This window comes from Oenanthe melanoleuca, chromosome 11 (genome assembly GCF_029582105.1).
Source record: "Oenanthe melanoleuca isolate GR-GAL-2019-014 chromosome 11, OMel1.0, whole genome shotgun sequence".
NCBI classification, from domain to species: domain Eukaryota; kingdom Metazoa; phylum Chordata; class Aves; order Passeriformes; family Muscicapidae; genus Oenanthe; species Oenanthe melanoleuca.
Window position 1 is genome coordinate 749,802 of NC_079345.1, and position 243,182 is coordinate 992,983.

Genomic DNA, 243,182 nt, shown 5'->3' on the forward strand with positions numbered 1-243,182 from the left:
TTTTGCAATAAAAGTATCAGCAGTAACATACACAGCTCTACAAAAAGCCTCCAAGACCACAGCTTTCCTTGCTAAATTTCAAGTGCCAACAAAAAATTACAGCAAAGAGATCTCCAAAATCCCTTTTTTTGGGTCAAGTGAAGCTCTAGTTCTCCAGCAGCCATCCAGCAGCTGCGGTGGGACCTGGGGCTGTTGCAGTTTCTCTGGATGAGGAACATCCAGCCGTGGATGGGCAGTGCCCAGACCCCTCAGTCACAGGACTGCGGGAGCAGCACCATCCTGCTGCCAAACAGTTACACGTGTTCCAAATTGTACTCCACAGTATTTCCAATTTGGTTCTCCTGCTTCTGTCCCAGAGGTGCCCGTGCAACCCCCCCGGACGCTGAGAGTGACGGGGCTTCCCAGAACTTCCAGGCAGAGCCCGTAGGTGGCAGCATTTTCGTATGGAAAAACCAAAATTCCCTTTTTTATAGTCCCTGTACTGACAGATTCTGAGCCCGGTGGTGACAGACCAGGATTCTCCCCCGGGCTGGGCAGTGCCCAGAAGCAGCAGCATCTCCCTCTGGACCAGAAGCCAAATTTTTCTCTCCACTGCTGTTAAGGTGCAGCATCCCAGAAACCACCAAAGCACAAGTTTAGAAGCAGAGGAAGCAAGTGAAGCTTTCCAAATCTCACTGTACCCCATGAGCATGGCTCTTCATTTTGAATACTTTTATTACTTCCTAACCAGAATTCTCTAAGCTTTGCAGAGAGGTACAGAATCACTCAAAGATAATAATAAAAAAGAACATACCAAACAAAACTCCCCAAAGCCTGTAGTTAAAAAAAATGCTGCTAAAATTTCATACAAGAATTAGCAATGGAGAAAAGTTAGCAAATAATACTAAGTAGAAAGTAAGTTCCTGTGTTTCCAACAGTGGCTTTGCCAGATGCATCATCACATCTGCATGTGAGCAATTTTTCATTATTTATAAATGCACTAAAGGAACATGGCCAAGCTACAAACCAAGGAGTCCAACACACATTTAAAAAAAATAAAAAAATAAAAAAACCCAGGGAATGTGTCTTGGTTATAGAACAAAAGAATTCATTTTATCACTTGGCTTTAGCGCTGGAGAAAATGGCTCCTGGTGCGCTGAACCCCGTGATGAATGTGCCCCCTCCAGATCTTTATTGCCCCTGTAAATCACAGCACTGACAGCACTTAATAAGAAAGCTTTGGAGTGGGTTTGAAGTTTTGCTTTGTACAAATAAAATCTCATATTAAAGAATTTGCTAGTCCTCAAGGTGTGGAAAAATAAGTATGACTAGAACCTGTTGTGCTTGCTTTTTTTAACTGTTTGTTTCCACTACAATTTTTTTAAAAAACATTTTGTAGCAAAGGGACCAGAATAACACAAGGAAAACAGTCTGTATTAAAATAAAAAATTAGAGTCAGGACTTAGTTATTAAAACCTCGTATTTCTGATGTTTCTATACCCTGTGATGTCTGGACAGGGCAACAAAACCAGAGGCATAGAATATAAAACATTAAATATCTTCCATGGTGTGATATGACATGTTGACAATACTCCTGGTTTTTAACTAAAGAAAGTGAGGATTCGATGTCCACAGTTATTGGTCAAAATCCCACTCTTTGAGAGAGGGCAGGATTATCTGAGTCACCTGCTGCCCCCCAGGTGGGAACAAAAGGCTTTAAATCCCTTGGCAGCAACTGCAACAATATTCACAGATGTGGTCAGTAACAACTTCTACACATATTATATATATATATATATATATATATATATATATATATATATATATATATATATATGTATACACACACACAGAGCTTTGGTCAAGCACCCTATAGGGAAACAGAGAAATAAATTACTACAGCACAAATATTTATTTAAAGTTCATATCAGAAAGTGAATGGACTCGTTTATAAGTACAGATTTAATCATTTGCTTTAGAGATGACATTCTAGAACAGATATTTGAGGGAGGAAATGGTGGTTTGGAGGTGTTCAGAAGCAAAGTGCAGCTTGTTCAGGCCATCACGCACTGATACAGTGCCAGCACATCACTGAATTACACTTTAACCAAAATAAATCACAATTCATGTGCTGGTGGCTTTCTGTTCTGCTTCCATGGCTTGTGTTATCCTTGCTTAATTCCAGGCAGAATCATTCCATCTAAACCAGTTTATGGCACACCCTGGATGAGGAAATCTCAACAGGAATCTACAGTTATTTGGACAAAGCTAAATGTATTTATAGGGAAATAAATGTATTTCCTGTTCAAACTGGGAGCACAAAGGTATTATGTGACACACTATCAACAGGTCTGGAGGAAGCCCAGCTCCTCCTGATGGACAGGACACATTTGAGAAGGTACCTCAAGGAAAATACACGCTAGTGGACATGGTGTGTAAGTGGAGGAAAAATGAAGGAAGGTTTTTCCCTAAAAAAAAAAAACAAGCAGTATTGAAGGAGCACATTAGTAAGAGTCCTTTAGGATTAGGATCCAAAGTATCAGGTATCAATCTTTCCCAGCTGCATGGATCTTTCCGTGGATCTTTTTCTGCCTCTCACCACTGGAAACATCTGCAAAGCTGTGGCCCCTGTGCCACCAGAAAGAGTAACCTGGCACCTGGGGCCAGTGCACAGCCCTAAATCAAGCAAAAGGAAGAGAGTTGGGGCAAAAGGAGGAGAATCAGGGCACACATGGATTTGGAAGGAAGCTCCAGGTTCATGACATTCCCCCGGGACCCCCTGAGCTGGACACAGACCCAGCACAGCCCCTCCCCTTCCAGGGACGTTCCCTGCTGCCCACTCCCCCTGCAGCAACAACTAGAGCCTGCTTTAACATTTATAATCATTACTTTCATTTTTAAACTACTTTAAAATGGTTTAGTCGTAGTTTCCAAACCAGAACTATTCTTAAACCTCTGAGAACAGTCGTGTGTAACTTTTGGGGGGTGTGTTGGGTTGGGGTTTTTTCCAACAAAATAAAAGCCCAAGAAATACTGCAGAAATAATTTGTTCCATTTTAAAGAGCAGGTGCCCTCCTCCTTCCATGCCCACTGCAGGTGAGGTGCCAGTGCTCAGGGGCAGTCCCAGCCCAGCACTCTGGAGAAGGATCCCCTCTCAGTGTGGATGTTTGCCACTCCACAGCTCAACCACCTCATTAGCTGCTTTTTATTACTTACTTCAGTTCTCTGCTTAAGCACCACACTGCCAGGATCCCCAGCCTGCATCTGCCAGCTGATTAGCTCAGTAATTCTGATAATCTCAAACCCAGAGAGCTGGGAAGTGGAAGAACTGCAATCCCTGGGAGCTGGCTCCTTTTATACCTTTGTGTACAGCATCAACACCCCACACTCCCAGCAGCACAGCCCAGACAATCCAGCCTGAAACACGCCAAGTTTGAGATAATTTCAGTAAAGAACCACAACAGGTCGTTCAAATACCCCTTAACTGTGTGTGCATGGCAGTGCTGCTGCTCTGCAGCCTGTGGAGGTTTGGGAGCTGCTCTGGCACAGCCCCTGGCCCTCTGCCCCCCAGCCCTCAGCTCGCTGTCCCCCGTCACCGCCTGACATGATTTAACAACTGTAATTCCTTATTTAACGATGTCAAAGGTTTTTAGGAAATTGACTGTATTTCACCAACGATATATTTCTTCTCGATGACAGAGTGGTTAAAATGATTTTTAAACCAAGACAGCAAAATAAAGCAGTAATAAAATCAATAAAAGGTGCTTAAAACATTCCTTCTATTAGGTAATGGCATTTAAAATATCCGTAGCTTGTAATGGCACTTAGGATATGCCCGAAAATCAATGAGCTAAATTACTTATTGAACTAGTTAATTTGAGCATTGAGTTTTATATGTATATTGATAAAACAAACGACAAGAACCCTGGCTGTGCTCGAATTCCACGGTCAGATATCACCCTCTGCCGGGAAAAAAACTCAGAAAACTCCACTAGAGACTCTTTCTCTCTTTTCTTTTTTTTTTTTTTTTTTTTTTAAGCAGGAACAGTAAAGGATGTAACTTAAAACTCCGCGAGAGGTCTCAGACTCTGCAGGGATTGTAAATTATTGTTGTTTTCACCAAAATCTCTGAAGTTTTACAATACTGAATAGCAACACAAAACCTTCAATTGCACCCAAAATACTATTTGGTATTTTGAAATATCAAAATATTACCACTATATACAGAAATATACAAAAACCATGTGGGAGCAGTGTCAAAAATAAGGGAATGTAGTAGTGCTTTAAAAACTGTAAGATCACCCTCAACAACTTTGATATGTTTCATGTTCTCTGTAGACTCTGAAGTAACAGTCTCAGGTAATACCTTTTTTTTTTCCCCCTAGAAATAAAGTGTGAAATGCAAGTTCTGAGTCAGCTTCTGCTCCTGAGGTGCAAAAACCTTTCTCCAAAGTCTCACCTGAGCCTGTTTGTCCTTTATACACAGCAAAAACCTCTACAAAATCTGAGAGGCTGAAGGGCTTTGGCATTACCTGACACGGTCCCTGGAAAGAAACCAAACTAACCAAGATTTCTACCTATTTTCGTGGACTTTTATCACTGCTGTACGGGATTCCTGCCGTCCCCTGAGGCTCTGGGACGATGGCGCTTTCCCGGCTCGCAAGGACAGCACCGACAAACCTGGAGAGAGGGGGAGATTAAAGTGGTGTTGGCACTTTCACTCTAAGCCAGGCCCGCACCCCGTGAGGGATGGCAGGGCCGGGATGGCGACTGAGGGGTTCTTCACCCCCGGAGAGGTCCCAGCCCTGGCAAAGGCGAACACCGCCCGCATCTTCACGGGAGCAGGGGCCCAGAGCCCGGCAGGACTGGGGACGCTTAGGGGAGGGATGGGGGAAAGTGAGGGGAAAAGGTGGGGGAAAGAGGAAGAAAAAAAGGGGAAGGGGAAAGAGGGGTTTAAAAAAGCGGGGGAAAGAAAAGAGAGGTTAAAAAAAGGGGAATAAAAAGAGGGGAAAGGAGTGGAAAAGAGAGGAAAGGGGTTAAAAAGAGGGGAAAGGGGAAAAGGGGAGGAAAAAGAGTGGAAAAAGGGGCGGGGTGAAAGGGGGGTCAAGGCAAAGAAAATGGGGAAAGCTGAGGGGAAAGGGAGGGACCCGCCGCTGAGGGCCGCTCCCTTCCCGCCCTTTCCTCGCTTCGGGGCGGAGCAAAGCCGCAGCCCCAAGATGGCGGCCGCACCCTCCCAAGATGGCCGCGGAACCTGCCCAATATGGCGGCGGAACCATCCCAAGATGGCGGCGACACCCTCCCAAGATGGCGGCGTTACAATCCCAAAATGGCGGCGGACCCTCCCAAGATGGCGACGTTACCCTCTCAAGATGGCGCTTGTCACGCCCCATGTGGCGAATCCCCTCCCAAGATGGCGGCGGCCCCGCCCCGCCCCGCGCGCTGCACGCCGGGAGCTGGGCGGGCTGAGGGCGCGGGGCCGGTCGGGCCTGGTGCGGGCGCGGCGGTCGGAGCGAGCGGGGCCGGGTGCGGCCGGGCCGGGCGGGCGCCATGCCGGAGCTGGCCGTGGACAGGGTGGTCGTGCACCCGCTGGTGCTGCTCAGCGTCGTGGATCACTTCAACAGGTGCGGCCGGGCGGGAGCGGCGCCGCGGCGCTGAGTCACGGCCGGGCCGGAGCGGGGCCTCACGGAGCCCGGGCCGGGAGGGGACGCGGCGGAGCGGGAGGGCCCGGGGCGGGGAGGGGACCCGGTCCGTCCGCAGCCCGGTAATTCGGGCCTGACTCCGCTCCCTGCCGCCGGTGCCGAGCGGGTTTAGTTGTAAATAAAGCCGCAGTGGCAGGAGGTGCCGGTCCGCGCTGGGTGGCACTGGGGCCGGTGTTCGCAGCCCGGCCCTGGGGACCGGCTTTAGTCCCGAGGCACCGAGCGCCCTTTGTGGCTGTAAACACCAGCGTGATAACACAGTCAGAACCCCTCTCTTCCACCCTCGGCACGGCCTGGGGTCCCTTCTCCCTCCTCCCCGTTTGTGGCACGGACTGACAGTCGGTTTTCCTTCCAGAATAGGAAAAGTGGGGAATCAGAAGCGAGTGGTTGGAGTGCTGCTGGGCTCCTGGCAGAAGAAGATCCTAGATGTGTCCAACAGTTTTGCAGGTGAGTTCGGGTGTCCTGCCCTTCTCCAAAGCCTCTGAATTATTTAGTGGATGGATTGTGTTGGGGTTTTTGAAGAAACCCTTGATCCATCCATCTACAAATCACCCCATATCCAACAGCAAATACAAACTGCTGTTGACACCCCTGAGCAAGCCTCACTCTCCTTTAGCAGCCAAAAATACCCAAACCCAGAGCATTTTGATAAACATTTTAATTCAGGAAGTTGGATTCTCAAACACTGGTCTTTTGTTTTATTCCCAGTACCTTTTGATGAGGATGACAAGGATGATACCGTGTGGTTCCTGGACCATGACTATCTGGAGAACATGTATGGAATGTTTAAGAAGGTCAATGGTGAGTTGAGATCTGTCAGTCAGGGATATGCTCCCAGAAGCTTTAAGGGAAAAGGGAATTCCTATTAATCACAGAATCCTTCAGGTTGGGAATGACCTATATGATCATTGAGTCCAGCCATCAACCAGCAGCACTGTGTTCTCCACTAAGCATGTCCCACACCCACGTGGTTTTGAACACTTCAGGGATGGGACTTGCATCTCCAGATGTCAGAGGTGCAGGCTGTCCGACCCTGAGAGTGACACAATTAACACAAGCTGTTAATTACCCAGTGAAGGGGCCAGGGGAAGAGCTGTGGGTCAGGAAGGGTGATAAGTGAGTGGGTCACTGCTCAAGCCATGCCCTTGTCATCCACTTCTCTCTCCTCCCTACGGATCAGACCCACCCAGTCTCTGCCCAGGTCTGTCTGCTGGGTTTCCATGGTTCTGATTGCAAATCCTTTCTGCCTTTGCTCAGCCAGAGAAAGAATTGTGGGCTGGTACCACACGGGCCCGAAGCTGCACAAGAACGACATCGCCATCAACGAACTGATGAAGAGATACTGCCCCAACTCTGTAAGTGGGGCCACCTTTGGCCTGTGGGGTTGTTCTTCTCTTGCTTTTCCTGGAAGGGCTATCTGGGAAGCCTTGTTCCCCACCTTTTTTGCTGGTGACATAGCATGGTGGCTGTAAAGTGATTGAGGAACTGGGATCAGGAGTTTTTTGCATCATTGTCTCAGTGCCTGAGGTTACTCCTCTGAGTAGCCTTGTGCTGGTGCTGAGGAGGGAAGAGCTGGCTTGGGTATTTTTTTCTTATTCCTTGACCAAAACCATGTTTTCTGCACATTTTCTTTCTCCCTGAGGTGCTGGTGATCATTGATGTGAAGCCCAAGGACCTGGGGCTGCCCACAGAAGCCTACATCTCCGTGGAGGAGGTGCATGATGTGAGTGTTCACTCTGTGAAGTGTCACAGCCACAGCTGGGAGCACTTGGAGCTGCCACTCGTGGGTGTCACTGGCTGCAGGTGCTCCCAGGTGTGCCCAATCAATGTGGGCCTGCCCTGAGCAGCTCACTCCCCACTGAGCCCCATGCAGACAAACAACACCCAGCAGTGAGTCACTGTAATTAGTGCATTTAAATTAATTCTGGCTGCGTATAAAATAGTGGATCCTTTTGCCTTTCTGGAGCCTTCACTAGAGAGCAGGAGCTGCTCTCCCAAAATGCAACAAGGTTGGATCAGGGAAGAGAGAAGTAATTGTGATATTTAGAATTTCCATTGCTCCCTGCTGGGCACAGACCAACAAAATGCAAAAGTGGGAAGTTACCCAGAGCAGGAGAGATTGCTGGGCAGTGGGTGACACTGATTAAATCAAGGACATCCCAGCTAGAGCTGTTCCTCTCAGATCCCTTGTGGCCTGTGTGGGGCTGTTTTTCTGCTTTCCTCAGTGCAATCCCTGGTCCCCTGGCTAAAGTCCCGTTTCTGTGTCCCTTTAGGATGGCACCCCGACCTCCAAGACCTTTGAGCACGTGACGAGCGAGATCGGTGCTGAGGAGGCCGAGGAAGTGGGAGTGGAGCACCTGCTGAGGTGAGGGGCAGCTGTCCTGGGAGCCTGGATCCCAGCAGCCCTCAGCCACACTCACACAGAGCTGGAAGGGTCCCAAGGGACAGCAGGGGGAGGTTCTAAACCCAATTCTCTGTGGTTTTCAGGGACATCAAGGACACCACGGTGGGCACGCTGTCCCAGAGGATCACAAACCAGGTCCATGGCTTGAAGGGACTGAACTCCAAGCTTCTGGACATCAGGAGCTACCTAGAGAAAGTAGCCATGGGCAAACTCCCCATCAACCACCAGATCATCTACCACCTCCAGGATGTCTTCAACCTGCTCCCAGATGTGAACCTGCAGGAGTTTGTCAAGGCCTTTTACCTGAAGACCAACGACCAGATGGTGGTGGTGTACCTGGCCTCGCTCATCCGCTCCGTTGTGGCCCTGCACAACCTCATCAACAACAAGATTGCCAACAGGGATGCAGAGAAGAAGGAAGGACAGGAAAAAGAAGAAAGTAAAAAGGAGAGGAAAGATGAGAAGGAGAAGGACAAAGAGAAGAGTGATGGCAAGAAAGAGGAGAAAAAGGAGAAAAAGTAAAAGGTGTAGTTTTTTTTATTTGTAAATTAAAAATCTTGTAAACTAAATCCCTGGTGCTGGGGTCTTGTATGTTGTGCTCAGCACTCTGCTTCTCACCCCAGAGGGGGTGGGGGGAGCTATGTGCAGCCTTTTGACTGATTTGATTATACTCTTAGACAGCACTTTTCCTTCCCCCAGCATGTCTTTGGGGGTGTTGTAGCCCCAGCCCCTCCCTGGGGACAGCGCTGGTGGCCCTGTCACCCCTGGCCAGGACCAATCAGCTCTAGGGGCTGCAGGAGTCTGAGCCCAGGGAGGCACTGGGGCCATCACCACTGACACGGAGCAGGCAGGGACAAAATCCACGGGATTTGTGATCCCAGTGCTGAGCTCTGGCTGCCATTATGGCCCTGGAGCCCCACAGCCCTGCACAGACCCCACCCTGGGAGCCACACACTGAGCCAGGACGGGCACAGACAGACCTGGGACACACAGGGAGGCGGGACACAGCACAGCTCGGCAGCTGCTTTGTCGTTTATTGCACAGGAAGCCGCGCGGGGAGGCGGGGCCGGGCAGAACCGGCCGTTCCCAGCCCGGAGCCTTGCAGGGTCCCATCCCGGGCACACGGACACGGCCACGCCGGGTCTGTCACCCACACACCGGGAGGGACACAGGTGACAGCCAGGTGATGCTGCCCTCAGTGCAGCAGAGGGAGCACAGGAGGTGGGCAGAGCCCCCGGGGCTGCTGTGGAGCACCAGCTCCCAGCAGAAACCACATCACTTAAATACAACTGCCCAGGGGCCAGGGGCTGCACAGGGGGACACACCACTGACACCTCAGCCAGGCTGTGCTCCAGTGGCTGCGGGGCTGCCTGGCAAGGGGCTCAGATGGTGCCCAAGAGACCCTCAGAAGCATCGTCTTGGGGGTCCCTGTCACTGTTGCTGAATGCTGGATGGGGCCCAGAAGTCAACCTGAGAGCCACTTTCCTCCTCACTTGCCATGACCAAAATGCCATGAAAAGGCAGAAAACATGAGGGGGAAGAGGAGCCTCTCCCAAACACAGAATTGTGGCTGTGGGGGGAAGCAGGGAGCCCCAGTGCCCCCGTGCTGTCCCTCAGCCCTCGCAAGCCAAGCCCTTGTGCCGTCCCCTCCGTCACACCTCGCATTTCCTTAGGGAGGGAAGCAGTGCCCTGTTCCCCAGGGCCGTGTCAGTGCAGAGCTGGCCCAGAACAAGAGCCACAGTGTCCACAGGGGCCTGTGCCCATCCCGGGGAGGGCTGGGCCCTGGGCAGCGCTCCGGGAACCCCCCAGCTCCATCACTCCTGGCCAAACCCTTCCGTCTCCTCGATGGCGTAAAGCAGCTTCTCCTTCAGCTGTTCGTAGCTCTTGTAGGGAGGGAGATCCAGGCGGTTGAAGCTGGGGAGAGAGCAGAGGCTGGAAGAGCAGTTCCATCCCATGGGAGTGAGAGCCCCTGCAGCCCCACAGAGTCCCCATGTCCCCACATCCTCCAGCCAGGCTGAGGAGCACTCACTTACCACGTGTGGCTCCGTGGCAGCCACGTCTCTTTGCCAACTTTATCGATGCAGAATTTCTGGGGCCCATTGCTGCCTGTTAATGACAAGCACAGCAAAGCTCTTTACACCAGGAGCTGAAAAAGAAACTCCTCCCACACACACTGAGATTCACCATCATGGCCCTACAATCCCAGGGGCACGCAGGGCATAAATCCATGGCATCAATCCCTGCCTGTTAGCGGAGATGATGTTCAAAAAACAAAGGAGAAAGCAAAAAGCAGATTCACAGCACTGAGGGTCAAGAGCACCATCTCTGAACATGACGGTTCCATATCAAGTGCTAAAACTTAAGTGATCTGTAAACCCGCAGGATTGTGCGAGTCCGTCCATCCAAGAGTTTTAAAGGATCTGGCACAGGAAGTCTGAGTCACTGAGGTGGCTTTTTAACACATTGGGAATGCTGGAGAGGTTCCAGGGGGTGGGAAAAGCTAATACGCCAGCAAGAACAACTGAGTGGGTTAAGCAAGCTGGATAGTTTGAGATGAACACCAGGAAAGGCTGGTATAGGCCCCAAAAAGCAGTAAATTATAGAATGAATGAAACCACTCTGTGGTTTTCTGAAAAAGAAGTTTTGTCACACAAGAATCAAAATTGAATCAGAAATCCAATTTCACTCAGTCTGAGATCACAAACCAGCCCCACAAAGTTAATCCTGGCAGGACGGTCCCAGCAAAGAACGGGTCTGGGAATGGCACAGCACCAGCTGGGAGCACTGATCACTGTGCTCAGACCTGGCAGCTGCCTTCCTGCTCACGTGCTGCGTGTGCTCTCTGTGGGGACAGGGACAGGGAGGTGGCACCCCTGGCCCCAGGACGCACCGATGAGCTCGGCGAAGCCCCCGACGGGCAGGCGGCAGGTCCCCGTCACAAACTGCAGCAGCCGGATCCTCTTCTCGTTGTCCATCTCCTTAACCACCTGCAGCAGGAACGCAGCAGCTCAGGGGGATCCTTCCCACCCTGCAGGATGGCTCCTGCCACGGCACCCCACGCCCTCGGCTGGGCTCACACTGACCTGCCAGAACCACTGGATCTGTTTGCTGTTCTTGGTGTAGTGCCTGTAGATGGTGTTTTTCTGCCAGTCGTTCATGTCGATCTCCTGCATCCCGCACAGCATCAGCTGGGGACAGGGGACACTCAGCAGGGGACAGATGGGGCCCTGCGCCCACACTGAGCACCAACCCCTCTGGTGCCAGCCTTCACCTGGCCCAGGCACCAGCACTGAGGTGTCTGGCACCAACTCCTCCCATCCAACAGGATGTTCTCTTGCCAATGGGCCCAAGGAGCCACCCCCAGACCCAGCACACAGGGCTGTACCCTCAGCATCAGAGCCGATGGGCACAGAGCACAAGCAGGGTCACCATCTGCCACTTCCCATCCACATCCCCAGCCCAGGTGCCAGCTCACCTCCAGCTCCTTCTCATCAAAGTAGCGCAGCCATTCCAGTGGCACCACCTCGTTGAAGCCATCCAGGAACGCCTTGGTCTGCTCCTCCACGCCCCGTGTGAACCTCCAGTCTGTCAGCAGCCTGGGGAGGCACAGGGTCAGCACACAGCCAGCAGTGCTGGCCTGGCATGGGGAAACCCCTGGATCCTCCCACTAGCAGGGAGGGCCCCAGGACTGTGAGGAATGGGAGAGGGGCTGCCTCAAAGCACCAGGGCTCCCTTTAGCTCTCACTGGTGGGTTTGTCTCTGCCCCCAAACCCATAAGCAGCACTCCGCCCTGACAGTGGCCTTGGGAGCTCCAGGGGTGCAAACCACATCCCCTGGCGGGAGCTGAGCTGGCCCTGGCAGCCCCCAGGCAGGCAGGGGGAACAGCCATGGGACAGGAGAGCCTCAGCCTCTCTCCCCTCTCCTTTTTCCTGAAAGTACTGGCAGCTGCCCAGCCCGCAGCAATCCAGACCGCAGCAGAGCTGGGCCGGCTGCGCCAGCCCGGGCTCGTCACAGCCACGTAGCCCAGGGCAGCAGCCACGTCCCAGGCCCCACGGTCCCATCCCTGCAGCCGCTGGGGGCGGGTGCCTGACAGACCCTGGGGACAGCCACTCACATGATGTACTCCTCCTTGTTCTCCTCTGTCACACGGATGCTCTCCCCACCCTCCTTTAGCTCGTGGGTGGTCACCTTGCCCAGGATCTCCATGTCCTGGATGAAGTACAGCTCCAGGCCGCACTCCTCCAGGCTGTTCTCCCTGTGGGGACACCAGGATGTGATTCCTGACGGAGGCACCCAGCAGCAGTGAGGGGCTGTGGGGAGAGCTCTGCAGCAGGGAGTGCAGGGCACTCACTTGGTCCAGACGATGGAGTTGTAGAACTCGGGGTCGATGGACTCCAGGTCCTTCAGCGTCGGGCGCTTGTTCAGCATCCGTTTGTAGAAGGGCAGCGTGAAGCCGGTATCGATGAACTTGCCGTGGTACAGAGCCTGTGGCAGGGCAGGGTGGGGACACCAGCTCACAGGGGACCCTGGGATACAGCCTTGAGGCAGCCACGGGGCACAAGGGACTCATTCAGGGTTCCTGAGCCATGGCACTTGCTCCTGGCCAGCATACATGGAGGGGAAGGGTGTGCTGCCCCGACAGCACTCCCAGGGCCGGGTGGGCTGCAGCCCCTCTCCCTCCCCACCACAAATTCCACTGCACCTCCCTCTCCCCTCACAGCTCTATTAAGAGCACTTGTTTAAACAGAGCTGTGCTGTGGCTTCCCTGAATCCCTGGCTTCCAGGAGCCCCGAGGCAAAGGCAGCCAAAAATAATGCAGACGCTTGTCTAGAACGGCCCAGCGGTGAGTAATAGTCTGGGGTTTTATTGGTATCCTGCGAGGCGGGGCAGGGCAGGGCAGGACAGCGGGGCCGGGCCGCCCCCGCTCACACCCGCGGGGCTGCGGGCCAGGGACCCTCCCGGGCTCAGCGAGCCCCCCTGCCAGCCCGGGGCACACTGGCCTTGAGCAATCCCAGACAAACGGGAGGAGCTGCTCTGGAGCTTGGGCAGCTGGAAAATCTCACACTGCTGGGACTAAAAATAGTCCCTGGAGCTGCAGAGCCGACAGCACCTGGGGTGACAGCCAAAGACCTGGAGCCATCCATCCCTGCCACAACGCCTGGGAAAGCAGGTCTCCTCTGGCCCCACAGCCATTCTGGGGATTTAAAATGCACCACCCCACAGCACACCCTTGAAAGCTCATCTCCCACTGACCCACACGTGGGCAAGAAGGGGCTCAGGGAGGGCAGCGGTGTCGAGCCCAGCACAGCCATTTGTCCCTGCTCCCCACGGGACACCAAGGGACACCAAGCCCCGGGGCCGGGGACCCCCGGGCTCTCACCATGGCGATGAAGCGGCCGATGAAGCGGAAGTAGGTGAGGTGGTCGGGGTTGATGGAGGAGGCGGGGTTGATCTGCAGGCAGTAGTTGTTCTTGCCCGCGTACTCGAAGAGGCAGTACATGGGGTTGAGCACCTCGTGGGACAGGAGGAAGAACCACTCCCTGGGATGAGACAAGGGGAATGTGGTGACAAGCAGCTCAGGACAGTGTGTGTCCCTGCACCAAGCGGGTGTTGGGCACTGCTGTGGCTGGGGAGGCTGTTCCCCTCCCCGGGGTGCTGTGTGGGCTTTGTGAAGGGCTTCTGGAGACGCTGGTAAGTGCCACACACAGTCCCAGCTGGGCTGTCCCACACACACACATCCCTGTGCACCCAGCCCCTCTGCACATGCTGCCCTGGGAGCCCCACACCAAGCTGGGGACAGCAGCATCCTGGCTGTGCTCCCCCGGCCGTGCAGGCAGACAGGAATCCTCAGACGTGGAGGCAGCCCCGGCATCCCGTCCGTGGTTCTACCCTGTGGTAGAACAGCATGACGTAACCTACCATAGGGTAAAACCACTGGCAGGACACGGAGAGAGCTGGAGCAGGAGCAGGAGCAGCCCCACCAAGGGCACCAGGCGAGCGTGGGGTGGCAGCGGGCAGGGACACGCCAACCCAGCCCCAAGGAGATGTCCCAGGTGAGCCAGAGGGGGCTCACAGGGACACAGCACCCCCTCCAGCCAAGCCACAGCCTGTGGTAACATCATCCCAAGGCAGCAGCAGAGCTGCAGCAACACATCACACCCTGTCTGCCCTGGCACACGCTGACTGCCTGGGAACATCAGGGCCTATTTGCTGCAGGGAGACAAGGCCACTCAGCCCATCACTCCCTCAACTGGGAGTAGCAGTGCAGCCCCAGCTGGGTCCCCTGTGCTCTCACTGCCAGGGACAGGCTGGTGCGATGCTTTCAGGGTGTTCCACCACTCCTAAAACCCAGTTTCCCATTTGAATGGCCCTGGACTCCTCTGCTCAAGGGCTGGGAGCCCCGAGTGCAGATGCTTTACCCCTGGACACAGGACACAGGGCACAGGCAGAGCATGGCCCTGTGGCCCGACAGGCCACACTCACCTGGCAATGCCACCGTAGTCCAGGCCCTCCTCTCCTCGCATGATGATGTACAGCCGGCGCCGCAGGTCGTACGGCTTCATATTCATGATCTGGGGACGAGCAGGGCAGGGTCACCATGGCTGGAGCCAGCTCCCCAGATGAGGGCCAGCTCCCCAAATGAGGGCCAGCTCCCCTCCTGCCTGGATCCCTAGCCCCAGCACCTCCCTACCTGCTGGAAGGAGTCCTCGAAGAGCGTCTGCCGAGACACGCTGATCTTCACGTGGCTGGGCAGCGCGTTCGACTGCAAAGCAGGCAAAGGCACGGGGCTGTGTGAGGCTGGCACGGCTCTCCTCACCCACACTGCCCACAGGGCTCAGGGCACCCACACAGCTGCCCACAGCCGCTCTACTCACGTGGCAGAGGAAGCGGAACTGGTGGTACTTCCAGCGAAAGCTCCGGTCGTACGCGCCCGGGGAGCCGCCGTGCTTGCTCCTGCCAAAGCAGCAGGGCCTGGGTCACACCCCCATCACCAGCCAGGTGGGATGAGGTCCCTGGGGTGCAGCTCTCCTCTGTCAGAGCCCACAAGAGCCCCCAGACCCAGAGCTTACCCAGACTCGAAGCCCGGGCGCGGGTCCTTGAAGGTGGTGGTGCGGGTGTTGTGGTCCACGAAGTACCGCACGCTCTCGTTCGTGTACTTCATCTCCCAGCCCGGCGGCAGCGGCGGCTCCTGGATCATCCTGCTGGCAAGGGAGGGCTCAGCACACAGTCCCCCCCTCAACTACAGCTCTGTGCCAGGCAAAGAAGGATTCATGGCATGGGACTGGCGAGCGACTGTCTACAGCCTGGGAGAGGAGAACTGCCTGGGCAGCGCTCCGGCCACGGCCCTGTCAGAGCTTCACTGTCCATCTGTGGGACACACAGCCCAGTGCAGGCCAGGTCCCTGCAGAACTGCACCTTCCCAAACCCTGCTCCCCCATGGCCCCCTACCCCTGAGTGCGAGGGTCTTCCCACTGCGTGGTCCGGGTGTTGTGGTTCACGTAATACACTCGCCCATTGTCCTGTCTCTTCTCTAGGAGAAAAGGGAGAGGAAGCATTAGTTGGAGTCCTGGGGACAGCCCTCCCCTTCCCAGCTCCCCCACTGCACCTCCCTGGCTCATTGGAAAAGGCAGGATAAACCCCACATTCCTTCCGCGTGCCCGAGCTGCCTCAGCCTGGCAGTGCCAGCGTGCAGGAGGTGCCACTGCACAGCACAGGGGCTGTGCCCAGCCACACAGCCCCTGGGCACACACAGAGCCCCTGGGCACACACAGAGCCCCTGGGCACACACAGAGCCCCTGGGCACACACACAGCCCCTGGGCACACACACAGACCCATGGGACACACACAGCCCCTGGGCACACACACAGACCCAGGACACACACACAGACCCAGGACACACACACAGACCCAGGACACACACAGAGCCCCTGGGCACACACACAGCCCCTGGGCACACACACAGACCCATGGGACACACACAGCCCCGTGGCACACACAGCCCCAGGACACACACACAGCCCCAGGACACACACAGCCCCTGGGCACACACACAGCCCCTGGGCACACACACAGACCCATGGGACACACACAGACCCATGGGACACACACAGCCCCTGGGCACACACACAGCCCCTGGGCACACACAGAGCCCCTGGGCACACACACAGCCCCTGGGCACACACACAGACCCATGGGACACACACAGCCCCGTGGCACACACAGCCCCAGGACACACACACAGCCCCAGGACACACACACAGCCCCAGGACACACACACAGCCCCACCTGGCACACGCAGCAGGGTCCCTCCACATGCGCCCACAGGTGCTTCCCCCAACTCCCTGCACTGTTCCAGTGCACACATGTATGAACACACACACACTCCTTGTGCTGCACACAGGCACAGAACAGCTCCAGCACACACCCCCTGCCCCCTCAGCACTGTGTGTGCCCCACACCTCCTCCTCCTCCACGCGCAGCATCACACCCACATGCTCAGCCCTGCACCATGCAGCCAGGGACACCTTGTACCCTCTCTGCCACTCTTCTGGCCAGTGCCAGCCCCTCACTCCATCTCACTCCTGGACTATGGGCAGAGCCCCCAAGTGATGGCCAGGACTGCATCCATCCCAAGGATCCAGTCCTGGGGACTCCCACCCCAGGGCGCTCAGGCCCATGCAGAGCTGTGCCTGCCCAGCTGGCACTGGGGATGGGTCCCTTCTCCTTGCTGATGGGAGGTGGGAGACATGCAAGGGCTCCATCCCCATCAAGACACTGCCCCTGCAGACTGCCTGATCAGCCCTGGCCCCTCTGTCCTGCTCCAAGCCTCCACAATTTTAACCCTTCTCCTGCTCTCTCTGGCACAGCACAGCCCAGCTGCACCTCCGAGCATCCCAGCCCCCCCTCTCCAGGGATGCTCTTGCCACAGAGGGAATCTCTCTGTCCTGGGGGTGGCACAGGGACTTTTCAAAATGTCCCAGCACAAAACGCCATGTGGGGACAGCCACCTCTGCTCCTGCCAGCTCCCAGCTCTGCTCCAGACCCAGGCAGAGCATCCCAGGAGGCAGCATGGCAGTGGGACGGTCCCTGCTCACCACAGGAGGGACAAGGGACAAGCAAGGACTTTGATCCCCAAGTTGGGGAACTTCCTCAATCCAAAGAACAATCACAAGCACTTCTGCATTCAGCAGCTGAGAGAAGCTGGGAACTCCTCCAAAAGAAGGGGAGAAAAGGGGAAAAAAAGCTGAATTTCACACAAGAGACTGTGCTAGTCACAGACAGAGTCACCCCACGTGAGCTGAGCACAGGGAGCAGCGCTGGCTCCAGGGCCACCCCTCACCCTTCCCAGGAATGGCAGGGAAGGGAGCTGCTTGCAGCACGGGGCTCCAGGGTCCTGTGGGTGACAGGAGTGTCCCCTGGGGCCATGCAGGGCAGGTGAGGCAGTGCAGTACTTACCCCAGCCGGGAGGAAGGGGCCCCAGAGGATCATTGTCCGAGGGGGCTCCAGAGGACTAGAGACAACAGAGAGAGCAAAAACACGGAATAAACCCCAGAGCTGGGATGGCTGGGAGGAGCAGAACACAGAGGTGAGCCAGCCAGCCCCGCTTCCACTCACCTCTCCTTGGCCACAGCTCCCAGAGAACTAACAAAAAATAAAACTTGCACACTCAAGGGGGGGTTAAAAAAAGAAACAAAAAAAAACCCAAAAAAAAAACCAACAAAAAAAGAAGAAAATAAAAAAAATAAAAAAGAATTAAAAAAAGAAAAAGCCCCGAAGCTCAGGCTGAGCAGGGCTGGGGCAGCCAGGGGCAGCGGGGCAGGGGCTGTGCCTGTGCTGGCCGGGGGCAGCGGGACCGGCCCCGAGCGCTCCGACGTGCGCGGCTGCTCGGCTGCGCCCGCGTCCCCTCCACATACACCTCCAGCCTCCTCCAAGAACCACACACAAGAGGGGAAAAAATATCGCAGGCCTTTCCAATGAAATCATTCCCACAAGCTGTCCACGCCCCGCGCTTCCTGGCGGGATGGCGGCCCCCTCCTCCCGGGCAGGGCCGGTGCGGGACGCGCTGCACTGAGCCGCATTCAGCCCCGCTCTACAAAGCCCCTTTCTGCCCGGCCCGGGGGTGCAGACCCCCGCCCCGCTGGGCTCCCTGGGGAGGGAGGGTCCCCGGGGTCTGGGGCAGGAGGGGGCTTGGAAATGCTTTTAATGGTTAAGTAAGAAAAGTTCCCCAAAAGGTAAAAACCCATCTGCTGGAGGGGGGCTGTGTCCCAGCTTCCCGTGCTGGGATGGATCCAAGTTACCCTGGGCTCAGGGAATGCTACCCGCAGCCAGAGCCAGCCCCTCTGCCTGGAACCAGGGGCAGCCCCGGCCCCCAGGGTGCCAGGGCCCCCCACTCCCAGAAAGGCACCAAAACCTGGGTGGGTACAGCTGATGGCAGCCCAGCTCCCCAAGGACAGCCTGGCACAGTCTGTGCCCCTCCAAGCTCTGGTACCCACCCCCTGTGCCAGGACAGGCATGGCCAGCACAGTAGGGCAGAGTCCATCCCTCCCTGCCAGGACAGGCTGCCCACACACACAGCCTAGTCGTGTCCAGGGGTGCCACCTCACAATTGCTAATTAAAGCCACCAGGACAGAGCTTCTGCAGCTCCCACAGCCCCTGGGAACAACCTGACCCCCACACCAGAGACCCTGCAAGGATGTAGCACTGGGGCATCTGCTGGGAGAGTGGTGCCAGGCTTCACCTGAGCCCCCCAAACTGTGCCTTTCCCCCACTGCTCATCACCCACCCACGGTCTCCTCCAGCAAGGAGGGCAGAGGGATGCTGGGGGCAGGAGGCAGAGCAGGAGCCATCACTGCTGGCAGCAGAACTCGAAACAAAAAGTACAATCGTTTCATCAGGCTAAATTTGGAGCCCCAGTCCCTCCCTGCAGAGCGCGGCCAGGGCGAGTTGCACGGCGCTGGAGCAGCTCCAGGGCTGGGGCTGGCACGGACACAGGGACAGAGGGACGGGCCAGGAGCCCTGCTGGGCACGGGGGGAGCCCTCCCGGGGGAGCCCCTCCCAGGGGAGCCCTTCCAGGATGGTATGGGGATCCAGCTCTGCCTGTGAGGCTCAGAAGGGCTGCAGAGACACCCAGGGAGGGACAGGCAGGGGGAGGAGAGGGGCTGAGCCGCTCTCACAGCCCCAGGGGTGGCCCCAGTTGTGTCCCACACAGAATGGATTTTGCACTACACCCCCTCCCAGAGAGCAGCTGAGCTCCTCGATGGAGCCCTGAGCTCACCCCAATTCCAGCTGGGACTCCTGGCTTTCTGTGAGCAGATAAAAGTCAATGAGAAGCTGGTCCCTGCATGCTGCCCACCTTCCCTCCACACCTGTTCACCTGCCTCTGGCACAAATGCAGTTCCATCACTGCTCATTCCCTGCACTGCCTGGTCCCTGGCTCCTGCAGCTCCTGCTGCACCCAGGACCCAGCCACGCTGTCCTCAGCCCAACAGAGACCCAGGGAGGGATGAGCTCAGGCCCCAGAGCCTCCCCTCCTGCTACACACCAGGCTGCCATGGCTCCCTCAGGTGTGACAGCAGGTCCTGCAGCCCCACAGCCCAGCAGCAAGGCTTGTCAGATAGCAGCCACAGGAGAATGTGTGGCTGGCCACATTGCCACTGGAGAAACCTTGGGGACAGGCTGCTGAGGGATACCTCCACCCTTCAGGGCCATGCAAACTGGTTTATAAAAAGCAAGTCACTCCCCCAAGGCCTCTGCAGGCAGCTGAGGAGTTTGTGAGCTCCAACCCATGCTCTGAGCTCGCACAGACCCCACACAGCTCAGCAAGCACCTTCCCACAGCCCACGGCTGCTGGGCAGCCAGGTGACACCAGCCAGGTGAGCCCCTGCCACTGCCACACCCAGCTCTTACCTGGTACAGGAACCTCTGGCTGAAGTGCTGCATGGCCCCCTGCAGCTGGCTGCGCTGGGACTGCCACTGCTCGTAGTTCCTGACGTACTCGGCCGTGGGGCGCTGCCACGTGGTGGTGCGGGTGTTGTGGTCCACGTAGTAATACCTGCCCCGAGGATCCACGCGCTTCTCCCACCTGCAAGCACCCAAGGAAGTGTCACTGCGTGTCTCACACTGCCTGGGGTGAGTGACACCCTCCCACACCAGGGCTCTGTGCCCAGCTCCAGCACAACCACTGCTTTCACACCTGAAGGGGCCCTTTGCCACCAAAAGGAAATACAAAGGATGAGAAACTCTTCGAGTAGCTCCTGCAAGGGCACACGAAGCCTGACAGGCTGCTGGGACACCCGTGGAGCTCCCACCAGGAGGAACAATCCATCTCTGAGCAAGCCCCTTACCCTGGAGGAAGGGGTCTCTCCCACGTCGTGGTCTTGTTGTTGTGATCTACATAGTAGACTCGACCATTCGGCAGCTCCCGCTGCTCCCACCTGCAAGAAAAGGAAAATCCTGTGCAAGTGATACTTGCTGGCACCAAGAACATCCAGAGAGCTGCCCCTGCTGGGTCAGGGAGCCCAGCCCCACACACCCTTGGCATTCCAACCTTTATTTGACAGGTGTGTGTGGCAGCTACTGGGCCCCCTGGACGGAGACTGGGAGAGGGGCTGCAGCACTCTGCTTCCTCAACAGGCAGAGCTGGAGCAGAAATGCCCAATTTCCCCCAGAAAGGTTGGCATAGGATTTCACATAGGGTCAGTTTTATGCCCTGTGTTTCTGATGTTTTTGTTTTGCTTCTCTTAATACATCTTCAAAGGGGAGTGTTGGAGTTTAGGCTGGGGCTGGGGTCTCTCCCTGGCAGCCCTGGGCTTGCTGCTGACAGCTATGGCTTAAACACACGTGTGGCCACGGCACTGGGGCTGGAGTGGCCCTGAGGTGACAGCAAACCTGGTTCTGCAGGGCCACACTGCAACCATTCTTGGTGTGAATTCATTCATGAATTTACCCTGGCAAAGGTAAATGCTCTGTGGAGCCTGTGCTTTCTTGTCAGCTTTTATCCTGCAGCAGAGGAGGGAAGCCAGCAGCTGCTGACAGATAAAGTGTTCTCCTGCCACACTTCTGCTCCCACAGGCCTCCCTCCCCATTCAATCATCTGTCTCAATTAATCACCACAAAAAGCTCAAGGAAATTAATACACCAGCTTCTGTGTGACAGCAAGGGAGGCAGCCCAGGCTGGCAGGGACAGGCAGCCCTGGGGCTGGAGCTGCTCTCAGTGCTGGTGCCCCACAGCCTGGGCTCATCCCAGCTCAGCCCCACAGCTCCAGGGACAGCAATGGCACGGTGACCTCACCACAGCCACAGCTGCAGTGCCACAGCTCAGCCAGAGACACCAGTGGGTGTCTGAGGGACAGTCCAAGGTAGGACCTACACCATAAGGGTGAGGGGCTGCCAGCCTGACACTGCTTGGTTTCCTGGGCACAAACCATGAACTTGGTGCTTCATGAGCATAAAAGCAACAGCACAGGTAAAACAAGAGTAAAATCTCTAAAGAGAAAGATCAGCACAGCTGGGGTATTCTAGGACATGAGCAGGTCTACCCTGTGAGATGGATGGCAGAAGGTGCCAGGCACTTTTAGGGCAGTGGAATTGCCCTGGACAGCTCCTCCAGTTTCAGTAACAGATTCTCTGACCCATACGGCTCTGAGGACTTAGAAGGTACCATTCCTGTGCCTATAGAGACCAGAATTCCCATTATGAGAATTCCTCCAGGTTTCTGGATCCCTCTGGATGCACTCATGACTGCAAAGAGCCACGTGGGACTGGGGAGAGCTGCTGGTGGTGGCAGCTACTGCCTGATGTCCCCTGTCCCCACCTCATCTCCTGCAAAAACACTGATGAGCTCACAAACTCCTCACCAGCAGCTCCTGGGTGACGTGAGGAGCGAATCTGACAGTGAGTCACCACCAGTGGTGATGCACCGTGGTTGCTGCTGCCACACAGAGATGGGGACACTGGGGACAACCCATCCTCGCTCACACCACCTTGCCCAGCTCCACACAGCCCCCAGCATGGGAGATTCATGGTTTTGGGAGCCCTGGATGGTGGCAGCTCTCCCCACAAGCACCACACTGCAACCACAAAGCACCCAACATGCCAGCCCCTGCCAGCCCTCCTCCAGCTGCCCACAGGCTGACGATGGCCACGGGTGCAGGGAGCCACAGGCACTGGGAAGTGGCAGAGCTGAGGCAACCCTGCAGTGCAAACAAAACGCCCTCCTTACGTAAGAAACCACAGCCCTGGTCCTGCCAGGCAGCATAAAGCACCTCTTTGTGCAGGCAGGACACCCCCCGCCCCGGCTGCCTGTCCCACATGGGATCATCCCTGATAGGATCCAGATGCAGCAGCCAGCAGCCCCCTCCCCTCCCTCCACTGCCAATCCTCTCAGAAGCCCCAGAGCAGAGCTGGGACCCCCGAGGGCTCGGGCTCTGCGGCACCACACACGCTCCTGGCTCCGCAGGGAACTGCCCGGAGGATGGGAAGGAGCTTTTGGGCACTGCCAGGGCTGGAATTACTCAGAACTCCTTCCAGCCCTCCCCAGCCCCTAGGACAGACTCCCAGTTGTGTGAGGGATGCCTTTGAGCCGCCACACCTGGTGCAGATGTTAAGACAGAGATCTGAGCACAGCAAATGGTGCGGGATCCCCACATGAACCCAACGTCTGTCACAGCCCAGAACGAGCAGGGAGGCTGGAGTGAGTGCTCCCTGTGCTCCCCAGGAAGGAAGGAGACACTAAGAGAACAGGAGCTGTCCCCATGGGCCCTGCAGTGCTCTCACAGCCATCCCAGCAAGGGGCCATCCTGCATCCCCATCTCCCAGACTGGGCCCCAAACCACCAGTCAGAATAATTCCGTGGTGAGGTGAGCCCGCCAAAACCCAGCCTCTCTGGATCAGGGCTCAAGAGAACTGCAGCAGCTCATTGCCCCACCCCAGGGACACAGCTTTGTGCAATTCCAGTTCAGCAAACCCCCGTTAGCCCAGGACCTGCTCTGGCAGCTCTCTGGAAGGGCTCACACCATGGAGACCTCAATGGATTTAATTCTCCTTCACTGGGAAGCCTTAGATCTCTGGTGTCCCCCTGCCTGACAGCACATGCTGCTCTCTTTCCCCCTACAGATCCCACAGCCAGCACAGAAGGTGCTAATCAAAGGTGTCTCCAGAGATCCAGGCTCCAGGAGCTCAGCCTAGAGAATGCCTCACTGCCCCTCCATCAATCAATGTTCCTCTCCATCAATCTCCCAAAGCACAAGAGCTTTATCCTCCTCCCTGCTCTGACACACCCTGGTGAGTGAGCTCCACAGGGAGATGGGCAAGGAGGACATGGCCACCTTCCCACCTGGCTGGGCTAGGTAAACCCAGAAACCACTGGCTGCAGCTTTCCAAGTCTCTGGAATCCTGAGGTATCTGCAGGCTTCTCCACCCTAGCAAAGAAACAACAGCCTGTTTCCAACCCCAGGTGGGGAAAAGGAGACCTTCAGTCTACCTGGTAGGAGCAGAAAGGGGCACAAGCTCTGGCTGGAATAAAGGCCTTTTTGAGAGCACTGGACTTTTCCAGCTGCCTGGAAACAGGAAGCGCCCAGGCCAGGAGAACAGAAACCCTCACACACCCGAATAAAGGCACAGTGAGCCATTAACCCTAATTACCTGTGACTGACACGCGAGCGGGGCCTGACCTCGCAGGCATCGCCTCAGCCAAAGCAAAATAAACAGCTCCTTCATCCCAAACACAGGCCATTTCACCCCCCAGGATTCAGGGCTCTGACACAAGGGGAGAATGGTGCAGCTGCAGCACACTGGGGGCTGAGCCCAGACCCCACACCCCAACTGCTGCCCCCCATCTGAGCCAGCAGCTCCCACTCCCCTCCAGCCCCTTCCTGACGTCCCCTGGAGGAGGAGGATGAGCAGCATCCACACCAGGGAGAATGAGCACCACAACTGCAGGGTCCTGCCCCCGTCCCCAGCAGTGGCCAATGCCTCTGTGGTGTCCCTGCCCTCCTGCTCAGTGGGAGCTCCCTGAAAATCCACTCTCATCTTCTGGGTGTTTTCCTCTTACTGATCCCGTGAGATCTGTAAGGGCTCTGCTGCTCCACGGGCACAGATGCTGAGAGGCTGCTTGGCACAGAGATGCCACAGTGGTTTGGTGCCCGAAACACCCAGCAGGCCCAGACAGGCAGGACAGGGAGCACTGGCTGTGCCAGCCAAGGGGCACAGGATCCCCAGCACTTGCCCCAGGCCCCCCCTGTTTTGCCGAGCACCAGCATCTCCACCAGCTCCTGGGGCAGCACTTTCCCTCCCTGGAACAACCTCCCATCCCAGCACACAGCAATGCCCCAGGTGGTTCCTGCCCCCGCTCCCTGAGGCCACAGGCAGAGCTTACCCGGGGGGCAGAGCATCCAGGGCCAGCACAGCTGCTCGTGCTGGGGGGGCACTGGAGCCTGAGGCTGCCTCCTCTGCCTCTCTGGAGCTGTTCAGGGCAGCAGGGGCAGGAGCAGTGGAGCCATCGGCTGTGCCCGCCGCCGCCGGGGTGGGAACGCTGGCACCTGCTGCTGGCCTGTCCTCATCCATGTCCACGGCACCCACGGCATCCCCGTTCACTGCAGGGACAGAGGGCACAGGTCAGCACCAGGGAGGGGCCAAGGCTGGCTGATGGTCCCCGGAAGCAGAGCACATGGAGGGTGACAACCCAAGCACGGCGCTCTCGGTGCCTGCTCCACCCACAGCCCTCTGGGACCCACTGACTCACCTGTGCCATTGGCCACGCTGGTGGCCGTGCCGTTGGCTGTGCTGGTGGCCGTGCCGTTGGCCATGCTGGTGTGCTGTGAGCTCTTGGCCTGCTGCCTGTGCCGGCTCCTGGCACCGGGACTCTGCTCTCCACTCCCCGTGCCTCCCCGGGCTGCTCCGGCTGCGTGTCGGTGCGTCCTGCGAGGGAAGGGAGCACAGCAGGTGAGAGACACCTCATGGAAAATGCCACTGCTGTCTCTTCTCACCCTGCTCTTCTGCTGCTTCCACCCAGCACAGCCAGCAGTGTCCCCTGGGAAGGGCCTCTGCTCAGGACAGTGCCTGGGGTTTCAGATCTGCCCACAGTCCTGGCACACACCTGCTGCTGGCAGAGACCCATGGAGGAGTCACCTGGGTGACACCACCTTGCTCTGCTCAAGGTGGTCACTCTAGGTGCCAAGGAATGGCCCTGGATGCTCCCTGGACACCTGCTCCCCACAGTGGACCCCAGCTTGCTCCGTGCACCCCTGCAGATCCCAGGAGATCCCACACCAGCCCCGGGTCCTGCACCACAGTGGGGACCCTGTGCTCCAAGCCTAGCACAGAGGGAGGTGAGGAAAGGGCTCCCAGGACAGCTGTGGCCTCCAGAAAAGTTGGGAACAAGCAGTCGGGAAAGATGGGAGCTGAAATCACAGCATGAGTTGTGACCAGCTCAGGCGCAGCTGCTCCATCTCTTGGGGGTCACTGCCACCCTGGAGCTCACCTGCCACCCCTCTCCATGGCCAGGGCAGCCCAGCCTTCACTGGCACAGCACCTGCAGCTCCCCCAAGCAAACCCGCTCCCTTGGACAATCCAGGGCCCCCTAGGCAGCACAAAGGCATTCCCAAAAAAGCTGGGTTTCACCTCCAGAATTCATTCCTGCAAGTGAGGAGGGGATGCTGCCATTCCAAATTTGGGGGGCCTGGGGAGCAGAGGCAGAGCCCAGGCACCTCCACCCAGGCTGGAAGCCCAGGCAGCAACCACAGAGGGTAGAGAGTGCAGGGAACAGGAAATCAGTTTCTCCCAGCCAAAATCTACCTTAAAAGGGCAAAACCCACAAACTGTCCCCAAGTCTCAGGGCTGGCGCTGGGAGGGGACAGCAGCTTGGCAGCAACAGGGCACAGATCAGTCATGCCACCCTCAGCAGCTCCAGCAACTGGAACCCTCCCACTGCTCTCCTTGGGGAGCAGCTCATGGCAGGGCTGGGATCAGGAGGAGACATGGGAAAGCAGGAGATGGTTGTTGAAAATAGACCAGATGAGAGCCACGGGCAGAGCAGGAGCTGCTGCGACCACTTGAATGAGTCACAGACCCCTAGGAGGGCAGCCCCAGCCAGGGGGAACTGGGGAACTCAGACAGGGAACTCCCTGAAACCCCAGCTGGCCCCCAGACAGGGCTCCAGGATGGGGTTTCTTTGGGCCACCAGCACCCAGGAACATGGAGCATCTGTGGCTACAGAAGAGGCTCCTCTTCCCCCATCAGGAGCTGAAGGGGGCCCCTCACTGCCGTGGCTCAGCAGGGCACACTGGTACCACCAGCTCCCAAAAGCTGGCTGGGACCTCTCCCCACAGTTCTCCCCATGGTGAGGCCAGAGGCAGCACAGCCCCATGGAGGAGCCATGGCCAGGAGGGAGCAGGCAGGTGGTACCTGTCCCACAGGGAACACTCTCTGGCACGGGGTGGGTCTGGTCCCTGCCCTCCTCAGCAAAGATGAGCTCAGAACTGCCCAGGGAGTTTTTAGAAACCAAAACAGGATGTTTCCAGGCTGCCAGCCTGCGCACAGGGTTACCAGCCTGAATTAGCCAGCCCGCCCAGCCCAGCCCAGCCCTCCTACAAGTGCTCCCATCTGGGCATTGTCTTTTAATAGACAGTGGAAACAAACCCAGCAAGGCCACAGGGCACGGCGGGATGGGAGTGAGTGCTTAAAATAGGAGCAAGGAAAAAGCCAGGCAGAGCACGGATGGAGCAGCCAGGGGTGGATGGAGCAGGGTGTGGGGATGGCAGCCCCTCTCCCATGCCAGGGACAAGACCCTGCTGTCCCACATGGACCTGGGGACCTTGGCTGGCTGCCTCATTGCCCCTCCTGGGCTGGGGCAGATGATGCCAACGAGTAAAACAGCATTGGCCAGGCGACATCAACCTTCCCTCTTCCTCTTCTGCCAAGGCAGAGTCCCCTCGCCAAGGACCTCAGCCAGGAAAGCCAGGAATGGCCAGTTCCAGCAGCTGAGATGGCCAGGAGGTCCCTCACGAGATGCAGCAGAGGTGGCAGCATGTCTCAGTCTCAGCACACCAGACCCTGAGCTGTGGCCGAGGAGGAGGGCAGAGCACTGGAGCCAGCACTGGCTGTGGGGAGCAGGGCACCATCTCCAGGAAACAACCAGGACAGCCTCAGTGCCACGCAGGCAGTGAGTGCACAGCTCCCAAAACATGGAACTGAGAAATTCCCCCTGTCCCTATCAATGTGGGGGGAGACAGCCACATCCCCCAGCACCCACATGAGAGAATCATGGAACAGTCTGGGTGCAAAGGGATCTGAAAGCTCACTCTGTTCCAGCTCCTGCCATGGGCAGGGACATCTTCCACTGTCCCAGGGTGCTCCAGACCCCATCCAACCTGGCCTGGGACACTGCCAGGGATGGGGCAGCCACAAAGAGAGGTTGTGGCACCCATGGCCTCAGCTCTCAGCCAGAGCTCCCTCTCTCCCTGCACAGAGGGCTGTGGAATTTCACACCCAATCACCAAGATTAGCAGCAAATCCCAAGATGACATTTGTTCAGAAGAATAAAGAGAAGCCCTGACCAAGCAATTTCCCTTGCAGGGACAGTGTAGAAATAGCTGAGGAGCAAAGAATGCCCCTTTTCTTCCCATCCTGCCACTGAGTGACTCTGCCAGCATCCATCACCAAGCCCAAGAAAATAAACACAGCTCTGTGTATAAACACAGCAACCATCAAACAACATTCCCAAGTGCAAGGGACTCACATTCCACTCTGGAGCATGCAGCTGCCTCCACTGTGGGTACCGAGAGCAGTGCCCTGCCCCACGGAGCAGCACCACATCAAACTGAGCAGGTATGTCCAGAACAACCCCCAATTCAGGTGAGTGCAGGATGGATCGAGGACTAGCCCAGAGGTTTCCATACCAGGGGATTTGGCTGATGGCAGGCACACCTGGCAGGTGTCTGAAGGTGCCCTGCACAAGTCCTGGCCAGACTTCACCACACTCAAGGTGACACCTGAAGCAGAAACTCCTCACAGCTGATGGGAAAGTAGCAGGGAATGAGCAACAAGCATTGCCCAGGCTCAGCCTCCCAAACCAGAATTTTCTTTGCAGGTTTTCTAGCACCTCCTGAGAGCTGCTAAGTGCCTGCCAAGCCCAGCTCAGCCAGGTCACTGAGCACTTCCCACCCCTGGGGAGGCTCTAACACCTGGACAGTAGCAACCAACAGGAGCAGCCACCACAAAAGGGCACAATCTGTGTTCACAAACTGCTCCCGATTTCCATCCCTCTCCCTCCTCAGGTGGGAGATGAACACACAACCTGGAAAGACAAGGTCACTTTTTGAGCCAAGAACATCAACTCTGGTGTGTGCCCAGCAGATAAAGAAGGAGCAGAAGAGCTCGAGGTGTGGAGCTTGTAGCTGAGAATGCTCCTGAGCCTGGGCCACACAGAACCTCCCACAGACAGGCTGCAGGCACCCTCTCCACAGCCACACTCCTACCAGAACATCTGCACAGGCTGCTGGGCCACTGCCATGCTCTGGAAATATAAATAGGTGTTAAATTCAACTGCATGTTGACAGTGTGACACGTCTCTCAGTAACCACAGCTCCAAAAGGAGCAGCGTGAGCCACTCCAGCCCAGCGAGGAGGCAGGGCAGGGCAGGGCAGGGCAGGGAGCCAGCTGCAGGATGGCCTGCTGCCCAAGCATCTCACTTCCTTTGGAAGCAGCTGTTATTTCCCTGCAGCTCTGCTCCTCCTGCTCTCCCTTTGTAAGCATCTCCCTGTGGCCATTGCCTGGAGGGGCATTGTGTTCCCCAGCCTGGCCAGGGCTGTGCTCGAGGGAAGAGCTGGGGATCCTGGGATCCCCATTTGAAGGTACCCCACTTTGCTGGTTTGACTGGTCACAGCCTGCCTCACTCCCAGACAGAACATTTTTTCAGCTGCCAGTGGAGCAACTGGTGGAAACTCTCTGAGCCATCACAGACTTGATATTCCTTGAGACACCAAAGTTCAGGAGAGACTCAGGCCAGCCACAGCCTGGCTGTACAGTCACCCTTCTACACTCCCAGCTCTGCTGCCCCCAGCACAGGCCACCCTTGCTCCAGACCTCCACTGTGCTGCATGCCAGGGGCTCACTGGGAGATCTGGAGTGGGGTGCACAGCACAAGGACAATCCAGACACAGCCACAGCAACCCCCCAGTAACAGGCACATGGCATGGGACCCTCACCTTGGTCTGCTGCCAAAGCAGTTGGTGCTGGGAGGTTGGTGCCGGCCCTCCGTGGCCACAGCTGTGCTGGGGGGGTCCCGTCCAGGCACTTGGGACCCTGCATGGGGGAAGAACAGGGGGTGAAGAAAAGGACTCAACCACCTGTAGATCTATCCTCCTTCCCTTCCACCTCCCAGAAAGGAGCCCCAAGAGCCCAAAAACCCCATCCCTTGCAGGACAGACCCCCAGCACCCAAGGGCCCCCCACCTGACACCACACAGCCCAGCACAGCCCGGCCCCCCCAGCACCCCACAGCCCCAAGAGGGACACAGGACTCTGCAGAGCTGGCAGTGCCAGGAGGCACTGCATCCACAGCTCCCACATTTCACAGGTTTTGTCTTCCAGTAACAAATCAGGGAGCCAAGGGGAAGCAATGCACCAACCCCTGCTCTGTACAAGCTTTGCTCCCCTGGCAACCCTGAGAGATCAGATCAGCCACCAGCCCACGACCCCACACATGCTCTGCCACGGGGAGCTCTCGTGAGAGCAGCAGCAGCAGACACTGACACCATTTCCCCAGCCCTCACAGGCAGCCAGGGAAGGGGCAGATCCAGCCAGGGAAGGGGCTGAGCCCTGTGGAAGGCTGGAGAAGGGCTGCTCCTCCCAGGCTGCTGGGCTGAGCCTGGGCACACTCCTCTTCCGCTCCTGCCACACACTCGGCCCAGAGGGAGCCCACGGGGCTGGGGCAGGCAGGGGCCTCACCGGGGGCAGAGGTGAGTGCTGGCCCTGGGACACCGTGCTCACCCTCGGGGCTGGCCACTCACCCTCGGGGCCGGCCACTCACCCTCGGGGCGGCCACTCACCCTCGGGGCTGGCCACTCACCCTCTGGGCCTGGCCACTCACCCTCGGGGCCGGCGCTGCCGTCGGGAACGCTGCCCAGAGCAACAGCCGGCCCGTCCAGGAAAATCGTCAGCTCTCCTCCCGACACAACGCTGCCTTTGTTCTCCGCCTGCAGGTCCAGGGTCAGCTGCCTGTTCTCCACTGCGGCACACGGGACATGCAGAGAGAGACCCCAGTCACCAGCGGTACCAGCCCTGCCGGGCTGGCTCCACTGCCCCGGGCTCCTCCAGCCTCCCCCATCCCCAAAGGGCAATGTGCTGCTCCCTCAGGGCCTCACATGTCCCAGTGAGCACCACCAGTGATGGCCACACACCAACACACACACCCACACCCCTACACACACACCCACACCCCTACACACACCCCTTCACACACCTAGCAGTGCTGCCAGAGCACCCCAGCCAGTCCCACCCCCTGCTCCTGAGGAAGATCTTTCTTCACCAGCCCTTGGGATCCCTCTACCCCTTCACTGGGGCTGCAGCTGGCTGTGACACTGACCCCCATTGCTCACAGATCCAGGAGCTCAGGCTGTAGGGCAGATCCCGGCAGGAAAGCCAAGGGATTTCACAGAATCAACAGGTTGGAAGAGACCTTCAAGATCATCAAGTCCAGCCCATGCCCTAACACCTCAACTAAACCATGGCACTGAGTGCCACATCCAGCCTTTTATTAAACACATCCAGGTGGTGACTCCACGACCTCCCCAGGCAGACCATCCCAGTACTTTATCACTCTTCCGGTAAAAAACTTTTTCCTAATATCCAACCTATATTTCCCTTGGCTGTGTCCTCTTGTTCTGTCAGTGTTGCATGGAGAAAGAGACCAACCTTCCTAAACTGAGGGGCTCCTTTAAGACACAAGGGGCAAGAGAGGTCCTGAATGATGATGAGCATCCCTCCATCCACATTCCCTCCACTGAACCAAACCAGCACAGAGGGCTGTCCCCACACAGGAAGACTCTGCTGCAGCACTGGACCACATTCACAGAAGGTTCTGGAGAGGGTGCCATGGGCTGGGAGGCTCCTGGAGACAGCTGCCAGCTCCACTCCCTCCTGTGTAAGCCAGTCTGGCTTCATCAGCTTCAGCAAGGTTTTGCTGGTCCCTGGGGGCAATGGGGGCACAGCACAGCCCTCAGCACCCACCCCATCACAGCAATACCTGCCAGTGCCAGCCAGACTGAAACACTCGGCTCCGTCACAGAAGGCCAGAAAAATTTGGCTGCACCAGCCTGGGACACTGGCCCAGACACTTCCTGACTCATTTGCTCAAATAATATTTTTATTATACACGGATTGCTCATGACACAATGGCACCATTTTTTAGCAACCTGCTTTGTCCCGGTGTGACGTGGGGACGGGGTGCGGCTCAGGCCAGCAGGAGCAGGATGGGAGCACATCCCTATGGAGCTCCTGTCCCACCTCCAGCTGTGAGCTGTCCTGCACTGGGACTTGGCACTTTCTCCTCCAAGGCCCCACCAAACCCAGTGACACAGGGTCTGCAGTGAACACTTGGGGATCTGAGGGAAGTCTCCAGTTTTTAGTGCCAAGGCAGGTGTCTCCTGCACAACAGGCGCACAGCTCTGTCACTGATCACCATCATCCCACAAGGGATTCTGCTGAGCCTGGTCATCCTCTCTGCCTTGTGGAGCTGCACTCTGCTTGCCTCCACGGGAAACCGACCTCACAGACAGTTTTAAGAGCCTGAGACAGAAGATGCTACAGAGCACAGCCAAAACCAGAACAAATCCAGACCCTGTTTCCCCCCTGGCTCCTCCAAGCCGTAGGAATCCACATTTTCTGCAGGGTGGCTCCATCCCCCTGCACGCACGCCGCGCTCCGGGCCGCACAAGCCCTCATTGTGCGGGCGCCCAGCTGAGGCGCAAAGACAAGGTGTCTCCAAGTGGAGGATGTGAACATGAACCTCCCAGCCGGCTTCCTCCTCCCCCCCTCCACCCCCTCCAGCTTTTTTAAAGAAAATAAACACTGGCAGAACCTTCCCCTCCCTGTCCCCGTGCAGCGTGCGGGACGCACAAAGGGACATTGCTGCTGCGGCGGCGGCGGGTCCCCCGACGGGCCCGGCACAAAGGCTGCCTCTGTCCCGCCGCCTGCCAGAATGTCAGAGGGATTATTATTATTTTGGGAGGGGGTCGGGGGGTGATTTGGTCCTGAATAAGGTCTCAGTTCAGCCACTTCCAGTGCCCTGCACGCAGCATCAGAGCTCCCATTTAGCAGAGGTGAGCTGGAATTCCCACCCAGCCCATTAAGCGGATTTACGGTTCCACGAAAGGAGGCTGGGAGCAGCCGGCGTGATAACGGCCCCGGGCTGAGCCCCCGCCCTGGGACCCCCAGGAACCACACGTGTCTGACCCCAGGGAGCTGCCACACAGGATGGGCAGCCCCTCTGGAAGACCCTGTGTGAGGAGGCTCCATCTCGACAGCTGCATCCCAGATTTTCAGCCAGCCAGCCAAAACGAGCTTCCCAGTCTCTCAGCTTCCCAAACCTACTGCCAACTCTTCACCCAGTCCCCCTGGATGCAGAGGCCAGTTCCCATTCCAACAGCTCCATGTGATCATCTAGGTTTTGTCTGGGATGGATCAAAGCTCTCTGGTGCCAAGCAGGTGAAGACTAGCTCAGCCTTTGTGCATTCCCACAGAAGGAATGACTCTGTGCCAAGGCTACAAGCAAGGGGCAAGTTGAACCTTCCACAGACATTCCCAAAGGAAGTGATAATCTTTAGTGTCCCATGAAACTCTCCCCAGGGAAGCTTTGCTTTTGCTACTGATCCAACCTCAACCACCAGTAGCTTAGAGAAAACTGTGTCCCACTCCATTTATCTGCCAGGGACACCCAGGAGGGCCTCAGGTTTTTGTATTTTTCCTCTAAAATGCATTGTGCACTCTCCAATCCCCTTGGTGACCCACTGGCTGCATGACCAGTTTTGTGTGATTACATCCTGGCCATGGCAGAGCCAGCTCACGGAGCTGCTGGGACACACAGCACAGCTCCTTTGGCATCACAGCCACAGTGGGGTGGAGCTGAAGTTTTCCAGAGGCTGGGAACTGCTGCTGGTGTCCTGGAGGATCCCAGGAGGCGACAGCTCCAGCCACTCTGCCTGGGGCACTGCAGCAGGACTCTGGGACCTGTAAAGCCCTGGCACGTGGTGCCACTCAGCACACAGCAGGACCAGCACAACCAGCAAGGCCCAGTATGGCTCCCACACAGCCCAGGATGCCAGGCTGGCCAGGGCCAGCAGAGAGGAACTCCTGGAGCTGGGAACAAAGAGGTGCCTCTGCAGCAGCTCAGGGGCCAGGCCAGGGGCCGTGCCTCGGCAAACGAGCTGTTTTATGGGAGCCCTGGGAGCAGCCCGGCTCCTGGAAGGCTCCAGCCCGTGCTGGTGATTGAGGCGGTGCTGACCCACCTCTCCACCTCCCCGGCCAATCCCTGGGAAGGCGGGAGGAGCTGCTGCCAGCGAGAGGCCCCGCAGGCGCTGGGGTCCGACAGCCGGGCTGGAGCCCTGGCACAGAGCTCCTGCAGCAGCCAGGCTGTCGCTCCAGAGGCTCCCACAGCCTTCCCGGGAGCTCAGGCCTCACCACCGAGCTATTCTTCCATGCTCCAGGACTCAGAGCTGAGACCTTCTCCCTGAAGTCAGGCATGGAGCATCCTGGCACACACTGCCACAGTGTCACCAGCAGTGAGGTGACCACTGACCACTGAGGAGAACGACAGGAACATCAACCCAAGGCCACAGCTACACTCACAAATCAGTATCTATCACAAAGCCTCACCAAAACCACAACAAACCCAAGGAAGAGAGGGGCTGCTGCCTCAAGAGCTCACTCTTGGCTGAGCACTTCTCGGTGTGGGAGAGGAGGGCCAGGCCCCTCCAGTAGCAGGGGGCACATGTATTTCACTGCCCTTCACATGAAGTGTCTGACTCAGGATGGCTTGAACTCTCAGCTGCCTACTGCCCAGCCCCTTCCTCAGGCTGGCAGGCAGAAGGAACACACACCCCTGTTCCCAGGGGGCCAGAAGCCCTAAGGATCTCTCAGGCTCCTATGGAACCCCCAGCACCTGCAGCAAAGCCCGAGGGCTGAGCATGAGCCTGTAGAGAAGAGGAATGAACAGATGCCAGCCCAGACACGGAGGGCAGACAGGAGCAGATGGGCAGCAGGTTCCCAGGCAGGGCAGGGCAGGCTCTGCAGCTTTAAGAGTCCTTCCTCCTTCCCAGCCCACAGTGTCAAGGAAAAATCTGACACATTTTTTCTGGGGGATGTTAATGGACAAGCTAGAACAGCCAGTTGCCTTTTCCATTCATTTTCCACACAGCCCCCCGGGATGGCTGGGAATGAAAGAGCCAATTGTGCCCCGTGGCGGCGCAGGTAGGGCGGGAACCACGGCGGCCCCGGGAGCCCAGCACGGCCCTGCACACCTCGGCAAGTAACGGCTGAGGGGAGGGTGCCCAGGGGCACAGCCCCACGGTGTGGGGCTGGCTGGCAGCTACAGCCCAACAGAGCCAGCCCAAGGCACACAGCCAGGTCCCCACAGGCTTTGTGAGAAGACAGCAGTAGCAGCACAGCTCCCGTGTGTCCCTTACAGCCACGGTGGCACAGCAGGGACAGCGGTGTGGTTTCAGAGCTGGCTGAACCAGGGGAAGCAGCTCACCCCAGCCCCCAGCACCGGGGAGGGTCTGAAGCAGCCCCGAGTCCCTGGGGGCACAGGAGGCCCCACTCTCCGCTCAATACCAGGTCTGTGTCTCACAGGCTTTGCTTGGAAGAGACAGAGGCGGCCTTTTCCAGCCCCGAGTTTCCCAGCCCTGAATGGCCGCCTTTATGTGGGAGCTGCTGTCACGAGCCGCGCTCTGGCAACCGCACACGGCGGCGAGGAGCAGAGGGGTTTGTGTTTCCGAGCTGACGCAGGTACGGCTTCGGGCACGCCCGGCCCGGGGCACACAACAGCACCTTGTTCCTGCCGGGACAGCAGCAGCCACTGTGCCACCCCTGCCCGCGCCCAGCCCCGCGCCCGGCCCGGGCAGGCGGGCACAGCACAGCCCCGGTGCCCCGTACGCACGTTTGCCGCCGCCCTTGAGCAGGCTGCCGAGGCTGACGGAGGCGGCGCCCAGCAGCTCGTTCCTCAGCGTGTGGCAGATCCACACCTTCAGCTCCAAGTGGCTCTGAGCTGTGACATTCCTGCAGAGAGCGGGGAGGGAGATGTCACCGTGGCCTCGTGCCTGCTCCGTGCTTGGGGAGCAGGCAGTGCCACAGCAAGGACATGGGGCAATGGGAGACCCCCTTCACAGCGCCCTCCCAGCCTGGCTCTCCCTGGCAGTGTCCCCATGCAAAGGGCAAAGCTCTGTGACACCTGAGTGTCCCCAGCTGGTGGCACATGGGGCCAGCCCCTGATCAGCCCCACAGCAGGGGTCTCACAGACTCACAGGGTGAGGATCTCGTTCCACAGCAGCTCAGAGACCCCCATCTGCTTCCCCGTCTTTTTGGTCTCACTGGGCAGCCCGTCACCAGCCACCTCCACGTAGCAGTTCATCCGTGCTGGGCGGCTCTGGGCCTTGGGCTTCACAGACACAACTGCAGGGACAGGCACAGTGTCAGGCCTGTGGGACACCCTGTCCCCTGCCCTGTCCCCAGCCCTTTCCCCCTTCTACCCCTGCCAGCTCAGGGTGCCACAACTCACAGCAGAGTGCTGGGAGAGGGGCAGTGGGGAGCAACGCTCCTGGTGGCATCAGTGACTGGCATCAAGCCCTGACCATGCACCCCCGAGGGTGGCAGGACTATCACTGTCCCCACAGACACCTCCCCGCCCCAGGGCACGGGGGCAGGAGGGGCCGGGGCGCCCCCAGGCCAGCAGTGCCTGCAGAGGGGCAGAGCTGGATGCGGCTCCGGGCGCCAGGAGCCACCTCGCGGCCACGGGAGCACCACGCGGCCCCGGCAGCGCCCCCGAGCCACGTCCCCAGGCAGCCAGGGAGGGGAGGGGCCCCCGCAGTGCCGTGTGCCAGCCCGGGGTGCAGGCAGAGCACGCAGCACACACTCCTGGCAGGGGCAATCCCAGCGAGGCAGCAGCACCCACCTTTCACGGAGAGCGGGGATTTCTCGCAGGGCGGCCCGGCCCTGGCCCTGCTGGAGCTGGCAGCGGCCATGGCATCACCTCCAGCTGCAAGCAGAGAGAGGAGACACCTCAGCACCTCTCCCACGGCCCCCAAACACAGCCCCGTGCTGCCCTGAGTGCCCAGCATGGCAGGGACATGGGGACAGGGCTGGAACACACAGGCTCCCTCTCCTGAGAAACCAGCCCTGCACCACAGGCAACGCTCCGTCCCTGGGAGAGCTACCCCAGCACGGCAGCACCACGAGCTGAGCTGGGCAGTGCCACCTCCAGACACCCCTCTGGGCACCTGAACCCCTGACCCACAGGTCAGGTTGCTGGGGGACAGAGCAGCCAGGAAAGCCTTGCCCTGGGGGACACTGACTCACCACACATCACCAACAAGATGGTAACAAGAAGGTCTCCAAGACCATCATGACACCCTCAGGACAAGAAGGACATACTGTGACCCCAGGAAAGGTGGCAGGACACGTGGCCAGGGACTCTGCCCAAAGCAGCAGCCACAGAGCGGAGGGATGAGGTCACAGGTCACGCAGGAGCACGAGCTGGGAGTGTGAAGTCAGCCCTGGGTGCTCCAGCCTCCTCCCTGCCTTTCCCAGGAGCTGCAGAGGGCCAAGGTCACAGACCAGCACTTACACCAAGAACTGACTGAACAGCACCACTGCCAACCTCCCCCCACCCTGCTCGGGGGAAGGAGGAAAAGAAGGAAGCAGGAAAAGAGGGAAGAAGCTCCAGCCCCTCTCCCAGTGCAGAAGCCTTTCCCCTGCCCTCTCTTTACATCCTCCTCTGAGCTAAGCTCCATCCCATGGCAGATTCCCTGTGAAATCTCTTCTCCCAGGGTCTCTGCTCTCTGCACCAGCACAGCAAACCTGCCTGGCACCTCAGGGCCTGGCTGTGCCTCATACAGCCCCCACCTCTGCCTGCAAGTCCCCATTTGGCACTGCCCGACCACTGTCCTGGCTCCATCCATCAGAGCCAGGGCTCCTGAGCACATCCCAGCTCCTGGCCCTCACCATGAGGGGGTCACCAGATTCACACAGTCCCTCCCGTTCCAATTAGCCCACCCACAGATCACCCGACCTTCCCTGAGGATACTCCTGGTCCTCATGTCCCCAGCTCCACATCCCACAGATTCCATCGGGGCCCTGCCCCTCCTGTGCCCAGCCCTGTCCCGGCTGGGCTGTGTCCATCCCTCTACTTTCAAGTCCTGACTCTTTTCCCCACTCTCTCTTTTCCCCACTCCACACCATTTCTCTGCCACTCGCTCTGACACCCCCGGTCACGTCAACAAACACCTCTGGGCCCCCAGTGTCGAGTGCCGCTCCCCGGGCACAGCCTTCCTGTCCTGCGGCCTCGTCCCGCCCCTCGCACCCTCAGCCGGGCCGGGCCGGGCGCTCCCGCACCTACACATGGCGGGATCCCGCTCGGCCAGGCCGCGGCCTCCCTTCCCTCCCCGGTTCCCGTTTCTGACAGCCCGGCTCGGCCTCCGGCCCTAAACACCGAACCCGTCCCGGGACCGGCCCCGCAGCCCCGCACAGGACCGGGCCGGGCGCTGCGGGCACCGCGCAGAGGCGGCGGCGGCCAAGGGCCCCTCACGGCCCCGCTGTCCCGGGCCGGTACCGGCACAGGCTGAGCAGCTCCCGTCGGCCGGAGCGTTCCACCAGGCCGTGTCCGACGGGCGGAGGGGAGCGCCCCAGTGCTGGGCCGGAAAGCCAAGTCCAGTCCAGTCCAGTCCAGTCCAGCCCAGCCCAGCCCAGCCCAGCCCGTCCCGTTACCGGCGGCCGCTCCACTCCCGCTCCCCGGCTCCAGCTCCCGCCGTCATGTGACCCCCGGCCCGTCACGTGACCGCGCCGCCCGGAAGCGCTCCCGCGGCACGGCCGCCGCTCCAGGCGTACCCCGACTGAACTACAACTCCCGGCGTGCCCTGGGCCCGGACCACAACTCCCGCTGTGCTTCCTGCGGCGCTTCGACGGCAGCCGAGGTGGGCCATGGGGCACGCAGACATGGCGCGTGTTCCGCACGTCGTGGCCGACACGGGCGCGTTCCTGAGCGCGGCCCCGCTGCAGGTACCGGGGGAACCCCGGGGAGACACCGGGGGGCGGTGGGGACAAGGGGTTAGGGGCTGGTGTGACGGCGCTGCCCGCAGGACATCGCGGACGCGCTGTACACCGTGCCCGAGGTGCTGGCCGAGATCCGCGACCGGCCCGCCCGCCGCCGCCTCGCCGCGCTGCCCTGCGAGCTGCGCGTCCGCCGCCCGCCGCCCGAGCTGCTGCGCCTCGGTGAGTGCGGGCCAGGCGCCGGTAGCGGCTCCTTCCCCGGCGTGCCGGCCCCACGGCCCCGCCGTGCCCCGCCCGGCCCGGCCCCACGGCCCCGCTCCTCCCGCCCGCAGTGACCGAGTTCTCCAAGAAGACCGGCGACTACCCGAGCCTCTCGGCCGCCGACCTGCAGGTGCTCGCCCTCACGTGCCAGCTCCAGACTGAGATCGACGGCCCCGGCTGCCTGCGCTGGGAGCCGCAGGACAAGGTAGGACGGGCAGGGGCAGGGCAGCGGGCACGCGGCCCCGGTCCCAGCGCCCCCGCCCACGGCCCGCGCTGCCCCAGGTGCGGCTCAGCTCCACCCCGCGGCACCCCGAGGCGCCCCTGCACCTGGCCGGCTTCCACCTGCCCAAGGTAAGGCTCGGCGGGAGGGCGAGGGGCCGCGGCCGCTGGAGCCGCGGCTGAGGGACGCTCCGTGCTGTGCCCGCAGCACAAGCCCGCGGCCAAGGGCCCGCAGCAGCCCGGCCCCGGCCCGGCCCCGGCCCAGAGCGACCCGTTCGGATCCTTCCTGTACTGGCGGCCGCCCCTGCCCAGCATCGAGGAGGAGCTGCGGGAGCTGCTGGTGAGAATCTTCCTTCTCCCGTCCTCGCTCTGCCGTTTCTGGCTGGCCTTTCCCGACCTGTCTGTGCCACCCTGACCGTCTCCTCCCCCGGCATGGCCCAGGCCATCTCTGGTAGCCCCGAGCCCCCCGAGGAGCAGCGGAGCTCTGCAGGGGGGGCCAGCGCTGGCGAAGAGGAGGAGGATGAGGAGAGCGATGACGAAGGCTGGATAACTCCCAGCAACCTGAAGCAGGCTCAGCAGGACACAGGGCACTGTGACACTGCTCCCGTTGGTATCCAGGTTGGCTGTGTCACCACAGACTTTGCCATGCAGGTGAGTGCTGGGCTGCAGCTGGGGGCTCAAACCTCGTGGCTGCTCCCACCAAGGCAGGGCTGAGTCCCTGGGCAGGGGAGAGCTGCTTTGGGACAGCTCCGTGTGTCAAACCAGCAGGGCCTCAGTCCCAGAGGCCTCTGCAAAGCCTGCTGGGCTCTCCCTACCCCAGCTGGCAGTGCCAGCTGCATGTCCTGGTGTGTCCCTGCTCTTGCAGAACGTGCTGCTGCAGATGGGGCTCCACGTGCTGGCTGTGAACGGGATGCTGATCCGCAGGGCCCGGAGCTACATCCTGCGCTGCCACGGCTGCTTCAGGTGCTGGGGCTGACCCTGGGCTGAGCCCTGTTCCACAGCCCCAGGAGCTCTGAACCCCCTCTGTCCCACCCTGCAGGACCACCTCGGACATGACCAAGGTGTTCTGCCCCCACTGCGGTAACAAGACCCTGAAGAAGGTGGCAGTGAGTGTCAGTGACGATGGGAGTCTCCACATGCATTTCTCCCGCAACCCCAAGGTGCTGAACCCCCGGGGGCTCAGGGTGAGTACCTGGACAGAACCCCGGGGTCACTGAGGTTGGAAAAGACCATCAGGATCATCAAATCCAGCCTGTGGCCTTTCCTCACCTTGTCAGGCAGCCCAGAGCACTGAGTGCCATGCCCAGTCAATTCCTTGCACACCTCCCGGGATGGGGACTCCCAGCACCTCCCTGGGCAGCCCCTTCCCACATTTAACTCTTTCTGTGAAGAAATTCTTCCATTGGGACCCTAGGGATAGGAGCCCAGCCTGTGGCTAGCAGGCTGGAGGGAATCAGAGCAGACTGAGAACATCCTCCAGCTGTTGCACTGGGAGCCCAGGGCTTTTGGGCTTCCCTGCTCAGCTCTCCAGAGGGCTGTGGTCACCTGGAGTCCCCGGGGCTGATCCCCTGTGTCCCGCAGTACCCGCTGCCGGCGCCGCAGGGCGGGAAGCACGCCAACAACCCCCACCTGGTGGAGGACCAGCGCTTCCCGCAGCAGCGCCTGTCCCGCAAGGCCCGGCAGAAAACCAACGTCTTCGACCCCGATTACCTGGCCGGGGCCTCTCCCTTCGCCGAGAACGACGTGCACAGCCGGGCCGCGCACCTGCACCTGCGCGACGCCGCCCTGGGCGCCGGCCGCCGCCGCCTCAACCCCAACGCCGTCACCAAGAAGTTCGTCAGGAGGAGGTGAGGGGCAGGACAGGCCCCGCCTGCAGGACACACCTGCCCGGGTGTGGTGGTGGCTCTGGCAGGCCCAGCCCATCCTGTCCCCACGGCGCCACCGTGACTGGGTTTGGGAGCACGGGGCAGGGGGGGTGGCTTCCCTGCCCATCCCCAGGCACCCCTGGGCAGGGACTGTGTCACCCAATAAACACCAAACCCCAGATCACTGTGACTTGGTCCCATTTCTGCAGCTGCCTGTGCCAGGGGGAGCCTTTCTTTGAGCCTTGGGGGCTGACAAGGCTGGGAAAGAGGGAGGGAGGATTTCTTGGATCTTTTGCCCCATGGGATAATGAGCTCCAGAAGGACAAAAGCCCAGGGCAGGGGGTTGTGTCCCACCCTGCTTCTGGGCAATGCCCAGGGCTGAAGACAGAGACTCTGGGGTAAAGCTTCTTGGATAAATCTGCTGAAATCTTTCACAATTGACTGCTGGGCCCAGCTCTTGCTGCAGTTTCTCCTTAACCCTGCTGAAACTGTTCAAAATAAGGAAATACCTGATATCAGCTGTGGCCCCTGGTATGAGGAGGTCACGGTTGCAGGGTGGGGGCAGCCCCCCAGGGTCCCACAGCACCAAGTCAGTGAGATTGCCAAGGACCTTTTCCTGCAGCAGCTGCAGTGCCCCAGGCATGGCCCTTGGAAAAACCATCACAAGACTTTACACTGTAAAATGAAAACTTTCATCATTTATTCTCGACTGCAGCTGTTTACAGAAATATAGTTGCGAGTATACAAATGTCCCAATAGAAGCAAAATATTTTATTTTTTTATTTTTTTTTTAATATTCAACAAGTTATCACAGGAGAGCTAAAAACATAGATGCAAATAAAATATCCCCTCATAGACAAACTGAAAACACCGGGAATCAGTGCTTGGAAAACCCACCTACGAAAGCCATATACACAGAACTGCACAAAGGAGTATCTGGTGCTACTTTCACATTGCAGGACACAGAAGAGGCAGCTCAGCGGTCAAGGGTGCACCCAGAACATCTGGCAGGCAGGGGAGAGCCCACCAGAGGTGCAGGGATAGAGGCTGGAGCTTAACTCAGCATCATCTTAGATGGAACTAACTCAAATTGCCTCCTTTTACCCAGAATAAAAAAAGCTTCAGGGATGCTGCAGGTTGCTAAGGATACTGGCATGGGATCCCACTTGTGCAACACCCAAAGAGCCACTAACAGGAACTTCCCCCTGGACATGTTACCCCAGCAGCAGCCATGGTCCTGCCCAGGGCACTGGGGTCAGATCCTGTTCCCTGGGGCAAGGCCATTTACTGGATCCTTCCCTAAGCCCAGGCCTGCAGCTGGGTGCTGGGTGTGGGAGCCTTGGAACCTGAACAGAGGGGTCAGGGAACCCCTGGATTCTTTGCCCTGTCCCTGCACAGTGAATGTCACTGGGCAATTTAATGAAGTGTAACAGCAAAAATGACAACTCTGGAAAAAGCAGAGTTCAGCTCTGCAAACTCCAAGAGAACAGAGGACACTGTCTCTCAGTGTGCTGGAGGTGATTTAAGAAAACCTGGACCAGGAAAACACTGATCTACTCATGACAAATTCCAGTGGAACACAGATTTGGAACTGGAAGTCATGTTGGACACAATACGCACTGTTGATTTTATGACCTGATTTAATGGCTGGAGCTGTGTTGGGGGGGTTAGGGTAGAGATCAGAAAAGGTTCTTCCCCCAGAGGGTGCTGGGCACTGCCCAGGCTCCCCAGGAAATGGTCATGACCCCAAAGCTGCCTGAGCTCCAGGAGCCTTTGGACACCAGGGATGCCCAGGGTGGGATTGCTGGGGTGTCTATGCAGGGCTGGGATTGGACTGGATGATCCCTGTGGGCCCCTTCCAGCTCAGGATATTCCATGATTTTGTGATTTTTAGGGTTTAATTCCTCACACAACCTGCAAGGAAGAAATCAGCACGAGTTGTGGCAGATTCCTCACAGATAGAATTCAAGGGGAGCTTCACTGGCTTTCAAGGACTTCTCTAAATACTGACTGTTGCACTAATGAGTCAGTTAAAAAAAAAAAAAAGAAAAAAAAAAAAAAAAAAGAAAAAAAAAAAAACCAAAAAAAAAAAACCAACAGTTTGCGCACTCCTGCCCTCATGGGAATAAAGAGAAATGGCAGAGGAGCTTCCCCTCCCTGACCCAGCACCACCAGGGACCTTCTGCTACACAACGACATCCAACACACCTGACTGGTGTCAGCACAGCCACCACCACTCCCTGTCTGCAGGAAGCCCATCCTCAGCCTGGGTGTCAGTTCTATCCTAAACCACATCTGCAAGTATGAACTAAAAGATATAAAAATACAAAAGTGGTCAGAGCTGCTTCCAGCCCACAGATCCCAGCAAGGTTCCCAAGCAGAGCAGATTCTGGAGCCACATCACCAACAGGGCCACACGTCCAGGACTGAGACATGTGACACAGCTACTCATGAGTTACTACAAAAACCTCCTACTGAGGAAAAGGAATATTATTTCATGTTTATAAAAATGTAAATATAACAGTGTTGTATGCATGTGTCTACTATTATATATAATAATATGACTCCTCTATATACACATATAAAATCCTAGAATATACAGGCAGTGCGTATTTACATCCCTATACAGACTGGGAGAGGAAAAGCCTCTCCTCCTGTGTAACCCCCCCAAGTGCCCCACTCCCCTGGAGAATTTCTCAAGTTGCTTTTTGCAGGAGTTTACCCCCTGCTGCATTTTTCCTTGTTTCTAACACCTTATCCCATTTCCAACGCTGACCTCGGTGCCTGCCCGGGGCACCACAGCTGGCACAGCTGGTCTGAGCAGGAACACAAAGTGCTCACAGGCTGCCACAATAGACTAAACAAACCCAAATTTAAACAAAGCCCCTGAACAAACACAGCATCCCACTGCTGTTTCCTTTTAGCTTCTACAGAACAGAGCTGCCCCGAGCCCCCTGAACACAGAACTCCCCAATTCCTTGAAACTCCGTTTTGCACTAATGAGAAGTCACCAGTGACCAGGATTTCCTGTTCTCACCTTCCACCTACAGCTCAGAGCACGCCAAGCAACTCCCTCTCCTCTCTCCTGCTCCCCTCACCCAGATCCATGGCTGTGCTCCCTCTAAGCAGAGGCACAAGAAAACAGGAATAAAAATCCACTCAGGTATATCTTCCTTGTAGAAATTACATTCTAAATCAAAACAGCAACGGAAACTTTAAAAAAAGTTCAGCTTATGCAAGTGAGGAAAGCTGCCTAGACTTGGTGCTTCCAGTAAAAACCTGCCACAGTCATGTTTAACTGCTCATGCTTTGTTTTATCTCAAAACTACATGGGAAGCAACCTGTCAATGATTAGAAGTAATCAGCATCACTGATCAGAGAGAGGACATCCACTTCAGAACAGCCAGCCTGGAATTATTTCTTGAGCTAGATTTGTGTTCAAATAAGAGCAAAGTGCTTGGCTTGCTGCAAGACCAGGCAGTGAGGAGGCAATTAATAACAAAACAACTGTTAATTAAGCACAAAGCAGCAGTAACTCCGTGCCAGAGATGTTCAGCTCAAACTGTGCAGTCAGGGTTGGCTCTGGGGTTTCTGGGGCTCTGGGCACACTCAGGGTAAAAGCTGAGGGGACATGGTGGGGGTTGGCAGCTCCATCTCCCTCCACTCTCACCTGTGCCCACAAATGGGTGCTCTGGGATGCCCAGGGACGCTGGATTTGCACAGGCTGACACCTCAGGATCCTCTCTGGCACCCAAAGGGCCCAGACACGCCGCCAGTGCTCCGTGTGCTCCTGGAACACAGGGGTCATTGAGAGGCTCTGCTGCCCAACCTCAACTGCTAAAAATGTCACAAGTGAATGTTCAGGCCCCTGGTGAAACACAGATGTGGCTCAGGCTGTGCTCCCTGCCAGGACACCCTGCAGCCTGTCCTTGAGCTCTGGTGGGGCTGATCCAAGCCCTGCACCTCAGAGCCGCTGCCGAGCACGCGCCGACCGCTGAGCGACCTCTTCAGTCACACAAATACTTTTTGTAACCAAATCACATGTTCAAAGTCTTGTACATTTAAACATTGACCTAAAATGAACAGGTAAATTTAACACGAGGAAAGGAAGGTGTTTCCAGAAGGGAAAACTGGGATAGCACAGCCCTTAGTTGGTTTTTTGTGTATTTTTTTTCTCTCTTCGCTTCGTAAATGACCTCAAACACGCCCACAATTCAAACATACCCTTCCCTGGAGCTGTGGCAGGCTTGGGATGAAGTTTCTCTTCTGGGCACTCATCCTGTTCCATGGAGAATTGGTCCCTGGTGACTTGGCACTGACCAACAAACAGATAGAGCCCTTCGGAACAAGGAGCAAACTGAAGCAGCACGTGAGCGAATCCATCCTTCCTGTCACTCCTCCTGTGTCCAACGGCCCCAGGTGACACCAACAGCTCATCCTGGGACACAGATCCTGCAAACACCACCAGTTCCTTTCCCAGTGAGTGCCTATGGACTTCCACGGCCCTCTGGACCTTGCTGGGTCCATTGCTGTCAGCCTGAGCAGCCCCACACAGCACCTGGGCACTGCTGGGGGCTGCTGCTTTCCTGTTGTGAACCTTCACAAGATGTTGGTAATGTTTTGTCTTAGCAGAGGAAAAACAAATAAAATACAGCAAGAAAAAGTCTGGGTCGGGGTTAAAGCAGCTCTGGACATGATGCAGCAGGGAATTCTTTCTGTCCTGATTAAAATTTCCAACGTTTGAGCATAATCATAAATTAGGAGTTAAAACACAGAGGCGCTAATAATAAAATATTAAATAGGCAATGAGAGCGGAGAAAAGCTGAATGGCTCATTCTGAGGGAAACCCCAATATTTCATATTTTATATAATCCTAAATGCCTCTGGGTTTCCTGGCTAGGCTGTGAGTGAGGGACACACCAAACACAGAGCGAAGCTTCTCGTGGCCAGCTGGACCAACACTGCCTGATGGAATGGCGAGAGATGAACATGTTATTTATGCTGCAAAAAGTACTTAAATACTCAATAAAGACATAACAAACCCCACCCCACCCCACTGTTATCAGACGCCACGTTGTGGTAGAACATCAGACAAACTCACAAATTTACCACAAAAATGTGTGGCAAAAAGAATATTTTATATATATGTATATATATAAATTTTTTATATTTATGCCAATGTACTCACTCAGTACAAATAGCAAAATAGTTATACCATTTCCTAAATACAAAATATAGCTTTCCAAAAAAATGAAACACACATTAGATATAAACCATCCAAAACTTGAACGATTGAAAACTGTATTCAAAATTAAATGACCCAGAGCAGGTCTCTTTCTGAAAAGTTCCCTTCATATCGGCAAGAAGCCTTACTACTGAAAACGTAATTCAATGCCTCTCAATGAGAGAGAGAAAGAGAGAGACAGAAAGAGAAAGTGAACGTCGTGACAGACCAACAAACAGGGGAATCCAGGAAAACCAACAAAAACTCTACACGGCTCAACTACGCACACCAGTTAAGGGGAAAACACACGGTAAACAGACTCGAGGAACTTAAAAAAACAAAACATTTACAGGCTGTTCTTTTGTTATTTCAAATAACAAAAATGAAAAAATGAACGTGACACCAGCTACTCTCTACCGAGGCGAACGGGCGCCGCGGGAGCGGCAGCGGGAGGAACACGGATCTGAGCCGGGCTCTAGGGAGAGATCACACACTGTCCGCAGAGCTGAAGCACCCAAAAACATCCACATGCCTCACAATACACCTGCATGGTCTGGAGTGGGTTGTTTTTACATTCGGTAACATCAGTCAGTGATTTATTCCGTAATTAAACATGACAATCTAGAAACCAGACTCGGGGCTCGGTGGTAGAAAAAGGAAAAATCACTTCAGAACTGTGATGAGCTCCATGTGCTACAAAGATGCAACAGCTCAGGATGAAGTGACCTTTTAAGAAGGCTTAAAAATGATGCAATTTGCCCCCTACTTGGAGTAAAGCCAAGCTGAAGATTTCCATCAGTCACAGCTGGAAGTGGCAGGTTAAGGGGGATTCCTGCATTTAGGAGGTGGTGGAGAAATTGTTTCCTCTCTCCTTATGCCTTGATTATTTGTCAAAGCTTCTACTGACTAAGCAATTTACTGCCAAGGATTCCTAAAAGCTGTTTCTTTAGCTTTAAAGCCAGTAGGATAGTTATGTCTTTTTTTAAAAACACAATAAAAAACTGAGGGAGAGAAGGAAAACCATGGAAAGAATGGAAGGGAGAAAAGCTGGCTTGGGAACAGCTCATGAGGCTCTACAGAGCTCTAACCCATCAGTCAGAATGAGAGACACAGAGGAGTCCCTTCCTCAGCCACAAAGAATACCTTTTTCAAGCTGAAGGTGTTAGAGAAGATTTTAAGTTCAACTGGAAGTTCCCCTTCATTTTGTAGAGCCACCAAACTCTTGCTCTATGTACAGCTCCACCTAAGATATGTGGAAAACCGTGAATCCCATTCTCAGATGGGAACTGGCTATTTACAGCAGCAATTCTCTGCTTGGTTCTTACAGTTATCAACACTTTCAATTCATAAAGGGGGGGTTTGGCTCTCCTACTCCGTGTCAATCGAGGGATCCCTTCGCTGACTGACAGCTGAGTCACAGCTCAAGGCAGAGGCAGCTGCTGCTTCTGCTGCACGAGCTTCCCGAGGGAAAAAAGGGATGTGAAGAAGGAATAGAAGGGAAAAAGTAAACGTGGTAACATGGATTACCTTCCAACAACAATAATAACTGACCAGATATGCTTTAAATTCCAAGAGCCCCCACTGTGATGAGGTTTATGAACCTGGTAACAGCCCAACCCCACGCCCCAGTAACACAAAGCATAACTCCTCAGCATTATTGGCTATGGAGCCCAAACTCCATGGTCATGGCCTCAGGTCTGCCACTGGCCACACGTGTGCTCTTTAAAGAGGCCACTTTTCCACAGAAGCAATTGGTTCCACGCAGCCTAATCCAGAGTTGGAAGGTCTGAGAGGATCTGGGGAATCATCGCTTTTTTTCTTCACGGAATTTCTGCATGAGAAAACAAGCAGAGAAGTCAGGCAAAACTAACCATGGTCCCCTCTTCCTTCTGCGCAGTGGCTTGGTCTTCAGGGTGCTCCTCATGAGCAGGCACTGAACTGGGGGTGAGGAGTAAGAGCAGCTCTGGAGAGACTCCAAACTCCATACACAAACCCCTTTAGATTAGAGAATGAAGTGCACCACTTCAGTGAAAACTCAGGGCGGGATTTAGGTCAAAACTAGCCCAAAGTTACACACCACAACCTACACTGGATTCCAGAGTCCTCCTGGCTCTCATTTGTAGTCAAAGGCTCTTCCCCCCTCTGAAAAAGGCACCGTCTAAAAGCAGAATGTCTCCTAGCAACAGCTGATGCTGTTGGCTGTTTCTAACACAGCCTCAGCATGTGGCACACTCAGGGGCTGTCACATTCCACCAAAACTTGTTTTCACATTACGTTACTGTAACCCGGGGAAGAGTTCAGAACAGTTCAGATTTGAGATGCCATTGACTCAGTAAGTCTCAAGTTTTTTAACCACAGTCACGTTTCACAAGGTTTTGATCTGCCAAGCTGCCAGTGATCCACTCTCCTCCCTAACAAAGTACCAGACTGTCACAGCAGATGATAAAATGTAGGAAAAATGAACAAGATACAGTCTCAAATGTTTCATACAAGTTCTGACCTCTGACTGGTTTAATAACTTCATTCTGGTATTATAGTCTTAATTCAGCCTCGCTGATGTTTTTTCAGCTGACCTCCTGAAGCACAGTCACACACTGCACAGTATAAATGGACTGAACAAAGCTCCAGCGTGGCAGGGACGAGCACAGAGACTCAAAGCCAGCACTTGCCTGATTAAAAGGAGCCAGCCATGTTGTTCCCCTGGTTCTGCAAGGACACGAGCAGGTCGTCGATCTTCTCCATGTTCTGGTTGGTGGCCATGGCGGGGGGCAGCGGGGGGGTCTCGGGGAGCTGCTGGGGCAGCAGGGCGGGCTGGGCCTCGCCCTGGGGCTGCCCGGGCTGCCCCATGGCCATCAGCTCCTCGGGCAGCGCCGCGGGGCCGGGGGGCAGCAGCTGCCCGCAGTCTGGGGACAGAGCGACGTGTCAGAGCGCCACAGCAAAGCACACAGCCCACCACCAGCTGTGCAGCCCCCTGAGAGCTGCTACAGCCTGCGTAAGCAGCACCTGCACCTGTCACTGCTGGGGCTCACAGGCACCTCTGCACACAAAGGCTCCACATCCCACAGAACTGTGGGTCCAGAGAGGAGACAGGGAAAAGTGTAGGTTTGTACCTACACTAGGTACTAGTGTACTAGCTGGGTACTAGGTACTAGCTAAGTACACTTTAATAGACACTTTTCTGGACTCTACAGCTTCTAAAATCTTTGCTTTCCCTTAGTAAGGTGAAGAGAGGCAATGTATGTATTGTGGAAACCAAAAACAGCAAGAGAAATGCTCTCTTAAGAAAGCACAATAATTTCTAGATTAGATATTAGGGAGAGACTCTTCCCTGTGAGGGTAGGCAGGCCCTGGCACAGAGTGCTCAGAGCAGCTGTGGCTGCCCCTGGATCCCTGGCAGTGTCCCAGGCCAGGCTGGACAGGGCTTGGAGCAGCCTGGGACAGTGGAAGGTGTCCCTGCCACTGGATGGGCCTTAAGGTCCCTTCCCACCCAAACCATTCCCTGCTCCTATGGTAGCTCTCTACACTGTGAGCTCAGCATCAGCCACTGGTCACTTACTGTTCTGGATGCCAAACAGGAATATTCCTGATGTCTGCTGGGACGAGGCAGGGGAATTCTGCAGCTGGTTGATGGCACCTCCTGCCGTGTTGTGGAACAGAGGAGGCTGCTGCTGGGGAGGAGAAGCAGTTCCTGGCATTCCTGCCATGCTGTTCTGGGAGGAGTACATGGGGGACTGCTGCAGCTCCGGCTGGCTCATGCTGTTCTGGACAGACAGGGCAGACATGGAAGCTGAGGAGATGAAGAGGGTGACTTGCTGCTCTTGAGAACTTGGGGACCCTTGGACCAGCTGAATCTGGGGTGAGTTATGGAAGATGGTTGGCTGCTGTGCTTCAGCCTGGCTGGAGCCAGGATTCTGGAGAGGAGACACTGTGGTCTGACTCTGGAATTGCATGGGCTGCTGCTCCTGATTCATCGAGGCCATGTTGGACTGGGGATGAAAAATGGACTGGCCTTGTTGCTCCTGATTGGTAACTGGGTTTTGATTTGGATTGAAAATCATGTTCTGCTTTTGGGAGGCCATGGTACTCATTGCATTTTGATTGCTGAACATCATGCTCTGCTGCTGCTGCTGCTGCTCCTGAGATGGAGGGCTGCTCTGGATAGCAACAATCGAATGCTGAGGCTGGAAGATGGCTCCTTGTTGGTTCTGGGGGATGGAGCTGGACTGGATGGAGCCCAATGACACTTGGGACTGAAACAAACCCTGCTGAGCAGGCTGAGTCTGGGGCTGCTCCTGGGGAAGCATGGAGCTCTGGATATGAGAGATCTGTGTCTGCTGCTGGAAAGAAGTCTGCTGTTCAGTGTTTGTTGCTGTCTGAAGAGGAGAAATGGGATTTGGGCTTGTAAAGAATGACATCTGCTCTTCCTGAGTGGCAGGGTTGCTCATGGAACTCTGGGAAAGGAACATGTTGGCAGACTGCTGGTCTTGAGGCACCGAGGAGCTCTGCAAGACACCCATGGCATTCTGTGAGTGGAACATCGGGGGCTGAAGTTGGTCAGAGGAATTAGTGTTGGTCTGGTTGTGAACAATGGAATTTGAGCTATGAAAAAGGGATCCTTGTGTTTCCTGGGATATATTCTGAGTGTCACCAATAGGGTTCTGAGAGTGGAAAAGCTGAGCCTGTGAGTGTGGAGACTGTTGGATGAAGCTTCCTGACTGAATAGACATCATTTCTCCACCCTGCTGGAACAGACCCCCGCCCTGCTGCTGAGTCCCGCCGGCCTGGACACTCATCATGGTCTTGGTGGATGAGAAGAGATTAACCTGGGACTGACTTTCCCCACTGTGCTGCATCTGAACCATGGTCTGAAACACCGAGTTCTGCATCTGTTTGCTCTGGCCCGAGGCCTCCTCTCCCTCTGCGGAGCTGGAGGGCTGGAACATGGCAGGGCCGTTGCTGGACACCGGCTGCTGCGCGGGGGCGGCCGCCTCGCCGCCGTTCACCCCCGGGGAGGAGGAGAACAGCTCACACTGCATCTGCATGTCCTCGCTGCTGGACAGCCCCCCCATCATGTGAGACGCCTGCTGGTACACCGGGGACTGCTGCAGGGCCCCGCTCCCCGCCGTGCTGGAGGAGAACAGATCCGACTGCAGCTGCGGGGCCGCCTGGCACATGTTCTGCTGCATCCCCATCACCATGGCCGACGTCTCCATGGCCTGCTGCTGCTGCTGCTGCTGCTGCTGCTGCTGGTTGGACAGGGCACCCTCAGGCTGGGAGTGAACGTTCTCAGCTCGCCCAGGCAAAAGGTTCTCCGCCCTGGAATGGACAGCTGTGTCTGAGGAGGGAAACATCCCGGGATTGACACTGCTCTGGATCTGGCTGACCTGCTGAAAGATATCTGCATTCAGCTGATCCTGGACATCCTCGCTGCTGTCTGAGCCCGAGAACAGAACAGAGGATAACTGCTGCTGAGCTTCCAGAACCTGCTGCACCAAGTCAACGTTCCTGCTGCTGCCCGTGGCCGTGTTGGTGGGGAAGTTGCCAGCCTGCAGCTGCTGGATGGTGTTCTGGAGCTGGCTCACGCCGCTGGCCGACGAGAAGATGCTGGAGGAAATCTGCTGCTGCAGGGCCTGGGCTGGCTCTGAGAGCGTGGGCTGCTGCTGCTGTGAGGCCTCAGCCAGCTGTGACAGAGTCACCACGGTGCCGTCTGACTGCAGCACCTCCCGGGGCTGGGAATCCCTGGGCTGGAACTGTGCAGCCTGCTGCAGCAGGGCATCGCTGTTCTGCAGCTGGCCCGGGGTGGACACTGCAGAGAAGCTGCCAGGCTGGGAAATGTCCTGTGTTTGGATGGTGCTCAGGGTCTCGGGGTTGTACACCTTGGGCTGGATTTGCTGCTGGTTTTCACTCTCGGAGGGTAAATGGGAAGCAGAAGTTGATATGCCAGACATGCTGTTTTCCAATGTTTGCTGAGTTGGTCCAACCACATTTGAAGCCTGAAAAGAGTTAAGACATTCAGTAATTTATAAACTTACTGGTGTTATGTGAATATGATTTCCCAAAATCCCCGTGTCCAGGGAAGATCAGAGGGAGATGTGGAACCCAGACACACCCAAAACAGCATGCACCTGATTTGGAGTGGAACTGCTACTTCAAGGACACACAGCACAATTTAATGAAATCAATACTAAGAACTGATTAGAAGAACATTCTTAGAGTAATTTACGTGGTCTGTGTCACAGGACAAAAATCCCCATCACAGGGTCACTAACCCATCAATCTGTCTGGGTGCAGGAACTGGGTGAGTTATTGAAGGAAATTGTCTGTGCTGCTCATGTTATGGGATTGTGTTTTGCCCAGACTGATCCTGACACTTTCCCTGTCCATCACTCTTCTCCAATAGTAAAGCATGGACCAGGGAGCAGATGTAACTCTGAGTCTGGAAGCTGCTGTGCTCAGCCCCCACCAAACTCACCTGGAACACAGGGGGAGAGCATTTTTGTGCACTTACTTCCATTGGAGCCACATCTTCATTCTTGATCATACTGCTTGGCATGAGTGGAGTTATCAAGGCACTAGGAAGAATGTTCACCTTCTCCAGGTTACAGCCTGTGGCCTTCACTGCTGCAGCCACAAACAAAATGAGAACAAGAGGGGTAAAATCTATCTTTCCATAATTCCCTTTAAGTAAATTACAGAATTACTCTTCCAAGTAAAGCAACAGATCTCCACACCCTAAGCAAATTTAAATCTTAAAGAGTAACGTGACAGCAAAATTTCTGCTCGTGTGTAGAGAATGAGCAAGGACAGAACAGACCAAGCACATACAGCAAACAAAATTCTCTGACCTCTGGTTCAGAGTCAGCCTGGAGCAGAACAGGTACAGGAATGAAGCACTGAAGAGAAGCTGACACAGAAACCCTCATGAGAATGTAAATTCTGATTTATTGCATAAATTAACTGAGGATATGAAGGAACAGCAACAGCACATTGCATTCTGAGAAGCAGTAGCTGTTCTCCTGGAGCAGTTGGGATCTTCCCTCATTTAAGTTCCACACTAAATTAGATGGATGTCAGGCTTACTCTGTATATTAGTTTATATATTTGCATAAATTAACACCACATAGTTTGTAATTCTTTGTATTAACTGCAATCCTAGGCTTCTTTTTTATTTTTCACTTGCAAACATACTAAATAAAGATTAAACTGCAGAGCTCAATGCATGAAAAATGAAAGAGTATTATTTTTTGCAACTTTTTTGTTCTACATTAGCTTGTACTAAAATATACTGATAGGAATGCTGTTGTGAAGTCAAAGCTTCAGAGTCAGAAAACAAACCTCTCTGTAAGAATAGGGCCAGATTTTATAAGCACAGACTTATCACAGGATGTCTGATTCATTTCACCAAATCTGGGTAGGAATTCATAGTTAAATTATTAAGAACACTGATAAGAATCATTTTAGTACCTTTTATAGCCTCTTCAAAAGAACAATGTTGGGCTGGGCTGGAGATTTCCTTCTTCACATTAACATTCAGAGTCCCAGCTGCCGAGACAAAACACATTGAGAACTTCCTTACGTTAAATCAGCAAACAAGCCAAAAAAACACAAAGCAAAGCAAAACAATTCCTTATAGCTTAAAGAAATTCAGGTTCTTTGAAACCCACACAAACCTTTGCACTGTCTATTGTGATACAGATAAATAAATAAACTAAAATACATGAAGTGGGCAAATTGCAGCTTTCCTCAGGATAAAGCCTGGTGGGATTTCTTGGTTTATTTGGTGCATTGTATGGGATATGTTGATTCTTTTATCCTGCTCAGCTTCATTTTGATCCTTAAACTAGAAATGGATGCTGCTATATAAGAAGAGTTGGAATTTGAGGTATTTGGCACATAAATGAAAAAAGCAAAGCCTCTAGATTTTATTATGAACAGAGCAACATCTGCCAGCAAGAGGGGTTTGGAAAGATATTACTGAACACTGCTGCTGCATGGACTGCAGGCTGTGGAGTGACAAGTGCTGAGGTGACACAGCCACCCCTCCCTCCCCAGAGCACCCACACACCTGGCTCTGGAGTGTAGGTGAAGGGCTGCACGTCGTGAGACCTGCCAGCGTTGGTCACCACGTAAATTCCCACAGAGACAGCTGAGGTGATTTGCTGGTCGTGATATGGTGGCACCTTCACAATAAGGTGATTCTGCAAGGCAAGAAATATCACATTTTATTACTACTGATCTTAATTCTACCTATTTACATCCAGAGAGAGAAACAGGCTGATAAAGCACCATAAAACCCCAAGGCACTGGGGGCAATGCACACATGGGACACTGCCCTCAGAGGTGGCACCAGGATGGCACTTTCCTGACATTTGCAGCCAGAGGGTCATTAAAGACACTTATTTGTGGCAAAAAGAATAAATATTCTGTAAAACATTTCCAATTGGAACAAAAATCCAGCCAGTTATAAAGATTATGCTGTACACACAATCTCCTTCCATGGAAAACTGCTGGGAAAACTGAATTAGGCCTTTTAATTCCATTGCATGTAAGGGCAATGACCTGCTCACCAAACCCACTGTGGGATCCAAGCTCTCAGTTAGGAACTGATCAATTGTACTGGTTTAAAGCCAAAATTATATTCTACCTGACTCACAACAGACCTTATGTGAAGAAAATTAGTATTATTTCTAGAAATGCACAGAAAGAGGGAAAGGCTCAACTAATTTTTCTTTGGAAACAGTCAGTGCACTTTTAGATTAAAAACTTAATGATGATGATAATAATAATAGTAATAATAATAATAGTAGTAGTAATAGAGAAGTACCTGATGAAATAATTCCATGTCAATTTCAGCTTCTGCCTTCCAAGAATTCTCATCTAAATGAAAATTAAAAAGCCTAGGTTACTGCACATCCTGTAGAGCAATTTATTTTACTGCCTTTGACTCTGCTCCTCAGTTTGCTCTCCACGACTGAGCTGTGCCCAGCAGTGAATCCCTGACCCCAGGCTCTGCTCAGCACCCCCAGCCAGCTCTGCTTTCACACTAACCGGAAACATTCTCTTGGAAAATCACTTTTGTTCCCTTTAGGAAGTTCTTGCCAATCAGAAAAACTTCCTCTTCACCCTTCACTGAACAGCTGTGGAGACTTTTCTTTAGTATCTCTGGGACTCCTGCTGGCTGAGCTGCAAGGGAAAAAAAACAGAGTCTGGAATCAAGAAAATATCAACATTCAAACCAAACCTCTTCTACTTACAGGGTTATGAAGGAAAAACTAAAACACTTGATCTTCTTTCTTTATCATGTATTTCATTACAAACTCTTCAGAATATAACCATTTCTATTATTTCCTCACCAAATGTAATGAGCTCACAGAAATCACACTTAGCTCAACAATCCACTAATAATATTTTTTAAATCTTCCAGTCAAAACTCCCAGTGTTGGAGCTAAAGCTCAACAAGTGCTCAGAAGAGAAGGAAATGGTTCTGTAATTCCCTGGTGTAGAGTGATTTCCAGAGGCATCAGCCCTTAGACACACTTCAAGCCTATCTGCAAATCCAGCTTCTGGGTCATAAAATTTTATTTTTTTGTGAAGCTTATTTTGTTCTGCTCTGCAAAAGAGCAGGAGTAATTCTCCTATTACCTGGAGGGCTTTGCACAATTTTTTTTATGTGACACAGTTTTCTGTCTGGGGCAAGAACTAACCCAGGGCTTGGAGCAACCTGGTGTCCCCTGGTCCCTGGCAGGGGGTGGAATGGAATGAGCTTCAAGGTCCCTTCCAAATCCCTGCAAGGCTCACATCTCTGGAGCTGGAAATTTAAGCAATTTGAATCAAATAAATAAGCCAAGAGGATGTGGTTTTGCAGACACACATCCCTATATACCCCTGTGCCAGAGGTCCAGATGATGATTTATATCATTCTTATCATAAACTGTCATTGCTGCAAACCATTCCTATTCTTCTTACATCTGAAACCAAATAGGACCATATGTGCTAAATGTAAATGAGCACTGCAGACAATTTAAACAGAGATACATTTTAAAATTATGTGCTTTGACACATTTAATATAAAATAATTCCAGTTTCTAGCAAAGGCTCCTCAACCACCTTTTCTCACTGCAGCTCCCCAGGGCACACACCCAGACTCGTGCTTCTGCACTTGCCTGGCCCACTTTGAGTGTTTAATAACAATATTCTCTGGGCTTACTACACAGCAGAACATACATCCTGTACCACTCCAAATTATTTAATGACCTTTCAGAAAGGATTTTTCTACAACTCTGGCTGCGGGTTCCCAGGCAACCGTTACGCAAGGACTGAATATGCTCAAGGCACATGAAAAGAGTAACTGGATTTAGGTTTGCTAACAAGTTAACAAAGCCTATTTAAAACACAGCCCTTAAATAAAGAGCCTGCAGCTCCTTAATGCCTTTTCTATGGTTTCAGGAGCATTATAAAACACAAGGTAAAAAGGCTCTGATGAGTGCAAATGCAAACCTTGTTGGGAAGGTACATTACACATCTGTAGTAAGGTTCATGAAGCAAAGCAACCCAGGGTAAGGTGCTCGAGGAGATGATTTGTATTCAATAAACATCACATTTCATGCCATTTTCATCAGCCAGGACCCATGTGCCAGCACTATTTTCTTGGCCAAGCTCTACTGCAAGTGCCTGTAGCTTTGGCCTAAGTTAAGACAAAAGCACAGAGTCCTGGAAGGAGCCTCAGGAATTCCCCTTTCAACCTTCACACCATGATCAGCTTTACCCACATATTCCCCAAAGACACAAGCCTGACCAGAGTATTTTGTTTCTGTGATCTGAGACTTCCAGCAGTGGAGACACTGTAAAATTCCTGGACAATCTCTTAGCAACTTACACAATTAAGAATATTTTCTTAGCAAGTGACCAAACCTCAGCCTGCCAAAAACCAAGCCAATTCACTCTTTGCATCAAATACAGCTTTTTTTTTAGCTCAACAGCTTATTTTAAAATCAGTCTCTAAATGTTTCATCTCAGACTCTCAGCTTCTACTCACAATAGCAAGTTTTGGACTGTTAAAGAAAACATCAGGTTACTCCCAATCCCTTTTCTTCTATGGGTGAAATAATTTTATCTTTAACCAGAAAGTTACAAACAAAGATACATGAATGGCTTTGTGATTTTACAGAAGATGTTTTTATCTTAAATCTGAAAATTAATATCAGATACTCCATTACTGCAAGACACCATGGTCTACTGACTGGAATGGAGCTGCAAAGATAACTGTACTTCTAAAAAATAACCCCAAAAGAATCCTTTCTATCCCACAGAAAGAGCACAGTGCGAGTGCCCAGGAGCTTCTCTAATCTCTCCATGCGTGGACAAAGCTCTCCATCCCATTCATCAGGATAAGGGGTGGAACAAGAGGAGCTTTAAGGTCCCTTCCAACCCAAAGCATTCTATGATTCCACAATCCCCTTTTCCCTGTTGGTCAGTGGAACCTCCCCAGCCAAGCCAGCCATCTGTGCTTGTGCTAAACAGAGCAGTTTAATAAAGAGCTATAAAAAGTTTTGTTCTTGCACTGAACCAGAACAGATTCAGCCTCTGGCCCATGCCAGGACCACAGCTGAGAGAGCCAGGCTTGCTGACCTACTGCAAGTCCTGTCTAGCACTGAAAGCTGAGGCATCCATGTGACAATACAGAAAAGACTGCAAGTTGTATCGGAGTCATTTTTCAAAGCAATCACGACAAAAATGGTTAAATTTTAGGAGGCAAAAATTCATTTAACTGAAGATCAGGAAATGTGCAACTATTTTTCAATACTGGATGACAATTTTAACTAATATCCCCTCCCACAAAAAAGAAAAAAAAAATCAATCCATTTGCTTTTAACTGCAGCAATTCTGAAATTATCACAGATTAACATAGGGTTGGTTTTTTAACCCCCACAAGTTATTCCCACAGAATCACAGCATCATTTATGCTGGACAAGACCTTTGAGACCATGCAGCCCAAGCTGTGGCCAATCCCCACCTTGTCCCAGCCCAGAGCACTGAGTGCCACCTCCAGGGCTGGGCACTGCAGAGCTCCCTGGGCAGCCCTGTCCACGCTGGGATCCCACTGAAGCCCAGCCCCTGCACTCTCAGCTCTTTGGCTGGACACTCACTGCACAGAATTGGGGAGGAAGGCGTCTGCAGGGTCAGGGTGGAGCCGTCCTTGCGCGTGATGTTGACGCGAAAGACGAGCCGAGCGCGGGTGCTCTTCTTCTTGGAGCCGGCAATTCCTATCCTGGCTTCCACATCAGCATTCCTCAGCTTCAGGATTCCCACACAATCAACCCTAACAACACAGAACAGAGCAGAAGCTCATAGTTTAGTAAGTTCAGCGTCTTTAACAATCTCTCAAGTAGTTGCATAAGCCAAAGTCAAAAGCCTTGAGGTAATTACGGAAATGTTATTAGATTTCTTTTTATTTACATGAAATCTATGACCTTTTTCAAGTTTTCATTCAACCCTGCCTAATTTGGATGATGAATCATGGCAGAAAGGCATATGAAAGCATGAATAAAACAGAAAGTGCAATATAATTCTGGTAAGCATTCAATTTAGAATCACAGCTCTTCATTCTTCCATCCCCAGGGCGAGATCTGTGTTTGTAGGATTATTGCTTCAAAATGTTCTGCATTCACTCAAAGAAAGCAGGAGTAGAAGAAAACTTACTGTAGTCATATTATTTATGTTCAGTGGGACTTGGAAGTGACAGATAAGTCCTCCCATAAGTGTGGTCCTAGGGGAGATGTACAGGGCCAGGTGAGTGATGCAGTGCTGGCTTTAGACAGGCTCCATGCAAAATGATTTAAAGCAAAAAACAGCCAAAAAAACCCTAAGAACAGTAGAAGCAAACACAGCCTGATGTGTTAAAAAGAAGAATATTGCATTTTACCCAGGATTTGGGGTTCTGTGTCCCAAAGCAAAGGGACAACCTGGTGTCTCCTTTGAGAACACTGAAATACCAGCAAGAGCGGAGGAGCCGAGCGTGCCGAGACTTAACTACAACCCACTGGAGAAAGGAAATCGCTTCCCAAACCCAGGCTGATCAATGAGAACGCTGCTGGGAAGAGCTACTCACGCCAGGGTCATGTTGTTGCTCGGGTCCAGCCCCACCTCGATGACGGTGGTGCCCTCGATGTCCACCTCCTTGCAGGGCGTGGTGTTCCTGCCCGTCACCCTGCACGCCTGGTAGAAGCCGTGCGGCTTCACGCGCCCCGAGTCGTTGCCCACGAACACCTGCAGCACCACGGGCTCGTTGTGGCCTTCCAGCTGCAGCACACCAGGGTAATTAACACAGGAATGGCTGATTTAGTTCTTGTTATAATATCTGGTTTTTAACCCAGCCTGAAGTCTGTCTGCCTTCAGACAGAATTACCCCAACTGTGACTCTTACATCTCTTATAACCTCCTGCTCTCACCCCAGCTGGGACCATTCCCTTGCGTCTTCCCAGGATTCTCCTTCCCCCCCAGCATCTACATCCAGCCAGCCAAGAAAGAGAACATTTCCTGGGGCTGATTCCAGAGGTGAAGAGGTTTTGCTGGTCAATATGTGTACAGCCAGTGGCATTCCAGGACCCCACCTTCATGCCAGATGCATTTTGAAATCCTTGTGAAATCAGATTAGAGCTGTCCAATACTTGCAAAACCCCTGAAGGAGTCAAAATAGGATGAAAGGGAAGCAGAGGGAGAAACGGGATGACTGAATGGTCCAACCATCCAAGCACATAAATCCAGCTTTCCTTCAGACACCAAAATAAAAATTAAAAATGGTAACCTGACACCTCCTATTTAAAAGGTAATAATGTCAGGATTCACTGAAACACTTCATAAATAAGAGCAGGTCATACATTTTAACATCCTCCTGCAATCACGTGTGCTACACATAATTATCCCATAATATGTCAGTGAAAAATACATTCATTTTTGTAACATCAATGCCCTGGCATGAAATGGTTGGTGTCCTCTTAAAGCTTTTTTTTTATTAGTGGGATTCCACTGGTGCCACAGACTAAAAATACTCTGAGGTAAAAGAAGTCCTGAAGTAAACACTGACACTGCATTACAAAAGAAATACTCCTTCCTAAGAAATAGTTAAGAAAAATACTCCAAGTGAAAAGAAACATCAGATTGTTGCCAAATTCCCAGGCCAGAGGTGGAAATTCCTTGCCAGAGCATTCTAGGAGATAAAATGAGTGTTTTAGTGTTTCCACTGAGACACATTTGTAGCTCAAGGATTTCTGGGTGACAGTGCTGTCTTTTGCCCCAAGCCTGGAAGCCCAGGCAACACCTGCAGAAAGAAGCTCCAGTTTTAGTAGTGAGGAGATGCAAACGAGAGCAGAATCCTCTGGAGAATCTCTGGGGGATTGTTTCCCCTACACACTTAAAAAATGTAGTCCTGAAGTTTGTACTAAGTTTGAATAAAGGGAAAATATAAATAAACCAGCAAATACTGGTAAGATCATTGTGTGCTCATGGCCAAGAGGAGCAAACAGCAAAAGTGACTGTCAAAGATGAACAAAGCCCCAAGATCTCTGTAGATGGCCCAGTCCAGGGTGTCCCCCTTGTTCCTAAGTTGTTTTTTTTTTTTCCACTAGCTCAGATTTCCTGAAGATTCCTGACTCATTTGTCTGTCCAGCCCTGGCAGAGTTTTATCTGCAGGGTACGAACTCCTCTGCCTACTGGTAAAGCAAACTGGAACTTCCAGGAATTCAGTAACATGAGAGTCTTCCAAAGAGAATTTTCACTGATGGGTGCTAAAGGGTAACTGGGAAAGGAGTTAAAAGGAAATTCAGACAAACAAAGGCCTATTAAGAAAAGCCACATAAATGAGCACTAAATCCCCATAGCAACAGGCTGATATGAATGGATTCCTTTCTTATGAAACTTTACTGGAGTTCTGCATTACTCAGGAAGACTGAGTGAAGGGCTGCTGCTGTTCCTAACACTGCTGAGCAGGACTTTGAAGATAAGACTACTTCTGTATTCTGTCAGCAGCAGTCAGCACAAATTTTAAGGGCTGTATCACAAACAAATATCTCCTTGAGGACCTGGTAAGTTAGTCTGAGTTGAGAACTGCTTTGCTGCTTTCTCAAAGTGACATAACTAAGAAAAAATATGAAATGAAATGTCTTTCATCCTCCTTATCTTTGTGATAACAAACCTAGCTGTCTACTCACTCAACCTGCTGGCCACACTCCTCCCAGTATGCCCAGTATACCATCTGCCATAGTGCCAGTGCAATGCTGGCCTGGACTCAGCTTTCTGGTGACTCTCATAATCACTTGTGGGACGATATTTGGCATCAGTTCTTCTGTTTGTCACCCTAACTCAACTCCAGCCTTGCTCCTGGTAAGCCTCTCTACCATTTCCACTAGGAAACCTGCTCAAGTCCTCAAGTTCTCCAGTTGCTTTCCCCAGGCTACACAGGGAAGAAACAAGGCCTGCAAATTCCCACTCTGTTCATCCGTGTGCAGTCCCTGGAGGACAGCCTCAGTCTTCCTTCCTCAGCAGGAATGTCAAAGATCTCCCTGCAACCTTCTTGTGTTTCTCCACAGAGCAAGGGGCCTTCAGCACTTGAGTTTTAAGGCATCAAAGCCCACAGAGGAAACAGTCTGCCACTGTCAAGTGTGCACACAAATGCTGCCTCTTTCCTTGCCTCCTTTCTCCAGCTCTAATGCAGTTCTACCTCTGCTACTTCCACCTGTTCCCTGCTAAACACACCGAGCAGTACGACCTGTAAAACACACCTCAGTGAGATCTCCATGACTCACTTGAAAGACACTGTATGTCAGCTCAGATACTGCAGAATTAAAAACAACAAACACCAAGCAAAAAAAAAAAAAAAAAAAAAAAAAAAAAAAAAAAAAAAAAAAAAAAAAAAAAAAAAGGGAGAGAAAACCAACAAAACCAAAACATCTCTCGTACAATTTTTTTTTTAAATGAAGTCTGGGTTTTATGTCTTTACTACCAGTGGACAATGATGGCCCACTGTCACCAGACAACAAACAGCTAGAGCATTTCACTATCTCACTTTTGTAGGAATGGAATGTCTCTGTATTCACACAGCCCATGGACCTGCAGCCTAACAGGATGTGCATCCCAGATTTTACACCCCTGCCTTGGCATGCAGCTTCCCTCCTCCTGAAACTCTGTGATGTCAATAAGACTCACGACCTGCAAGAAGAAGTCCCTGAGGCCCAGAGATGCAATCCCTGCTCCCTCCCTGCTCCAGGGAGTGCAGGCCATGGAGCTGCAGCTGCCCTGGGAGGCAGGGCCTTCCCCAGCCTACCTTGACCGTGGGGAAGCCCTGCTGCGTGCGGTCCTTGACGGAGCCCCGGCTGCCCTCGGTCAGGTACCGAGCCCTGTGCTGGGTCTCCGGCTGCACCATGATCTTCAGCTCCTTCCCCTCACTCTTGGTCGGGTACTGACCACACAACATTGGGGTCTTCTTCCCTCCAGCTCCCTTCTGGTTCTCTGATGCTCTGAGGAGTCAAAACACACCATGGAGATGTTAGAAGCAGCTCCTCAGTAAAAACGCTCCAAGTCACAGAAAAGCTAAAAAGGCAAAGAACGCGTATTAATGGTTGGAACATTTGTAATTGAGAGCAAACTTTGGAATTCTCTTTCTGCCAGGGGAGACCTGCAGGATGAAGAGGAATGGTGCTTCCCTGCCTCCTCCATCCAGAGAACATGGGAACTGCTTTTCAGAGAGCAAACATGAAGGAAGGGAAAAGCAATTAGCATTAAATGATGTTAACGAACAGAAGGCAGCTCATAACCTGCTTTTTCAGAGTCTATGACACAGCCTGAACAAGCTGCTTTGCTGCTGTGACAAACACACACGTACACACACACTGGATGGATTTAAGGTTAAATGACACTTCTTTAAAGAGGAATACAGCCTCATGCCTGTCTCCACCTCAACTTGTATATCCATGCAAACTCCAGCTCCGATTTCTGTCTAAACAGATTGACCAATTTGTTATTGTAAAATAACAATTAGTTATTGTAAAAGCTCTGGCATCATTGCACCCATGTTAAATCAGTGTATGCACAAGGCCTTTCTTTCCAGGTGCTTGTAGTGGCTTGTTCTCAGTTCCATAATTAAAACCAGGATGAAGGAGCCCTCCCAAGTCTAGCAGCACATGAGCCACTTTGTGTTCCCTTTGGAGCACAATGGGAAATAACCCTTGATCCAGGATTTGGAATGAAACTCCCTTCCCATTAGGAAATCTGAATGTGCCACAGTACATGGTGCAGGCAAGGAAAGGGCTCCATGATTCATGCAAATGACATATTCTTTCTTCCTAGCCAAACATGGTTTCTAACAGCTAATGCCTGGGAAGAAAGCAGCTTTAAATAACAGGTGTGCATTGCTTAAAAAACAAATCTCATTTCAACATGCAAGTTACTGAAGTAATTTATCCAGGTATTTTTTTCCTTCTCAAAAAGGGAGAAAACTGCTTTTTTTTCCCCAAAATTGTTCCCTGGGAGCTTTGCCATTAGGCCTTCCAAAATCTTTGACTACACATTAAAAAAGGGTTAAAACAGAGAGAGAGTTGGTGCTTTGGATATTTCCATTCTCATTTTCTGTCCGTGAAGGTTAAGCACTTCACTGTGGACAGCCCAGCCATGACCCTGGCTGCCTTCCACACTCATCTTCAACCACCAGTATCCAGCAGAGGCAAAAACTAGATAAAAACTTGCATAAAGCCCTGTAAAATAATAGTATTATCACCTTACAATAAAACTATCTTCCTGCCAAGCAGTCCTGATTCCTCTGCTCACTGGAGTCACTGGGTAGACTGGGATATAGTTGAATTTTGAAGGGAAATGTTGGGGAGCTGGCCATCCAAATGAAATTCACCTTCACCACTCCCAGTGCCATGTTTCAGCAGAGTGACATTAACACTGATCTCTCCAGGAGAACTGTACCCTTAAATCCCAACTACCTGAATTGTCTTGACATAAACTACCTTAATTGTCAGCACATTAATATTTTATCATTATCATATTTATGCAGAGAGATGCTCCTCACAATTATTTTAGTCTTTCCTCTAGAACCTTAATCATTCTTTTCAATCAATTAGCCAAACTTGGAGGCAATTTAAAGCCTTCACTAGAGCTTCTCAGTGGTCTTTCTCCTCAAAATATGAGGAGAAATCACTTAATACATCCTTTCAATTAATGAATTACTTGTAATTCAGTTTATTCATACTGCAAATATTCACACCTGTACATTTCATACGCACTTATTTATTAATCTGATTGCTACCAGACAAAATATTCTCCAATGTAGCACTTTCTTTTTCAAAAAAGAATAAATGTAAATCCCATGAATCTACTCAAATAGATCTCCTGAGTAGTTTGGCCTGGTCCTGCTCTGCCCTCAGGGCTGCTTGCAGGGCAGACCTGAAAGTGAAAGTGAGACCACGGAAACCTGAGTCTCTGCCCTGAATCACCACCAATTCATCCACTTCTAAAAAGGCTTTCACAAATTCCAAGTTTCCACAGGAATATATTCTTTCTCTTCCTGGCTTTTAACAACTGTCTCTTTAGGGGCAAATGCCATTTCCATTCACCACGGAGCATGGCAGCTTTCCTTGCTCTTTTCTTTAAGCCAAAAGTAAATGAACTCCTTTGGCTGAGCTCCACCAGGCTGGGAAGTTTAAAAAACTCCAGTCACTACAGTGACCCAGATTTGTAAGGCCAGATCTCCATATTCCAACAACAAAATTAAGTTTTCTAAGATCTTGGCCACTTTTCATCCCAGAGCATTTATTTTCAAGCACGGTTCTGTCACCTGGGAGTTTTCCTGCAGTTCAGTCTGGTGTGTGGCATATAAGGAAAACCATTTCATTTTCTTTCCCTCTGCACTCGCAGGACCCATGGATTTCCCTGGTCAGGCCAGTTTTTTTGGGGAAGTCTTGTTCTGTTTTTAGACTGAGATCTCACATATTCTGTCAGAGTTTACAAAACCTCCCTGAGATCACACTTAGAGTGGCACAGTTTGTGTCTATAAAGCTTTTCCCTCTGTAAGGGCAAGCCTGGTCCCTCGGAGCTGGGGGAGGTACTTTCCTCATTCCAAGCTGCCCAGAGTCTACCAGGTACTAATATTTTACTTTATTATTTATTATTATAACTTGATTTTGGCTGGTGAAAACCCCAAGGCCAGAGCCACCATGCCCAGGAAGCAGCAGCACACTAAGGACATGTTCTCAGAACTGCTTTTCACAGTGAAATTTGAAGCATGGAACTGCACTGACCCTGGGAACACAGACTCCAGGCTCTTTCCCTTTGGGATATGAGAAGTTCATCATCTTTGCCATCAGTCAAATTTTAATATTCACCGTTGCTGTGATGAACGTCAGAACGTACTGCAAGCACAGACACAAAAGTGAAACCAAAATGCACTCCTGCCCCCAAAAAAGCCCAAAATAAAAGAGCCAAATCTATCCATTTGACCACTTTAAAAAGTACTAAAGAAGCAACAAGTTAAAAAAATAAAACAAAGAAAGAAATGCATCAACACACTCTTGCAAACTTATGGAATTGTCCTCTTTAAGCAGCTACTGGAATGCATTTAGTGAAGAGTGTGAAGTGGGAGATGAGGGGCCACCACCCAGGCGTGCCCACGCAGACACACGCACACGACCCAGAAGCACAGAGAGAAACAGCATTAGAGATTTATTTCTGAAAAAATCAAATACAGAAGTGAATTCACAAGGAAAAACCAAAAAACTGGCTCACCATATTGTCTTAACATTTCATTTAAAAGTAAAAGCAAGTGGTAATTTAAATTATGAGAAATCTTAATGAGATATTAACCGTTAGCTTCTACTCCCATACCTATCTCTATTTGACAAATAGAGCAGCAGGTGAAGTGTACAGACTGAAATCCTCACATAAAATCCTGCAGAAAAACATTCAGGGTGCACCAACTTCACTCTGCCTTTCTTTTTAAACACATTTTCATTGACATTTTAAAAATGGAATTGTATGGCCTTTTGGGAATTTCACTTAAAGAACAGATGAGCTCATCAATGCTGCATTTAATTGCTGCAGAAAAGTTTAGCTTTATCTTCTAAATAAAGACTAACAAGTCTAATGAGAACTCATCACGGAATCATGGAGTGGTTTGTGTTGACAGGGACCTTTAAGAGATCCAGTTCCACCTTCTGCCACGTGCAGGGACACCTTCCACTAGCCCAGGCTGCTCCAAGCCCCATTCTACTTGGCCTTGGACACTCCCAGGGATGGGACAGCCACAATTTCTGGGGGCAGGAAGAACTTATCCTGGGCTAGGACGCGACAAGGACAGGAGAGAAGGGAGGGCTTTATGTGAGAACCTAAGCAGAACATTTGCCAGGGCACGGGGACACTTTTATTAGTTTGGGTTTACATACGGAAATAGAATGTTTTTTCTTTTAAAAAAAAAAACCAAAAAAACAAAACAGATACCAACCCATTTCCTGCTTTTGAGTTGCTTTTGCTGTCCGTGCTGAGCTGAGAAAGGACATAGTGAGGCGCTTTGGCACTGTCGGCATCAAAGATATCCATGTTGGACTCTTCGCAATCTCGGCGTTTGATCCCTGGCCTCTGCTTTGGGTTGCGCTTGCGCGATTTACGTGGCACCTCAGTGTTATCATTGTAGGAACTGGTACTCATGTTACTGAAGTTGGAGGGTGAATCCTCCATCCACATACTGCAGCTCTGTTCTGACTCCAATCCACAGCCCTCATCCTGGCAGGACATCCGGCTGTTGTCCAGCAAGTCCTCGGGAGGTGGCGAGATGTAGAGGACAGTGTGGCGCTTCGGCGTGGCCGGGTGCTGCTGGGCTGTGTTACTGGTTATCTGCTGCTCACTTACCCCTCGGGTACTTACCCCCACGGCCGCGGAGCAGCTCTCCACTTGCATAGCCTTGCTGTCGGTGACTGAGGTAGAGTAAATGGTAGGGCTGGAAGAGGTGGTAAAGGAGCTGCAAGCACCGCCCATGGAGGAAGAGGAGGGAGCTGAAGAAGCATCTGCGGTGTACAATTCACAAGTAAATACAGGACCCGTGGCGGGGCGTGCGCTGGCTATAGCAGTCCCAGTGAGATCAAGGTGATTTAGGAACCGATTGCTTTTCCCCCAAGAAATGTTTGGAATTTGGTTCAGTTTTGGAATGGAAGTGCTTAAAGCAATACGGCCTAGCCAATGCTTTGGAAATGTCCAAACGAGTCTTAGCACGATCCACTGTAATCAAATTTATTTTTTTTATGACTTAATGTTAATTCATACAAATGGCTGCGAGTAAACAGAGCTTTCATTGCCTCAGCTGGACTAATTATTGGTGTTGAAGCCATTTCATCTAAAATAGCCCCAAAGCAAAGTGCTTATAATCCACATTCAATGCCAATTAAACAATTTATTGTCAGAAATTTTAAATTTTTTTGTTCTTTTGAAAAAGATGGGACTGTGCTTAGCCACAAAATATTAAAATAAGTTTCTAACCTATGAAGCAGAGAACTACAGGTCATTTTTAATGCAGACACTCCCTGCTTCAGAGGCAAATCCTGGAATAAAAATATGAGAAAATAAATGAGAAAAAGAGCTGCTGATTATTCCATCATAAATGAGAAATAAAATATAAAATCAACTGAGTTGGTAGGCAAAATGGAACTGGTATCAGTCACTATGAGCAAGCTGTTGATTTTGAAGATTCAAAACAGCAATTAAATAGCTGTGTTGGAGACACACTGATCCAGGGACTGGGAATTTCTGTAATTTGACTTGTTCAGTCACTGAGACCAATTTCTCTCAGACTTTATTGGTCCCTTCCACAGAGACAGCTTGGGACAGACCTCTGAAAAATTCCCACTAAACAGGAGATTTCCAACACTGACTGCGGCTTCTGCAGAGGCCCCAGAGCTCAATTTGGCTTAGAAACGTGACAATTATTAAACCAAACCCCTGAAGATTTCTGCAGAACACTGTAATTGTTGCCATTGAAGAATTTTAATGGACAGATCAATGGGATACATAAGTGAAATATCCCAGGGGAAGCGGGCCATGCAAACATATGTATTTATTTCAATCAGCTGTAGCTCACTGAGGAATAACTGAATTTTATAGCCAGATTTTAGCTTCCTGTGGGGAGACCCTGTTCTCTGTATTTCTGCACTGCCACCCACATCTGATAAACCAGAAGCACTGAAATAACCTAACTTTGTTTACAAATTGTCCATTAAATATATACATAAGAATACAAGATGTTTGTTCAGCCAGTTACTGCTGTCATACAGGTAATTCCTGAGAGGAACATGATGTTTTCCTTTTTGCTGCTTGGGATTTTTTAAAAATCCAAAGTATTATAATAGTCTCTCAAGTCTAAAAGATTTAGAGACTGCTGGACTATTCTATACAGCTTTAGCTATTTCAAAGAAACAGAATAAAGTATGTTCAGCCATGATAGACATACACATTTAATTAACAGCAAAACTCAGCCAACTTTCCTATACTGGGAATTACTGGAGTATCAATGACTGATGATAAAGAATTTTTAAACCATTTCTGTTTCCTAAAGCTTTCCTGTGCTAAAAGAATGTAAAAGCAAACTTACACCACTTCAGACTGTCAAATTTAGAGGTCATTACAGTTTATCAATAAACTATTCTGCCTTCCCTGAGCCTCCCAGTGAACCAGGAGCAGCTGAATGATACCAGTTCCATTTTCCAGCTTGTTCTTTGGCAAATACAGTGGCTGAAATTGGAGAATTCAGTCACTTTGCATTCCAATTTAAAGGCAAATTTCTCCTTTCTATATCATGCATTAATGCAATGCTTCTTTCAAAAACATTTATAGGATTGGCAAGAACTATTAAATCTAGATATTCATTTCAGTGACAATATTTAGGAGCTGATTTGCAGCCACTTTGAGTTGAGACAGCCCGTCGCTATTTGGGATGTTTGTTTTGGTAGAGGATAAGTTTCCATCCATCATTTATACCTCCAAAGAGAAGCAGAAGTGTGAGGTGTGCCCAGGGACCCCTGGAGCACCCGGCCAAGCTGCAGGACTGGGGCTGACTGCCAGGATTTGCCCAGGAAAGGTCAGAAAATGAACTCGGGGCAGAGCCCGAGGCAGCGCCGGGGTCTGCGGGACAAGGACTCAGAGCATGAAATCATTCCACACACGGAACAGGCAGCAGGGCTTCGACTGCAGGACTCCTCCTCCACCAGATTAATATCACATTTATCTTTGCACATCAATCCTGGGAGTGTAAGGAAACCTTGGACACTCCAGGCTCAGCTCTGCGTGGGCCACGTACACCAAGCACTGGGCTCAGCTGGTGCTTCAGTGCCTCTCCTGGCCAGGAATGCAAAACCTGCACTTTTCCCTCACTTCCCTAGGGAAAAAAATAAATATATCACTGAACCAAATGCTTTTCAACCCAAAGCTAAAAGAGCTGGTGATGGTAGTGCTGTTTTAGGGAGTATTAACATTACTGTGATAACATCATTACTGCTCTCCAAAATAATTTCTCTGCCTTTTACTGGAAGTTAAAAAGCACTTGAGTGCATGAATGTATGTGGGCTTTTCTAATTTTCAAAAAGTAAATAAACATTGTCTATTATAAACTGGTTACACTCTCCTCTATTTACCAGAGATGCCCCTGTGTAATGGTAAAATTAGGCTTTGGAAATAAACCCAAATTGAACAGTAATGGCAAGAAAACCTCTCTTTAGCCTTACATAATAAATTAATGCCATTACCACCCATAAATAGAAAGTATGATAAATATTACAGCAAATGGAATAAGCTGGCTATATTGCAACAGTCAAATACACAGATTTAAAAACTTTGGGGACATAAATAAATTAGAAATTGCTTCAGTAACATTTTAAGTTATGAAAACACTAAGAAACAGTGAAATCTGTTTTTTCTCAGAGTATGCAGGCCTTGAGCCAACTCATCTTCCTTTGAACTAATAAATAAACTGGGTCAATCAAATAAGAATTCACCAAGTTACAGCAATGAATAAACAGTGCTTTACATGGCTCCCATTTGGGTCCAACATTTTATTCCAAAGCCAGTGACATTTGTATCTGACACCCAAAAGAGATTTCTTGGATGAATGTGATACATTTTGACAAATAAATAATTTAGTAATTTGAATTTAACCTGTGTTGCTTTACAAGGTGAGAGCATACACACACCTTCCCCAGCTTTGAGCATTCCTTTTATTTTACTTTCTTTAGACACATATTAATGGGAATTGGTACAGGTGGCTCATGGTTTGCAATTTAACAGTGTGTGCAATGACAAATACATATATGTCTTTTGAAGTGAGCAGGTACATTTTGAAATAGAAGACTGAATATATTTCATTTAACACAGTCTCAAAATCAAACTTGCTTTCAGAGCAATGACACTGAACAGAAGCCAAGTGCTTGTCATGGCAAGTGTGCAGCCTCAGGAATAGAAATGATATGTGCATCAGCATCACAAGGTGGGGGTTTTTTTCTCCTTTTTTAAATAAAAATAAGAGAAAAGAATATTCCACATTAGAGCAACTGTGATGACTGTTGAAACTAAACCTCCTGAATCTCTTCACTGCCATCACTGCAACATCGAAGGGAGCTGGAAGAACTAATTCAGATTTTGTTGCCTGTGCTACAAGTTTTCTCCACTAAAAGAGGCAGAATTGTATCAATCAGTCCAGCACAAGGACTAAAAGTAAGTGAGCACATAGCAGAGAGTCCCTGTGAGCAATCCAGGTCAGGCTTTTTCTTTTCAGTAGCAAAAAAAAAAAGAAAATTTATTACCTCCTGCATTAGCAACCAAGGCAATGACATATTTTCTATATCCTAGTCTCCTATGAAGTCAAACGAGGCATTCAGCCTCTGAAAAAAAAAGGTTTGGAAAGGCAGGAGAGAGGAAAAAAAAAATCACTACTTGGCATTGAGGGAGTCTTTTTAGGTAACACTTCTGTGGAGCCAATCCTGAAATTCTTGTTCACTCTTTTCAAAGTTTTTAAACAGAAACAGTGTCCTGATGACTCTGCTTTTTAATTGCAAAAGCAAGTAATTTCCCAGACTGGAAAGCTTAAGATTATAAAGACAAATAAACAAACTGAAGATATTTTTGGTTTCACAAGTTTTCCAGCCACCTGTGCATGGACAGGCAGGACAAAAAGCCATTAAAGTAATAATTTTTTTCTCTTAAGCTCCCCTACATCCCATGGTACCCTCTATGTTTTGTGCAAAAAACTGGTGTCAAAAATGAAAGCTCGCCCACAGAATGAGGATTACGTGGTGCACAAGCTTAATATGTGAAGTACAAGTTTTATAAATATGTTAATTTATCTAACATGTCATGTCCTTGGTAAGATTTTTTTATGTTAAGTGGTTTATTTGAACCCCTGGACACAGAAGAACAATTTCAGGACAGACCCAGAAGGAAACTGTGCAAGATTTCCACCATCAACCTTTGTATTGTCAAAGGTTTTAAAGGTAAAACCCAGAACTTACAAAGTGGCTGCAAACCTGCTTTCAACACCTCACATGCCAAACTTGGGGTTCTACTTTTCTTCTTCTTGTATTACTGATGTCATGTCAAAAACTTTTCCAAAAAGTTTAGTTTCAAATCAGTATCAATCCACTATTCAGAAATAAACAAAAAAAAATTTAAAAAAAAAAATTTAAAAAAGAAAGAAAGAAAAGAGACTTATGAAGAAGTCTGAAAACAAGACCGACCTATACCCTGGGTGAGATTGGATGGGTTAAGTGTCTCTGGCACTATTTGTCTTCACTATTGACAGACACTGTCACACAACCCACCACTCGATGCCTGTCTCTGAATGGCGAAGCTAGAATGCAAGTTAAGTGTATTAATAGAGAAAAAAACTAGCATCCCAGCAAATATCATAAAGCAATCCAATTCACCAGTTATTAAACACACTCAGATTCAAGATAGGTAGGTTAATTTAATTTACATTAAGCCCAACAGTGTAAATTCCCCTTCACATTCCCATGCTGATCCAAGAAGTGTATTATTAAACTTTGGGTAAATACATCAATCAATGGTTTTGTTATGACTCCCATTATTCAATTAACACTCAAGTTTAGGTGTCTAAGGAGGACTTTTGTTAGTGGCTCACACACACCAATTCCATGGATCTTAGATCCTTCCCACTCAGTGTCCAAGGCTGATTCCAAGCAAGCAGAACTCTGGGACCCACAGCTGCTCTCTCCAAGCCCTGCCTGCCTCCTCTCAGCACCTCCCTTCATCGATGGATCTGGCAAAGAACACATCCATTTAAGATTAAATTAAAATTAACTATTTTATCTTTTAGATATAGGGGTGGGTATTTCCTAAGAAATCAAGAACTGCTCTTGGCCCTCACCATGCTGCTACAGAAGGAGATGCCCAAGTAGTGGCTTAGTAGGATTGGTCTTGCCCCTTGCTGCTTTGGTTTTCCATTATGTTTTATGGAACAGGGAATCCTCCTGTCACAAAGTAGTTCTCGAGTCTTTCTGATCAAATAACAGCAGCCATTTAATGCAAGAAATTGCCATAAGAAAAAACACCTCACGGAATGACGAAACAGTTTCTGTTTGATTGAGCAGTTCTAGAAAACTGGGTGTACTGACAGCATGAAATCCATGAAGACTGAAAATAAACAATTTAGAAGAAAGATGTGAACTAGATATGAAATTCATGAAGACTGAAAACTAAACAATTTAGAAAAAAGACACGAGCTAGACATGAACACCAATATAAACATGGAATTCTGAGGAAGCTCATGGAGCAGAAGGCCCTCAACAGCTCCTCACAACTGGGATATTCCAACTCAACTTACAGAGAACATACCTCCAGTGTTTCCATAAAATGGAAAGAGTAAGAACAATCTTTATCTCTGGCATTTCCCAGCAATGATGTCTCAGGAGAAGACCCTTTGGAATGATGAAGGAATCTCTCCAAGCGAAGCTGACCCTCATCCCAACCTGGCCTCTACTACTCCTTTGGGACATGAACTGCCAGCAGAAACCTTAAACCCACAGACTGCAGCAGGAGGGGGAGCTTCGAACGAGCACTGGGCTCTGCTTGAAGTTCATTGTGTGAGAAAGAAGCACTTGACCTGTGAACAGGCTGCAGACAGAAATCCCCGGAAGAAAACCTCCTGGAAATGACAGGAAGGCATTTCCAACTGGGAGGGCGGTGGGAAGAGGAAGGGAAAAGCCTACAAAGAAATGGAAGTTTTTACAGGCATGGGAGACCAACTACAAAGAAGAATCTTTGTTTCTGCTCATTTGTTTACAACGTGCAATCGTGAGCCCGGGATAAGAGAACTGGGGACAGCACTGAGATCCCCTTTGAAATCTCTGGTAATTATTTCTGTATCAACAGGAAAAACTGACTAATGACACCAGGAAGGATGATAACTGAACAAAATATTTTCAGTAAAAATAAAAATGAAGAAGCCCGAGAAGCCATTCAGGGGAAACTAAACCAAAACAAGCCCACCTCCATTTTGAGGCTTCATTAGAATCTTCTGTTGGAGAAGGATGAAAAAGCCTTATTTTGGCAGCAGAAAACACAACCCCTTAGCACCCAGTCTCTACCCCACAGGCAATGCATGTATATTTATCTATGTCTGTAAAGTAGCAATTCAGAAGCAAAGCCTTATTTTCATAATTAAAATGACCAAAGACGCTTATGGCAACATTTCAATTACAACTCCTATCAAGAAAGCCAATTACACCTGTTTAGACAACTAGATTGTCCCTTTAATTAAAAATAAGGATAAAAAGAAGCATAAAATTGCTCACAAAAAGATGGAAGTTTCATCATTTACCTACTATTTTCCTAGGATGTAATCACAGGCATTTGGGAGAGAGAAGACTTCATTGCAGATTTACTGTATCCCAATATGGAGAATGCAAAAGAGATCAGTACATACAATTCAGTAACACAAAACCTGCTCCCCTTCTGCTGGAGCAAGAACACCACTCTGGAGAATTCCACTGGAGACTAAACACTGGAAACTGGACAGCAATACAAAAAATATGGAAATATATGTATCTGCCTGTATGGGAAATGGAAAGCTGCTTGAAAGATCATGAACAAGATGAAGCATATCATTCCAAATTCTGCTGCAGGAAGAACAAAGGATGGTGAAAAGGGAAGTGAGCTCACTGGGATTCAGAAGACTTGAGCATCTTCTGGCACTGGAGATAAAAGATGAAACAGTCATTTAAAGAATACGGTCAAAAATACTCCTGATCATCCCCCAAAGACAAGAACCATGTGCCACCTACAATCTGGAAAGACACCTTTGAGAAAGGACTTAAACTGGCAGAGTGAATTTTAGCATTTCAAGGTTCAAGGTGTCTTGATTAACACCAAAAAATCGTTCAACCTTTTATAACCAATAGAAGAGACTCGAGAAACTGGAGCTCACAAATCCTGTGCAGGAGCACTGGGAAAGCTTCAGGCACATTTATTTCATGTAAAATCTCCAGGCAGAGCACACAATGACATTTCTCAGCATGACACCCTCATGCATTTCCAGAGTCTGGAGATGATTCATATTTAATGTGTTTATGGTGCTGCACCAGGCAAAATCCTCCTTTTCCTGTCCCCTGAACAAAGACACTGGAATTCAAGTAGCGAGCACAGAGAATGGTTTCCAGGGGTAAAAACAGATCCCTTCCCTCCCTTCTGTTTTCCAGAAGAACTAGAATTAGAAGAATTAGAAGCTTGAGATAGCAGCTCAAAATCCCAGAGTTCTATGAAATCATACTTGTCTGATATACAGAGAGTGGGTAACACCTCTTTTGTCTGGATTAATGAATAGGAGATACACATTTATTAACAAATTATTGAAAATCCAATCAGCAACATCCCATTTTCATACTCTTACAACTGTTCTGTAAATCACAAAACAAATTTCCAAATGGAAGAACTAGAAGTCTGTCCCTGTGAGGTCATCACTGCTAAAACCAGCCTATCCTGCTCCTCCAAAAAAACCAGGAGTTAACTGCAGCAGTATTTCCAACATACAATATGATTTATATGGGACAAAACCCCATAGCAAGGTAACAAGCCTTGAGTAAGCTGAATTTCAGCCAGATATTGCCTTTACTCTGCTTTTCAGGAAGAAGAGAACAAGCTGTGTGAACTACTAGAGGAGTAGTAAAAAGCACTGAACACTTTGGATCAATCCCTGTCACAGATCCTCTCATTATCCAGAGTAATCAGATCTGCAGGGGAATTCTACATGGTGTGGCTAGCTGTTCAAATTAGCCCTTCCTTTTCAAAACAAGAGTAAATGAGATTACCTACAGCCCTGTGCAGACTGAACATTTCCCTCTCATTCCTAAAATAGGAGATTTTAAGGCAAGTAAGACGAAACAAAAAAAAAAAAAAAAAAAAAAAAAAATAGAAAGGCTTGCACAAAAGGGGAAAATTTCAGATACAGAACAAGAGGCTGCTAGTGCTTCCTCCTTACCCTGTTCCTGTACAGTGTCAGCTCCCCAAAAGTCTGCCTACAGTCTGCTATTGACCATTGGACATATGCAAATGATAGTCAATCTCAATCTTTTGAAATGTAAGTGGAAAATGGATGTTTGTTTCCTTGTTTAAGCACCTGGTTTGCACAAAGCCCAGGATAATTTTGCTGTGAAGAAACCCCAGCCAGACCTCTCCTTACTACTTGAGGCAGGGTAACAGACTCAAAGTGTGGTGGCAACTTCTCAAAGAGGCTGCAGAAATCCCACAACAATTTTAAACAGAATTTTTAACATCTGTCCCTCCATCCCTTGTCCCAAGTCCCTCTCCAGGTCTCCTGGAGCCCCTTTGGGCACTGGAGGTCACCCTGGACCCTTTTCTTCTCCATGCTGAAGAATCCCAGCTCTCAAGTGGTATCAGCTCAGTCTGTGGTCTCTGACATTGAAAAGTGTTCATAGGTAATCATCAGGTCTCCTTTCAGTGTTAACAAGAAACCTCAACATTAATTTTTCAAGTTTTTCGTTCCAGAAACTTGTGCTGCAGTTTAACCCAAACACACCTAATGAATGCATCTCAGGTTTTTTAAAGGATCTGGACTGGCTGTTGGCAGACACCAAATACCTGGAGGCAACAGACTTTTAGTTCTATTCAAGTTTAAGTCTTATCTGTTAGGTACAGAATTAATTAGCAGTTCAGGCCTGTCTGTGGATTTAGAGTGTAACAGGGTTTGTGGGGTGTTTTTGTTCAGTTGTTTTTAGGATACATATTTCTACAAGATTTGGTTGCTGCCATCTATGAACCAAACTCATCATTAAGCACTTTGATTTTAGATACAGATGCCCAAATTATTTTTTTTAGCAAGTGATATCAAAACATCAAATCCTTTCAATATAATAAAAGCACCAAATTCTTTCAATGACCAAGTTCCACTGTGCACAGTTAAATCCACAGGTTGTCAGGAGAGGTCTGGCAAAACATGAATGGTGAGCAGTGCTGTAAAGTTTCTCTGACAAACCTACAACCACTTCAGGTTCTGATCAGGACTCTGGGACCATGCAAATCTGGGAAATATTCTCACACAAATATTTAATGCATATGAACTTAGAGAGAGAGAAAAAGGATTAATGCAGCTATCTGAATCCTCACTTCATGGACATTTTTTTCTCAAGCAATAATTTAAGGCCAATTAGGAAAGTGGAACATGACCTTGTAAGAAATATGGGGATCAAATTATGAAAAAACAAAAAACAAACAAACAAACAAAAAAAACAAACAAGAAAAAAAACCAAAAACGATCTTTATCCAGCGAAGGGAGACATATCTATAATGGGTAAAATGTTCTTTTTTCCCTGTTGCACAGATGTGTACTAATATACACAAGTTACTGACAATAATTCCAGATGCAAGCCAGCACTGAGGCTCATCTCCCAAATCAAAGCTTTGCCCTCAGAGCCTCACTTTTTTTTGTTTAATGAAGATCAGTGAGAGTCTTTAAAGTCTAGAACATGGTTGGAAATGAGAAAAGGATGCAGATTAAAAGGTCATGCCTCTTTTCTATAAGGTGCCAATTAGAAAAATAACTACACTAGTCACTTACAGAGTTACAGCTGGGGTACACTATATCCTCATGTATTTGAGGATTTTTTACCACATCACACTAGAGATGTGTGTGAAAGGAGTTTAAATACTACACCTCCTCAGGCCCCAATGGAAAACATGACCTTTCCTTCCTCCTCACATTTTGGTAAAAGCTTCATGGCTCAAAATGTCATCTCCCATTCCATTTTTATCCTAACTAGAATCTACTGGTTTACAGCCAGTCAGCATTCTGCCTTATCCAAACAGGGATTTACTCCCTTGGAAAACAGAGTGCATTCTAGGAGTTAATTGCCTGTGTGGCATAACAGAATAGGAGATAATTTATTTCTTATGGAGATGCATATATGAAACACAGCAACCATTAACATAAAGTTAATGCTTTTAATCTCTCAGCTGAATTGCACCACCTACATTCTCCTAGAATGAACTCTGTTACTTCTCCACAAGCTCTTTTTTACACTCAGAACTTTCCCAGCACTGTTCATGTTGGCCAGAACGTTACAAACCTTAAGAAAACACCAGAATAAAGGAGAGTCCTTACCAGCAGCAACTACAGCTGGAGGCGGCGAACCGGCCTCACCGCCGCTTGTTTGGCTCATGGATGCTATGGATGTTTCTCTGGAAGGTGGTAACTGCAGCTCCTTTGGGAGAAGGTCATAGACAGATTCTGTGGAACAAAAAGAACTTGATCAAAAAGTCACCCGTGTCCTCCACAAAAAATGAAATAATGTTTTAGCCTAAAAGATATGAGCTATAACCCAAGCCTTTCAGAACCTTTGGAAATTAGTGCTTGGAAATAACAGCACGGAAAAAACTTATTTCAGAAAACAAACAAACATTAAGATGCACATTCTGAACACTGAAACAGAGGACACAAACTTGTTCAAACAAAGAAATAATTCATGAACTTCTAGAGACTTGTTCTCATCCAAAACGAAGGGCTGAGGGCAGCACATCGAGACAAACCTGCTTTCAGAATTCCAACTGTGCAACTGACTTCCTAAGGAAAAAAAGCTTTATTTAGCACCATCATCCTAAAAACATCCTATGGAGTCTTAGAATCACAGACTGGATTGGCTGGGAAGACCTTAAAGCCCACCCAGTCCCACCCCTGCCATGGCAGGGACACCTCCCACCATCCCAGGCTGCTCCAGCCCCAGTGTCCAGCCTGGCCTTGGGCACTGCAGGGATCCAGGGGCAGCCACAGCTGCTCTGGGCACTGTGCCAGGGCCTGCCCACCCTCACAGGGAGGAATTCCCAATATCCCATCCAGCCCTGCCCTCTGGCAGTGGAAGCCATTCCCTGTGTCCTGTCCCTCCAGTCCTCCTTGTCCCCAGTGCCTCTCCAGCCCTTCTGGAGCCCCTTTAGGTGCTGGAAGGGGCTCCAAGATGCCCCTGGAGCCTCCTCTTCTCCAGTGAACACCCCCAGGCCTCCAGCCTGGCTCCAGAGCCAAGGGGTTCTAGCCCCTGGATCAATTTAGTGACCTCCTCATGGCTTGCTCCAACAGCTCCATGCCTTCCCTGTGCTGCATTAATCCCATGGGTTTGAGCTCTCGTCCTCCTTGTGTGCTACCCAAGACATCTCCTAAGGTTCTCTCCTAAGAGCTTGCTCCATCCTCTTGTATTTTCAGCTCTCAAGTTAATTCCAGCCTCCTGCACACCTGAAGCCTTGGGTGTGATCCCCAGGTGTTTCAGGACAGAGGTCTGGTATCATATTTTAGACCACATTTCATGTAACTTAGTCCTTATCAATGAAGCATGAAATTAAAGATTTGCTCTTAATGGTCTTGTGATCTTTGGGAATGTGCTTCAATTCTAATGCTGGCTTTTCCTTCCCTCCTTTTTTATCATATTGTTGGAATTATTCACAAAGATTAGAATTGTGGATTACTGCAAAAGTCATGTGCTCCCTGAGAAAGAATTATCCTGTGAGTGTCTTGGATGTAAGCATCCCTCTAAAGCAAAAGGCCTGACAGAACCTTCACCACACAGAAGAGTCAAAAATAAACTTCTTAAACAAAAAACCTCCCCAAGAACCAGCCCAAAGAGACAAGCTCCCAATTACCCATTAACTTGGGGGTTAGAAAGGAGCTTTTGTAGTCAACCCTGAATATTTTGAGTCATGACAGATGATGATGACAACTCACTCCTCTCAGATTTCTTGAGGAGAAAGGAACTTACACATGAAATACAAGTCTTTCTACAGTTACCTGCAGACACACACTGCTGCAATCCCTCATTCTGGAGCCCCCCACTAAACATTCAGAGTAGCAGCACTCTGAACTCTGCCTGTGATTTTCTTGTCCTGCTACAGGTAGTAGTACCAGTGCCAGCTGGAGTAAAGGCTGGTGCTCATCTACAAGAGCTTGTACAAACTGAGGAAAAGCAAACACAGCTGCTCCTTGTAGTACAACAGGAGCAAAAGTGAGAACAAGCACTGCCTTCCAAATCATTCTGTGAATCTGTGAACTCAAGGCAGAAGTTTATGGTCAAATCCAAGCTTTCTGGGGTAAAACAACTCTCCTGGTTGTTCTCACATCAGATGCAGCTTCACAGTCTAAAACCATCAATTCTGAACTGCAGATCAACACTTCCCAGAGGAACCCCAAGTGCCTGGGTACCTTTAAGAACTCTTGCTGCCACAAACCTACTCCACACACATCCGACTTCAAATGAAACTTTGTGTTTTCACCTAAACACAGGCCAATGTTTATATATGCTGAACTATAAATAGCATTAAAGCAAAAACTGACAAATTCCAGAAACATGAGAGTTGCTGCATTCTTCCCCAGAAGATACAGCTCCCCCCATGCCCCACACTGTACCAAGAGCTGAAGCCACTGCTCAGCCCCTCTCCATCACCACCTTTTACACCTGTGTGCACTCATCAACAGCGAGAACATGAAGTTTTCTGCTAGAATTTTACATTGATTCATGCAGAAAATACTCACTAAAGGGAAAGGCTGCTGCAGAAATTCAGTATTACATTTGGAGGCAAAAATAGCATTTCAGCATCATTATGGATTTCTGTATAATTAGCAAGAAAAAAATGTGTAGACAGAATTCCTGCTTGGAGCAGCCAGTGCGAAATCAACGAGGAAGTTTAAGCTGTCTGACAGCACTAAGTGTCTTGTAAATTTACTGCTGATTTAAATTCCTCTCATGAATTCATTGGTTGATCCCAAGTTTCTGAGTTTTTTTTTTTTCCTGGAAGTAGCTCCATTTACACTCAACATTTAAACACATTTTCTCTCTCCCTACAGGAAGCGAGGAACACGTGTTTCAGGATTAGTGCTATTATGAAATACAAATAAGATAACACACAAACATGATAATCAAACACTAGTGATCAGCCAGAAGTCCCACACACTCATTTCCCCACACAAACCCTCACCTGCAGAGAGTTAATCGCTTATTAGACATTATCTACAGTAAACTTCCAAATCTCTTATCTTTCCCCAAAGTATCTCGCCTAGACAAGCCCAGCTTCACAAATTCTCCTCCCCAAACCAAGGACACACAGGGACACACAGATTTACAAAAAAGTATTTTAAGTGTCAAATTTCTTCAACTACCCTTTATCCGATTATCCTGCCCTTATAATCTCTCATCTGAGATCAGCTGCTTGAAACTTTGATCTTCCTGCCAGTTCTACTGGTAGTCCAGAAAATTCTATTTCACATGGTTATATGGACCAGAACCACACCAAACATAGGATCAGGATCCAAGAACACAGCACTTGGAATGGGGAAAGAGAGGATTTCATCGTGTACTACTTGAACCTGCACAAAACTTTCTGAATTTATATACTAGTAAAAAATAATCATGAAATTTAGTAAGGAATTGTTCCCTGTGAGGGTGGCGAGGCTCTAGCACAGAGTGCCCAGAGAAGCTGTGGTTGCCCTTGCATCCCTGGAAGTGCCCAAGGCCAGGCTGGAACTGGGGCTTGGAGCAGCCTGGGATAGTGGAAGGTGTCCCTGCCCATGGCAGTGGGTGGAACTGGATGAGCCTCAAGCTCCCTTTCAGCCCAAACCATTCCAGCATTCTCTGGAATTGGATCATTTTAAGTTAAAATAACTGCACAAAAAGTGTCTGTGGCAGGGCTGGACACATGACCACCAGTCCACACAAAATACATCCCTGGGTCAACATGGACCTGGATCAGTCCCAGCAGCTGGTGACAGGATCTGTCTTCAAGGGGGAGAGGAGAGGCTTTGGAAAGATTTAGGAAAAATAACACTGAGAAGGTACAAAAAACAGTGTGTGAAAGTGATGGGGTGATGCTGCAGTAGGAGTATGAAAGGCTGGTGGTTCATGATGGCAAATTCTACAAGGTCCTTCACCTCCACTTTTACTCACTTCCCCCCAGTGCACACACACATTGCCCTCTTCTAGAAATGATTTTGGATTTCCACACACAACCTAAGCAGGCTGAGTTACAGACCTGGTTCTACAGCAAAGCCCAAGTGCTCAGCTTCTCCTCTGGAATTCCTAGCCCCTCCTCATCCTCACAGCACCAAAGGAACTTCAGAAATACAGCACACTTTGTGACCTGCAACATCACATTCCTCCTTACTCACTATGTGATTCCATTGCATGCTGTGATTCCATTCCAACTTTATTCTTAGGAACAGAGCAGCTAAGCCTACAGGAGCAAAGAGAACACGACACAACTGCTTCCTGTGCAGGAATGCTGAGACGTTCTTTCAAGACGAATGTCTCCAAGATTCTGTGAGGAGTCACTGCAGCTTGGACATGACCCACACAAAGCCTTGCTTTTCCCAAAGAGGAGGTATTCCCAGCAAGGAGAGTGCCCTCCCTCCTCATAGAAAACATCTGCTGTAAAGCAGCAAACCAAGGACACAAGAGCCACTATTCTGTCACAAGCAGCACCTTCTTCTTCTGGGACAGGAATCCTCCATGACTTTCTGGCTGCACTTACACAGACATTTCACCTGCACAAATTAAAAACTGTGATTTCTAGAAAGTTAGTGTCCTGTTATCTCATGCTGTGCTAGTACTAGCTCAGGATGTTACAGAATCTTTCTGTCCTCAAACTTCTGTGAACACAAATGTAACTGAGATCCTTCTGGTTGGTTGATCAAACTGTTGCTGCCTGTAACTCAGCACCTGGTGATGCTGGGAGCAGAGAGACAATGAAAAGAGCAGAGAATACCCAATTCCAGTGTTTAAAACAACAGCAGCTCATCCACAAGGAATGCAGACATCCTCACTTCGTCAGGACCTCCAAACACTTTAAACATCATGGAATTTTCTTTACATACAGAAAAGATACCCCTAAGCTTTGCTATTCCATATTAAAAGCCAAGTCCCAAACCTGATAGAGAAGTTTGCTGTGGCCTGCAGGCAAATGAGGCCATACCTCATGCAAAGAGCCCTGGCTGCAGCTCCAACTCCATCACCACTTCTCCAGGTGATCCCAGGCCCAGCCTTGAGGAGGTTGTTGGAACCCAGTCCCAACTCTCCCCCAGTGCTTGTTCCACCACTGAGACCTGCTCCTGGGACTTCATCCCTTCAATGCCCACCCCTGGACTAACAGGTAATGACAGGTTTCCTGCTCCACAGAAATCATGTGGAGAAGATGAGAACCACCCGAATTATCAGCATTAGCAGCAGAGATGGGGCATCTCCCACTTGCTGCTGATATTTTTTGCCCTTAAGGAAAGGTTGGAAATCCCTTACCACTTCTCCATGACCTCATGAAGACAAGTTAATCCTTGTCTTTTAATAAGCTCCCTGCACTGAATGGCTGCCCATTTGATCCCCACTGATACTCCTCTCCTCAACATGGTTTAATACCCACACAGATTTGGCTGCTTCTTCCAAAGCCATTTCCTTGCTGCAGCACATGACAGTCACACCAGAGATTAGACAAAACCTTGGTGTCCTCCTCTAATCAGCTGGAGGCATCGGAGCAGAAATCTCTTCTAATGATGTTCACTAAGCTGATCAAAAAAACAAGCAAGCAAACAGGCCAAGAGAGTTGTTTATATGGAACTGAGATTAAAAAACAATTAGAAATCATGAAGCAGCAAGTAGCCTCTGCTACACGGGGGAGGTCAGTGAAGTGAAGTGAGCACACGTGCTCAGTGAATTAAAGACACTAGAAAGGAAAAGTAACAGTGTCCATATTCCACCTCACCCTCTGCTAGGGATGCAAATTCAGTTTCAGAGCACCTGCACACATGTAAAGGTCCTATGACGCTAATCCAAGGCACAGTGTGGGCTAAACCTGTATTACCAAGGCTCCAAATGTCAGATTGTCACTCCTCACTCCAATGGCCTCTGCATTTTAATAAAACAATACATGTGACTTTATATATTTCAGAAACTTTTGTGGGTTAGGGATGCTAAAACCAGAATCCACTCTAGGCCTAAAAAATCCAGGCCTGTGCCAGAAGACCTTGTGGTTGGTTTATCTGTTTATCCTGAAGTTCAGGTCTACTCAGAATTTCAGTGTCCATGATAACCACCACAGCTTAGTGGTTGAGTTTATTGGAGGCCACTGATTCCACCACAATATCTTAGTTCACAGACAGTTCCTAGAGAATAAGGAAGGAATGGAGGAGCTCTAAATATTCAAAATCTAATCAAAGCTTCACTTTGTTATAAGACATTCATATCACATGGCCCTGAGGGATTTTACTGTACACAAAAGCATGGGTGTGGGAAGACTTTGAAGCAGATTATTTTGCCCATCAGGAAGTGCCTGTAAGAGTCAGCTGAGGAACCCTCCAGCTCTTCACCCCAAAATAAATAGGTTTTCTTGCAGACCCCAGGAACAGCATTAACTAAGTAAGTTGAGTTATTACAACACAGAATTCATAGCATCACAGAATCCTGGAGTGGTTTGGGTGGGAAGAGATTTCAATGCACATCACGTTAAACCCCCTGCCATGGGCAGGGACACTTTCTGCTACCCCAGGTGGCTCCAAGCCCCTTCCAACCTGGCCTGGGACACTTCCAGGGATGGGGCTGCCACAGCTGTTCTGGGCAATCTGTGCCAGGGCCTCTCCACCCTCACAGGGAAGAATTGCTTCCCAATATCCCAACAGAATTCTTAACAGAATTAAGGACACATTTCAGAAAACTTAGGCCACCCCACTAGAGAGAGTTCACATCTCACTGCAGGGCTGCTCTCCCTTCCTCAAGGCTAAATCAGAAGTAACCTCAGGACCCACTGGAGTAACTCCTGCAGTGAAAATACAACATAGTGTTTGAGTGAGCAGACAAAATTGTTCCTCCAGCTGCTCTGAGACAGCACAGCCATTCCTGACAGGGAATGACAGGGAATCTGTCCCCAGCCCACTGAATGTTTTAGGCATTGAGATGGCAATGCTGATAACAGGGCTGGCACAGGGACTGGCACAGGGACTGCATGGATGGAAGCCAAATAAGGATAATAAGGATTCAGTAAGAAGCTCAACAGAGGAAGCTCTGAGAGTCTGAGAAAGGAAACTAGGAGAGAGGCAAAGCTCAGTGCATAAACCAGAACAGAAACAGACTGAGACAGGCACAGCCCAGACAGATCAGTGACCACTAAAGCACTTCCTACTTCAGTGCTGAGGGTTTGTTGTTGTTGAGGTTTGGGCTTTTTCCTTTTTTTTTGTTTGGTTGGTTTTTCTGAGTACTCCTTAGGAGATCCAAACTCTCACTTGCAGAAGTGAGAATAACCCATGACAATTGCAGCCCATGGCAATTCTCCTTAAGGGACAGCAGAGATTTTTATAACAAAGTTACAATAAAAAATATTTGGAAGATAGAAAGAACACACAAAAAAAAAGAGTAAATCAACTTCTGTTCTGTCAAAAGAGGATTTCGGACACATTACAGACTATCATACTCCTGCCTTTCCTAATATCTTTGCAACTTCACTGATTTAACATCACAAGCTTGGCAGCAGAGAAAACAAGACAAACAGTCCTGAAAACAGGTTTAGGTTTCACACAGAGGAAAGGTAAGGAAGGACCCTGCTTGAGCATATACAGAATAGATAAAATACAGCAACTGCTCAAAGAATCACAGAATTACTAAGGTTGGGAAAGACCTTTAAGAACACTGAGACCAACTGTTAACACAGCACTATCAAGTCCCACTAAACCACAAGGATACAGATTTTGATGGGATATTGGGAAGAAATTCTTCTCTATGAGGGTAGGCAGGCCCTGGCACAGGGTATCCAGAGAAGCTGTGGCTGCCCCTGGATCCCTGAAGTGTCCAAAGCCAGGCTGGACAGGGCTTGGAGCAGCCTGAGATAGCAGAAGATGTCCCTGCCCATGGCAGGGGGTGGGACTGGATGGGATTTGAGGTCCCTTCCCACCCAAATCATCCTAGGATTCCATGACACTTGTGACATTCTGTGACACAACTACACAGCAAAAGCCAGAGAGCAAGAAGCAGCCTACAGGCAGTGAGGCCAAGCAGGAGGACACTACAGAACGGTCTTGATGCAGACACCCTAAAACATTCTACAGTTACTGGTCTAATCACTCCTATTTTTGCAAGAGTTGAAGCTGAGTTGTAGTAAGATCATAACTCACAAGGCTCCCAGTCCTGTCTTACCCCAGTGCCAAACCCACCAGGTTACACTCACTAAAACATTGCTTTTATTTCATACCTTTGAGGATGTCTCAATACAACTGAACAAAGCACTCAAAAAAAAAAAAAAAAAAAAAAAGTTCCCCCAGTGCTGTGAGGTCTGTCAGCAGAGACTGGCCATGCTGTCCTGCCAGAGGGAACTGACTGCAGAGCACTGTCCCCCTGCCTGCCACACACCCCGAGTGTATCTGTGCTGCTGGAGCAGGGCAAGACTGGAAGCAGGTCTTCCCGCCAGCACTCCTGTTATTGTCAGCCCTGGCAGGGCTAGATTGCTGCTACAGCAACAGTGGCAGGTTTTCAAAGAAACTGCAGTGTATACAAGGATGTTTTACACAGCCAAACAGAAAATCTTCCTTCCAGTTCCCCCTGGCTTCAGACAAAAGCAGCAAACCCTAAATCAACAGGCTTCACGCGCGCCCAGGGAAAGGCAGCTGCTGTGCTAGAAAACCTCAGGGTGGGAAAGCTGATGGTGGTGCAGCTCCACTCTGAAGAACCTCCAGAGGATCTGTGTTGATGTTGGAGCACTGGGCACTAAAATTCAAATATTGCCTGCAAATGCTGCTACTCCCTGAAATGCACATTATAGTGTGTTAGTGAAGGAGAGAGGTGTTTTCTGAAAGGCTGTTGTTTTAGAGAAAGATGACCAGTAATATATTATTAATGATTAAAGCCATTGACATTTGATCACAACTCTAATATCACAGAGTCCCAGACTGTTTTGGGTGGGAAGTGACCTTAAAGTCCCATTTCATTCCAACCTCCTGCCATGGACATCATCCACTAGTCCAGGCTGTTCCAAGTCCCATCCAACCCAGCCTTGAACATTTCCACAATATCATTATTTCTTGTACTTGAAAATGAAAATTTAAGCTAAAAGTTGTTTCTTGTATTTTTTTTAAAGGACAAGCATTACTACCAAAAATGGCAGTATGAAATAGGTAATTTTGCAAGCAGTTCGTAACAGTTCCTGCACTATATGCCACCAATCTTCAGAAAAGTTGCTAATCTCAATATTCAGGATCCTGCACAGCAGGGTAGAGTTGAGAAATTAATCCTTTTAAAGTTGAATTTCAACAACTGACAAAGGCATGTGTTAGCTGAATTCTATTTATGGCATTCATCCAAATATCAAATAAAGCTTTCCTGGCTGTGTTTCAGTCATCCCCATTCACAGCTCAAAGAGGACTTTTATAAATGTAGACAGGCAGTATAAATCCTGGATCTTGTTTGCATCCAATTTTACACATCTCAGAACGAGAGAACAACATTATTTAGGAATTGTCACTTCAAGGAACAGACCACTAATGACTTACTGAGACATCTGTCCTACTCCAGACAAAAACCAAAGAATACAGAAATACTCCCAAGATACTGTGGACAAGGCAGAGCAGCAGGCAGGCTGAGAGAGCAGTACATGCATGAACACAGAGTCATGGAATCACAGAATCCCAGACTGGCTGAACCTGGAAGGACCCTGAAGCTCACCTCAACCCACCTCTTGCCATGGGCAGGGACACCTTCCACTAGACCAGGCTGCTCCAAGCCCCATCCAGCCTGGCCTTGAAATGTTTGAAGAAACCCAAATACCAAGCGATCAAAGAACATCAGTAATAGCTATTTATCAACCCTTTTAAAACACCTGTGTTGTTTCAAAAATCAAAGTTCACCAGAAACAGAGGTAATCAGGCAGTTCCTTAGCTGCACCACCCAAATTCAGGGACACACAGAATCCACCTGACCAACAGTTTACAGTTGTCTCACAACATTTCTCAGCCTGTACAGGTTTGCACCATTTTTTCTCACGGGGTTACTGTTGTCATCTCTCATATTTGCTGTGAGTAAGAAACGCAATAGCAGCAATGAAAGATACAATATTCTTTCTTTTGAGGCTGTACCACAGTATGTGAGGTGAAGAATAAAAGGCATTCTGACAGACTTCCAACACACTGCAGCCACTTCTTGGGTTCAGTATTTCATTATAAACCTGGAGGTGCTCCTGAGACCTGACCTGTCCTAGTAACTCTCAACATGACATTCAGCATCTCCAGCCCACAAAGCACCTCCACACCTCCCTGCCTTTACTCCCATTAAAAGGTATGTTCTCTCATCATCACCATAGCTGAGAAATGTTTGTTTCCTACCATCACTTTGTTTTCTACTGCTAACTCAACTGTTTGATGATAAGCACTGTTCCTCAAACCACAGGTGATGTTCAATACAGAGCACTCCTGGCACAGTTACACAGAGCTCTGGTGAGAGTCTGACACCTCCAGTGCTTCCAAGGGACTGACTGATCAGGGACACAAGGAGCATGCTCAGGTAAACCTGTGACAACTACTGCACCTGGAAGGGATTCCTCAGGGAAATAAAGATGGAGAAGGCTCAGGGGGATCTTACCCATGTGTGGAAGTTCCTGATGGGAGGCAATGAGAGGCTCCTCTCAGCACTACCCCATGATAGCACAAGAAGCAATGGGCACCAATTAAAACACATTAAATTCCATCTGAATTATCTTATCCATAAAGACAGCCAAGCACTGGCCCAGGCTGCAGAGTCTCCATGAGGACAGTCAGACCCTGCTGGGCATGGTCCAGCACTGATTCCACCAACTCCAGAGGTCCTAGCCAGCCCCAAAAGGCTGATACTGAAAGCTGGCACTGCTTCCAAAAGACTCACCCAGATCCTCTCCCACCACCAGAACATCTGACTGCTTTCAGAACTTTAACCTAAATCAGATTCCTGAGCTCTGCAGCATTTACTTGTGAGATAAAACCAAGACTATTAGAAACTGTAATTATAAATTCCTCAGTAAATCTGCTTTAATAGGGATACACATTCCAAAGAAAGCTGCCTTTTTTTCCTCCCTAAGAAACAAAACATACTCAAATATTAACAGACCTCCTCATTCCTGAACTCAAAACAGAGAAAACTTGAAATGAAGTGCAAGTATTTCTTTACCACATATACAACCAGACTGTGGGATTTCTTGCTGAGCCTAAAAACAGATCAAGAGTTAAAAAAGAACTAGATTAAAGTCTAGATACTCTTATCCTGCCCCAAACAGTAAAGATTTACACATCTCCACACTACAGGATACTCACTGCAAAGGCAGAGAACTCTCAGTTAACAGAAGCTCTGAACTCTGCAGCTGATTATTCCCCAATCACCCCACAGTGCTCCTGTCCAAACTCACTGACTCTTCTGCTGAGTGAATCCATACACACAAAACATCAGGTCTCCACACAATGAGGGACTGAAACAACTGGATGTAGTGTCAGTTTTTGTGAACGGGAATGGAAACTCCAATATTTGGAAACCTTTTAGGACTGTCTTTAAATCTTTCTTCTGTATCTTCACCCTATCTGAGCACTGACAGGCATCACTGTCCATCTTCTCTCTGTCTGCCAAACCTCCTGACCTTCAGCACAACTCAACCTGCTTTTAGGATAAAAACCTCGTGTTTCTTCAGCACATCACATCAGTTTCATAAGCTTTGTAAGGTGACCCCAAATTCTGTCCAGTTATTTACAAAGCAACCATAAAACCTTTCCAAATGCTGAAGGGACAAGTGATGGAAGGGATTGGAGGACGATTACCGAGTGTATTTATGTAAACAGTGACAACATTCCTCGGTCTGGTTAAGTGACATTCACCTGACAGATGCCTCAGAACTACACAATATAGTAAAGTTGGACATTTTAAACACTGCTGAAGCACTGCTTGCTTTACAAACAGCAGTTACTGGAGATTTTACTGCCTGTCCATTAGCACTTGCTATTACTACACAGCTCAAAGTTGGATCTGAGAGTTTGTTCAAAGCTGGATCTGAGAGTTTGTTTCAGTCAGTTCCTAAAACAATTAATGATAAACTGGCCTGACTGTTCAGCCTCATCAGTTTACTCTCCACATACTCACTGTGATAACACACGTGATAACTGCAGAGACATGACCACACACCTTACTTCACCTGCACTTTGGCCACTCACCAACTCCTGCTGGCATTCACCAGCACTTCTACACTTCTAAATTAATTCAAGCCATTGCCTTTTTGTATAAAATGAACTAGTATTTCTCTTTCATTTTCACCATCCCTGGAGGTGTTCAAGGAATGACTGAATATGGCACTCAGTGCTCTGGTCTGCTCAACAAGGTGAAGATCACTCAAAAGTTTGGACTCAACCTTAAAGATCTTTTCAAAGCTAAATGATTATGTGAAATACATTTCATATAAAACTACATAACCTGTGTACCAGTGTAAAAGTCAGATCAAGGCTCCAGGATGCCAATCATTTTTAGTTACAGATACCAAAAGGTACTGTGCTGTTGAAAATTTATAAACATTGTTCATTTTTTATGAAGCATCTGATCTATCTTAGCCTACAACCTCAGAAATGTATGATGAGAAAATTATTCTTGACAACACTAACCTGCAGTACAGAATCACAGGACCATGGAATGGTTTGGGTTGGAAGGGACCTAAAGTTCATCTCATTCCACTCCCTGCCATGGGCAGGGACACCTTCCAATAGACCAGGTTGATCCAATCCTTGTCCTTAAAGTAGCATTGGACACTTCAAGAGACAAAAGAATTGGGCAATATATGGAGATTCTCTAATAGAAGAAATCACAATTTTCAGAGAAGGACAAAGTAAACAAAACAAGTAAAATTGGTAATCAAAGAATCCAATTAGCCTTAGAACCAAAGAACCACACATTTCTTCATGGAAAGGGCTGCCCAGGGCACTGGTGTTCAAAAACTGAGTGGATGTGGTACATGAGGACACCCTGAGCAGTGAACATGGAGGTGCTTTGCTAACACTTAGGCTTAGAGGGATTGAAAAGGTCATTTCCAACCTCAACCATTCCATGATTTACGCTTGGGAACACACAGAGAAGCACTGGGGAGCCCAAAGCAGGAGCAGTCTCACACTCCTTCACTACCATGCGTGGCAGGGAGCCTTTGCTGTGTCCTGCCCAGCCCTCCAAACTCCAGAAGCGGAATCCCACACCAATGCCCAGAAAGCAGCCCCAGCAGGAATCCTGTCTGTCCAGGTCTCAGCACAAGAGCACAGGCACAGCAAATGCTACAGAAGGCACAAGGCAAGGAGCATTTCTCTCCAAGGCAGAGCCAGTTCAGCACTTTTAGCTCATCTGCTCCCACCTCCAACACCTGATTCCAGTGCTCCAGAGCCCCCCTTTCCTGCCGTGGCCACTCCTGTGCAGCTGCACAGAAACTAGACCAGGAAGCAGAACGATGTGAGAAAATCCGATCAGAAGTACAATATCCCCATTCTAGATCAGTTTCCCAATCCCATTCATCTCCCAGCCACAAACAACAATTGTGCTGGCACGATTCAGAGCACAGCCCATGGGTGAGAACAGACGGTGAGGAGAAGGGGCTGTTCAGACAGCTCTGCCACCGGAATATTCAAATTACACCCTGGAAAGCTGTGAATTCAAAGTCCTCCCCCTACCCCCAGCACCACACAATCATCTTGCAGCAACACATTCCAGAGTTTTGTTTTGAAAGCCAATAAAGGAGGAAGATTCCAAGGAGGAAAGGACATTTATGAGGCTGACGCACAAGTTAAGGAACTTTGGTTGAATCCATTTTGGTTAAGTCAGAATGTCCCGGGGGCAGCTGGAAGAACTGCAAGAGGTGGATGTAAGGATCCATCCCTCACCGAACACTCAGCACGGTGGCACCTTCTACCACTACAAAAAGAAGATAAAAATTGCTACAAAAGAAGCCAAATCTGATTTCTATTCCTAAAACCTGCTAGTACTAGTTCTAAAGTTCTAAGCTATTTTTTATAAAGCATCTTTTCCATCCCTCTTTGATAATTTAGTCACTGTCTTACTAGGGTTATCTCTGGGATCACAAGAAGAAAAGAGTTCTGGTAGGTAAAAAGAAAAATCACCAAACCTCATGTTTTGTATTACAATTCTCAGCAAACACAAGTGGATTACAGTCAGTTCACATTTACACATGAAGAACGTTGGAGTTTTAGTTATATGACGTTTTTAGGGCAAAAGAGCTTTTTATCAAACTACCAACATTCTCCTTGTTGCTACCAAATTCCAGGATGCTTCACAGTCACTCCACTGTGGAAAGCAAAATCTGGGACATGAATAAAAATTTCTAACTGCATTTGCTGCAGTGCAAAAATGCCATTTTATTAGTACACACATTATTGGGTAACTCAAAGTGAACGTATTAGTGAAATTAATCCCATGTTTAATCAGATTTGGTACCTGACATCTGATGAACTCCTTTAATTACAGGTTTTCACCTCTGCCTGTTGCCAAAGATCCAACTTTGCTCTATTTGAATGCTGCAGATGATATTCAACCACAGGACAACCAGCCTCGAGGTTTTAGGTTTTATGCTCCAGTGATTTTTCTACTACATTACTAATCTGTATGCACATTTGGGTTGGTTTATTCCAAAAAGGACAGTGTGTTATGTAAAGATGGGAAAGGAACATACTACAGCCTAAATATTTTCAGCATGAAGTGATGCATATTTTCTTTATATCTCTATTAACCTCTTAACAGGAGATGCCATCCTTCTGCAATGGTTACAAAGCATTTCTTAATTGATTATACATTATTTAATATTGACTATACATTAGAAGAGTGGTTTTAGTCCTTCCCACAGGTCAGCTCCTCAGGGTTTGCGGGACGAGCTCCAGAAAAAAGCCTTGGAATCCACACTACCCATTTCTTTCACTTTTAACAGCTACAACCAATATATAAAACATTTAGAGATCCTACAGCAGAGGCCTGCAAGTTAAGTACAGTTTCACTATCATTTTAAGCCAATATAAGCTGCTGAAAGAACTAGTCCCACCTTTCCCCAAGGCCAGTTTCCACATGCCCCTTCCTTGAGTCAGCACCAGCCATTCATGAAGACCCACAGCAAACACAGGACACTCACCCCATTAAAAAAAAAAAATCAACATTTCTCCTCCCCTTTTCCTTTGGGAAAGAATATGGGAGAAGCTGAGTTAATTTTAACGTGAGCAGCTCCCCAGTCCAGCTCACTGCGGCCACGTCAGAGTTGGCGTGAGCAGAGCCACAAGGAAAAGGGGAGCACGCAACTGCCTGAACCATGCACGTGGGAATTCATTCTGGCTGGAGCTGCTCGTGGAAACACACCTACAGGGGCAAAAACTGCAACACTTAGTATTTAGATACTCAAAGAAAATATTCCCTGTCCCAAGATACGCATAAATGAAAAGAAATTACTCAAATGCGTTATCGGGGCAGAGTTTGCATTATCGACTCACACTGCAGGGTGAGTTAATGTTACCCACTCATACTCACCTGAGGTGTGGGGGCTCTTAGAGTTTTGTTTAATTCTTTGAAATGAGAATATGAAAACAAAACTCTTAACTGAGATGGTGATGCAAGCTAAAACTTTTAACACATGGCGCCGAGACAGGCTGATGACGTAACTCGGCCTGTCCAGAGGAGAGAAAATATACCAGAACAAAAAGAAAAAAAAAAAAAAAAAAAAAGAAAAAAAAAAAAAAAATCACACTACTAAAAACTCCAGTTACCGGGGTTCCAAATGTAATTTCGCTTTTTTTAAATCGGTGCACGCAGGCTCTTCCACTTTAACCCTAACAAAGCAAATTTTGTATGTCAGAAACCCCAGAACTCCGCAGAGCCCCGCAGCCTGAGCTCCTCATCAGCGATGGCTCCCAAGGCCGGGATGCCACAAGCCACAGGCACAGGAATGCGATTCAGAGCACAGGGACTGGCCCCAGTTCAACCTGGGGCTGGATTCCACCCGCGGGGCGGCTGTGCTGCTAAAAGCAGAGCAGTTAGAAGAACTACTCGCTCCAACACACCCTCATCGTAAATGCATATTTGTGGTTCTCTCACTGTGTTCAGACCTTTCCCTTTATCTCATCAGTTGTACTTGTACCCTGAGCCAGAGCACTTGTGCACGGGATAAACTTATCTGTATCTATCTAGGAAAAAAAAAAAAAAAAAAAAAGGTAAACTGAAGCGTGTTCTGATCAGTCAGAGAACCAGTAAAACCTTTTCATAAATCCAGCAAAAATCATACTCAAAATCACTTCGCTATTCATTCTCAAGCAGTATATTCATTGGTTGTGAAGTTTAAATTGCATTTCAACTTATCATCTCCTTAATCTTTTGTTGTGACAAAACATGAAAAGCAAAACTTGCTTTAACCTCTGTATTACCCTTCTCTGTGTTATACACCTCTGTCATGGCATCTTGCTTGGATCAAGCAGCTCATGGTGACCACAACATCCTTCCCTCGAACTCTTCCAGCTCTGAACCCACATCCATGCACCGGAAGAAAAATACACTCTTGATAAATCAGTTTGAGACTCTTTTCCAACGTGAAACACTCAACCAGTTCATTAAATACGAAAAAATAAAAGAGAACTCGCAGTAAGATTGGGCAGTTCAAAAGTCCTGCCCAATTAACAAGTCCCTGAAGGAGTTTTGCGACTTACACCGAACCTTTTTATTTTCAAGTGCTACAAACTAACAGCGCACACTTCCCAAATTTCCAGCAGGACAAACCATAACTTCAATGGAGTTTATCACCTGTATTTATAATTGAACGACCCTGTTCCAAAATACTCTTCCTACTGCCAGCACTAAGACTGAAACCAACTGGAACACATTGTGTTGGGTAACCAAAGAGCCTTGAGCCCCTCCAATAACATCCTAAAAATTAATTACAAGCTACCAGTGATAACTGGTAGACAGCGACAATACTCTGAGCAGTTTGAGAGCATCCAATATGTACGTTAATTCATTAAAGTCTTTTTATTTCTTATACCTTTATCTCTTACCAACATACAACTTGAAGTTAATTACGATAATATAGTCCTAAACAATTAAATCTTTCCTGTAACAACGTTAAATTGGTTTAAACCTTGACTTTTGGCTAATAGGAGACTTTCCACTTATTTTGTACAGCCCCAAAATTGCTCTCCTCACCAGCTGTACTGTGGGCAGGTATGTTCAACGACCTACTAGTAAACTACTAACAGGTACTTCTAGTATCACAAACTAATAGTAGTGGCTTTTAAGTCTTTTAAACACGATGAGTTTAAAAGTCTGTAGTACGTAACACTTGCCCTGATGGACTTACCCATGTTCACATGCACTTGTCAGAGCTCAAATTCGGTATTATGAAAACAGAAATTAAATTAATTTACTTTTAAGCCCACTTCATCCCCTCCGGGTCCGACTCCCCACAGAGGATGCTGCTTTACGCCGGTGCACGGGGATAACGCCCGGAGATGCTCCGAGCTCCCGCACCAGGACCCAGGACTCTCGCTTCCCGGGCTCTGCGCCTGTTTTTACCCCAAACCAGGGCATCCCGCCCCAAAAATCCGAGCCTTCTTTTTCCACTGGAACCGCGTTCCCGGGAGACTTTACTAAGCAGCTTTGGGGGTCCCCACCCGCCCGCGCTCCCCGTTAGCCGCCGCTCCAGGCCGGAGCGTGTCCGTCCCGCCGGCCGGGCAGCGCCGGGGCCGGGAGCGATCCCGGCAGGGACCCCGTGCGGGCCGCAGCCCCCCGCCGCCGGCCCCGCCGCCGGAACCTGTCGGGACACATTCTTGCGGCGGCCGCGGCCGGGCCAGGAATGCGGCCGGGGGAGCCGGGGCGGCCCCGCGCGGCCCCGGGGCCCCTCCGGACGCGCATCCCGCGGCGGGGGCGGCGGGCGGGCGATGCCCCGCGGGGCCCGGAGCGCGGGCCCGGCGGTACCGGCGCTGCCCCCCCACCCCCAACAGCCCGCCGCGGTCACTCACCCTTGGAGTAGAGCGACTTGGGGGACTCGAGGTCGAGGTCGGCGCTGAGCAGAGAGATGAAGTCCGAGGGCATCGCAGCTCCGCGGCCCGGCGGGGGCGAGGGGGCGGCGGGAGGAGGGGGGGGCCGGGCCGGGGGGGGGGCGCGGCTGCCTCCGCCGCGCGCGGAGCGGAGCGGACAGAGACACGGGCCGGGGGAGCGCGCGGTGCGCACGGCGGGGCCGCGGTGGTGCGGAGCGGGCGGGCGGGCGGTCGGGCCGAGGCTGCGGGAGCGGGCGGCGCTCGCAGGGCCGGTGTGCAGCGGAGCGCGCCCGACGCCGCTCCGAGCCCGCTGCGCCTGCGCGAGGCACGGGAGGGGCCGGCGGGGAACGGCGGCGGCGCGGGCGCTCTGCGCGTGCGTGAGGGAGGACGGGGACCGGCGGGGGCGGGCCGGCCGCGCGTGCGCACGCGGGGGGTGCGGGGGAAGAGTCTGGAAGGGGGGGGGGCGCGATGGACCCTCAGGGGAGACTCCTGCACTGAGGGGAGCCGGGGTGACGGGAGCGTCTCAGGGGAGCCCCCGGGATCGGGGAATTCGGGAGGGCCCTTCAAGGGCAGCCCCGGGATGGACTCTGAGGGGAGCCCCCCGGGTCCCTCAGGGGAGCTCTCTGGGGAGTGGCCCGGCGTGAGGGCGGCCGGCACAGACCCGTGCGGGAGCCCCCGGAGAAAGGGCGGCAGCACCGGGGCTCCCAGCGGCCGCCGCTGTGCCTCGGGAAGCTGTGCCCGGCTCTTCTCGCGGGGGGCTGGGGGTCGTGAGGACACGCCGCGGGTCAGGGCCGGCTATGGTGTAACCGGAGCTCCATCCACCCTCAGGGCTCTGCCATGGAAACCCACAAAGCAGAGCAGGCAAACCCACTGGCGGATATTGTCCCAAAAAAAACATCTATTTCCAAATAACATGAAAATGCAAAAGCAGTGTCAACAGTGTATTATCATTGAAAAGGATGGCAGCTGCCCTAAGAAACAAGTGCCACATGTAAGGGAAAGGGAGAACACGAGCACTGAGTTCTTGAGAGTGAGTTTGGGATTCCCTTTCCCTGAAGGTGTAAGAAGGGGGAGGAGGTGTGCACAAACGTACAATTACTTTTCCAAAGCGTCCAAAATCTGCTTTGAAAGAGGGTAAGGGATGGGAAAGCAAGAGGGGTTGTGTGTGAGTGGATGGAGGTGCCAGGCAAGTGCTTAAGCTGTGAAAAATGGAGGCGGAAGGAGCTGTGAACAGCTGCCGCGTGCCTCCGGCGCCGCACAGGGTCCAGTTTCCCTGGGACACCAAAAGGTTGGCTCCTGTCCCTCCTGCTGCCAGCTCCTTGCCAGTCTGCTCTCGGATCCCAGCGAAATCTCCCTGTAAAAACACTCAGTAGCTTCCATGCACTCGCTGCAGCCCAGCAGTGAACAACCCTTGAGCCCCATGCCCCGCCGGTCAGGCGGTCACTGTGGGATGGCCACACTGGTGTCCCCACCAAACACTTGACCACCGTCCCATACTTGTGACAACAATGAGTCGGTCCTTGGAGCACTGGCGCTCTGTTCTGCCATGTTACCCTGTTCTGCCACATGCCCTGCCCCCGTGGTGGCAGGGTGGGACACACGTGGTGTCCGTGTCTCACAGCCCTGGCAGAGCAGTGGCAGCTGCACGGTGTGTGGTTGGTGGCATTTGAACTCGGCTTCTCTTTCATCCCAGACAAGCTGTTTTAATTCCTGGAGCTGCCACGGCTTTTTGTCTCCTCCACCTGACTTCATTCATAGTGTGGCAGGAGGGCACAGGACTCCAGTGCATCTATGGATTTCATCACTGTCCATCAGCCATCCCACCTAGTGACCAGCCTCTGCCCAGGGTGTGCCATGGAGGTTGCAAGGCCCTTCCCTGGCCAGTGACAGCCAGGATGCAGCTGTCCTGCTCCCCAGGAACACTCGGTAATGGCACACCACAGTTCTGCTGCTGTTTCAGCACAACTCACCTGCCTTGCAAGGGAGGGAGGAATGTCTGTCCATGAGGGGAGGGAGAGCTACTGCTATGCACTACAAAACTGAAATGTTTGGGAAGCATCCAGGGAAAACAATATAAGACTGTGCTATACTCACCTCCTGTCTGAGTGATGAGGGAGACAGAGGCTCTTGGAGAAGGTGACACCACCAGATGGGCTGTGGTGGGGAAGGAAAACAGATCTTAGTCCTGAAAGGGAAGTGGCTGAGAGAGCACTCTGAGAGACAGAGTACTCAGGGATGGAGCAATTCAGGATAGAGAAGGTGCCTTTGAGAGGCATTCGTGGCTAGGCAGTGAAACAACAGTGCCCAAAGCCTGGCCACTGCTGGCCCAGCAGTAGCAGCTCCACGACAGCTGCTGGAGCGTGTTTGGCTGTGAAGAGCTTTGCAGAGTCCTGGGAAGGGCAGAGCTGGGAGAACACAAATAGCAACACAGAATGGGGTCTCAAAGCAGAGAAAAAAGGTCCTGGTGCTCTGTGGAGTGAGGCAGGAGCAGCCTGGCTGTGCAATCCCACCTGTGCTCTCCCAGTCTGGGGGAACTTCCAAAGCACTGCCCTGGGAACAGCTGGAAAGGAGAGAGGCCCTGGTGCTCCCAGCATTCCAACACTGGGAGGCGATGGGCAAAGGCCAAATTTGGAGAAAGAATTAATTCGGTTTTTTGGGAGGACCAAACAGTCCTGGACAATTACAATTTTAAAGGACTAAATAAGTGATGAGTCAGTCCATGGTGCAGCACAGAGCAGCAGGACTGGGGGGAATAACCACATGGAGGGAGGTCAACAGAGCACATGTACAAGGTTTCCTGGGATCCAGTCAGAGCCATAAAACCCCTCTTGTGGGCCCCAGAACATGGAAAAGCCGTGGGAGCAGGCTGCAGTGGTTCTGTGTCATTGAGGCATTTTCTCTCATTATTCTGAAGTTCCTCTTCCTGCAGAAGCAGCCGGAGAGCGGCAGGTGTGAGGGGGAAGGAGCCTAAACCGGGATCGTGGGGACAAATTAGCAGGTGCCTGCAGAATATCACTAACCCCGTCTGCGATTCCGGAGCCTACGTAGGTGTTTTATTTTCTAACGGTGTTAGAAAGACTGTCAGAAAATAATTAGGCTCTGTCAACAGTTCCCCTATTCCCAGATTACTTACGACTTCCTGACTCATTAGAGCTGCCGAGGCTGGCAGGAAACCTGTTTTATAGTAATTTTTGTTAGTAGTGTCCCTGGAGGAGAGACAACACGGTGCGGGTGACACCAGCGTGTGACATTGGCGTTGACTTCACCCTCGTGATGGAGGCACCGGGGCCATCAGGGCTGTGCAGGGTGGTTATTGCTGGCAGGAGACACCATCCCCCTCTGTCCCTGTCCTGGTGACAGGGAACAGGACACTTGGGCAAGGTCCAGCTTTAGGTGCACAAGATTTGCTGGTGTCTGAAAATGTTCCTGGTTCGTGAGGGTTCTAAAAACAGAGGGGACATATAAATTCCATCAAAGGGGGCTTTCCATTTAATCCTGGAATAAAGCCACCATAGCCTCCTTATCCCAGAGTGGGAGTTGTCATATGCAAACACAACCTGGCTGTGTCAGGGCCTATTGGCCCCTGAATTTTACCATCTCTGTCTCAGACACCCTGAAAATCCTCCTCAGTGCTCAGAAAAGCAGGACCACATGCAGTACTGACCCTGCAGCACTTGGAAGCAGATTTAAAAATAGTTCTGAAATCTTCTGTTTATTTCTCTGATTTTTGGATCCAATTCCTCTAGATCAAAGATAAATAAAGTTTACAGTGAGACAGTGCTTGCCAAGAACACAAGGCCCAACCTTCCTTCCCAAAAGTTGCACTTCCCACTCAGTTCATACCCTTTTCCCCTACATTATCTCAGCTGAAATACAGGACCAAAGCAGATGTTCCCATTTTCATGCCCTTTTCCCCAGTCAGCACCTCGCTGACTCCTGCTCCCTCCTGTGAGGCTCTGACCAGGTACTGCTTCCCTGAGGCTGCTGATGGTACCACAAGATCCATAATTAGGCAAAATTTAAGAGCCTGATTCTGCTGACAGCCACGGGAGTGGGCTGTTACATCCTTTCATAAGCAGACATGCAAATAAGAGACAAATTCTATGGTCTCCATGTAATCTTTCCATTGAAAACTACCCTCCTACACACTCTTCTCATGGAGGTGTGAGTGTGGGAGTCCTGGGACCACAGGGCAGTGATGCCACTGTCACACACCATGTGGCTTGTTCCAGAGAAAACCCATGCCCATGGCTGCTCTGCCACTGGCTCATGGCACTTCCTAGGAGGTGATATGGATTATCAGGGTGATGTAGGGATTTTTTTTAAACTTGCCTTGTAATAATTACAGCATGGAATATTGTAGGGAATCAGGAGCTGCTTAGCCCCAAACTGCTGCTTCCCCAACACGCACAAGGACCATCAGGTCACTCGGCCACACACGCTGCCAATCATCCTTGGCACAGGCTCAGCACCAACTTTTCCCAAGGAAAAGATTTCTCCTTTACAAACAGGAAGGCAAATCCCTTGTCTGTCATAGCTCACCAACGCTGGATATTTGAGCCCTGTAACATGGGGGTTACACACCCCAGAGTAACAGGGATGGAGTAACTAAACATCCCACACACAGGGGAAGACAGGATCCTGCACCTGTTTGTTGTACACCTTTATTGAACACAGCAAACACACAGCCTGGCACCTCCTGCCAGGCAGACAATCTCCAGGTACAAGAAATGGCATTTTGTGGGTGCTTGCATTACGGAACATGCACCAACTCCCCCCAGGAACACCCTCAGACCTCCCTCCTCCACAAACCATCAGCCCAATCAACAGTTACATTCTGCATCATCAAGGAACTTGGGGTGGTGGAGAGGCAGAGAAGGCTGGCACTGCACTCCCTGCAGCCCTACCACGCTCACATTCGCTACAGGAGCTGCCTCTGTGCTCGTGCTTCCAGTTCCTCACTCAACCTCTCCTCCACAGCACCTGAAGGAAGCAGAGCACAGCCCAGATTGAATTCCACCCACAGAGGTTTCTGTGGGGTGAAAGCTGAGACAGCTTTGTCCCGGCATTGTGCGGAGACCTGGCGGCAAACACGGGCTGTGCGGGTTCAGCACGGGGATAGAGCTTGGCAATTGCCTGTTTTAATCCTTAAACAAAATGAGTAAACAAGCTTTGTTAAAGCCTCCCTTGCTGCCTGAGTGGTTTCACACCTGTGGGACCCATCCTTGAGCCAGCCAGAACAGAATGAGAGGAGGCAGCTTCACCACCACACCAGAGGACACCCGGGAGGCATTGGGCTCACTCCAACCCGCCTCCATCCCAGACATCCTGCCCTCTGGCATTAATGGACAAGTAAGGAGACTTCAGTGTGGCTTCTGCAAATGCATCTCAAGCACCCTGAAGTCTTTGAAGAGCTGGCACATGTGCAGAGAGAGGCTACTTGGGGCTCCACAAGGCACTGAACAAGGAGCTTGCCAGCTCCAAGAAGCCTTGGAACAAGACTGAGAGTCTCCTCTGGGTAATTAATCCATTAAGAGGGAAAAAGGGTTCCATAACATGGGAATCGACAGGCAACTTCCCCAATAGCAGAGGGTCAAGAGCTGATAGCAAGGGTCAATGGTGGCAAGAAGTTATTTAGAGTAACCAAAATAAATGTAGACAGTGCCAGGAAAGTGATATTAAAAAAAAAAAAAAAAAAATTAAAAAAAAAGTCAAAATCCAGGTAAAAGTGCTGCCCATGAAGAGAACAGATGTATTTCCAGAATCCCACCTGCCCCATTCCTCAGGTGAGCCTGGTGCTCCTGGATCCACACCAGCTGATCTTGGTGGAATCTTGCTCTGCCCAGAAGAACCCCAGCTCAGGAGGGTAAAACTGTTGCCTACATGTGCCTTCCAATTTCAAAACCCTTCCCTAATACGGAATCCAGTTTAAACTTCCCCAAACTGAGTTCATGCTTCATAATTTTGTGTTAAATGTGAAGGTAGCCCTGGCAGTGCTCCTACTCCACGTTCCCTGGCCTTTGGTTTTAAAAAGCAGAGTGTAATTCCACATCCAATAATTTCTTCTACAACCTTCTGGAAGACATGGTAGTTTTGTGGAATAGAGAATTCCCACAACCCATGGGAGGTTTTCACAGCAGGATCCCAGGATATCACTGCCCTGTTTGCTGTAATGCCAGGGGATGATCAGCTGTGCTGGAGGTTTGGATTGGGAGCCAGTGTTGGTGGCACAGCCCTGCCAAAGGGCAGTGGGCACCAGGACATCACTTCCCTTTATTTAGGAGATCCCAAAGCCCCAGATCAGGAGGCTGGAAGAGCTCGAAAGGTTCCCGCCTCAGCACAGGAAGCAAACTGTGCAGTGTCTGCACTTCAAGGCCGACTGCACAACACACAAAAACACGGCAAGATGGAAATACTCTTCTCTATTCCCAGACAAAACCAGCATTATCCACAAATTCCAAATGCATCTTTTTCCTTTTCATTTTGGGAGAAGAGACCAGATTTAATTGTTTCCCCCATCTGGTGTACATTCACAGTACGTAAGAATGAGTTCAGTTTCCTATACATGTGTTAGATCATGACCTCAGGGAGAAAGAAGAATCTGCATTTCCAGAAGCCACATGCCAGTTCCCACTGGCTTTGCCACGCACAGCACGAAAACACCCAAACCAACCAGGATTCAATATAAGTTGTTCACAGGATATACATTCCAAAGGGACAAGTACAAATATTACAAAATGAACAGTATCACTTTTAAAATCCATGTATTTAACCGTTAAAAACAGACAGGTACAGAAAGAGGTGACCAAACTAACAATTCCCTGCCACTCCAATTAGTGTTGCCTGCACGCTCTGGGAACGTTCTTGTGGAACCAAAGCTCTGGACATCTTTTCTGGCAAGGGCTGGCGACAACTGCCAGATGATTCCCGACTGTGTGAAGGGCTGAGGCAGAGCCACAGGCCCAGGGCAGCTCTTTCATGGTGTCTGGCTTAACGCAAAGGCATTGAGAGAAAAGGTTGTCTGGGGGTTATGTCAGAGAGCAAGAGAGAGCGAGAGAGAGCGAGCACGAGGGACACCACACCATGTCAGAGAAGTTCCTCTTTCCCTGCCACTACAAGAGGGAAGCATGATAGATCTGTGGGTCCCAGAGTTAGGATAGAGTTTGGAATTAGATTGGTCCCATGGATATCAACATCACTTGACAGACTCAGAGCTAAAAGCAGGAAGGCTAAGGGCAGCAGAACTCCACGTGTTGCACACACACACTCTCTCTCTCTTTCCAGGCTGTCTGAGGCCCCAGCAAGGCCAGCTCAGGAGCTTTTCCCATCCACCATGTAATAACGATACATTAAACCTAAGACCAGTGCTCCGAAGATGGGGATCAGCCATGTCGACCAGAAACTATGGGGAGAGAAAAAGAAACAACAAACTAAAATGTACACACCACAGAAACCAGAAGAAAGCATCTAGCTAATAATACATTCCCAGTGTTCATCCCTTGTTACACATGCAGAGAACACCTGGGAGCTGTACCCACAGGGTGCCCCCCAACCATGGCCACAGCCCGGGCAGGCCCCACTGTCCCCCACAGACTCTGCCAGCCCCCAAGTGTGGCCTCGTGCCTTATAAAATAGCAGCTGGATGGCTGAAGTTTCCAGCTTGGCACATCCAGACACCAGTGGGGGGAGTTTGTTGTTGGTTTGGTTTTATTTTCCTTAAATAAGTCAGGCTGTAATTTGTGTTGTACAAACAACACAGTTGACTCAAGGATGGCAACGGCTACAGCTGTGCCCCAGTAAATCTGCCTTGCTCAGACTCCAGAGACCACAGGCTTACCCTCAGCAGCCTCCTGAGCAAAACCTCCTGCATGAGCTGCAGAAGACCAGGGCCCTGTGCTGGTTTTAGGGATTTTCAACTTGACAGGGCTGATCATGGTAAAATCCTCCAAAAACCCACCCATCAGTGTGTTGTGCCACCCCTTGGCTCACAGCGACCACCCTGTGATTACATGGCTGCAGCCTCTGCTGTGCAACACCAGCACACGGGGCAGGGAACTCCAAACACTGGGATGCTGGTCCTGCCCAGCACACAGCAGATCCAGGCTCACATCCAGCAAGGGAGGTGCACACTGGCACTTGCTGGTATCTGCTTGCCAGAAGTACACTGCAGCACATCCCCGGGCTTTTCCTGCCCTTTGGGGTTAATATGCAGCTCTACAAACAGGGTCCCAACCCCTCCATTTCTCACTCTTATTTTCAGGAGATACTATACCTTGTTTGGCCTGAGGATGTCCTACTTGGATTCTGGAGGAGGAAAGAGGGAGTTAGCAGGGGAACAAAGAAACATTAAACGTATGCTGATGAGACAAGCCTGAACGTGTGATTACAAATACAGAGAGAAAATAAAAAAAAAACCCTCCTCTCCCAAACACCCCCTGTCGCCAGTGTGGATGTTTCTGGGGGTGTTTGCTGTCATCTTCATGTTCTTTCCATCAATCCAATCTGTCTCACCCAGTCACCAACTTCATGCTGGAACTTGCACCCCTCTCAAAATAAGCCCTTATTACATCACAGTTTTGGGGTGGTTTTGTGCTTCCTCCTTATTTATTTGTACATTACTGATTCTCTCTCTTGCTGCCATCTTTAAATTACATTGGAAGCTCCTTTTAAAACAGATGATGCCCTCTGGAGAGAGACTTCAACTGTGCATAACATGCTGGACTTATTGATCAGAAAAGAAAAATACTTGAATAAAGTATTTAACTCAAATCCAAGGGAGCTACTCCAATCATCACTGATTTCTGTGCTCATTTTCAGCATGTGATTCTGTTTATGAATCAGAGCTGAATCAACCAATAGATTTTAAGGTGAATATGTACATAATCACACAGCTCCATGTCATAACTTAATAAAGCACAGGCTTTACCCAGCCTGAGTTATCCTTGATTTCCCTGCTGACAGTTCCCTTCTGGACTCCTGCTGCTCTGCAAGTGCTCCTGCTCAGAGGAACATCTCCTGAAAGCCTTGTTGAAGGCAGAGCTGTGCCCTGTCCAGGCCTCTCAGCCCAGGCAGCTGTGAGGCACATGTTTACCTCCCATCACCGGGATTCTATTTATTGCCTTTTCTCTCTCCCCATCCCTTCCAAAGGCATTTTTGCAACACTCTGCCCTGTTCTAGTCCAGGAGTACCTGAGTGTTAAGCAACACCACTGATCCCTGAGGCAGTTAACAGAGAATTCCTGTTTGCCAGCCGGCCCCCCCGGCTGTGCCGTCTCCTGGCTCGAAGGGAACAACAAGGAAACCAGTTCCGTGGTCAGGACACAGCCAGAAATGCAAAAAATGGTCTGTGGCTCAAGGTGTGGAAAAAACATCGCTGCTGCCAGCAGAGTAAGGGCACAAAAACTCACTTCCAATTTCACAGTAAGGTGCCCACTGAGCTTCAGAACAAAAACAAAGGTAGAATTTGCTTGGGAAATTTATTCATGTGTAGTTTGCGTAAACATAAAGCCACAAGCCCCACAGGAAAAAAGAGGGGGGAAAAAAGAACCTCCAAAAGACATGTGACATGAAATAAAGGCAGAAAACTGAAATGCTGAGAGCTTACCTTAGAACCTTCCTTTCCACGATCGTTCTGTCAGGGGGAGAAAGAAGGAAAAGAGGTGAGTGCTGACTTCAAAAGAAGCCTGCAGCCTTTATGAGGGAATTGTTCTGTACAAAGGTAATTGCCTGGGCTCAGTTTTCAAAGGAGTCCCTCCTTTAGCACCCAAAGGCAGGCATGAAGGTGGTGTTTGTGCCCCTGGGAACTCTCACCCTCCTGAGCTCAGAATTACAAGGCAAAGGTGGATTATGCTTCCACCAGCTACAGAGGGAACCCATGAATTCAGCTTAAGTGCCCCGATTTAAATTAAGTGAGAAATCTGTTCTGAATGGTGGAAGGAGAAGACTAATTTAGTTCAGTTTTCCCAACAGAAACCCTGGACAACACAGGGACTGCCTAAACCCCTCAACTACTGACTTATTTCACAAGACACACCTTGGTGTGTTTGCTTGGGGGTTACAGGAGGCACTCACCGGGTGAACCTCTCCGATGTAGTACTGCTTCAGCATTTCCCTGGCATCTGTGGAATGCCCCACATCTTCAAAGCTCTCAGTGGCATCTCTGCCAGCTTGTTCAAGCAACACCTCTTCTCCACCTGGGTGCTGGAAGAGAAGAGCCCACGTGAGCCAAGGGCTGGATGCAGAAAGGCACTGAGGATGTCATCAGCCTGCCTCCTAACCTGCACTGCTGGATGCCTCAACCAACACCATCAATAAAATCTGACAGAGGTTCAATTCTCCAGCCTCTCCTCAGGAATTCACAGGAACCAGGAGAAAAGGATATTCTGCTTCTTCAGGTACTACAAAAATGCTGTTTGGCTGACTCTGCACATGGATGTGCAATACCAAACTTGATCCTGTGTGACACAGGGGGAGGAAATCATGAAGTATCACAAAAATTATACTGTTTAATGTCATACACTGATTTCAGAGATCCAGAGCTGCAACAGCCAAACCTCCAGGGAGCTGCACAGTGACAGTGCCACTGCTGTGGGTGGCAGCTGGTCAGGGCTGACTCTGAGGGGATGGACTGACACAAACCCCGGGCGTGGTTCTGTTGTCTGTGGTGGGATGAGCTCTGTCCACTGTCAATGCCACAATTCCAGGAACAGCCTGGCAATGGAAAGCACTAACCACAGACTAGCAAAGGACAATCCCTTCACAGCCTGAGTGTGAACCACCAGCTAATCCAGTTACACCAATAAAGTGGTCACACATCCCAGGGCACACACAGGGACTAACCCAGTTTTCTAGGGCTTCCAACAGCCAGCCCTGAATTGGAGATGTTGGGCTGCATTTCAGATCAAAGGACCAACACACCTGCTTCTCTCTGTCATACCCTTCTCCTTCCCACAGACACAGAGCAGTTGCCATCCCCCCTCTTCCTTCAGTTTGTCTGCTTTTGCTGCCAAAAGCCTGAATATTCCCACCAGGCCATCCCACCTCGTATCAAACACAGGATGGACACAAACCAGACCCATTGTTTGCTCCAGTGGGTTGCTGCAGCCAATCCTGCAATCCTCGTATCACAGCTCTTTATTTGGAATAAATCCCTTTATTGTCCAGGTATGTCACTAAACCAACATGGATCTTTCTCAGGAGCCACAGAGGGCAAAGTGGAGGGACACAGTTTGTTAGCAGGCAGGTATCAGGTGCTGAGCTCCGTGGCTCATTCCCTGTGTCCAGCTGCAGTTCTTCTGGCTGCCCCTTCTCCCACACCAACCCTCAGGCTCGCTCAGCCCCAGAGGAGTCAGATCACGGACTGCTGGGTGCTGTCTGTCCACATTGCTCAGAACAACTGTTGAATTTCCAGCCAAGATCCACTGAAAAGCTGCCCATGTATTTAAAAGAACTCCTTAGGGCTGCCTCACCAGAAATCTCATATTTCAGACAGGGAAATACCTGAATTTTAAGCAGACAATCTTCCTTTCCTAATAATTCACCCTAGAAAGATAGATAAAACTCTGCAACAAAAGGGAATGTGCAGTGGATCTTTCAGTGACATCCAAGACAAGAGACAAAAGGAAGGATAAAATTCAAGAAAGAAGAACAGTAAAGTTCACTCTTCTTTACATCTCTGGCTCTGAAGCCTTTCTGTGAACTTGCTAAATCCACAATTATTTATTTGTGCACATCTGTCTTTCTCTGCAATCTCCAAGCCTGAAAGAAAAAAGACCTTCAAATTATTTTGGCATTTCCTATTTCTGAAGGGCTCTGTCCTGCAGACAGCACCACTGCAGCCAGACAATTCCTACCTTGTCCTACCCCAGCAAATGTAAACCCAGACTATTTGTACAGGAAGTCATTGACTCTGCCACAAAACTGCCCAAATCTGAAGCTCAGCTGCTGCAGGAAAACATGGAAACAGTGTTGAAAACTATGGGAGAGGAAGAAACTACTTCCAGAGGAAACAATGGCTGGGAAAAGTCATTTTCTGGCAAGAAACAGCCAAGAGCAAAGAAGGAGAGAGGTGACAGTACCATTGGGTCCTCCGTGTCACTGGACCTTCAGCACACACAGTAACAGTGACTTGAAATTGACATCAAAAGCACTGAGAGCACATCCCAAATTTCCACAGGGAGAGAGCCTGGAGTCCCCTCCCCACAAACTCCAAGGACCTGTCTGCAAATGTCTGGCTGGGAACTGCTGGTACAGACCTGCTGGAGACACAAACAAGTTCAGCAGCAACACTAAGCTCCAGGACTAATTAGATCACTGTTTCAGGTAAGAGTTAAAACCATCAGGTTGGGGAAAGGTAAAACTTTCATTCCTAGTGCCCAGAGTTAAAGAAATCAACCAGGAGAAGGAAGAGTATTCCTGTGCAATAATCATGTGCCAGCATCCAAGCCAGAACCAAGGAGGAGCAGTCACCTGGATGAATGATCCACACATCCTGCACAGCACTGGTTGGAAGACATGGAACAGCTTTTCCAAAAACACCTCTGCAAAGCTGGAGCAAGTCAGCATGAGGAAACTCAGATGCCTGGTGCTCTCCTTCTCTTGAAGAACACTATACCTGAAACAAACTGAGCCATTTGGGTCAGGTGTCACAACCCAGGCTCCTTCCACTTGGAAACTGGAAATGGATTCCTGCTCATGCTTATCACGGGGATCAGGAACAGCAGCACGTGCTGAGACACGGAGCTGTGGGGGCTGCTGTGCCTTGTGGGCTCAGGTAACAGACACAAGAGCTTCCTGGAGAAACGTGGATCTCCAGACTCTCTTAGTCATATGTGAAAATGGAGTGAAACTGTATCCCTCCAGCAGAACTGTAAAGAAGTCTCTTAAAGATTGTGCACAAGTTAAAAGCTCTGATTTTGATACTATTGTAGTGAAGTCTGAGCCTGACAGACCCCAGAGCACTGCAGGAAGTACAGCTGCCTCCCTCCACCCCTTTCACCCCAAGCACACATCCCCTCCTGCTCCAGCCACAGCCTGCACATGCTTTTCTAGACCACTGCAACAGGTACCCTGGTGTGGTCCAGTTACCCAGATTTGGGAGAAAATAGATCACCATAAGACTCTCTTTGATTTTAAAATAATCCCTTTTCATTTCAGGCACTTACAGGCTCTCTGAAGCACAGGAGATTGCATCTCCCAGAAACACCAGCAACACTTCAGGTGTGTCTTTGCACATCTCCTGGATTTGGTTCATGATATTATAATTCAGTAAATTTTGTTATGTGATAGATGTCTTGTTACTCCTATTACACATAATGTGAACTGGAAACTTAAACTGCTCTACACTTCCAGCAGCACACAGATTTCAGGTTGGCTGAACTGCAGTGCATCATTTGCAGGAATCATGAAGCCAAATTCGGCCTTTTAGCGGTGACTTCTTCAGGATTGCACAATCCCACCCATGGAACGTGCCAGCAGCCTCAGCAACCCCAGCCAAACAGTCTGTGAGCAAAGGCCAGGAAAGGCACCCAGCAGATCCTGCTCCAGTGAGCACACAGGCTGGGGGACACAGGACAGGACACCCTGAGTGCTGCAGCTGCACCAGGCAGAGCTCTGCAGCACCAGCTCCCCAGAAAACTGCAACTTTCAAAGGAGACAAGCACTCCTGCTGCCCATCAGCTGCACGTCGTTCTCCAGTACTCCAGAGGATAACAGATATAAAGAGGATTTTTGCCAATAAATTAGGCCTTGATCTACAGTTCCCCTGTGCCAGCAAGGGGTGTGCACAGCACAGTGTTGTGTCACCCTGGCATAGCTCAACAGTGCCCTTATTCTCCTCCCTCTGCCTCATCCAAGTAGGTCTTTTTATGTCAGAAAAACACAAATGGGAAAAAGGGCCTGGAAAGGACAGAGTGAAATATCATCTCAGAGTGAAACACCATCTCAAGGTGATACTCAGGGCACTGCTAAGCCTGGCCTGCTGGAGGGACTGGAGTGTTTTTCTGGGCTCACTTATAATTCCAAAGGTGTCCCAGGGAGCAGGTCCCAGGTCTCCATCTTACAGAGAACATTGAGCTGAAGACTCAACTTCCCTGCAGTGTCCACACACTGAATCACAGCACAGAGACAAGTGTAAGACAAGATTCTTAGCTCCTGCTACTGCTGTCCCAAACTCCAGCTCGTTCTGGCTCTTCCTAAACCCTAGCCTAGCATTTTCTTATTCAGAAAACAGCTGTGAAATGCTTTTCCAAGTTTTTTCTCAGCCCTCCCCTGCATCCACTTAGCTGTTGTGCACCCACAACTCCCTCCCACCAAACTGTCCTTTCACCTTGCACATCTCATCCCACCAAGCTGCCCTGCCTGGAGAAAAGGAGGCTTGGGGGGGACCCTGTGCCTCTCCACAGCTCCCTCACAGGAGGGGGCAGCCAGGGGGAGTCAGGCTCTGCTCCCAAGGAACGAGAGGAGATAACTTCAAGTTGTGCCAGGAGAGGCTCAGGTTGGACATCAGGAGGAATTTTGTCATAGAAAGGGATGTTCATTGGAAGGGGCTGCCCAGGGAGGTTTGGAGTCCCATCTCTGGAGGTGTCCAAGGAACACTTGGACGTGGCACTCAGTGCTCTGGGCTGGGGACAAGGTGGGGATTGGGCACTGCTTGGACTCCATGGGCTGGGAATGATTTTCCAGCCTGGACAATTCTGTGATTCGGTCATTTTCTGCACCCAAAGAAGAAACAGATTGTGTCTAGTTTCAGAAATAAATACTGAGAGCTGCAGAGCAGGCACAACCTCTAGCTGCCAGGTGATCACTCCCTCCTGCCTGATGCACCTCTAACCTTACCACAGCAGCTCTGTCACTCCACAGCACACAGGCCTGGAGGGAAACCAGAGTTATATTCAGACCAGTTAAATTCAGCAGAACCAACAAGCTGGAACACGTGAATTTCAATGAAGAGTGTTCTTTGGAGCAGGTTCAGCCCAAACTTTGTACATTGCCCTGCAAATGCCACAAAGTCTTTGCTGTTATTTTAAGCTGGGCTAAACCCCCTTAAAGTCTTCATAGAACCACAGAATATCCTGAGTTGGCCCTGCACAGACACCCCAACAATCTCATCCTGGGCATCCCTGGGAACATTGTCCAAACTCTCCTGGAGCTCTGGCAGCCTCGGGACCGGGACTATTCCCTGGGGAGCCTGGGCAGTGCCCAGCACCCTCTGAGGGAAGAACCTTTCCCTGATCTTCCCCTGGAACAACTTCATGCCATTCCCTCGGGTGTTACTACTTTGTTACTGTTTATTCTCACTCCATTTCCAGCTCTCAACAGTTAGGACACCACTCGGCCTTCTCAAAATCAGAAGACAAAAGAAGTGAGTCTTGAAGGAATTTTTGTCCCCATAGCCAAGGGAACTGGAGATTTGTCAGAAGCTGCATTGTTTGCAAACCCCTGGTGCGTGGTCCCCTCTGGGCTGCGCTATCACTGTCACCTCCTCCTCCGAGTTCTGGGGTGCCCCCAGACTCAAACTGCTGAAGTGCCCCGAACCCGTTCACCTTTCAATATGCAGAGCGAGGCCCCGTGACTGAAGGAAACCTGCACCTCCCCAGGACCTGAACAGATTCCCTGGGAAGCTGGAACTGCCTCAGAGCAGCCCAGAACAACCCCTGACCCGGCCGGCCGCGGGCCCGCCATGCCGCCCGTCCCGCGGGGGCAGAGCCGCGGCCTTGAGCCCCTCAGGGGCCGCACAGCCCGGGCCGGGAGCGGCCCCGGGGACACCGGGACCCCCGAACCCGGCGGGGCTGCTCGCCCTCTCCTCCCTCTCCTCTTGCACCCGACCCCGGCATCTCTGTCCCCACGGCAGCCCCGGACCCTCCAGGGCCCTCCCCGCCCCTCTCCGCCTCACACGCCCCCCCAGCCTCTCCCCGCTCCCCTCAGCCGCCAGCGGCCAGGCCGGGCAGCCCCCACTGCAGGCCTCACCTCCGCCAGGAACCGAGTGACATCGTAGACGCGCCCGTGGATCACCAGCCAGGCCTCACGGCTGGAGTTCCGCGTCGCCACCTCCTCCAGGGTGAACACGGATGCGGGCCCGTCCCCCGCCGCCGGCGCCGCCGCGGCCTCTCCGCGCCGCCCGCCCTCCATGCTGCCCGGCGCGGCTCCGCGGAACGCGCAGCCAGACCCGCGCCGGCCGCCGTAGCGATGACAACGCCCTGCGCCCTTTCCGCTGAGCCCAGGGACCAATGGCAGGCAAGCCAGAGGGGGGCGCTGCCGGCGCAACCAATGGGAGTGCGCGGCCACGGGCGTGGGCCAATGGGGAGCGGCCGGGGCGAAAGGCGGGAAACGGCGCGCGAGCGTCGCCTCTGAGGCGGCACCGGGAGCGATCGAGCGATCCCCGGGCAGCACCGGACAGCACCGGACTGGCCCTCAGCACCGGGCCTCCCTCAGCCCCGGACAGCACCGGACTGGCCCTCAGCACCGGGCCTCCCTCAGCCCCGGACAGCACCGGACAGCACCGGGCCTCTCTCAACCCCGGACAGCACCGGACTGGCCCTCAGCACCGGACCCTCCCTCAGCCCCGGACAGCACCGGACTGGCCCTCAGCACCGGACCCTCCCTCAGCCCCGGACAGCACCGGACCCTCCCTCAGCCCCCATTCCCCCAGCACCGGCTCCATACCGCCCTGCTACCCCTGTGCCCCTGGAGAGCACAGTGCCCGTCCGCAGCCTGCCCTCAGCTTCTCCACTGTTCCTTTTGGTCCTTTCTGCGTGAATATAAAACAGATGTGATCCCACAGCCCTTTGAAGCGAGCCACTGGCAGTGCAGCACATCCCCAGGTCCTGACTTTTCCCATGTTCCAAAGCAAAGTTCACGTTCAGGCCTGACAAGAAGCACTGAGTAATTCTCTCCTCCCTCCAGCCACCTTGAGCGCGTTCAGGGTCAGAGGCCGTTCAGGCACCCGAGTAACTCATGAACCAGATGGTTTCACTTTATGAACTGGCATTTGTGGAATTTATTTCCTCGCACTTGTGGCACAGGTACAAGGCTGTGGATGTTTGTTTATCAACTGCTGAGGAGGCAGAAATGCCGTGATGTCAGTGCTAAACTGTGACCAGCGCTGGCTAAAGGTTAAAGGTGTGGGCAGGCAGAGCCCAGCGGGCTCACGGCTGGGCAGGTCACAAATCCTGCTGGATCCCAATGGGAACTCAAGTGAAGTTCTCTATTTGGGCAAGTCCATATATTCACCTACCCAGATACTGGGATGTTAAAGGCTCAGCCTATTCTGAAACCTCTCCACAGTCACGTAATAAATATTAAATATTTAATATTAAGCTGCTGCTTTTTTTTATCCTTTCTGTCTACCTTTTCCTGGTCATCAGGGCTGTTCCCTGGCTCTGTGTGTAACCCAGGGTCCTCTGACATGGAAGTGTTTCCAGCTCCTTGTTGTGCCCAGGCAGCCCAGCTCTCAGCACCTTTCCAAAACGATGTCTTTCCTTCTAGATCCTCCCAATCCAGTCCCAATGGGAAGAGTTACCTTTGCTCAGTTGGGTCCAGAGTTTCTGTCATCTACTTGATACATTTCTTAATGAGTGCCTTTGTATTTCCTTCTCTCCATCCCTCATGCCTGGAGGGTTTTTCTGTGGATTTTCAAAGGAATCTCATGACCATCCCCACATTTCCCTTGCCCCCTGTTCCATTGCTCCCTGGCTTTCTAAGGCCAGAACGGTCTTGGAAAGGACCTTAGAGCTTCCCCCAGTGCCACCCCTGCCATGGGCAGGGACACCTTCCACTGTTCCAGGCTGCTCCAAACCAGCCTTGGATACTTGCAGGGATCCAGGGGCAGCCACAGCTGCTCTGGGAGCTGTTGTCCTGTCTGGTGCTGCAGCACAGCAAGAGCAGAGGTGACCAGGACCCTGCTGGTTTTCCTGTTCTGTTTCCTGCTCTAACTCCTCCAGAAGGATGTGACAGGCACGAGACCACGGCAACATACAGATCCTGTTCCCTGGAATATTTTCTTTCATCTGTAATCACTTCATCAAAAGCCATAAATCAGTGAGGGGAGGCTCAAATGCACAAGCACAGCTGCAGTTTGTGCCTTCCTGCCCAGTGTTTTGTTTGGCACATGGAACTCCAAAGCTTTTCCTGAAAAATTGATAATGACACCACAGGAGGACTCAGTGGAACTGGATAGTGAGGCCACTGGCATTCCTGCTCCTGCTTCCATCATCCCTGATTCCTCTTCGTTTATTGGAGATGATTCAGGGAGCAAAGCAGTGGGTTTATTTTTGTATTTACTCTGGAATTCACCGTTCCAGGCTTGTTTTCCAGTCCTGGATGCTGTTAACACACTGTTGGCTAAGGCAGACCCTGAAGTGGTGCAGGAGGGAAGCCTGGATCGGGGTGCTAATGCTGTGCCCTCCCCAGCTCCAGAAGCATGTCAGGAATTGTCACCGTCTCCAGCTCTGCTGGGGGGATCACAGCTCTTGTGACACCTGTCCAAACCCTCCCAGGCATTGCAGAGACCTTGTGGATCCCACAGGAAGCAAATCTGCCTGACAGGATGGGAGGTGAACTCCTGAACACCCAGAGGGGTGACACCTTCACCAGGAGGGCATTGGAGGAGGAGATGGCAGCCAGAGGGGCACGGACAGGAGGCAGAAAAAGGAGACTAAGGCAGTTTTCCCAAGTGAAACCTGGCTTGGAGAAGGCAAGTGGCTCTTGAGTGGCTTTGTCCGGGTGTCTCAGGAATCTTGCTTTGCTTCCCTCAGGAGAGGACTCCAGGACTCTCTTTCCTGACCTCTGTGCAAAAATGAATTCAATTACTCAAAATCCTAAAATTTGTGCAAGGCCAGCGAGATCTGCTGAAGTGGCTGGCACATCTACTCAGAGCTGTGTGGATCACAGGGGCAGAAGTTACTGAGCTCCCTGAAAAACACAGAATTTTCTGGCCAGGAGAGCAAAGGCAATGTCTGAAGGGCTGTGAGCATGCCTGGCCTCACACTGTCACTGGTGCTGATCAGCTCTCCCTGGATTGAGGGGACACTGCTGAAACTCCGGGGTCACACCCTGGCACCTCCTCCTGCATCCTGTGACAGAAAAAGAACAAAACCACTTTGAGCATGAATGTTCCACGTGGAAAAGCGTTTGACCCAGAGCATGGCACTCCTCCCTTCAGCCCAGGAAGCAGCTGTATCACTCCTTGCATCCTTCCGAGCACCCTCCACAGCATTCCAAGCGTGGCTGTGCTGTATCCTGCTCCCACCCTGCTCCCCAGGGCAGTCCCCCCACCCCAGGTGACTCTTCTGCCTCACACAGATTATTTCTATCTTCCTTTGTTTGCCAATAAATTCCCTCCCAGTTTTTCTGTTTTCCATCTGACACATGGATTTTTCCCATGTGTGTTTCCTCCTCCCCTGGCCTGGGGCAGAGGGAAGGGAGGATCCCAGATCACCTCATGCCAGAGGAATTTTCACGTGCTTTTCCATCTCAGGTGAGAGAGCCTCCAGGACAGTGTCAGGAATATTCCCTGGGCCGAGGAGACACGTGTCCACGCAGGACACCCCAGAGTGGCAGAGAACCACCCCACGATTCCGAGGATCTGCCTGCCACTGCCTTCGCCTTCAGGCACCAGTTCTGCTTGGGAATTAGTCAGTGGGATCACTGGGAACGCAGGACTTCCAGTTCATTACCCCAAATCTGAGTGACTGTGGGACAAACTATGCCCCAAAATCCCACCCAGGGGACCTCGTTTGCTGTCCCAGGTGAGGGGGATTGGCAGGTGGCTGCAGCACAGAGCATAGGAGAGTGGGGGCTGTTTGCAAGACCAGAAAAAAGGCAAAAACCTGTGCCCGCACTGGCAGGGTGGCACTGCCAGGTTTGGGTGGCCTGAGTTTAACACACCTAGGCCTGCTCAGGTGAGACACTCGCTCGGGGGTCGCAGCACGTACAGGTGGGCGTTTCCCCGCTGTCGGTCCCGTCGGAGGGGCAGCGCGCCGGTCCCGAGCCCCCAGGGCCCGGCAATCCCCCTCCCGTCCGCCAGAGGGCGAACAACCCCTACCGGCGGGCTTGCAGCGATGCACGCCGGGAGTTGTAGGCGCGGCTGTCTTGGCGCGATGCACGACGGGAGCTGTAGGCGCGACGGAGCTGGCGCGACGCACGCCGGGAGTCGTAGGCGAGAAGCCCGCTGGATAAGCCCGCGCGCCCAGGGACCCGTGGTGCCGTCACTTCCGGCGCGCTGGGTCCGGCGGGATGGCGGCGCGGCGGGCGGCGCGGCGGGAGAGGGAGCGGGAGCCGGATCCAGACCCAGACGCCGACTGGGCCGGGATGGCGGCGCTCCCTGAGAAGACCATGAACGGCTGGGTGCTACAGTTCTATTTCCACCGGGCCATAGAGGCCTACCGCTCCGGGCGCAACCGTGATTTCCGCCAGTTCCGCGACATCATGCAGGGTGCGCGGGGCCGCGCCGGGCGGGGGAGCGGGGCTGGGGGCGGCCGGACCGCCTGCACCGCCCTGACCTGCCCTTTGTCCCACAGCGCTGCTCGTGCGGCCCCTGAACAGGGAGCCCGAGATGGCCCAGATGCTGCGGATAATGCAGCTCCTGTCGCGGGTCGAGGAGGGCGAGAACCTCGGTAGGCGCCCAGGCTTTTCTGCGGGTTCTGGGGAGCCCCGGTGCTGCTTGCAGCCCGCACCCTGCCCTGTGTCCGTGTCCCTGCGCTCCTGGAGCTTTGTCCCTGCACAGAGCAGGGCTGTGGGCTGGGGCTCTGCGGGTCTCCCTGCGGATGAAGGGCAGCTGTTTGTATCTGTGTCGCTGGGGGGCCAAAAGCAGCATCCGTGGTGCTCCGGGGCTGGCATGCCCGACAAACACATCAGCCTGGTGACTCCTGCTTAGCCTCACAGCTTCCAAAATGCTCCCCTGGGTCAGTGCTGGGCACATGGGAAGTTCTCGAGTGCTGCTTCCAGAACTTCCCGCGGCTGTGGTGAGGCAGGAATTGCAGTTCAGACACTTGGCTGTGGGGTTTGTGGCACACCTGTGCAGGTGGATGGCTGCCACCCGTGCAGGTGAATAACCAGCTCTCTCTAGGGAAGCGCCGTGACCCCCCCCCAATCGTATGGATGCCAATTCTTATAGATTGCACCTTCGACAAGGAGTCAGAGCTGACCCCACTGGAGTCGGCCATGCTGGTCCTGGACTTCATCCATGAGGAGTTCTCTGTGGCAGACAAGACGATGGAGGCTGTGCAGAAAATGGTGAAGGAAGCTGTAAGATGTTGTTCTTTCTCAGTAAATGTGTTGTGCAGCTTTTGTGTTGGAAATGCCTTGTGTGGACAATGGTGGGAGCTGCTTCATGCAGGATTCTCTTGTTTTCTGCACACTCATACCTGCAGTGATGTGGGAGTTCTGAGCTGTTCCCTGTGGCCTGCTTCAATCTGTCCTTGTTTTCCCCTGCAGGCTGTTGTCGTTTGTATCAGAAACAGGGAGTTTGAAAAAGCTGCTGATATTGTCAAGAAGCACATGGGGAAGGAGCCCAGAAACCAAGTGAGTCCACGGTGGGATGAAGGGGGAGCCGCTGGTGTGTCCAGCAGGGCTCTGATGTGTCCTGGGAGGTTTGGGGTGAGGAGGCCAAAATGGAAACAATCATTCTGGAGTGCTGATCTGAGTGTTGCATGTTTGGATTGTCACCCTGGAGTCTCCTCTTGTCACACACCTTCATGGGCCTTCCAGGCATAACCACTTATCCCTTGATGAGCCTCCAGCTCACCTTCAGAGCAGGTTCTGGCAGCAGCAGGAGCTCCCATTCCTGTTTCTGCAGGCAGTGGGGTGCTTGGGCACTGCAGGCAAGGAGAATTCCTGAAATAAGGTGGTTCTGCTGCTCCTTGGTTGCTCTCCTGTTCCTCTGGCTTTTTCCTGACCTTATTTCAGTGTAAATTGGCTGTGCCTGGACAATGCCAAACAGGAAAGGCCCAGTCCTTGCTGTGGCTGTCACTGATTCCCTTGTCCCTGCCCAGAATGTTCTTACCTGATCCTATGAAACCCTTCTCTAGAAAAAGAGAAATGAGTGGCTGGCTGTCATCCGGGAAAAGAACCCCTCTCATCCAAAGGTCAAAAACTTCTCCTATGAGGATTTCCAGCAGAGCATCTTTGACTTCCTGAAGGGCTACGTGGACGAGTCGGAGCCAGCGCTGCTCACGGTGCGTGTCCACCCTGGGGATTACAGCAGGTTAAACCTGGAACACTCCCAATTCAGTCCATTCCTAGGACCTTTATGTGGTCAAATATGTTTTTCAATCCATGAAAGCCTTTGGGAGGGGATAAAATGGAATGGGAGCCTGAGGAATCATCTCTGTAATGGTGCTGTGCGTTTTCTCTCTCCAAGTTATTGAAAAAGACCTTGAGTTCAGAACACGTTGACAAAGCAAAATCCTCGCTGGAGACTTCTGAGTCTGCAGATGGGCTGAAGGACCAGGCAGCAGCTCCAGAGGCCTTGGGAAGGGCAGAGGGCCCAGCCAGAGCTCAAGAGAATGCAGGAGCAACAGAAGACCTGGAGGGAGCTGCCAGCCCTGCAAAAAGGGCAGCTGGTCCCATAGCAGCTCCAGAGATGGTGGAAGAAGCCACTGGCCCTGCAGCAGTTTTGGAACCTATGGAAGATGTCACTGACCCAGCAGCAACACCTGAACATTTAACAGCAGCATATGATATCCTGAAGGGTGCTCCAGAGTCTATGGAAATAGCTAAAGAAACAGCAGCAGCAACCCCAGAACTCCCCAGAGTGTCCACCAGGGAATCACAAAGGTGGGCAGAGGAGTCTGGATCTAGACTGTGGATGCAGTGTGGCTGCAAGTTCTCTTCCAAGGGGCAATCCCTTGTGTCCAGGCAGCTCCTAATTCCCCAAATGCCTGCCCAGGCCAGCCCAAAGGTGTTGGTGCAGGACTCTGGATCCCGGGAAAGGTGTTGAGGTGGTTTGGTTCAGCTGCTGATAGAAGTTCTGCTGTGACCAGGGAGGGGGCTGTGGCTGCTCTTGTGGAGCAGCATTGGGAGTAGCGGGAGGCAGTGGAGCATGAACTTGTGTTCTCCCTATCTGCTTCCTGGGGCACTGTGCTGTTTGGGAGGGAGCACTGGAGGGTTGGGAATGCCCTCCTCCCTGGATTTGCACTGCAGGGCCAGGAGCTGGGGATGCCAGTGGAGGGAAAGACTGGATTTGGGGGCAGCAGAGCTCCCTCGGTTTCCCTACAAGCCGCCTGGTTGTGTTTATTTTATAGGCAGCCCCCTGGAGCTGTAACCTCGTGTGGGATTTCTGTTCTGAGAGAAGCTTTCAAGATCCTGTCGGACTCTGGGGACCCGGACGCACTTTTCACCCGACTGGACGAAACAGACTTGCCTTCCCCCAAGCAACTGTCTCCTTCTGTATCCCACAGAACCAAGAGATGCAGAGAAGAGGAGAATCAAGCTTCTGAGACCTCAGAGCCTCCTGAAATGCCCCGTAACGTCAAAAACTTGTTCAGCATAAGCAATCTGGTCGTGGATTTGGACGGCTCGTCCAGCAAGTCCAGCGAGTGCCCTGACTCTTCCCAGGAGCACGTGGTCTCTTCCGCTTCCAAACCTGCTCCAAAATTGCCTGATGAGCCCTTGGCTGCCCAGAGTGAGAAGTATGAAGCCCCTCTCGTGTGGTGTTGTCTGCTCTGCCCCCAGTCTTGTCTTGCTGATGTTGGTAGCCTGAGCACCAAACCCTTGCCCTGTGTCCTGAGATGAGTGTTGACCTTGCCTGCCAGCCCACGTGGAACTGGGCACAGCAAACCCTCTCTTGTCCGTACACCTGACTTTAAAATTAATTATGGGCTAATGGAGAGGAGAAAATGATCAGGTGTTGCTGGTAGTGAGGTGCTGCAGCTGGTCCTGGCAGGTGATTCCAGTACAGGTAATGTGTTTTTCCACACTTTTCTCAGCCTCAGCATCACTGGCCAGAGTCTGTAGGACCATCCTTCTCTTGCTTCCCACCTCTGGAGAAATAATGTCCAGAGGCTGGCTCTGCTTGCTTGGTAGCCCTGCACCTGCTCCCCAAAAAACCTCCTGAGCCAGTAGCCAAAGGAAACCCTCACCTAATTTCAGGTCCATCCAAGGAAGGTGGAACAGCTCCTGTGGCACAGAGGAGAAGGACAGTTGGAGTGATGAGGATGAGCTCTTTGCAAATGCAGGTATGAAAATTCCTCTGGCAGGGATTACCTGTGCTAATCCTGGCATGGGAGTCACTCGCAGGGGTCTTGCTGCTGCCTGGGTGACTGAATTTTGAAACCAGAAGTCCTGTGGAAAGGCTGAGATAAAGGAATTGGGGTGTATTGCTTGTCACAGGGTGCTCTGACTGCACAGCTCAGCAGTTAAGCCCAAAGCAGCCTCTCAAGGAGGTCTGTACCTCCCAAATTATGGGAAATGTAACTGTCTCCCTTGTTTTCCAGCATCACTTGAGAAAAACAATGTCTCCGGAAACTCCGGCTCCAAGAAACAGGTACGTGGAGCCTTAGGTGCCTCCAGCAGGCCCTGCAGTGTCCCTACAGCCTCCATGGTAAAACAGGCTGGAGCTGTGCCTGTCCTGCCTGCAGGGCACTGGGAATATGCCTCAGGTGCCTTTGTCTCCATGGCTCAGAGCAAGGTTTGCCAAATTCTCCTTATGCTGGAGAGGTTCAGAGTCTTGTTCAGGTGAGGGACACACATCTGGCAGCTGTTACCCAGGAACAGGTCCCACCTTGGTGCCACCAGGAAATCTCTTCCTGATGCATAGGAAGGCAGCTGCTGCACCCCATCTGCAGTGCTGGAGTGTTGTGTGCAGCTGCCAGGACCTGCCTGCCTTCCCTGCCATTCCTGGCACGGGTGATGGGGAAAGGAACGTGCCAGGAAGGATATGGCAGCAGGCTGTGTGCCCTGCAGCTGCTTCCTTCTCTTTGCAGAAGTGGACCCTGCAGGAGAGCGCGTGGATCAAGGAAGGGGTGCAGAAATATGGAGAAGGGAGGTGGAAAGCCATTTGCCTCAAGTACCCCTTCCAGAACCGCACATCAGTGATGATCAAGGATCGCTGGCGGACCATGAAGAAACTGGGAATGCTCTGAAGCTGGGAGCCATGAGACTTATTTTTTGTTTCTGGACTTCAGTTTGTTTTTTGGAAGCTGGACCCAGAGTGTTATCTGTGCCAGTGTGGGAAGCCCCTGTGACACCAAAACCATGACTGACAGGAACCCAGGAGCTTCATGCTCCAGATGTATCTGCAAAGATCAGTGTGCTGCAGGTGGCAGGGGCTGTGCAGCCTCTCAATGTGAACTTAGAGCTGCCTGGGTTGGGACTTCCTTGTCCACCTGACCACTGCTAGAATGAATCCCAGCTGTTTGCTCTGCTGAGGTGTGATCTGTAGGATAATCTCATAGGTGACTATTTCTTTGTGTTCTAGTTGTCTGTACTCTGAATCACTTGTTTCATTTGTTTGCCATCACTCCCTTGTGGAAGACAGGCAGCACTGAGTCTCAGAGCTTATGGGGAAGGGATCCAGGCAAAAGGATCTACTTGGAATTTTTTTTTCCCCATTAATTTCTGCTTTGTAAATGACTAATCTGTGAGGAGAAATACCTTCCTTCCAGCTCTGAAGCTTTAAGAACTAAAATTACTTTGTGTTTCAGTACTTGAAACTGTTTGTTGTTTCCATGCTAAAAATTTTAGTTCTGTCTGACTTTGGTCATGTTTTCTTTGCACTTTTCTTGGTAATATCTTTGCTGTGTATGAGCTCCAAGGGTTCCATGTGTTCCTGCCTTCAAGTGCCAAAGCTGGAGCACTCATTTGTAAAATAAAGTTCCTTTCTTGTTTAGTATCAAGATTTGTGAAAGTGTGAATTTCTACCTTGTGGGTGGAAATGCAGCAGAGGGGCACAGACTGCTCCAGGAATGTGGGGTTTGCCCTTCCCCTCTGAAGTGTTGGGTCAGGAGCAGCACTGCCCCGGAGGTGTGACATGCAGGTGTAAATGGGAAACAGGAGTTTCTGGATTAGATTCCTGTGGAAAAAAAGTCAGGGCTGATACCGGCACTTTCTAAACTTAGTTTCTAAGTTTCTCTTGGCTGCCTTCCAGCAAAGCCAGGGCTGGGAGAACTCTTGTTGAGGAACAGCTGCTTCCCCCTGTGTCCTTCAGCTGCAGGTGCTGCACTGAGTGTCCCTTCTCCCCTGGCTGTGCCCATGCATTTTCCTCCCCTTGTGTAAATCCCTTCCCTGGAGAGCCCTGGGCAGCAGGAGCACCAGGTCAGAGATGTGGGCCACTACTGAGGTGTGAGAGGCAATGCCAGTTGGTGGTGCCTCTATGGCAGGAGCTGTGTCCCATTCATGCCTTCTCCCTGGCAGGCTCTTGCCCTGGCAGCACAGGGTGCTGGAGCTCCAGCCCTGCACCAGGATCACCTTGAGCCGTGGCTGCTGTGCCGGCACAGCCCTGGCACTGCAGAGCAGTTAATGATTACCCCCTGTGCTTTGTCCTGCACTGCCCTGCGTGGAGAGCAAATGCTGGAGCCCAGGGAAGCAGGAAGATGCTGCTGCTGCTGCTGCTGGCACTGCTGGGCCCTGCTGGCTGCCCCAGGACAGAGCCCCTGAGTGGCTCCAGCCAGGAGCCGCTGTTCCGTGGCGCCGATCGCTACGACTTTGCTGTCGTCATCCCTGCTGGCAGCGTGGAGTGTTTCTGGCAGTTCTCACACCAGGGTGGCAACTTCTTCTTCAGCTACGAGGTGAGTGCTGGGGACATGTCCTGGGAGGTGGCTGGCACAGCCAGGGAAGGGCTGTGCTGGGTCCATCCTGTGCTGGTCCTGTGGCACTTGGCCTCTCGGGGACTGTGCCCTTCTTAAAGCAGTATCATGGAATTGTTTGGGTTGGTGGTACCTTAAAGCTCGTTTCCTTCCACCCTCTGCCATGGCAGGGACACCTTCTGCTATCCTAGGGTGCCCCAAGCCCTGTCTGACCTGGCCTTGGACACTGCCAGAGATCCAGGGGCAGCCAAAGCTTCTCTGGGCACCCTGTGCCAGGTCCTCCCCACCCTCACAGGGAAGAATATCTTTCTAATATAACCAACCTAATCCCTATCCATCATCAATCCCATGCATTTTCAAACTACCTAGTTAAACCCCATGGTGCTGGAAGCTCCAGCACTGTTGGAAGCTCTGCCCTTCAGTGCCTGGCTAGAGGCTGTGGCACAGCTGAAGGACCTGGCACAGCATGTCCCTGAGCTCTGTCCCCTTCCCACAGGGAAACTCCAACCCTTTCATCTCCTGTTTACACTGGGCTGGCTGAAAGAGAGCCAGGGCATAGCTGTGCCTGGTACTGGCAGCTTCCCCAGGGCTTTGTGCTTGGCAGAGCAGCCCCACAGCAACACATCCTCAGGACTTAGCACAGCTCCATCCCCCACAGAAGTGACCATCAATTCCCCTTGGGTGCTCCCTGCCTTCAGGTCCAGCGGGCCACGGGGATTGGCAACAGCAGGAACATCCTGGTCACAGCGAGTGATCCCAATGGCTTCCAGCTTGGAGTGTCCCAGGACGTGCGAGGACAGATCAACTTCCTCACCAAGGACACAGGTCACCCCAGCCCCTGAGCCTGCCCAGCCAGGGCTTGCTCCTACAGGGGTAGGATGAGGGCTTGTCACTTGGGATGTGTCTGTCCCTTCCATCCAGGGACCAACAACCCCCTTCCCTCTGCAGGTTTCTACCAGCTCTGCCTGGACAACCAGCAAAACCACTTTGGCCTCATGCAAGTGTATCTAAACTTTGGTGTGTACTACGATGACTTCAACATGGAGCACAAGGAGCCAGCAGAGAGGAAGGAGCTGAACAACACCCTGGAGGCCATTGAGGTGAGGGTCAGGGAGGCCACAGGGTGCCCAGCATAGCAGGGCTGGGCAGGGCCTGCCCTGGACACTGAACAGGGCATTTGCTCAGGCTGAGCTGCAGCTGAGTTCAGCTCTGAGCGTGGCTCTGCCTCTCCTGCAGGTGAGCATCCAGAGGCTGCAGATCCACACCTTCCACATGTGGCGCTTCTACAACTTCGCCCGGATGCGGAAAGGGGCCGACTCCTTCCTCCTGGAGTCCAACTACAACTATGTCAACTGGTGGTCCATGGCCCAGAGCTGTGTCATTGTCCTCTCCGGGCTGCTGCAGCTCTACTTCCTCAAGCGCCTGTTCCATGCACAAACCTCGGGCAGCCAGAAGTGCTAGGACAGCACAGGGACCCCCTGCAGAGCCAGGAGCTCTGGCTGCCACTCTGTGCCACCATGGACAGGGAGGGAAGGCTGGATTCTGCTTCCACGAGGAGGTTGGAGAGATCCCCCTGCTCCTGCTTGTCTCTAGCCCTGGCATCGCCCCAAGAGAAGCCAAAGGTCACACTGCCACCTGAGTTCTGTGTGGGTTTGTCACATCCCTACGCATTTTTAGTGTCTTAATGGGCCTTTTGTGCCAGACTCCCAATAAAGAAACCCCTGGCAGAGTCCAGGGAGTGACTGCTGCCTGCTGCTGCCATCCAGCCTCTGTGAGTCTAGAAGCTGCTATCCCTCCCTCCCTCGCTTCCTGAAGCTCAGCCTCAAACTCTGAGTGTCCCCAATGTCACCCCAGTGTGTCATACTGCCCACAGGAGGGGCAAGGACTGATACCCCCTTGGCTCTCCACACTAGACAACAGGCATGTAAAAAATGAACAGGCTTTATGTGACAGGGCTGGGGCCCTTACTCCCGTGCTGGCAGCAGCCCCCTGAGGGCTCTGGGGCTGTGTGCTGGCAGCTCCTCACATCTCCTTCCCACTCTGGGTGGGCTTCCCACACCCACAGTGCAGGACAAAGTCCATTATAGACTGGAACACTCACAGAGCACGAGGGTCCCTTATGTCAGCGTGTCCTCATTCCGCACGTACTCCCCCACATCAGCTTGGTGGAACACCACGATGGCCAAGGGGTCGACCTTCCGGCACTCCTGTGTGGACTTGGCAGCCACCCCAAAGCCCTGGGGGATGGAGGGGAGGTGAGGGAGGGCTGCCCATCCTGTATTTTCCCCCCTGCCCATCCCGTATCCCCCCACCCATCCCATATCCCCTCTGCCCGTCCCGTATCCCCCACAGCCCCGGCAGGGAGCAGCGCTCACCAGCGGGACGTCAGCCATGGAATACACCACCACACCCTGGTACTGCGCCGTGTTCTCCGTGATGCGGCCCAGCCCCGACTTCAGCACGTGGTTCCCGTAGAGGAAGGACTGCTCGGAGCCCGGCTTCACCCACACCTTGTACTGCAGGAGAGGGCAGAGCTGTGAGGGGCCGCGGGGCTGGCACAGGGCCGGGGGCGGCGGGGGGCCGTGACCCACCTTGGCATAGGGCGCCAGGAAGTCCAGGGCCGTGACACTGAGCCGGAACTTCTGCGACTTGGTGAACTTCCCGAAGCAGGTGCCCGGGGCCACCAGGCTCTCGCGGGGGATGCTGGCCGCCAGCTTCAGCAGCTTCTCACTGCGGGAGCAGGGCGGTGCTGAGCGGCGGCCGGGCCCGCACCCCGCGGGGCTGCCCGATCCCGCCCCGCTCTCACCTCAGGTAGTACACGCGGTCCCGGTGCAGGCGGAAGCAGTAAGTGCCATCGGGCCGGTCCACCAGCAGCTGGATGTTCTCCCCGATGCTGCAAGGGACAGACTCCGTGAGCCCGCCGGTCCCGGTCCCGCTCCGTGCCGGCTCCCGCCCGATCCCCGGTGACCGCCACCCCCGGGGTCCCCCTTGGCCTCCCCGTTCCCCGGGATCCAGCCGACCGGTGCCCATCCCTTCTCCATGGCCGGTCCCGCCCGATCCCCGGTGCCCATCCGTCCCGGTCCCCGTCCTGTCCCCGTGCCCGATCCCCCCGGTCCCGGCCCCTCACTATTTCCCGAGCTTCTCGAACACCGCCCGCGTCTCCGCCTCCGTGAGGGGCCGCATCTCCCGCGCCTCACACACGCGGGGCCGCCGGGGCCGGAAGTGCCGGAGCGGAACCGGCTGTAGGGGAAGTGACGAACCCGGAACCGGCGGTAGCGGAGGTGACGCGGCGGCCGCGGCGATGGCGGCGGCGGCGGAGGAGGCGAGGTTGCTGGCCTGGCTGCGCGGCCCGGCGGCGCCCGGCGACCCCGAGCTCGCCGCTTATGTGTCGGAGCTGGCGGCGCTGGGGCTGGCGGAGCTGGGCCGGGAGCCGGCGCGGTTGGCGGCGGAGCGGGCGCGGGTCGGGGCCGAGACGCGCCGCCTCGCCTTCGAGCACTACCGAGCCTTCATCCGCTCCGCCGAGTGCACCGGCCGCGCCGGCCGCGGCTTCGGCGGCATCGAGAGCCGCCTCGGCAGCCTGCTGGAGCGGCTGCCCGCGCTGCAGGACGCCTGCCGGTGCGGGACGGGCAGCGGGCACTGCGAGCGGCGGGCAGGGCGCGGGTGGAAACGGGACAGCAAGGGCCGGGGATGGGTTGGGGTGGGCTGGGGAGCGAGAAGTCCCAGGGCTGAGCCCGCTAAGGGTCGGGGCGGCTGGGACTGGGCAGGAGGCAGCGCTGGGAGCTGCCCCAGATCCACCCGCTGCAGGGAGGGCTCTCCTGCTGATGCCGTCCCGGCCTCGCAGGACCTTCATGCGCGATGCCGAGGCCATCGCCTGCAGCCGGCGCATGAACAGCCTGACCCTGAACCGGCACACGGAGATCCTGGAGATCCTGGAGATCCCGCAGCTCATGGACACCTGTGTCCGTAATGGCTACTATGAGGAGGCTCTGGAGCTCACGGCCTATGTGCGCAGGCTGGAGAGGAAGCACAGCAGCATCCCCATTATCCAGGTGAGCCCTGCGCTGCCCCAAGCCCTGACCCAGGTGAACCCCACCCAGCCCCTGACTGCAGGCTCTCTCTTCCCCAGGGCATCGTGGACGAGGTGCGGCAGTCGGCCCAGCTGATGCTGACCCAGCTGATCCAGCAGCTGCGCACCAACATCCCGCTGCCCGCCTGCCTGCGCCTCATCGGCTTCCTGCGCCGCATGGACGTGCTGACCGAGGCCGAGCTGCGCCTCAAGTTCCTGCAGGCGCGGGACGCCTGGCTGCGCTCCATCCACGCCTCCATCCCCGAGCACGACCCCTACCTGCACATCACCAAGACCATCGAGGCCTGCCGCGTGCACCTGTTCGACGTCATCACCCAGTACCGCGCCATCTTCTCGGACGAGGAGCCGCTGGTGCCGGCCGAGGGCGCGGCGCCGGCCGAGGGGGCCATCTTCCACGGCTGGGTGCTGCAGAAGGTCTCCGAGTTCCTGCGGACGCTGCAGCGCGACCTGGAGCGCGGCGTGGGCGGCCGGCTGGACTCGCTGCTGGGCCAGTGCATGTACTTTGGGCTGTCCTTCAGCAGGGTGGGCGTGGATTTCCGTGGGCAGCTGGCCCCCCTCTTCCAGCGCGTGGCTGCCGATGCCTTCAGGAAGGCGGTGGAGGAGGCGGTGGAGAAATTCCGGGAGGAGATGAATTCCTACACGCTGATCTCGGCGCCGGCTGTGCTGGGGGGCAGTGCAGCAGTGCCGGTGCCCACAGCCCAGCCTGGGACGCTGCAGCCCCCCATGGTGCTGCTGGACTTCCCACCCCTCGCCTGCTTCCTCAATGGACTCCTCGTTGCCTTCAATGACCTGCGGCTCTGTTGCCCCATTGCCCTGGCACAGGATGTCACCACCTGCCTGGACAGTGCCCTTGGTGAGGTGAGTCCAGGAGCTGGGATTGTCCTGGGAGATGATGGGGTGGGTTTGTTCTGAGTGGGTTGGGAAAGCCTTAGATCATCCACTTAGTTCAACCACTTCCCCAGCACTGCCAAGGCCACCTCTAGCCCATGTCCACATCCACACAGCTATTAAATCTCTCCAGGGATGGGGATTACACCACTGCCCTGTGCCAGGGCTGGACAGCTCTTTCCATGAAGAAATTTTCCTAATATCCAACCTAAACTTCTGTGACATATCTTGAGGCTGTTCCTTCTTGTCCTGTCCCTTGTTCTTTGGGAACAGAGCCTGGCCCCACTCTGGCTGCCCCTCCTGTCAGGGAGTAGTGGAGAGCAACACAAAGTGCCCCTCAAGCCTCGTTTTCTCCAAGCTAAGCCCCCCCAGCTGCTCCTTGTGCTTCAGCTCCATTCCCTTCCCTGGATGCACTCCAGCCCCACAATGTCTGTCTCAGAGTGTCCCAGAACTGACCCCAGGATTCCAGGTGTGGCATCACCAATGCCCAGCACAGGAAGACGGGCACTGCCCTGGGCCTGTGGCCACACTGTTGCTGGTACTAGTCAAGTGCCATTGGTCTTGTTATCCACCTGGGAGTGGCTGTCATCAGGTGACCCGTCTGCCTCTCTCTTTGCCCAGGTGACCAAAACCATCCTGGCCTTCCACCGTGCAGAGGAGGCAGCTTTCAGCGGGCGGGAGCAGGAGCTCTTCACCCAATTTTGCACAGCCTTTCTGGAGGACCTGCTGCCCTACCTGAACCGCTGCCTCCAGGTGCTTTTCCCTCCAGCACAGATCGCACAGGCACTGGGTGAGATTTCAGTTTTTGTTGCAGAGGGAGAGCACCCATGGCTTCCCCCTTGCACTGAGTGGGCCCCGTCCTGCTCTTGCCCCCTCCGTGGGGTCTCATTACCCGCAGACCCCCTGACCACTCTCTCCCCATCCCCAAGGTGTCCCTCCCACGCAGCTGCAGCGTTTTGGCCGCCTGGGCCGCATCGACGTGGCCGCGCTCAGGGAGCCGCTGGCTTTCCTCCTTCCAACGGCGCCGGGTGAGGAGGATCCATCCCGGGAGACCGCCCTGGAGGCGAAGGGGGAACACTCGGCCGTGCCCACCGAGCCCCCGGAGAGCTCCTCCGAGGACGCCGCTGCGCTGCCGGGTGACCCGGTGGCCACGGGCTAGCTCGGCCGTGTCACCGCGGGAGCGCGCGGGGCCGCCAGGGGGCGCGGCGGCGGCGCGGGTGCGCGCGCACGCGGTGCGCCATGGCGGCGGCGCTGGGGCGGGCGGCGGGACGGGCGCTGCCGGGGCCGCCGCCGCTCCCGGCCCGCGGCTGCGGGCACGCGGCAGGCTGGGACCAGCGGGAGCGCTCCTACTGGCGGGCGCTGCGGCGCCGGCTGCTGGGCCCGCCCGTGCCGCCGTTCGCCGCTCCGGTGCAGGTGGGAGCCCCGGTGCTGCGCGGCGCCGCCGCCGCCGTGTCCCCGGAACAGCTGGGCGGCCCCGAGCTGCGGCGGCTGGCGGCGGCGCTGGCGGCCGGGCTGCGGAGCAGGCCGTGCCTGGGGCTGAGCGCTCCGCAGCTCGGGGTGCCGCTCAGGGTGTTCGCCGCAGAGCTGCCGCCCGCCCGCTGCGCCCGGTACCCGCCGGCGCTGCGCCAAGCGCACGCCATCGAGCCCTTCCCGCTCCGCGTCCTCGTCAACCCCGCGCTCCGCGTCCTCGACACCCGCGTCGTCACCGGCCCCGAGGGCTGCGCCAGCATCCACGGCTTCTCCGCCTACGTCCCGCGGCACTGGGCCGTTCATGTCTCTGGTACGGACCGACCCGCGCCTGCCCCTCCCTCACACGGTCCCCTTCTCTTACATGGGTCCCGCAGTCTCTCCCGGCTCCCCCCACTCTCACACGGTTCCCTAAATTCTTTGACGGGTTCCCTGTTCTCTCACGGATCCCTCCATTCTCTCACAAATCTCACCACACACAGGTCCCCCACTCACACAGTCATCCTATTCTCTCACGGATCCTCTCACTCTCACACGGGTCCCCCTTTATTCCCCTTAATCACCCCCTCAACCCACCGCTACCCCGGCCGCAGGCGTGGACGAGCGCGGGGTGCCGGTGAGCTGGGAGGCGTCGGGCTGGGCCGCCCGGATCATCCAGCACGAGATGGATCACCTGGATGGGATCCTGTACATCGACCGCATGGACCCCCGCACCTTCACCAACGTCAGCTGGATGGAGCTGCTGGACTGACCCCACTTTGCCCACAAGCGCCTGCCCTGCCCCTGGTGAAAGAACCAGCGCAGCTCTGGGGGCTCCCACTCAGCTTTATTGCAGCCAATACAGACCTGTGGCCTCAGCGTGCCTCTGGCCCTTCCTGCCCACACTCCCCGGCGCACTGGGAATTCCTTTGTGGGTCTAGTGACAACCTGCTGCCAAGGCTGTGCAGGGGAGGGGCAAAGTGGGGATCCTCCCTTCTGGGGCTTGTGGTCACAGCATGGGCAGCAGCTGGGCACAGCACAGGGGACACCGGGATGGGGCTGGGGGCAGTGAGGCTGAGTGGAGCCCAGGGATTGCACAGGAGGACATGGGGTGTGGGCTGGTGGGTATCATCAGCTGGTGGCTGCTCCATCCAAGTAGCCCCTGCTGTAGGCACAAATCCCTGTCTGAGATGGCTGGAGTGTGAGGAACCCCCAGCCCCTTGGGACAGGCAGAGGCCTTGGCCCTGGGTCATTGCATTTTGGGGGGTGGGGGACAGGGCTGAGCCCCCTAATGTGCCCTTGGGGAGTGGCTGGGCACTGGCTGAAGCTCTCCAGATTGTTTTTATTTTCATATAAACAGGACAGAACCCAAAGCAGCATTAAGTTAAAAAATAAAAAAAGAGCAGGAAGAAGAGTGGGGTGCAGCCAGGGGCGGGACCCAGCTACCCAGGCCATGCTCAGACCCACCCCCGTAGTGTGAGCCCCCCGGGCCGTGTCCCCGCCTGCCGGGCGCTGCAGTGCAGTGGGGCAGGAGTGAGCGATCATGAGTCGGTTTGGCACGGCTGGGGAGGGGGGCACAGCGGGGCCTGCAGCTGCCCCAAAACCCCACACCCCCCATGCCCCCCTCAACCTTCCTGTCCAAAGTCCTCCGTGAATTTCTTCACTTTGAGGAGATCCTCGTCATTGACGGTGGGGCGGGTGGTGGCCAGCGAGCGCAGCATGTCTGACTGCAACACAAGTGGGTGGGCACATGGCTCAGACCAGACAAGGGCACAGGACAGGAACCCCCATGGCAGCAGCACTGACCACAAGTGGGAGCTGCCTGGCAGACCCAAGGCCCTTTCCTGTCACCCAGCCATCCTCTGCAGGGCTCAGGACTTCAGGGGGGTAAACTGGGGGTTTGTGTCCACCCCCAGGAGCCACAGCCCTGCCTGGCCCTTGGATGGAGGATGAGCAGGGAAGTGGCCAGGCCAAAGCTGCAAAGAGGACACTTACCATGCAGACAATGGGCTCCATCAGCTTGTCACTGGGCACCTCCATCCAGGTCATCTCCATGGCCCCAGAGTCACCGGGCGAGCATGGTGTCAGGAGATCATCCACGAGGGCACCGGGGGTGGTGCGGGAGGGGCCGCGCACCTGCACAGAGCCAGTGGGTGGGGGGGCAGCAGCCACAAATCCCACCCTTCCCCAGCACCACCCTGGGCCGTGGCAGCCTCTGCTCACCTTCTTGAAGTGTGTGGCCGACTGCACCTTGCGCACGGGCTGCATCAGGGCGTCCCTCACGATGATGCTGATGTCGGCCCCCGAGTAGCGCTCGGTCTTGCGCGCGAGCTCCTGGATGTTGGCGTCCGTCAGCGAGTGCAGCGTGTTCCCCAGGTGCAGCCGGAACATCTGGGCCCGCGCCGCCTCGTCGGGCAAGGCGATGTAGATCCTCTTCTCGAACCTGGGGGCACCAGGGGTGAGCCCCAATTCCAGCCCTGCTGGGGGGCTGGCACAGGGGGCTGTGTGTGGGGCTCACCTTCTCCTGATGGCGGAGTCCAGCACCCAGGGGATGTTGGTGGCACCCAGCACCAGGATCCCGTCGCTACTGTTCCCCACGCCTGCAGTCAGATGGCTCAGAACAGGCTCCAGGGATTCTCTGAATGCCCAGGCTCTGCCTGCTCCCCCCCATCCCTGGGACGGGCCCCCACCCACCTTGCATCTGCACCAGGAACTCGGTCTTGATGCGCCGCGCCGCCTCACTCTCGTTCTCATTGCGGGAGCCACACAGCGAATCCACCTCATCGATGAAGATGATGGAGGGTTTGTGCTGCCTTGCCAGCTCAAACAGGTTCTTTACCAGCCTGGGAACAAAGCAGGGGATGGGGTCCCCGCTCAGAGACCCTCCTCAGCACCACCATGGCAGCCCCATGTTCCTCCCATCCTGGGAACCCCATGCTGGCAGGAAGGGAAGTGCCACACCAGGGGCTGTGGGGCCCCTCAGGGGTTGTGCTCTCTACTGGGACCCTGTTGGGGATTAAAGTCTAATTATAGGGTATCAGAAATTAATAATGTAGAGTTTAATTATTACTTGCTCATTTGGCAGGGGTGAGCCCTCCTCAGAGCTCACTCTAAGTGAGCTGTAAATTAATTCTGAGCATGGACAGATGGGAAACCTTCAGATAAGAGCTGCAACTCTGGAGAGCCCCAAAGCTGCCCCAAGCTGGAGCATGAGAGCAGTTAATTAAGACAAGGAGACAGAATCCAGTTAAGCATTAGAAGACCCCAGCTTAAAGTTGCTGTTGGACTGAGAGATCTCTAAAAATGTCAGGCACAGGCTGTGAGGGAAGAGACCAGGGATTGCTTTGCTCAGACTCCCTCTCTGAACGTGCCAGCTCCCAATTCTTTCCCAGCCCCATTACTGGGGTTCCCTGGTTCTGGTGGCCCCTGCCACAGCCTGGACAGCCAGAGCACCAGGAGCCAGGCTGTGGCCACATCCCTGCTGCCAACTTACTTCTCACTCTCCCCCAGCCACTTCGACATCAGGTCAGAGGATGACACAGAGAAGAAGGTGGAGTTGTTGGCCTCGGTGGCCACAGCCTTGGCCAGGTAGGACTTGCCGGTGCCAGGTGGCCCAAAGAGCAGGATCCCGCGCCAGGGCGTGCGCTTCCCTGCGGCAGAGAACGGGGTCAGGCCCCCCATCCCTGCGCCCAGATCTGTGCTGAGAGCACCCAGGGAGGGCTCACTTCCTGCACAGCCCCTTCCCACTGCCACGGCCTCACCTGTGAACAGGTGTGGGAACTTGATGGGCAGGATCACGGCCTCCTTCAGGGCTTCCTTGGCTGCCTCCAGCCCAGCCACGTCACTCCACCGCACATTGGGCTTCTCCATCATGATGGCACCTGTGAGGGTGTGACTCTGCTCACATGGCCCCACAGAGATGAGCATGGAGAGCAGAGAGAGCCAGTTCCCATCCCCACGCCCAATGCCACCTCCCCTCAGCACTGCAGCTGTCTGGAGTGAGCAGGCCACAAGAATGCAGCCCTGGGCCCCAGTCCCACGGCCTGTCCCTCTCCCCACAGCCACCCCTCAACAGGGCTGTCAGTGAAACCCTCCCCAACCCCAGAGGGTCGAACCCACCACAGCTTCTCACCCATCAGCTGCTCCTGCAGCCTCTTCTTCTCAGGGTTCTCGCCCTCGCTGTCACTGTCACTCCTGGGGACAGGGGATAGGGTTCAGGAGTGGCACTGGCACCGGTGTGGCAAGGGGTAGGACCCCTCACCCCCCTCGTCCCCCACGCACCCCTTGTTATCATTCTGTGCTTCCTTGACAGGCCTCTTGCCGTGCCTGTCCTTGCTCCGCAGGTACTCCTTCAGCTTCTCCGCCCGATCCAGGTACTGCATGCACTTGGCCCTGATGCTCTCCTTGGCCTTGTCGCTGTGAGCCTCATCTGCAGGGACCGCAGGTGTCACCCGGAGCGCCCCGAGCCCGGGGCCCGCGCCCCCCGGCCGGACTCACATTTGATGGCGTGCAGGAAGTACTCCACGGCGTGCTGGTACAGCCGCAGCGCCTCCTCGTAGTTCTTGGCCTTGTCCTCCTCGGTGGCTTTGGTGACCAGGTCGATGGCTTTCTGCGAGGGGGGGAGCGCCGTGAGCACCGGGCACCGGCGGAGTCCCTCCCCTCCGCCCGCGACCGGGCCGGGCCCGCTCCACCGGGGCTCTTCCGCTGCACCCAGCTCCCTCCCCACCGAGCGGCACCGGGGCTCAGCAGGGCTCCGCGACCTCAGCGGGGCCGTGCACCGGAGCCGGGTGAGGCCTTTCCCGGCCGCAGGGCGCCGGGGCCCGGTGAGGCCTGTCCGCTGGGCCGTGCGGAGCCCCGCGGGAAGGGAGCGCGGTGTGGGCACGGCCGGAGCCCCAGCCCCGTGCCGGCGGCCGCGGTCGGTACCTGCAGGGTGGACGTTGTCATCGCATCGCCCGCTGCGGCCGCTCCGGCGGCCCCGGGACGGCGGCGGCGGCGGCGGCGGCGGCGACTGCGGCTGCGCACGGCCGCGCGCCCCCTGCCGGCACCGGCGGAACAGCGCCGAGGGGCGGGACCGCGACCCCGCCCAAGGGTGGGCGTGTCTTGTGTAGCCCCGCCCGTTTTGATTATGTATTCATATGGGCGTGGTCTCGCGTGGGAGTGCTCATTAGCATATGTAGTGTTATGTGGGCGTGGTTTCGCATAGCCACACCCACTGAGGCCCCGCCCTGCGTGCCCCAAGCGCGCGCGAACGCCCCAAAAACACGTGAATACTTGTGTGTGTGTGTTCATGAGCGTTTAGGTGTTTGTGTGTGCATGTTCGTGTGAGTTTATGTGTTTGTGTGTTTGTTCATGAGTGCTTATGGGTGTTCGTGTGTGTGTGTGTTCATAAACGTTTACATGTGTGTGTGTTCATGAGTGTTTAGATGTGTTTACGAGTGTTTGTGTGTTGTGCGTGTGTTGATGTGTCTGTGTGTCTGTTTACGTGTTCATGTGTGTATATATTCATGCGTGTTTATGTGTTCGTGTGTGTGTATATATTCATGTGTGTGTTTACATGTTCATGTCTGTCTGTGTGTGTGTGTGCGCCCAGGTACACATTCCTGTGTGTACAGTATTTGCACACACACTGTGCACACACACACACTCCCCAGACAACTGCAGCTACCTGTACCCACTGCTGTACCCACCTGTCCCACAGCTAAACTGGCCCCACTGCTGTAGAAGTTGCCCCAGCCCCCTCAGAAATCCCCATACAGACCCTGCCCCAGCTTCCCCAGAGACCCCCCCAGTCCCTCCATCATCCCAGAGACTCCTCCAGTCTCCCCAGCTTCCCCAGAGATGCCCCCATTCCTTCCACAGACCCTCATTCCTCCCACCATCCCCACGCCAGACTCACTGAGACACGGAGCCCTTGGAAAAGGCAATCTGATATAAATAGCAATTTACAAAGAATACAAAAATAGAAGGGGGGGGCAGCACCCCGAGCCAGCACCCCACAGGACCCCAGAGCACCCCTGGCCAGCACAGCCCCCCAGAAGCAGAGCACCGTGCAGGATTTTGGCTGGGGGGCACTGGGGTTTCAGAAGGAGGAGGGAGCCCTGCAGGCCCGTCCCACTGTGGCCGTCGCTGGGCCCCCCAACCCCCAGGGTGTGGGAGCTATCCCAAGGGGAGGGGAAGTACAAAAAGCGAAAAGTGCATCAATCTACATGTCCTGCCCCGGTGGAGGGGCACAGGGACACCCCCGGCCCAGGGCAGAGACACTGCGTTTGTTCAGCCTTTGGGAGATTTGGGGGTCACTACTGGGGGGCATGGGGGAGGACCCTGGGCCAGAGCACCCCCTTTGCACCCCTGAGTGCCCCCGTAAGACAAATGTGTCCCCCCGGCCTGAGCAGGGCTTGGAGACCCTGTCATACAGCAATGGGGGGGTCCCACAGCCCTGTCCCATGTGGGGACAATGTGACCTCTTTGGGGGAAGCCCCAAGGCAGGGGGACACTGGCTCCCCTGGACATGAGTTGAGGGCACTAGGAGTCCCCCAAAAAGGGAGGGACTGAGCTGGCCCCGCTCCAAGGCACAGGTGGTGAGATCAGTGATGGCTTCAGCCCCGGGGGGATTAAAGCTGGTGTGTGTATCCCGACCCCCCTGGGGCACTGGGGGGCCAGGAGTGCTGGTGTGGGGCAGGAGGGGCTCACCCCCCGCATTCCAGGCAGGTCTCAGGGCAGCGACCCCAGCCCAGCAAGGCACCAATAGAGCAGGAGAGGTTGGGGGGCCCTCTGTGACTCCCAGCTGGTTGGTGACAGGGTGAGGGGGCTGGGGCACCTATGCCAGCAGCCCCATGCGGGTGACTTTGGCCGAGAGGAAGGTGTGCAGCACGAAGACGATGGGCTTGGGGCAGGAGTGCAGGTCCAGCGCCTGGGGAGGAGATGGAGAGTGGTGTCAGCCACCCCCACATCCCACTGCAGACACTGGGGACTGCAGGGCTGGGGGCCCCAGTCAGCCAAACCCAGTGAGTCAGGGCAGCTGGGATGCTGCAGGGATGGGGAAAAGCAAGGGAAACCCCAAACCAGGGAGTGAACCCAGCTGCCCCCTCCTCACCAGCTCCCCCTCAGGGCCCCCGAAATCCAGGTAGAGGGTCCTGATGCCGTCATCCGCAGACATCTTCAGCCGCTCGTAGGGGTAGCGGAACAGGACGCTGGAGCCTGGCTCGTCCCGGGAGATGGTGAAGCCGCCCTCGTAGTGGATGGAGAGCTGGACCTCCTGCCCGCCCAGCGTGCAGCCTGCGGGCACAGCTGCTGTCAGCCCTCCCTGGAGGGGTCAGGGGGCAGCCAGGGGCTCCCAGCACCGCAGCACTCACCCACTGTCACCTCCTTGATGAGCTCGGCGGCGGCGTGGCAGCCCTGCACCAGGACGCGCGTCCAGGCAGACAGGTCCCGGTGGGTCTCCACGCGGAACACGTGCATCTCCACGCCCTGGCGAGAGCCCGTCCGCGTGGCGAACGTCAGCTCCGAGCCCAGCGCGGGCGAGCGGCGCCCGGAGCCCGAGTGCACCAGCCTGGAGGGCAGGCAGAAGGATGGGGGTCAGGGGTGTCACCACCATGTCACCCCATCGGCGTTTTGGCGTTTCTTCCCTGCCCGAGGGGGCCCAGCCCCAGCTCACCTGGTGGTCACCAGCGGGTAGCTGTGGCAGGGCGAGGCCCAGGCGTCCCTGGTCCAGGGCATCCCATCGTAGAGCAGCAGGTCCTTCTCTGTCACTGCCATGAGCACCGGCCGCCACTGCTGCCGCCCTCCGTCCAGGCGTGCCTGCCAGAGAGTGCCAGGGGCTGCAGGCACCCACCCCAGCCCAGGAACCCAACCCCTGATGGTGATGGACCTCAGCCCAGGGGCTCCTCACTGCCAGGCAGTATCCACAGCACTGCCACCCTGGGAAATTAAGCTGGGAGCAGCCCCCGGGGGTCCTGCTCACCACACTGCCAGGGCTGACTGCAGCTCTCAGCTGCATGGAATTCATGGAATAGGGAGGGTGTGATGAGGGGTTCCATCTGGAAAATCTCAGTGGGAGAAGGGGATCAGAGCAGGGGAAATGCTGCCATCACAGGGGCACAGCTGGATGGGAGAGCAACAGAGCCAGTGCCCAGGCTGGACTCTCTGGCTGCATCCACAGCCTCAGTGGTATCCTTGGCACATCCTGCTGGCACTGCCATCCCTGGGAGCACCCCGGCACATCCCATCAGTGTGTACCTGCTCGGCCAGCCAGGCGATGTGCTTCACCTCCCGGCCGCCAGTCGTGGGGCTGCCAGAGCCCAGCGTGGCATTGAGCTCGGCCAGGACCTGGGGCAGCAGCGCGGTGATGTTGGCGTGCAGGGCACTGAACCAGGCGTGGGCCGTGGCCGTGTCCCGGCACCGCAGCACCAGCGTGTTCCGGCTGTCCGGCGAGTGCAGCTCGATCAGCCTGAGGGGACAGGGACAGGGACACGGCCTGGGGTGGGACATCAGCACCAGCTGAGTGAGCCCCTGCCTGTGCCCAGCACAGCAAACTGGCTGCAGCCAGAGCTCAGGGCTCCCACTGTACATTTCCACCTGCCATGGTTTTTAGCCTTCATTTTAAGACACAGGAGCTGCCAGAACTCTGGGAGGGAACATGGCACAGCCCTGGTCCTGGGCAAACCCTCCAGAGTGTCAGTGGGCAAAGCAGGGGTCATGGCCTCAGTGAGGGGCAGCCCTCAGCTGTGCCCAGGCTGTCATGGGTGCAGGGTGCCTCACACTGGCACTGGTGGGCAGACCCAATCCTGGGGTTCTCTGGGGAGCAGGATCTCCCACACGGGCACCCACCAGCAGCCCCTGCCCTCACCTGTTCTCCAGGTCGGGCATGCTGAGGTTCCGGGCGGCGAAGCACATCTTGAGGGGGATCACCTTGCGGTCACGGGGGCCCTGGTGCTGGGGGGACCCCGAGTCCTCGCTGCCACTCAGGCTGGGGGACTGCGGGGCCGCCCCCTCCCACGGCAGGTCTGACACCAGCGACGGCTTCTTGATGTAGGGGGTGACCTCCCGCATGAACTTCACTGGGGGAAGCAGGGGCACAGTCAGGCCTGGGGAGGGTCCTGCACCCCCTTGCCACAGCCCTGTGCCCCAGGGTTGCTCTGACAGGGTGACATGACCCTCACACGCCAAGGCTTGGAGGGTCTTGGGGGTTCCACCCTGTCAGGGATGTCCCAAGTGAAGGACGGTGCTGGCAGCTCATCCTGCTGCCGGCGCGGGTGTAGGAAGGGGAAGGCGCCGCAGGACAATGGTGCTGGGCAGGAGGTCAGGCTGCAGCCCATCCTGGTCCCATCCTGCCCTGCCGCTGTCGGAGCAGCCAGGACTGTGCCCGCCAAGTTTCCAGCACTGCTGGCGATGCTGAGCCGGCACTGCCGCTCACGCCCCAGCAGCACAGGGCGAGGAGGAGGGTGTGCAGCCAAGACATCCCGGCTCCATGCGCCTCTCCAGGCCGGGAAGGAAGGAAGGAGGCACCAGCTCCAGCTCCTGCTCCCCCCGGACTGTCCCACCCCAGCACCACCCCGCTGACAGCAGCCCTGGACCCCCGCCCAGACACGGCTCCCGGACGGCGCACGCCAAGCTCCAGCAGCCACGGCCAAGGGAGGGACGTGCTCGGGACAGAGATGGGGCAGTGAGAGGGAAAACCAAACCAAAACAGCAAACAGGCTGAACTGCACTGGGAAGCAAGTGGTGAAAGGATCCTGGAGCCAGCACAATGCCACAGCCAGGCCCTCTGGAGGGGGAGCAACACTGGTGGTGGGGCCCAGGCTGTGCTGCTGCTAATCTTCCACTGCGGGGCTGCTGAGTGGGAAGGAGGAGCAAGGATGGGACAGCAGGGATGGGGAGTGGGCAGGAGACACCAGCCCTTCCCACCAACTCTGCTGAGCCACAGCTCTGCTGAGCCACAGTGCTGCCACGAGGTGCCTGCCCTTGCTGTGGGCAGCACAGGAGTTAATATTAGCTGCCGCCGTGCTGATCCCGGGATTACCGCCATCCCCGCACCCCTAATCCCGCTGCCGGGCCGGGCAGGGCAGGGAGCGCCGCAGGCAGCGCCTCGGCCGGCAGCTCCCGCTGCGGGGCCGAGCGGCAGATGTTTGCCAGATGTGGGCAGCTGCCTCCAGCACTGGGAGCGAGCTCAGCCCATGGGGCTCCAGCTCACACAGCTGCGACCCTGCGGTGCAGGCACTGACCCCGATGGGGTCAGGAGGCTGCGAGGCCAAGCTGGGCAGCCAGCAGCACTGGAGCCTGAGTGCAGTGCCAGGGCGCTGCCAGAAGAGTGTGGCTGCCCCGTGGTGACTGGGAATGCTGGATGCCCAGGACTGTGTCTGCCCATGGTGAGGGCAACAGAACTGGTTCCCAGTTTTCAGTGGGATGCATCCATGGTGCAGGCAGGACATGGAGCACCTTGTGCCAGCCAGCAGGCACATGGCTGGATGTGGGGTGAAGGCACCTGCAACTACCCCTTCTGCTTCTGGCGAGCTGGTGACCAGCACACAGCTGCACCAGCACTGCCATTGCAGCCCTGGCACAGGCAGCATCACCCCGGCACAGCCACTGCCGCCCCACCCACGCGCTCACCGCAGAGGAAACCCAGCTGTTGCCTGCACCCTGGCCCGTCCTGCTGCAGGAAGGCAGCTGCTCCGGCTGCACAGCAGTGCCGGCTGCACCCCGGGGCTGAGCCCCCTGCACCCAGCAGGGAACACTGACCAGATTTCCCTAAGCCTGTGCTGGGCTGTGCCCTAGGCAGTGCCCATGGCCAGCACCGCACCCACAGCTCCCTGCAGGGGCGGAAAGGTTCCCTTCCCCCAGGGCAGCAGACACCCTGGGGAAGTGCTTGGTGTGAGCCCTGAGGCCAAACCCAGCTCCCAGGATGGGTGACACCAGCCCCATGGAGGTGCTGGTGTGGGGCTGATGGTTTCCCCTCAACCACTGGCAGAGTCCGGGAGAAGCTCTGGCACCTGCCAGGGTGGTCACAGCTCCAGGGCTGGTGAGGAGGGATGGGGCTGGGTGGCACGGCCAATGTCCCTCACCAGCTCCTCTCCAGGGCCTGCTGGTACCAGTTGACCACCAGATGGTCCCACCATAGCCATTGGTGACAGTCACAGTGAGAAGGGAATGGAAGGGAAAGGAAGGGAAAGGAAGGGAAAGGAAGGGAAAGGAAGGGAAAGGAAGGGAAAGGAAGGGAAAGGAAGGGAAGAGGCGTCTGCCGCGGCGCCCGTGCCCGTGGCGGAAGCGAGGGACAAACACAGCACGGGGCTGGAGCTGCTGCGGGACAGGATCAAACGGCTGGGCAGCTGCAGGAAGGACGTGCTGAATCTGGTGCAGGGTCCCGTGGGGACTCACTCAGCAGCCCCCACCAGGGCACCAAGCCCAACGCTGCTGCTCCACCTCGGACTCTGCAGCACCCCAGCCGTGGCCAAGCACCTCGTGCCAGGTGTGCCCACACCAGGGAGCCCAGCTGTGTCCCCTCATGCCAGTGCAGTGTGCCAGGAGCATGTGGAAAAGCAGCAGTACCTGTTCCTCTACCCTGTGCCCAATGGAGCAGCCTCACGCAGCGGAAGACAGACGGACGTGCCAGGACACCAGGACAGGGTGGTGGCACCAGAGCACGGTGTGGCCCACCCTGACCCCAGCCAGGGGGTTCGTGTCCTCGCAGTGCCCGTGGCACGAGCCCCGTGCCGCGCCGCTGGGCTGGGCAGGTCCTGCCCGAGCTTGTCGGGCTGCTGGGAACAGGTCGGGCAGGAGCCCGTGGCTCCGTCAGGCCAGTCCCGAGCCAGCTGTGCTGCAGGCACGGGCCCCGCGGGGACACCGAGCCTGCGGGGAGGCTGAGCCCGCAGGGACATGGGCAGACCCTGAGCCACCGCCCGGGGTCACAGCCCTCCCCTGGGGACAATCAGCCAGCCAATCTGTCACCAAGCACAGGGGACAACCTGTTCAAGAGGATGCTACTGCCAAGTCTACCCTGGGGGACCCCAGGTCTGTCCCCGGGGACCCCAGATCTGTCTCTGAGGGACCCAAGTCCGTCCTGGACGAACACAATCAGTGGAGAAGTCCCGTCCTTGTCCCGTGAGGGGTCCCCATCCTGCCACAGAGGGAGCAGCCTGACTCGGGAGGGGACACTCCAGTCCGCGTCCCCGCGTTTGGGGGGCCCACCGTGGGCTGGGGGTTTTGGAGGTACACACACACACATGCCAGGACACCTGGAAAAGGGACCCAAAGGGGGTTCGGGAGTCCGGTGACAGCGGCAGGGAGGTGTGGTGGGAGCACACGGGCGGGGGAGCACCAGGGCGGGGGGCAGGAGAGCACCGGGGGCCCGGACCGGGGATTCGGGGGAGAGGAAGGGGTTTAGGCGTTACCTTCAAGGATGACCTCCCTGCCGGCTCTCTTCAGCGCCTGCACAGCTTGATCGTGGGTGGCATCGCGGAGATCGACGCCGTTAACAGCGAGGATGGCGTCGCCTAACCGGAGCGCCCCGCTCCTTTCCGCCGCCAATCCCGGGAAGATCCGTGAGATCAGCACCGGCATCCGATTCTCCCGACCTCCCTTAATGCTGATCCCGAGCCCTCCCGCCTCCGCTTTCACAACCCGCACCCTCCTCACGCCACCGGGTGCCGCCGCCTCCGCGTTGCCGTTCACCACGCCGTTCACCACCGACGGATCGCCGGTTCCCGGTTCCGCCGTTAAGCTCAGCGTTTCCCCGGTCAGTTCCGCCGACACGCGGACCCAGCGTTCCCGCAGGAGCAGCTCCAGCAGCCCCGTTTTACAAGCCCGGGTCCACACGGCCATGCCGCCGCCGCCGCCACCGCCGGTCACCGGGAAGGGGCGGGGCCTAGCCTGAGGGAGCGGCCTGTAGCCCCGCCCCCGCCCGCATGGCGCGCGGCGGTAGGCTCAGGGTTACGGGGGGGCCGCGGTGGGACCGCCCCGCCCCCGATTCCGCTGCCGCCAATCAGAGAGGAGGCGGCTGAGCCGCCCTGCTGTGATTGGTCCCGCCGGAGGGCGTGGCCAAGGAAGCCCCGCCCCCGCACGCCATGTCTGGCGCCGAGATTTATTTCGCGCGCTGCGATTTATTTCGCGAGCTGCGCTTTAAATCTCCCGTATTCTCTAGGGATCCCCGGTTTCTCTCCCTTCTGTCCTGGGGGAATGACGCTTCCCAGCCCCAAGCAACACCCACAGACTCCTGGGGAGAGAGAAGTCAACGCTGGGAGTAGACACTGTGAGGGAAAAGGGATGGAATTTGGGGCGTCACCTTGTACCCGCAGCGCTGGGGAGGAGAACTGGAAGGATATGAAGACGACATGATGGTGGTGTGACAATGGAGTCACACACAAGGATGAGCCCTGAGCCTAGGCATGTACAGAACAGTGAGGTTTTATTCCTACAGCACCTTAAGAAAACTCTTACAGTGCCCCAGGAAGGCAGCCCAGAGACAGTTCCCGAGGTTGGAGTGGCTTCTGCTCTCAGGTGCCAAATTTCTTCTGTTGGACAGGCAGAGGCAGCTGGGTTTTGAAGTCCATGATGGGTCGTTCCACCACAACCAGGCAGTTCTCGTCCAGCAGATCCATGAAGAGCAGTGGCTGCAAGGCAGAACATGGAAATCAAGGAACAATTTGGGGTGAAAGGGACCTTGTTTCACCCCTTGCCACAGGCAGGGACACCTTCCACTACCCCAGGTTGCTCCAAGCCCTGTCAAACCTGGACATTTCCAGGGATGGGGCAGCCACAGCTTCTCTGGGGACCCTGTGCCAGAGCCTTAGCACCCTCCCAGGGAACAATTCCATCCCACTATCCCATCCATCCCTGCCCTCTGGCAGTGGAAAACCATTCCTCCCCTTGTTCAAAGACCCTCTCCAGAGCCTGAGCACACCCCCAACACCATCACCCACCTGGAACTTCTTGCAGATCTTGAAGGCGTGGAGCTGCCGCTTCCTGGCCGTCTCTGGGAGCTGTTTCAGGGTGCTCTGGTTCATCAGGAGGGTGCTGTCGTCGGGCAGGGGCTGCGAGAGCAGGCAGAGCCGTCAGCGCTCCCACAGGAGCGCCCCCAGGCACCCCAAACCCTCCTGCCAGCTCACCAGGGACTTGTCGAGGACGCAGAGCAGGTAGGTGTCGTGGAGCAGGATGTGTGCAGGGTTCTTGGGGTTGAAGGTGATGTGTGTGATGGGCGAGTCCCGCTCCAGCCAGACGCGGTGCAGCCCCCGGCTCTGCACGGCGCGGCTCCAGCTCGTGTACTGCTTCTCGGGGATGCAGAACTCCAGCAGCTGTGCAGGACAGCAGGGACAGGGCGGCTCAGGGCGTCTGCTCCTCACAGCACCCCCATGCCAGCTCCCTGAGCCAGGCCAAAAAGCCCTGAAGGCAGGGAGACAGGCACAGGGAAGGGAGCAGAGCCCCACCAGGAGAGCTTCTACCTGCTGGTCCGAGTAGGCGATGACGAGGTTGTTGGTGCTGGGGTGGATGGCGAGGGCTGATACGGCGCAGTTGTAGGTGGGCACCATGCAGTGATGCTGCAGGAGGGGACAGTGCATTGATGGGACCACTGCTGACACCTCTGCCACACACCCACCCCTGAACACAACCTTGGGGACTGCCTCTGATCCCCTTTCCCACACATCCATCCCAGCTCTGCTCCAGGGACACGTGATGGCTCCCAGTCCCTCATCCCCTGAGGCTGGGGGGTCACTCCCAGGCCCACCTTGAAGCATTTCAGGTTGTAGATGTGGATGGCCCAGTCACCACTGACGGCTGCCAGCCAGTGCCCGTCTGCGCTTGGTGCCAGCAGGTAAACAGCCTCGGAGCAGCCTGCAGAGATCCTTGGGCTGAGAGGGGTGCTGGGAGCCCCAAATCCCCAGGACACCCCACCCCACATCCCCTCTGATTGTCTGCTTCCAGGCCACGAAGGCACAAACACCCCCAGGACAGACCCACGCACCCCTCAGGGCAGGAAAGGGGGGCACCTCCCCTCTGCACCCACAGGGGAGGGGGATGTGGGGCCCAGGAACCCCCAGCAGCACCCCAGCTCCCCCCAGCCCACACCTGAGGGTGGCTGCAGTGTGTGCAGATGTTTGCAGCCCCCCGGCTCCAGCAGCTGGAAGACGTGGACAGATCCTCGAGCGGAGGCGACAAAGAAGCTGTCGGAGTTGGCGGAGAACTGGAGCTGGTAGGCTGGAGGCAGCAGCTTGGGCACTTTGGGGACCTGGGAGTGGGGAGAACGCAGCCCTGGCAGCCACCCCACTGTCACCCAGTCCCCACGAGTGACACTGGCCATGCCAGCCCCCAGGACCCCACAGCCCCCCACCCCTCTGACCTTCCTGAGGCTGACGCCGTCCCCGTCACAGCGCACGCGGTACAGATGGAAGCGGGAGGCTGTGGAGTAGCCAATCCAGGTGCCACAGGGTGAGACGCAGCTGCAGTAGATGTGCTCCGGGCCCTGGGAACACCACGGGATTGAGGGGGACCCGAGGGACCCCCAGAGCCCAGCACACACCCCTCAGCTGCCCCAGGGGCCCCCCAGTCCCCTCAGCCCTACCTTGCTCTTGAGCTGCACGAGGTGCTCGGGCATCCGGCACAAGGAAAGGACCTCGCCATCCTTTCCTGGGAAAGAAACCATCAGTGGTAGTGGGAAAACCACATGGGGCTCTTTGAGCAGCTGAGGATCACAGGGGAGTGCCAAGACCCTTCCCTGAAGCCCAGGACAGCTCAATCCCAGAATCCTGTTGGCAGCAGCCAACACCAGAGAGCTGCACCTGTGACTCACCAGTCTCCTCAGTGGAGCCAAGTCTCCAGAGCTCCAGGTACTGGGAGAACTGGAAGAGGAGCAGCCGGGCTTTTCTGGCACAGGAGACGAGGCGTCGCTGTGTGGAAAAACGGGATGTCAGGGACCCACAGCCTGGCACAACGGGCTGGGGCACTGCCGGAATGCCCTGGGGTGCTGCAGACTCCACAGCAGGGGAGAGCAGGGAAATCAGGTCCCGTGGGATGGGAGCCTGCAGATGTAGCCTCAGCAGGACCAGCAATACCAGCTTGACAACTTCCACTGCTCCTTGGCAGGAGCCTCCAGGTGTGCCAGGAAAGGCAACACAACGTGGCAGAGGAGGGACCCAGGGACAGGGAAGGAACCCTGGCAGGGCAATGAGGACACCTGGAGGGGCAGGGAGAACCAGCCCTGCCAGCCCCAAGACCCCAGTCCATGCATCACTCACGTGGGGGAAGGTGAATTTTCGGAGCGCGGCGTCGTAGCCCTTCTTCTGCATCTTCTCCATCAGCGGGCGGATCACCAGGTGGGCATCCAGGCCTGGAAACCAAGCACAGGTCAGCTGGGCTGGTTCTGGGAGGGGAGATCCGGCCCAGTCCCGGTGCCACCGGCAGTCCTACCCCCAGAGATGAGGGCGGTGGGGCTGTGTGCCACGGCCCGCACGTCGTGGCTGTGGAACTGGAAGGGCTTTGTCCGCACCCAGCGCTTCTCCTGCCCGTCCAGATTCACTGGCAGCAGCTGCAGCTGGTAGGTGGCCCCGGTCGAGGTGCCCACGATGATGCTGTCCTCCTTCTGCAGAGGAAAACAGGATGAGGGTCTGGGAACAACGGGAAGGCACTGCAGGGAGGCACAGAGCCCAGCAGCTCCCGCTCCTGTCAGCCTGGGGGACCTGGGGGTGTCACCCACCTCTGACACGGCCAGCGAGAGCGCAGCCGAGGTGCTGACGGTGTGGGACTCTGCCAGCGTGCCCTGCTCCCAGTCCCAGAACTGCACCCTCCCAAAGGAGTCGGCACTGACCACGGTGCCGCTGGAGAGGAGGGCGATGGCCCACACCACGCACTCGCGCTTGGCCTTCTCCACGTGGTGGTTCACCATGATCCTCTGCACCGTCTGGCCTGGAGTGCGACAAGGTGGGGGCTGGCTGGGGGATCCCCCGGTGCATGGCGGGCCGGTGGGTGCCAGGGGATGGGATGGGATAATGGGATGGGATCGTGGGATGGGATAATGGGATGGGATGGGATGGGATGATACAGGGATGGGATGATGGTTGGGATGGGATGGATGGGATGGGATGGGATGGGATGGGATGGGATGATGGCAGATGGGATGATGTGGGATGGAATGGGATGGGATGGGATGGGATAATGGGATGATGGGATGAGATGGGATGATGGGATAATGGGATGGGATGGGATGGGATGTCCCCTCCCAGGACAGGAGGTACCTGAAGTGACGTCAATCACACGGAAGAAGTCGATGGAGCCAGCCACGATGTGAGTGCCCGAGGGGTGCCAGGAGAGGCACAGGACACGGCCTGGGGAGGGAAGCTCCATGTGAGAGCCCGTGGGCTCGCAGCCCATCGGTCACCAGGACCCCAGAGGCACAGAGGGACGGTGCTGCAGCCAGGACCCACCTTTCCGCCTGTCCAGGTTCCGCTCGAACTGGACCCCACCAGGAACGACTTGGAAGATCTTCACGGAGCCGTCCTCGCAGCCGATCTGCGGGGGTCGGGGTCAGCGCGGGGCGCAGCGAGACCCTCCCCCCGCCCCGCAGCCGCTCCCGGCGGCACTCACCGCCAGCTGCGAGCCGGTCCCGCTGGCCACCATGCTCCAGATGGGTCCCCCGCCGCCATCCACGCCGCGGGCCGCGCTCAGCCCCGACAGGTCGTACTCGGTGATGTCCCCGCTGAGCCCGGCCCCGAACAGCCGGTCCCCGGCCGCCCAGCACAGCGACTCCACCGACCGCGACTCGTGCCCGGGAATCACCTGCGCGGGGACCGGGTCACACAGCGGCACGGACCGGTACCGCCCGGGCCGGACCAGCAGGGCCAGAAAAAGCCCGGTACAGCCGGGGCGGCTCGACACAGGCTCGGTACGGATCCGCAGGGCCAAGGAAAGCCTGGTCCCGGCTCGGTACGGCTAGACTAGGCTCGGTACAGGCCCGGTACGGCCCCTCACCTTCTCCTGGAAGTAGTTGAAGGCGAAGTTGTACACCTCGACGGCGCCGTCGGTGCGGGCCAGGGCCAGGCGGGGCCCGCGGGGGTGGCAGGCGAGGCAGCGCACGCCCGCCGGTACCAGCCCGAAGAACCGCACCCGGTGCACCTCGAACTCGCCCATGGCGCTCGGCCGGCCCCGCCGCCGCTCCGCTCCCGGTGCCGGTCCCGGCCCCGCTCCGCCCCACGTGCGCGCGGCGCGCCGGAACCGGAGCTGCCCCGGGCCCGCGCGGACCGGAAGCGGAAGCGGCGGCGCGGCGGGAGATTCGGGCGCTGCCGGCGGCGGCTGCGGGAGCGGCCCGGGGTGAGCGCACGGTGCGGGCGGGAGGGATCCGGCCCCGACAGACCCGCCCCGGGCAGTTCCCCCGGCACCGGCGCCGCTGGAGGGCACCGGCACCCCGCAGGGCCCGGGGCCGGGTCTGGGGGCCCGCGGAAGGGATCCGGGCCCGGGGGTCTGGGGTGTCCGGGGGAGGCTGCAGGGCCCGTAGGGGGGTCTGGGGGGTTTCTGGGCAAGGGGGGCTCTGGGGCCCGGGGTGAGGATGGGGATGGGGGGTCTGGGCTCTGGACTGGGGGTGCTGGGGGCTGGATCTAGCGGTGGCAGTAGGATCCGCTGCGGGTCCTTGGGGATCTGTGGGGCCCAAGGGGGGGCTGGAGGGCCTGGGGGGGATTCTGTAAAGCCTGGAGGGTTGGATCTCAGAATCTGTGGGCTCAGAACAGGGTCTGTGCATGGGGGGGTCTCTGGGGCCCAGGGGCAGAATTTCATCCTGGGGCCCCCAGAAGGGAAGGGCCAGGGGCTCCTGCTCCCCTACCCACCCTCTTGCCCTGAATGTGTCTCTGCAGCCCCTGGCAGAGCCCAGCATGGTGCAGATCGTCATCTCCAGGTGAGCCCCATGGGTGTGGTCCCCGTGGCCCCTGTGCCCGCTGGAGCCTCGGTGACCCTCCCCCTCTCTCCCCCAGCGCTGGCACGGGGGCTCTGGCACAGTGGGTGCTGGTGGAGCTGCAGGGTGAGGTGCAGCCCCGGCAGAGCGGGGACCTGGCTGGGAGCCTGCTGGGAGACCTGCACTACACCTGTGAGGTGAGGCTGGACACTGCTGGGACCTGCTGGGCACAGCCCAGCCCAGCCTCACTATCTGCTCCCCCCAGGGCGTCCCCGTGCTCATCGTGGGTCACCACATCCTCTATGGGAAGGTGGTGCAGCTGGAGAAGCCGTTTGCTGTGCTGGTGAAGCAGGGAGGAGCTCCCCAGCCCAGCCCCACAGCGCCCCATGGCCACTACACCGTCACTGCCCTCATCAAAACCAAACTGCTCTTCAAAACCCGCCCCAAGCCCATCATCACCCACGTGCCCAAGAAGGTCTGAGGGGAAGGATGTGGGCTATGAACTGTGATCTGCTGCTGCAAAGAGCAGCAGGGACTTGGGGAGATCCAGGACCTGCCCAGGGAACTTTGGGGCTGCTGGGTCCTGTGTCTAGACACCCAGAGCCCTTCCTGGGTCACTTGTCCCCCCCAAAATGACTCTTTTCAGAGAGCAACCAAGCTTTTGGCCACAGACTTTGTGGATCACCCCTGGGGACATGACTCCTGGTGGGCAGGATTATCCTGTGAGCCTGGGCAGGTGTGTCCAGGCTGCCTACAGTGTCCAGCAGGTCCCAGGGATCCATGGAGGTGCCAGTGTGGAGGTGTCTCATTCTACACCCTCCCTGCAGCTGTAGGGACACCAGTGCCATGCAGGGACTTAGGACCAACCTCCCTCAAGTCAGGCAGGGGGACCAGGGACCCTCCCCCAAACACACCACGTGTCCTCACTTCAGTCTTTATTTCCACAATTCCATCAGGATATAAAAACCAGCTTTTTCCGCCCGAAATATGGAAAAAAGTCCCCCTGGCAGGTTCAAAAATAAATAGATTTACAAACCATCTGCGACAATACCAAAGAGCTACAAAAGTCTTCTAAAAAACCTTGTATTAAATTAAACAAAAACCAGCTAAAAGCTCCGTCATAGAAAGGGGTTTTTATCCAAGTCCTGAAAAAAGGACCCACAGGTGAACTCCCTGGGGAGGGGAAAGTTGGGAAGCACCTTGCCTAAAATCCCCATCTTCCCACTGTTGGGAAGGTAGTGGGGTGGGAGTGATGGGGCTGTGGGTTGGCCAGAGCTGTGACATGGCCCCAAAGGGTCTCCAGTAACACTCTGGCCAGCACACAGCCCCCTAATTTTCCCAGTTTCTCCATGCCAGGATCCCCCCCTTGGCTCTTTGGCAAAGCTGAAGGACCCTGCTGCCCTCCTGGAGCAGCCAGACCCCCTGAAAGGCCTGGGGGGGCTCCCCATGGGTACGTGCCCGCACGCAGCCGTGGGGCAGAGGCAGCACCAGCCAGCAGTGCCAGCACCATGCTAGACAGAGACTGTGTGTCCTGGGGGTGGGAAGTGCTGTAGCACCATGGAGGTGGGACTGAAATCCCTGTAAAAAGCACCGGAGGGTGGAAAATTCTGGAGTGGGGTGTGGGGAGCGCGGCCAGCAGCGCTCCACACCAGGATGCTCCATAGGGCACAGCTGGGATGTAGCTGGCAGCACCTGGCTGGGTGATGGGCAGCCCTGGCTCGGCTTCTCTGTGGCCAGCTTGGGATGGAAAAATGAAAATATAGGTAAAATGTACATCTTAATAAAGAAAAAAAAGCAAGATTTCGAGATCTGATGAGAAATGCCAAGGGTTGGGAGCGCTCAGCGCTGCCCAGCAGCTCCGGGATTGGGAAAAAGGGGACTGGGGGTGTTCACTGCAGCTTGTGGGATCACCCCAGCACCTGGTGGTTCCGGGATGGGCACATGGGATGACCCTGGCACGGCACCACCCCACGGTCACACCTCAGTGAAGACCAGCCCACACTGCTCCTGCCTCTTGCCGCAGCGGCGGGCGACGATGGCCAGGTAGAGGGTGAGCAGGGCCACCCAGTAGCAGGCATAGAGGATGGCACCTGAGACGAGGAAGGCCACCTCGGTCTCGCTGAAGAGGTCCTGGCTGTAGGCGGTGTAGGCCAGCCCGCCCAGCAGCACTGCCACCCACACCGACACCGGCAGCAGCCCCACAAAGTTCACCACGATGGTGCGGCGCCCTGACGTGCCCCAGCCTGACTTGTTGATGGTGGCAATGGCGAAGATTTTGGCGGGCAGCAGGCTGGACATGTAGAGAAGGGCGTAGAGGGACATGAAGATCATCTCGGCGTTGCCACGCAGGAAGCAGGCGTAGGTGGCCTTGATGACACCCACCAGCTGCACCGTCAGCAGGAACAGGAGGATGTTCCAGACGCGGCCGCGGTAGAAGAGCTGGATGACGGTGGCGATGAGGAAGAAGGGGAAGAAGCCGGTGACCACCGACTCGTAGGTCATCCAGAGGTGATGCTTGTGGAACCAGAGCGCGTTGTAGAGCCACTCGCGGAAGTAGGACTTGCTCCAGCGGGTCTGCTGGTTGAGCCAGCGCAGGTACCGCGTGGGCGTCTCCGTCAGGCACTTGGAGCGAGCCGTGTACTTGGTCCGGTAGCCCAGGCTGAGCACGCGGTTGGTGAGGTGCCGGTCGTCCCCGAAGCTGCACTTGCTGCCCAGGAAGGTCTGGTGGTACCAGTCCTCGAGGAACTGCTGCAGCAGCGCGTTGCGGTACATGCCCAGGGGGCCGCTGATGCACTGCACGCACCCGAAGTACGACTGGCACGCGCGCTCCACGTTGAAGGCCATCCAGTACCGCACGCTGCTCAGGAAGGAGAGCCACGAGTCGTACTTGTTCAGGATCTGGGCAGGGGATGGGATGGATGTGAGCGCCAGCAGTGCTGCAGCCCCCTGGGACCCCCAGCCCTACCCTTGCCAGGGTGCCCTCCCTCACACCAGGGTACCTGGACATCGCCGCCGACGCCACCGACATGGGGGTCGGCCTCCAGGATGCGGAGCATCTCGGCGGTGCAGGCGGGGTCCAGCACCGTGTCTGAGTCACACACCTGGGGGCAGAGGGAATGTCGAGCCCCGCTCCCGCCGCCCACGCGCGCCCGGCAGACAGCCCAGCCCACAGCCAGGCAAGCCTGAGCCACGGACGGCGAGACCAGGCAGAGCCCCGGAGACCAGCAGGCGATGGCAGGGAGCAGAGCACCGGGTGGTACCGGGGCACCGCTGCCCAGGACACCCATCTCTGGCTGCTGGCACTGAGGGAGGACCTGTCCCAGTCACCATGTGTGGGGCACTCTGTGCCACTGTCCCACGGGATGACACCATAGCAGGCCGTGTGCTCAGGAGGTGATGGGACACTCATGGGCAGCAGTGTGGGCAGGGCTCAGTACCTCAGCCACCCCAGTGCTAGTCGCCCCCAGCCCTGGTGGCTCATGGCCAATGCACAGGGCCAGATCTGGTGCTGGACACCCAGGTGCTGCTGAGGATTCCACCCACAGCTCCCCGCCTGGCCACTCAGGCAGGACACTCACGGCCCACGTCCCCCCAGCCCATGCATGCACCTGGATATAGTCCACGGAGTCTCCGAGCGCCCGGAAGGCCGTGTACATCACCTCCCGCTTCCCGCCCCACTTCTGCAGGATGCAGGAGTAGGTGTTGCTGCGGACCAGTGCCTGAACACGGGCCAGCCCTTCCCGCAGCCCGGCCTCCGTCTCCCCCTCGCCCTGCGCGTGGAAGTTGCTCTTCCAGATGTAGCTGCCCGAGCGCTCGGAGCCCATCACGTCGTGGAAGATGTCCAGCATGTAGGTGTCGTCGGGGCCGTTCCCGTCCACCACCATCACCACTTTGAGGTCGGGGAAGGCGATGCGCTTGACGGAACGTAGGCACTTGGTCAGGTAGTCGGGATCCTCCTGGAAGGCGGCGATGCAGAGAGCCACCGAGCGCCCCGGCCGCACCGGCTGCCCCTCGCCCCGCATGCGCCGGTGCTCCAGGAAGGCGAAGAGGCTCTGGATGAAGAGGTGCAGCCCCAGGATGGCCCCGTAGAGCCCGAAGGAGAGGTAGTGCTTCTCCGTGTGGATGAACTGGTACCCTGTGACGTAGGCGGCCAGGATTCCCCCCAGCACCGCCACGGCGAAGAGGCTGGTCCCCACGACACGCAGCGCCGTGGAGAGGCTCCCTGGCATCTGGGGGGACATGGGACACCATCAGGGCGGGGGACATCCTCCCCATCAGGTCACCCAGAATGCAAAAGCGGGGTGGCCCTGCTCCTCTGCTGTCCCACGGCCACCCTGTCGCTCACCAGTCACTGGTTTGGGGGTGACACCTTCCCAGTGCCTCCACGGGGCCAGAGGAGGTGCGGGGGTTCCCCACACCCCACACTGTGGTGCCAGGTGAGGTGTAGGGGTGCCAAATACCCCACCGTGTGCAGTGCCAGCACTCCCCATCCACCCGAGCAGAAGCACGGCCGCTCGCAGGCGATGGCTGGGCTGGAGGACAGGGAAGGGCACGGGGATGTCAGGGACCAGGGTGTCCCCGGGGAAATCACGGCTGCCCAGAGCGCTCCTCCACCCCGAGCGCGTGCGGTGGGACCCCCGGCTGCAGGGATGGCAGCAGCCAGACCCGCACCCCGCTGCGGGATGGGACGAGCAGCGCGGGCGGGACGGGACTGCGGAGCTGCACCGGGGCGCGGGTGCGGGGTGCGGGCAGCTCTGGGGTGCACGAGCACGTGCGGGGTGCGGGCAGGGCGCAGAGCCAGACACAGGGACCCCCGGCGGCGCCTCCCGGGCAGCCCCCTCCGGCTTCCCCCGGTCCCGCAGCCCCCGGCGCTCCCGGCTCCTCCCGGTCCCGCAGCCCCCGGCGCTCCCGACTGCCCGTTACCCCCGGCCCCGCCGCCTCCGGTGCTGCCGGTCTCACAGCGGGGGCACCCCGAGCCGGCACCGGCGGGGCCGGGAGGGAGAACGAGGGACCGGGACTCACCGTGGAGGTGCCGGTGGTGGTGCCGCCGCTCCCCACCCGCCGCCGCCGCTGTGCGCCCGGCCCGGCCCGTGCGGCCCCTTTATACCGCGGCGGGGCCGGCACCGCCCGCAGCCCGCGGGGGCCCCGCCCGACACCGGCACCGGCACCGCCGGCACCGCCCCCGGCACCAGCACCGGCACCGGCTCCAGCTCCTCCCGCAACCCTCGGGAACCCGCCCCGCACCGGCAGCACCTGGCACCGGCCCCAGCCCCGCACTGCGGGAGTGATGACCGGCACCGGCAGCACCGGAGGCACCGGCATCAGCGGCACCAGTGCTGCACAGGCGCTGGCACCATCACAGGCATGACGGCACAGCCGCGATACCGGCAGCACCGGCAGCGGCTCTGGTGCTGCACCGGAACCGGCATCACCATCCCCCGGCACCGGCATCAGGCGCCGCGGGCACCGGCAGAGCCCCGGGCAGAGACCCGCCGCTCCATTCCCCCGGCCCGCTCTGGGGCCCCTCTCATGACACCCACGTGTCACCTTCCTGTGTCACCGTGTCCCCCCGCGGCACAAACCACCCGTGCCACCCTGTCCCCGTGCCGGTGGTGCCGGGGCAGGACCAGGATCATCCCGGGGACCGCAGCACTTAATCCCTGTGCTGGCGGGATGGCAGGGGACAACCAGCTCCTGGAGGGGCCATTCTGAGTCTGCAGGAGGCACAGCCTCAACTCGGGGCTCAAATTCAGCACTTTTGGGTTTGTCACCCCCATCGTGTCCTGCTGTGCTGGGAGCTGGGTGCGAGGAAATGCCGGGAGGGGACCGGCGCCAGGAGCTGGGAGAGGGGATCCTTGCAGGAGCAGCCCGTGCAGGCGGATCCCCCTCGCTGACACCGCCGGCGCTGTGCTGATGCTCTCTGGGAGCTTTCCCAGCCCCTGGAGGGAGTGGGGAGGAACCGGTGAGTGCACGGATGGGACAGGGACATGCCGGGACCCTCGGCACCGCCAGCAGGGCTCCCACACAGCCACGGTGGGACTGAAACCCGGCACGGTGGGGCCAGACTGGCACGGTTGTGCCGGTGCCACCACGGTGCTGGGACAGGGGACAGGGGCAGAGTGTCTGCAGCCCCCCCTCTGCCCCCATCACGGACTCCTCGCTTTCTGCTGTGCCTGTGGCTGCTCACAGCAAGTCATTACAGGGTGGAAACATGGCCAGGACTCCCAGCCTTGCAGGGAAGGGGGTGCCAGACCCCTGCCCCATTTGGCAGCACACAGGGCAGCTGGGAAATGGGCCCCTGGGGCTGTGCACACTGGGGCTGGGCTGCCCAGTGCCAGGGGAGCCAGGGGGTCACCAAGCTGGGTCTCTGAGGACTCTGCTCCCCCCCATACTGTGGGTGTGCAGCAGTTCCCAGTGCAGGAGTGGGGCCCAAGGTGCTGCAGCACTCCTGCCTGTTGGGAGGAGGTGACTGATGTTGAGGTATCCCTGAGCACATTATGGTGAGTGGTGGCTCCAGCCAGGTACCCTGTAGGGTCTCTCAGCCCCTCCTCAGCATAGAGGGGCTCTTGGTGCCACACCAGAGGGGCTCATCCTCAGATCCTGTGGTGAAAGAGCCCCCAGACCCTTCAGCATCCTTGTGGTGTGAATATAGCACCACGGAGGGGTCATGGAATTTCACTCTGGAGATGGAGCAGCAGAGCCCCCCTCCCTCCTGTCCCTTGGGGACAAACACATATTTGCTGCTGCCTAACCAAAGGGAGCCTGAAGCAGTGGCCCTGCCAGCTGCTTACCCAACTCAGGGGGTGATGGCCACCCTTCCACAGGACACAGCGTTTGGGACAAGACCATGATGGTATCCATGAGCTTCATGTGGCCCCAGAGTCATCACACACACAGGGCTGAGCAGTCTCTGTTTAATCCCACACCTCGTCCCAGCGAGGTGCCCCCAGTCTGACACTGCCAGCAGCATCCTGGAGGGCACAGCCAGCCCTTCCCTCGGGGAGCAGGAACAGTCCATTTCCACGGGCTCAGCCTCACTATGGCAGCACCACGATCTTCTTCTGCAGCGTCTGCGGGGGGAACAGGGCCCTCCTCACGGCCGTGTCCAGCTCCTCCAGCGCCAGCTGCGCGTGCAGCACGGTCGCGGCGTCGCGCTCGGCCGTCACCACGAGCTTCAGCAGGCGGTACAGGTCCCGCAGCACGTCCTGCAGCACCTGGGGCGGCAGCGCAGCGTCAGCACCGCCCCCCGCCCCCGGGACAGCCCCGCAGCGCGGGCTGCCCCTTCCCCGGCACCGCGGCCGGCAGCAGCCTCGGACCCCCGGGACTCGGTTTCCCCACACGCCAGCAGCACACTGTGGTGATCCTTCAGCAGGGCATGCCGGGATCCCGGCTGCGGGGATTCCCGTGGGGAATTGGCTGTTTCCTCCACGGGAGCTGAGTCCCAACACGCTTGTTACTGGGAACTGCGGAGGGAGGCCACAGTGGTGGAAAGACTGGGCATTTCCAAGTCAAATCAGCGATGAACAACTCCCACAGCTCCCAACAGCTGGCACTGCCCCCAGCATGCTGTGGCACTACCCGTGGCACAGCCCAGCAGCTCACAGGGACACCCCCACAAAGGCCCCTTTCCCCAGGATCTGTTGAGGGAACCTTTTAGTGGGGGATGTCCAAACTGGGCATCTCAGTCCCTTGGGACTTTCCCTGGAAGCTGCTTGGCAATGAGCCCTGCAGCCCCTACAGAGCAGGAGTTCTCCCCAAGGGATGCCCAGGAACACCTTGGGGGCTGTCCCTGCCCCAGGGACAAGCAGGGGGTGACCCACCTCAGTGACCTTCTCACTCAGCCCCCGTAGCAGCACCACCACCACGTGCACAGCAGCTCTTCGCACTTCAGCCTCGGGGTCTGTCCGAGCTATGGCCGTCACACAGCAGGTGACCTGTGGGGACAGAGCAGGGGAGCATCATCAAGGACTGAGAGATGCAGGGGATCCCACTGGAGCAGCCACTGAGGTGCTGGGGATGTCTCAGGAATGAGGATGGGACCCCCATGCCCTGTGGGCTGTGGGCTCCAAACAGCTCCCACCAGGGCCAGGCCACATGGATGCCTCAGGAAGCTGTGTAACAGTCTGTATGAAAATCAGGCAGAGCCAAAGGAATCTAATTAAATCCCGGCAGTGACAGCCGGGAGAATTAGCAGAGCTCGCACCTTCCCAAAATAGCAGCATGTGGCTCACTGGCATCACATCAACTGCGGGGATCCTCGGTGCCGAGCGGGAACCGAGGGGAGCCCGAGTGCCAAATCCAGGGTGTCTCACTCCAGGAGCTCTGGGGGGTGAAGCTCTGGCTGCCGTGGGGCACAGACCCATCGGCTCCAGGGCCCCTGGGAGTCAGGGTCAGCCCACTGGGATCCCCAGCAGCTCCCAAAGCCTCTCACCCACAGCCTGCAGCCAGGGCAGGCGAGGGCCAGCTCCGTGATACTGATGATACTGATAATGATAATTAAGATAACGGGAGGGTAATAAGGTGTCATTAAGCGGGAGGTGTCTCTGGCAGGCACCACTTGTGCCCCCAGGTCTCCTCTGGCAGTGGCTGCCATGGGTGGAGAAGGCACCTAAAAATCAGTGCTACAACCTCCCTAGTGTTTGCTTCAGGCCCCATGACTTTTACACTCCACAATATCAGCAATTATCACTCATGTCCTTTATGGAAATGCCCCGTTTCCATATGGAAATGTCTCATTTCCATGTCCTCAGCAGCCCAACCATGTGCTAACAAATGCGCTCGTTAAGGAGAGGCCGAGCTCCCCAGGCAGGGTCAGGGAAAGATGGAGCTGGTACCTCCTGGATGATGGATCCCAGCTGGAAGCTGAGGTGCTGGCAGAGCTCGCCCAGGTTGGAGAGGCTGCTGGCCCTGAGGGCACTGTCGGGATCCCGGGCTCCCCGCAGGAAGGCTCGGATCAGCGGCTCCCGGTGCTGGAACACCATGTCCCCTGCAAGGGAGAGCAGAGCTCTGTGTCACCAGCATGGAAAGGCCCCACCCTTCCTGCCAAAGCCCTGGCTCCTTTGGGAACAGATGGGTTGGGCATCTGCCTTGCAAAACCACTGAACAGCTGGATGCAACATCTGGAGTGTGGCTTGTGCCCCTCAGCACACACCCTGTGGCACAGACCTTGGTGCTCTTTGGCTCATTCCAGCCCTCCCATGGGGTCACTCATGGTCCTGCAAACACACCAAGTGTGAATCTCAAATTACCACATCATCCAGGCCCAATCCCCTGCCCCAATTAACACACAGAGGTGTTATGGATGTGTGAGCTGCTAATGAGAGCTCAGGCCTGTGCTCAGGATCCACAACCATTCCAGGAGTGTGGTCATCCCAGAGCTGAGCAGCTCTGTTGTGCCCCAGAGTGTGGACACACCTCCTACCAGGAAGGGCCTTGAGGGGTGGAAAGAAAGCTCCAGAAGGCCAGCTGGCCTGTGAGTTCTATGTTTTTCCAGCTCTCTCAGGCTCTGGAAGCTCCTCAGACAATGGTGTCCTGCAGCAGATGGAGGCAGTGGGATGGATGCCTTGGGATGCCCCAGGGTGTGGAGACAGGAATGATCCTGTGGGCAATGGAAGGTCCCCATCACCCTGCACATGGGGGCTTCAGGGCTGGGGGCTGGCACAGGGTGGGGAGGCACTGTGATGCCAAGGACTTGCTGGGAACGTATCATGCTCTGTGCCTGCATCCCAGGACTTGGAATTATAGCAGTATGAGCAGTGCAGGGTGATCTCAGTGGGATCCCCTCCAAAGGCAGCAGTGCACCAGCCTCCGTGCCAGATGACTTCAGAAGGAGTGTGCAACACTTCCTTTCCCCTCCTAGGTAGGGAAAGCTGCTCCAGTGGGACAGAAAACAGGGATGGGCACAGGGCAGGAGGGAAGCATGACAGTCTCTTGGCAGAGCAGGAGAGCTCAGAATCACAGAGAGCTGTGGAGCCATCCTGGAAGTGCTGTGTAAATCCTCGCTCTCAGATGCTGAAGCTTTGCAACAGAAACAACTTGGTGCAATTTGTTCTATAAATACGCCGGCGAGCCGGGACGCGCTGGAGCAGCTGCCTGCGGCAGCGGCACCACAGCGAGCGGGGAGAGCGCGGTGGAGAACGTGCCACCGTCCCCAGGGCAGCTGGCAAACCTGCTGCCACCGTCCCTAGGGCAGCTGCCAGGGCAAACCTGCACTGGGCTGGACACACGGACATTGCCCGGGGATGTCCGGGACCGAGGGGCTCTGAGCTGATTGCTGGAACCCCACAGAACAGTGGGGTGCCCTGTCCCCATGCCAGCAGCGAGGATGGATGGTGGTACAGCGTGGCACTGATGGGATGGCACAGCTAGCAGAGCACAGGGATGCCACTGGTGGCAAAGGGCACAGGAGAGTCACAGTCCTGGGTTCAGGAGGTCCTGGCTCTTCAGGAGCATCCCCAGACAAGGCACACAGCACCCACCCTGTGACCAGGGAACTCTGCCTGGCTGCCCCTGCACTGAGGACACTGGCTGCCACCTCCCTGGCCAAGGACAGCTCCAGCTGTGCACTCCCGCTGGCCAGGCCTTCTCCAGAGAGTCAGACAAGGCATTTTAGGACATGTCCCAACAGCAGATGCCGGAAAGGCCTCATGCAGCTTCTCCCTCTCAGCCTGGCGTGTCCAGGCGCTTCCCAGCAGTCTCCAAGCCTGGTGCTGCCAACCAAGGGGATGGGGGCTGCTGGCAGAACCCATCATTCTGCTCCTGCTGCTGGCAAACCCCAGCCACCTTCTCTTCAGCTTTTGGACCCTTCCCACCTTCTGACAACAAAAGTCCCCTGTGGGGTCTCCCCCTGGTAAGGGTGAGGCCGAGCAGTGCTGTGGGTGCTGGCAGCGGGCAGTGCCGTGCCCATGGCTATGCACTCACCCAGTGCCCGGGTGACACGCATCAGCACCTCTCCCAGCTTCATCCTGGTGACAGCAGCCATGGCATCCTCTGTGCCCTGTGCTGGGCACTCATACTTTGCCAGCAAGACGGGCAGAATCCGCTCTGGATACTCACTGGAGAGCAGGGCGATGCCTGGAGGGGAGAAAAACTGGAAAATCAGTAATTTAGCAGTTGGCAGTTTAGCTCGCTGCTGCCAGGTGATGCCCTTTGACCCAGTGGGGACTTGATGCACTGAGGGCAGCTGAGCACTGCAGCCAATGCTTGGGCACAGAGTCTGGTCACTGCTCCCAGCTCTTGGCCATCAGCACATTGTGCCAGTGTGTCTATGTCCCTGCCAGATTTGCCTGGCCCAGACTGGGGGCAAGAGCCAGTGCATGCTGCATGCCCGCTGCATCTCCCTGATGAGTGATCAGATCCCAGATGCAGGGATCAGACCCTTCTCCAGCTCCAATGCCCTCCCTTGAACACACTCCAGCCTCTCAATGACTGTCTTGTCATGAGGGGCCCAAACCCAACCCCAGGATTCCAGGTGTGATCAGGAATCACACCATCAGGAATACATCACCGGAGTCTGGCTCCATGAACCCAGCAGTGCCACAACCACCGATTCAGCCCCAGCCCCTGTGACAGGGAGCAAGTGGGATATGGGGCCCATCTGCCAGCCCTGTGCTTGGCACGGCACAGGTGCTGGTGCTGCTGCGAGGAACCGCGGCAGGGTTTATCCTGCCGAACGTGCAGCAGCTGCAGCGGCGCATTAATCACCGGGACGTTCCAGCCTTTGTGCTCCAGCCGCGGGCAAGGACAGACCCGTCCCTCTCAAGATCGTACAGGCAGCGGGAAGCACAGCATCAACTCCTTCCCAGCTGCTGCCAAAGGTTAACAACCCAACAGCAGCGGTGCCAGCATCGCTGTGGGCCAAGGGAATGAATGGCACACAAGGGAATGAATGGTCCCTTCCACGGAACCCAGGGGAGTGTGACCATCCATTGTCACACCAGACACACACGTCACCCAGGGGGGAAGCACCTGCCTGTAGATCCCAGTCTGGTGCTGTGCTGAGCGTGCTGGAGCAAGCACTGACCTGAGGGTTTCCTGGGAAGGGGTGTGAGTACTCAGGAGTTGCCACCTTGGCAGAGATAGCACCAGTGGGTCCCCCTGGTCCTGCTCGTCTGACAGGCTCAGCTGAACAGAGTCCTCTGTGGGTGCCAAACACCTGGCACAGACCAGCTCCAGGGAATAAGAATAACTAGGAGATGAAGTCTCCAGATTCAGGAACTCAGCATGGAGCTCACATGTGGCCCGAGGCTTGATGGAACAGCACAAAGCCACAGTCTGGGAGGGCAGGAGATGCTGAGCCCTCAGCCTGGCCATGGCTCTCCTGCTCTTCACCCCCAGTGCCCAGAACCCCCACTGCACAAAAGCTTCCCTGACAAAGTGCTGGCATTCACCCTGACAGGCACTGCTCACCTTGGATGGCTGAGAGGTAGACAAAGGCATCCTCATGCTGCACATTCTCCAGAAACACCTGGAAGGAAGGCAAGTGCCATCAGCAGCGACCCTGGACTGGGTCAGCCAGGCCAGAGGGCTCCAGCAATTGTGACCACCTCCAGCCTGATGGCACATTCAGCACCAGCTCTGCTGGCAGGGGACACAGCAGGGGACAGGGAGCAAGGCAAGGGACAGGGAGTACAGCAGAGCCTGGTACCTGCAGCAGCTTCTCCTGAAGCCGAAGTGCCTCTGGGTGCCGCTGGGTGACCAGGCTGGCGAGCTGGCGCAGGGCAGCTGCCCGGCTGGGGGGCTGGGGGTCGTAGGCTGACAGCAGCAGCTCCTGGAGCCCGGCTGGGGCCAGGCTGTCGGCACATGGGGCTGGAGAGGCACTGGGAGCACTGGGAGCACTGGGAGCACAGCACGTGCTCTGCCCTTCGCTGCGCTCCCTGCGAGCTGAGGGGCTGCCGTGTCTGTGCCGCGGTGATGAGGGGCTGGGGGCTGTGCCAGGGGGGCCAGCAGGGCTCTGTGCTGCCATGCCAGGGGGGCCAGCAGGGCTCTGTGCTGCCGTGCCAGGCCTCCTGCCCAGCAGGCTGCCGGCAGCAGCGCCCAGCGTGCCGGGGGAGCAGGCGCCGTGCGTGCCGATGGCGATGCGCAGGTCCGAGGCCAGCTCCTGGGTCAGGGGGTCGGGGTAGGTGCGGGACAGCTCCTCCAGCAGTGGCACCAGCTGCTTCAGCACCACGAAATCCCTGGGTTTGAGCTGTGGAGGGAGGAGAGCAGCGCTGGCACAAACAGAGTGAGGGTTCACCCCCTGGGATGGGCATGGGGGTGAGAGCCCCATCCCCAGCTCCTGAGCTGGGCCCTGGCCACTACGAGCTCCTCTCGGCCCAGTGCCAACCCCAGCCCCGGCAGCAGCCATGGGAGAAGGTGGGAAGCACATGAACCTGAAGAACAACAGTGTCTGGGGATGGGGGCCAGGCCAGGGACATCCCTCCCACCAGCACTGTGCCAGACTTGCCATCAGTCCTGTCTGGAAGGACGCTTCCAGCACAGCAGCCATGACCTGTCCTGAGCCGGAGAAGCTCTGCCCTAACCTGGATTTAACTGCTAAAATCTGAGATGTGAGGCCCAAAAAAGGGTGCTTCAGCAGAGATTTTGGATGATTGCATAAAACCCCTTGCCTGCTGAAACCCAAGCAGTTCTGTAGCTGCTTCCAAAACCTTTCACATTCCATTTTCCAAATTATGTCACTCCCATTAATGCAAAAGTGGGAGCAGAAGCTTGCCTTGGGAGGGGCCCATTGCATCACATGACTATGGCTTTAACTTCTTTTCAACCACAGCTCTTTTCCCAGTGTTAGAAATTTAGCAATAAGAGACAATAAATGATATTTTTATGTTAACAGCTCTATTTTCCTTAAGGCAAATCCAGGGATGAAGCAACCCCAGCAGCTCAGTGATGGCAGCACATTAATGGATGTGCTCCCCACGGCAGCTCCACTGAGTGACACAGAGCTCATATATATATATATAGGTATTACAAGGTACCTGACAGATATAAATAACAATATAAATATGTATAAAATGTAAATATAAAAATATAAGGGGATTTTTAAGGGTACAGCCCACATGGGAAGTTCACAATGCTCTGCAGCCAGAGTCTGTGACCGTGTGGGGATGCAGAGGGTGCAGTGCTGGTATTTGACTGCACTGCTCTGTCAGTACCTTTTTGGGAGAGATTATAAATTAGTTAATTGGGCTCTTAGGGGTGCCCTGCTCAGATTAAATCTTTGGTCAGCATCCTGACACTGCCCCAAGGAAAAAAATGTTATATATATATATATCTATATACCTATTTAGAAGCTGTGACTGAGCAGGGACCCTGAGCCAGGGCGCCCAGCCGTGCCAGAACACCTCAGCTGGCCATGGCAGTGCCCAGTCCCCACCCCACAGCCACCAGAGCCCCAGCTCTGCCCCTCACCTGCACGGCCCCGCCGAGCACGGCGGCCACGAGCCCCATGGCCATGGCGAGCGTCTGCGCCTCGGCGGCCGCGCCGGGGCCCCGCGCAGGGTGGGCACAGGCCCGCTGCAGCACGGCCGCCAGGAACTCCTGCACCTGCCAAGGGAACAGCCATCAGCAGCAGGGACACCCCAGAGCACCTCCCCTGCAGCTCCTGCTGCCTCTGCGCCCAGCCCAGTGTCCCCACCCCACCATCTCCAGCACGATTCCACTCTAATCCAAGGAGTGTCCGACAGCGCTCTCAGGGGTGCACAGGGGTGCTCTCAGGGATGTCGGTGCAAGGCCAGGAGTTGGACTCAATGATCCCTAAGGGTCCCTTCTAATTCTGTGAAATCCTTCCCATTTTCCTCCTGTTGCTGCCATCCCAATGCCAGTGTGGGCTCAGCCAAGTCACGTCCACAGCTGGGACAAGGTGATGCTTAAACTGGTGGGGTCTCCCAGCAGCAGAAGGAATCCCAGCTCCATCTGTGCCTCCTGCCTGGCTCCACCATGGGATGGAAGCTGCGAAGGCAACTGGGATAGTTCCAAAGGGAAGCTAAGGTGGGTCTGTATGGAATAGCCCGAAATGAAGGCTTGGAAATTCCACAGCCAAGGAGCTCCAGCCCCTGTCCACAACTCTCCCCACCAGCCTCCTCCTTATCCTGCACGGCTGATACTCCAGCTGAGACATTTCCTGTGTTCTCACTTACTCTGTGATTTTTCCCACAATATTTTTATTCCACAAGTAAAAATCCTGCTTGGCTGGCATTGGCCTTCTCCACACTTGGCACCAACACCTTTGATCCCACAGGTTTTCTGCCTTCCTAACAGATCTTGAAACTAGGGAGTTGATGTTCTCCATGCCTTATCTTCTCCCAGACAAGCCTGGGACGGGTTTGGATCAGGGTCACCCAACAGGTGTGTTGCAAAAGAGGAGGAACTATTGTGTTCCTATTTCAGAAAACAAAGTATGAGGGCAACAAGGTCCTATTGCACCAAATTCCAAACTTCCACCCCCAGGGCACTGCGTGCAGGCAGCATTTCCTCCTCTGCTGCCAGATTCCTTAAGCACATCCCTCAAGCAAGGAGGGAGGCTGTGCAAAAAGGCTTTGGAAAAGGCTGCATAAAAGGCTCAGGTACCTGCTGGGATAATTATTCCAGAGAAGAAATTCCATCAAATAGCAAGTAAGTAAAAAAAATTTGAGTATTTGCTCTCACAACACAGTGCACACAAGCTTGAGGGGTTGAAGTTATATTTAACATTTAAAAAAAAGAAAATTTGTGAATAAATAACAGTAGATTGCAATGAGAAAAATTAAAACTTTGAAAAATAATCTAGGAATAGAAAACATTTTAAAGTGGGAGGAAAAAAATTGAAAAATAAAACACTGGGGCACAGTTGTGTCTCAGGCAGGAGGAGAGAATCCTTGGTGCAGTGAGGAGATCAAGCTGACCTTGGTGATGGAGGAGAGTATGTAAATAAAATAAATGTGCAGCTGGGGGGGGCCACAGCAGCTGCTGCTCCTGGGCTCCAGTTTTGGAAGGATGGATCCCACTTGCTCCCACCCCATTAGGGCCCCCAAATGCCCCAGGGAACCCCCACACTGCAGAACCTGCTCAAAGCCCTGTCCCAGCCCAGGGCCTCCCTGAAACACAACCCCAGGCAGCAGGATAATGGATTTTTTGTCTGGATTTCTTTGGTGGTGGGTTTTTATCCCAGACTCCTGGCTGGATGCTGAAACCTGGTAAAACCCTTCCCCATTTCCCAGCCTGGCTCTCTGGCCCGGTGGGTGGGTGTGTTGGGGAGGCAGGTGGGGACAAAGTACTGCTGGCTGTGTCCCCTCTGCTGCTGAGCACACAAAGGCTCCTTTGTCCCAAAGGAAACATGAGGAAACCTGCCTGAGCACAGCAGCACGGGGAGCTGGCATGGCTGGGGCATTGGGGGAAAAACAGCAGTAAAAAAACAGGATGAGGAAGTTAAAAGCCACCGGATCTGCAGGGGATCTGCAGGGGATCCAGGAGGGAATGCCATGCTGCCCTCAGTGTCCAGCTGCCTTCCTGACTGGCACAGCTCACCCCATCCAGGACAGGCTCAGGGGAAAGGTTTTTAACAATCCTATTTGGGACCAGGGTCAAGGGCCCAAAGTGGCCTTTGAAATTACAATATTTAATAAATTTGGCACTGCCCATTCATGAGTGTAGGAGCACAGTTATGCCAACCAAGTTGCTCCCATCCAACAAGGCCTTGGGCACTTCCAAGGATGGCATAGCCAGATTCTCTGGGAACCCTGTGCCAGGGCCTCACCACCCTCACAGGGAGGAATTTCTTCACTGTATCCCTTCTAACCCTGCCCTCTGTCAGGGGGAAGCCATTCCCTTGTACAGGTCCTTGTACAAAGTCCCTCTCCTGCTCTCTTGGAGCTCCTTTAGGCACTGGAAGTCTCTCTAAAGGTCCCTCTGGACCCTTCTCCTCCCCAGGCTGGGCAATCCCAACTCCTTCAGCCTTTGCTCCTGGAGGAGTCCAGCTGATCCCCCCGGGCCTTGCCAGGACCAACCTGCACAATGTCAGTGAACACGGTGTCGGAGACGCCCTCGCACAGCGCGGCCACGAGCTGCAGGACCAGCAGCTTCCTCCCCTGCCTGGCCTGGGACTGCTCCAGCTCCAGCAAACTCCCTCCAGGCTCCACAGCTGGGTTTGGAGCTGCCTCATCCTCCGCAGCCACCTGAGTCAGCTCCTGCCGGGAAGGGAGCGCGGGGCACGGACAGGCAGCGGTTAAACACCAGTGCCAGGAATGCCAGAAACTCTCACACCACCACCACCTTCCAGCTGGGAGGTGAAGGACTGTGAGAGCTGTCCACAGCTCCTGGGTGTCCCATCCCTATCCCCCCCTGTGACTGTGGGCTGGGGCACAAAATCCCAGTCCAACCCAGGCCTGGAGGGAACCGTGGGGGGCTCCAAGTGAGATCAAAGGGAGCAGGTATGGGGCCCCTCTTCTAGAGCCAAGGAAGCAACAGGGATTATTCCCAGCCTCCAACACACTTCAGACATGCTCCTGTTGTTAAAACAGCCCAGGGGGAGGATGAGGGTTAACCCTTTCAGGGACAGGGCAGCTCTTACTCCTTGCTTCCCACCCAGCACGCAGGGCTGGTCCAGCACATTCCACACCCCAAGATACACAGGGGGATGATCCCTCTTCTGCCTTCTGCTTGTCCAGGGAACCCCCTCCCACAGGTATGCCCCAAGCAGGGACTGGCTGCCCTCACCTTCAGGCAGCGGATGAAGAAGTCTCCGGCCAGACCACTCTTCTGGCAGTGGGACAGGAGCTCCACCAAGCTCTCCACTTGGCACTGCTCCAAGGAGATCTTCTGGTACAGGGCCTCATCTTCATCGCTGGAACAGGTCTCTGTATCACCAACACAAACACACCCAGAACCCCCTGCCCCCAGACTCCAGGGCATGGTGAAATCCCAGCCTGCACTTCCCTGGAAGCCTTCCTTCCCAGCACTTCCCAGCAAAGCCTGGAGGCAGCTGAGCCAAACATTGCCCAGGTCATTTGGGCTCTGCTTATTAACTAACCTGCACTCAATTAACAGAAACCATGAGCCCAAAACATACATTTAATCCAGCCCATAAATAACAGGATTAGTGCTGGCTAAGTTAGGCAGTGGTCAGGGCCATGGCAGCAGGGGCATGGGAAGAGCCAGGGTCAGTATGGAACAAGTTTAAAGTAGTCCCAGTTTAAGTAAGGCAGAGCTGCTGCTAATTCTGGCCTTCCAGTACCTAAAGAGAGTTTATAAAAAGGCTGAAGAGGGAAGGCTGAAGGGTGTAGAGTGATAGGAAAAGAGGGGATGCCTTCCCATTGACCAGAGGTGGGTTAGATGGGATAATGGGAAGGAATTCTTCCCTGTTAGGGTGGGAGGCCCTAGCACAGGGTGCCTGGAGAACTTGTGGCTGCCCCATCCTTGGAAGTGCCCAAGGCCATCTTGTATGGGACTTGGAGCAACCTGGGATAATGGAAGGTGTCCCTGACCAGGCAGAGGCTGGAACTTTAGAGCTTTAAGGTCTTTTCCAACCCAAACCAGCCTGTAATTTTAACTCAGGTCAGGAACAGCTTGAAAAGAAGCCAAACCAAACGCATTTGTGGGGATTTTGCAGCAGGTGTTCCCAGCACACCCCTGGGCACAGCTGTGCCTCTGCCTGCCCCACAGTGCTGCCCTGGGCCCTCGTGCCAGGCCACAGCCCCTCTCCTTAAACCCAGCCTCCTGCTGCTGGACATCCTGGCCTGCGTGGCTGGAGACTAAAGGCTGCAGTTAATTCCCAGCATGGCCAGCTCTGCCTCTACTTAGAGACCATCTGCCCACACCAGAGGAGCTCCGTGGCTGCTCCGAGATGCTGGCACTGCCACAGCCTGTGCTGTGACTGTGCCACCTGTGCCCGAGGGACTCTGCTCACTGTGACACCAGACAGGCTCGGGCTGCAGGCTGGAAGCTGAATTTGGGGGGTGTTGAGATTGAAAATGAATATCTCATTCCCAGACACTGGGCTGGCAGGGCTCGGGAGTCAGGAAAAGCAGGCAGGGAGTGCACACAACGCTCAGGTGCAGTGTGATGCTTTTTGGGGCTGCAAGTCAGAGCTCTGCACTATGGCCAGGGAACCTGGGGGCTGTGTTGGCTCTGTGGGCTGTGTGGAAGCATCACCTGCCTGAGCTCGAGGGGATGAGACCCTGTGGGATGGCACTGGCAGCCCCCTGCTCGCCCAGGCTCTCTGCCAGGCTTCCATGGAAAGCCCTGGGTGCTGAGTGACCCAGGGTCTATCCCACTGCACTCACCTGGTGGTTTCCCCCACGACGACGGCAGCACCGCCCTCGCTGCCCACACGGAGCTGGCACTGTGGGTGAAGGGTGGGCACGTGGCTGCTCAGCCTGGCCAGGCCTTCCAGCACAGCCAGGGCCTGCTCCCGTTCTGCCTTCTCCAGGAACCACAGCAGGATGTCCTGGCACGGGGAGCTGCCAAGGAGAAAGAGCCAGTAGTGACACTGCTCTGCCCCCTGCACCTTCCCTGCACACACTCTGGGATGAGGGACATGATTGGAGTGCTCCAGAGCAGCCACGGGCTCTCTTTGGGTTGCTCCAGCTCCTGGCTCCGGCAGCTGAAAGCATTTGTGCCTGTTTCTAAGAGGATCAGCAGCACATCCTGCCCTTCTGGCGTTCCCAGATGGAAGGATTTGGGTTCCTCCACACTTCAGGCTGGCAAGGAAGCACTGTGAACACCCCTGGCACGCCCTGCCTGTGCCTCACGCCGAGGTGACAAGGGCTGGTGGCAGAGCCAAGGGAGAGGAGGAAGGAGATGGGAGCACTGAGGTGCCATGGGGAGCCCTGCCAAGGAAAGAAGCAGGTTAATGAGGTGAAGCAGCCGCGCTGGGCTGTGCCAGGGGTCTGGAAACCTGAACACTTCCAGGCAGCCATGGGTGCAGTCATCCCTGCCAAGTTCCTTAGCAAAGGAAGCAGCAACTGCTGGCCCAGCAGCAGCGTGAACTTGGCACGTTCCACCAACTTGTCACGGCACTCTCTGCTCTTTGAAGTGATTAACGAGGCCCTCAGTAACAGCAGAGCCCGTGTCTACACACACCTTTTAGGGAAAGCCTCCACACGCCAGGATCCCAGAGCACTGTGTAACCCCACCAGGAGTGCTTTTACCAGGATAAAAAACTCCAGGAAAAGGGAGGAGCAAGAAGAGAGGACAGCCAGCATCTGGTCACCCCTGTCCCTGCCACAACTGGGATGTGGTGCTTCCCACTGTACACCAGTCATGGGGAGCTGGGCATGGTGTGGGGGATCATCTGCCAGGAGGCAGATCCTGACCGTACCAGAGGAGAGTGATCCCAGATTGCAGAATGATCCTGTACTTCCAACAGGCAGTGCTTAGACTGTTTTTCCAGTTTTTATGCTATTTGTAGATCCCTTCATCCAGTTTCCAGCATCACTGCCTCCATCCATGGACAACCACAATCCCTGCTCTAGGCAGAGCCACCCTGTGCTCCCAAGGGCATTCTCACCTCTCCACAGAACATTCTGGCTTCAGGGCAGAAAAAAACTAACATCAGAATGGCTTCCTCAGGCAAGGGCTGCCAGTGAGGTCATGTGCCCTGCCTGTGGTTACTGCCTGCTTGGAATGAGAGTGCTCTGGGATGAGAAGATGGATCTCTGCTCCTGCCTTGCCCTAAGCATGGCTGTTGGAGGTGGGCAGAGCCCAGCAGATGAAACCCCAGCAGATGAAACCCCAGCAGAAGCTGAGTACAAATCCTCCCTTACCGTAAGTATGACACATTCTGCTTGGCGAAGGAATAGAGGGAGAAAACCACTCCCAGGACTGACTGCAAGGATCCCAGCAGCAGGCTCGAGCTGTCATTCCCAACCACATACACCTACAGAGAGAAGGGCACAGGGAGGGGAGTCAAACACCTGTGTGGGGCAGAGGGGATTCAGGAACACGGCCCTGCACAGGGCAGCTGTCAGGGACAATGGTGGGAGTTTCTCAGCCTCTTCCTTCAGTCTGGAGGCTGTCTTCCCTGGTTGTGCCACATTCCCTATTAAAACCTGCCTTCAGCACCATCTTTCTCCAAGAATTTGCTTAACCACAGCAGGGCTCCAAGCTACAGGAAGGTTGAAGCCAGCTATTTGGTAAGTCTGCTGCTTATGAGCAAGGTCCTGCCTTACCCAGGGATGCAACAGGCTCCCTGGAATGAGCAAATCTTCACTGAGTTACTGTAAATCTGAAATACAGAGATCAGTCACTAGCAGGGCAGCTGGGCTAGGGGGTGCTGAGCTGAGGCACTGGGCTGCTCAGGCTCTGGGAATGTTGTTGCTCAGAGGGTATCACAGGGGCTCTGGGGATGTTGTAGAGGCTCTTGGGGGGTTTGCAGGGACTTGGGGGTGACTGCAGAGCCCTGCTCCTCTCCCCCACCTCATCCAGGACCCTCCCAGGAGGCTCAGAAATGTCCCCAGGAGCCCTGCCCTGCTCCACTGATGCACACAGACCTGTTTCCCTGTGCTAATCCCCCCGGAGCCATTCCTCCTCCCCAGATCTTGTGTACACAAAGCCTCCCGATGAAGCCCCAAGGATGGTTTCTCACTAAGCATCAAATGACACTTGCTAGGCAAGAAACCCCCACAAACCTGGGGTCCCCTCACTAATCTGGCTCCTGTCAGGCCCTCAGCGCTCTGCCATTAAGGAGGGACCCACCCCAACCCCCCCAGCACTGCTCTGGGAGGGAGCAGCCCTCCAGACCAGTCTCTGCCTGCCAGCCAGTTACAACAGATCATTACTGGGAAAATTGACAACAATCCCAGCATTTAAGAGCTTAGCCTGCCTCGGGGCATGCCAGGAAGCAAGTCACCAGCTTCTGAAATTTGAATTCCTGTACTGGAGATGTCCTTCTGGGTTGGAACGTGCAGCAGGAAGCTGCTGGAGCCTGCAGCGTGGCACTGGGGTTACTGGTGGGAATGGTAGGAAATGGAGTTATGAGGGGAGGTGTCACAGGAAAGACCTCCACAAAAAGCCCTCATCCTTCACAGGAAGCACAAGGATGGACCTCACCAATCGCCCAAATGCTAGAACCAAGATCTGTGCTCCAAGGAAAGCTCAGAGCTCCTTACAGTACCTAAGGGGGCTCCAAGAGGGCTGGAGAAGGACACTGGACAAGGGCCTGGAGTGGCAGGACAAGGAGCAATAACTTGCAACTGGTGGGGTACTCCTGCAGATGAAGACCAGACAACTGAGCATGACTGCAGGAGACACTGGGTTTGAGTGGCCCAACACATGCTGAACTGCTCAGCAGCTCTCAAACTGCTCTTTTTCTCACCCAAAAGCAGACACGGTACCTTGAGCACATCTTCCACACAGCTGCCCAGCTCTGCCTCTGGCACCAGCACAGCCCCTGCTGTCAAATCCTTCAGTGACAGCTCTGAAAGCAAAGGGCAGAGACATGAGCCCCTCAAAACAGGCCAGAGCCTCCAGCAGCAGAACTGCCCCACCATTCCCTGCACCCAAAAGCACTTCCCATGGGAACAGACCAGCCCTCATTAGCCCTACTAATTATGCTGCAGTGTTGTAAACCCCCTAGGACACATTGAAATCAACACAGACCACAACTCCAAGATGGATGATTCCCCAGAGAACTGCTGGTCAGCGTGGGGAACCAATGGCTTCCATCTGGAAGCCCAGAACAAGGATGTCAGACTGGGAGAGGTTCCCAAGGAGCATGGGGCAGAGCCAAACTGCTCAGCTCCCACACTGCAGTAACTGGACTTGAGTAGGAGTAAATATGGTGTACCCAGACAAACTGACAGGGTCAGCACAGAGAGCTGGGTCCCACACTCCACAGGCTGGCTGCTGAGAAAATTCAGATGGAATGACAAAAATCAGTGAGGAGCTAAACCAGACCCCTGCCAGGCCAGGTACCTGCGGCCTCGGAGCAGCGGTGGAGCGGAGCCAGCAGGGGCTGGAGCAGGTGCTGCTCTGCCAGCTGGGGCTGCTCCCTGGCCATGGTGAGCAGTGTGGTGGTGGCCACACGCTGGAACTGCCGTGCTGCTACTTTGTCCTGGATGTGCAGCAAGTCCAGAATCTGCAAGGAAAAAGAAACAAGGATCAGCATCCCATCACAGGGGGCCTGGCACCTCGCAGCAACCAAGGAGCACCCCACGTGCTGCCTTGCTGGGCAGCTGGCATGACATTCCATGTGTGGAAGAGCCAGTGTCCTTCCCACTCACACAGGATACCTTTCTGGGCTCAAACCAGGAGCCTGCACCTCTCCCAGAGCCAAAGGCTGGAAACAAGAGCTACACACAGAGCTCTGTGTACCACAGTGCCAAGTACCTCATGTGATCAGACAACATCATCCAGCATTTCAATAAAACGCGGAAAATTCAAGAGTGGAAATGTCCTACTGCCATAAAAACATGTCCACGTTGTGTTGGCTTGAGCCAGGCCACACTCAAGCAAAAGGAACAGCCAAGCTGTGAGCTGGCTCTGCATTCCCCAGCAGAGGGGAGCAGGGACTTACCTGGGGGCACACCTGTCTGTAGTAGTCCTCGAGGGACAGGCACTGCTGTGGGCAGGCAGCCAGGATCTTCCCAACTGCATCACATTTCCTCCAGTCCAGAGCTGCTGCTTCAGCACCAGCACCACCTACAAGAGCAGCAGAAATCCTGGGTCAGCTTTGACCCATGGCCAGCTCTGACTGAAGCCAGGTGTTCCTAGCCAAAAATTGGATTTTGAGCTCTTATTGCTCTTGTCAAATCAAGCATCTTTCAGGAGACACCTGAACTTAAGCATAGAAAGGGGAAAATTGCTGTGCAAGAGCTCTGATAATGGAAAAACTCCTACAGCCAGGTGGGTGAGCCAAAAGGTGGGGACAGGTTGTGCTTGATGATTGGAGTTGGCCAGACGAGATTCTGGCACTAAAAACTATGAGATTCAGCTTGTGGAGAGCAACAGCTTCCCTCCTTGTCAGACATGGAGAGCAGGAGATGGGATGGGTGTCACTGTCCCCAGTGCCCAGCACAACTCCTACCACACTGGCACTGGGACAGGGCATTCCCCAGGACTGATCCCACTCTGGACACACACGAGCTGTGACCCCATCAAGGCACAAACAGGATAAATGGGCTTGGAGCCTTTCAGTGTGGCCCTCAAACACATGTGTATCCCAAATTAGAGCAGTTTGGGAGCTCAGCGCAGTCAGAGGCAAAGTCTGTGTGTCACCATGTCACCTCAGCCTGGCACAAGCCAGTTCCTACGTCCAGCTCTTGCGTCTCTGCTCCTCTGGGCCTCTCAAGGGATTAACTATCTCAAGAACACTCCTGAATCTGTGATGCTGGGACCCAGAGCCCTCCACTCACCGTCTGTGCCCTCCAAGACACCCCGAGCCACGGCCTGCACCCCGCCAGGCCTCAGCAGCCTCTCGGAGAGCAGGTGCCCGCAGAGCCGCCGCAGCCAGGCCGGAGCCGCCCCGGCACCCGCAGACCTCTGGAAGGGAGCAAAGGAGAAAGGTAAGGAGTGCATTTGCACACACCTGTGCCAACCCCACCTCTGGGCAAACAGCCCATCCTCTGACAGAGAGCACAGGGCACAGGCAGGTTTTGAATTGCTGCTTCATCCAGTGGCATAAAACAAATGAGGAATCAATGAAAGAGGTCAGCCAGCAGGTGCTTAGCACGATATTCCATCTCTGGAAGTGTCCAAGGCAAAGTTGCACAGGGTTTGGAGCAACCTGGGATAGTGGAAAGTGTCCCTGCCCATGGTAGGTGGTGGAATTAGATGAACTTTAAATTCCCTTCCAGCCCAAGCCGTTCTGGGATTTTATGATTCTATTAAAGGTATTATCCCATGGGACTTTCCTAAAACAAAACTTACAGAGATTCCCCATCTCCTCCTCCGCAGGAGGCTTTGGAACAGCCCCAAAGAGCAGCAGGTGCCCTGTGTCATCCCTCGAGTGAGAAGGGTGAGGTTCGGAGGAGCAGAGGCTGTGCTTGGCCAGGCACGGCAGGTGTGGGTGCCAAGCCAAGGAGGCACGTGTGGTGATGACAGTCCCTGACACACCCACACTCCTCTGCTGCACAGCAGGGCTGGAACGGCACACACCCAGCAACCTCCGCAGCGCTCGGGGACTGGTTTTTAAGGTGTAAGAACACTTCCAGAAGAGCAGCACCCTGGGAGGGTGAGAACCACGGGGGTACGGACACTGACAGCCCCGTGCCGGGGATGGCCCCGGGTACCTGCTTGGGCTGTCCCTGCAGGATGAGCAGCTCCTGCACCGCCAGCGGCTGATAAACACGGTCCAGGATATCCCTCAGGGCTTCCCGGCACTGCGCTCGCTCCGCTTCCGAAACACCCTGGAACAAAACATACCAGGGCTGCTGAGAACACCTGGCTGGGCACTAAACCCCAGTGCCGGCCGTGTGCCGGTGCCCTCCGTGCCTCCCGTTCTTTCCGTCACACGGGGCACGGACCACCTGAGGAGCGGGCTGGGGCTCGGCTGACACCCACACCACCACCGGGGAGCGGGGACACGAGTGTCGCACGGACCTGGCAGAGGGCGGCGGGCCCGTGTCCCAGCCCGCAGAGCGCGGACAGCAGCAGACGGAGGTGCCGGGCGAGCAGCGGGGCGCCCAGGGCCGGCAGCCGGGCCACCTCAACCAGCGCGGCCACGGCGGCGAACAGCCGGGCCCCGCGGGTGCCGGGCGGGGGCCCCAGCCCCGGGGCCGGCCCGAGCCCCGGCGGCAGGTGCGGCAGCAGCCCCAGCCCCACGGCGGCCCGCAGCGCCCGCCGCACCGCCCGCTCCTGCCCCACGCTCAGCGTGTCGGCGCCGGGCGGCGGCGGCGCCCCGGGGGCGGCGGGAGCGGCGGGAGCGGCGGCGAGCGCGGCCAGGCGCTCCTTGAGGCACAGCAGCAGCGCCAGCAGCCCGCAGGCCGCCGCCCAGCCCGGCTCCGCGCCCGCCGCCCCGGCCGCCAGCGCGGGCGCCCGGGACAGCACGGCCGCCCGGAGCTCGCGCAGCGCGGCCCAGCCCGCTGCCCCTGACAGCCGCTCCTCCAGCGCCGCCGCGTTCCTGCGCAGCGTCTCCGGGCTCAGGGCGGGCTCCGGGCCGGGCTCGGCAGCGCTGCCGCCATCACTAGGCGGCCCCAGCAGCAGCTCCAGCGCCTCCACCACACGGCTCGGCTCCGGGCCCGCCTGCGCGGCGTCCACCATGTCGGGACTGCTGTCAGTGAGCGCCGCCATCATGGGCAGGGCACGGGAAGGGGCGGGACGGGAGCGGCCGCCATGATGGGGAGGGCGCGTGAAGGGGAGGGCCCGCACTGGTGGGCGCCATCTTGGGGAGGTCGGGAAGGGGAGGAGAAACCGCCCGGAGAGCCGGGGGGGAAACTGGGGACGAGGGGTGGAGGGACAGGACGGAACTGGACAAATGGCTTCCCACTGCCACAGGGCAGCGTCGGATGCGCTACTGGGAAGGAATCCTTCTCATCTGAGAGTGATGAGGACCTGGCACTTACCCAGAGAAGCTGTGGCTGCCTCATCCCTGGGAGTGCCCGAGGCCAGGTTGGATGAGGCCTGGAGCAGCCTGGGACAGGGGAAGGTGTCCCAGTGCAGTTGGATGATCCTTAAAGTCTTTTCCAACTTAAACTTTTCCATGACTCTGATTGCCCACTTGCCCTGTGGAGGAGGTCCATGGCCACACCTGCACAGCAGGTAAAGCCTTCATGCACCGGCAGAGCCTCACACAGACAAAAGTGGTTTGGTTTTCTTAAAACAATTTATTATTTCAATTTTATATAAAAAACATGTAATCAGCATGTAGCTGCCGCTGGTTTCCTAGCTCGCATCACACCCTTTTCCCATGATAAAAAATACAAACCATGACGACAGCTAAAACAGAGGTCAGGATTTTGGGAAAGCCCTTTGATTTTGGAAAGCACCTTTCAATGACTGCACGCTAATTACAGCTGGCGCAACACGGGAGGAAATCAAACCATAATCAGGGATACAGAAAAATAGAAATCTGGCTGTACATACTCTAGTAAATACAATATTGTGTGATTATTCATCTGTTTTGATGGAGTACCTCAACACACTTCTCCATCACTAGCTCACGATTGGAGCCTGTATGGGGCTGGGAGCATGAGGTATTTTGGACAGTGCCAGAGAAACCCTTTTTCCCTCTATGGAAAAGGGAAGAAGGACCTGATTGTGCCCCTCACAGCTGGGAACACCTCAGTTCCAGAATGGAGAATGAACTGAACTGTTCCATGCCCTGAAGCCAAGGCAGCCAGGAAGCATCCAGACCACCCCAAACCCCCCCCCATCCCCAGCGAGCCTGAGCTTTTCTCAGTGAGGGAGACGTGAGCACAGGGTTCAGGAGGTATTGGAGGAGGTTTGGCCACCCCGGACATAAACCGACGTGAGTCCAGAGGGGTGAAATGAGGTGGCAGCAGCAGGCTGGGGGTCCCTAGTCATCGTCCTCGCCGCCGCCATAGAGCTCGGCCAGCTTGCGGAAGCGGCCGCCCCACTCGTTGAGGTAGTCGTAGTCCTGGTCGCCGTCGGACGCCGAGGAGTTGAGGGAGCTGAGCGAGGTGGCCTCCGAGCCGCTGCCCTCGTAGTCAAACACCAGCAGCGAGTCGTAGGGGGGGGCCGTGGGGTCCGTGTCGGCCGCCTTCAGGTTCTGGGGGAGCAGAGGGGTCAGTGCCTGTGTCCCCTGTGCTGTCACCCCCCAGGCTCTCCAGGGCAGGACTCACCTCGTCAATGAAGTTCCCGATCTCGTCGGGGTTGGCGGGGCGGGGCCGGTACTGGGGGGCTGCCATGAGCGGGGGGGCCACGTCATTGCGGATCACCTCGGGCCGGGCGTCCAGCCCCCGGTGCAGCTGGCTCAGGTCATAGTCCTGGGGGGACAGGAGGAGTCAAGGCTCAAGGGATGACCATGGGCACCACCACCATCACCTGGTGGGCAGGGTCCAGCGGGCACAGCCGTCCCACCTGGTCCTCCTCGCCACCACCCTCCTCGTCATAGTGGTACACGTTGTCCCTCATGTCATCCTCGGGTGGGAGCAGTGGTTCCTTCACTACTTTCCTTCTCTTCACGAAGAGCAGCAGCAGCAGCAGGAGGACTGGAGGCACAGGGATGGGGTGTCAGGGCAGCAAGGAGAGGGTGACCCGCACTCTGTCCCTCCCATCCTCGTCCCTGGGTACTCACTGAGCAGTGCCAGGATGCCCCCCAGGATGCCCAGGATGGCGGGCACGCCCATGCCACCCGAGATGTACGCTCGTCGCTCGCAGTTCTTGGCTGGCCCCTCGCAGCTGCAGACCTGGGCTCGCACCGGCGTGATCTGCTCCTTGCCCTGCCCATCCAGCAGCTTCAGGAAGATGCTGTACTCGCCCGGCTCCAGCTCCTTCTTCATATTCAGCTTCACTAGGTCTTGGTGAACCACAGAATCATTTGGGTTGGAAAAGGTCTCCAAGATTATTGAGTCCAGCCAGCCCCCAGCACTGCCAAGGCCACCACTGACCCATTTCCCCAAGTGCCACATTCACACAGCTCTTAAATCCCTCCAAGGATGAAGACTCCACCACTGCCCTGGGCAGCCTGTTCCAATGCCTGACCATCCTTTCCATAAATGAATTTTCCCCAATATCCAACGTACATCTCTCCTGGCACAACTCAAGGTTGTTTCCCCTTATCCTATCCCTTAGGACAGAACCTAACCCTCACCTAGCTGCACCCTCCTGCCAGGGAGTTGTGGAGAGTGAGAAGATTCCTCCTGAACCTCCCCAGCTCCCTCAATCGCTCCTGGTGCTCCAGCCCCTTTCCCAGCTCTGGTTTGGGAACACTCTTGTCCCAGGCAGTTTTGGCCCGTTGCTGCGGGGTCCAGCACCAGAGCAGGTGGCACCTACCTGGTGTCACCAACTTGACAGTCCAGTTGCTGCTGGAGCCATGCATCAGCTCTGCCTTGAAGGGGTAGGTGTTGGGGGGCAGGTCCTTGTCAATGATGGTCAGTGTCTGCTCCTCGGGCTGCCGGTTGCAGATGTCAAAGCTCCGTGGCTCTGGCACGGGCCCGTTGTCATTCACATCCTGAAGCACGATCAGCAGCGTCCCCGTGCCGGTGGCATCGTGCGGTGACCCTGTGGGACTGAGAGTCAGGGAGGAACCCAGAGAGGGGCCTGGACCCCATGGGGGGACATGGAGGTGAGCACAGGAGCAGCACTTGGCCACCCTCACCGTTGTCCACGGCCAGGATGATGGCTTTGTAGGTGCTGTTGATGGCGTGTGCCGACTCGCGGTCCAGCGGCTGGGCTGCCGTGATGATGCCGTTCTCAGGGTCAATGTCCAGCCACCCCGCAGGGTCACTGCCCATGCGATACCTGGGGACAGCCAGGGGTCATCAGGGGGAGAGGAAGGGGCACACAGCGCAGCCCCTCAGACACCCCAGCAAAGCCCCCACCATTGTCACCCTCCACTCACGTGATTTTCTGGCTCTGCTCCTTGTCAGGGTCCTGGGCTGTGTAGGAGGCGACATGGTATCCCACTGGCACATCCTCCATCACATCCACCCGCTTCACCGGGGGTATGAAGATGGGGGCTTCATTCACGTCCCTGACCACCACTAGGACAGTGGCTGTGGCAGGTTTCAGGTCCACAGTAAAGGCAACATCATTCTCCACTGACACCACGAGCTTGTACCGGTTCTGGGTCTCGTAATCCAGGCCCTGGGGGTGGGAGAGAAGCCAGGTAGTGCCAGCAGAGAGTCAGCCAGTGCCAAGCCAGCCATGCAGCAGCAGGACCCACCTTGGCAGTTTTCAGGAGCCCATCGTTAGTTTTGGGGTCAGTGGTGATCTCGAAGTTGCCCTGCGGGTCCCCACTCTGGATGCGGTAGACAGCGTTCCAGGCTGGGGAGCCTGGCAGGTCCTGGTCTGTCACATGCAGCCGGGTCACCAGCACCCCCACCTCGTTCTCATCCACTGAATCCTCATACTGCAAGATGGGACAGGGACAGTCACCTGTGTGGCCCCAGGCACCCCAGGTGGGGGCTTGTGCCACGATGCCCGGGGAGGGCAGCGGCTGGGGCTGGGTGGTACCATGGTGGGGTCGAAGACAGGAGGGTTGTCGTTGGCATCAGTGACTTTGATGATGGCAGTGGCGGTGTTGGTCAGGCCATTGCCCTCCTGGTCTGCAGCCTGGATGATCAGCGTGTAGTTGGGAGTGGTCTGCAAGGCAAAGTCACCCCAGTTAGGGCTGGGGTGGGGACTGGGGTGTTTCCCTCCTCCAGGCATCACCTGCCTGCTCCTCCACTCTTCTCCAGCCTCGCTGTTCCCTGCTGGCGCAGAGGCAGCCGATGTCCCAGCTGTGCACCTGAGGGGCTGGCACTGCACCCTCCAGGTTCAGCAAGGCTGGGGATCCCTAGAGTGTCCCCAGCACAGCTCCTGCTGGGCTCAAGGCTGCAGACACTCCTACACCCAGAGACAGTGACCCAGGGATGGCACATCTCAAAACCACATGGACCCCAGGGCTCCAGTATCCCTTTCTCCCCATGGCACATCCCTCTGTGGATGCCAGAGATTCCCCTGGGCCATGGCAAGGTGCCCACCTCCCGGTCCAGTCCTGTGCCAATGACACTGATGATGCCCTTCTCGGCATTGATGGTGAACATCCGCTGTGCACCCTTGGGCTCCTCGCTGATGATGGAATAACCAATGATGCCATTGTTCACATTGATCGCATCATCTGCATCCGTAGCATTCACGGTCATCACAGATGTGCCTGGACATGGGGACAAGCCAGGGAGATTTTAATGATAGTTCAGGATACACCAGACACCCTGTCACTGCTCCCTCTCAGGCCTCTGCATGGTCCCAGCTCAGAGTCCCCCAGGTACCCGGCTTTGCGTTCTCCTCAATGTAGCCGACAAAGACTTGCTGGGTGAAGACGGGCCGGTTGTCATTCTGGTCAGTGACGGTGATGATGATCTCCATGGGGTCTTCCACGGGCTGCCCGTTGGCTGACACAGCGTGGGAATAGAGCTGCAAGGGCACAGTCAGTGTGTGTGCAGTCCCCAGGATCCTCCCCATCCTGCCACAGATGCCCCCTCACTCACCACATATTTATCCTTCTTCTCTCGGTCCAGGGGTTCTGTCACCTTCAGCCACCCCGTCTCTCGCTCGATGATGAAGACACCCACGGGGATGGTATCTGCTCCCTGCCCCGTGATGCTGTAGAAAACCTTGGTCTCCTTGTCCTTGTTGGATTTGATCTGGCAGCAAGGCAGGAAGAAGTGGAAGGGTGGAGATGTGTCCCAGCACTCTGGGGACCCCCCTGGACCCTGCCTGTGGGGACACATACCTGCACCAGCTGCTTGGGGAAGGGCCCCCGCTCATTCTCAGGGCAGTTGATGGGGGGGATGACCCAGTCCCTCTTCTGCCGCCGGAGGCCGTGTCCATGCTCCGGAAAGATCAGCACATCAGGTACCATGTCCTGTTGGGACAGTGACTCTGCTCAGTGCCAGGACCTTGCTGAGCCCTCTGCACCAGGGACAGGGGCTGCTGTGACCCCAGGGAGCGGGTCTGTGCTTTACCTGCTGCATCCGCTCGTGGTGGCGGTGCTGGTGCAGCCGGCGGCGCAGGGTCACCTTGGCTGAATGCTTCTTGCCCGTGGCATCCCAGGTGTGCACAGCAAAGGTGATGTCCCGATGCTGGAGCTGCAGGGGCCGGGTGGCAAAGACAATGCCATCCCTGCTCACCTTGAAGCGGGTATCATCCGGGAGGAAGGCAGCACGGTGCGACTCACCACAGTCCTCAAAGTTCACTGGGGACAAGGGACTGAGTGGCAGAGGGTTCTGGGGACATGGGCACACACAGCACAGCCACACCCCAGCAGCCTGGGGTGGTGGGGATGTTCCACACACAGTGACACATGGCCTGCCAGGGTTCCATCCTGGGCACAACACACGGTGCATCCCTGCCCTTGCTTTGGTCCAGGATGGGACATGGCAGGACTTACTGTGCCACAGGATCCCTGCCAGACTGTGACAATGGGGCAAGAAGCACCTGGCACAGCATGTCCCTGTCCCCAGTACCATGTATGCCATGGTGCCAGGCATGGCACATCCCCATGTGGGTGCATCCCTGTGGCACAACATGTTCTCAAGCGTGGCGTGACACCACTGTGCCCATGCTGCTCCAGCTACTTTTCCAATAAAAACAAGGGCAGCAGTCACTCACCTGCACTGGCACACAATGTCCTGGCAGTCAAGCCCCTCAACCTGCCAGGTACCTCCGGGACCCACAACCCCAGGGACAGCGGGTCCCTATGTCACTAGCTCGGCGCCCAGCTGGGCAGAGCAGAGCTGGGCCGCCTCGAGGCAGCGGTCAGCCGGCATCACATGAGCCGGACAGCGCTCCCGAACAAACACCCTTTGTCCGGGAGAGCTGTTGGAGCCAGCAGCACCCAGGCTCCGCAGCCAGCGCTGCCGCTATCGCCCCGGCTGACCCGGCGAGGGGACGTGCCGGGGCGGGCGGGAGGCAGCGCGGCACCGCCGAACGGAGCGGAGCCCGCGGGGCTACGTCAGCCCACGAGCAGCTCAGGAATGCGGGGTGGCTGTGGGATGGAGGGAGGGGAAAGAAATCGCTGACCCCTGCCCACCACGGTGCCCCGAGCCGGCCCAGGAGGATCCGCCCGCGCGGTGCCAGCCCCGCTCAGCCCCACGGCGGGACCCCCGGCCAGGGCTGGGGCAGCCGGTGCGGCCGGCCGGGCAGGAACGTGCCGGGGCAGGCGGGGAAGGAGAGGCAGCCGCGGGCGCAGCTGCAGTGCTCGGCCCTGGCACCGAGCCCGATGGGTGCAGCCAGGGGCGGCACGAAGCCCCCAGCCCCACGCTGGGTGCAGTGAGTGCTCAGTGCTCAGCCCGCACTGGGTTCAAGGAGGGTGCTCAGAACCCGCTCCCCCCTTCCCGCTTTCCCCCGTTCCACCTCCCCCCCTCTCCACCTGGCCATGCACAACCTGTTTTTCCAGCTTGGCTGAAGAAGGACTGGCTCCAGCCCTCCTCTCCCCGGGGCTGGGAGCTGAGGGGGTGAGGGAATGATGGGGGTGGGAGAAAAGGAGAACTCAGGGAGTCCTAGAGGGGGATACCCCCCCACTCAGTCCCCCACCACCACCTACAGAGCACTGGGACAACCAGACTGCCAACCAGATTCCCACACAGGGTATCAGGGCAGCCCCCTAAAGCCACCTCATGTTCTGTGAGGTCTCAAGGGGCTGGGCACAGGCAGAGCCGGGTGTCACCATCCCTGCAGCGCCACCACCCCAAGTGTTGTGCACACACAGGTGTGCCAGGACAGGGGGCTCACCCCGGGGTGAAGGTGCTGAGGGTGACACATGCCATGACGTCACCCCAGTTTCGCTGTGACTTCAGACTCTCGAGGTTTCTCCACCCAGGGCTGACGGGAACTGTCCCAGCTCCCAGCACATCCCCACCACCCCAGAGCCCCCCGACCCACAGAGCAGAGCCCTGGCGCTGCAGCCCCCATACAGGTGCTGCTGCTCGCCGCCCCGGCGCCGCGCGGGCCTGTCTGGGCCTGTTGGAGGGAAAACACCGCGCTCAACTCATCAAGCTAATTACAGGCTGGCTTGTTAGCCTGGCCACAAGCTTTGTGGTGCTCTCTGGCCCAGCATGGCCTGGCATCCACCAGGCTCAGCCACCCCATGGCTGGCATTGCGGTGGCACAGCTGTGAGTCACTGGGTGCCACACAGGCCTCAAGGGCAGATGGTCCCTTCCTTCCTCCCACGCCCTGACTGTGACCGGAACCCAAACTGAAAGTGCTGGTGCCAGGACAGAGGATTTCCAGCAGGTCTCAGTGCTGTAGGGAAGTTACAGGGCTGTCGTCACCCTGCTATCAGGCCCAGCCCTGATGGACATCGACTTCTGTGTTAATGATCAACCACAAGGCAAACAAACACAATTCCTGGGGTATGGGGCAGGGTCCAGCTCCTGGCTCTCCCAGGCGAAGCCGTTACGGAGCCGAGGATGTTTGGGAGCCGTTGGTGAGGTACTGGGTAGCTCTGTGCCCACCGAGCCACCTGGCACACACTGCGGTACCAGCCACCACCCCCAGCCACGAACTGGTGCAGATGGTGACAACCACTGCACACAGCCCCAGAGCCCACACAGTCCCTTTTGGGGGCCCCAGAGTGGCAGCAAGTCCCCAGCACACGGGTCCCCAATGCCCCCTTGCCATGCCAGAAGAGGGCTTTAGTGCAAATATAGTGGGACACCAATGTCCCCAAAAAGCCTAGGAACCCATCCTGGTGCCCATCCCATGCCAAGAGCTGCCCTGGGGGCCTACACTGTGGATCCAAAGGGGGGCTCGCCCTGGTGAACCCAGGGTGCCAGGTGAGGCACGGGGCAGGGCAGGCGCCTGCGCGCCCCACACCCCAGGCTGCCGGCCCCGACAGGTCTGCGGTGCCTGAGTCAGCGCCGCCCGCGCCGGCGCACCCCGGGGAGCGGCTCCCGCTGCCCCCGCGCCGCGGCACCGTCCCACCGTGCCAGCACCACCGACTGCTGTTTGCCGGGACCCCCAGTGTCCCCAGTGCGGCCCCACCGCTGCGTGTGGACACACCAGCCACCTGCCACCACAGAGAATCTGTCCCCACCGTCGAGGCACTGTCCCCACCGCCACAGCACTGTGCCCACGGCCCCATCCCCGTGGCCACGCCGGCACCACTCGGACACGGCCTTATGTCCCCCATTCCCCATCCCTGTCCCACAAACCCCCCTGTACCCCTAGTCCCGTCCCCGTCCTCACAGCCACCCTGCCCACCATACCCCGTTGTCCCCATGTCCTTACCTCGTCCCAGTGCCCGTCCCGCCGCCACGCTGTCCCGCGGCACCGTCAGAGCGAAGGTCTCGGCGGTGAAGCCGGGCTGGCACGACGCTGCCCGCTGGCACAGCCGCTGCCCGCTCTGCCCGGAGAGAGACGTTAGCACCGGGCAGGGTCCCAGGCAAGGTCCCGCTGCCCGGCAGGGTCTCGGCGGGGTCCCGAGCAGGGTCCTGCCGCCCCATTCCGTAGCTCACCTGGAGCAGGAACAAGAGAAGGCAGAGCGGGACCGAGCAACCCGCCCGCAGCCCCATGGCCGGTGCCGGTTGCTGCCGGAGGGATCGGGCGCTGCCGCCACGGAGTCGCAGGTGCGTCCGGTCCCCTCCCGATCCCTCCCTGCAGGTGTCGACCCCGCCGAGAACCGCCCCGTCCCGCCCCGACGGGAGGCGGTGCCGCCCCGCCCGCGCTCGGAACCCCGGTAACCCCGACGCCCGGTGCCCGGTACACCCACGGTAGCGGTGTGGTATTTTTCCCACGGTCTCCGGTACCGTGGTACCCCCGTCACCCCTTCAGCCCCTGGTACCCCTGTACCCCACCAGCCCCCAGTACTCTCAACACCCCTGGTGCTCTGCCCGTCCCGGGTACTCCCGGTTTCCCGTACCCCTGATATTTCCAGCCCCAGCCACACAGCCCTCATGCTTCCCATGCCTCTCCCGTCCAGGGCAGCGGGAGTAGGGAGTGTTGGTGGGTGACACGAGCCAGGTGTACCCCAGGGTGTCCCCATGCTGGCGCCCCACAGATCCCGGCTCTGCAGCAGGGGAAAACATCATACCCAGGGACCCCTCAGGCAGGAAGGGCCCCTCAGGATGAAGCAGTCCCCAGCTTCCCCCACACCCCTCTGTCCCAAAGCACAGCACAGCTGGGGGTGACCCTATGGAAGGGGACCCCCAGGGATCCCCAGTACTATCAGCTGCCCCCACCCTGTGTCAGGAGTTGATCCTGGAGCCAGTGGGAGACCCCCAGAGCTAAGGATCCTGACAGGGCCAGAGAGGCTGCTGTGCCCTCCTTTACTAGCACCCATGGTCATCTCAGGGGGCTGGGGTGGCAGCCTGGGGGTAGCAGGGCTCTGGCTGCCCAGGCCAGGACAGATTTAGCACCAGGAATGCTAATGCCACCAGTGTAACTCACATGAAGGACAGATTTGTGGTCAGTGCCCTGCCCATGCAGATCAGCATCCCTTGGGGACAAGGACACCCTGGGGGAGGCATGGGCACCGTGGGTGACACTGCAGCTGTGCCATAGATTCCACACTGTGGTGGGAAAGGGGGGACAGGGCTGAGGAGGGGTCACTGCAGGGCTGGGGGCAGCACTGATCTTCAGGGCACAAAATGACAGAGAGCCTGGAACATCTAAAAAAACCAAATCCTTTATTAAAACTGACCCAGCTCCCATCCCCTTGTCCGCAGCATCACACGCCATCATTCCATACCTTAAAAAATAGATAATAACCACAAAAACGCAGGCGAGGAGGTGAGGGGGCTGCGCTGGGGTGGGGGGCACAGCAGGGGGAACTCCCCAAGGCACAAAAGCAGCAATAAGGCAGGAGCAGCAGGCTGGGGGTCCCTAGTCATCGTCCTCGCCGCCGCCATAGAGCTCGGCCAGCTTGCGGAAGCGGCCGCCCCACTCGTTGAGGTAGTCGTAGTCCTGGTCGCCGTCGGACGCCGAGGAGTTGAGGGAGCTGAGCGAGGTGGCCTCCGAGCCGCTGCCCTCGTAGTCAAACACCAGCAGCGAGTCGTAGGGGGGGGCCGTGGGGTCCGTGTCGGCTGCCTTCAGGTTCTGGGGGAGCAGAGGGGTCAGTGCCTGTGTCCCCTGTGCTGTCACCCCCCAGGCTCTCCAGGGCAGGACTCACCTCCTCGATGAAGGTGCCGATGTCGTCGGGGTTGGCGGGGCGGGGCCGGTACTGGGGGGCTGCCATGAGCGGGGGGGCCACATCATTGCGGATCACCTCGGGCCGGGCGTCCAGCCCCCGGTGCAGCTGCCGCAGGTCATAGTTCTGGGGACACACATGCACGGGGAGGGGCAGAGTCACGTTGCCCACACTGCTACCAGACCCCTGATCCCCACACCCACCTGGTCCTCCTCGCCGCCACCCTCTTCCCCATAGTAGAAGATGTTGTCCCTTGTGTCATCTTCAGGCAGCAGCAGTGGCTCCTTTGTCACCTTCCTCCTCCTCATGAAGAGCAGCAGCAACAGCAGGATTACTGGGAGGAAGAGTGCCATCAGAAGGGACATGTGTCCCCCACCGTGCCCGGGGTATCCCCACAGCCCCAGGAGCCCCACTCACGCAGCAGGGCCAGCAGTGCACCCAGGGTGGCGAGGACGAAGGGCAGGGCGGTGACAGGCTGGGGTCTCTGGGGACAGCCCTGTGCCAGCCCCTCGCAGGCACAGACCCGTGCGGTGACAATGGTCACTTGGGCTCTGCCCGGCTGGTCCAGCAGCCGCAGGTACACGCTGTAGGTGTCCGGCTCCAGCGGTGCCACCAGCCGCAGTGTCACTGTGTCACCTATGTGAGATTGAGGAATGATGATGCACCAGGAATGCAGCCATGGCACAGCTGCCTCTGCCAAGGACCCCCCACATTATGTTCAGCCTCACTGCAATACCTGTGTCCCCCACCTCCACAGTCCAGCTGTCCTCCGAGCCGTGGGTGAGCTCGGCGCGGAAGGGGCCGGTGTTGGGGGGCAGGTCTCGGTCGGTGATGGTGAGGAGCTGGGGCTGGGGACTGCGCTGGCAGACAGTGATGTCCCGTGGCTCAGCCTCAGGGCCGTTGTCGTTCACATCCAGCAGGGTGAGGAGTAGTGTGCCCGTGCCCGTGGCTGGCGGTGAGCCTGGTGGGGACAATGCTGGAGGGAGGACCCCAAACCCAGGACTCTTGTGGGGACATGGGTGACTGAGCAGGCATGGGGACAGAGGGAGCCTCAAAATCAAGACTTTTCCAGGGACAGAGACTCTCTGGGCAAGGGTGGGAACAGAGAGGACTGATGCTGGAGGGGGGACTCCCAAACCCAGGATCCTTACAGTGCTGGGGTGCCCCGGGCAGGGGTTGGGCCAGTCAACCCCCACACCGCTCCATGCTGGAGCTGGGATGTGTTTCCTGGTGATGGCAGCATGTGCCCCTCACGAGGCAGGGGGAACAAGGGCCCTTTCATGTCCCTCACCATCATCCACTGCCAGCAGCACGGCCATGTAGGTGCTGTTCTTGACGAAGGGGGACTCGCGGTCCAGGTGGTCCCGCGCGGTCACCAGGCCATTCTCGGGGTGCACAGCCAGCCAACCTGCCGGGTCGTGCCCCACCAGGAACCTGGGGGGCACAGGGGAGCTGGTGCTGCAGCGAGGGGCAGCAGCGACCCCCCAAACCTGCACTCCAATCCTGTCCCCGCTCACTTGATCCTCTGGCCCTGTGCCTTGTCAGGGTCCTTGGCCGTGCAGGCGGTGAGGGTCTGCCCCGGGGGCACATCCTCTGACACCGTGGCCAGCTGCACCAGCGGCACAAACACCGGGGCCTCATTGACATCCTCCACAGTGACTGTCACCGTGGCTGTGGCCATCGGCAGCTTCACGATGAAGGGGACCTCGTTGGCCACTGCCACGTGGAGCACAAACTGCTGCTTGGCCTCGTAGTCCAGACCCTGGGAGAGGGGAGACACGGGCAGTGAGAGCAGGACAGGCTCACCTCACTGTGGGCAGCAGTGGGGTTGCACGGGGTGGCACAGACCTTGGCGGTGCGGAGGATGCCCTCGTTGGTGGCAGGGTCGGTGCTGATGGCAAAGGCACCCCCGTCGTTGCCGCGCAGGATGGAGTACACGGCTCGCCAGGCCGGCGTGCCGGGCTCGTCCAGGTCGGTGACAGCCAGCCGGGCCACCTCCCGCCCGGCCACGTTCTCGGGCACGGCCGCCTCGTACTGCGGGTCAGGGGCACCATCAGCACCACGGCCCAGCGGGCACCAGGGACGGTCACACCCATGGGGGGCCCACTTTACCATTTTGGGGTCAAACTCAGGGGCGTTGTCATTGACATCGGCAATCTCGATGACGGCCAGAGCTGTGGTGGTCAGTCCCTCACCATCCAGGTCAGCTGCCTGCACGGTCAGTGTGTACTCCCGCACACGCTGTGGTGGACAGACAGACAGACACTCTGTCAGCCCCTGCTTGGGGCTGGGACCCCTGCCCACAGTGCTGCAGAGCCCACCTCCCGGTCGAGACCACTGGCGATCACGCTGAGGGTGCCAGTGGCCCGGTTGACAGTGAACATTTGGGGATGGGGCTCCCGTGGCTCCTGGCTGAGGATGGAGTAGGCGATGACACCATTGTAGCTCTCCACCGCATCATCTGCATCTGTGGCTGTCACCTGCATGATGGAGGTGCCTGGGGATGTAGATGTCCAGGTAAGTGGGATGCTGGGGGGAACAGTGCCAGGACTGTGCCCAAGGAGCATGGCTGGTGGGGTGCAGGGCTTCCCCAAGGCACAGGGACCCACCTGGCAGAGCTCCCTCTGGCACAGAGCCCCTGAACACCTCCTGTGTGAACTGGGGCTTGTTGTCATTCTGGTCTGTCACTGTCACAATGATCTCCATCGGCTCCTCCACCGGCTTCCCGTTCTCAGACACGGCGTGGGAGAAGAGCTGCGGGGTGGGGTGTGAGTGGGGGCCTGGCAGAGCACCTTAACATCACCCTCGTGTCCCCAGGCAAGGACCTACGTGGTACTTGTCAATGTGCTCACGGTCCAGCGGCTGCGTCACTTTCATCCAGCCCGACTCCTTCTCAATGGTGAAGATGCCCTCGGGGGGGGCATCTGCTCCCTGCCCTGTGATGCTGTAGAAGATCTTGGTGTCTCTGTCCCGGTTGGATTTGATCTGAGAGTTGACACAGACCAAGGGGACGAGGTCAGCATCCCCCAGCCCACCACACCCTGCCCCGATGCAGTGGCGACCATCAGCACCCATCTCCATGCCCAGACTGACCAGCCTCATACCTGAACCAGCTTCTTGGGGAAGGGGCCCCTCTCATTTTCAGGAACCTTGATGGGGGGGATCACCCAGTCCCTCTTCTGCCTCCTGAGAGCAGCGTGAGCCCTGGGGAGCTCCTGTGGGATGGGGGTGAGTGAGGGCACAGCCGGCTGGGGGAGCAAGGGATGAGGGATACGCGGTGCACATTACCTGGGGGGACCGCCTGCTCTCTGCGGGAACTGGGGCAGGGTCTGGCTGGCCAGCAGTATCCCGGGGGGGTACAGCGAGCGCCCTGCCCACCCCCAGCAGCCGCACGGGGCCCCCGTCCTCCCGCACCCCGACATCGGGCTCCTCCGTCCTGTGTGGACCCGCGCAGCCTCCGGAGCTCCCTGCGAGGGCGAGGGGTCAGGGGGATGGGGGGACCTCTCCCCCGACACCCCCAAGCCTCAAACACCAGCTCCAGCAATCCCCCAGAGTCGCGATTCGGAGTGAGGCAGGGGACGGTAGACGAGGGGGAGAGGACACCAGGAGCGGGCAGGGAACACCGGGCGCCGTACGGAGCGCGGTGGAAGTTTCGGTGGAAGTTTCGGCTTTGTTTCACCGATGATGGGAAATTCCTGGGCGGGCAGAGCCCTGCCCCAGCCCCCTCCCGGTGTGTCACCCCCTCGGGGCTCCCAACCCCCCGTGGCCAGATCATTGGGCACTGAATCTCCCTCCCCCGCCTCCCACGCTGCATCCCTCGTGCTGGACACAGCCCCGGCTCCGCACCCCCCCGGGGGAAGGATTAGGGGATTAGCGGAGCTGAGCCAGCTCCGGGCGGCCGAGCGGCCCAGGGCGGGGCTGGGGGGCTGCGGAAGGCGTGCGATGGGGCAGGGAGAGCTGTGCCCCACGGCTGCTCCACACCGGAGGGAGCGAGCCCAGGGGCGACGGCGGGGCCATGTGGGGAGCAGCAACCGCGCCCCGAGGGCAGTACCGGGGCCCCTTCCAGTCGCGATGGCCGCGATAAGAGACTTTAATGGGGCTGGAGGGGCATTAGTCACCCTGGCAAGTGGGGCACGAGGAGCCCGAGGAGGCCCCCAATCCCTGTCATGGGGAGCCCCCAGCCCCACTCCCCAGCTGTAGCACGGGTTGCGGTTCCCACCGAAGGGCCAGGTGGCACAGGGGGCACCCCCCCATGTTCTCGGGGGTCCCTCCATGGAGGCAGGGCTCCGTGCCCGCTGGGTGCCAAGGAGGAGCCGCACGGTCGGTGCTGGGGCCGTGTGCTGCCCACGGAGCGGTCGCAGGGGCATGGGCAGACCTCAGCCTGTGCCCCCAGCGGGGGCCTGGCAGCGCCCACCTCCATTCCTGGCAGGATTAGCTGATGGAAACGGGATGTGGTGTCCACAGCAGGAGGAGGTCGAGGCCTCTCCCTGGCACTTACCGCCAAGGAGAGCTCTTAGTGCTCCCGCGGCCATTAGACGAGCCCTGGCTCCGGCCAGCCCCAATCCCCCGGGAGCCGCCGAGCGAAGAGGGCAACGGGCCCGGGCCAAGCGCCGGCAGCGTGCCAAGAGCTGGCAGCAGCGAGACCCTGCCCAGCCTCGGGCCAGCCAAAGCCCGCACCCCACGGCCGGAGAAGGGCGGCCCTGGGGCACCCAGCCCCAATGCCAGCCCGACGCCGGCCACTCACCCTGCGGGGACCCAGCCCTGCCCGCGGCGGGCGCCCCACGGCTGGGCCAAAGGCGCCGGCATCAGCCGCCACCAGCCCAGTGAGACCAGACGGGCACCGCCGGCCCCACGGGGCACAGCCAGCCCCGTGGCCAAGCCCCACAGCCTGGGGGAAGCACCGCCCTAGAGCACAGGAGCCCAGGCAGCCCCTGGCGCAGCCCCACAGCCGGGGCACTGCGAGGTCCCCCCGAAAAGCAGCGGACACATCACCGGGGGCAAAGCGATCCCGATCCCGGCAGTGAGGGAGGCCCCGCCGCCCCCCGCAGTGCTCGGAGCCCCGATCCCAGTCCCGATCGCGGCCTCAGCCCGTCCCCGAGGAGCTCCGGGGGTCTCGGTGCCGCCGCGCCCCGACGGGGCGAGTTACCTGGCGCGGGGAGCGGCCCGCGGCGCAGCCCCGGGAGAACGCACGGCGGGGCCGGGGACAGGGCGGCCGCCGGCAGGAGCGGGGAGAGGAGGAGGAGGGTGAAGATGGAGAGCGGGCAGAGCCCGGAGCGCGGCCCCCGCATGGCCCGTCCGTTGTTGCTGCCGCCGCCGCCGCTCCGGTCGCCGCCCGCCGCGTCCCGCCCCGTCCCGCCCCGCAACGCCCCAGGTGAGGCGGCGGCCGCGCAGGTACCGCCCCGCCCCGGAGAGCGGCCCCAGCACGCCCCAGGCATTCCTCGGCAATGCCCTGGACCCCTCCATTACCCCCGCGACCCTCCTACCGGGGGCTCACCCCCTACAACACCCCCGACAATCCCCGTTACACCGCGGTACCCTCCGGAAACCTCCGGCAGCCCCCGATACAACCATACAACACCCCGACACCGCCCGGGTACCCCCGGTATTCCCCTGGAACCCCACGGTAATCCCCAGTACCCCATGTTACCTCCCGGGCACCCCCCCCGGGCACCCTTCGGGCACCGCCCAGTACTGGAACCTTCAATACCCTCCGGGCACACCCGGCACCCCTCTGAAATCCTCCTGTTAATCCATAATACCTCCCGGGAATCCTGGGGCACGTATTGGTAACCTCTGGAGTCTGGTAACCTCTTGGAATGCCCTGGCAAACCTCGGCAATGCGGGGCACCACCCGTTAACCCCTGGTCAGCCCCAGTTACTCGTGAGGCACCTCCTCGGTCTGTACCCACCGGTATCGCCTTGGCACTCTCGGTAGGGCCCGGCAATCCTCGGGCACCCCCGGTCTCTCAGTGCCGCCCCCCGGTGCCCCCGGGCCCCCACCGCTGCCCCCGCGGCCCCTCAGCGCAGCCCCGTGAACACGCCCGGCCATCCCGGTATCTCCAGACACCTTCGTGGTCCCGCCACTCGTCCCTCCGGTGTTCCCGTGAACTCTGGCACCTCCCACCATCACCTCGCAGGAACAGCCCCCCTTCCCCATTCCTCCAGCCACTCCCGGCTGCCTCCTCCCCCCTTTGCCGTCTATGGGTGCTCTGGAACTGTCGGGGAAGGGGGTCCTGTGTGTGCCCCCCAGCCCCACTGGAGTGGGGGTCCCATGGCCACTGAGGGACAGCCCCGGGGGGTTCATTCCCCCCCAGCCCGGAGTAGCATCTCGTGTGCTGGGTCTCCCCGTACAGCGCTCCCAGACCCCCCCCGGGGCTGGCAGCTCTGGAAAGGCGGTTCTGCTTTCCTGGCCAAGGTCACTGACGCAACAGGGAAGGTTCCCAGCTGGTTCCTGGGAGGGAATAGCCAGTGCAGCTGCAGCCATGGCACCCTGCACCTTCACCCTCCTCCTCCTCCTCCTGCTGGGACCATCGCAGTGGGGCCAGGAGTGTTGCATGGCCACCCCCCCAGAGGTTCCAGGCAGAGCTGAGTCCTTCCACGGCCCTGCAGCTCCACCCTCCATCCCACAGGACACACTGATCTTCCCAGAGCATGGACACGGCCTCCAGCGGCAGAAGAGGGACTGGATCATCCCCCCCATCAACTGCCCTGAGAATGACAAGGGCCCCTTCCCCAAGCAGCTGGTGCAGGTATGTGTCCCCACAGGCAGGGTCCAGGGGGGTCCCCAGAGTGCTGGGACACGTCTCCACTTCTTCCTGCCTCGCTGCCAGATCAAATCCAACAAGGACAAGGAAACCAAGGTTTTCTACAGCATCACAGGGGAGGGAGTGGATACCACCCCTGTGGGTGTCTTCATCATCGAGCGGGAGACGGGGTGGCTGAAGGTGACAAAACCCCTGGATCGGGAGGAGAAGGATAAATATGTGGTGAGTGAGGGGGTGGCTGGAGGGACGGGGACGGTCCTGGGGACTGCACACACACTGACTGTGCCCTTGCAGCTCTATTCCCACGCCGTGTCAGCCAACGGGCAGCCCCTGGAAGACCCCATGGAGATCATCATCACCGTCACTGACCAGAACGACAACCGGCCCGTCTTCACTCAGACAGTTTTCCACGGTTCTGTGCTGGAGGGAGCTGAGCCAGGTGGGACCACTGCCACTGCCAGGGCAGGCAGCCCTGGAGGGATGGTGACAGCTCACCAGTAACCACCTGCTCCAGGCACATCGGTGCTGCGGGTGCTGGCCACTGATGCAGACGACGCTGTGAACTCCAACAATGGCGTTGTGAGCTATTCCATCCTGAGCCAGGTGCCGGAGAAGCCCCAGCCTGGGATGTTCACCATCGACAGCAGCTCTGGACTGGTCTCCGTGGCCATGCTGGGGCTGGTGGCAGAGGTGAGCCCTGGACTCAGCCCCCACCAAGCTCATCCCCCACTTGTGGGTGACACAGCCTCTTGCCACAGGAGGTCCCTGAATACACACTGGAGATCCAGGCTGCCGACTTGGAGGGATACGGGCTGCGAGCCATCGCCACCGCCCGCATCACGGTGCAGGTGAGACACTGAGTGCCCCCTGCCCCAGCAGTGCAGACAGGCGGGGCGAGGCTGTGCTGAAGCCAGCGCTCCCACATGCCCGGCTACTGCAGCACCAACACGCTCCAGGTGCTTTCCAAGGTGGGAGGCGAGACTGGGATGGAGGCTGTGCTGTGGCTCCTCCTGGCCCGGTGCCCCAACTTCCCACTGGGCTCTGGGCCACCAGCCTCAGGGCCACGGAGTGTGGGTGCCAGCGGGGCTCCTGGGCGCAGCGCCCAGCGGGAAGCCGGCTGTGCTGGCTCGGCCCAGCCGGGGAGGAGCACCCGGTTATGCAGGAGCCTGTGCCAGGATAGCGGCATCCAGCCACACCAGCTCCACGGGGAGAGGCCGTGGCACCAGGAAGGGAGGCTGGGGATGGCGTTTTGTGCAGGGTCACTGGCCACAGGTCCGAGTGGGACACAGCACAGGCAGGTAAGCTCACCAGGGTGCCTCTGTGGCACCCCCACGTCAGGCGGTGCTTGTGTCAGGCTGGCTGTGGGAACTGCTCCAGCTCCAGGGAGGCTGCCTGGTCCTGCCGGCTGCTGGGACGCAGCCCCGGGTTGTGCTCCCACCCCAGCCTGGGAGCTCCAGGAGAAGGGGCCTGGCTGTCCTCAGCAGAGCTGACCTTGGCAGCAGACAACTCCAGAGAGCTGGGCAGGGTCAATGTCCGCCCGCACGTGACACTGTGGGTAGGGATGGGGCTGCTGGGACGGGGCTGCTTCCTCCCCAGGTCCAGGCTTGCTACTGTGCTGTGCTGAGGCCCACCAGGACAGGCAGGTGAGCAGGGAGTATGGTGCTGCTCACCAGAGCACCTGCATCCTGGTGGGAACCAGCTGGCACCCACGCACAGCGGCTGCAGTGCCTGGGGCTCAGCACCGTGGCATGGGAAGGACGTGGGTTTCCATCTCCCAGCTCTGGGGAAGAGCGAGGTGCAGGGGCTTGGCTGCAGCACAGCCAAGGAGAAGGCAGATGGTGCTGCCAGGACAGGTCCCAGCCCTGCTTCCCCCTCTGCCACAGGCTGACAGCATGTCTGAGGTGGGAAATGGCACCCTGACCACCCACGTGCTGAACACGGCCACGGGGCTGCCAGCAGCCGGCCTTGCTGTGCGCCTGGCCCAGCTGCAGGAGCCGGGGCCGCAGTGGACGGAGCTGGCACAGAGGTAGGAGAGCTGGTGGCACTGGAATGGGGCAAGGACCCTGCTGCCACTGCTCTGTGAGCTTGGCCAAAGGCTCCTGGCACAATTGCTGCCCAGCCTTCACCTGGGGTTTGTATATTGGTAGCAGGGCTGGTTCTGGGGGTGGGGCAGGGCTGTTTTGGGGTACAGCAGCACTGGCTTGGTCTGGTTTCAGGCGCACGGATGCAGACGGGCGCTGCCAGCCCCTCCTGGCACCGGGTCAGGCCAAGTCTGGCACCTACAAGCTACACTTTGAGACAGCTGAGTACTGGCAGGGACTGGGGCACACCAGCTTCTACCCCTTTGTGGAGGTACGGAGTGGGGGGGATACTGAAACGGGTGGCACAGAAAGTCTGGGGGCTGAGGCCAGGCTCAAGGGCCTGCACTCCCCTGGGCCTCACTACAGCAAGGGGATTCCCACCGCTGTCTCCTCACTCTCCCTCAGGTCGTCTTCATCATCACTGACCCGGCACAGAAGCTCCATGTCCCACTGCTGATCAGCCCCTACTCCTACACAACGTACCGGGGCAGTTAGAGGGGCACAGCCTTTCCCTGGGGATGCAGGAATGATGCCTCTGACACCATTAAAAACTCCAAACAGCACTGTTTGTCTCAAAAAATCACCTTCCACTTTTGGGGGGACAGAGGGGGCACCAGGGGCAGCCTGGTGGGGCAGATGGGATGCCTGGAGCCCTCCAGTTGTGGTCCCCCTTGGGAGGAGACGTTCCTAAAGATGCTCACTGGAGTCTGTTTAAAGGCATGGAGCAGGAAAAGGGGACAGCCCTACTACCAGTGTGCCAGTGTGAGCCTCAGTGCTGCCGGCGTCATGTGGGCACTGAAACGAGTCCAGCAGGGCCCTGCCCCAGTTCCTGCCCCGGGATGGGGAAGGACAGTGGCTGGAAACCCAGGTTGTCCAGGGGGATGCCAAAGGATGTCAGCTTTGCCTTGAAGGTCTGCAGCATGTCATTGTGTGCCTGTGAGGAAAGGGTCCCTGTCAGCCCCTCTGTCAGCAGAGGAGAGCTCCCTACACCCACCAGTCTCATTTCCAACCCCCAGGCCAAAGCCATGGAATCATAGAATCGTTTGAATTGGAAATGCCTCTAAGATCACCGAGTCCAACTGTTCCCCCAGCAGTGCCAAGGCCACACTAACCCAGGTCCCCAAGTGCCACATCCACGGCTCTTAAAACCTCTCCAGGATTCCTCCCCACCCTTACCTTGCAGACTCGGGCCAGCTGGAACTGCAGGTCCTGGATGGTGGCATTCTTGGATTGGAGCACGTCCTGCAAGGGGGGATTGGGATGAGGCTGCGCTGCCCAGCCCTGGGGACACGATGGCCGTGCCACGGGCGGGTGTGGCGTGGCAGAGCACACGGAGGAGCTGCAGAATGAGCAGGGCAGCCAGCAGCACAGCCTGGCAGGGGGCCACCACCCTGCCCCCTCTGAGTGGCACTGCCAGGGACAGCCAGCCCCGGGCAGGGACAGGGAGCTCCCACATGGACACCACAGCCATCCCAGTCTGCCCTGCTGTGCGGGGAGTGCTGGCAGCACCTGTTCCAGCAGCACCACCCTGCTGCCGTGGCACCACGGGAATTACAGGGAGCCAGGCTCCCTGAGGCAGCTGAGAGGAGGAATTCAGGGACCCCAACAGCTGCAGGAGAGCCCGACGCCAGTGATGCCATCCCAGGAATGTGTTTTCCTTCCACCTACTGGGAGGTGACACATCCACTGCCTGTCCCATAGGCCTCCCTGACTCCCCCTACAGCAGGGACCGGGGCAGGGACAAGCAGGAGGGCACCAGGTGGTGGAGCTCTCCTTCCCTGTGTCTGCACCAACCCGCAGCACGCGCTGCTCCCTGGCTCCAGCTGCGGCAGGCTGCAGGAATGTGGGTCTCCAGGCTCTCTGCAGAGGTATTTTTAGCACAGCAGACACCGCAGAGCCCCGGGATCCTGTCTGCACTGTCCCCATGGCCAGGCCAGGCTCCCAAGGTGCGACCCCCTCCCCCTGCACAGAGCCCCTCGGTGCTACCAGACCCGCTGGCAGCCAGCTGTGTGGCAGCACAGGGTGCTGGCAGTGCCATGGAGCCTGCAGCTGTGTTCCTCAAAACTGGCCCCACCTGAGGGACAGATCAGTGCCAAACTCTGACACCCACACGCTCCACTCTCGAGGCAGAGCTGAGTGGCCTGCGGCACCACACGTGGCCCTGGGAGTGCAATGAGTGATGTGCCTCCTACAGCCATGTAGGATGGGGATGGTGCATTCCAGAGGGGCTCTACCCACCAAATCCAGCCCTCACTGGGCCCCAGTACCTCCAGCTTGTGCGAGACCAAGGAGAGAGCGCTGGGATCGAGGTTGGAGGCTGCGAGGACCTCGCTGAGCTCCACCTCCTTCTTCTCCAGGAGGTCGATGAGTCCCTGCAACTTCCGCTCCAGGAGCAGGTTCTTGAACCCTGATTTTTGCTGCACCTCATTAATGGCTCTGGTGAACTTCTGATAGAGCTGGTCTCGCTCTTCCTGGACCTGCTCCAGGAGACAGCAGGGTGTCACAGCAGCCTCAGGACCCCAGGGGACACAGGGGCCTGTACGAGGCTGGCTGGGGTCTGAGTAATGCTGTGGAGGACAAAGGGGGCAGAAAACTGGTCCAGCAGCTCAGCCTGGCTGTTCCCCACAGCACCTGCACCCCACAGGGAAGGCAGGTGCTGCAGCACAGCTCACCCCCCTCCCTTCTTCCCTCTCTCTCTCCCTCCCTACATGGCGCAGCACCTGCGCTTCTCCCTCCTCCTCCTCCTCCCCTCCAGGCATAGAATGCCCCAACGGGCTCCCTGCAGCACTGATTCATACCCCAGCGAGGGCCCCCAGCACACGGGGGTCTCTCCTCTCATCCCCACAGCTGGCAGCAGTCCCTGGCTCACAGCTAGTTAATAAGTGTCCTAATTAGGACACAGTCTCTCCTCCAAAGCCTATTTCTGAACGCTCCGAATCTGGCGCTGTCTTAATGATGGATTGTTAATGAGGCCTCGGATCAATGTTCATATTCCTGGGGATTTCTACGAATTGCAAATGAGCTCTCTCCTGCCTCAAAAGATTTATCTGGGTTAGTGGGGGGGAGCACTTGTTCTGCAGGGCTCTTCCCCAGCACCCCAGAACAACAACAGGGAGCAACCCTGGAGCACTGGCAGAAGGAGGGGCCCGTGGCAATCCCCTCTATCCTGACTCTGCCCCATGCAGCCCTGGCAGCCTGGGGGCCCCACTGGAGCGTGAATGATTGCTTAGCAAAGGACAAGGCCAGGCCTGTCTGCTGACCGTGGGAGAGGCTGGAGCTGGGAGCAGCTTTGCTGGGAGCAGCGGTTATCACCCCACTCTGGATTAGCTTTGGAAAGCCCTGGGCTAAGCACAGGCTCTGCTAAGCCCCACGCCCTATCCCCTGCAGAGGGTTTGGAGAAGGTTTGGAGAGGGAATGGGATGCCCAGCCCCACCTGCAGGTCTCACCTTACTGAACCGCTGCTCCAGAACCTCATGCTCCCACTGAAGGTCCTTCAGTTCCTTCTGGGTGATTTTCAGATGGGCTTTGGAGGTCTGTGAACAGGAAGGGAGGGTTAAAAAGCACAAGATTGTCTGGGAAGTGTTGGAGATGTGTTCTGAGAAGGGAGGAGAGTGAGCAGCAGAGAGAAAATCAGGCAGCACCCACACCAACCCCCCTGTAGTGGGGTTGATCTCCCTTCCAGTCTCTCTTTGGATCCCCATCTGAGATCCCACAAGTACACAGTAAGCAAAACAGGACTTGCTTTGCCCAGCAATCACAGCACACCAAGTGGCAGAGAGGTTGGTGTTTTCCCTCCAGGAACGAGCCCATGAAAGGACAGGGCTGGCCACTCACCATCAGGGCCTCCTTGTCCCTGTAATAATGAACCAACTTCTTTTGCAGCTCAGCCACCAGCTCCTGGGCCTCCTGCAGCGGCTCTGTCAGCTCCTTGTTCTGGAGCTGCACTTCTGCCTTCTCCTTTTCCAAGACAGCCTCCTTCTTCTTCAGCTCTTCTACCTGCTCCTGTTCTTGGGAACACAAGTGCTGGCTCCTGGGAGCTGCCCAGCCCCTCAGAGTCCCCCACACCCTCAGGACACACTCCCCACTCATGTGTTGGTGTACAGGCCACCAGCAGCATCCACACAGACACCAGAACTGCCAGATCCAGCTGACACCCCGGCAGGAGCAGTCACTGGGTGGAGGGGTGACACAGGAATGGGCAATACCTTCAGGAGGTTGATGAGTGTCAGGTTTTTGGCAGTGATATCGTTGTAGTAGTTCTTGATGGCACCAAAAGCCCCCTCGTGGTTCCCCAGCAGCTCACTGATTTGGTTGTTCTTCCTCTCCTCCAGCTCATGGATCTCCGTCTTCCTCCGCAGGTCCATCTCATCCCGCAGTGCCTGCATCTTCCTGGTGTACTTGGCCTCCATCTCTGGAGGGAAAATTGTCAGGGCTGGGGAAAGACTGGCTGAAACTGGGGAGGAAAAGTGACTGGAATGGGGAAGGGACAAAAAACAGCTATAACTGAGGGAATACTTGCCAAAACTGCGACTGGGACCAGCTGGAATTGGGAGGGAAAACCAGCCAGAACTGGAGGGCAAACTAGACAGATCCAGGGAGGAAAACCAGCTGGAACTTGTGGGGAAAAGTGGCCAGAACCTTGGGCTGGGGACATCAGCCAGAACAAGGGTGGGAAGCTGATCAAAACTGGGAGGAAAAAATGGCCAGAACTGGGAAGGGAAAAATAGCCAGAAGTGGGGAGAATCCACCCCCTTATGCTCAAGGTGCTGCTTGGGAACCAGAAGCAGCTCTCCCTGACATGCTCCTGCAGGATCTGCCTCACGCCCTGACCTTTGGTCTGCAACTCGAAGTCACTCCGTAGCTGAGACATCTCCTCCTCATGTTTCTGAGAAAAGAAACTCCGTGTTGGAATAAACAACCAAATCCCCAGCCAGCCCATCCCCAGGGATTCCCTCCTGCTCTTTGGGAAAAGATTCTGATCCCATGTTGATGCAAACAGTGGCTTGTAAGTTCTCCAGCTGCTCTCACAGCTCCCCACTGTGGGAGAGGGATCACCCAAGAATTCCTTCTCCCCATTCCTGCACCAGAAATGCCACCCCACCCCACAGAGAGAGTCAGGAAGGCAAGATGGCACTCCTGCTCCCACCCTGAGGATGAGACACCTCACAGGTGGCTCCAGCCCAGCCAGAGACATACCAGGCAGAGGTTTGTGACAGCTGCCTCATTGGCCAACTCCTGCTCCTTCAGCTTTACATTCAAGGCACGCTTCTCTTTCCACAACTCCCGCTCCTGGTCCCAGTGATCCTTCTGGGCCCGTCTCAGGGACAGGACTCCCTCTGCCTTCAGCTCTGTCAGATTCTCCTGCTGCTCGTGCAACAGGTGCTTCACCTTCTGCTTGTACACCTAAGACAGGCCAGAGACCAGGTGAAGGGCTCAGCAGGAGACACCTAGAACTGGGATGCTGGTGAGACATTCCTGGATTGCATCCTGCCCAGCTGCTCCTCCTGTGCTCCTCAGAGCTGCCCAAGGCTCCCCTGGATCCCTTCAGCCCCACCTTGATCTCCAGCTGGTGCCGCTCCTCCGCCTCCTCCATCTCCCGGTCCCGGTTCCGCAGCTCTGCTTTCTTCTCCTCCAGCTCCCGGCGGGTGATTTCCCAGTAGCTCTGAATCTTGTTGCACTCCAGCTGGAAAGAGCTCCGCTCCTGCCGCTCCCGGTCCAGCTCCTGCCGGACACGTGCGACGTGCTCCAGCAGCTGCGAGGCCAAGAGGAACAGACAGGTGAGGGGGAAGGGAGGCCTTGGACAGGGGTGCCTTTGGAGATCCATGTCTCGAACCCAGCAGGATGTGGTGGTTGCCACCGGTGTGGAGCTGTGGAGATCCCTGACTGAACCCAGCAGCTTCTGCAAAAGGAGTCACAACACCTCATCTGACTGCCTGCAGCCTGGGATGGGGGTCTGGCTCGCAGTGATCAGTAACACCATTCTCAGGTGCTTAGATACTTCTGCTTCATGGAATTGTTTGGGTTGGGAAAGTCTCTATGATCAACTTTAACTGTTCCTCCAGCTCTGCCAGGGCCACCCCTAACCCATGTCCCCAAGTGCCACATCCACATGAATTAAATCCCTGCAGGGATGGAGACTGCACCACCTTCATTCCCTTCTCTGGGCATGCTGCAGCCCCTCAGGGTCTTTCTTGTCGTGAGGGGCCCCAAGATCGCAGGTGTGGCCTCAGCAGTAGACAGAACACAGGGCTGGAGAGCAGAGGGTGGGATGAGGAGGCTGCTCCTTCCAGGAACAGCAAGAACAGCCCCTCCCCAGCCCCAGCCAGGCGCCAGTGACACAAACCCCGGCTGCTCGTCCCTGTCACCCTCTGCACCTGTTGTTGTCCCCGGGGCCAGGCGCCACACAGAGCCGTTCTTACATGTTCTTACCCCTCCTCCCCAAGGGAGGCCCGGGGATCTCTCACCTGCTCCCTGCTCATGTCCTCCAGGGCCAAGGCATCCACCACCGCCGGGCCTTTGCCCCCCTTCCCTTTCCCTTTCTTTTTGGGTGCCTGAGGACAGAAAGCCAAGCACAGGAGGTGAATGGGTGAGGAGGAAACTGCGCTACTCAGGGTCCCCGTGCCGGGGCCGGGGCATCCCCGCTCTCACGGCAGGGACGGGGCGACAACGGCGACACGGAGCCGGGGACCCCTGGAAGAGGCTCATGCGCTGCCATTGCGGACCCAGCTCCGTGGGGAATCCCTAGGCACAAAACACCTGTACCCAAAATAACGCCGGAGCATCACCGCAGTGCAGGGAACGGCGCCGAGGGGCTCCGTACCCTCCCCGGGAGCGGACCGGGGCACCACGGGGATCGCAGACATCGGGGCGCGGGGCTCCACCGCCCTCCCCTGCCCGCACATCCCGGCTGCAGGACACCCTTCAGTTCTCCCCCCGGCCCGGTTCTCCTCCCGACCCCGGCCCGGGCCCGGGCCCGGCTCCGCTCTCACCATGGCGGTCACCAGCGGCACCAGCGTCTCCGGGCAACGGATGGCACATCCCGCGAGAGGACGGCGAAATCTCGCGAGAGTGGTACAGCGGGAAGACGCGCCCCCTAGCAACGCTACGCTCCGCCCTGGCAACGGAGGCGGGGCCAGCGAGAGGGGCGGGGGACGGGGACGGGACCGGGAGGGGACACCGGGGAGAAGCGGGGGGACATCGCGGGGACCGGGCGGGGAGTAAACGGCGGGGGACGGTGTGAGGGAACGGGGGGGCGGGGGAGTTCGGGGAGGACTGGGGGAACAAGCCCGGGGGGTCCCGCTGTGCCCAGGCTCCTCCCTTCGCCGCGCCCACCGCTGTGACCAGGGCTGTCCCCACAGCTGGGGTCCCCCGGCTCAGCTCCCGCACCCCCCGGTGCCCGCTCTACCCCCGGTCCCCGTGTGCCGCCCCGCTCTTCCCGGTCCCCTCTGCTCCCTCTCTTGTCCCCCGCCCCGGTGCCTCCCGCCCCTCGGCCCCGCCCATCCCGGTGTCCCCGCCTATCCCGGTGTCCCCGCCCATCCCGGTGCCCCGCCCCCGCCGCGGCGGGCAGGACCGTGCGGGCTGCGGGCTGGCACCGGGCCCGCCCAGCACCGGACCGGCACCGGCACCGGTATCGGCCCCGGCCCATGGCGGCTCCGGCAGCGGCCGCCACCGCAGGTGAGGGCGGGGGGACAGGGGGGGAAGGCACGGAGCGGCACGCCCATCACCGTGGAACCGGGCCGGGCCCCGCGGGGCGGTCAAGGAGATGTAGGACGGGGGTGCAACGGGGAGAGGTGCATGGGGCGCACTGGGGTGCGAAGGGGGGCGTGGGGCCGTGCTGGGGGCGCCCGGCTGCAGGGGAGAGGGATGCTAGGGGGGCGGGACAGGACATCGCAGAGGGGTCTGTGCCGGGAGAGCCGGGGATAGAGGGAGAGAGCAGGGGGTACCCAGAGAATGTGCGGGGACACGGGGGCGTTCAGGGGTCTGAGAAAGCACGGGAGTGCCCTAGGGACTTGGGGGGGCAGTGGGATGCTCGCAGGAGATGGGGGTGCAGTGGGGTGGCCAGGTGGTCAGACTGTGCCGGGGAGTGCACTGGGGACTTGGGATTGCAATGGGGTGCCCAGGGAATGTGGGGGGACAGTGGGGTGCCCGGGGGCGTAAAGGAGCAGTAAGATGTGCTCACAGGACATAGAGGAACTCTGGGGTGCCCAGGGGACGTGGGGAGCAGTGGGGTGCCTTACAGACATCCCGCACAGCTGTGCCGGTGTGCGGAGGGGCTTGGGGACAGGGAGGTGGCTGTGCTGCTGCAGCCGAGGGGGGCCCGGTACTCTGGGGGGCTGCACCTGGCGACAGAGGCGGTGCCAGGGCTCCCCTGCACGCCCGTCCCTCCCGCGTGTGGCCCGCACACGCCAGCATGGGGCAGCCCCGGCCGTGGCACCGGGAGAACGGCGGGACACTGGGCCCTTGAGGGGACAGTGCCCCTGGGGCGGGTTGCGGGTGCCGTGGGGTGCCCGGTGCCACGGGGTGCCGGTACCGGCGGCTGCCCGGCTCTGCGGTTGCCGTGAGTCAGCACACGCCGTGCGGGAGAGATCCCTGATCCGGCCCCGCTCCCGCCAGGCAGCCGGTGAGCGCAGGCCGCAGCGGGCGGTGTGGCTGGTGACACTGCTGGTGACACGGCCGGTGGCACGGCGGGACCATGCAGGCGGAGGCCAGAGGGGAATTCTGCAGCCGGGAGCAGCGCCCTGGTGGGTGGGGGCGTGGTGCGGGCAGGGGGGGCCGTGCTCCTTACGGGGACATCCCAGTGTCACTCCCCGGGTCTGGGCACTGTGCAGCGCCCGTGTCCGCCCCAGGAGATCTCTGCTCTGGAGCGGGATGAGGGATTTCACCCCATTTCCCACCCGAGGGAACGCACCGTCAGCGCGGGGTGCCTGATCCTCCTGCGGGGTGAGGATGTGGCAGCGCCGGTGTCGGGGCAGAGGGCTGGTGTCCCACTGGTGTCCTCCGATGTCCCGCAGCTCCACGTGCCAGCAGCAGGAACACCCTGTAACATCCCTTTCCCCTTTGGGTTGGGGGTGTCTGTCCCTGCTCCGCTGTCACCATCCTGGCGGGAGGGAGGCGATGCCCGTCCCTGTGCCCTGTCACCCGGTAACTCAGTGCTGGCACGGTTTGGTGGTGGCACATGGTGCCAGGGTACCGGCACCGACGTCGGAGGGACAAGGGGCTGTGTGTCCCCCGCGCTGCCCTAAGCACACAGGGCGTTCTCCCACCCTCAGTGCCCCCACTGTGTGCCACAACCACGGTCTGTACCACCACCGTGTGCCATGACCTGTGCCACGACCATGGCCATGTGCCACGGCCGCCTTGTCCCTCCGGCTCTTCCCGGGGACAGTCCCGGCACAATCCGCCCTTGTCCGGGCCCCGGCACAGGCTGCGCTTTGTCTCGCCGACACAAAGGGGCTGCGCGGGGAGGGGGGCGCGGGGCGGGGGCTGGGGGCTGCCAGCTTCCGACACGAGGGTCTCGGGCGGCTCTGCCCGCCCCCCGGTCCTCCCCGGGGGTCCTGCTGTCCCCGGCTCCTTAGCTGGGCACCCCGTGAGTGCTGGGGGGCCCCGGGAGGAGCCGCCCTCACTGATGCTGAAGGTGCTGATGTAGCAGAGCTTGGCAAGGAGCCGCTGGTCCCGGAGCGCCCTGCAGGGACCCCCACCCACGGGCCGGCCCAGGAGACCCCCCGAGTCCCCGCGGAGGAGCAGGGTGGCATCCCCATCCCCAGCGCCGGCCTGCTGCAGGTCACGGAGCGCCGACGTGAGTGAGGCCCTGAGCTGGGGTCCCTGCCTGTGCCTGAGGTCCCCTGCTTTGTCCCTGGGATGGCTGCCTGCCTCCGAGAGTCCTCTGACACCCCTTGGGGTCTCCTGCCTGTCCCCAGTCTTCTGTCATCCTCTGGGGTCTCCTTTCTGTCCCCCTGACACTCCTAGGGTCCCCCGCTAGCCCCAGCCAGTCGTGCCCTCCCCAATCCCCTCGTACCCCAGCTCCCTGGGCCCCAAGCACCAGACCCCCGCCTCCCCCACTGGGGACAGCGGTGGGTCCCCATCCTGTCCGCGGTGCCCGCAGAGCCCCTGAGCAGCGTGTCCTCGCTGGAGGTGCACTTCGACCTGCTGGACCTGACGGAGTTGACGGATATGTCCGACCAGGAGCTGGCCGAGGTCTTCGCCGACTCCGACGAGGAGAACGCGGCCGGAGAGACGCCCGGCGGTGAGCGGGGGTCCGGGGCCGCCGGTCCCGGTGTGTCCGCCCGTCCCGGTGCGCCGCTGACCGCGCACCCGCCCGTGCGTCCCGCAGGGCTGCAGCCGCCGGCGGCGCCGCGGGCCGGGTACCTGCGCTCGCCCTCCTGGACCCGCGCGCGGGAGCAGGGCCGGGACAAGAAGCACCTGAGTGACCCCGAGCTGCCGCCGGGACCCCCGGACGCCTTCCTGCCCGCCGAGCGCCCGCGGGAGCCGTAGGGACAAAACCCGCCGGGGAACACCGGGACACGCCGGTGCTGGTCCCGTCGGTACTGATGGAGCCCGTCCCCGGGCGCAGGACTCCCGTTAGCCCGCCCGGAGGGCAGAGGCGGCCCCAGCCCCGCGGCGGGGATGTACCGGGGCTGCCCTCAGCCGGTGGCCCGCGGCCCCGGGGGGAAACCGGGCCGGTCCCCGGGAATGGCATGGCCTTGGTTGCCGGGAGCGGCGGGCGGGGCAGGACGGGACGGGTCGCACCGCCCAGCGCGGCCCGACGGAACGCGGCCGGTGCCGGTGCCCGCCCGGTTCTGATGTAGCAGTGCTGTGATCCGGTAAAACCGACCGACCGACCGACCGACCCACCGCCGGCCTCTGCCCGTCTGCGGCGCCGCCTGGGGGAGCGGGAGGAGTGTGGGGCACGGAACATCTCGGGAGCAGCGGGAAGGGGGGTGCCCGGCCGGTACCGGGGCAGCGCGGCCGCGGCCACTCTCGATGGGCGGGAGAACCGTCGGTGGCTGGGCACATCCCCGGTAACGTCGCGCAGCGCAATTCTACCCCGCGGGCCGGCCCGCTCGGTCCCGGTGCTCGTCCCCGGCAGCCCCAGCCTCGGCGGGAGCTCCCGGGCTGCCACCCCCGGGCATTCGCACATCCTGCCCGTGCCCCGGTGCCCCCCGCCGCCGCCCGAAGCAGGGACACGAGTGCTGGGTTGCGCAAAGAGGCTCGTTAATGCTACAGGAAACACCGGGGAGAAAGGGAGGCTCCACACCGCACCCGGTCCAGCCCGGGGAAGACCCTGCAACATCCCCCCCGGGGCTCGGCCCCGGTGACGGTGGTGCCGTGGGCTGGGGAGGGAGCAGAGTCCGGTGTTGTGTGTGGGAGGGACTCGGTCCCATCCCGGTGCCAGGGCTGAGCCCTCCTGACACAGCTGTCACCCAGGACAGCGCAGCACCAGCCCTGGCCTGCGCCCCGGCTCCAGGCAGGGACAGCAGGAGCCGCTGTGGGGCCTTAACCGGATCCCAGTTAACCCAGTCCTGGCCCCTCCAGTGAGGCTCTCCATGCTCCCAGGAACGGCTGCGGTACAGCAGTGATTCCCTCCCGGCAGTGCTGCCATTTCCATGAGCAGAGGATCCCAGAGGCAGGGCCACCCCAGTCCCCAAACCACCACCGGGTTGATTGTGTCCATCCCAGGGTCCTGTGGTGGGTGAGGGGCCTGAGGCCCCACAATGGGGCCAAACCCCCCTCAGGGCTCTGTCTCTGTGCCGGAGTCCTGGAACAGGGATTGCTTCCGCAGGCTCAGCCGGGCACACCGAGGACAGGTGGTGGAGTTGTCGTAGTAGCAGTCCCTGGAGGGGTGGGGACAGTGTTGGGTCACTCCCCTGCCACCCCCATGTCCCCATACCCCGCCCAGAGTGTGGTACCTGTGGAAGACAGCAGAGCAGTCGGCGCAGACCGAGGTGTGGCTGTCGAAGGGGAAGAGCACGTCGCCCTCCCGGCACAGCTCACAGACAAAGCCCTTGGCCTGGCACCGCTGGGGGAGCAGGCAGGAGGTGACAATGGTGACAACACCAGCCCTCTGCTGGCCCCGTGGGGGTCTCCCCACGGCTCTGCCCCACAGCATGGGCTCACCTCGCAGTCCAGCTTGATGTGCTTGGCAAAGAGCGTGTGGATCTCGGTGAGGGAGCAGCCGAGGCGCCCGGCCTCGATGTCGATCAGGTCCTGCAGCGAGTACATCTCGTCGTTCTCCACAAAGTGCTGCCTGTCCTGCAGCTGTGGGCAAACAGGGCACAGTGACTGCCACCCCTGTGTGACCGCCACGGCCACGCCTGGCCCCGGCCCCGGCCCCACCTGCAGCAGCAGCCGTGCCTCCATCGCCTCCTTGCAGGTGATGAAGTAGGGCTTCATCAGCAGGATGTCCTGGCGCAGCTTCTGCAGGGACAGGATGGCATGGGGTGGGAATGGGGACAGGAATTGGACAGAAAGACAGACAGGAAGGGGAACAGGAACGGGAGTAGGAATGAGGACAGGGATGGAATGGGAATGGAGACAGGAATGGGGACAGAGATGGAGACACGAACAGGACCACAGGGAAAAGGGCAATGGCAGGATAAGGATGGGGACAGGGTTGTAACAGGATGAAGGCAGGAGCATGACAAGAAAAAGGCCAGATTGGGTCAAGTTCATCCCTGTTACAGTCTGGGCACCCTCTGCCCCAAACCTCCCCACCTCACCTTGCTTTCTCTCTGTGGGACGTAGTGGGTACCACTGGGGTCCCCCCCTCCTGCTCACCCCTGTGCCACCCTCTGTGGTGTCCCCTGCCCTTGTGGGGTGTCCTCCCAGATCCAGCACTCACCCGGATCTCCACCAGCTCCTCCACGTAGTTGAAGAGCAGTGGGTTGATCTCCCGCAGCTTCAGCACCGGCCGTGACACCATCAGTGCCAGGTACCTCATGCTGCACCGTGACACCTGCCCAACACACAGGGCCACTGTCACTCCCCACAGCTGCCAGCCCTGCTGCCACCACCCATGGACCCCTGCCAGGGACCCATCAGAGGGACATAGCCCTTGGGACACAGCTTCCCTTCAAGTGATCTCCACCCAGTGACTCCCATAACCAGGGATGTGGTCCCCCAAAGTGACATCTACACAAGGCCACGGTCCCCAGGGATATGCAATGGGATGGGATCCCCCAAGTGACCTCTACCAAGGGACATCCCCATGACAAAGGGCATGGCTCCCGAGTCACCTCTACCCACAGATGCACCTCCCAGGGACCCCCATGACCAAGGACATGGCCCCCCAGGTGGCCTCTAGCCAGGACCACTGTCCCAAGGGACTTCAGTGCCCCCACCCCACGCCAGGTGCACCTTGCGGGGCTCGAAGTCCCAGTTGTGGATGGCACGGGCGGGCACCACGGCCAGGTCGTTCCAGTGGCAGCTGGAGCAGTAGTAGAGGCCGGTGTAGTCGCACTGCCGGGCCTCGCTGGGCACCCCCCCTGTGGTGGCACAGGGCTGGCATGGGGCTGGCACTGGCATCACCCCGCTCTCTGCTCACCCCACACCCTGTGCGTGCCCCCAGGACACCCAGCAACACCTGGGGACAAGGCAGGGCCCCAGTGTCACCTTCCCCAGACCCCCATAACTCCCGGAGCCCCAAACCTTCAGCTCCTCCCAGCCTACAGCCCCTCAGCCCCAAGCAGCTCCCCCCAGCCTCACAGAGCCCCCAAAGAGAGCCCAGCCCCACAAGCTCCCACCTCCCCCACGGTTTTACAGAGCTTCATGAACCTCCCAGCCCTACACCCCCCAACCCCACAGAGCTCCCAGCTCATCCCAGCCCCGTATCACCCACAGAGCCCCCAACTACCAGCTCCCCACAGCTCCAGTTTCCTCAAACCCCACAGAGCCCCAGTACCCACAGGCTGCCCAGCCCCAGAGCCCCCAGCTGCCCCCAGCCCCAGAGCTGGCCCCAACCCTCTGGCAGCAGCAGGGGCTCACGGAGGGAGATGGGGGCCCGGCACTCGGCACAGCGATAGTCCTGGCTGTCCAGTCCGCTCTCGGGGCAGATGCTGAGCTGGTACTCGGCCTGGTGGCTCACCTGGGCCCGCACGCACGGCCGGCTCACCAGCGGCAGGCACTTGCTGTGGCACCGGTAGTAGCAGCCTGGGGGGCACAGCTGGGTGTCAGTGGGGGCATGGGGTAAACAGGGACGTGGAGGGGATGTCCCAGACCCACCTGTGCAGGTGTACCAGGTCTGGATGAGCCCCCAGATGATGGTGCTGCACTTGTCACACATCTGCTTGACGCTCTTACTCTTCTCCTTGTAGAAACGATGCTCCAGGACCACCCGGATGTTGGGCTCATCCTCAGCAGGGTCCTGCAGGGGGAAGGGGAGTCAGAGAACTAAAGAATCATGGAATGAACTGAGATGAACTTTAAAGCTCATCCCATTCCATCCCCTGCCATGGGCAGGGAGACACCTTCCACTATCCCAGGTTGCTCCCAGACCTGTCCAGACTTCCAGGGATGGGTGTCAGCCTGGAACCCCAGGCACAGAGACCCCCCTGGCCCCATCTCCAGCCTCAGCCCCACCTTCAGCTCCTGCAGCTTGAGGCGGAGGTGGATGAGCCGAACCACGGCGTCCTTCTGCCGCTCCGAGTGCTCGGGCAGCGCCAGGATCACCCGCTTGCACTCCTCAATGGCCCGGCGCAGCTGCGGCACGTCCGACGCCAGGATCAGCCCCTGCCACCGCCACCACAGGAGGAGGAGGGTGAGCTGAGCCCTCTGTATCCCCCCCGATCCCCACAGCACCCACCCCACTCACCACGGGGCGGGAGAAGTGGTCCTCGGCCAGCCCCAGGTCCAGGGCGCCCTCGGGGTCCCCTGGGGTGGGATCCGGCTGCTGGGCTGCAAAGGGGGGTCTGATGGGGGGCTGAACCCACCCCCAGAATAGGGAGCACCATGGAGGGGCCATGTTCCAGTGTGGGACAGGGAGTGGGGTGGGGGATCAGCACCCACCTGGGGCAGGGGATTCCTCGTCAGGGCGCTCCTGCTGCTCAGGGGTCTTGTTGAAGGGGTTCAGGTGGGCCTGGCGGAAGCGGGCCAGCCGCTCGTCCGACGCCATTGCCACTGTCCTGCTGGGGAACGGGCACTGCCTCGGTTACCCCAGCACGGGCATCAGCACCGGCACCAGCACCGGCCACAGGCACTTGCACTGTATCACCAGCACCCACACCCTGGCACCAACACAGTCACCCCATTACAGGGACCAATAGCACCTCAGCAGCACCGACACTGCCACCAGATGTCCCAGCTCTGCTCACCAGCACTGACACGCCAGCACCAGCAACACTGTCACCTTGTTACCAGCACTGACACCTCGGCACCAACACCCTGGCACTGCCACCTCATCGCTGGCACTTCCTCACCACAGCAACACCCCAGTGCACCCACCGGGGGTACCAGCACCGGCACCGACACCCCAACACCAACGCTGAAACTGTGTCATGGGCACTGACACCCCTACTCCGACACCTCCTCACTGGCACTGACACCCTGGCACACCCACAGAAACCCCAGCGCTGGAACAAACACCGACACACCGACACACCGACACACCGACACAAACACCGACACAAACACCGACACTGCTACAAACATCGACACACCGACACAAACACCGACACCGGCACAAACACCGACACACCGGTATTCTGTCACAAGCACCACCACCCCAGCACGGTCCCCGACACCCCGGTCCTGCCACCATACCCCGTCTCCGTTCCTGTGCCTGTCCCCGTCTCCGAGCCCGCGGACAGACGCGTCTCTCCGCCTCCCACGCCCGTGCCCCCGCCCTGCCCCGCCGCCACCGCCCGCTTCGGCCCACGGTGAGCACGTACCGGCACCGTGCGCCCATCCCGGTGCCCCGAGGGCCCGGCTGTCCCCGTTGTCCCCGCGCTGTCCCCGCAGCCCCCCCGAGCCCCTCCCGCGCGCCCCCGCCCCGCTCACCGCCGCGCGCCGCCGCGCCCGCCAGGCCCCGCCCACCCACAGGCTCCGCCCGTCCACAGGCCCCGCCCACCGCGCCCTGCGCGCTGCTGCCCCCTGCCGGCCGGCAGACCGCACTGCGCCGCGCCGCGCCCGGGCGGGGCCGCTCCGCCACATCCGCGACATCCGCACTGTCCCCACCCCACAGCACCCGGCCCCACTGCTGCCATCCGCACTGTCCCCACCCACAGCTCCCGGCCCCAGAACTCCCAGCAGTCCTACAGCCCCCATCCGCACAATCCACAGCCTCCATCCCGTCTCCACCCCTACAGACCCCGCCCCTACAGCCTTCATCCCCAGTGTCCCCATCCCCAGTGTCCCCATCCCCACTGTTCCCTTTTCCTATAGCCCCTTGTTCCTATAGCTCACAGCCCTACTAGCCAACCCCCTCCAAAGCCTGGGGGCTCAGATCCAGGATTGTCCTGGGTCCTTCACAGCTGGGCACACACCCAGCCCTGGGGAAACACCCTGGGGTCCCTGGGGTCTGTGCTACCACCTCAGCTTGGGAACAAAGGGCCAGCTGTGTCCTGGCACAGGGAGGTGGCTGCCACACCCCGCCAGCATGGAGAAGGGTGACAGTGGGCACAAAGGCACAGTCTGTCTGGGGCAGATGGATCTGAGGCACCCCCCAAGCACCGTGTGGGTGTACCCTGTCCCCCCCACCCAGCAGCCACAGACAGGTAGTACCTGGACAGCAATAAATTTATTAAGTATTCAAAAAAAAATAATAAGACACGAACCAGTAAAAAATGAAAAGGGGGGAGGTAGGAAGGGGGCGAGGGGCCGAGCCGGCTCAGGGGGGGCTGGGGTCAGGAGACACTGAGGGGATGGCGGGGGGAGCAGCACCTGGGGGCTGCAGCAGCGCAAAGCCGGGGGGCTGCGGGCAGTGCTGGGGGCGGCGGGCGTCACTTGGCGCCCTGCGCCTCCGACTCCTCCTCGTCGTCCTCGTACATCTCACCCTCCTCCTCGGCCGTGGCGTCCTGGTACTGCTGGTACTCGGACACCAGGTCATTCATGTTGCTCTCAGCCTCGGTGAACTCCATCTCGTCCATCCCCTCGCCCGTGTACCAGTGCAGGAAGGCCTTGCGGCGGAACATGGCTGTGAACTGCTCCGAGATGCGCTTGAAGAGCTCCTGGATGGCCGTGCTGTTCCCGATGAAGGTGGAGGACATCTTCAGCCCCCGTGGCGGGATGTCACACACGGCCACCTTGACATTGTTGGGGATCCACTCCACAAAGTAGGAGCTGTTCTTGCTCTGGATGGCCAACATCTGTTCATCCACCTCCTTCATGGACATGCGGCCACGGAAGACGGTGGCCACGGTGAGGTAGCGGCCATGGCGGGGGTCACAGGCGGCCATCATGTTCTTGGCATCAAACATCTGCTGGGTGAGCTCGGGCACGGTGAGGGCGCGGTACTGCTGGCTGCCACGTGCTGTCAGCGGGGCGAAGCCGGGCATGAAGAAGTGCAGCCGCGGGAAGGGCACCATGTTGACGGCCAGCTTGCGCAGGTCGGCGTTGAGCTGGCCGGGGAAGCGCAGGGAGGTGGTGACGCCGCTCATGGTGGCCGAGACAAGGTGGTTGAGGTCGCCGTAGGTGGGGGTGGCCAGTTTGAGGGTGCGGAAGCAGATGTCGTAGAGCGCCTCGTTGTCGATGCAGTACGTCTCGTCCGTGTTCTCCACCAGCTGGTGGATGGAGAGCGTGGCGTTGTAGGGCTCCACCACCGTGTCCGACACCTTGGGGGACGGCACCACGCTGAAGGTGTTCATGATGCGGTCGGGGTACTCCTCCCGCACCTTGCTGATCAGCAGCGTGCCCATGCCCGAGCCGGTGCCCCCGCCCAGCGAGTGGGTCAGCTGGAAGCCCTGCAGGCAGTCGCAGTTCTCACACTCCTTCCGCACCACATCCAGCACCGAGTCCACCAGCTCGGCCCCCTCCGTGTAGTGCCCCTTTGCCCAGTTGTTCCCGGCACCGCTCTGCCCTGGGAAAGAAAAGAGGCTCCGATTGCCGCTGGCCCCCCACGCCCACGGCCCGAGGGGACCGGGGAGAGCATCGGGGCTGGGACCAGCCGCTGCCGCCGGCAGCACCAGGGAGATCTGACGCCGGGGCGGGGTGGGAAGCAGGAACCGCAGAGGTTTGGCTGCGTGCCGGCAGTGCCGGGCCCCGCGGCGCGGGAGGGGTGTGCCCGCCGAGTGCCCCGGGGATGGCGACTGGCCGGGCGGGTCCGAGGATGCAGGGGCTGAGGGGAGCATCGGGGGACCCCTCCCTCCCCGGGGACCTACCAAAGATGAAGTTGTCAGGGCGGAAGAGGTGGCCGAAGGCACCCGAGCGCACGCTGTCCATCGTCCCCGGCTCCAGGTCCACCAGGATGGCGCGCGGCACGTACTTGTGAGCTGAGAGAGACCCCACAACAGCAGGTCCCATGAGGGGACCTGCTGCTGCCCCCCCACCCCATCCCCAGAAGTGTTTCCAGCACCCTGCAGGGTCCTACAGGTGGTGTGCACAGGTTGTGTCCCCCTTAAATCCTAAGAGCTTATGGTGTGGGTGCACATCTCATGCCCCCCAAACAATGGGGGTCACTTGGGGTGGGTGCACATGTCTGCCCCTATTTCCCCTCTGGGCCCCTCGGGCTGGGTGTATATTTGTGTTTTGTCCCTCCCACACCACTGGATCCTACAGGGCAGGTGTCCCTCTCTCCCCAATCCACAGGGTCCCATGCAGTGGGTGCAGGTGTCATGCCCCCCACCCAAACTACAGGGTTCCATGAACTTGGAAGCACATGTGCCCCCTGCTCCCCCAAACTACAGGGTGTGATGGGGTGGGTGCACATGTCTGCCCTCCCGGGGTCCGACCGGGCTGGGATGCAGGTGTTGTGTGTGACCCCTCCCAAATCGCAGGGTCCCGTGGAACTGGGTGTACATGATTTCTCATGCCCCAAACTAAATGGTCCTACGGGGTGAGTATCATGGGGTGGGTGTGTCTATCTGCCCCCCTCCCCACCTCAGCACACCCAGTTCCTCCTCACTGGGGGGTCAGACTGGGGCCCCACCCCGCAGCCCAGGGTGGGGGTGCCCGGCTACCCCGCCAGGGGAGGTTCCGAGCGGGGGGTCGCTTACAAGAGGCCTCATTGTAGTAGACACTGATGCGTTCAAGCTGCAGGTCCGAGTCCCCCACGTAGTTGCCGCTGGGGTCGATGCCGTGCTCGTCGCTGATCACCTCCCAGAACTGGGGAGGACGGGGAGCTCAGCAGGGCGGGAGGCACTGGAACACCCGCAGGGCCCCCGGGGCGAGGCACGGGGCACCAGGATCCTCCCATCCCTAGGCAGGGCTGGGTGGGGCAAGAGGCACTGGGATACCCCAAACACTGAAATCCCCGCAGGGAGGGGCGGTGGGCACCGGGATCCCCCAAACACCCAAAATCCCGAGCAGGGAGAGGGGTATCGGGACTCCTCAAACCCCGGGACACGCCTCAGCGGAGCGGGGGCAAGGGGATCCCCAAAACACCCAAAATCCCGAGCGGGGCTCAGCAGGGCGGGGGGCACCGGGACCCCCGAGCGGCGGGCGGGGCGCTGTCCGCGGTGCTGACGGACAAAGGCGGGGGGCGGGGGGCGCGGGGGGGGCGGGGCGCTTTGTCCTCCCGGTGCGGCGGCGAGGGGGGAGGGGGGGGAGGGGAGCCGGTCTGTCTTTGTCCGCCGCCCGGCTCCGCCACGGCAAGCGGAGCGGGGCGGCGCCGCCGTTACCTTGGCGCCGATCTGGTTGCCGCATTGCCCCGCCTGGATGTGAACGATCTCCCTCATGGTGCGGCCGGGCCGGAGCGGAGCGGGACGGGAGCGGGCTGGGGCCGGGAGCGGAGCGGCACCGGAGCGGAGCGGCACCGGGAGCGCGGGGGGCGGCGCGGCCGCCGCCGCATCCTTTATAGGCTCCCGCCGCCGCACCGGGCCGGCCGCTGACGTCACCGCCGCCCGCAGCCAATCAGCGGCCGCCGCCGCAGCGCCGCAACAGCCCTGCGGCACCGGCACCGCCCGCCACGCCCCGCCCGGCCCCGCCCCGGCCACGCCCCGCCGCGGCGGAGCGGGGACCCGGCACCCGCGGGGGGCACGGCCGGGGGGCACCCCGGCCCCCACCGGGAGCGGGGACACCCCGGGACCCGCGCGGGGACACTGGGACCACCCCGCGTCGGCGGGAGCATCCCGGGGCGGCGGCGGCGGCGGCGGCGGGGCGGGGGGACACACGCGGGACGCCCCTCCCGACCGCGTCCCGGAACGGGGAGGGATAGGGACAGGGTGCGGGAGAGCCGCTCTGGGGGTCCCGGTCGCCCCGGTGGCCCCCGCGGGACCGGGGACAGTGCCGGTGCCAGTGACGAGGTGGGCGGCGGCGGGCGCGGCCCGAGAACAAAGGCGGCGGTGATGGGCCCTTTGTCCCGCGTGGGGTCCAGCCTCCCGCCGCCCAGCCGGTCCTTCCCGGTTCCCACCGGGAGCAGGTGGCCCTCGACCGACCGGCGAGACCGGGGGAGACCTCTCCCCCCGGGGCTCCCCGGGGCTGCCCGATGCCAGCCAGAGCGTCACTGCAAAGAGCCTTTATTGGGAACCGTGAGTCCCTCGCCCGGACTGGGCACCCCGCGGCTCGTCCTGTCCATCTGTCAGTCCACCCATCTGTCCCTTTCGGGGCGGGGGTGGCCGTGCAGGTACCGGTACCGTGTCTCCCTGCCTAGCAGGAGCACGTCACCACCTCCCGCAGCGTCCGCCGGAGCTCCTGGCTCCTGAAGGCGTAGATGAGGGGGTCAATCACCGAGTTACAGATGATGAGGATGAGGAAGAGGTTGAAGTAGCTGAAGAAGCAGGTGCAGAAGGGGTTGGTGGGACAGGTGACGATGAGGATGAGGTGGAAGAAGAAGGGCCCCCAGCAGATAAAGAAGACGCCCAGGAGGATGGTGAGGGTGACGGCACCCTTCAGGCTGCCACCACGGTGGGCAGTGGGTGGCTTCTGCTGGCTGGAGATGCTGTGGAGGTGGTGGCGGGCCAGGGCGAACATGTGGATGTAGAGCACCAGCATGAGGACCAGCATGAAGAGGAAGAAGCCGATGAGGCAGAGGAGGATGGTGTTGCTGCGGAAGTAGGTGATCAAAACGGTGCTGGAGACGGTGCTGGCCAGCCAGACGCTGGCCATGGTGACCACGGCCCGCTGCAGCGTCATGATGCTGTGGTAGCGCAGGGCATAGAAGATGGTGATGTAGCGGTCAACAGCAATGACCCCCAGGAAGGAGAGGGAAGACACGACGGAGCTGCAGATGAGCATGTCGATGACGCTGTCCATGTGGCGCACGATGCTGGGGCGCATCACCAGCACCCCGTGCTCCAGCAGCAGCATGAAGAGCATCTCCGCCAGGTTGCTGATGCTCACCAGCATGTCCGACACCGCCAGGCAGCAGATGAAGTAGTAGGTGGGCGAGTGCAGGTTCCTGTTCTTCAGGATGGCGGCCACCACCAGCAGGTTCTCCACCAGGCTCACTAGCCCCAGCGCCAGGAACAGCTCGTTGGGAATGTCCAGCCCCTGGCACCAGCCACCGCTGGCCCCAACCGTGGCATTGCTCTGGTTGCCCTCGCTGGCATTCGAGGGCTCGCGCAGCAGACGCAGGGGGGCCAGCGTCGACATGGCCCCCTCCTCAGCCCCGGGGCCACCCCTGGCACCCGCACAGCCCCCGAGCCGCCCTTGTGCCCCGCCAGTTCTCCCGCGGCGCCCGGCGGCGAGGCCGAGGCGATGCTGAGGAATTGGGGACGGGAGGCGTGGGACGGGCTGGAGTTGCCGTGTGCCCGCAGGGACCCTCCGGCGTGGCGGCCGCTCTCGGTGCCAGCGCTGCCCGGCGTCCCACGCCCGCCGGCCCAGGGTGCTGGGGAAGAAAGGGCCCTTTCTCTGCCCCACTTTAAAGGCGGCTCCCGCAGCTCCTCCTCCGAGGAGGGTGGGCACCTGCATGAGGGAGGCACCCTGGCAGTGAGGGGCAGCTGCTGAGGCCAGGCTGAGACCCCCCCAGGATGGCCCAGGGGAGCTCGATTGCTTGGGATCACCATATGCCCGGGGGTCTCAAATGCCCTGGGGTGGTCTGTGCACCCCTGGGGTCATGCACCTTAGGGTCCCCACGTGTCCTGAGATCCTGCATCTGTTGGGGGCCTGCATATCTACAGACTCTGTGCCCTGCAGGCCTCTGTCCTATGGGGGTCAATGTGCCCTATAGGACTCACGTCTTGGGGGGTCCCATCTGCTGTGGGGGTCATCCACACACCCCGAGCTATCCGTGCACCTTGGGGACCCCTGTACGGGTCTGCACTGCATGATCCGAGCTGCCCCACACATTGGGACTGGGAGGGGTCCCACGCCCATGGCCCCAGGGAAGATGTTGTACAATGGGGCAGGCATGGGATGCGACAGGAACCGTCAAAGGCACGATTAACTGGGGTGCTGCAGAGCCCGGCGCCGCAGGGATCCCAGGCAGGCGGGGTGGGGACAGGACCCATCTGACCATCATGTGCCTTAGGTCCGTGTTGATGCCTGGAGCCCAGCGGCTGCCAAAGAGCCATTCACAGCTCCACAGAAAGGCTGATCCCACGGTTATCCACTTCCGTTGGGAAGCCCTTCCCTCTGGCATGGATGAAAATGGCTCAGCTGCACACATTGGGCATGGGCACCCAGGCTGCCAAATTACAGCAATGGGACCCCTTGGGTTTTGGATATACCAGTGGGGAATGGAGCCAGGGTGGGCTGGCTTGAGACTCGAGGTCTGCACATCATGCCAACCCACCCCAGCTACAGCCCCCAGGGAGGCAATACAGCAGAAACAGGGATTTATTCCATATATTCACCATTACTCAGCAAAAACGGGGAAAAAAGCTTTACGGGAACAAGGATGAGCTAAGGTTTGACTGTGGCTTACCTTGATCTGGCTCTAGAAGGTGAAGGTGAGGGAATAAAGGATAGATAAACAAAGTGGGGGGCAGGGAAGATTTCCTTTCCAAACATAATTAAAAGGGTGAAAAAGCTGTTCCATGCACAATTCTAGTGGCACAGGAGACTCTGAGACCTTTGGAAGGTTCAGTGTAGGGAAGGTGCAGAGTATTTTGTGGAGGGAGGGAAGCTCCAGGCTATGGGAAGCACAAAGGAGCTGAAGAGGAGGGCAGTAGAACTCCTCTGGGAATTAAGGATGAGAGGCAGGAGAAGAACAGGGAGGGGAATAGGATGGAAATTGTGTGTAGAGGAGGCCAGAAGGGGACTAAGCTGCCATGGGGACAAGGGACAGCTGCTGTTGATTAGCTCGGACATGCTCAGTCAGCCCTTGTCCCCTGCTCAGAGAGGGGCCCTGGGCTGTGGATTCAGCCCCTCCCTGGACGGAGACCACACCTCAGAACAGCCCATCCCCAGAGCGAGTCCATCTGTGTGACTTTATTGGAGTGCGACACAAATCGAGGGGTGACGCCAGCGGGTTGGGGGGGGAGACACCCCGGGCTCAATCCCAGTCACCGTCACCCTCGGGATTGTCATCGCGGGGCGGCTCCTGGAACTGGATGTTGGCCAGCATGTCCCTCATGGCCGCCATCAGCCTGTTCACCCCCTGGTTGAGGTCCTGCGCCGCCCCGGCCTCGTCGTCCCCGTCGTGCCGGATGTCCCCCTGTGACACAGCGGCGCTGTGGTGGCAGGGGCAGGGACAACACTGGTGCCAAAACAGCACCAGGCTCTTGCCAGCACCATGGGGGAACGGTGCACCCAAGTGCCAGCGTGCACTCACCTGCAAGTTAAAATTTGGCAACAGCGAGCGGAAGAAGAGGGATAAAGTGCTTTCATTGGAGGGATGGCTCGTCCTGGAAGACACAAGTGGCACCATGGTGAAGGTACAGGTCAGTTTGTGACTCCTCAGTGGGATGTGGTGGTGCTGGGAGAACCAGCTGGAACCAGCTCTGAGGGATGGAACTGGGGGATTCCAATGGGATTCTGGATTCAGGCAACTCTGAGTAGCAACTCTGAGCAAACCACTCACTAAAAGCACGACCAAGGCCAGGTTGGAAGGGACTTGGAGCAACCTGGTCTAGTGGAAGGTGTCCCTGCTCATAGCAGGGGGTGGAATGAAATGAGCTTTGAAGTCCTTCCAACCCAAACCATTCCAGGATTCCATGATTCTACCAGCTCTGCTCTGAGGGGGTTGGTGTGGAACACACACATGGCATCACCCCAATACCAGGATTGCCTGTATTTAAATTTCCATTTAAACCCATTTCCAAACCCTCCCAGTCAGCCATGGCCTGGGTTTTCCCTGGCTTTTGCCCTATGGCTGGGAATGGCCAGTGGTGACCATCACGGGAAGCAGCAGGACCAGTCCAGCCTGTATCTCTGCCTGCCTGGAGCTCCTCCTCTGCCATGGAGGAGGATGTCAGCACTGAGTGCAGTGTGCAGCCTGGGCTGGGACTGAGGCCATGCCAAGAGCACAGCTGGCTGTGCCAGCACAGGCACCAGCGGTGCAGGTGGTACCTTTCCGGTCGGGTGTAGGAAACAACAGAATCCAGAGGAGGGAGAGGGTCAAACCCCATCACTGGCTGTGAGGTCACCTCCTGCAGGGGGAGGAGAAAGGAGAGACTGAAGGAGGAAAGAAAGGATGAAGGCTGTGCATCCAGCAGCAGCAAACATGGGTGCCCACAGAAGCTGTGAGTGACAGGGGCCCAGCAGGGACACAAGTGCCACCACAATAGGTGCAGCCACAGCCCCTGTGTCCCACCAGGCCCCTCACCAGAGGCAGGGCTGCTGTTGCCTCCTTCATCTCTGAGAGGATGATGTGCCTGTAGATGTTCCTGGGAGCGCTCTGGTACCGGATCTTCCTCCTGAGGCGGGGAGGGGACAGAGCAGTGAGCCCTGAACAGGCATATTCCCATTTCTGCTGCTCCAGGCACAGTGTCAGCAGCTTCCCTGGCTCTGGGGGACAAGGCTATATTGGATGGAGCTGGCTCAGAGCGAGCCAAAGGGGGTGGCAGCTGCTGAGCTCTGGAGAAAGAGCAGAGAGCTCAGGAATGAGCAGACTGACCTTGGTTTAGGACACCTGATATCTCACTCCTGTTTCTCAGCACTGGGAAGTGTTTCTAAGCTCTCACCTGCCCTGTGTGGGCATCCCTGCCCTTCCAGGCCACCCCTCCACCCTCTCCAGGAGGTTTCCAGGGTACAGGTGACAGCCAAGCCTGGGGAAGGCAGTGCCGGATATGCAGTGCCAGTTCAGCTCTACATTCCCATTTGTGAAAAGCACAGAATAGCCACTGCCTTCATGACCTTCAGCATCAGACCAGCAGCTGTGGGGCTCTGAGCTGTGTCTCGGAACTAGAGCTGCTGCTGCCCAGGACAGACCCTCTGTCCCACACCCCTGGCACAGAACCTTGCCCTCCACCCTCTGTGCTCACTTGTGCTCAGCCTCCTGCACCAGTGCGTCCTGGGCCTCCACCATGCGCAGAACCTCGTGGACGTGGGGCTCCAGCCAGGCCATGACAGCCGGGTCCTTCCACAGGGCGTGTGTCCTGCCCACGTACAGGGATGTCAGCTGGTTCAGGGCGGGCGACTGGCTGTGGGAGATGGCTGTTACTCACGGCACCTCCTCCTCCTCCTCCTGCTCATCACAGGATAGTGAGGGCTCAGCTCTGTGCTGGCCTTTGGCATGGGGACACGAGAGGACTCACATCCTGCCTGGATGTTGCCATCCACCTTCACCAGAACTTCTACCTCCATCTATTTTTAGGCTAAGCAGAGCCATGAAATGAGGGAACACTGCCCTGGCCTGAGGGAGAGCCTTTGCACACTGAGAAGACCACGTGTCAGGGGAACGCAGACTGGTTGGAGACAGCCTGCCCTGGGAGGACACGCGCCCTCCCTGCACACACCAACAGGCTCTGGGCTGAACTTCTGACCCGTCCATCTTGAGGTGAGGTGGGTCTGTCAGCCTGATCCAGAGGCCATTATGGAAATGCATTATCAAAAGGATTATCAAATGAGGCATTATCAAATGAGCCTACTCAGGGAACCCAAACAAGCTTCTCCATTAGCTGTCTGAGCACGCAAGATCCCCGCCGCCGGCAAAAATCGATCCCTTCCCTTTGCTGAGAACATCTCCAGGCCTTACCTGATCTGGGCATTCAGCCCAAAGAAGGGGTGGGAGGCGACCCTGGCATCAGGCTGCACGCTGCAGTGATCCAAGAGCGGCATCAGAACTGCAACACAAAGGCAGAGAACTCATCTGAACCTGCTGGTGAGGGGCAGTGTGGGGTGGGGTCACCCCTGCAGAGTCACTCCCCTGCTAAGGGCCAGAACCCCCTGGGGCACCAACAAGGACACAAGGAGGGGTGAGGACACTGCTGGTCCCTGTGCTCACATGGGTGTTATTTCCTGAGCAGCCTAGAAGATGTTTCCAGCCCCCACAAACTGAATCTGTTGGAAAGCTGGTTCTTCCTGCTGCACACACCCTCCCCTGGGCCTGAGGGCTGTGTGCTGCTTTCATGGACAGCAGCACCCATGGGATGAAAGGGAGAGTGATGGGCACCCATGGAGAGAGCACATCCAAAACAGAGCTGTGCCTCGGAGGAAGAGCCAAGGAGACTGGCTTGTCCTTGCTCCAGGCAGCCCTGAGCAGGTGAGACATCTCCCTGCTCCGAGATCCAGCTCTCACTCTCCCTCAGCCTGCTCACCCCTGACCATTGCTGGTGGAAGAGCAGTGGCTGCTCTGGGGAGGGAGGACAGAATTATGGAATCACAGAATTGTAAGGTTGGAAAAGCCTCTAAGATCACTGAGCCCAACCATTCCCACAGCACTGCCAAGGCCAACCCTAACCCATGTCCTCAGGTGCCATGTCCACATGGCTTTTAAGTCCCTCCAGGGCTGGGGACTCCACCACTGCCTTGGGCAGATTGAGCCAAGGCTGGACAACACTTCTGCAGATGGAATTATTCCCAATATGGAACTTTGAGGCCATTTCCTCTTTTCCTGTCCCTGTTCCCTGGGAGCAGAGCCTGACCCCCTCGGCTTCCCCTCCTGTCAGGGAGCTGTGCAGAGCCAGAAGGTCTCCCCTGAGCCTCCTTTTCTCCAGCCCCCAGCTGCCTCAGCCCCTTCCCCAGACACACTCCAGCCCCTCAGTGTCCGTGCTGGGATGAGGAGCCCAGAACTGCACCACACTGGGCACAGGCACTGCCATTCTGCTTCCACTCTGACTCAGAGCTCCCTCCTCAAAGGCCCTTGGCAAATTCCTGCCTCTGCATCCTCCTGCTGGGAATCCAGTCCCGGCTGTCCCAGAGGAGGGCAGTGACAAGCCCTGAGGGTGGCCTCACGGTGGGGACAGACTCACCGCTTGGGAACATGATGAGGGCGAGCTGGACGAGCCGGGCCGCTCGCTCCCGGGCCTGGCTGCGCTCCAGCTCCGGGCGCTCTTCCTGCTGGCTCAGGAAGAAATAGGCCAGTGGCACCGAGAAGGCAAAATTGGGCAGCTGGGACAGATTCCGGTGACTCTGCAGGATCAGACAGAGGGTTACTGAGAAATGATGCTGTGCATCTGAGAGTTACTGAGAAATGATGCTGTGCAGCAGAGCTGGGCTCTGTGGGGTTGGGGCTCTGCCTGCTGGGGTTAAGTGAGTTCCCAGCCACTGGCTCGGTGCCCCCACAGCTGAGTGAGCAATTTTGAGCTCTTACTATTTGCAGGATCCAAGGATTACAGGAATCAACAGGCCAGCATTTATGCATCATTTCAATGCTGCTGGGATGCCAGCTGGGCTGTGAGATCCCCTCCAAAGGGCTCACATGGTGGGGAGCACCCCAGGCGCCCATCCCCTCACCTGCTGGCCACTCACCTCCCACTCCTGGAAGAGGCGGGTCAGGAAGGTGTATTCCCTGGCCCGGAGGGACAGGAAGTCGATCAGCAGCAGGACACAGAGTGGGTCATTCTCAGGATCAAGGCTTGGGAGCAGGAGGAGAGAACAAACTCAGTGTCACAACAGCTGAGAGAGCTGCCCTGATTTCTGAGTCAAACAGCCTCTCCCAGTGACATCCAGTGACTCAGCAAGCAGTGAGGACAGGAACTCGGTCACTCCCGCATGGCCAGTGGGATGACAGAGTGCTGCTCTTGTCCCTGTAGAGGGGACAGTCCCCTGCCACCACCCAGGAAGATCAGTGGCCACAAACTGAGTGGGCTACACTTTGCTCTGCTGAGACTCCAAGCTCAGACCACAGTTTGGCAGTCACCCAGGGCCCCTTCTCAGCCCTCATTTCTCCAAGGGCACCAGCACATCCTCAGCACAGAGCTGTGCAGCTCCAAGGGGTGGGAATGAGCCCATAACAAGGAGCAGCAGGACCATCTGGGGTGACTGTTCCCCCACCCACCTCAGGATGAGCTTGCAGAACTCCAGTGCTGTGCGGGGACAGCCCCTCTTCTCCAGGAACATCAGGTGCTTGAAGAGAGCCAGGAAGAAAGCCCTGCATGGGGAACAGCAGCAGGAGGCCAGATGTGGAAAGAAGCATTTGTGCCACTCAGAAAAGGGGACACAGTCATCAAGAACTCCTCACCCCCAAGCATCACATCCTGGTGTGTCACACACCCCATCATGCTCCCATCTCCTGGTTTTATCTTTTTGTCCCAAGGACAGGGACAGAAACTCACGACCTCCTCTGGAGACTGGGACCAAGACAAGGAAATCCCCCAAGTCCACATCCCACCTTGTCCCAGTGGTGTGGGGATGGTGACACAGTGTGGGGAGACCCAACACCTGAACTGGTGATACAGGTCACTGATGGCACAAAGCATGTCAGCCAGAGGGACTGAAATGTGAGCACCCTCCAGGTACAGCAGTTTGGGAGAGATGGCTTAGGTCAGCTGACTGGAAAATTCCCAGAATAAAGTCACCTTTCCCAGCAGCTGCAGATCTGGAGTTACATAAAGACCCAAGCTGGGAGGAGTGTGAGTACTGGGGGTGATGGCTGGAAACACAAAGCAAGGATTTTCATGACCATTTTGGGCTAAGAGGTACTAATGGCATGAGAAGGATATGACAGGGAGGGACAGTTCCTACTGCAGGAAGGCATCCCTTGGGAAAAGGGATGCTTTGTGCAGAAGCTTCCATGCACGAGCTGCCTGTGCTCCAGCACCATCCCAGGATCCCCCAACAGAAAGGGACACTCAGGGGTCTCCCTGGATGTGCAGCAGTGGTGGATCTGGGTGGCTGGGTGGCCAAAGGGGGGCCAGGAGCTCCAGCTGAGCCTCCCCCTGACCCCAGCCCTGCTCACCTGTTCTCAGGGCGCCGGTAGTCCAGCCTGCAGGTCCCGCTGGTGAGGCTGAACACGGGGTGGAAGGCGCATTCCAGGCTGTACAGAGCCCGCTCTGGGGACAGCAAGGTCAGTGTCAGGGGCAGGACAGGGACACCACCCCAGCACAGCACTGCCCTGCACTCAGCTCAGCCCAAAAGACAAAAAACTCATTCCCAGCCCAGAGAAACACAAAGGTAATTCAGACAATGTGGTGGCAACATGTACCAGGGCAGTGAGCACTTCCACATTAGATCACACTCTGGGTGGCAAAAGGAACCATTCTGGGATGGAGGTTGGTCCAGGAAAAGCCAAGCTCCTGCCCTCCACTGTCCCTGCCAGGGAAGGATTTCACAGCAACACATCTGCTCCTCACCTCGCTCTTACCTATGAGATCCCGGGCCATCTCCTGGTCCTCCTGCATGCGGCACACGTCGCTGAGCTGCAGCAGGGAGTCCACGTGGTACGGGTTCATCTGGAGCAGCAGCTGCACGAGAGCATGCCAGAGATTCTGTGTCATTATCAGTGTCTCAGCAATTTGGTCACTGACCCAGGTACTCTCCAGCACTCAGCTCTGTGACACACAATGCCAAGAGCTTCCTTAATGCCCCCCTTCCAGATCCATCCCCAAGCTGGAAGGGCACAGGGAGCTCTGTCCCCATCACGTGCAGGATGGGAGCCCTCAATGGCAGCCTCCCTAGGGCAGTTCCCTCCCAGCTTGTCCAGCTTTTGCTCATCTTCACTGTCCTTCTCCAGATCTCTCCCAGCTCCTCCATTTCCTTGGAAAGGAGGGAACGAGACACAGGCACTGTTACAGTTTGGGTTTTTGTATCTATCCCTTGACAGTTCTGAGCATTTGATCAGGGCTTTGCATCCTCTACTGAGAGGACATTTGGACACATCTATTACAAATCCAGGAATCAGCAAGGGTGGATAATAATAAATAATAATAATAATAATAATAATAATAATAATAATAATAATAATAATAATAATAATAAACTTCACGCTTCAGAAAGAAGTTTAATCTAAAAGCTTTCTCAATTCACTAATTATATTATAAATATGTTACTTTTCTCAAGTACCTAAAACCTCAGTTCAGTAAAAAATTTTGAAGATACTATAAATCTTCTCACAGTTTATTTTGAGGATTTTTTTTTTTCTCCTAAAACTGAAAAAATAAAGCTTCCAAAGCTCCAAAAGTTTCCATCTGCAGGGTGGGGACGCATGGGACCACCTACAGCACAAAGACTGGATGTTCCAGGCTAGCTCAGCCCAGCCTGGAGCCACTTGCCTGCTGCTTAACCTCTTCCTTAAGGGGTAAAACTCTTTAAGTTCCTTTCTAGTCCACTTTTTGGGAGGACATGGAGCACTCAGGGTCACTGTGATGGGAAAAAGCCAAGAAAAGTTTACCAAGACCCTTTTAACCTACCAGCAAGTGCAGAAAAAACTCACTGAACTAGAGGCTACCCAAAAATAATATTTTATGTGCTGAAACCACAGCAACAAAGTAGAGCTGGGCTCTAGCTACACCAGGACTTTGGTGACCATGGACAAACTGTCTGGAATTGCCAAATCCATCTGTTAGATCTTACCCTTGATGGAAAAGGGGAAGACTTCAAGCTGTACAAATGTCCTCAGATTTAGCCAGACCCCCTAAGAGGGTCAGAGCATCCAGATTAAAATACCATGGAAAGCCTGTCCTGTGCAGGGGACTGAGCTTGAGCTGTCCTTGGGACACTCACTGCTGAACAGGAATTACCTTGGCTCACTTAATCCAAATCCCTCAATCCAGGCAGAACTGCTGAGCTGGAGAGAGCCCTGCGGCCCCGAGCCGAGGGTGGGAAAGCAGAAGGAAGTAAATTTTATTTAGCAGACAATGGGCTCTTTAAGGAACATCTCCAGGGCATGTATCCCAGCTCATGTGGCCAGACCTTTCAGAGAAACATCTCTCAGTTATGGTTTAGTTGGGTGCAGAGCAATTTTGCTGCTGCTTATCACTCCAAACTATAAATGTTACCATACAGCTTAATGAGCTCGGACACGCATGAAGGACTCCCAACACAAAAGCCTGTTTTGCTGAAATACCAAGAAAAGACACATTTTTCATCCTTGCAGGAGTTTATAAATAGAACAGCTGTTAGTTTGGATTCCCAGTTCACTATGGGTTTATACAATATTCCTCCTTTCCCAGCTAAGAGCTGAGACAAGGGAGCTTTGTTCCCACCCTTCCAGCCAAACGGACAGTTCCTGTGGGTTCCTCTCTCAGAAGGTGACCTGGCACGTGCTTGGCAGAGCCACCAAGGCTCAGCCACCAGCTAGCAGACCTCCTCTGCACCAAGGTCAACAAGGTGACAGAACAGCTCAGCACTCAGTGCTGCCTCACCCCACAGAGGGACACAGGGATCTACTCCAAACAAATCCTAACAGTCCAAACAAGACTGGAAATAAATAATCCAAGGCTCTGCAGAGGGATCTGGATAGGATGGATCCAGGGGAATGAGGCCAATGGGACAAAGATCAACATGGTGACATGCTGGGTCCTGTTTGTGGGTCATACCAACACTAACTACAGGATGGGGAAAAGTGGCTGGAAAAGGATGTGGGGGTGCAGAAGACAGTGGATGGACATGAGCCCAGGTGGGCAGGAAAGCCACTGGCACCTGGCCTGTGTCAGGACCAGAGCAGTGCTCATCCCCTGTGCTGCCATTGCTGGGGTCAGCTCTGGGCCCCTCACCCCAACACAAACATCAAGGGCTGAAGCGTGTCCAGGGAAGGACAACAGAGCTGGGAAAGTGTCTGGAGCAGCAGGAACAGCTGAGGGAGGTGAGAAAGGGGCTCAGCCTGGAGAAAAGGAGGCTCAGGGGGGTCCTTCTGGCTCTGCACAACTCCCTGACAGGAGGGGCCAGCCGGGAGGGGTCAGGCTCTGCTCCCAGGGAACAGCGACAGGACAAGAGGTAACAGCCTCAAGCTGTGGCAGAGGAGATTCAGGTCAAACATCCGGAACAATTCCTTCCCCAGAAGTGCTGTCCAGCCCTGGCCCCAGTCTGCCCAGAGCAGGGGTGAACTCCCCATCCTTGGAGGGATTTAAAGCCATGCATATGTGGCACTTGGGGACATGGCTTAGGGGTGGCCTCGGCAGTGCTGGGGGAGCAGTTGGCTTAGAGGCTTTTCCAACCCAAACAATTCCACTGGAATGCACCAGCCCAGATCCCCAGGGAAAGGGGCTGCAGGAACACAGGAGGGAACAGCAGGACCAGCCCAACGTACCACGATGTTGTTGGGATCCATGGACTCCACAGCATCCAGGAACTTGAACTGCACCTGCTGGTACTCACGGTGGTGCTCGAAGGTGAAGTGTTGCACCCCCCTCCGGGTGTCCAGCAGCTGCATGGTGATACCTGCAGGGTGCAGGGGAGACCTGGGTACCCCAAGAGAACTTCCTCTGCTTTCTCACAGCATCAAAAGCTCCCACCTCTGGGTCTAGAGACACGAGTGTTTTTCAAAACTCACAGAGAAATTAATTTTTTTTCCCTCTCTCATGAGTCCCACCCAAAAAGCCCAGGTCACTCATTCTCCCAGGAATACTTCTCATTATCCAGCAATTCTGCTGTTAAGATGGGAAGCACTCATGACCCTGCTACCTCCAAAAGAGGGGAAAACAAACTCAAATCAAAAGGTACAACGCCACAGAGCTCTCTGTTGAGGCAGGAGGTGTGCTTCCACCAGCTGAGGAGCAGTTCCCTCTTAGAGTCCATGCCTCATGATCCTCTAAAAGGGCAGGAGGCAGCCCCAAAAGCCTCACCTGTCTTGCTGTAGCGTGGCCAGGTGTTCTTGGGAGCTGTCAGCCACATGCTGCGCACGTACTGCCGCTGCCTCTGCCTGGGCCTGGGGAGGGGAACACACAGCTCACAACTTCTCTGCACTGACACAGGAGGAGGGATGGAACCATGCTAAAGGGGAAAATGAGATCCAACTTTTTCCCCACAGAGAGCTACACAGAGCTGTGCCAGAGCTCTGTGCTTACCTTCAAGACACAACAGACCTGTGCTCAGGCTTTGCCTTATGTGCATCATCTAGGCCAGCCAGTGCCTCCAGCACCTCCACTTCCAGAGCTTCTCTCCCTGTTTTTATCCCTGCCAAACTCTCAGCTGTCTCTGTGCTTCTAAACAGCTTCCTATGTCCAATTAGGAGAGCCCCACATCCCTCTGACTCATCTCTCTTCCCAGCAGGGCCTTCAAATGCCAACTGGATTAGTTTAAGCTGTACTCAAAAATGCACAATTTATTGGTTCAGGAGCAATTCAGGATCAAGGCTACTCTGAGAGAGTCACTTCTCCTCAGAAAAGGACCACAGACTACCCTGAGCTGGAAAAGACCCACAAAAATTATTAACTCCTGGCCCTGCACAGGACAATCCCAAGGTTCTTTAGTTTCTTCCTCAAGCACCAAATGCTCTTCCACAGACTCTCTCCCTCCTTCCACCTGCATTCCTCCAAGCTCAGACCCATTCTTGGTTTTCCAACCAGCTCATGAAAGTGAGAGGGGATTTTGTGGATGACAGTGAGCACAGTGCAGTGGATAAATGCAGACATCAGACCCAGGGAGAAACAGGTTCCCTGGGCCCCTGGAAGCAAGTGCAGGTGACACACTGAAAGTATTCAGGGTTCACTTTCTGTCCAGAGGCTCTGGAATGGCAACAAGGGATGAATAGTGGAGAAACAAAATCTATGTATCTGCACTCTGTGAACTTGAGTGAAAGGACTTTGAAGGGTGGTTTGGAAATAAATGAGAAGGGAAAGGAGCAAAAGAAAAAGCAAATGCCTGTAAAAGTCTGGAGAAGTCTTTTCCCACCTTGTACATATGGCAGAAAATATTGCTCTGTTCCAATAAGCAGCTGCTAAATGAGTAACACACCCTGAGCCCGGGATTACCAGCCTGGGTGTGGCACTGGGGACTCCATGAGACCTGCCAAGGGCAGGACAGACACACCTCCTCTGATTTGGAAAAGGTTTAATATCAAATTCTGGACTCACCTCTGGTCCCCAAGCACAGCACGAGCCCCAAAGTATCTCTTCAACTCATTCTCTGGATTCAAGTTTCTGAGAAGGTGGAAAGAGAAAAGAAAAGCTCCATCAGTTAAACAGTGCCCACTCCAGTCTCTCCATCAACACCCAGCACACCGAGGCGCCTCTGGAAAACCCCCAAACTGTCACACACTCCCCACTGACCAGACACAGCATGGAGAAAGGAGACTGAGACTGCCAGAACTGGAAGGGAAAGCCCTGCTCTATCAGTCAGGCTTTCTTGCTGCTCTACTCCAGAGCTGGGGAATACTGCTGCTGCCCTCTCCAGGGCGGCTGCATCCTTAGCTGGGATGTTCCCAGGAGAAGCCTGGGCTCGGGAGCACAAGTGAATCCTATGTCAAGCTTTAAACACCAGGGCTAGTGGCACCTCTGCAGAGGTTCTCCCACAGAGGATCTGAGGCTGGAAGGTCCCTCTGGAGACTAATCTGGTCTTGCCACCACTGCAAGCAGGGCTGGCAGCAGAGAATCCCCATCAGAACCAAACACAGCTTCCAGAGGAGCGGATAGGAGCAGGGATGTGCAAAACTATCCCAACCCTTTCAGTCAAGGTGTGGAGTTCCCAGCCAGATCACACTGGGAAGCTCCTCAGGGAGCAGGTATCCTGTGGCACCAAGGCCAGAGGCAGGTGGGAGCCAGCAGTACCTGTGCTCCACATAGAGCAGGGGCCGGCTGTCAGGGGTGATGCCTCCCTGGCTCTGCGGTGCCAGCCTGGGGTCCTCAATCCTCTCCAAAAGGCTGTCAATGTCTTCCAGGTCGTTGTCTTCCTTAAGAAAGGCAAAGCCAAGGCATTTATTTCAGGCTGAGTCACAGCAGCCTGCAGGTGACCCAGCACAGACCACACAGAGCTGCCCCCAGCTCATCTTGATCCCTGGGTGAGGGGCTGTGGATCTTCAGAGAATCCCAGAATGGTTTGGGTTGGAAGGGACCTTAAAGCTCATCATGTTCCACCTCTGCCATGGGCAGGGACACCTTCCACTATCCCAGAGTGCTCCAAGCCTTGTCCAGCCTGGCCTTGGACACTCCAGGGATCCAGGGGCAGCCACAGCTTCTTTGGGACCTGTGCCAGGGCCTGCCCACCCTCACAGGAAGGATTTCCTCCCAACATCCCATCTAACCCTGCCCTCTGATAACGGGAAAACATTTCCCCTTGTCCTGACACTCCAGGCCCTTGTTCAAAGACATTTTAAATATTTAAGTAATCAGCCTTCACCCTCTACTTTCCACAGAAACACCAAGTTACTGCCATGAGCCTCATGACAAGGTCTCAAACACTCACATGACTTTAATCCAACTCTCCCATTCCCCATTTTCCAACCACCCCAGGAATCCATCCAGCTGCTCACATCCAACAGTTATACAACACTTTAACCCTGATTTCCCTCTATCTTCCCCCAACAAACAAGTGACACATTTCTTACGTGCCTGCTTCACATCCTCCTCATGATGTCCATGGGTGGAACACAGAATTCCATTCAGGACACCCAAGCAGCACTGCCAGCCTGCCTTTTCAAGCTAAATTTAACCCCTGTGTGTGGAGTGTACACAGGAAAGGGAGAATGAGCTCTGCATGGAAGTGCTGAACAGAGGTTGTATTATCCCTTGTTGGCAAAGCAAACTGCCTGGGTCTGCGTGTCCCCCCAGCTGGCACATGTCCCCCTCCTGCTCAGTATTTTTGGATTGGGAAAGGAAATAGGCTCTCCATGAGGGTTCCATACCTCAGACACTCACTCCTGAGTGGCATTCCTTAGGAAGAGGTGGGCAGCTGGGCACTGGCACTGCTCTCACAGCTTAGCCATTCACTCCAGAATCCAGGGGCTCAGACATTGAGCAAAGAATCTCCCTGGAGTGAACAGGGAGGTTGGACTCCATGATCTGGGAGGTATTTTCCAATCTCAAGGATTCTGTAATTCTGTGGACAGTTCAGACTCAAACCTCACCAGAAAACCAGCTCCCACCTGAACCTCACTCCTACTGAATTAAGATCAATGACTTTAATCCATCTGCTGCCTCCAGCTCTGGGATCCCCAGCACTGGAACGATGTGGAGCTGCTGGGATGAGTCCAGAGAAGGCCATGGAGATGTTCCAAGGGCTGGAGCCCCTCTGCTCTGGAGACACCTTAGACCCCTTTCAGTGCCTAAAGGAGCTCCAAGAGAGCTGGAGAGGGACTTTGGACAGGGGAGGGAGTGACAGAACAGGCTGGACACGGCTTGGAGCAACCTGGTCTGATGGAAGGTCACCCTGCCCATGGCAGAGGATGGAATGAGATGAACTGTAAGGTCCTTTCCAATCTAAACCATTCCAGGATTCCACAATTCTAAAGCAGTTTCTTTAAATTTTAAAATAGCTTTTTTGCCTTGAATCTCTCCTCAGAATTCCAACTTTGCCAACCCCACTGGAGGAGCCAGCCTGGTCCCTGACTCAGAACACACACAGACATACCACAGTCTCTCCTGCTGAATTTTTCTTGGTTTTCCTTTTCTTTTTTTTCTTCCGTGGCTTGTTACTCGTTGCCAGCTGCAAAGACAAAGGGAAGAGCTGTCAGCATTCCCATGAACTGCAGGGGTGCCAGCTCCATGGGAAGAAGAGCATTTCCCACAGGGATCAGCACACTGAGGGTCCTTAAATTAAACCAAAATTCACCCTGTAGTGTTTGTTAGTGGGTGAAAATCAAGAAATAAGGAGAAAATGGAGGAAAGCACCAATGATTCACAAAGGGTTAAATCTCAGCTGATTTTCACATCCATATCTGAGGCTACAAAATCAGGAGAGAAACAAGTTTAGCTGTGCCAGGTGTGGAGGAAATGCTTCAGTGTCTTTCAGCCCCATGGATAAACTGCATTTCTGCTTTTGGGGGAAGTAGGACAGTTCCCAGTTTCACTCCCATTTCCACAGAAACCAACACCTGACAAAGGTACCAGCCCCAGAATGCCTCTCCCTGCAGATGCAACTGTTTCAGCTCAGGATGCTGGGGGGATTCCCTAACCTGGGAAGCACATTTCCAGGATCTAGCAGGTAACTCAGGGATCACAGCATCATGGAATGGTTTGGGGTGGAAGTGACCTCAAAGTTTATCCAGTTCCTACCCCCTGTCTAGGCAGGGACACCTTCCACTAGACGGGGCTGCTGAAAGCCTTGTCCTGGCTCTACCCAAGAGCAGCAGCTGCCTGCCCAGGGCTCCTATGTCCTACCTGAGCTCTGGGAGCAGCCTCAGGTGTGTCCTGCAGTGCTGGCACAGCAAAGTCACCAGGTCAGGAGCCCTGGAGCCACTGCTCACACAGAGACCCACTGTCCAGAGCACTCACAGCCCCTGGGCTGGCAGAGGCCACTGGCACAGCTGGAATGCACACAGACAGTGGACTTTGCTCCTCTGCCACCCAAACCAGGGACACAAACCCCAAATGCACGGCAAACAAGTGAGACCAGGGGCCAACCTCCTTTGCTCCCCCAGCCTTCTTCTCCAGTGCAATCTGTGCTAAACTTGCCATTAAAAATTGTTAATTAAATGCCCCTTTCCTTACAGAATTCATCAAGGAGACATTTCTGGGCTGATACAGACCACAGGAGAAATCTTGATACCCAGTGACAACAAACCACTATGGGGAAGAAGAGGTTCAGTGTTCAAGTTGACACTGCTTGAAGTCTTCACATCCCCTGTTCCAAAACAAACACCTCCTTGAGACCACTCCTCCCTGGCCGGACCTCCGTGCTCATGTGGACACAGCACAACTCCTTCCTTTGGTGCCTCCTCTCTGCAGCTGGAAAATCCCTCTGGATCCTACACACAAGCCCAGCCCTCAGCACCAAACTGCTCATCCTTCCCCAGATGTGAGTTCAGGTTTGAGTGTGCATCCCTCCCCTGGATCCCTGGGAGCAGTCACCATTTGGTCTGGCTGCTCCTGCGCCTCTCTCTGTCCATCCCCGTCCGTCCCCTCGGTCACAGCCCCTTCCTTGCTCCTGTCCCTGCTCCCCTCCTGGTGCCCTCCTGCCGTGTCCTGCTCGCTGAGCCGTGTGTCCAGTCGCTCCTCTCCGGCCGCCGGCTCATCCTCTGACTCCTCAGCTGGGATCTGCAAACAGAGGGACAAGCTGCAGGGACAGCCCAGGGATGGAATTCCCCACGGATCTAATCCAACACTCCACCTGCAAAGAGATGGGAGTTTTGGACATCCCTCATGTCAAGCATGTCACCCAGTGGCTGCCTGGACAGTCCTATCACATGGACACCATGATGTGTCTCCTCACACCATGGACCCTGTCATTCCTCAGGGAAGGACAGGGAATGGCTGGGACAAGGTGTTTGGAGAGCAGGACCAGGATCTGTCACCCCAAGGACCCAGCAGTGCCACCAGGGCCCATCTGACACCCAGCACTGGGATCCTGCAGTGCTGGGAAGGTGGCAGGGATGTTCCTAAAAACAGTTTCACCAGTCCAGCTCTGGTAACATCCAAACCCAGCCCCCTCAGGCCTCTCTCCCATTTCCTCCCAGTTCAGCCCCAGTTGCTGCGCCCCACGCTTCCCAATCACCCACCACCCAAACCGCTCACTGCCACTCCAGTCACTGACCCCAAATCACTGCCACACACACTGTCACCTCTGCCACCTGTGAGCCCCTCTCACTCACTGCCCCCCTGTTCCCCCCAGTCACCCACAAACCCCGCCAGCCTCTGCCAGGTCACTGTCACTCCAGCCACCGCAGTGACTGTCACCTCAGCGGTCCCCCAAGGAAGTGTCCCACAGCAATGTCCTCGTCTGCCCACCCAGCTGTCACCCCAGTCACTGCTCCAGTTATCCTCCCAGTCACTGCCCCTCAGTTATCCCCCCAGAAATTGTACCCCGAGTCCCTGCCGCCCCAGCTGCCCCTCAGCAAACCTCCCCCGAACCTCTGCACCCCGGGGCTCCCCGGTTTTGCCCGCCCTCACCAGCTCGAAGCGGTTGCTGACGCCGGCGCGGCGCGGCCCGCGGGGTCCCTTCCCGGGGGCTGGCGGCGGTCCCCCCTCACGGGCACGCTCCGGCCCGGGGTCGAGGCCCAGCTCGCCCAGCCCCGGCCCCTCCTGGCCCCGCTGCTCCCCCCGCAGCCGCCTCAGGGCCCGGCGCGACATCGCCCCCGCCCGCTGCGCGCCTGCGCCCGAACTGCGCCTGCGCACCCGCCGCGCGCCGGCCCCGCCCACCCCCACCGCGCGCATCCATTGGCTGATGCTGAGCAGGTCACGCCCCCCGCACGCCGCGATCTCCGCCGCTCTCCGGAACCGGCAGCGTGGGAACGGAGCACGGCCCGGGACACGGGTGGCGACCGAGACACAGACTGGGCTGGGCCCGCGGCTGGCAGCGCGCAGGGAGTGGGAATGGGAACGGGCTGTGCCCACGGTGCTGTGCGGGGTCACGGGTGGGCACAGCCCGGGGAGGAAGAGGGATGGCGGTGGGAGATGTGCACGATGATATGGGGTGCCCCCATCCCCGATCCCTCCACATCCCGCAACACCCTTCACCCCGCTCCCACATCCACTCAGGAGCAGCCACGCGGCCCCAGGGCAGCCCAGCGGGTTTATTATGGAGGGGACATACAGAACAGCCATGCCAGCCCAGGGCACCGGGCACCCCGGCACAGCCAGGGCTTGGCACAGAAGCGGGACCGGGGGGCGAACGCAGGGGCTGTGGGTGTCCCACAGCAGGATCCATCCCTCGAGAGCTGCCCCGCAGCGGGATCCGTCCTCCCGGGGGCTGCAGCTGTCCCACAGCAGGATCCATCCCCTCGGCGGCTGGTGGCAGGGACAGAAGGGGACGGCAGGGACAGCGGGAACGGGTCCTTTTGACCCCTGGTCCATAATGTATATAAATATAGAAGCTGTGTGTATCCATCCTATGTATATATGTACATCGGGGGGCTGTGCCGGGGTGACCGGCACCCCCGTGGCGACCGTCACCGGGGCGCCCGGCCCTTCACTTGAGCCACGCGTCGCTGTAGAGGGAGCGAGCCTTGGCGTGGCGCCGGGACGCGGCGCTGGCGTTGAGGACGGCCACGCTGCGGCGGCTGGAGCTGACCACGTCGGTGACGAAGCCGGCGCAGTCGGAGCAGACGTCGCGCAGGACCGAGCCCTGGGCGTAGATGTGCGGGAATTCCTCCTCCACCCGGCGCCAGCACGGCCCCGAGAGCGAGCTGCGGCACAGGGCACCCCGTCAGCCCCCGCCTGCGGAGGAGGAGGAGGGCAGGGGGGAGGAAGGCTCAGGGACTCACTGGAAGGGCTCCCTCCGGCGCAGCGGCGGGGCTTTGGGCAGCAGCGAGCCTGGCAGGCTCTCGAAACCCAGCGCGTAGACGGGGATGTGAGCCAGCTTCTTGGAAGGCATCTTCATCTGCCAGAACGGGGGAGTCAGGGAGGGATGGGACACAAATGGGGTAGGACAGGGTTGGGATAGGAATAGGGTGCACAGGGATGGGGATGGGTCAGAGGTAGGTGCAATGACAAGGCAGGACAGGAGTGGAGTGGGATGGGACAGGGACACAGAGGCACTGCCCAGAGCCAGTCCCTTACCTTTAGACTGCAGGAGCTGCAGACAGACCTGGGGACACAGAGAGAGGTGAGTGAGAGGGGACCCTGCTGCCGCCCTCCCAGCCCCGTGACACAGCACAGCATGGCACAGCATGGCACAGCATGGTGCAGTTTGGCACAGTGCTCACCGCTTGCAGAAGAAACACGATGTGGGCCAGGAGAAGAGAGGAAACTTGGCCCTGCAGCAGCAGCAGACCTATGGGCAGAGCAGGGTGAGCTGGGGGTGAGTGGGTGAGGACATGGACCCCAGTCCCTCCATCCCCCCGTCCCCATTCCCACCTTCCCCCTCCGCAGGCTGCTGTACAGCTCCTTGCTCTGCAGGAACTTCTCCATCTCAGCCTTGACCAGCACCCTGCGCACATTGATCATCTCCTCCACGGTCAGGGCCAGGCTCTCCACAGGGTGGCTGAACTCCTGTGGGAGAGGGCAGGATGTCACTGTGGCACAGGGCATGGTCCAGAGCACTCCTGTGCCAGGGCAGAGACTTTGAACATGGGCAGAGCGTCTCTGGCATAAGCAGAATGTCTCTGGCACAAGAATCTCCCAGCCACCATGTGTCCTCGTGCCAGGCTGCCATGTGCCCACGGTCATGCTTGCCTGGTGTCCCCAGCCCCAGTGTTCCCAGCTGGTGTCCCCAGAACCCACCAGCCAGAGATGCTTGGAGTTGCTGGCAGGGGCAGCACTGGATCCATCCTCTGGCCTCTCCTCCACAGCACCAAGGGCAGCCCGAGGCAGTGCTGGGCCATCTGGCAGCGGGTGGCAGCTGGCAGGGACAGAACCTGCAGGGAGGGACAGGGAGGCCGTGGAAAGGACATGTTACCTGGTGCCACCACGGCTGAAAGGTATTGCACAGACTACTGGGGACCCCTGGCAGTACCTGAGCGGGGCCGGGGCTCGGGCTGCAGCGGCTCTGGGTCCCGGGGCGCAGCCTGGTCACCCCCCAGCTGGCTCTGCAGATGTGCCAGGTCCTGCTCTGAGAAGGAGCGATCCCGCTTCAGCGGCACCTCCGTGGCCGGAGAGTCCTCGTCCTGCAATGCCATGGGCACCGTGTCACCAAGTTCACCCTGGCACCCCCGTGTCTCCCCACCTCTGCAGGTTCTCCCTTGCCTCGGAGAGGTTCATCTCCTCCATCTCAGCCAGGGTGGGCGCCTTGAGCAGGACGCGTGGCCGTGGGCGCGCAGGCACGGCGCTGGCCGGGCACCGGGACAGCTCGAGGCAGGAGCTGGAGCTCAGGCGTCCAGCGCAGGCGTGTGGGATGCAGGGCAAGGAGCTGTATCCTGCAGAGGGATGGGCTCAGCACTGTGGGGATGGGCACACAGGAGACACAGCACAGCGGGGAGGGGACACCGGTACCTTTCTGCTCCACAGGCCGGAGCTTCCGCTCCTGCCTGATCTCCTCCAGGATCTTCTCGTGGAGCGTCCTCTGCTTCTGGGGCAGCGGTCGTAGCCGCCGCTCTGATGCCTGAGGAATGCACACATGGGACGTCAGGTGATGGCCACGGCCTGGGGATGGCACCCGTGGGACCCACCAACATTGTCATGCCAGGGAGGTGGCCCAGTGCTGGCCCTCACCTGCTTCAGGGGGGGCCGGGAGCGGATGAAGTCGAGTATGAGCTCGTGGGCATCTTTCTTCACCCGGGGGGGGATGTCTCCATCCACCTGGGGAAGGAAGGGGGTCAGTGCTTTCTGCTGGAGGGTGGCAGGATGGAGGGTGAGGGGCTGGCCACGCTCACCATGACCTTGCGGAGTTTGTAGTTGCGGGCACGGATGTCCTGCATGAGCATCTCGAAGGGTGTGAGCTGGTACTCAGTGGGCAGAGGGTTGAACTGCTTCTCCTGCACCTTCTTCAGCTTCACACCGTGCCTCAGCTCCCGCATCAGCTGCACCCACAGCCGGGCCTGGGGGAGACACACAGACACAGCATCAGCACCCACCCATCCCCAGCACAGCCCCCAGGCCCAGCCATGCTGCCGTACCCAGTCTGTGTTGCGCAGGTTGCCCAGCTCTGCTGCCGGCCGCTCCTCCTCTTCCTCATCCTCCTTCAGCTTCTGCAGTAGCTGTTGATGCACAAGATGCTGTCACCTTGTTCTGGTGGCACTGAAGGTCCAGCCAGGACCGTGCCATAGGGCACTAAGGTGCACCCCAATTGCTGATTCCCAACCAGCATAGCAGTCTGGGAGAGGCTGTACGGCCAAACAGCGGCACCAGCAGCCCTGGCTGGGATGGGCAGAGGGGGCACAGCAGCCTCCCCAGCCCCTTGTCACTGCAAGTGGTTTCCCCGGTGGGGCCGTGGTGACAGCGGGCACCCACGCTCACCTCCTTGGCGTCGCGGATCTTGGCGAGGAAGGCCATGAGCTCCACGGTCTCTGCGAAGAGGGCGCGGCAGACAGCCTGGTAGTGCGCGGGGGCGCCGGCGGGATCGGCCAGGCGGGCGGCACAGAAGCGCATGGCCTGCCCGAAGGTGCGCACGGAGCGGGGCGGCCCCTCGCCCCCCTCTTCCTCCTCATCCTGCCCCCCATAGCCCTCGTCGGCCGTGGCGCAGCCGCTGTCCTCGGAGTCGCTGTTGGTCATCAGGTCGATGAGCTGCTCCAGCCGTGGGCTCAGCTCCCGCTCCTCGTTCTCGTCCAGTCCCCAGTCCAGCGCCCGGTACACGGCAAAGCCCAGCGACTGCACCATCTGCGGGGGACAGCACCGGCTGGGGACCGCATCCACCTCGGCACCAGCTGTCCCGCCCCTTCCTTGGTGCTGGGTCCCGTCCCAGGACCTGTAACCCACGGGCGAAGGGGGGCAGGCGGCCGTGCCCAGCCCACACCGGGCTGTGATGGCAGACAGGGCGTGTCACCGGTCCCCACGTACCTGGGCTTCGGCGGAGGGCGTCAGCAGCGCGGGCAGGTCTGGGGGAGGAGGGCAGAGTCACCACTGGTACCCATGGCCCCGTGCTGAGTACCCCACCTCGCATCACCCAGGGATGTGGTACCCACCCACTCCGGCCGTGGGGGTGCCCCCACCCTGAGCTGCTCACATCCCCAGCTGCTCCTCCCCCAGCTGGAATCCCTTCCCTGGCTCGTCCTGTGCTGTCCTGGTCCCAGAGCATGGCCCCGACGGACAGTGGGCACCTGCATGTTGAGCCCTGCTATCAGGCAGTGCTGGCACAGCCTCCCAAAGGGCACATTGAGGTGGCACAAGCACCCGTGTACCCCTCACCTCCAGAGCTGGAGGGAACTGAGAGCTCTTCATCCATGAGGAGATGCCCCCTACACCCCTCTGGGATTTGGGCACCAGCAGTGTGGGGACTGGCAGCCACAGCTGGAGCATGACACACACGGGGAGCCCAGGACATGCTTGTGGGCAGCTTGAACTCTCCTGGCAGCTGCAGGAAAAGGAATAGAGTGGCCTCTGCAGTGTCCCCAGGGCTCCCTGCTCCACTTCTCTCATCATTAGCTCTGCATCGAGCTGATCAATGCGGCAGCCACCAGGATGTGCCAGTCGTCTGCCAGCCGTGTGCAAGCCAGGAATGGACAGGAAAGCCAGCACGAGTAGTGGCCCTGCCATGGTACCACACAAAAAGCCCATCAAAAAAGCATGTCCTGGACAGTGCCAGCCCTGGTGGGTCCCAGCAGCTCCTGCCAGTCACTGGGGCACTGCTGAGGGGGGAATTCCCATAGGACAGGGCTGGGAGTGGTTCTAGAGGGTGCTGCTGGCTCACCCAGAACAGATCCAGCCCTGTGCCCTGGCAGAGCTGCAAAGGCACGTGCCAGGCTGGTGCCACCACCTGGAGCCCTCCCAGCCTCAGGCTTCACTGTGAAGGCTTCACTGGTTCGCCCCTGGGGAGATGGTTCATGCTGGCACAGAAGCAATCTGGGAGCAGGAGAGGTGGCACGGTGGCACAGATAGGTGGCACTGGCAGGTGACACCAACTCCAGCCCTGTGGCGGCTCAAGGCAGGGTGTGGGGCCATTCCCATGCAGGACCAGTGGAGCCGGTGTGACCACGCCATGCCCAGCTGCCACGGGCACGTGCCATGCCTGTGCGTGTCCCTGCCCTGGGCACGGAGCCACCTGCACTGAGGACACACAGTGACCCACAGTGTCCCTGCTGCCTGTGAGAGAGGCCATGCAGTGACCCCACGACACCAGGTGCAATCCCCATGGCCTTGCTGTGGGGTGAGACGGGTGGAGGCGTTGGCCGTGCTCCAAATGCTCCTCGTGGCGTCGAGCCACCGGTGTCACCGCTGGCAGCCAGCCTGGTGCCACTCTGGAACCGTCACAGCCATACCTGGCAGTGCAAGCCACCTGTGGAAGGATGGCTGGGAGGACAAAGGTCGGGAATGGGGCTGTCCCATGTGCCACTCCCGGGGCCTGGAGTGGGGGACAAGGTCCCCTGCGGTGCAGATGTGGGTGACGGGTGCCTGTGGATGTGCTGTGTGGGTGTCCATGTGTCTGTCCATCTGTCCTTGCTGTGTACCCTGCAGCCCCATAGTGGGTGCCAGGACCACGCAAACATGCACACCTGCCTCCAGCCTCACTGGGTCACCTAGGACGCTCAGTGCTGGTGACCTTGTTGGTGCCAGTGCCAGTGCCACACCAGTCCCAGACCCCCAAGTCACCAGCCCATCACCTCCCCCAGGCCCCAGGCCACCTCTTCCACCGACACCGTGCTGGTGTCAGTCCCCCTTTTGCCAGGGCCTGGGCTTGGGTCTCACCCTCATCCCTCCAGTGCCACCTTCCTCGGTGCTGGGACCGGCCCCTTTCCTGTCCTTCCAGTCTCTCTGGTGACCTCCTGCACTGCTCCCCTGCCGCTGCTGCCTCGATGCCTGCCCCCCTCTCCGGTGCCGCTTCCCCTGCCCATCTGCCGCTCCGGCACCGGTTCCTCCCTACCGGTCCTTCCCGCCGGGGCCTCAGCGGGTTCCCCTCCGCTGCCGATACCCCCCGGTCCCTCCGCGTCCCCGATGCTGGTGCAGCACCCTCTGCCGGTGCCGGTAAGTCCCGGTGCCGCTAAGTCCCAGGTCCCCGCTCTTTGTGCTGGCAAGTCCCGATGCCCCGGGTCCCGGTGCCGAGAAGTCCCGGTGCCAGTAAGCACCGTAGGCTCTTCCCGGTGCCTGCAAGCACCGGTAAATCCCAGCGCCTCGCTCCTGGTGCCAGCAAATCCTGGTGCCGGTAAGTCCCGACATCCCGAATCCCGGTGCTAGTTAGCCCTGGTGCCGGTAAGCTCTGGTGCCCCCGTGCCGGTAATTCCCAGTTCCCCGTTCCTTGTGTTGCTAAGCTCCGGAGAGGAAAGCCCCGGTGCCGGATCCCAGCGCCGGTAAGCTCCGGTGCCCCGCTCCCAGCGCCTCTCATTCGGTGTCGGTAAGCCCCGGTGCCCCGCTGCCAGTGTCGGTAAGTTCCGATAAGCCTCAGTGCCAGTAGGTCCCGGTGTCCCGGGTGTCGGTGCCGGTAAGCCCCGCTAAACCTTGGTAAACCCTAGCGCTCCGCTCCCGAGGCGCCGATAATTCCCAGTGCCTGCAAGCCCTGGTGCCCCGCTCCCGGTGCCTGCAAGCCCCGGTGCCCTCCGGTAAGCCCCAGCAAGTCGTGGCGCCCCTAAGCTCCGGTAACCCCCGGTAAGCCCCGGTAAGCCCCGCTTGGCGGAGCCGTCCCGTCCCCCCCCTTCGCGGGCGCCGCCCGCTCCCGCCCCCCCCGGCGGCGGCGGCGCTCACCGTGCGGCGGGGCGGGCAGGCGGAGGGAGCCGTCGGCGCGGAGGCGGATGTCGGCGGTGCGGAGCGGTGCGGGGGCGACGGGGGCGGCGGCGGCGGCGCGGCAGCCCTGGAAGCAGAGCGCCCAGGCCTGCTCCTCGTTCAGCGGCTGCTCGTAGCACTTCAGCACCTCCTCCAGGGACAGCTCCCGCGGCGGCCCCGCGCCCGCCCGCGCCATCGCCCCATCCCGCACCGCCGAGCGCGGGCGGGGCGCGCCGGGCGGGGGAGACGGGGCGAGCCCGCGCGGAGCCACGCCCAAACAAGCCACGCCCACTCCCGTCTCCCCATCCCGCGGCGCTCGGAGCGCGCCGGGGGCGGGGACACGAAGAGGAGGGGCGGGGAGATGGGATAGACCCCGCCCCCCTCCCCGGCACCGGCCTCGGTACCGGCACCGGCACCGGCACCGGCCCCGCCGCAGGCGCCCAGCGGGAGGGACCACGGCGGCACCAGGGGGCACCGGGCGGCTCGAGGCCGGGCGGTTCGGGACGGTACGGTACAGTAACGGTACGGTACGGTGGGGCACGGCATGGCACGGCACGGCGCGGTGAGCTCGGTACAGTCGGGCATGGCACGGTATGGCGCAGCACATTCCAGCACGGCTCGGTATTGTTTGGCACAGCTTGGGACAGAATGGGATGGGGCAGTAGTGTGGCACAGCATGGCACGGCTCGGTACAGTATGGTATGGCTCAGACTGGCACACCCGAGCTCAGTACCATGGCACAGCTCGGCACAGCATGGTACAGAACAGCTCAGTGCCGATGGCATGGCATGACTCGGTACAGCACAGTGTGGCACAGCACAGCACGGCTCGGCACGCCCAGGCTGCAGGGCTGGCAGCAGGGAGTGGTTGCACTGGGTTAACTGGTACAGAGTGCAGGGTCCAGGGCACACAGCCGGGCACAGGACGGGGATTGCGGGGCATGCGATGGGGGCAGTGCCCAGCATGGGTGTGGAGCAGCGCTGGGTGACCCCCGAGGGACACGAGGTGTGCCCCAAGAGCAGCAGGGTGGCCGTGGTGCAAGGCTCAGCCCCAGCCCAGGCTCATGGCCCGTTGAGCCCACATGCCACATGTGGGGCAGCAGACACAGTGACACGATGGCCTTGGCACCGGGGTCACCTGGGGACACTCGAGCAGGAATCAGGGCAGGAGCACAGGATGCCACTGCCCACGGGGACTCCTGCCACGACGCACCTGCCCTGTGGGGTGCTGGGGGAGCCCTGGGGCACTGGGCTGGGATGAGGAGCTGGCACAGGGAAGGGACCAGGCTGGGACAGGAAAACTTCCTGGAGGGAAGGACAAGAGCTCCAGATGCCAGAGTGTGGTTTGGGCATGGCCAGGAGCTGCAGGAGCTGGGTGAACGTGCCAGGATGAGCTGTAGTCTCTAGGCAGACAATAGCCCATGGGAATTTGGTGTGGGGCTGGCATCCTGCAGGCACTGGGAAATTCTGACATGAGAACACAATCACCTTTGGACACCAGCTGGTCCCTTCAGACACACGGGGAGGGCAGGATTGTCCTGACAGAGCAGAAAGGACAACCAGTGCATGGGAAAGGTCAGAGGGAGCAAATGAACACTCTTGTCATGATGAGCTTCCCATTTCCATGATGGAAGGAGAATAAAACCCTGTCTCAGCTCCATTAACCAATGAGCATAAACTGGGATCGATCCCAGAGCTGTGCTGGGACAGGGACAGAGCTAACACACGGCTGCTCATCTGTCCCACATGGCCAAGGAGCTGCTCCAGGGCTGGACATGTCTGTCAAAGAGTCTGGGATGGAGCAGAAAAGCCCTTCAGCACCCATCCCAGAGAACCTGAACAGTGCCAGCTCCATCTTTGGGGGAGAAACTGGGATAATGGAGCTGGAATACTGAGAAACACTGGGATACTGAGCCCCATGTGGGGGAAAGGGGAGAAGGGATACGGATGATCCAAGGTGTCCGTGCACCTCTGGGAATGCTCAAATGCACCGTGGGTGGGTGGGACCATGTCACAGGGAGTTAGGAGCACGGTGCCAGCTTCGTCTGCAGCTGGATCCACACGGGATCCTGCACAGCTGCAGCCCCTGGAGCACATCTGAGTCTGACCTGAGAGGTTTGAATGCCCCGTTTACCCTGCAATCAGCTGTTTTGGAGCCTGTTTGAAGCCGGGAGGAAAGCTGCTCGTGCTGCCCACCGGAGCAGGGCTGTGCCGTGCCGTGCCGTGCCGTGCCGTGCCGTGCCGTGCCGTGCCGTGCCGTGCCGTGCTGTGCCGTGCCGTGCCAGCTTTCCAGCGCCTCCGGGCACAGCCGGGGCGGCACCGTCGGGGATGGGAGCGGGAGGACGTGCGGCGTTTGAAGGAAAACCCACCCTGCAGGATTCATGGGAAGGCATTTGCATGATAAAGCAAAGAGCCCTTTGCTTTAAATCTGTAATTAATACAGAATCGTGGTGTAATTAAAAGCTACCGGCATGGAAAACTCAAACAGAAGCCAAGCGTGTGTGTGGATGAGGGAAATAGAATTAAAGCCGAATGAAATAAAGGGAAAAGAGAGATAAAGTGTTTGGGGAATGGTGTCAGAGCACTATGGGAGGGTTGGAATTCCTGGTTCCTGCAATGTGGAAGCAGGGAGCTGGGATGGAGGGCAGACAGAGCCCTTCCCCAGCCACCTGCAGCAGGGCTGTGCCCGTTTCCTCGTGGATGATCCATTCCCATGCATTTCAGCTCTTATATGCAAAAAAATTCTTACAAAGCCACAGAAACCTGGGATAAGTGCATGGAGCACCTGTGGAGAAGATGCGCCTCTCCTGCTTTCTCTCCATGCTGCCATAAACTGGGAACATGGAAGGAGGGAGCATTTCACTGGGCAGTTTGTTCCTGCTTATGCTGGCCTCAGATATGGCCAGAGTGTGAGGGGGACGCTCTGAGAGACACCCTGAGGACATTTGTGACCACTTTAGAGGCATTTGAAAAACCTTTGGGACCTCAGGGACACCACGAGGACCTTAAGGTCACCCTTGGAAACTTCCTGAAGACCTTGAGGCATTGCAAGGACCTTGGGAACACCCTTGGTAACCTGGGGAATAAACTCTTGGGAGCACTCTGGAACGCTGAGCTCCTGGCTGGATGCCTGCTGGGGCCAGTCGTGATGGGGGATCCCAAAATCTGGGGCTGACACAAACTTGCAGATGGCATCGGGGGTTAAAGCAACACAGGAATGTGACTCTGGCAAGACTTCCCAGACTCGGTGGGATCCCAAGGCACTGTCCATGCTGGGCACTGTCCATGCTGGACACTGTGCTGGATCTGCCGGCTCCTGGCATCACGTGCTGCTGACTCACACCCTGCTGGGCCAGCACCGCAATAAACCATCCACCAATAATAAATAAACAAACCACCGATAAACCAAGTCAATCCCAGCAGGAGCTGCTTCCTGAGGCTGGACTCACCCTGGGTACTTCATCTTTCCATAAGGAACCACC

The 243,182-nt window shown here is 56.6% G+C and overlaps 24 protein-coding genes across 39 annotated transcripts; 8 read left to right on the forward strand and 16 right to left on the reverse strand.

Annotated features, from left to right (window-relative positions):
- Positions 1-5,423: 5,423 nt before the first annotated feature.
- Positions 5,424-8,648, forward strand: PSMD7 (proteasome 26S subunit, non-ATPase 7). Its single transcript, XM_056501018.1, has 7 exons — positions 5,424-5,600; positions 6,031-6,122; positions 6,384-6,476; positions 6,933-7,030; positions 7,318-7,398; positions 7,949-8,040; positions 8,163-8,648. The coding sequence occupies exons 1-7, from the start codon at positions 5,527-5,529 to the stop codon at positions 8,599-8,601; spliced, it is 969 nt and encodes a 322-aa protein (XP_056356993.1). The 5' UTR covers positions 5,424-5,526; the 3' UTR covers positions 8,602-8,648.
- Positions 8,649-9,093: 445 nt separating this feature from the next.
- Positions 9,094-38,142, reverse strand: WWP2 (WW domain containing E3 ubiquitin protein ligase 2). 2 transcript variants are annotated; one of them, XM_056501015.1, is made up of 24 exons: positions 38,054-38,142; positions 36,243-36,326; positions 35,596-35,743; positions 35,232-35,350; positions 30,168-30,305; positions 29,285-29,381; positions 24,823-24,998; positions 24,457-24,673; positions 20,426-20,515; positions 19,989-20,163; positions 17,537-17,591; positions 15,529-15,610; positions 15,150-15,278; positions 14,955-15,033; positions 14,771-14,842; positions 14,563-14,651; positions 13,460-13,619; positions 12,431-12,564; positions 12,194-12,334; positions 11,555-11,675; positions 11,163-11,267; positions 10,970-11,066; positions 10,113-10,185; positions 9,094-9,993 (listed from the first exon to the last, which is right to left on the reverse strand). In XM_056501015.1, exons 2-24 carry the CDS (start codon positions 36,310-36,312, stop codon positions 9,894-9,896), a joined length of 2,667 nt encoding a protein of 888 aa, XP_056356990.1. In that variant the 5' UTR covers positions 36,313-36,326; positions 38,054-38,142; the 3' UTR covers positions 9,094-9,893. The 2 variants fall into 2 exon arrangements, with proteins under 2 accessions (XP_056356990.1, XP_056356989.1); XM_056501014.1 differs by lacking the exon at positions 38,054-38,142 and adding an exon at positions 36,647-36,748.
- Positions 38,054-47,719, forward strand: NOB1 (NIN1 (RPN12) binding protein 1 homolog). Its single transcript, XM_056501016.1, has 9 exons — positions 38,054-38,344; positions 38,425-38,557; positions 38,668-38,801; positions 38,879-38,947; positions 39,024-39,155; positions 39,257-39,466; positions 39,681-39,778; positions 39,855-39,999; positions 40,397-47,719. The coding sequence occupies exons 1-9, from the start codon at positions 38,267-38,269 to the stop codon at positions 40,664-40,666; spliced, it is 1,269 nt and encodes a 422-aa protein (XP_056356991.1). The 5' UTR covers positions 38,054-38,266; the 3' UTR covers positions 40,667-47,719.
- On the reverse strand, positions 41,350-95,769 carry NFAT5 (nuclear factor of activated T cells 5). Of its 5 annotated transcripts, none has more exons than XM_056501010.1 (14): positions 95,448-95,769; positions 77,565-77,690; positions 66,399-66,957; positions 62,223-62,415; positions 59,013-59,203; positions 58,051-58,223; positions 54,953-55,087; positions 54,729-54,781; positions 53,970-54,102; positions 53,369-53,446; positions 52,413-52,522; positions 49,461-51,897; positions 48,574-48,807; positions 41,350-47,735 (listed from the first exon to the last, which is right to left on the reverse strand). In XM_056501010.1, exons 1-13 carry the CDS (start codon positions 95,518-95,520, stop codon positions 48,578-48,580), a joined length of 4,491 nt encoding a protein of 1,496 aa, XP_056356985.1. In that variant the 5' UTR covers positions 95,521-95,769; the 3' UTR covers positions 41,350-47,735; positions 48,574-48,577. The 5 variants fall into 5 exon arrangements, with proteins under 5 accessions (XP_056356985.1, XP_056356984.1, XP_056356986.1 ...); XM_056501009.1 differs by having other exon boundaries at positions 52,413-52,525; XM_056501011.1 differs by lacking the exon at positions 95,448-95,769 and adding an exon at positions 67,427-67,488 and having other exon boundaries at positions 52,413-52,525; positions 77,565-77,652.
- A 6,443-nt stretch (positions 95,770-102,212) lies between these two features.
- Positions 102,213-111,654, reverse strand: LOC130257642 (cytochrome b5). Its single transcript, XM_056500395.1, has 5 exons — positions 111,431-111,654; positions 105,536-105,664; positions 105,069-105,095; positions 103,738-103,769; positions 102,213-102,867 (listed from the first exon to the last, which is right to left on the reverse strand). The coding sequence occupies exons 1-5, from the start codon at positions 111,590-111,592 to the stop codon at positions 102,777-102,779; spliced, it is 441 nt and encodes a 146-aa protein (XP_056356370.1). The 5' UTR covers positions 111,593-111,654; the 3' UTR covers positions 102,213-102,776.
- Positions 111,655-115,667: 4,013 nt separating this feature from the next.
- On the forward strand, positions 115,668-121,296 carry TERF2 (telomeric repeat binding factor 2). 4 transcript variants are annotated; one of them, XM_056500400.1, is made up of 10 exons: positions 115,668-115,895; positions 115,981-116,076; positions 116,577-116,707; positions 116,897-116,983; positions 117,490-117,636; positions 117,822-118,237; positions 118,861-119,091; positions 119,552-119,637; positions 119,896-119,945; positions 120,385-121,296. In XM_056500400.1, the coding sequence occupies exons 1-10, from the start codon at positions 115,697-115,699 to the stop codon at positions 120,541-120,543; spliced, it is 1,602 nt and encodes a 533-aa protein (XP_056356375.1). In that variant the 5' UTR covers positions 115,668-115,696; the 3' UTR covers positions 120,544-121,296. The 4 variants fall into 4 exon arrangements, with proteins under 4 accessions (XP_056356375.1, XP_056356374.1, XP_056356373.1 ...); XM_056500399.1 differs by having other exon boundaries at positions 115,671-115,895; positions 116,529-116,707; XM_056500398.1 differs by having other exon boundaries at positions 115,671-115,895; positions 118,705-119,091.
- A 380-nt stretch (positions 121,297-121,676) lies between these two features.
- TMED6 (transmembrane p24 trafficking protein 6) lies at positions 121,677-123,958 on the forward strand. Its single transcript, XM_056500404.1, has 4 exons — positions 121,677-122,187; positions 122,904-123,030; positions 123,154-123,305; positions 123,442-123,958. Exons 1-4 carry the CDS (start codon positions 121,993-121,995, stop codon positions 123,664-123,666), a joined length of 699 nt encoding a protein of 232 aa, XP_056356379.1. The 5' UTR covers positions 121,677-121,992; the 3' UTR covers positions 123,667-123,958.
- A 172-nt stretch (positions 123,959-124,130) lies between these two features.
- On the reverse strand, positions 124,131-125,450 carry NIP7 (nucleolar pre-rRNA processing protein NIP7). The gene is made up of 5 exons (XM_056500405.1): positions 125,333-125,450; positions 125,012-125,098; positions 124,797-124,935; positions 124,581-124,721; positions 124,131-124,442 (listed from the first exon to the last, which is right to left on the reverse strand). The coding sequence occupies exons 1-5, from the start codon at positions 125,386-125,388 to the stop codon at positions 124,323-124,325; spliced, it is 543 nt and encodes a 180-aa protein (XP_056356380.1). The 5' UTR covers positions 125,389-125,450; the 3' UTR covers positions 124,131-124,322.
- Positions 125,451-125,460: 10 nt separating this feature from the next.
- On the forward strand, positions 125,461-129,504 carry COG8 (component of oligomeric golgi complex 8). Of its 2 annotated transcripts, none has more exons than XM_056500401.1 (5): positions 125,461-125,820; positions 126,047-126,254; positions 126,332-127,150; positions 127,802-127,970; positions 128,110-128,433. In XM_056500401.1, exons 1-5 carry the CDS (start codon positions 125,507-125,509, stop codon positions 128,337-128,339), a joined length of 1,740 nt encoding a protein of 579 aa, XP_056356376.1. In that variant the 5' UTR covers positions 125,461-125,506; the 3' UTR covers positions 128,340-128,433. The 2 variants fall into 2 exon arrangements, with proteins under 2 accessions (XP_056356376.1, XP_056356377.1); XM_056500402.1 differs by lacking the exon at positions 128,110-128,433 and adding an exon at positions 129,241-129,504 and having other exon boundaries at positions 125,469-125,820.
- A 444-nt stretch (positions 129,505-129,948) lies between these two features.
- Positions 129,949-133,680, reverse strand: VPS4A (vacuolar protein sorting 4 homolog A). Its single transcript, XM_056500403.1, has 11 exons — positions 133,550-133,680; positions 133,124-133,235; positions 132,908-133,055; positions 132,759-132,820; positions 132,388-132,507; positions 132,120-132,276; positions 131,321-131,469; positions 131,145-131,226; positions 130,850-131,069; positions 130,622-130,762; positions 129,949-130,353 (listed from the first exon to the last, which is right to left on the reverse strand). The coding sequence occupies exons 1-11, from the start codon at positions 133,568-133,570 to the stop codon at positions 130,252-130,254; spliced, it is 1,314 nt and encodes a 437-aa protein (XP_056356378.1). The 5' UTR covers positions 133,571-133,680; the 3' UTR covers positions 129,949-130,251.
- Positions 133,681-134,533: 853 nt separating this feature from the next.
- SNTB2 (syntrophin beta 2) lies at positions 134,534-141,582 on the reverse strand. The gene is made up of 7 exons (XM_056500745.1): positions 141,013-141,582; positions 137,472-137,682; positions 136,862-137,072; positions 136,281-136,423; positions 135,979-136,175; positions 135,720-135,901; positions 134,534-135,536 (listed from the first exon to the last, which is right to left on the reverse strand). Exons 1-7 carry the CDS (start codon positions 141,440-141,442, stop codon positions 135,444-135,446), a joined length of 1,467 nt encoding a protein of 488 aa, XP_056356720.1. The 5' UTR covers positions 141,443-141,582; the 3' UTR covers positions 134,534-135,443.
- Positions 141,583-142,008: 426 nt separating this feature from the next.
- Positions 142,009-146,821, reverse strand: UTP4 (UTP4 small subunit processome component). Its single transcript, XM_056500743.1, has 16 exons — positions 146,579-146,821; positions 146,195-146,386; positions 146,035-146,119; positions 145,846-145,935; positions 145,308-145,516; positions 145,022-145,193; positions 144,850-144,941; positions 144,405-144,501; positions 144,177-144,241; positions 143,955-144,077; positions 143,684-143,843; positions 143,343-143,449; positions 143,059-143,154; positions 142,726-142,911; positions 142,540-142,650; positions 142,009-142,230 (listed from the first exon to the last, which is right to left on the reverse strand). The coding sequence occupies exons 1-16, from the start codon at positions 146,735-146,737 to the stop codon at positions 142,114-142,116; spliced, it is 2,061 nt and encodes a 686-aa protein (XP_056356718.1). The 5' UTR covers positions 146,738-146,821; the 3' UTR covers positions 142,009-142,113.
- Positions 146,821-149,266, forward strand: CHTF8 (chromosome transmission fidelity factor 8). The gene is made up of 4 exons (XM_056500746.1): positions 146,821-146,917; positions 147,454-147,494; positions 147,571-147,688; positions 147,757-149,266. The coding sequence occupies exons 2-4, from the start codon at positions 147,472-147,474 to the stop codon at positions 147,970-147,972; spliced, it is 357 nt and encodes a 118-aa protein (XP_056356721.1). The 5' UTR covers positions 146,821-146,917; positions 147,454-147,471; the 3' UTR covers positions 147,973-149,266.
- Positions 148,411-152,561, reverse strand: HAS3 (hyaluronan synthase 3). Its single transcript, XM_056500744.1, has 4 exons — positions 152,514-152,561; positions 151,100-151,720; positions 150,491-150,592; positions 148,411-150,389 (listed from the first exon to the last, which is right to left on the reverse strand). The coding sequence occupies exons 2-4, from the start codon at positions 151,718-151,720 to the stop codon at positions 149,466-149,468; spliced, it is 1,647 nt and encodes a 548-aa protein (XP_056356719.1). The 5' UTR covers positions 152,514-152,561; the 3' UTR covers positions 148,411-149,465.
- A 1,830-nt stretch (positions 152,562-154,391) lies between these two features.
- Positions 154,392-173,698, reverse strand: TANGO6 (transport and golgi organization 6 homolog). The gene is made up of 17 exons (XM_056500927.1): positions 173,001-173,698; positions 172,691-172,807; positions 171,815-171,941; positions 170,977-171,101; positions 170,376-170,538; positions 169,796-169,878; positions 168,227-168,339; positions 166,745-166,921; positions 165,180-165,306; positions 164,471-164,650; positions 161,898-162,032; positions 160,138-160,677; positions 159,900-159,957; positions 158,412-158,564; positions 156,326-156,477; positions 155,312-155,425; positions 154,392-154,705 (listed from the first exon to the last, which is right to left on the reverse strand). Exons 1-17 carry the CDS (start codon positions 173,691-173,693, stop codon positions 154,529-154,531), a joined length of 3,234 nt encoding a protein of 1,077 aa, XP_056356902.1. The 5' UTR covers positions 173,694-173,698; the 3' UTR covers positions 154,392-154,528.
- Positions 173,699-174,203: 505 nt separating this feature from the next.
- CDH1 (cadherin 1) lies at positions 174,204-182,672 on the reverse strand. The gene is made up of 16 exons (XM_056500929.1): positions 182,523-182,672; positions 182,296-182,410; positions 179,030-179,259; positions 178,798-178,929; positions 178,553-178,708; positions 178,334-178,478; positions 178,046-178,218; positions 177,537-177,665; positions 177,247-177,432; positions 176,923-177,167; positions 176,680-176,822; positions 176,355-176,582; positions 175,657-175,878; positions 175,440-175,570; positions 175,202-175,345; positions 174,204-175,128 (listed from the first exon to the last, which is right to left on the reverse strand). The coding sequence occupies exons 1-16, from the start codon at positions 182,577-182,579 to the stop codon at positions 174,916-174,918; spliced, it is 2,649 nt and encodes an 882-aa protein (XP_056356904.1). The 5' UTR covers positions 182,580-182,672; the 3' UTR covers positions 174,204-174,915.
- A 1,001-nt stretch (positions 182,673-183,673) lies between these two features.
- LOC130257945 (B-cadherin-like) lies at positions 183,674-189,655 on the reverse strand. The gene is given in 16 exon segments (XM_056500928.1): positions 183,674-184,101; positions 184,175-184,318; positions 184,396-184,526; positions 184,610-184,828; positions 184,929-185,153; positions 185,484-185,626; positions 185,710-185,954; positions 186,041-186,226; positions 186,305-186,433; positions 186,514-186,689; positions 186,802-186,946; positions 187,022-187,177; positions 187,297-187,407; positions 187,481-187,659; positions 189,339-189,553; positions 189,555-189,655. Coding segments are annotated over 16 exon segments (2,718 nt in total). The 3' UTR covers positions 183,674-183,888.
- A 736-nt stretch (positions 189,656-190,391) lies between these two features.
- On the forward strand, positions 190,392-193,600 carry LOC130257950 (cadherin-1-like). Its single transcript, XM_056500935.1, has 8 exons — positions 190,392-190,941; positions 191,023-191,178; positions 191,251-191,395; positions 191,471-191,646; positions 191,715-191,804; positions 192,840-192,982; positions 193,173-193,308; positions 193,443-193,600. Exons 1-8 carry the CDS (start codon positions 190,393-190,395, stop codon positions 193,530-193,532), a joined length of 1,485 nt encoding a protein of 494 aa, XP_056356910.1. The 5' UTR covers position 190,392; the 3' UTR covers positions 193,533-193,600.
- Positions 193,601-200,106, reverse strand: GAS8 (growth arrest specific 8). The gene is made up of 11 exons (XM_056500934.1): positions 200,027-200,106; positions 199,502-199,588; positions 198,592-198,789; positions 198,234-198,440; positions 197,868-197,922; positions 197,243-197,448; positions 196,872-197,039; positions 196,484-196,570; positions 195,305-195,514; positions 194,214-194,279; positions 193,601-193,971 (listed from the first exon to the last, which is right to left on the reverse strand). Exons 1-11 carry the CDS (start codon positions 200,027-200,029, stop codon positions 193,822-193,824), a joined length of 1,437 nt encoding a protein of 478 aa, XP_056356909.1. The 5' UTR covers positions 200,030-200,106; the 3' UTR covers positions 193,601-193,821.
- Positions 200,107-200,621: 515 nt separating this feature from the next.
- DBNDD1 (dysbindin domain containing 1) lies at positions 200,622-203,884 on the forward strand. 4 transcript variants are annotated; one of them, XM_056500940.1, is made up of 5 exons: positions 200,623-200,711; positions 201,651-201,778; positions 202,687-202,833; positions 203,140-203,280; positions 203,368-203,884. In XM_056500940.1, the coding sequence occupies exons 2-5, from the start codon at positions 201,730-201,732 to the stop codon at positions 203,526-203,528; spliced, it is 498 nt and encodes a 165-aa protein (XP_056356915.1). In that variant the 5' UTR covers positions 200,623-200,711; positions 201,651-201,729; the 3' UTR covers positions 203,529-203,884. The 4 variants fall into 4 exon arrangements, with proteins under 4 accessions (XP_056356913.1, XP_056356915.1, XP_056356911.1 ...); XM_056500938.1 differs by having other exon boundaries at positions 200,622-200,711; positions 201,655-201,778; positions 203,140-203,884; XM_056500936.1 differs by having other exon boundaries at positions 203,140-203,884.
- A 343-nt stretch (positions 203,885-204,227) lies between these two features.
- On the reverse strand, positions 204,228-209,103 carry DEF8 (differentially expressed in FDCP 8 homolog). Of its 4 annotated transcripts, none has more exons than XM_056500930.1 (12): positions 209,028-209,103; positions 208,038-208,156; positions 207,844-207,926; positions 207,612-207,761; positions 207,255-207,396; positions 207,018-207,182; positions 206,391-206,518; positions 205,876-205,989; positions 205,371-205,451; positions 205,152-205,292; positions 204,944-205,053; positions 204,228-204,868 (listed from the first exon to the last, which is right to left on the reverse strand). In XM_056500930.1, exons 2-12 carry the CDS (start codon positions 208,141-208,143, stop codon positions 204,766-204,768), a joined length of 1,323 nt encoding a protein of 440 aa, XP_056356905.1. In that variant the 5' UTR covers positions 208,144-208,156; positions 209,028-209,103; the 3' UTR covers positions 204,228-204,765. The 4 variants fall into 4 exon arrangements, with proteins under 4 accessions (XP_056356905.1, XP_056356906.1, XP_056356908.1 ...); XM_056500931.1 differs by having other exon boundaries at positions 208,038-208,153; positions 209,028-209,095; XM_056500933.1 differs by lacking the exon at positions 209,028-209,103 and adding an exon at positions 208,919-209,009 and having other exon boundaries at positions 208,038-208,153.
- A 644-nt stretch (positions 209,104-209,747) lies between these two features.
- TUBB3 (tubulin beta 3 class III) lies at positions 209,748-214,715 on the reverse strand. Its single transcript, XM_056501042.1, has 5 exons — positions 213,776-214,715; positions 212,804-213,627; positions 212,180-212,288; positions 211,346-211,456; positions 209,748-211,044 (listed from the first exon to the last, which is right to left on the reverse strand). The coding sequence occupies exons 1-5, from the start codon at positions 214,713-214,715 to the stop codon at positions 209,969-209,971; spliced, it is 3,060 nt and encodes a 1,019-aa protein (XP_056357017.1). The 3' UTR covers positions 209,748-209,968.
- A 1,753-nt stretch (positions 214,716-216,468) lies between these two features.
- On the reverse strand, positions 216,469-232,560 carry TCF25 (transcription factor 25). Its single transcript, XM_056500883.1, has 18 exons — positions 232,367-232,560; positions 231,329-231,514; positions 229,890-229,964; positions 228,092-228,213; positions 227,399-227,464; positions 226,169-226,251; positions 225,634-225,764; positions 222,751-222,850; positions 222,346-222,439; positions 221,446-221,538; positions 220,917-221,022; positions 220,418-220,577; positions 219,202-219,289; positions 218,489-218,647; positions 217,831-217,921; positions 217,575-217,654; positions 216,838-216,910; positions 216,469-216,720 (listed from the first exon to the last, which is right to left on the reverse strand). The coding sequence occupies exons 1-18, from the start codon at positions 232,544-232,546 to the stop codon at positions 216,559-216,561; spliced, it is 2,049 nt and encodes a 682-aa protein (XP_056356858.1). The 5' UTR covers positions 232,547-232,560; the 3' UTR covers positions 216,469-216,558.
- A 409-nt stretch (positions 232,561-232,969) lies between these two features.
- Positions 232,970-239,970, reverse strand: SPIRE2 (spire type actin nucleation factor 2). The gene is made up of 15 exons (XM_056500559.1): positions 239,684-239,970; positions 236,849-236,886; positions 236,309-236,668; positions 235,969-236,049; positions 235,726-235,890; positions 235,565-235,651; positions 235,346-235,454; positions 235,100-235,269; positions 234,870-235,020; positions 234,638-234,771; positions 234,272-234,406; positions 234,121-234,188; positions 233,975-234,002; positions 233,680-233,795; positions 232,970-233,601 (listed from the first exon to the last, which is right to left on the reverse strand). The coding sequence occupies exons 1-15, from the start codon at positions 239,895-239,897 to the stop codon at positions 233,385-233,387; spliced, it is 2,073 nt and encodes a 690-aa protein (XP_056356534.1). The 5' UTR covers positions 239,898-239,970; the 3' UTR covers positions 232,970-233,384.
- Positions 239,971-243,182: the final 3,212 nt, after the last annotated feature.

Bases quoted from the DNA above. Each gene is read 5' to 3' on its own strand.
- COG8 (XM_056500401.1), top strand. From the start codon at position 125,507: ATGGCGGCGGCGGCGGAGGAGGCGAGGTTGCTGGCCTGGCTGCGCGGC. The intron at 126,255-126,331 runs GTGAGCCCTGCG...TCTCTTCCCCAG, and splicing joins GCAGCATCCCCATTATCCAG to GGCATCGTGGACGAGGTGCG. The intron at 127,971-128,109 runs GTGAGATTTCAG...CCCATCCCCAAG, and splicing joins ACAGATCGCACAGGCACTGG to GTGTCCCTCCCACGCAGCTG.
- SPIRE2 (XM_056500559.1), bottom strand. From the start codon at position 239,897: ATGGCGCGGGCGGGCGCGGGGCCGCCGCGGGAGCTGTCCCTGGAGGAG. The intron at 236,669-236,848 runs GTACGTGGGGAC...TGTCCCCCGCAG, and splicing joins CGCCCTCCGCCGAAGCCCAG to ATGGTGCAGTCGCTGGGCTT. The intron at 233,796-233,974 runs GTAAGGGACTGG...CCGTTCTGGCAG, and splicing joins GCAGCTCCTGCAGTCTAAAG to ATGAAGATGCCTTCCAAGAA.
- PSMD7 (XM_056501018.1), top strand. From the start codon at position 5,527: ATGCCGGAGCTGGCCGTGGACAGGGTGGTCGTGCACCCGCTGGTGCTG. The intron at 5,601-6,030 runs GTGCGGCCGGGC...TTTTCCTTCCAG, and splicing joins GTCGTGGATCACTTCAACAG to AATAGGAAAAGTGGGGAATC. The intron at 6,123-6,383 runs GTGAGTTCGGGT...TTTTATTCCCAG, and splicing joins TGTGTCCAACAGTTTTGCAG to TACCTTTTGATGAGGATGAC.
- CDH1 (XM_056500929.1), bottom strand. From the start codon at position 182,579: ATGGGGCTGCGGGCGGGTTGCTCGGTCCCGCTCTGCCTTCTCTTGTTC. The intron at 178,930-179,029 runs GTAAAGCACAGA...CTGTCCCAACAG, and splicing joins ACCACGAGCGGATGCAGCAG to GACATGGTACCTGATGTGCT. The intron at 175,129-175,201 runs GTGAGTCCTGCC...CTGCTCCCCCAG, and splicing joins TCGGGAACTTCATTGACGAG to AACCTGAAGGCGGCCGACAC.
- GAS8 (XM_056500934.1), bottom strand. The intron at 197,923-198,233 runs GTATGTCTCTGG...TTCTTTTCTCAG, and splicing joins CTGTCACAAACCTCTGCCTG to AAACATGAGGAGGAGATGTC. The intron at 194,280-195,304 runs GTACTGGGGCCC...CCCCCCTTGCAG, and splicing joins TGGTCTCGCACAAGCTGGAG to GACGTGCTCCAATCCAAGAA.
- NIP7 (XM_056500405.1), bottom strand. From the start codon at position 125,388: ATGCGGCCCCTCACGGAGGCGGAGACGCGGGCGGTGTTCGAGAAGCTC. The intron at 125,099-125,332 runs GTGAGGGGCCGG...TGTCCCTTGCAG, and splicing joins TTCGAGAAGCTCGGGAAATA to CATCGGGGAGAACATCCAGC. The intron at 124,722-124,796 runs GTGGGTCACGGC...CCTCTCCTGCAG, and splicing joins TCCTGGCGCCCTATGCCAAG to TACAAGGTGTGGGTGAAGCC.
- UTP4 (XM_056500743.1), bottom strand. From the start codon at position 146,737: ATGGGCGAGTTCGAGGTGCACCGGGTGCGGTTCTTCGGGCTGGTACCG. The intron at 143,450-143,683 runs GTGTGGGCTGGG...GGATCTCTGCAG, and splicing joins CACACTGCAGCCACCCTCAG to GCTGCTCCGAGGCTGTTTAC. The intron at 142,651-142,725 runs GTGAGCTGGCAG...CTGCTCTCGCAG, and splicing joins GCGTCCTCGACAAGTCCCTG to CCCCTGCCCGACGACAGCAC.
- NFAT5 (XM_056501009.1), bottom strand. From the start codon at position 95,520: ATGCCCTCGGACTTCATCTCTCTGCTCAGCGCCGACCTCGACCTCGAG. The intron at 55,088-58,050 runs GTGAGTGTCCAG...TTTCCCTTGCAG, and splicing joins TTCCTCCCCAATTCTGTGCA to CTCAGCCAGCAGGAGTCCCA. The intron at 48,808-49,460 runs GTAAGTGACCAG...CTCTGTCCCCAG, and splicing joins CCTGTTTGGCATCCAGAACA to ACTGCGGGCAGCTGCTGCCC.
- LOC130257950 (XM_056500935.1), top strand. From the start codon at position 190,393: ATGGGTGCTCTGGAACTGTCGGGGAAGGGGGTCCTGTGTGTGCCCCCC. The intron at 191,179-191,250 runs GTGAGTGAGGGG...GTGCCCTTGCAG, and splicing joins AGGAGAAGGATAAATATGTG to CTCTATTCCCACGCCGTGTC. The intron at 191,805-192,839 runs GTGAGACACTGA...CCTCTGCCACAG, and splicing joins CCGCCCGCATCACGGTGCAG to GCTGACAGCATGTCTGAGGT.
- DEF8 (XM_056500932.1), bottom strand. The intron at 205,990-206,390 runs GTGCACCTGGCG...TGTGTTGGGCAG, and splicing joins GGGACTTCGAGCCCCGCAAG to GTGTCACGGTGCAGCATGAG. The intron at 205,054-205,151 runs GTGAGCCCATGC...CTGCTCCCCCAG, and splicing joins ACATCAAGCTGGACTGCGAG to CGGTGCCAGGCCAAGGGCTT.
- TUBB3 (XM_056501042.1), bottom strand. From the start codon at position 214,715: ATGTCGACGCTGGCCCCCCTGCGTCTGCTGCGCGAGCCCTCGAATGCC. The intron at 212,289-212,803 runs GTAACGGCGGCG...CGTCCTCCCCAG, and splicing joins GCAACCAGATCGGCGCCAAG to TTCTGGGAGGTGATCAGCGA. The intron at 211,045-211,345 runs GTAGGTCCCCGG...TTTCTTTCCCAG, and splicing joins CCCTGACAACTTCATCTTTG to GGCAGAGCGGTGCCGGGAAC.
- TCF25 (XM_056500883.1), bottom strand. From the start codon at position 232,546: ATGTCGCGCCGGGCCCTGAGGCGGCTGCGGGGGGAGCAGCGGGGCCAG. The intron at 219,290-220,417 runs GTGAGTCTGTCC...TTTGTGTTGCAG, and splicing joins CCTCATCATGTTCCCAAGCG to TTCTGATGCCGCTCTTGGAT. The intron at 218,648-219,201 runs GTAAGGCCTGGA...CATCTCCCACAG, and splicing joins GGGCTGAATGCCCAGATCAG to CCAGTCGCCCGCCCTGAACC.
- CHTF8 (XM_056500746.1), top strand. From the start codon at position 147,472: ATGGTGCAGATCGTCATCTCCAG. The intron at 147,495-147,570 runs GTGAGCCCCATG...TCTCTCCCCCAG, and splicing joins GTGCAGATCGTCATCTCCAG to CGCTGGCACGGGGGCTCTGG. The intron at 147,689-147,756 runs GTGAGGCTGGAC...TGCTCCCCCCAG, and splicing joins ACCTGCACTACACCTGTGAG to GGCGTCCCCGTGCTCATCGT.
- DBNDD1 (XM_056500938.1), top strand. From the start codon at position 201,730: ATGCAGGCGGAGGCCAGAGGGGAATTCTGCAGCCGGGAGCAGCGCCCT. The intron at 201,779-202,686 runs GTGGGTGGGGGC...CTGATGTAGCAG, and splicing joins CAGCCGGGAGCAGCGCCCTG to AGCTTGGCAAGGAGCCGCTG. The intron at 202,834-203,139 runs GTGAGTGAGGCC...CGGTGCCCGCAG, and splicing joins GCAGGTCACGGAGCGCCGAC to AGCCCCTGAGCAGCGTGTCC.
- TMED6 (XM_056500404.1), top strand. From the start codon at position 121,993: ATGCTGCTGCTGCTGCTGCTGGCACTGCTGGGCCCTGCTGGCTGCCCC. The intron at 123,031-123,153 runs GTCACCCCAGCC...TTCCCTCTGCAG, and splicing joins CTTCCTCACCAAGGACACAG to GTTTCTACCAGCTCTGCCTG. The intron at 123,306-123,441 runs GTGAGGGTCAGG...CCTCTCCTGCAG, and splicing joins ACACCCTGGAGGCCATTGAG to GTGAGCATCCAGAGGCTGCA.
- NOB1 (XM_056501016.1), top strand. From the start codon at position 38,267: ATGGGGCACGCAGACATGGCGCGTGTTCCGCACGTCGTGGCCGACACG. The intron at 38,802-38,878 runs GTAGGACGGGCA...GCGCTGCCCCAG, and splicing joins GCTGGGAGCCGCAGGACAAG to GTGCGGCTCAGCTCCACCCC. The intron at 40,000-40,396 runs GTGAGTACCTGG...TGTGTCCCGCAG, and splicing joins TGAACCCCCGGGGGCTCAGG to TACCCGCTGCCGGCGCCGCA.
- LOC130257642 (XM_056500395.1), bottom strand. From the start codon at position 111,592: ATGGAGGGCGGGCGGCGCGGAGAGGCCGCGGCGGCGCCGGCGGCGGGG. The intron at 103,770-105,068 runs GTAAGCTCTCAG...TTCCTCCTCCAG, and splicing joins GTGGAAAGGAAGGTTCTAAG to AATCCAAGTAGGACATCCTC. The intron at 102,868-103,737 runs GTATAGTATCTC...CTCTCCCCATAG, and splicing joins ACATCCTCAGGCCAAACAAG to TTTCTGGTCGACATGGCTGA.
- SNTB2 (XM_056500745.1), bottom strand. From the start codon at position 141,442: ATGGCCGTGTGGACCCGGGCTTGTAAAACGGGGCTGCTGGAGCTGCTC. The intron at 136,424-136,861 runs GTACACACTGAT...ACTCTCTGGCAG, and splicing joins TCGCCTGGCTGGCCGAGCAG to GCACGCCTGGACGGAGGGCG. The intron at 135,537-135,719 runs GTGAGGAGGGGG...TCTCCTCCCCAG, and splicing joins GGGGCCCTGAGGGGGAGCTG to GCGCTGGACCTGCACTCCTG.
- TANGO6 (XM_056500927.1), bottom strand. From the start codon at position 173,693: ATGATGGCGGCGCTCACTGACAGCAGTCCCGACATGGTGGACGCCGCG. The intron at 165,307-166,744 runs GTGAGTGCAGTG...GACCTGTTCCAG, and splicing joins GTCGTGGGGGAAACCACCAG to CGATGAAGATGAGGCCCTGT. The intron at 159,958-160,137 runs GTACCAGGCTCT...CCTTCCTTCCAG, and splicing joins TTCAGGAGAAGCTGCTGCAG to GTGTTTCTGGAGAATGTGCA.
- HAS3 (XM_056500744.1), bottom strand. From the start codon at position 151,720: ATGCCAGGGAGCCTCTCCACGGCGCTGCGTGTCGTGGGGACCAGCCTC. The intron at 150,593-151,099 runs GTGCATGCATGG...CTCTGCCCCCAG, and splicing joins ACTCCGTGGACTATATCCAG to GTGTGTGACTCAGACACGGT. The intron at 150,390-150,490 runs GTACCCTGGTGT...TCCCCTGCCCAG, and splicing joins GCGTCGGCGGCGATGTCCAG to ATCCTGAACAAGTACGACTC.
- TERF2 (XM_056500396.1), top strand. From the start codon at position 115,697: ATGGCGGCGCGGCGGGCGGCGCGGCGGGAGAGGGAGCGGGAGCCGGAT. The intron at 116,984-117,489 runs GTGAGTCCACGG...ACCCTTCTCTAG, and splicing joins GGAAGGAGCCCAGAAACCAA to AAAAAGAGAAATGAGTGGCT. The intron at 119,638-119,895 runs GTATGAAAATTC...CTTGTTTTCCAG, and splicing joins TGAGCTCTTTGCAAATGCAG to CATCACTTGAGAAAAACAAT.
- WWP2 (XM_056501014.1), bottom strand. The intron at 14,843-14,954 runs GTGAGTAGAGCG...CCTGCTTTGCAG, and splicing joins AGTTCCGCTTCCTCTGCCAC to TCGAACGCGCTGCCCAGCCA. The intron at 11,268-11,554 runs GTGAGCTGGCAC...CCCTGTCCCCAG, and splicing joins TTGATGAGAAGGAGCTGGAG to CTGATGCTGTGCGGGATGCA.
- VPS4A (XM_056500403.1), bottom strand. From the start codon at position 133,570: ATGACAACGTCCACCCTGCAG. The intron at 132,821-132,907 runs GTGCGTGGGGGA...CCCTGTCCCCAG, and splicing joins GCACAGAATGATAACAAGGG to GAGTGACAGTGACAGCGAGG. The intron at 132,508-132,758 runs GTGAGAAGCTGT...ACACCCTCACAG, and splicing joins GCTGCAGGAGCAGCTGATGG to GTGCCATCATGATGGAGAAG.